The sequence below is a fragment of the Meles meles genome, chromosome 3, assembly GCF_922984935.1.
Source record: "Meles meles chromosome 3, mMelMel3.1 paternal haplotype, whole genome shotgun sequence".
NCBI lineage: Eukaryota > Metazoa > Chordata > Mammalia > Carnivora > Mustelidae > Meles > Meles meles.
The window spans coordinates 159,287,159-159,575,516 of NC_060068.1; the positions used below are offsets into that span (position 1 = coordinate 159,287,159).

A 288,358-nucleotide genomic window follows, 5' to 3' on the forward strand; every position below is an offset into this window, starting at 1 on the left:
ATTCTCTCTCGAGATGGTGTCACAGAAGACACCATGTTACTGGGGACGGTACCAGGATTTAATGGGTGCTTGTGGGCAGAGCAAAGCCCCCTCCTTCCTCCTCAGCTCCTGCTTCAGTTATGAAATCTGAATTGCTTAAGGAGCGACAGAAGTCCTCATTCCTGGCCTTCTCCCTGTCCTGTCACAGGGCACTGGTACCCTACAGAGGGCTTACTACAATCCGGTGTCCGAAATACCGATATTGTCAAGATTATTATCACATAAAGAACTATAGCTCTTGCTGTTTTGAGTGGAATTTTCCATTTCTTGGGAATACTTCTCTTTGGGAACACTTCTAATTTTACACTGGAAATCAGTTGGATAAATTGGGGTCAATAGGCACAATTTTTGCTTTTCAGGCTTTTTTTTATTCTTCCAGAGCATTTGGATCGATCTTATAGACAGGAAGGCCTTTGCGGCTACAGCCATCACCAGAATCGAACCTCATCTGAATTTGTGTAAAGGAAAAAAGATTCCTTTTTCCTCCCAATAAATATTTCTCTCAAACGGATGGATTGGACTACGTATACAAAGAGGAAAATGTAAGGTTCAGTGGCAGGCTTGCAGCGCCCAGGTTGAAAAAGTGATTTTAATTCTAATTCCTGTGATGGGACCTCAGGACAGATGACCCCACTTTGTTTGTTTGTGTAATGGGAACGATACAACCTATTGTGCTGGACTTTTGCAAGAGTTATATTAAGTCTTATATATAACAGTTATTTCTGAAGTGCTATATAACAGTAAAGCATTATTATCAGGCAGCTAAGCAAAGTTAAAAGCTTTAATAAAACCTATCCTTTCCTGACTATAAGGAGACATTTTCTTACCAGTGTGCAAACAAGACATATTTGCCGTTAAAAGTTTTGTTTTTGAGACCAAATGGCTCAGGAAGCAATAAAGATGATCTAATATGTCAAGAGAGACATTTAAAAAAAGGAATAAGTATATTATAGACAGAAGTAGGAGACAATCTACTTCTTTTAAAGAGCCATATCTATTCATAGCATATTTAGAAAAGTACTGAATTCAGGAATATGAGACCTAGGAAAGTGATCTAAAGAATCAGGGCATCATTCAGTACAAAATATTTAGTCAGGCAAACTAAGGTTAATAATGGGAAGATTAAATTGAGGCAGTCCTTGAGAGACGGGTATGTACAGAGCAGGGAGGATAACTGCCTTTTTACCGCTGTATCCCTATCACCTTGATTTGTGCCTGGCCCATCATAGGTTTGCAAATGATTTTTGCAGAATGAATGCAGAAGTTCCAAGTATCACGAAGGGAGATGCATCTTCCAAGCTGAAATTAATATCGGAACTGTTCAAACAAAGAGACACATGCTTGTTGGTTCAGATTTATGAAATAAAGATGTGGACTAATTATAATGGCAGGCTGAGCCTTTCAGCTTCCTTAATTATTCCAAATTTTTGACAACCTCAGGATTGGAGTTTTCTTCCCAAACGTCAGTGGTGGGTAGTCAACAAAACCTAGAATGAAAGAAAGCTAGTCTTTCACCGGAGAACCTAATCTCTTAGGTATAGGAGAACAAATGGGTCAATATTATTCCATTGTCGATGGCCGGTGGGGCATTCCTATTACGGGTTCTAAGGCTATATCTGGGAGATCTGTGAGTCAGTTGATCAGGAATATCTGCCCTGGGCATTGAGATCGAGGATGGTAGACAAACCGCTTTGTTTTCCAGTTGAAGGTTGAATTTGTGGATGATTTCCTACTTGCTCTTTTGGTAACAACCTCATGATTATTATGAGATGTGGCTTATAATGATGACTGAAACTGGCGGGATTTGGGAATAATATTGCAAGATTGACAGAGACTGAACCTACAAGGGGCAGATATGTATGACATGTATCTTCCATGTAAGTGACACTCACCAGAGTATATCACCAAATACACATGTGTTTGTCTGTCTTCATCTCCCAGCCTCTGTCCAGTTAGTGTGGGGCCATGTGACCGAGTTCTGGCCAATGAGATGTGAGTAGAAGTGGTATAAACCATGAGTAGGCCCTGCCCCCTTAGAAACATCTTGTATGATCACCCAGCAAACTCTCCTCCCTTGCCACGTTAAACCTTGGAGGCAGTGTTCTCCAAATGACATAGGTACAAGGAGAAAAGCTCATGACCACCCTGCGCTCCATAGGAGTGAGACAAATTTTGTGGAGATTTTGGGTTTTGTCTGTTGCAGCAGCTAGAGTGAATTACCCTGTTACCTACTACCACTAACTGCTAGAGGAAGTGGTGTGTTTTGGTGATGGGAAATGACTTAGCCTATCTAAACATATGCAGGAACCTGCTTCCTGAACAGGGTCCTCGAGACAGCTCATTGCCCTACCTGCCTATGCCACCATTAGGTCAGGGAAGTGTACTAGATCCTCTTAACTCTGCTTGCCTGGGGGTCATGAAGAGCTAGGGGCACAGGAGAGGGATTTAGCTCTAGCACACCAGGCATACTACTGTGCAATGGATATATCCTTCAAAAAACACGTATTTCAATACCATCATTCCTTCCCATGGGTTTCTGGTTGCCACCAAGTTAAGTTTAAACCCCACAAAAAAACAACACAAATCGGCTGCTGTGGTATTAGTGACCCTCTGTGTTCTGGTACGTGTGACTTTTCCAAGCGTAGTCCTCTTTCGGGAACCTCTGTTGAGATGAGGGGCATTGCTTAAACATCCCTCTCACTTCTTTCTTTCGCCTGCTATTCTTTTTGATTTCTTATCTCCCTTTATCTCAGTCTTACAAATTCCTACACCTCCCACATCCTCCTCCACCTGGCAAAAACAGTTTCTCCTTTCTATGAACTCTGGCATCTCTATCTTTCTGATGGCATCTCCCCGCCACCTTCTGGGGGACACTACAGCAAGGAATTTATGGCAGCCTTTCCTCCTGGACCATGAACTTCTGGAGAGAAGGGAAAATATATCTATTCGGCTTACTGTCGAATATTTCACGGCACACATTGGATTGCCCACTGCTGAACAAATGAGTGAATAAATGAAACATCTTCTTTGCAAAGCTATGAATTCTCTCGCTTAAAAAATTATGAAACAGTCTCTGTAGATATAGGAGGCAGCTTCAAAGAGAACAAGCATATGAAATATTATAGCTCTGAATATGCTAAAAACATTTTATTTACTCATAGTATCAGGATGCTGGAAGGATTTTATCCTTATTTCCCTCTGGTCTGGCTCTTGCTTTTTTTTTTTCTTTTTTAAATCAGAGATCCACAGACATTTTTTCTATGGGAGTGAAATAAAGGATGGAGATTCGGGGTGGGCAAAAATATAGAGCTGTCTTTTTTTATCTAAAGCAATTACCATGAGAAAAAACAGCTTTCTTCTTAATACAGCAATTCCATAAATAACAGTAAAATTCTTGATGCCCCAGCAGTAAGAAGTCTGCAGGGCAGCACCAATGATGTATACTGCTGGCTGGGAGAAACTATTGTTTACAAGCTAATTATTGTATAACAAGTTGGCTTTAGTTAGCTATTTGAGAGGTTCAAACAGCAGATTTGGAAAGATAAAGTGTGTATCAGCATGTACATTTTTTTTTGAAATCTCTTATTAAAAATAATAGTTTGAGAGAATTGAAAAAAAGCGAGTTAGAAAAAAACAGTTTATTAAGTAATACCATATAAATAACTTGTTACAAAAATTGATTTGCAAAAGGCATATTTACTCTTTGTGAGAAATCACTTTTTAAATTGCATTCTTTTCAAATGTATATGTCTAAGAAAACAAAGGAAAAGAAAAGAAGCCATTTCAAGGAGCATGTCTTTGCCATTTGACTACCACAAAGGGCCCAGCCACACTGAGCTGTAAGGTCATTGTCTTACCTCACCTTCGAATACAGGAAACTTCCTCATGTGAACTGTGAAGTTACACAATCTCCCCGACTAGAAATGTTGATGAGAGCTGAGCCCTGGTTGTTTCTATCAGGTGTTCTCATCGCCAGAGATACGGACGAGAGAAAAACCCTGTGACTGAGCGTTACAGCCAGGAAATCTCCCAGGGTGGCATCAGCTTCAATTTATACTTGCGGGTATTTTTAATTAAAAACAATCAATACCAAAAAGCTTTTATTTTCTGGGTTTAAAATCACAAATCACAGTAGGAGAATGCCAAATTGCCTTAGCTTGGTACTGCTGAAGACGCACGTAGCATTTATTATAAGGCCTATTCTTAATTCAGTTTACTTTCAAAGCCATGAAAAGAATCACAAACAAAACAATACGGTGGTTTTGAAGTGTTTCTCCATTTCTTCCGAGCAGATCACTTGGTTTGCTGCACAGCATTCTCCCTGAACGCCTTAGCAGTTCTATACATTTGATTCCTTAATAAATGCTAAACTAATAGATCATAGAAAACTAAAAGCTTATAGAAGTGCCTCTAAACATATTTACATAAATAACATAGTCTCGCAAGAAAGACCAGGATCTCATTATAGCGGAATGCTTTTTCCACAACGCTGGGTCCATGCCTCATTTGTCAAATTAACCCCATTTGAAGAGAAATTTGAGTTTGTGGTCCATGGGTTTAAAAAAAAAATGGAATTAAGCAACTTGTAAAAGCTCTTTTGAAATTAATCTAATAACCCAGTGGCTCTCAGGCTAAGTGCCTCGGTCCTGTCTGAAATACAGTGGGTAATAGGCTTTGTTTCCATTTGACCTCCTTTTGGCACTTTCATCTGCTGGCTTTGTCGGGCTAACGTTCCCCCCAAATTAAAAAATGAAAATGCATCATAAATAAGGTATTACAAAATGGGGAGTAGATTAAAGATTGTCTCAGCAATGCTTAAATTAAATTGGCGATGCAGAGACCATAAACTTCTGGCTTTAAAAATGAGCTATCTCTTTATTAACTTTTAACAAGTGTGTGAGTCAATGTATTTCCTTTCTAAGAGGGTATTCGTCTGCACACTAAATAGTGTCAGGGTCTGATGTTTTTTGGTCGAGAACTGCCCCTTTAGAAAACTATTCCATAGATGCCAAAGGGAGATTAAAAATGCTGCAAGCATAATAGTCACTGAACTTTTAAGGAGACCATACTGTAATTCTGTATTCTCTGGAAAAGAAAGCTGCTTGTCAGATCTTGGGAAATAGTTCATCTTGAAGATCCATACACTAAGTCTTAATCTTTCCACTCTTGTGATCTGATAGAGGGGGCTGGGTTTTAGTGTTACATATAAATGCTTGACTGTTTAATCCCCTGGCACAGTTCAAAATAGATTTCATGTAGATGAAATCATAAAAATTAAAATGACACTAAAATGATCCATTTTAGAGGACACCCTTCAAAATAGTGGCGGGGGTGGGGGGGTGGTCATGGCTTTCTAGAGCATTCTTCCAAAGTAATTATATTGCTTTAAAAGTAGTGGCTAGGGTAAGAGAATTTATTTGGTAGTTTGGTTCCTGGGGAAAATGAATTTAGGTGTGCCTGATTTAAACACTTAGTTTGTGCCCAGGAATCAGCTCTGTTCTTCCCTTTCAGCTGCATAATTTTATGGTCCTCAAGTATGTAGAATTGAGGAATTCTTAATTCGTAGTTTGTACATACACAGTTATACATTATTATCTCTTATGAAACAAATACCCATTTGAAGGCAAAGCATTTGATGGGAGGTATTGCTCAGCAAATCAGGACATCTAATATTCATGTACTTAGAAATGAAAGTAATGGAAACTTTCTAAAGTTAATTTGGATTTGTAAGATTTGGATGTTTCTAAGATAGAAATTCAACTTTTAAGAGATTTTTGTAAAACTTTTTTTGGAGCTCAAAATGAACAACTAAGCCAGAATTTTTTTTTAATGAGTTAAAATTGAATTGCAAGGTTTTGTTTCATTTGAAAAAGGAGTCCATTTGTATCTGAAACTCCCTTTATGCAACTAAACTGTAGAGCTAAGAAAACTCTGTAAAAAAAAAAAAAAAATTTATTTATTGTGCCCAGAGCAGGTCCTGCCTTATGGTTCCATGGAACCATATTTTCTTCTCTCCCATTTGATTTCATTTTTTATTTAGAGACAAACAATATTTATGCCTTTCAGCAGAAAGTAGCTAGGAAGTGAAGGGATTATAAACTTATATATGATAGTTTTAACATTTTAAAAATCCCAGCTTATTTTAGGGAACATCTTAGTGGCTTGAAGAAACTCTCCCCTTTGAATGGAGGGGGGAAAAATTTCAGAAGGGCCTCGAAGTCCTTAAAGCAATCACAAATGTGATCTGCTTATAATTAAGGAATTTTAGTTTCATAGTGACTAAACTAAATATTAAATTTTACCTCTTCCCATTTTCCTTCCATCCTTCCTGTCATTAACATCTAATATCAGGACAGAGACTTTGTGAAAACTGAGCCGAAAACTAGTTTTTTTCTTCAGTAATCATTCATGTTGGCTAGGGTCCTTAATGCCATATCTTGGTGGGAAGGAAGTGAGACCCACACAGCATTATGGAAATACGGCTCTTATTATTTCCATGACATCAGAGAGTATTAATGGTAGTAAATTATTTGTAGTAAAATACTTACAGGACCCTAGTACTAAATATTCAGCTCTAGTCTTAAAGATTCCAATTTCTTAGGGATTCAATTCATCATCAGGTTTTGTGGTAAGAGACTAAGCAGTTATTTCAATATTTAGTAATATTAACTTGTTCTTGGCTCACTGTACCATCTTTGAGGTGGGACAATATACCCTGCCAATTATATCTCAAATATTCCTCTACAGAACGACTTACTTTCACTTATGAGGAGAGAAAAACCTTACCCTTAAACATTGAAAGTTTCTAGTGTCGACCCTCAGACATTCCAATTAACCCAAAAATTCAAAAGAAAGACTTCTGATGATATCTTTCTTTTTACAGGACTATCTTTCTTGATACAATTTATTACATGACATGAAACATAAAGACAGAGAGCTCTTTAATTTTACAGTAAGTCATGTGATTAAGGTGGTGTTCTATTGCTATAAATAACTAGTTCTTACCAATTAATTTACTAAGCTATCTTTTTTCAACACTTAACTGTGACTATGATATTCATTATAGTGAAACCCTCCTGTACTATTTTGTTTGCATTCTTGTGTGTGCGTGTGTGTGTGTGTGCGTGTGTGTGTGTGTGTGTGTGTTTGTGTGAAGAACTAACAAAAGAAAACCCTGAAAACATGAAATACTTGTTAGTACACAGGGAAGCCCATTACAAAATAGGAAACCATTCAGGAAACACAAGGTAGAATATGGATTTAAAACTTTTTCACTCTAATTGGGTAACCCAAAGACTACATTTCTCTTATTTTAAAGGTGCCGTCTTTACTTCCTGGGTAATAACACCTATTTAAAACTTAACTGTATGTTTCCAAATAGAAAGTATGTACTGATACAACAGTATCCCCAAGTAGAAATAACATTAAGATTATCTGTAGAAAATTAACATTAATTGAAAATAAATCCCTAAGACTAATACTTGAAGTCAGCATATTCTTAAGTACATAATATATATTTATATATATATATATATATGTATATATATACACACACAGAGCCTGGGTTTGCTTTTTTTTTTTTTAAGTTTTCAAAACAATGATGTTTTCATTACAGTACTTTTGAAATTTCTGATGACTGCACAATGTAAGATTCTAATGATACAAATCATTAGAACCGCCATATGAAATAAATGATTTGAACCTGCCAAAAGGATTAGTTCAGTTCAGTTGGGTCCTCTGGATAATAACTATGATGCTAATTGCATAATTAGAGAAATAATAGATTGGATGGATTGTACATTACTTTTCTGTTGTAGTTTGAGACCATTACTTTATCATTAGTTCAAAAGACAAGGATGGCACGGTTGCCATAGCAACAAAGTTAAAAACATTGAAAAAATATTAATGCTCTTGAAATGCTCTTGAAATATTAATGCTCTCAACTATCATTTTAATACAATCTTAAACAATCTTATTGAAGAGAATCAAAATTTTCCCTTTGTAAGCATCTTCCAAACATGTCCTATGTAGTTTTTTACTATGACCTCAACAATATGTCTATATCTATCATGTCATATAAATATATAGATGTTTCCAGATGTGAAGGACAGGGTTTCAAGTTCAAGTGTAGCTGGCTCTCATTTCCCCATTAAACTCTGAGGGTGGGATTTGAGTTTTATTTAATCTATCTTTACTAATGCAACTTAATTGTGTACGAAGTATCTGGAGAGTATGAATTATTGTACTTCACGCTGCTACTTTCAAGTATATTAGAATAATACTGACAACAACTACAGACAAGGAGTTAAAATTTGTCTCAGAAAAGTTCCTTCAAGAATTTTAAACAATTAGACTTATTTGTAATTAGCCTACCGATGGTTGAAATAATTTTAAGTGATCTGTGGTACATTTGATGGCCCAAACTTTAAAATGTTAAGTATTTCCTTTGTTAACATCATTAGCTACTTTTCCTTTCTCTTTATATGGTACAAGGGCAAACTTTTGCAGGTTTAATATATAACAGATTATGAGTTAGTGGCCAAGAATGAGGTATTACTACATTTTGTTTGTTTGTTGTTTTTGAATGTTACCATTTAATTTGCTTCTAGTCCAAAAGAGGAACACGAATCTTAAAACGTTGGTGGATTTGATGTTTTGAATAGTTATCGGTGCCAGATAAAGTGTTTAAAGAACAAAGAGGACGGGCAAATGCCATTTTGAATTCTTTGCGACACACCCATATATATAGTTCATTATCTCCTCCGGAGCTGGTACACCAGGACCAACCTCACAGTGGTGCCTCCCTCCTTTCTCCTACTAAAACTGTATTTTTTATCATTAAAGCACAGTCCGTCATCCCATTAACATGTGAAATGCACAGCCAGAGCAGCCAGCTGACCTGAGTCAATGGCGGGGAAACTGAGCAGGTTCCCGACTTGCCTGCCCTAAGAGAGCGAGGGGAAATACGGCTCTGGCGCCCTCCTCCAGCACGGGGCCGTGGGCGGACTCACGCGGTTCACTGGATGCGCTAAAAAATAAACCATTTGCCTCCTGGAAGCTCATAAAAGTGTACTAGAAAAAAGTCTAACGTTGGGTCCACACGGACTGCAGCCATCGGCGTTTGGAACGGGTAGAACAGAGAACCCTTCACGGAGCGGCGGATAAAGTAGAAAGAAAGAGCCCCTTCACCTAGTTTCGGGGTCATACTGGAAAATGAAAAAGGCAACGCATTAGGAGTCTTTGTCACTGTCCACGCCTCCATACATGTCCGCGAGCTTTTTGAACCGGGGGCCCCAGTCACTAAGGTAGTCGTAGTCTTGGTCTCCATCCGTGGTCACCGACTCCAGCGAGCTCAGCGAATCGGCCACCGAGCCGGTGCCCTCGTAGGCGTAGGTGGCCAAGGAGTCGTAGGGCGGGGCGGTGGGGTCCGTGTCGTTCTCCTTCAACCTTTGGTTAATGAAATCCCGGACGTCGGTGTTGTCGCGAGCTGCTGGAGTCCGTCGGGGCAGAAAAAGGGCCTCGGGCACGATGTCCCTGCGTAATTTGCTGTCCTCTATGGCTTCGGGGTTCCGCAGGGTGCCGATATCAAAGGCCTGGGTGTCCTCCTCTCCGCCACCTTCGTCGTTGTAACTGACAATGTTGTCTCTGATGTCCTCTTTGGATATGATCAAAGGTTCTTTCTTCCGCTGCCGCCTCAAAGCTGCAAACAGCACCACTGTAACTGGAAGCAGAAACAAAGCAGAACGGGGAAGGGAAAGTCAATTCGCCGCCCAATTACTGTCAGCAAGAAACACTGCTCCAGCGTGAAGTTTGAAAACTTCTCTAGGAAACTGCAGACTCCACTTTTATTGCTTTGAGGCTGGGCTGGCCTCCACGCATGATCAAACCAGACCCCCCCCCCAACCCCCGCCCCAATATTTACTCCCCAAACGGAGTAAATATTTGAAAGAGAGTTACGATTTAAGTAGAGGATAAAACACCTTCATATTTTGCCAGTAGTTCCCTTTTGCTTTGAAACGGCAAGCTAGTTTTCAAGGTAAGGAAAAAATAAAAAAATAATATAAAAAAGCTCGAACAGCGAGAGTGCGGCAATCAGAGTGCAAATTATGCTGAACACCTAGAATGCTCTGAAACTGCTTATAAGCACAAGGCTGGCACCTCCGGGATGTGTTGAAGCTTTGCATAACTCCGCAGCTAAAATAACTTTTGCACTATGCCTTCTTCTTCTTCTTCTTTTTTTCCCTGAGAGAAGTGTAAAATTGGTTTAAAACCCAAAGCAGAGATGTGAATGTCTGCGTACCTTTCTACATAGAAGGAGTAGGATTACATCTAATACCTGGAGAGCCCCAGATACAATTCAGGAAACCATTCTGGACCTCAGCCCCTGTGAGAGGGGACAGGTTCTAAGACACGCACCAGCTTATTTCTGTTTGAGCTAAACAAAATAAACACATTTAAGAGGGAACTTGAAAAAAAAATCTTTCAAGGGTTCATAGTTTGTAAGTTTGTTGCCTGGAATGTTCATTCTTTGGATTTTTCCTCCTAACTCAAATGAGAGGCAAAGCAAGACTTGTGTTTAAACAGCTCCTGATGTTTCTTCACAGCTGGCTGGGTTGGACACAGCTGGCTACCCGTAGAGAGACACATCTGTGAATGGACACACGGGTGGGAAAATAAAAACTCAGACAGCTTAGAGAAGAAACCGCCGTCCGGAGCAGAAAATGTGTTGTTAAACTGGGTTGGTCTAGGGGTGTTTACTACAGGAAGTACTAGTAATGTGTGTGTATTTTCTCATCCATAACGTGGTCCAGATTTTAGGAGCCATAAAAAATTGAAATATTGTAGTAAGAATTAGAGAACAATAACTTTGGGTGGCTATGTATATCTACCTATATAATGATGGATATATGCATACCCAGATATCTATATTTTATAATTTCGGATGTTAACAGTATTAATAATAATTAGTTATCTATCAAGAGAGTTCTATATGCCAAGCACTGTGCTAAGTGCTTTACATACTGAATCTCATTTAAGTATCACAGCAGCCTTACAATGTAGGTACCATCATTTTATAATTTATATGTATTATATGTATTATATAATATAGTAACCATTTTTCATAGAGGAAATTGAGATTTAGAGATGTTACACTATACAAACAACTCAAATCCGGGTCAGTCTAAAAAGCCAACACTTTTAATCGCCAACCACATTTGGATTATAGACTACTTTGGAAGGCTGTCCAATATTGCCATTTCAAGTGCGTGGTTGTATATTTGTACACATTCTCTCTTGCTGCCAAAGAGCATCCTCATGCCTCATTTGTCCCGGCCATTCCGGGCGTTTCTACATTTATTCATTCACTAAATGTGTAGTGCCTACTCTGTGCCAGGTACCGTTCCAGGCACTCTCAGTGGAAAACATTCATCAGGAGGCGGGCCGGAGTGGTGGTGGCGGTGGTGGATGGAGACCCAATTATTAGAAATTATTAGAAGGTGATGTGTACAGTGTAAACCAAAACAGAGCAGAGGAGGAGGGTGAAGAGCACTTCGGCGTGTGAAGGAGAGGCTGCATATGCTTTTTAGGAGATTGCCTCCTTGAGGAAGTGCCATTGCAGCAAAGGCGTGGGGAGTTATCCAAGGAGCTGTCGGGTGAAGAGGACAGAGCTAGAAGAAGGGCGCTGGGATGGTAGGGTGCTTGGAGTGTTTCACAAACAGCCAGGAGACCCTACAGCTGGACCTGAGGGAGCCACCCAACCCCCCACCCTGACGGGAAGGGAGTGGGGAAAGGCCATGTCCTGTGGGGCCTGGAGGCTTCTGTATGTCCTCACTTTACCCTGAGGTGCACGTGGGTGGAAAATTGCAGGGCTCTGGGCAGAGGGATGCTCCTCATCTACCCTTTGTGCCGGATTCCAGTGTGACCAATGGCAAGGATTTGCAAAACAGAGAATTGTAACTAAGGATGGCCCCTGGGGATAGCGAATAGAATCAAGACGAATGTCTCCAAAAGCATTCAGCCCTTACGTACAATGGTCCCGCCACCATTTAAAGCAAGATTGTTTACCCAGGCGTTTATCACTACCGAATTCCGCCCCAGTTGACGTGATCTGTATTTTTTTGTTTTGGTCCTTTGCACACTCGAAAGTGCAGTACCTAGAAGAGAGGGCACACTGGGCAATGGAAAGGCGTTTATTTACGGCCTAATTTCTCCTACAGCTACAACTGCCTGTGTCTTTTCTTTTGGACCCAGTGTACATCTGAACAGAAATTCTAGAAGGTAGATCTTTTTCACAGCTAACTTTTATCAACTAAAGATGTGAGTTCTAAGCACGTGGAACAAAAAACATACATTCTGAGAGAGTAATAGCTTTCTTTCCAGTAACTGACCTCCTCCCTTTTCTCTACCCCCTGAGGCCAGAGGACAGCAGTGAGATTTGGGGTGGGGCGATGCTTGGACCAATTTGTGCTCAAATCCCATGGGAAAGCTAGAAGGTATAGCAAGGCATCTGAAATCAGCCTGCCTAGGCTTGCTTAAAGGATTTGACCCTTTTAGGTCTGTTTCTTTCTGTGAAAGAGAGGCAGTAATACAGTGCCCAGTGTTGTCTTCAGGAATGAGTTCGTCAATGTGTGAGTTCTGTAGACTGTAAAGCACCATGGAGACACGAGATGTCGTAGTTGTTTTCACTGTGGTTTTATTTTTGTAAATAAAACAAGAGATGCCACAGGGTCCACTTTATTGATGGCAGATTTCCTCCCACATTGGTGTGGCTTTTCCGTCTCGTAGGAAATCTGTTAGCCTCCACCTTCTTTGACTGTCTCGTTTTCGGTTCGGGCTCTCTCTCAGCCTGGACCTTGCCCTGCCTTCTCTGAGCTCACAAAGAGAGCAGACTGTGGTGTGGAAGCACCAGGGCTCAGGCAGAGAAGACCCGAGTCTGGAACTCGGTTCTACCACCTATTAGCTGTGTGATGTGGCTACAGGCTGCACTTCTTAGGGCCTTGGTTTTCTTATTTGAGATGCAGATAAATATATACCAGGTAGTTCTGAGGGTTAAAGGAGAACAGTTGTGAAGCATCTTGGCCAGTGTGTAGCCCACACTGGTGTTAGCCTAGAAGAGGGTCATCCCCATTGAGTTCCTTTTTTTATTAGGTATGGAATTCCAAAGAGACTAGACCAGATGTAGGGAGCATAGAGACAAGTTAGGAGTAATGAGGAAACAGTGAATTTACTGGAGGAAGGAAATGATGAAGAGAGGATAATGGGAGTTGGTGAGGAGGAGAAAAGCCAGTGGGGTGGGGGGCGGGGGAGAGAAAATGGGTAGATGGTGAAGGAGAGGAAGAATCACCTGTTTGAGGTGAGAGTCAGCTCTCCTTCTATGGACCACAGAAGAGTCCATGGAATTCTCCCTGACTACAGCCCTGCCAATTCAGCCCTTCTAAAAGCAACCTCCCCCCACAAATCAAAAAGAATATTCATATCCTTCTCTTCCAAAACAATTTTTACAGACTCACACCATTAGAAACAGTGATTTGTCTTTGCACACTGTCAGCTTTTATTTATCCTCATATCTTAAAATACTTTCCCCAAATCTTCGTTGACAAAGAGAATCACAGTTCTGTAGTTAAGTTTTCAAAACTTCTGTTATAATTAGCAAAATTGATGTGGAATGTGCAGCTCTTAGGCAGGGATCCCTAGGCATTCTCCTTTTGGAAAAACGTAGGTCTTTTACTCTTTATTCTTCTCAATGCAATATTGTCATTTTTAAAAAGGGTTGTCCCACCTGTGCAAGCTAGGTTGACGTTTAACTTCTTACCTTTCTTCCACTTGTGTAGCAAAAGCTTACTTTGATTTTTGGAAGGACCGAATGAACTAACATTTGATTTCTTAGTTCCCAACACTCAGTGGTCTGTTGAGCATTTTTGAGCTCAACCTGTGTGCTTAATTCATGGGTTGAGGATAAAAATTTCATTTGAATCATTGCTGGATCTTGATTTTCACCTTGATTGCATTCATCTCTTTTGGGTCCCAGATTTATTTCCTCAGTCACAGAAGTTGTTTATTATTATGAGTCTGAGAAATAATAGACATTGTGTATGTGGCAGTTGGGGAGCAGGCTAAGAAGGTAGTGATTCAAATGGGTAGACCAAAGCAAGTTAGCTGGGTGGAAGAAAATTTAATCGCTTTTTATTTCCCTGTATGGGAGAGAAAAAGTCATCACATTTCTCTTTCCGCTTTCCCCATCGATCTTTAAACTTTACCTTCATAGAGAGGGTCATCAGCACACTCTCCACGCTGGATGACTTTCTCTCTTTAAAATTTAACAATGCTTGCCAGGTTAAACAGGAAACAACAAATGAAATGAAAAGGGCATATTGAGGGTGCCTTCCAGTCCCCTGGGATTCATTCCCTGTCTGATAGATAGATAGATTACTGGGTAGGTGATAATTGGGGGTATTCCCTGGGTAGGTGAAGACATGGGCAAGTTTCACATCTGTTCATTCTCCAGAGCTACTTTCAAGCAAAAACGTGTTCATGGTTGAACAACACAGATTCTCAGCATATAACTCTACTCACCTAGATCAGGCTATATGCCTTACTGGGGGAGGCGGATAAGTCTAGGGTGTCACAGTAACAGTGTGGGCCCCTCAGCATGGGGACATAGGATGCAGGGAGAAGCAGTTTACCTAGTAGGGTCACGATGCACAGAAGGATGGCGATCAGGGCCCCCGTGCTCAGGCCCGTGGGGTGCACGAGGGCCTCCGCGTGGCATGACTGCATGTTCCCGTGGTGGTCACATGCACAGACCCGGACAGTCACGGTCCCAGTGCTGCTTTGGACTGGGTAGTCGTTGTCAGAAATCACCACTGGCAGGAGATAGGTGCTCATCTCGTGTCTGTTATAGCCATTCTTCCGAGTTAAGATTCCTGCCGTGTTATCTGCAACAGGAAAACAGGAAATGTCATGTGCCTGCCACATCGTGGACTGTAACAATTGTGATGCTGATAGACAGAGAGAAAGATACCAACATATAGAGAAGATAACTTGGGCATGTTTACCTTTGTTGTCTTGAATGGTAAAGTTTGAGCCACTGGCTGCTTCAGGGGCCAGAGAGAACGAGAATTGGTGCCCGCTGTAAGGGTCATCTTTGTCAATGGCTCGTAGGGTCTGAATCAACTAAAATCAAAACCATAAAGCTGCTTTGAAGTTCAGCTAACTCAAAAGTGTTCCTTACAGTTTTGCAGTAAATTGCTTGACGATGTGATTTCTAATTTGAATTTAAAAACAATAGCCTCTAGAAAATTTACAATGAATCCCCTTTATGCAAGGAACTGATGGGTTATAAATAGAGGCAGGAATACTACTTTGTTGTGGGGCTGTCCCGGGCACTAGAGGATATTTCTCAGCAAGCCTGGCCTCCTCCCACTACACATCGGTAGCACCCTACTCTTGCTGACAATCAGAAATGTCCCCAAACAGTGCCACCTGTTCCCTGGGGGCAAAATCATGTGGGTTGGGAATCACTGCCCTAGAGTGATACAAAGCTATAAAAGACCACAAAGCTTTATGACAACATTTCAACTAAAAAAAATTCAGGCCGTCTTTGGACAGAGCCTGTTCAGAAATGCAGTCGTGATATATACACAGGCCATCGACTTGCCCAAGAGCTAAAAAGAAAGTTTGTGCAAAAAACACCGTCAGCTTCCTGCTTTAACATGAATTTTAACAGTGCACTTCTATTCTGACAAACTGTAACATAATTTTTATATCACTGGCAGAAAAGACCTATCTTGGGCGGGGACAAATGTGTAAAACAGGAAAACATTCACGAATTTGGATTACTTGTAGAGATGGGCAATATAAATTGGTGAAACTATGAGTTATAGACAATTGTAAAATATGTTCTGGTTATTGCTCTCCAGTATATATGGTAATTAAAAGTATGCTCACCAATTAAGATTTTTCCAATAAAGCTATGACTAATCTATTTTAATGAAAACTTAAGACTGATTTGAATCACATCAGTCTTTGAGAGTGATGAACTTCCAGTTCTTAAAAACTATTTGTTCTCTTACGCAAGTTAAACATTCATTCTGCTCCTTATTTATAGTATTAATTTTGTTAGCATTTACTTCATAGATAATTCAAAACTCGCCCTCAGCTCTGTGTATTAGAAGGTCTAAATTAATCTGACTGAATTAATTTGCTTTTTTATGAAACTCACCTGATCTGCTTTTGCTTTTTCGCAGACAAAGGTTTCATAGAATTCAGCAAATTCTGGGGCATTGTCATTGACATCTAGAACTTTGATATATAGAGGGACTCGGCTGCTTTGCTTTGGGTTATCTGCAACATGCCAAAAAGAAAAAAACAGGAATTTGTATATTGATCGCCAATCCCCTTTAGACAACGGTCACTCCTTTCTCATTCATACACAGATTGCCCAAGGCTGCTCTGAGTACCACAGGGCATTATGTGCCAACTTAGTCACCAAAAAGAATGAGATTGGTAGTTGTGGAGTTGAATACACCTGCTAGACATACATACGAGAAAAAGCTACTTGTATGGATAGAGTACAACTGGATAGCAAACCCCAGGGTCACACAAAATAAAGAAAAGCTATCCAGGAAAGGCAGGTTAGAGGCAGATTTTAAGAGAAGCCAAAGAAGCAGGGAAATGGGGAAAATTTGCACAAAAGAAAGATTGGGGCTTGGTGGGGGTGGAAGGAAGGAGACCAATGGTTATTTTGGTCTTAGTTCTTTAGTTTTCGTGCTGAGTACAAGCTCGATGTAGGCTCAGCACTTTGCCCTATTATCTTATTTAATCCTTACAAACTTCTGAGGTAAATACAGTTATCGCCCCTTACTCTAGAGATGAGGAAACCGAGGCATGGATAGGTTAGGTAATTTGTCCATCTTCACAGAGGTGGTAAGTAAGAAGTAGAGCCTAGACTTCAAGTTGGGTCTGTTTGACTCCGAGGCCCAGGCTGTTCATCCCGGATAACGAGAGGGCAGCGTCCATGTTGGAGGGAGGACTGGAGGTGAATGAGTATTTTGGGTAGTGTGGAAGACGGATTCCTGGTCGAAGAATCAGGCGTTGGAATCTCCGAGCTCCGCGCTCCTCATTCACTTCACTTATATAGATCTGTTTGTTCATGTCTTAAACATTTAGTGAGCATCTCATTTCTAATACGTGCCAGGCACTCTTCAGGGGGCTGGGACACACAGGGGGGCATAACAAAGAGCCTGCATCCTGGAGCTTTATTCTGATGGGGGCAGATAAACTGTAAACACACAAGTAGAGTGTCAGATGGTGAGTGCTACGGAGAAAATTGAGCAGGGGAAGGGATGGGAGAGAGGGGGAAGTGCTACTTTGAGTGGGATGACCGCTCAGTCTCATCTGATGAGATGCCACTTGGACAGGGACGTGAATAAAGAGAAGAATTAAGCCATGTGAGTATTTCCGGCTCTCCAGATAAAGGGAACAGCAAGTGCCAAGGGCCTGGAATGGGAGTGGGCTGGTTTTATGTAAGCTCTGGGCTTCTGTTGCATCAAAGACAGTTAAGAAGTTTAGACAATAAGATTCTTAAGCTCCTTTGCATCTAAAATGTCGCTCCCATTATTTTTCCAAAGTTGGAGCTGCCGAAGATGAAGTTTTAAAAGGTCTTTATCACTAATACTTTCAAATATATCACAGAAACATTAAATCTTAAAAAAAAATTTAGGCACAAAGCTTAAAATACACATGAAATAACTACTTCAGTAAAACATACAATTTCATGAGTCTTTAAAAAATGGTCCTTTTCGGTGTGAAAAATAATTTTGTAATTTTAAAGCTTTAAGTATGCTCTGTCATCGGTATCTGCGTTAGTCCCTCCACATAAAGTCTGGAGAGCAAATTCCTACCTAACAAATTGTAATTAGGAGTTCTCAACGCTATCGCGAAGCAATGCTTCATTTTGCCCATATTAGTTATTTATTATTCTACTCAATATTCTTCAGCCATTTCATATCTCATGAGTCAGGTTGACAAAGAATACTGCTGTAGTACACCATTAGATATGGAATATTTCACACTAGATACCCAACTGAGCTAAAAATATTTGAACTTTTAAAGTCAAAAACAAAAACTAAAAAACGAGCTATAATTTGGAAGCCTATTTTTAAACATTTAAGCATTATTTTAAAAATACTTTCTCTTTCATGTACTTAGGCCTACACATTGTGTTTATATTACACAGTTTTCACTGTGTATAATCATTTTATCTGAAGCATTCATTTGGCACTGTTTTTCTTTGCCTTCAATTTCATGGGGACTTCCATAAAAATCCGCTCTAAACATTTTATTGATTACTTGGTGGTTTGGATTGCTCACTTTGGTGGAAAAGCTAAAATTTATATCTCTTACTCCTATAATGATTTTGAAATAGAAATTATTTAGAAAGCTGCAGGATAGATATCTGAAAGATTTCTAAGTAATGCCTACATTTTTTAATATACTCGATTTCCTTCCCCTCCCCTCCCAATTCCAACCATGAGCCCATGTTTTTCAGCTGCTTCTGTAACGTTCTGATTGATAAAGCTTTTTGGAATCAAATCCAACATGTGCCAATTCAACCTCACTTGAGAGATGCATTCTCGTTTTATTGTTTCTGGACTACAGATCATCCACCGGTGCCCCTGCATTTGTGAATGAATTAACACCTGCCTAGAAGAAGCATTACTGCAAACAATTACAGGGCTCTTTCCCTCAATATGTATCGAGTAGGATATCAGGACATAGTGATGAATTTCAGCCTTGCTTCACCAGCCCTTGCCGGGACACTCACTCCATCAACTGGGGACAGCTGCAGTGTGAAGTTTGACTTACTGATCTCTGTTGCTATCACTGTGATATTGTGCCACAGCAGCGTTTCTCGGTCAAGAAGTTTCGATGTAAAAATTGAACCATTTCCAGAATCAATGTTGAATATTCTGTCCATATCTGTGTGTCGATCAACAGAGTACCTAAAAATGCAGAGTAGAATTTAGAATGATTTTCTTTTCTTTTTAAAAGTGAAATATAGTTGACACACAGTTACCTTAGTTTCAGTGTCCAGCATAATGATTTGCCAAGTCTACGTGTATGCTTTGCTTACCACGAGTGTAGCTACCCCGTCCCCGTACAATGCAAGAAAGGTTTTCTTTGTATTTGTTATTCTCACATCCTAAAACTATTCCCAGAATGTCTGTTACATGAATCTATCTACTTGTAGCACATATTTGCATATCTATAACTTAATATTAAGCAAAATATTCTGGGAAATTAATTCTTTGCAATTGAGGTCCTAATGGTAAACCCATTAGACAAGTTGCACGAGTTTGAGAATCACCAGTAAAGTTTCTTTCACATGTAATTTGTACCAAGTTTGTATAGTAATTGTCACATTTTAACTCACATTTTTAGAAACTTAAAACTTTAATGGGTACACAGGTGGTCATGTGCATGAGTAGGATGATTGTCCAGTTTGCTGTTATCCACTTTATTTTAAAAATCATTATGTAGAATGAAGCAGAAATTGGCTAGCATGGCTGCAAGTTTGTGAGGTGGGTAAAGGGAGACAGAAAATGAGGTTGGGGGGAGATTCAGAGTCTGAACTGTAGAAAGATGGGCTGGCCATGGCAAGGAGATGGGATTTGTTCTAAGAGCAGTGTGAATCTACCTGCAGATTTTAAGCAGGGAAACGTTCTGATCTAAATCACTGATTGAATTAAGGAGAATGGTTGGCTGGTGTGGTCACAAACTGGCAGAAGAAAAGAACAGGATTTGGGGAAGATTCCAAGTTCCCATTTTGCTATATTGAAGCTGAGGTGCTTAAGGAAATTCTGGGAAGGGGAAGATCTGGATTGACAACTTAGATTTCCAGTTCGCTTTTCTAGGAAGAGAAGGTCCAGTGAAGGAAGAAAAATGGTAAAGACGGAATCACTTAAATGGAGAAAATGGAGACCCACACTGCCCAGAGCAGAGTAGGAACTAGGTAACTATTTAAGGCGTACAGAGAATTCAAAGAAAACCAAGAGGTATCTTAGAAATCAAAGGAGGACAGAGTTTTCAACACTGAAATTGAAGGGTGACTGGTAGATTTTGAGAAATATTATCTTTATCAGTTTATTACTATTTTTTGGATTAGCTATATATGGGGAAAGTATGTGTGGACTCTGTTTTATGTAGGGGACATTAAAGAGAAAATTCTGGAGACAGTTGATATGTTAAGGTCATGAGGAGGAAAAATTGCCCATTTCAGCTAGAGTCTCAAAATTTACATCATGATGGAATATTTAAAAATGTTGGCTCAGTAGAAATACAATTAAGTAAATGACCAACTAGTCATACACATGTAGACTTATTATGAATACTCTAAGAAAAATAAGCTCTTGTTACTAACTTGTAATAGTGTACCATGTTCAAGATTCTGTTTCGATTGATTATTTTGCTTTAAAATATAACTGGTGAATTATAATACATATTTTATTTTACTAAAACACATTTTTGTCATGTATCAAGGGTCTAAGTAAAATAGATATTTGATCATTGTAGTCTATTTAAACCTGATATTAAAGAGAATTAAGAAGCTCAAAAACAATGTCTATATCTCGTCAGGTTAGAATTTTATATAAATCTAATATTTTATTATCAAGGGTTCATCTCCTACAGATAAAACAGCTATTATTTTTGCCATTTATTTCATGGATCAATGTTTATTAAGAATTTAGGCAACAGCATTGAACTTGATCACCTGCCTTCATTTTTAATTTGAGAATGATAAATACTTTATAGCACATAACTAATTACCCAAAAAGGAAATCTAAATATTCATAGACTTTGTAAGAAATTTAATGATTACCTACAAATATTTTTTTCCCTCATGAAAAATGTCAAGTTTAAGATATACTGCTTATTGCCTTTATAAGCTGTTACAATTTAGACAGCAGTAATCTTTTCTTGTTCTTCATCTGTTTTCTTCCTGCTATAGTTTTAAGTTTTACAGATAATCATATTTCCCATCCAGCCTTTAAATAAAGAATATGGGGTGAGGAATTTTTAGTTGAAGGTGGCTTTTGATTTTAGAGAGAAACCACTTAGGAAATACCCAAATGGTAGAGTTTTCCCCTTAATTGGGAGATTTAAAAATTAATAGGAAATTTCAAATGCCTACATTGTTTAGGAAAGTTGGTTTGCACACGAAGCCTTGTCTATTTGTTGTTTTTCTTTCCAAAGTAATTTTAATTCACATCTGCTATATTTACTGCTCAGTCACATTAACTGTAGTCTTAACAGATAAGGAACAAAGTTATCAATCTTAACATGATTACAGCAGATTATTTTGCAGGTAGCTCTTCACCCCCGTCCCAGAAATTTATTACTCTATTCTGTGATTCAATAATTTGTCTTCTAATGTATCTTCTCAAGTCAGGGAGATTTGTGGGTCAGGAAAGGAAGTATGTTTGCATGTAAATTTTCATAATATCTTTTCAGAGTGACATTTTATAAGACTCTTCCATGGAAGTCAAAGGGCATCTGTGATAAAGTTACTGGAAGAAAATTATTTTATGAAATTAAATAATTAAAGATTTGTATCTGCGTCACAATAAATCAGTGTTTTTGGGGGGAGAATTCTCTAGTATTAATTATGTACCTAACATATTGTCTAAAGCCTAGTTGTTCAATATTTACATCTTGGATAATATACACTTATATATCAATATATCTTATTTATATTTTTATTTTATTTTATTTATTTATTTATTTTTTTTAAAGATTTTATTTATTTATTTGACACACAGAGAGAGATCACAAGGAGACAGACAGGCAGGCAGAGAGAGAGGAGGAAGCAGGCTCCCTGCGGAGCAGAGAGCCCGATGTGGGGCTCGATCCCAGGACCCTGAGATCACGACCCGAGCCGAAGGCAGCGGCTCAATCCACTGAGCCACCCAGGCATTTTTAAGATTTTATTTGTTTATTTGACAGAGAGAGATCACAAGTAGAAGAGAGGCAGGCAGAGAGGAGGAGGAAGCAGGCTCCCTGCCGAGCAGAGTCTGACGTGGGGGCTCTATCCCAGGACCCTGAGATCATGACCCGAGCCAGAGGCAGAGGCCTTAACCCACTGAGCCACCCAGGCGCCCCCTTATTCATATATTTTTTAAAGATTTTATTTATTTATTTGAGAGAATGAGAGAGAGTGAATGAGAGAGAGAGAGAGAGAGGGAGAGAGAGATGAGAAGGGGGCGGGTCAGAGGGAGAAGCAGACTCCCTGCCGAGCAGGGAGCCTGATGTGGGACATGATCTCAGGACTCCAGGATCATGACCTGAGCCGAAGGCAGTTGCTTAGCCAACTGAGCCACCCAGGCCCCTCTTATTTATATTTTTAATCTTAAATCTATTTCTATATTTGAAATCCATATGTACCAAGAAAAGGCTGGCATAAGAAACTTCAAAACTGGTTGAGGTCCAGCCCAGTCTGACAAGTTAACTACTTCTTTTAATAAAACATAAAACAGTGCAGTGGGTTAAAATGGTATTCATTATAAAAAATAAAATAGACAGGGGCGCCTGGGTGGCTCAGTGGGTTAAGCCTCTGCCTTCAGCTCAGGTCATGATCCCAGGGTGCTGGGATCGAGCCCCGCATCGGGCTCTCTGCTCCACGGGGAGCCTGCTTCCTCCTCTCTCTCTGCCTGCCTCTTTGCCTACTTGTGATCTCTGTCTATCAAATAAATAAATAAAAATCTTTAAAAAAAATAGACAAAAAAATAAAATAAACATAAAAATGCAGCCTAAATTCCCAGGAGACATTTTCAATTAAAAACATGTTGATTGACCAAAGAGGTAACAAAGCTCATATTTGTATAAACTTCCAGCATTAACACCATTAAATTGGTCCTGACATTGACTTGCTAAGATTGTTCTCTTACACACTTAGGACAAACTCCAGCTGAGAGAATCATTGTGAAAATACTTAAGATTATTTCTTGTACAAGCATAGGCTGTCATTAATTTTCCTTATTAATAATATTAAATGTATGCAGAAGAACACTTGATCCATGGAGCTTACATGTGGCTACTTTGGGCTGACCATAGTCCAGTTCAAGTAGTCTACAGGTATTCCAGTAGAATGATAAAACAACAGTCTATTTTCCCAATGATTTAAAACTATTCCCTGAGAGTAAGCCAGGCATTTTTGTGTTTTAGATGTGGGACTTGCATCAGGTTTCATTCGAACCAAGAGCTCAGAGCTGAAAAGTTAGAAAATGATTGCCTTAGAATCTCAGACTCTTTCAACTGCAATAATGTTCTTCATGGGGCAGCCAGTGTGATCCTCTAATAAGTAGTTTCAGGTTAGGCCATACTCCTGTTCAAAGCTCTGCAGTGGCTTCCTACCTCAATCAGAATGGAATCCCGTCTTTACCAAGGCCTACAAATGGCCCTGTAGGGCCTACCACACTCTCCATTTACCATACTTCCCTGTTGCCTCCTGCCTTACAAACCACTCCCTACATTGCCCATTAGCTACATTAGCTCATAAGCCTCCTTGCTACTCCTTCTTCATGCCAAGTAAGCTCTGGTGTCAGACCTTACCCTCATTTTCCCCCCTTCTTAGAATGTTCTTCCACCAGATATCATCATGGTTCATCCCTTCATTTCAATCAAATCTCTACTCAAATGATTTCCTACCAAGGACAAGCCTGACCATACTATATATACCCTCTATTTCCATTTTATCTTACTGCTTACCGTGTATTTTACCTGATATCCTGCATATTTGTTGTTTGCCTATTTCTGTCTGTCCCAATTAGAATGTAAGCTTCATGAGATCAGGACTTGATAGTGTTCTCTGTTGTATCTCTAAAGCCTAGAACATACCTGGCATATGGCAGGTGTCCTGATCAGAATTTATCTGTGGGTTCACTGGCAAGAGTTTCTCTAGCTTGTCAGCTTGCTCACTTTTTTTTTTTTTAACAGGGGATAATTGTTAGAATAATATTCTGATTTAGCTGTTCTCTCATCTGGTCAACTAAGCTATTGACTCAACGCTGGAAGTTGTTGACTCCATTGCTCTCCTGATAAAATTCTAGAATACAAAAGCATCTGGGTTTCAAAGAGCAATGAGGCTTTCTTGCAGCATGATTTACAGCTAAGGTATAAGGAATGTATAGAGAAAATAGAACTTGCTTACACAGTATAAATTAGGATTCAGCTCTATTAATTTCCCCAGATTTTGCAGACATATATCATGAAGTGGTTCCTATTTTTATCCACGTCTGAAAAAGAAAAAATTATGCATCCAAATGGAGCATAATTCTGCCTCTAAGTGTTACATGATAGGTTCTTGTATACTTGAGAAACAGACTCATCCTGGTGTCTTGTTTATTAAAAGTCACGGAACTCTCCATGCTTCTCTTTGACAAATCTAAGGCCTTCCAGAAAAATTCCAGGCCATTCTGTTGTATTTCCTTGTACCATTTTCCTGTTAAGTAGTCAACGCCCATCGATCATTTTGAACCCCGCCCCCAGATTCTGTGTTTTTTAAATTTACGCTGCTGCTAAAATAATGTTTATTTTGAGCAAGGAGAGTAAAGATGCTGTTTAGAGTAGTTTTTCAGGAAGACCCAAGTGTCTCATTGAAAAAAAGGATTAATTTTCTAACTTTCAGGTGATACTTGCATAGCATTAGGCTAAAGCTTCTGAAAGAGATGGGTCGCAGGAGTATGCTTACTTGACTGGATTCCTGGCAGCATCTGGATCTTGGGCTGTGACTGAGCCTATTGTCGTGTTTATCTGAGCATCTTCTCTTATCTGTAGGATGTAGGCTAGTTTGCTGAAGACTGGGGGCTCATCCACATCTTCCACCATAATTCTGACAGTAGCTGCATCTTTGAACGGACCCAGGTAGAGAAAGCGGGGTTCAACGTGAGGATTGGAGGCTTCCACCTTGAGGGTATACACTTTCTTCTTTTCAAAGTCCAAGAGCTTGGGGAGGGTAGGGGGAGGAGACATATTGGAAGCAACCAAGACACACAGAAAGACGTGAGCCATTTTTAGTGCAAATCTTGGGTGAACAAATAGGACCCCATTGCTTAGGGACATCACCACGCGGTGTGAAATTGGGCAAAGGCATGGGAGTTCAGATGCCAAGCCCTCCTGATGAGGAGCGTGGGCTGCAACCATGGCCACTGTGGCCTTGCAAAGTGGGTGCACGGGTGCAAGGTGTAATGGACGGGGAAGGGAACCTGGAAGCAGGAGTCTTATAAGACCTGCTTTAAAAAAAAAAAAAAAAACTCTTGTATTTGACTAGAGGGACCCACGTCAGGAGCAAGTTGGCAAATATGTGGTAGATCATTCTGTTTCTATTGTCACATCTGGCTGTACTTGAACACTTACTGAGTGTTTTAAAATTTGCCAGTATCTGGACCCCCACCCTGGATCATGAATATCTGTGACGGGGGCGGGAATCTGTACTTTGAAATACTGCCTGCAGTGAGGCTGATGTGCAGCCAGAATTGAGAACCACATGTTCACATCATGACTCCCTTTTCCTCATTCAGATAAAATAGATTTATTTATTTATTTTTTTGCATGTGCATGAGTTGATAAAATATTCCAAGTGATATCCTGATAAGGGCACTGGGCTAATTACTTGCGAATAAAAGTAATGATCATTGCTGTCAGAGGTCTTTAGGAAAAGTATCTCTACTTCTGGAGACAAAGTGAACCCAAATGCTTATTGCTGACTTTTAGTTTTAGATGATGATATGACAGGGCTCACTAGAAACACAATTAATCAAGACATTAGTGAATGCGATTTAGTCGGCTAGGCAAAATTTCAGTTTGAATCTGATAAGGCACTAAGAAAATTAAAAAGGTTAATGCACACTAATGGGCTTCCTAATTATATTACAGTATAAAACATTGGTCTGAGTGTCGCTTAAACATGTTTTATTGTGTTTCCAGGTATTAAGACATGTAATCCAAAGCTTAAGAGGAAAGAATTTTCTCGTTATTTACATCCACCTATGCTTATCTTCACCAGCGGATATAACAGTGTGCTGAAGGAGAGAGAAAATATTACATCATACATGAGAGTAGTGCCATCATTTAAAAAAGTGACCAAAATTAATGTATTTTTAGCTTTGAGGCACACGGTTTATTGGTTTTAAATTTTTCCACACTTCTGTGTACTGCTCTGTGGTGCTAGACAATATTGGGGGGGGGGGATAAATAGTGAGTGAGTACATAGGGCACAAATTGGAATTCAGAAGTATAAAAAACTTATTATCGTATTCCAAAAAGTAGCTAGAGCTCAAAGGAAATTTGTGTTAATTTATTTTTGTGGTCTTTTTATATCCTCTCTCTGATTCAGGCCATCTTTCTCCCTGCTTCTGTTACTCTCTTCCTTCAAAGCATGATCAGAATTTATATCTATACACGTGTTTGTTTGTTTATTTGCTTCCTTGTCTCTTTTCTGCCTTCGATCAGCAGTTCTGCAAAAGCAGAGACCATTCTGTTGAATGTACCATTGCACCTCCTGCATCTAGAACAGTGTCTGGCACTGTTGGTTTATTATTCATTGACAGTATTTATTTTATGTACTTTAATGTGTATATTTATTTGTGTCATTTATTTACTTATTAGGAGATTCTTAATAAAAATTAATTAAAAGTATGAGATTGATGAATGCATCGGATTATCGAGGACCTCTAAAAGCCAACCATTAGACATGGTGTTTAAAAAAGAATAATTAGTAAAATAAGAATCGAGAGGAACATTCATGTGAGACATAATTACCCCAGTTACTCGGGGACTGGAGAAAAATGAATGTCTCGTTTGCATTGTAGTTAACAAGCGGCATTACCTTTTTGACAGTAATAACCCCTTCCTGGGTTTCCTGGTCGGTGACGACATCAAACATGTCCAGACCCTCTCCCTCTGTAATGCTGTACTCAATTTCAGCATTTTCTCCCATGTCAGCGTCGCTGGCTTTGATCCTGCCAATTGGTGTACCCGGTGGAGAAGATTCAGGGGTTTTAAACTGGTATGTACCTATTAATCACCAGACAGATATAAGTCAAGCACAGATGAAGGATACTCTATCATAATAAACACAAAACCTATTTTCTAACCGTTCTTTCAGACATTACTACGGATCCAGGCTGATCTGTGCTTTCCTTGCGATAATTAATGGAGCTCTATCCTCCTTACATCCTTACTTTCATGATTGTTAAGAATATTTCTTCTGTCATGACCCGTCTCTTTGCAAATGGAGAACACTTTTCTTGTCCTGTAAATAGGACTCCAGGTTCACACGTGTGATGGCAAGGAAGACTAAGATGCTTGGGGGGAGGGGGGCTGCACAAGGTTTCCAAGCCCCCTTAACTAATCTTAGAAGAAAGAATGGGAAAGAATTTAACCTGACCTGTGACTTTAAGCCAATTATGCGATAGTTCTTAAAAGGGTTTTTTGTGTCACTGCTAATGACAACTGGAGGTGGAAACAAATGACAGCGATCTGGAGGATGTATCCAAGCAGACCCTCTATCACTCACACAGGGAGCTGGTCTGGCTGCAGTTAGATCCCTAACACACAGACACATTGAGAGAGAAAGCTCCTAACTGTTTCTCTGACTACTCCTTTCTTTTAAATTCCATGACAGTATTTTTTTCTCTGCCTACGTATCTCCCATTCTTATATCTGTATTGCTGATTTAAAACTGTATTTCATAGATGTACACTTTCCTTATGTCCTCATGTTGCAAAATTAGTTTAGGAAGACTGCATGTGAATTTGTTTTGATCTGCCAGACCAGCATGTACTTAGGGTCAAAAAAAAAAAAAAAAGGCACAAAACTTATTTTACTCTCACCCGTTACATTTTGCCAACCATCCGTGCAAATTATTTTGGAGCGGACATAGACTATGACACCACTAGAATAGAGTCATGCAATAATATTCATCCATTCAGTAAGTGTTGGGCTTGTCCTTGGCAAAACGGTAACACGAGCCAACGTGTTCCTCTAGAGTTGCTCTCCCCTCCTGAGCTTTGGTACATTATGCAGTCATGATCCCAGGGTAGCCGAGGAGAGAGCAAAGTGAGGTAAGGTCCCAGTGGCATTCCAGGTGCCTCCTTTTGTTTTCCTTCCCCGGGGCGTCCCTTTATTGAAAAGGAGGTTTTTGTGCAAAGTACTGCTGATTCTGATCTTGTCATGTCAGGCCTCTGGGAGGAAAAATTTTAGGGTCCATAAAACCTTTCTTCTACCCATTAAGTCAGAAATTTGTTTGATACTCTGTTTATTGCATTTAGCTCTGATTAAATACTTGAAGAAATTAAAGAAAATTTAACGATTTCCTGTTGATCCATGTGTATCTCCATTATAAAAGAAGCCCCTATTAGCTGACCAACTTTAAAGAAATGCCATGATTGGGTAAGTGGGCTTTCTTTTTAATGGTGGGCACCTATTTTCTCATGGAAGACAGGATTCAAGTAGTTTACTTAGATCATGGTCAGAAATGAATTTTGTTCCTGGAAGAAAAATTATATTAAAGCCAGTACCCACTTGAGGTGTTTTATATGAAGGGCTCTGAGGTACTGCCTGATACAAAGTGGGCATTTAAGAATGTTGCTTTTCTTTCTTTTTTTTTTTTTTCTTATCTAGCCATGAGAGTTAATGACTTTAGAGATGACTTTTCGTATCTCAACTAACCATAATATAGAAAACTATTTATGATTACAAATGGATTAAGTGCATAGTTATTTCCCCAGTTGTATTTTTAGAAACAGTAAAATGATAAATCCTCCCCTTATAAAGCTTTGTGAGGATTTGAAAGAGATTATATGACTGATTAAATTCACAAAACATAAAGTCAATTTTTTTTAACAAATAGAAGCATGCTTGTGTACATATGTTCTGCACAAGCAAATTTATGCTTGTGGCAGTCTTTTTAATAAGGAAAAATATAACAATGGGGTTAGCTTTCCAACAAATAACCATATCAGAAATTGCTTAGCTAATAAATGTATGGTTCTTACTGAGATCACTAATATTGATAATTAATAATAACGGAAATAAATATCATTCTTAAAGTTAGAGCTTTACAAAAGTACACTGAAGAGATTCATTCAATGAAATGTTCCTACTCTGGGGAAACCGGGGAGGATTGTCATTGACATCAGTCAGCGTGATGTTCACTGTGGTGGTCCCAGATAATCCGCCCATCTGGCCGCCCATATCCTTGGCTTGAATCACCACTTGGTACTGCTCCCTGTTTTCTCGATCCATGTTGAGCAAAGCTGTCTTGATGATACCTATGGGTGTGAAATTCAGAAGTGGAAAGGGATGTATTAAAAATACTTTATCAAGTCACTTATACAAACATGAATTGTTATCTACAATATATAATACACTATACAGATGTCATGGGTGACGTAAAGATGATTGTAGATAACCCTTACGCTGAAGGCAATTACAACCACATAAGGGAGACAGATCCGTTAAAAAAAAAACAAACACCTATCACACGTGGTGAGTAAGTACAAGTCAGTTCTGCAGTAGTAGAGATTGTAGGTGGTATAAATATCATGTGGTATAAGATAGCACAGCAAAATGTAACTTGGCATGTGTTCCAGTGCTTTCTACTAAGCTGCTTGATAAAAGACATGTAAGTGTACCGTGAGGAAATTGTTAAGCCATTTCCTTGAACTGACTCTTGAGTTTCACTTTACTGAATCAGCTAATTGCTCATCAAATATACCTACCATAATGAACGTTTGGAGGATTTTCTAAACCACAAAACTATGGTCTTAAGAAAACACAGCATCAGTTCTCCCGTAATTACCATCTGTGTGATCCTAGAGAATAGAAGTTGTCCTAAAGCTGTTGTGAGCATGAGTTCACCTGGTCCCAGCAGAAACCAACATTCTCATGTTCGGTCACATTTATCTCTATTGTCAGGTAGTTATAAAATAAGTAGTTGAAAGAACTAAAAGTTTGCCTAATCTCTATGTAGGCTTTATGCTTAAATTAACAACATTCTTTCAAAAATCGTTATAGGCTTTAAAGGCTTTGAAGGCTTTACAGGCTTTATAACCTTCTCTGGTAGCACATTCCAGTGCTTAACAACTAATGAAGCTGAAAATATTATTTTTTTTTTTTTTAAATTTTTAACACGAATACCTCAGACAACAGGTCAGTTTTATTCCTATAGTCCTGGCTTCAGTGGAAATGCAGCTGCAACCTGTTCTCCAATCCCAGTACTCCTCCGGTCACATACAGGAGATCCCCTTAGCCTTTTGCCCTTTTTGTTGGATATTTCTAATTTTTCATCCTTATTGTTTTTCAACTCAACGTTTTCTTTCTCCTCGGGATTCTTTCCAAGTTCATCGCACCTCTTAACACATTGATTTCCAACTGGATGTAGTAATCTAGAAATGTTTTGTTTTCTGCTAACAATAATGAATGTTTGAAAAACGTGTGAAAGGAACTCAACTCCTGGTATGATAGCAAAAATATGTGTAGAATTTACTGTACAGCACAGGCAATATTTCCTAAGAAACAATTCATCCTAAGATAATATGCTACTCTATAGAGAAAATGCAGAAAAATGAGATGTTAAAAAAAGGATTCCATTAAGGAATCCACTTTGTTTATTAGGATGGTATCAGTTAGGATACGCTAGACAATGTTATAACAAACAACGCAAAATCTTACTGGCTTGACATGCTAACATAAATGTTTCATTCCTCCTCTGAGTAGGCCAGCAAGAAGCTCTGCTGAGGATAACAGACATCCAGGCTGGAGACCAGTGTCAACAATGGTTTCCATCTGTGATCTCTGTGGCAGGAGGAGAGGAATATAGATTGTGCACCAGATCTAAAAGTTCTGCTTGGAAGTGACTCACGTCACTGACACATTTATTGGCCCGAACAAGTCTCCTGGCTACAACTGGCTTCAGAGCAGGGGAAGGAGATACCAGATAACTAGAAAAAGAATTGGAATTTTTATAAATAGCCCCAATGGCTATCAGAAGGGATTGGTCTTTAACTTCACCCCAAACTGGAAGAAAAAAATAATTTGTAGAAGTTTTCTGAATCTACCATATATAAACATAATGGATGAAACATCCATTGTTAGATTTCTTGACTGAAATGATGTGGATATCGTGTTTACAAGTATATTGCTGGTATTTGGCAGGTGAATCTAAGAAAATTCAATTACACTGATTGTTTTTATTTAAAAATATGCCAGCTCAGCTGAACATGTCAGTTAAAATTACAGATTTAAAAAGAAGATCAAAAAGGAATTCTAACCTGTTTCTGATTCAACTGAAAAATAGGGCTGCCCCTGTAGGATACTATACACCACTTTAGCACTGTTCCCATAGGTTGGATCATCAGCATCAGTTGCAGTGACTTGGACAACAAATGTGCCTGTAACGACAGAAACATGAATCAAAAATAAATTAAGGATCCATATGGATCCTTGACCCACACATAGAAAGAGAAAGCATGATCTTACTTTTGTATGAAACTATCCTGGCAAAGAGTGGAGAACTTCAGGACAGTGTTAGATTAAATAGTCTTGGTTTTCTCACTCTGAGGTAGTGTGATGATCAAAATTTCTAAATGTCGTAAGGGTTAGGTTAAAGGGAAGCAGGGGGATGGTCATGACCTTGGGTGGAACCAATTCCAATCAATCTCCAAAGGACGAGACTGGATTCTTGGTAGGGTCATCCTTGGAAGTTATCCAGACCTAAGTCAGTTAACATCTTGCATTACTTTTTCTAGAGGGATTAGTTTCAGAGTTCTCCAATCAGGAAGCCTCTTGTGATTTTGTTGGGAATTCTGTGCCATGGGTGCTCTTTCTCCTGGACTGAAATGTGCTGAACTAGGGCCCGTCAATGCAGCAGTTATTTTGTGACCTCAGAGATGTCAGCCTGAGGACAAAGCTGAATAGGACAGAAAATTTCAGAGAAATAATTGAGCCAAAATCAAACCACGTCCAAAAGCCTACTTTACTTTTTTTTTTCTTTAAGATTTTTATTTATTTGACAGAGAGAGGGATCACAAGTAGGCAGAGTGACAGCCACAGAGAGAGAGGGGGAAGCAGGCTCCCTGCTGAGCAGAGAACCCGATGTGGGGCTTGATCCCAGGACTCTGGGATCATGACCTGAGCTGAAGGTAGAACCCACTGCGCCACCCAGGCAACCCAGCCTACTTTACTTTTGACTTAAGTATGACTTAAACTGCTTATCTGTTTAAACTAGTTTGAGTTGGGTTTTCTGTTAATTACAAACTAAAGCACCCTAAATAATAAATCTATCTGATAATTCAAGAGGCTGAAAGACCTTGAACCTTTAAAGAGGTAGGGTTGGATTAGAGACTTAATTAAAATCCCAGAGCATTCACAACTGGAACCTATAGTTCCCAAAAAAAAAAAAAAAAAAAAAAAAAAAGGATTATAATTAAATGCACAAAGAAGGCTATGATATTTTAGATCAGCATTTTTGTTTTAAGGACCACAGTCACCTAATAACCTTCAAAGTATTCCTAACCCCCCATGAAATTCCACACAGATTTTTATGTGTATGATTACATGTCTATTTCATTGAAGAGAAGATCCATAGATTTTTATCTGATTCTCAAAGGGATCTGTGACTTCCAAAAAGGGTAAGGCCCTCTGATGAAGATCATCTCATGGCTGACTTTTGATATTCATATCAGATAAACCGTAAGCATACTGTTAGAGCACTCCAGCCCATGGAAAGGACAGGGAAGTTACATGCAGGGAGTATTAGAAGCTTTACATTACTTTTGTAATATCTAACCAACCCCGTTTGTTGAATGAATATACTGGACTGTGTTAGGGTTGGATGCCCTGGATGTAGCATGTTGATGAGAGACAGCGCCCATCCTTATAATGTGGGAAGGAACGTGGGGAGAATGAGAACATTATATGATTTTAGAGCAAGAGCTAATAGTAAAAGTCAACAAACACTCACATTCTTATTCGACATCAACATACAATTCAAATGTGTTTAGAATATGATTATCTGGATGTTTTGAGCAACTGTTCACTGCCAGATATTATACCAGGGGCTCTGCACTTGTTTTCTCATTTCATCCTCATGATAATCCTTAGGACTTGACTTTTATTATTTTTGTAGATATGGAACCAAAGGATCAGACGTCAAGTTGCTGCTTATTAGTAGATTTTCAAACTCAGCTCTGCTTGACACCAAAGCCCATTTATACCAACCTCCTGCTATCCCACAATCATGATGTAAGTTCTTTAAGATGCCTTTTTAAAAAAATATTTATTTATTTGACAGAGAGAGAGATCACAAGTAGGCAGAGAGGTAGGCAGGGGGCGGGGGGTAGGGAAGCAGACCCCCTGCCGAGCAGAGAGCCCGCTGGGAGACTTGATCCTAGGACCCTGAGATCATGAGTCTTAACCCTCTGAGCCACCCAGGCACCTCAAGATACCTTTTGATATCATCACAATGACATGTTAATTCATGATAATAGTTAATATGAACATAACTGTGCCTGTGTACAAATGAAAAAGTCTTCCCTTCCTCAAGACATGTTACTTCTAGCTACCCCCAAATATTTGTAATACATATTAATTCTATAATGGCTTTGAAAGTGAATGGCGCCTCCTATAGTTGTGCAGTGACACCTTGCATGTCAAGTTTTGTTTTCTGGAAACTGTTTTACTGACTGGTGCTGATCATGAGAGGTGCTTCATTAATTCTTCCTGCCTTTTACTATGTGGAGGAAAAATACTTTTTTCCTAACAAATCTTCCTTTTAAAATTCTAATCCCTCTCTCTTGCTTTGCTGATGGTTTGTGGTTTTTCTAACAAAACTGAGTGGCTTTAAGTAATGAGATGAGCAACTTCTTGATGAGAAAGATTTAGAGGGTTTACAATCATTTCCATGGATTAGGTTTTTCCAAGTCTTGGAACTGTGACCTAAAACGTTTCTGATATCTGACTCATAGGATTATAGAAAAGTTATTATTATGTAATTTAGCCCTTCTGAAGTTGACACTGAATAAAAATAAAAATAACCCTTTACAGAAGTAGCTTAAAATTTGTCACTGGATGCCATGAAGTATTTTAATGTAGCTAAGTGTGATGTCAGTATGATCTTTTAAAATTTAAATTCTGTTAACCTTCTCCCAATTTAAGCAAATTAAAGCCATACTTGTTAACTTTAAAATTTGTAGTAGAATTGTGCACAACATATTAATTCATCATATTAATGTCATGAATACCTTTTAATTTCCATCACTTAATAAAAGACATATCCCCTAGACATCATCATCTGCACATTGTTTTAAAGATTTTTTTTTTTAATTTTCTTTGGGTCTCTTTCCCAAATACATAGTTAATTAAAGCAAATGTCATTACTCTTCAGTCCGGATTGTAAATTCAGGCTTTTGTTTTACAAAGGGAATATCCTCACTTCAGGCCCAGTACCAGTATGTGCTAAGAGAGGTGGAGAGGGCTGCTTTCTCTCAGCCCGAGGACCAGAGTGGGCACCTGGGGAAGTGGTTAAAGTGATGTCTCTTTCTTCCTCCTTTTCTTGCCTGCCATTTTTCATCCCTTCATCATTATACGAAATACTGTTTTCTTAAAGATAATAAAATGAGGCTAGAGTAATATTAGGAAATGCAGGTGCACTTACAAAAAGGTCATAAAGGAAGTGTTTGAAATAGTATAGCTTAAGAATTTAGCATCTAAATTCACTCAACTCAGTAAATTTCACTCTTAGGATCCTTTATTCAGTTGATGTACTAGAGGAGAAACATTGTATGGTTGAAATCACATCTCACTCACCAACATCAGACATTTCGGGAACAGTGGCTGTGTAAACATCCTTGGTAAATATTGGTTCATTGTCGTTGATGTCATGGATCTTGATGATGAATTCAGATTCAGGCTCCACTGGCCTCCCTGTCCTTCTGTTTATAGCTTGAGCTCGAAGGATGTAAACAGGTTTTTCTTCCCTGTCCAGCCTCTTGGTGGCCTGTATATCCCCTGTGTTTTCATTGATAATGAAGAGATCTCCTGCTCCATCTCCTGAAAGGATATATTTAAGTGATCCATCTCCTCTATCCTGGTCTGAATGTAACTAGTGTAGGAAAAAAAAAATTAAAGAAAGTAAAAGTCAAGCATGTGATTCTAAACTGTTTGTCATTATGATGCTTCCTTGCTACATCAACTTTCATTCAATTCTTTCTGAGGGATGCGAGTTTGGGTTTTGTTTTGTTTTGTTTTTCTCACTTACATAAATTCTCAATAGTAATGCCATTCATTAATGAATGTTTCCTTCCAGTCACAGGAATTTCCAAAACTGGGACAGATCTTATAGAAAATGTAGTAATCCTTGTTTTAGAGAAGGGAATTCTACAAGCCAGAGTAATAGCAAGATGCCCAACAACACATTAACTTGGCTGGAATGAAACTAGTTTCACTGTTTTCCTGGCAGCATTCAGATTTTACAAATCCACTCTTCTCTCTTTCATGTGTCTGGACATACAAGAGAAGCGATATGCTATTGAGAAAAGGGGTTTGGTTTTTGAAACAGAGACCTGAGTACATTCTACCTCTATATATTCCTATCTTGGTAAATTTAGGGAACCACCCAGTATTCTTTAATCTTTTTTTTTTTTTTTTAAGATTTTATTTGTTTATTTGACAGAAAAAGACACAGCTAGAGAGAGAGCACAAACAGGGGGAGTGGGAGAGGGAGAAACAGGCTCCTCACTGAGCAGAGAGCCCAATGTGGGGCTCAATCCCGGGACCCTGGGATCATGACCTGAGCCAAAGGCAGATGCTTAACGACTGAGCCACCCAGGCGTCCCTCCTTGAGTCTTATATGATGGCATTTATAATCACTTTTCTGGGAAGATGTGATATTTATTTAATTACTTATGAAATTCAACTCAAAGCACTTGAGATACATTGTGTTGTTAGGAACAGTGCCTTGAAAAATCCCTTGACTAGGCAATTTACAAGGTCACTGAGAACAAGAATATTTACTACTCAGAATTTCATTGAATATAGGGAAGGATCTTCTAAAAACTGGAGCCAGACTGAAGTGGAATGGTCTGCATTATGAAGCAGTGGGTTCCCCGCTCCTGATGATCACCCAGCAGAGGCTCTGGTAAGACTGTCAGTGAAATGCATCTGGGTTAAAGGTGGAATTAAGGGAATGTTAATATACCACTGAAACGGAAGAGAATGATTCTAACTTTGATGACGTGCCCACGTTGCCTCTCTCAGAGATGATTTCTAGAGCACTGAGTTTCTGTAGTGTCCTTGGTTCCCTTTTCCCCATCTCAGAAAAAGTTTAGGAGGAATTTTCTTAGGTCTTCAGATAAGCAAAGCCTATTTACAAATTTGCAGAAGTGAAAATGGAAGAGAACGATTTTAAAATCCTAGTTATAAGTATCAGCTACATAGAGAGGAGATAGTTTATTGGGAAGGTAGCTAGTCCTCAAACGTTATTTCATCTCTGTCTAGACAGAATATGGGTCATGTTACAACAAGAAGGCAATAGTAGCAATGAGTAAGCCAACTTGGTGTCCCCTTGATTAACACCACATGAAATGCTTGAAGTAGCGTCTTCAAGCACATTTGAAAACAGACTCTCAAGCCAAAGAAGGGCTTTGAAAATAAGCGAATCCAGCCTTTCTGAAAGTGCATTTCATGAACTTTTATTTTTATAAAATGCTAAGGAAAAGGGGTTCTGTGCTCCCGTAAGTTTTGGAAATACTTCATCTTCTGTCTTTTTCTTGGGTGTCACCCAATGTACATTAACGTATTAAAGGCTGTGAATGCCTACAGTTCAAAACTGTACTCGATTTTATTTAATCTAACTTCCCTGAACATTCTTGTGTGAAGAATCCTTTCTGGATGTGGGAATTCCTGAGGACAGTTTTCCAAGAAACACACTTTGGGGACCATGAGCTAACTGAATCCATCCTCACCGAGTCAAGAAAACCAAGGCTCCGGTTTATGTAGTGTTTTCAAAACCGTACACCTTGTGTGAAAGTCAGAAGCTCAGAACTTGATTCTTCGGCGCAACCTCCCTGTTTTTAGAGATGGGGAAATGGTGTCCAATGCCACACAGCTACTACTAGTTAAAAGCAGAGTTTGAGGAAGAGAATATTATTCATACAATTAGTAGCCTTGAAAGCAATTTGGCAGAAATAATGGAAGATAAATGGGAACAGGGAGGGAATTGCTTAGAAGTGAGACAAACGCAGTAAGAAACGTAAAACAAAAGAGGACTCCATGATTTGTGTATGTGATATGCTAAGGAAATGTTGAAACCATGATTACACAGAAAGAGCCACTGGGGAAAGTTTAACTCTCCATCGGCAAATTCTAATGACAGAAGAGAGCTCTTAAAAAGCGATTTCATTAACTCATGAGTAATGAAACCAACATCACTGCCCATTGGATCTGGCTTCCGGGCAACCATGGTTAGCAAACCTGGCAGAGGGTGGGGGGGCACCGCACCAGAGTCCCAAATAGGAGCTGTGTTCATTCCGTCTCCCTCACACGTGTTAGATCACAGCAGAGTCAATTAACCTCCCTGAGCCAAGATCCTTATCAATAAAATGAGGATAACAGAAGCACAGGACAAGGCTATCAGGAAGATCTCATTAGAGACCATGTACAAATACTATATTAACTCCTATGTAAACATGCAGTAAAAGCCCATTTAAGATACCATTCCTGTTAGCTCCCCATTCATAATAAGCGTGTTCTGACTCTTATTTTGACTTTGAGAACTTTGTTGTAAGGACTTTGAAAACCCAATTTTACACACACATGGTATCTCTAAGGCAAAATCTGTCATCAAAAGCTAGTATTCGTCTACTGGGTGGCACGTGCTGTCTTTCCACGTGATGGATGACATTCTGCCTCCCGCTAGATTGTAGACGTCCCTCGGCCGGTTCTCTCATCACTCTCCATAAGTAATTGTTGCACACTTAGTAGGTGAATACCACATCCGGCCACAAGATTTATTCAGGTAAAAGTAATCAGAAACTTATTTTTAGCTGTCAGGAGAGACCATTCCGATGACTTATAGAACAAACACCCGAGACGGTATAAAAGGGCAGTGGCGACACCAGCTAAGAGTATGAACAGGATTGCTCTCCAGATCCCACTTCTGATTTATCAGTATTTGAAGATTAGTGGCAAAATGCATCTCTTTACCCAGGCGTTGTCTGATAATAAAACAATTTAACCTCATCCCCCTCGAAGCGCAATGCCTCTCTGAGAGAGGGCGGAGAGCAGAAACCTCCAGAAGCCTTTGTGTGTTCTTTCTCCGGCTGCTGAACTCCCCCGGGGCCAGTTCTTTTCTGTCTTCTTGGGGAAAAGAGGAAGCAGAAGACATGAGTGCTAGAGACAGTGGCGGTGGCAACCAGACATTAGGGGTTTATTGAGCACTTAGATTTTAATTGGATTTTTTCTTTTGTGATGTCATTCATCATGGCCACTGTAAAAGCCAGAAGTTAAACAACAACAAATAAAAGGTTGCAGGCTGCCCGAGGCATGTTTTTACTAATTTCAGTTTAATGTGGCTGTTCCATTAAGTTTAATCATCTGGCTCACTTTTAACGATTCACCATCAAGTAAAAATTATCCACTTTCTTCAGAAAGTCACATCTCATCCGGGGCTGGCAGGACTTTTTACTACTGTACCTGTAGCGTTTTGTTCCAGAAGGAGCTGGTGGTCTTTGCTTTTCTGTTGATTTATTGTTATTTCCAAGCGCCACACATTGACAAATAAATACGGGGATTTGGGGTTGCAGACACAGCCCTGCAGAGGGTCACGCCAGAGCAGGGCCAGGCTGTTTTTACCGCCTCTATGTCCCAGCTCTCAACTGGATTTGGACTCCGGTTCAAAGGTATAACACGAATCATGCTGATTTTTAGTGGTTTATGAAACGAGCTGATGCCGCCCTCTGCCTCCCATTACCTGTGTGTCACTGAGTCGCTGAGTCAGTGATCAAACTGAGTCTTCTAAGCATATGCATCCCTGAGACAGAAAACAGAGTCTAAACCAAAGCTTACCTCCATGACACACCTGGGGGATGACCCACAACAGCCCGAAAGGGTTTATGGGAATTTTTTGCTGAGGTAAAAAAAATGAGATTTGGCGAATATGCTTATAGAGTGTAGTGCCAGGGTTATGTGGCCATTTGTGAAAGGTAAAGGATGACAATCAGGTATGTCATAGGGCAGTCCAAGAACAGTTGTGAAAAGGTGTCTGAATGGGACTGAATTGGAGAAACTGGAGTGACAGCAGAGAGAGAGAGAGAGAGAACACAATTTTGTTAACTAGATTGAATATTATTTTAAATTAAGAAAATAAGTCTATAATCAAGTTAGGACAAACTGAGGCTTCACTGAAATAGATCTATCTCTATCTCTATATCTATATCTACAATGCATGATACATAATATTGTGAAGGTTGTGAAGAGCTTGTTGGGTAGAGTTTGTACCAGGAAGACACTCAACCTTGCTTGAAGTACGTGGCAGGAATTAAAAGTAGATTCTGTCTTGAGATTATAGGGCCAGGTAAATAAAAATATCTTTCAATAAAATTTTATGTTGTATATTTTAATATGCAGTATTTGAATGCTAATGATCTAGTATAAGTTAACTAATTTATATCCGATGATTGCTTCACAAGTGAAAACGCGGATGGCAGCACATTAGTGGGGCAGGTTGCTGGAACTAGTTAGAAATGCGGCAAATTCTCAGGCCCTTTCCACCTTCATAATCGAACCTCAAGGCGGGGGGGGATTCCAGCAATCCCAATATTTGCGTTTTTTTTTTTAACATATTATTTATTTGTTTGAGATAGAGAGAGAATGAGCAGGAAGAGCAGCAGAGGGAGAGGGAGAAGCAGACTCCCTGCTGAGCAGGGAGCCGGATGTAGGGCTCAATCCCAGGACCTGGGATCATGACCTGAGCCAAGGGCAGGAGCTTAACTGACTGAGCCAACCAGGAGCCCCCAGTAATCTGTGTTTTAAGAAGTCCTCCAGGTAATTCTGATGAGTGTTCAAGTGTGAGAACCACTGCTTTAACTAGTACAATCACTATAGTTAAAAGCACGGACTAGGGTAAGAGAAAGAAATGGGCATGGGGTACCTGGCTCAGTTGGTAGAGCATGAGACTCTTGATCTCAGAGTTGTAAGTTTGAGCCCCATGTTGGGAGTAGAGATCACTTAAAAAACATAAGATCTTAAAAGATAGAGAGAGAGGGGCGCCTGGGTGGCTCAGTGGGTTAAAGCCTCTGCCTTCGGCTCAGGTCATGATCTCAGGGTCCTGGGATCGAGCCCCGCATCGGGCTCTCTGCTCAGCGGGAAGCCTGCTTCCTCCTCTCTCTCTGCCTGCCTCTCTGCCTGCTTGTGATTTCTGTCTGTCAAATCAATAAAATATTAAAAAAAAAAAAAAAGATAGAGAGAGATGGGTGGAAATGCATGCTAGCTATCAGCTGTGTAACTTTGGGGACCTTAGTTAATTTCTTCATGTCTCAGTTTTCTCACCTCTATGACAGGAATAACAACCATACTGAGTTTACGAGGACATTGCTCTGAAAATTAATAAAATAACGAATGTAAAATGCCTCACAGGAGGCCCAACTTAGAGAAATGCTTCAATAAATCATTCTCACATCATAAACATGAAGTATTCAGAAGGTGGAAAGATTTGGGTCTGAATTCTGACTTTCCTGCTAATTAACTAAATTAATTAGATTAGCTTAGTTTCATTCTGTCATCTCTAAGATAGAACTCAGAATAATCGACGTTGCCAGTTATTTATCCTCTACTTGTCCCTTAAAAGTTGGTCACCCTTAGGCCAATGTCTTAGGTCCTTGTCTTTCCTTATTTCTCATGTTCTCCCCTGATGAGATCTTCTATTTCCCTATATTTGAATATTATCTCTGTGTCCTTGTTACTCAAATCTATAGATGACCCCAGGGCAGACCATTTTCTCAAGATCCAGAGTCAAAGATGGATTGATTTCCAGGCGAGTCTCTTGGACATCTTACACTCAGGACTTCTAAACTGACTTCATCACCTTCTCTCCAAACCTGCTCCTCCTCTGTATGTTCCATCTCTGTGAAGGCCACCAGAGTCATCCTAGATCCTCCCCGCTGCCTCCATCATGCACTTCATTAAGACACCAACCTCCTGTCAGTTCTACCTCTTACATCTATCTCGACTCACCTCCTTGTTTTCCTTTCCACCACCCTGGTCCAAGTCCCTGCCATTTCTCCCTGGTCTGTTGCAATGAGGCCCTCCTAAAACACACCCTGTCTTGCTTCCTCTCAGTCTATTTTCCTTGCTGTAGCTAGCCCGACTTAAACAGTAACAGTACCACCTCTGAGGATGCCATTTCTCTTCTAATTAAATCATGCAGGGTTTTCTCTTTGCTCTCAGGATAAAAGTGCCCATTTTCACTCCTTAACATGACCTCCAATGTCCACTGTGGTCTCTGCCCCCTCGCTAGCCTCCTCAGCCTCTACTCTCTCCCTGCTACTCCTTATTTCAGCATACTCTGCTTACTGTAGTCTCTAAAGGATGCATTAGTCTCTTTCATATCTTGGCCTCTCTGCGTATGGTCCTCTTGGCATAAAGTCCTTCTGAACAACTTTCAGCCGGGTGATTCCACTCATATATCAGGTCGGCACACTCTCTATCTCCTCAGGAAAGCCTTCCCTAAGTAAGCTATTAGTCTAAGTTAGATTCCTCTGTTACGCATTCTTGATTTATTCCCCACTTAGCCATTGGCGGAGTCTGTCTCTTTGATGACTTATTTCCATGTTTCACTCAGCAAATAGCTACATTGGAAGTTTCGTGAAGGAAAGCACCCAAACTGTCTGGTTCATTTCTATATTCTCAGCACCTGACATACTGGCCCATTATAGGTCCTCAATAATGAATCATTTTAAAGAATGAATGAGTGTTGTAAAGATAAAATTGGACAAAATATCAATAATCAGTGAAGGTTTTTCACACATAGAAAGCAATCAATAAATCTTAGTGTCCTCCATCTCCTGTCTCACTTGATTTTAGTATAACTCTATGTACCAAGATTCTACATTCCTGAAGGTTCCAGATCACTTGGCAGTCACAACCAAACATTAGGCAGATGATCTAATCTGAGCAGTCTGAGGGGGAATCCAAGTTACTGCCTCAGATCTAAAAACACTTCTTTAATAACCAATAAAAATCTTAATACAGTAATAAAGCCAACTGTATTGAGTTTGTTGAAGAGAATAGACAAATTATAAATACAGCAAGTACATTAACCATTGTAGGTCCACTGAGTCTTTGGACAGAAGTCACCTGTTAATAGTGAAGAAGCTTCAAGATTTATTGAGCTATATTTCAAATATCCTCCTGTTGCCAAAACTAATGGCTGATGAATGGAAAATACTCCATTTCACAGAAACATTGTTCCATAATAAAACTAATTTAACTCTCTGAACTAAGACCATTGAAAAACATGTATGGGCCTGGAGAGCTGCATGAGACAGTGAATTAAAAAAACACCACACTTGCCTTCTGCAAGCTACAGTTTAGGCTTGGAAGAACTGACTCGGAATAAAAGCAGAAATTAGACACTTGAGTACTCTTATTAAGTATTAGGAATAATAAGGTAAGTCAAAAGCCGGAGAATGGCATAGAAGGCACTTGTAAATTGCACAAAGGGGGAGTCAGGGAATATATCAGCCCTTTGAGGGTTTATGAAGACTTCTTGGAGATGGTAGCATTACTGATGGGAGAAAAATGACTGAGCATCCAGCATGAGCACGTAGTACGGTTTCCAGACTCAGTGTGGGAGAAAATCAGAGGAGGCTTTGAGAATGTGCCTGGGGTAATAAAAGCAATAAAGTCAGCTAAAATAGAAACATGCCTTCCCTTGAGTTGCTGGCCACGTATTTGCGCACCCTGCACTCAGATGTGCAAGGGAAGATGCAACTTCCTTATTTTTTTTTTATAGTTTATCCCTTAAGCTCTAATCCCATTGAGTATTAGGAACTCAATATTAGGTTGCACATCGAGTTGATAATTTAATGCAATCCAATAACGTCTACCTGATTCAATAATAGAGTCTCTTTAGATAACTCATTTAGATAAATCTCAGTCTTTCTGGCTTCCACTTTCTCCCTTTGCCCCTGACCCAGTCCAACATACCATCTGGGTGTATGAAGAAAAGAGACTCACATGGCCTGTGTTAGAGGGAAATTTGGGGGCTTTGGGGTTACGGGCAGTCCTTGTCTTGCCCTCTAGCCCCCTGGTTTCTAGACAAGATCTGCTGCTTTCCTCAGTGGCATCTGTGCTTTTTGGCAGGTGGAACCATGATCTCTGTTCTCCAAGATCAAAGCTGCGTAGCTCCATCCTGCCTGCCTCATTGTCATCAGAACCGCGCCCCCCCCCCCCCCCCGACATCTGCCTCTGGCTCTTCCATTGCCTTGGCTCCTGTGGTCCTGGCTACAGGGTAGCTTTGTCTTTGATGGGTACCATCTGTGGCATCATCCACCCCTTTCTTGCCCTGGAGAAGCCCGGGAGGTCTCCTGGGAGCAAAAAGGGGCTGCTCCTTCACCACATGGTTGCCTCAAAAGGAAATGGACAAAAACCAGTCTGCTTTCACCTTTAACCCACAAACTTGCCACTCTTCCCCCAGAGCCTTCAGATATGTAATCTCAAGGTCGTAGAAAGAACTTCAGATACACACAGGACTGTGTGCTTCGGTGTTTAATGGCCGGGACTGTGAAATCCTCCCTTGGTTTTAGGAATTCCCCACCAAACAGATTTCAGTGGAAGGAAGAGCCAATTCCTACTATAAAGTCGATTAGATGATGGGAGTGGAAACATGACCTGCAGCCCGAAGCCTGGCACCAATAATTTTTGGTGACTATATATATAAATGGAATTTGTGAGTTTTGTTCTAGTTGGGTAGGCCCATCTCTTAATACATTAAATGGGCTCTAACAAAATTTAGGATCAAGCTGCCTCCATATCCCATGTTCTTTTTCAAGTATACTATGTTGCCTTCCATGATGACCTGAAAAATTATATTCTCCTATTCAGTATAAATAATTTGATTGATTTCTGTAACAGTGGAAATACTTTATCTTTAAAGCATTCTCTTATATGATTCATCAATTTGGCGACTGGTCTGACTGGGATTTGGGGAAAAAATAATGGGAGACATCTATTAAGCCTATTCTGTGGAACAGGAAATGTGCTGAACTCATTACATAGATTATATAAATTGTTACTCATCATGAAACTCTTCATATTTCCTCTTAAAAGATGAGGAAACTGAGGCAAGGTAAGAGTTTCTTCAAGGTAAGTAATTTCTTAGCATTATACCACCAGCAAGAGCAGCATTTGAGGCAGTATTCTGTTAACCGTAACATAAATATTGTCTCTGAGTGTTTATGTTCAGGCCTATGAACATCCACTTAAGGATTACGCTGTACCAAACCATATTTTAAATAATTAATTAATTAACTTATTTTAGAGGGGGAGGGGCAGAGAGAGAGGAACAGAGCGAAAGAAGCAGGCTCCCCATTGAGTGTGGAGCCCGATTCAGGGCTTGATCTCACGACCCTGAGATCGTGACCCTGAGCCGAAATCAACAGTTAGGATGCTTAACCAACTGAGCCACCCAGACACTGCCCCAAACAATATTTCAAGTACTGAATTACAAAGATCTATCTAATTCAGGATTTTCAACCTCTGCACTACTGACATTTTGGGCTGAGTAACTCTTTATAGTGGGACCTATCTTATGCATTATAGAATGTTTAGCAGCATTTCTGGCCTCTACCCACGAGATACCTATAGGACTTTTCAAGTTATGACAACTGAAAGTGTCTTAAGATGTTGTCAAATGTCCACTGGGGGACTAAATGCCTCCATTGAGAACCACTGATTGAATCTATCTGTTTATCTATCTATCCATCTCTCTGTAGTCTATCATCTTTCTATCCTTAAATTTTTTTTCTCATTTGTGTACCTTGTAACTTTTAAAATACATTCAAATAATACCATACAGATTCTGCATTTGCAGAGATTCCACATAACCCCACTCAATTCAATCTTTTATTTTTTGTTAGATTTAATAACCATTGAAACAGACCTTGTGTTATGTGGAGGAGAACTTCTGACAAAGTGCTAAAAGCAAAAGAATTTTAAATCTAAACTCAGGAGAAATTTATTAATTCCCTTGACATTTATCTTTTACACTCAATACCTTGAATTTAATGTCAGAAGTACCAGAGTAACTATAAAATGAACAAAACAAAAATAATAATTGTGGTAGGCAGAATAATAGCTCTCCCAAAGATGTCTACGTCCTAATTTCTGGAAGTAGTGAGGAAATTACATTTCCTGGCAAAAAGGATTTTACAGATGTAATGAAGATAAAGGTTTTTAGACAGGGAGATGACTCTAGGTTACCCAGGAGAGCCTAATGTAATCACCAGGGTCCTTATAAGGGAAAGAGGGGAGAGTGGGAGTCAGATGGAGATGTGATGATGCATAGAGGTCAGTGTGTGTGTGTGTGTGTGTGTGTGTGTGTGTGTGTGTGTGTGAGACAGAGACAGAGATTTGAAAAAATGGGTTGCTGACTTTGAAGAAGGAAAAGAAGACTCTGAACCAAGGAACACAGGCAAACTCTAGAGGCCCCAAAATTCAAGGAAACAGATCCTTTCCTAGAGCCCCCAGAAGGACATCTTGTAGACACCTTGATTTTAGCCCAGTAAAACCCATTTCAGACTTCTGACCTCCAGAATTGTCAAATACTAAGTTTGTACTGTTTTAAGCCACTAAGTGTGTGGTGATTTATTTCAGCAACTGTAGAAAACAAGGCAGGGTAGTTCTTTATTTCGGAATTCAGGGTAGACCCAAACTGAATGTAGTCCTTCAAGAATCCCAGGAAAGAGTGTAGAACACACCTTTGACCAGCACTCACTGTGTGTCACATACCGTAAGAAAGTGTTGTGTGTTACGTCAGTTAATTCTCATGACTCCAGGAGCTAACCTTTATTTTCTCTGTTTTTGTTTGTTTGTTTCTTTTTCCAGAGAAACTGAGGTCAGGGAAGTTAGGTAACTTACCCAAAGTTTAGGGCATGGCCAGGAAGGATACCAAGATCTGCCAACCTCCAGTGTCTATGCTAATTCACACCAGAGCATACTGCCAAACAGCACTCCCCACAATGATTACAAATGTTTCTGGATTCGTTTTATTTATTATAATCAGACCCCAGGCTAAGTTATTTGTAAATTCTATTGGCACAAATGATACAAACTGTAATAGATGTTATTATTCATTTGGGATTTATCAATTAAACAACTGCCTTTTGGTTTATTCACTGCATGAAGTTATTTCCCCAAAAAGGCATTGTTTACTGCCTTTAGCTTGACTCTGGAAGTCCAAGGTCTTTGGCAGACTACGACATTAGTCTCAGCTCCTGCTTAGTCTAACATTTTCATTTTCAAAAAGCCAGTGGTATATCAAGCTCAGAGCCAGATACCCAGTCAAAAGTTGATTTAGTAAGGCGCCGTAATTCACCGGTAACAATCCTACCTTTTTGCCTTATGGTGTCATCCCTTTAGTAATTGCCAAGTCTAAGGACACATGCCCACACATACCTACACACATGCTCCCTGTGCCCCCCCATCTTATTTCCCCTCTCACTCTGACGCATACACTTTGGAAGGAAGTATTAACAGATGAATGCAGACCTTTGAGACAGGATGACTGAAATGGCAGAAATTTTTAAAAAATATTTCTCGCTAGCTAATGGACTTTTCCCAAAATTTCTTTCAGAAGAAAGAAATATATTGGCTATAGTATTCTTATATTGACTCTTAGGATCTAAAAAGTTAGTTATATTTTTATTAAACAAGTAGTTTCCTTGAGAGAGGGACTGTTTCTTGTTCAAATTCTTAAATCTCAAGCATCCTATATGTATTCAATAAATGATGACTAAAGGGAATTCTGTAGCCTACTCTCAAGTTCTGATGAGTGATCCTGGGAGAGAATATTATGAGCTCTTTCATTTATTAGTTTTTTCACTTGGGAACCAGTTTGTAAGTTTAGGATTTGAACAGTTCCCTTTTCTTTTTCTTTTCTTCCCCTCCCCCTTCCTCCCTCCATTCCTTCCTCCCTTTCTCCCTTCCTTCCTTCCTTTAAGCGACCAACAACCTCCATGAAAAGAAATGTGAATGATCTAAGTGGCCAGGCTGGGGAAAATGTTCTCATAGTTACTGCCGTGAATTGGAGGATTCTTCTAGAGCTCTAACTCCTAAGCCTTTATGCTATGGTTTCATTTGCCCACCATCTCTAAAATAACTTTCTGCTACTCTAATATCTTAATAATGTGGTATAAGGTAAGAGTATTAGACTCAAATACATCAAAAAAGCTGGACTTTGGCCCCAGCTTTGGCACTTGCACATAGTGACAGTGGTCTCTTAACCCCCCTGGGACTGTTTCTCACACCCGAAAGGATTTAGCCCCGCTCAAATGGAGGTGTGCTTGTGCGGTCACTCAAGGAACACTTGTTTGCAAGAGCGCTTTATAAATTGTAGCGCCTGGTAGAAGTGTAAGAAAACATTACCATTGCTCTTTATCTCATTAGAAATTTTCTGGAGTACCTTTGCTTGCCTTGGAGTAATTTCTTTTGTGTTGTATTTTCTATTCTGCCTCTCCCCATCCTGCCCCCTCCCTTTCCTTAGAAATTACATGATGGTTTGCCATTGTAGTAAAGTTCCAACTGTGGCATTATTATTTTAAACTCTAGTAAAGTGATGTCTAGGCTGTTGAAAGGGAGAGAAAATGGAATAAAATACGGTCACTCAAGTTTGACCAAGTCACTTAATTTTCTTAATTTTGTGTTAAAAGCATTTTCCTTTAAGAGGCAGGTGAGTCAGTGATCACCAAGATCAGAGCTTTTGCACAAGGTAAATAGCCCCTCCCTTTTTATTCTTTTTGCATAATAACCATAGTTGGGAAGATGGATAGAACACTCAAGATATAAATCGTCTTGGGATGCCTGTGTGGCTCAGTCGGCTCAGCATCTGCCTTCTGCTCAGGTCGTGATCTCAGGGTCCTGGGATGGAGCCCTGTATTGGGCTCCTTGTTCAGCAGGGAGTTTGCTTCTCCCACTGTGTGCTGTTCCCCCTGCTGTGCTCTCGCCCTCTCACTCTGACAAATAAGTAAATAAAATCTTAAAATAAAATGTTAAAGATATAAATTATCTCATTACAGAGAATTTTTTCTTCCTTTTTATTGTATCTGTATGAGAAGATGGATGCTAGCCGAACCTAATGTAACAATAATCATTTCACAATATATGGAAATTAGACCATCATACCTTACACCTAAAACTTACGTAGTGATGTATGTCAATTATTTCTCAATAAAAGTGGAGGAAAAGAGCTACAATAGAATAAGAAGGTAATTTTTTATAGTCCATTCTGCCTTGCTTGATTTCTAAAGGGGAAGTTTGCTTTTCAGGGGGTAGTTACCCTTATTGGGGATGGAGGGGGGCCAGGAGATGAAGCTCTAGGCTATAGATTAAGTAAGGAAATGGGCCAGAGTCTTATGCTTTACAATTCGTGGAAAGAAAACAATAAAGCATGCTAAAATTTTGCTTAACTGTACGTTAAAGCAGAATTTTTTGGCATCTTCTCTTTTCTGTGTCTCTTCTGAATTGTACTTGTATATAAATGGTAGAAAGAGTTAAGATGAGATTATTTTCCAGAAATGATTATTTTCCCCCTGAGAACTCAAAATATGTTGATTGGGAGACTATATAGTTGATAAAGAAAAGAATTAGTCATTATATAGAATTTTTCTCTCCCTGTATCATCACATTTTCCTCCATAGTTGATTTTTTTGTGTGTGAATCATGGCAATCAACACTTTCAGGTCTTAAATGATTTCTTTTTTTACCACACACTTGAATTGTCTGCACAATGTAGCTTCCTAGGAATTTTAAGAAAAATATGCTTTCTATTGGCCAGCTCTTACTTTTCCCCATTTTGCTTCAAACTTCCTTAAACCAAGAACCTAAATGTTGTCTGGTTTTCATTTGTAAAAGTCTTAAAGGAATGAACTTTTACAATATGATATTATTTGCTGTATGTTCTCTTTTTATCTTTCTTGTTTATGCACATACAACTGTATTGTCTTCAGTTTCTCTGGTTTGCACTAAGGTAGCTTGAGCTTTTTCCTATTGTACCATAAAATATTTGTGTCATCTTGATGTGAAATTTCCAGAGGTAGCTTCCATGGAAAGACATAATAAATTTGGTTTATATGTTTACTACCTAATATATCCTTGAACTTTAAAGACTTTAGATGTTCACTTGTCAACCCAATGACACAAAGCACTATCAGCGATATCCATATCAAACTATGCACACCAATAAACTGGGAAACACTTCTAGATTACATGGCAGGTTTTTATCTCTTTAGTCATTGCAGCTTAATTCAAGTAATATTTGGCCGTTTCCAAGGTGCATATCTGTGCCAAGCACTTTTAAGGCTACATAGATGAATAAAACATGTACTCTAGGGTCCTGCAGAGTTTACAAAGATATGAGTATGTGAAGATTCAAATTCAATATCTAAAGTACTAATTGAAAAAGGAGCCCTGGGACCCAATATAAAACACTGCTCAATATGAAAGGTCAAAGTTGAACTTTAAACAAAGATTTAATTATTTCACTCTTAAAAAGGTGAAGCATTCAGGGTAAGAAATTAAGTCAAGAATGATTTTTCCCTCAGTAAAACTTTGGTTCAATAATATAAGGAGATTATGATATTAATTCCAACCTAACAACTTAATTATGATTACTCCAACTTAAAACATGGGTTTGCCCTAAGTGCAATAGTAATTTTTTGCATTGTTGGATGCATTCAAGTTTATATTGAGAAAAATAATGAGACCTAATTAGACCCTTAACATTTCACAGCCATTTAAATAATATTAACTCCAAATTGTGGTGTAAGGTGATGATGTTTTAAAATGAGATAATAAATAGCCTTAGTAGGAGGATCTACAATATTTACCAGGATCATCAAACAACGTGAAGTGCAGTGCACATTTTATTTTTAGTGTGGTTGGGATAATAAGGAAGACCATATTTTTATATATGCGTAGTTCTCTGAATTGCCGTTATGAGTCACATCAGCAGCTGCCTTAGCTGCTTGGCACTGTCCTCTGGCCCTTCATACTTGACTTCACGGAAGGAGACTGAACATTATGGGAATAATCCCCAGGGCACTTTTGGTTCTTCCGTCCCTTCGCTGTTCCCGTTCTTTGAGGGCACACCTGATTGTAGGGTGCCTTCCCTTCTTAGATGGTCTTCCCTTTGTGAGTATGATATGCCAGACCCTGTTCTAAGCCCTTTCTGTGTATTAATTTATTAAATCCTCACCTCGGTAACTTTCTTACTCCCTCATGTAACAGTGGAAGAAATGGGGGGCAAGGGGGTTAAATAACTTGCCCAATATTATGCAGGTGGTCACAGTGTAGCTGGGGCGCAGACACAGGCAGCCTCCTTGGCTATTAACTTAACACTCTCCAGTGCATAATTGTCGAATGAATGAAAAGCATTTTCTCTCCGGATCTATTTGAAAAGGTCTTAGCTGAGATAACTTCTTGAATTGCCTTCTTAACTCCAATCTCAGTGTCCTCTAGTCACCATTAAATCCCACATTCAGACTGATATTTCAAGCTTTTTGTTATGCCCCATTACTGCCTTCGGGTCTTCTGAAACATACCAATTCACCTCAAATATTTATTCATATATTTCGCACATCTATACATTTTAATCTTTTAAGATGCCTCTCTTTCCTTGTGTCTGTGTGTATGTATTCTCCGTGAATGGAAACCGTAACTATTTTCCTGGTGAAATATTTTGGCATGCTGCTTTTCTCTATTCCAGGTCACGTAATTTCAAATTTGATTCCTCACATTGACCTTTGAGAATATCTATTCCTTCTACTTATTTATCAAAATAGCAATAAGAAAAAAATCTCTTTGTCTTAGGGGAGTTCTGCACTTTCTTTCAATCTCTTCTTTAATTCCAGATGGAAAGATAGATTTGCAAAGAATACTGATTTATTTAGCATGCTCATGAAGATTATATTACATGATCATTTTAATAATCAACAACATAAAAGCTTATAGGAAGGTGGAATTTGCTACCAGCAGCCTACATCTACACAACAGAAGATGACTTCTTTCGATTCCGGTGATACATTAACATCTAAACATAATGTCAGATTTGATGAAGGTTATCAAAGGGAGAACTCCTACCAAAAAAACTTGTTTATTTTTGATGAAAGAGGGTAGAGCATAAGGAAGACATCTTTTCATTTTGATGGGAGAGATAAGGCCTTCTTAAAGTTAAAACTTCTAATTCTGGTGACAATATATTCTTGGCTTCTCATATTTAAATTGCTGTCATTCAAATCAATGGAGATTAAAACAAATCAGTGGTTTAAGTATCTTTTTTGACTGTTGATTACCAATAAGTCAGGGATATTTATCTGATTTTTGGAATAAAGTTTATTTGATAATTAAGGATTATTCAATTAATTAAGGATAACGATAATTAAGGATTTTGAGATGAAAAGAAATGTTAATGGGAATGTTGGCATTTTGCATATTTATATTGCCATCTCCTATGGTGGACCCATAATACGACAAAAACCAAAAACATTCTGGTGCAAACCAAGCATCTGTATTGTTCAATAATAGTACAAACAAGTTAAGGTAATCAGTAAATAAATACTTAGCAATGTCTATAGTAGAAATGGGAGGGGATTTGTTATAATGAACATGCAGAGTGTCTATAACTTTCCAACAACCTCTAGAACTGTTCAGTTTGTGGAGTATGGAGATAATATAGATCAGTGTGAACAAAAAGGATCTGAATCCTTAACTCACTTTTACTCACCTTGATCCCTCCATTTTGTTCAACAAATTGCATTACAGGCAGGAGGATATAGGATTCCACAGACATAATGACATGGAAGTTGGAGGATTTGGGATTGGGACCTTCTTCTTCTTTACCTTTCTAAATTTTACTCTGCTTTTGTGACGGGGCAATCGAACAGTTGCCTTTGGGTTTATGACCAAGATCAGATCATCTAACTGTTCTGCTCTCCACATGAGCAACTGTGCAGAGAGGGAATGTTGAAGACTGAGGGAATTGCTGTCACACGGGACATCTTCTTAGCATCAAATAGCAAATTGAAGCCTTTGCCATTAAGAAAGGGAAATCAGTTGGCGGCAGTGGAAACATAATGAGGATTACTGCCAATATTGGCAGTCGGGAAGTTACTTTTTGAAACTTTTTTTTTTTTTAAGGTACATTCAACCAGCCAGTGCATAGTCTCTTAAATATACTAACCAATTGAAATATAAAAATGTTAAATGGCTGAGCATTAAATTTAAATGATGAAGAAGAAAGATGTGCCCAAGGCACTTGTCCTGACTCAGGGAAAAAAGATTATTGCAGGTCATTGAACCAGAATAGAAGTTCAGAGGTTATCAAGGGAAATAAAAAGAAAAGACACATTTTCATCATGATGACCAAAAAGACTGCTAATTGCATATCTAATTTTAAAATGCACACATGTAACTATTTTGAATATCACTGATGTATTCAGAAAAAGTAAAAGGAATGTTCATAGTGATAATGCAAACATATTTGGGTAGCTCTTTAATATTAGCCTTAATTTTTTTTTTTTTTTTTCTATTTCCCCTAGGGTTTTACACAGCAGGTTCCCAGCAGATATTTGTGGCTTTGAGCCACATGCTATCTCTGAATGCCAAAGCATGTTCTGGGAATGTTTTTTTTTTCATTTGTGCCTTGTGATGGCTCTATAAAGGAGTGAACATCCCAGCTACGAGGTCAGACAGAAGCTGAGTGCCCAGTCGAGCAGGCTGAGCGCTTAGGCGGAAATATTTGAGTGCTCTGAGCCTTGATTTACTCATCTGTAAAATGGGGCTCTAAATCTTACCTCAGCTTTAGTGTTGCTGTGAGGACCCAATGAGATAAGACACCAGAAGCACTGAGCAGAGTGTCTGGAACGGAGTAGGGCTCGGGACATGCTAGCTGTGACGATGTTGATGTTTTAATCTGCTGCTGCTGTTTGAAGTGACTGACAGTGATTAAATGACTCTCTGAATCCCTTCAGATTAGCACCACGAGGTTTCTACTCTTAAACTTATGTTCTTTTCAGAAAAAAAAATTGGAATACAAGAAAGCAATATTTTAATAGCATCTCTTAAATGGTCTTTCAGAGTGAATATAATATTGCTTCATGTGTACCAAATTCAGATCATGTGATTATAGGAACAAATAATTGTTCATTCCTAATTATAAAGGTGTGTGTGGCTGACAACTTTCATTTTTATGGGCCGTTAAAACATTACTGGCTGATTATCCTGAGATGAGTGGCTTTGTTGAATTGGGTAGACATTAATTTTAAAGACTCAAGAGAAAGGCGTGTTAGGAAGACCTGTATGTTAGAGCCTCAAATAGAACCCCAGTTTTCATGATGTTTAAAAAAGCACCGCATATCTGTTTTTTGGGAAAACTCCACAAGAGAAAACTCTCATCAACTTCCAAAAAGGTAACATCAGAAAATATCTATGAAAATACACAGTTTGTCATGTTCATAAAAACAGATCTCCTGGTATGCTACTAAAAATAGAAGTACCTCAAAGGCTTCTAATGGAGATTTGTCTTACGTACACATTGTGTGGAAGGGGAGCATAGAGAACATTGTGAAGGAAAAAATGCAGGAGACAAGGAAATCACCATTGCTCTGGGCTGTCGTATGATCGTGTGCAAACCTTTTGCCTGAAACTGTGCAAAAAGGTCTGAGGTTTTAAATAGATTTATCCTTGTGTTAATGCGTGCCCGCATCTTCAAAATCTAATCTCCATCTACCTGTGTTCTTCTTTTCTTATTGAACTTAATCTTAGATTATATATGAATCACCATCAAGGAATTGCTACCTTATGCAAAGCTGGCAAGGGTTTTCTGCAAATGTGAGATGACGACGCTTCCCCCTTATGTTCCTATTAAGTGTACAGAAGCCAAAGATAACCGAGGTGGATTTCATATAGAATCAAATACTCGGGGCGCCTGGGTGGCTCAGTGGGTTAAGCCGCTGCCTTTGGCTCAGGTCATGATCTCAGGGTCCTGGGACGGAGTCCCGCATCGGGCTCTTTGCTCAACAGGGGGCCTGCTTCCCTCTCTCTCTCTCTGCCTGTCTCTCTGCCTACTTGTGATCTCTTTCTGTCAAGTAAATAAATAAAATCTTAAAAAAAAAAAAAAAGAATCAAATACTCTTCCTGTCCCCTCTTGACGAGAACACGTGTACCTTTCCGTTTTCTGTGCAAGCGACAGTGCCATTTCCACTCTCCTGACGGTCCAGTCTTGAAATCCCCGACTCTTTGAACTTCTCTGCCTCTAATAAATTGGGAAGTCCTGCTAATTCTCCCTCTGCAGTGTGAGCTCACACCTGCTGCTCCTTTAAGAGTGTTTCCAACATTATCACCTCCTTGGGGAAGCTCTGCTCGGCCCCAAGCCCAGCTGGCCCCTCTCCTTCCCGTTTCCAGCCATACTTCCTGGACGCCCATTTCATCACTGAACATGCCACGATTTGTTCTAATCACTGCCAGTCATATGCTGCCAAGGCCGTGGTTCTCAAATTCCGGCGCATATTAGAATCATCAATAATCGAAAACCAACGGAGACAGAATCTCTGGGGAGATTTTAAAAGCCTGGCTCTTCAGATGTTAATATGCATACAATTCACTGGGGGCTCTTGTTGAGATGTAGGCTATGATTCCATAGATCTCAGGTGGGGCCCAGGATTCTGCATTTCCAACCAGCTCCCAGGTGACACAGGTGTGCCTATGCTAAATCAGCTGAAAGTTGCCCCAGATGGTCAGGCATTTTAGAAAAACCACCGTCTGTCTGTGGCTCTGCTTCTTAAGCCTACAGGCTCTTACCCAGTACAGGACAACTTCTTCCTTCCCTGTTGCGCAGACCTGCCACCACCATTTTTAGGTGAGTAGAGGTGCTGAGACTTTTCTCATCAATCAGAATCTGGGTTGTCAATATTCCAGTAGAATCGGCCTTCCTCACTCTCACTCACAGGAAGTGTATCCTTCCAGCCCTCCGCCCGGCTGAGTTCACGTTTCTGCGTTTATCTTACTGCCGCAGGACACAGTGAAATGCTGGGGAGCATTCAGGAGGCTAGAGGAGGGATGTCTTGTCGCCTTGGCTTGTGTTCCATGTTTTAAGCGTGATCTTGTCTCTTCACTTTATTATTAGCCTAGCCTCAGGAGTCTGTCTTCTGCTACTTCTGGGTTGCTCTGTGACCCTCCCTCTTTTCTCCTTTGACACCTGACAGCCCTTTTTCTCCCACCCGTTCTCACATTTTCCTCACTCCACCTTCATCACTGTCAACCCTAGAGACTTACCACAAATCATGGAAACCAGTGAACACGAATAAAATAGAAACAGATGCTTATCGTGTAAAAACTTCTTTCTTCCACTTTAAGTGCTACTTGCTCAGAGGCATGACTTCTCTTCTGTTAATGCTTCTGTCCCTTCCAAGAACGGATCAATCTTTTTCCTTTCAGGCCCCAAGGACAGACTCCAAGTAATTGTTATTTAATTAGGCTAATCGCACGTTTTAAAGTTCTCTTGGCCTTTGTATACCTTTAAGTGCCCACATAGCTACAGTCCAGGGCTTTCCAGAGTGCATACCGAGGCATCCTGGGGAGCCCACCCTGGTGTCAGGAAGCATTTTTAAATTTCAAGGGAAATACAGAAACACTTGGGCTCCATCAGACTCCTTGTGAATTACTAGCTCAGGGTAGTTCACAGTTTCAACAGTAGGTGGTGCTACACTCCCTTCGATGATGTCGTATGTCTGTAAAGCTGGGTTCCCCATAGTACTTGTGTTAAGTGAGTACAGTGCAAAATCAATGTGGAAAGGAAACGAGGGGCAGTGTCCAATCTTAGAAGTTGTACGGTGCCCAGTAGATGCCCACATCTGTAAGTAAGGAACTGGGGTTATATAAGAATAAAATTAAAATATTTTTTCTATTAATTAATATTAATATTAATTCTATTAATTTTCAAAGAGCTACTTATTTGTTAGAATATAAATACCTATTAAGGTGTTTGGATCTGTTTCTTCCGTCCTAAGTGCACCATGAAGATAAGAAGGGTGCTGTGAACCAAGAATGTTTTGGAACCTCTGCTACAGTCTAATCTTGTTTTTTCTTGTCCTTTTCCAAAAGTTTCTTAACCTTGTGAATCCACTTCCCTGCATCAGATGTCTGTTTTGTTCCAGATCTTTCTAAAAGTGGGCCAACTTGTTGCCACATGAGCAGCAAACTTTTTTTTTTTTACTTAAACTTTTTGGTTCTATTTTTATTGTGGTAAAAACACATTACACTCAAATCCTTTCTCATGTTGATAAAACATAATGCCAAAGATAGATTTGGGGACATGCCCTATTAACAGAGCAAAAACACCTCTTTACTCATCTGCCATAGCCATGCAGCTTCAATGATTGCCCTTGCCTTATTTGTTTATTTATTTTTCCAACAGATACTCTTTTATGTGTCACCCATTCAAGGAGGTGGGGTGAGGTAGGAAAATACATCTAGCTGCCAATAAAATATCCACCTCCAACTGGTTACATGGAAGCTCCGGTTGGGAAGGGATTTTGCCACCATCCTCTAAGTTTTCCACCCACTGAGAGATCCTGTAATTACCTCCTTTTACTTCTGCAATGATACAGAAATCAATATTCTGCTTCAGTGCATTACAGACAGATTATTATTAAGAGCATATACCATGGGTGTTCTCACCCATATTAAGAACATCTTTATGCACCTACTATGTGCCAGCCCCTAGTTCTTGTCTCACTTTAACGAGGCTGCCACTCCATGAGGTCGGCATTGCTGCCTGCACTTTCTAGATGAAGAAACGAAAGCCTGGGCAGGTTAACAACCTGCCCCAGGCCACACAAATGGCAGAGCATCAATGCGGCCTCAGATCTGCTTGAGTCCACAGCTCGAGAAACTTTTCCTTGTGGCAATATTATCTTTCACAATCGTCACGGTAAAACTGATTTTGGTGCAGTTTTATCTATTTCCGCTTCTAGTATCCTGAAATATGCTAGCCTTTCTTTAAGAACTCGTGTAGTTTTGATATAAACTGACATCACAACTTTAGAAGAAAAAGCAGAAAGGAGAGAAGGGGGGGGGGCTCAATTATTTAGACAAAGCATTTTAAACAATTTAATCTTCTATGACAATAGTGTTATTTGCATTGCAGAAAGTGTTTTAAAGATTGTATGATGATTATTATTATTTACAACCATTACTCTATGAATATAGTTCCTGCTTGTCAAATTTCACAAGGAAATGGGGTGAAGTATAAAGAAGGGGACTATCTTTCTTCAGCAGTCACACAGCGTGTGGCTTTCACATCAAATACAAGGCTAACCCTTTGGGGATCCGTGTTGATGTTCACCCCTTCACTGAATACTTCCTCTCCTACTTTATTCCACATTAATAATTCATTCACTGGAACAATGCCTGGTTACCTCAGCCCAAGCCACGGATGGTTTTCCTTCATTTATAGTGGTTAATACTTAAAGAGAATATTCACACCTTCTTATTTAGGGATATTTGGTAACAGATTGAAATGTACACATGCAGCCCTTGGAATCTGCAAAATTTATGCTACTTGCGTGATATCCTGATGTAGCCGTTTCAAAATCATAGCTGTAATCATAAACAAAGACATCTTATCTCCATTATGTTCATTCTCTGCATGAAGGGTAGGTGACAATTACTCTTCTTATCAATACTATATTTTGGAAACACAGAACCTACAAAGTACAAATCCGTGTCTCTATTTTTTCCCTCATCCTTGCAGTATGCAGATCGTCTGCAGCAAGAATGTAACTGATGATAAAATTTCAGTGAAACGCATGAAGACAGAATAACCGAGCTGTTTCCCTGACTCGGCTCCAGTAATCTCTGAGGACTATCACAAGTGATGCCTCCTCATTCTACTTTCTAGAGTCAATAAAATGGTCAGATGATATTTGGAAATAGCACCACAACATAGCCATTTTTCTCTCTTGTGAACCTTGCCACAATTAAATCACAAGTTTTGAAATGCCTGGCTCTTGCCGATTATTTGAGACGAGACAAACCCCACAGGTTTGTACAGCAACAGTACAGCAACCAAATCTGAGGCAGGTGGCGGGTTTTGAGGACAAAGGGCTCCATTTGGTCACGGAAAGGATGGCACGGTCGGGGAGCCGTGTTAAGAAGTAGTTAATTTGAACCTGGCCAAAGGACTGACGCTCAGAATGTTTGCTTTCAGAACGAGAAAAAAGGAACCTTCCTTCCCTTACAGCTTAATCGCTCTATTCCTATTTTTAATACATCCTACTTTATAGAATAGCTGGACCACATTTTTCAAGCTAAAGTAAAAATTAAAGGATTTATGATAATCCTATGTGGATGGTTGTGGGCGTTTCTTTCTCAACGGAAGCGTTTCTTTCTTTGTTGCATTGCTAACATTTCTCAACTTCTTGCTACTGTCTTCCTCCCGAAACTACTCAAGTGAAAAAAAAAAAAGTCTTACCAGATAAGCAACAATTCTTACTGTACTGGGGGAATAGTTCACATCCTCCCTGTCTATTTATTAGAAATAATTTCTTCAGGCTTTAAAACCAGAACGTCAAAGCGCCCAGTGGAATCCTACCTTGCCCACGTACTGATAATCGGATCCCGTATATTCCTCCAGGAGAAAGAACTGATTCCACATCCAGCTCCTTTTCGAACGGTTCAGCTCATTTTTGCTGTTTCCGGAGAGCTCCAGGGCCCTTTTCTTTGCCGGGAAACCACTAGTCCTCTTCGATAACGGGGTTGAGAAAGTTGGGTAGGGCTGACCAACCCAAAAGAGTAGCAAGAAGTACCGGTAAGTTCTCATTCTGGTGACTCAGTCCAGTCTCTGGGTGGTGGGTACCCTGCTCCTTGAAGTGTCTTTTCTCACGGCACTGTTTCCAGCATCATCCTTCCTTCCTTCCTTCCTTAATGTTCTTCGCTTGGCTCTCAGAAGGTATCTGGAAAGAATAATAACATATCAAACATTTTTAGAGATGCTTAAAATTCAGCGTTAGAGCAAATAAGCTCTGGAAAAAGAGGACGGAAATTTGAATAGCAAAACAACAAAAATAAGTTGGCTATCAATTTTGAAATGAGGAGAATGTTCTTTCAGACATGCTGAGTGGAAGGCATGTGCCGAGACGGAAGCTGCTGTTTTCCCTTCTCCTTTTCTATCACTTAAAAATCCTATTTTAAGTCATTGCGTTGCTGTAGGTCAACATGCCAGAGTGGATTATTTCACTACTCTTTTTTCCTCTCGAGTATGTGGGCTGAGATCTGGTTAGAAGAAACGAGTCTGTGTTTCGGATTCCATTTGCATATTTATGCACAAGTCGGAGGCAAAGAATATCACACGCACTTTCAGTCCGATTGAAAGTGGATAATGTTGAAGTTTCACGAGAAGGTACTGAGTACCTGTGATGCGTCAGCCCGTCAAGGCAGAGTCTGTTCAGACTCTTGGCTTCACAGATGTGTTGGGGGAGACAGGTCTGGGTCGAGTTGGGTTGGAAAAGACCACACGTTGTCTTCTCTCCCGAATGCATGCTAGCATACTGAAGTTTCTGAAGTGAAATTTTCTAACAGTGATGCAAGCCTACATTTAATACAGAGTTTCTCAAACTTGACCCTGAAGCTTTCCCCCCTCATATGACCTAATAACACTATAGAATGGGGGAATGAGCAACCTACAGAATTTATATGGAACAGAAGACAGGAATGAAATGAGCAATTTTATTTAAATTTCTTTAGGAAATCCTGGGCTTTCATCTCTAAAGTTTACTTGTATCATGAGCAGACAAGCATACATATAAAAATTGGTCACACAGTTTCTGTGTGATTTTCACAGGGGCATCAAATACATCTCAGTATCACAGCAAATGCAGTTGGCTACAGGATCTCCAGAAAAGTCAGCTATTATACTTGTGTGTAATAATTTTCCAGGACAAATATTAATTTTCAAGAACATAACCTCACATTAAAAAAAAATCCTTGGGCCAGATTGTCTAATGAAGATGTTACCATGTGGTTTACTATTTCATGTAATTAGGGTAACACATACCTATATCTCCATCCGAGACTTTCCCACATTTCTTGAAAAAAATCCAACAAATTACTTCTTCTTTGTACTATCCGGTATGGAAAAAGTATTTCCTTAAATAATGAAGTGCTTTGTATGTAGAACATAATAGGAATTAACTTTGGTATGTCTACTAAGTAAGTGTAGACAAAAGAAACATGTTTTAGGTAATCTGATCAGAGATTTTTTTCTCTATGTCAGAATAATGTGTTCACTTGTTTCCTATTATTCTACCAGGTAAATGTATATATATGACCAGTATTTTTATTTTTATTTATTTTTTGTATCCCAGCAATGAGTAATCATAGCCACTGAACACATGGTTTCATGAAAGCTTTCTTTCTTTCTTATTTTTTTTCCATGAAAGCTTTCTACTGGACTATCAGCGAAATGTTTCATAGCGTTCAGCATTTTTAAACCTTTATTCCATTACTATGCATCTTCTTGACAGCAGGATGGGGAAGTTGAAAATTCCACAGGTGAGTAAATTAGTACTGTGACAATTAGTCATGCTGGCAAAACGCCAGGCAACCGTAACTTGTCATTAGGTGGCCTTGGTACAGGTGTGGAATAACTGATGATCAATTAGGCCATGACAAGTCTTCTCTTCTCGCGGATGGTATATAAAGGGGATTGAGGGAGCATATGGAGAAAAGCCCTCTAATGGCATCTATTCATTTTTGGTAGCAGAGATTACACCGAGGTTGATTCAGTGGAAATTACATTTTTCCTAATTTCTCATATTCTCCATTATTTGCACAGACAAGTCCTGCCGTGAAGAATTACATGTCTGCTGCTACACTCAGTGTGTGCCCCATGGTGCTGGCAGGAAAGAGGGATTCAGAGAATGGAGGTGTCAGCTGTTTAAAAGGCAGACTCCTAAAGGCCATTTTAAAGAAAAATCGATCCCTGTGGGCGTTGTGTGGAAACTCTACAAGCTGTTGCCACTTGAATATTAAATATTAGTTCTTTTTAATATCACAGATACCAAAATGTCAAGTATTTCTTTTCTTTCTTTTTTTTTTTTTTTGCTTAGTTGGTAATGAGCTTCTAAAGGGATGCAAATTTAAGCAGTGTTTCCAAGTATGCTAGAACATCTAGATTTGCTATAACCCAGTTCGTTTTGTATCAACTTGGCAGGGTGTGTCCTTGTTAAAAACTCAATATGCGAAATTACTAAAATTACTATGATCCACTCATATTTAGTGTTAGCTGTTGAGAGGGACAGACTTCTGTGTGAAATTCATAGTTTAAAAACTCTAACGAACTCTGAACTGTTGAATATATAACTTAGCAGTTCTCATTTAAGACTTCATAATGGGCAGGGACTGCATAGGGGTGAGGGTTATCAATGCTGGAGCCAGACTGGCTGCGTTTAAATTCAGGCTCTGTCCGTTAGTTGCTTTGAATTTGGGAAAATGCTCAGTCTCACCCGGCCTTAGTTTCTTCCTCTGTAAATGGGGATCATGACAGTAACTACCTCATAGGGTGTGGTAAGGATTAAGCCATTACACGCAAAGCACTTATAATAGCGCTGGCCCCCTAGACAGGCATTAATAAGTATCAGCCGCCATTATTATTATAACTGTTGTTACTACTACTGTTATTGTTCTTATGACATATTGCATATGAAGGATCCCGCAAAAGTCTGCAAAAGATAGCACAGTTGTCCCTCTTACGCTTGAATACTTTATTTTCCTAGAAGCATTTCTGATTGAGTCAAATTCTCTTAAAATTAAAAAATAGAAGCACTTTAAAAATCAGAATTATGCCATTTGCTAATCATTTTCCTCTGCTTAGAGTTCAATTCAGAATTTCACAGTAATAGTGTAAAAACAGAGAAGGTGGGAGCTTTATGCCCACTGACAGCATGAAGAATGTGAGCAAAAAGGAAAGTTCACAGGAGGATGGACTCATTCATAGAATCTGTTTTTCTCCCTTTCCCTTTTGTTAGGTTTAGGTTATAAAAATCATCTTTACTTTATTCATGTGAAAAAAAATCAGAACTAGCTCTACTGTAGCAATTTTGACCTTGTAAAAATGAATTGGACAAACATATCTTTATTAACACGCTATTATTACTCTCTTATATGGGGGAAGAGTTTGAAGTTTCAATGAGTGATGTACATGTATTTTAGATGTTACTTAACCTAAACAATATGAAATGAAAAAAAATATTCTGAGCATAACCTTAGATACAAAAAATAGGATTATTAGGATGTGGGATGGCCACAGGTCAAGGAGGGAAAGGGCCCATTGTAGCACCACTTTGACCAATATGGGAAAGCTGCTGACGTCTGAGAAGTCAAAATATAGGGGAACCACAAGGTAAGTTGTAATCAGCTATGCTGGCTCGTTTTGTAGATGTCAAGAAGTTAACCAAAAGGACAAGGAAGTACGCATGCATAGATACTGAATTTTAAAACAGCAGGTATTCAATGACATTCAATCAGGAAAGAATCAGAAGATTAGAGAGTGGGAGGAGAAAGAAGGCTAAACAAAGTAGATACTGTAGCTTTCGCTCCCATCCCCTCATGGCACCAAGAGCAAATCAGTTAGAAAGGTCAAAAACTACAAACATAAACCTTGAGCTGCCTAATTGCAGCCTAATGACAGTTTAGCAACGGACTTAAAAGATTACTTAATAGATCACGTCACTACTTTTTATTTTATTTTTTTCCAGGCATCTGGCTTTTTGGAGGGAATTTCTGTTTCTTACAGGCAATCATTTGTATGCTCTGAAATTTGATATGCAAAAGTGGCTGATCCATAAAAGTAGTTTGAATCTTTACAGAAGCCCCTTTTTGGTGATGTGTAGAAGGTAATTAAGATGTTTATGGATAGTGGGGCAAGACCCATATAGCGTTGATAATTGCGTACTTTGTAACTTTATTTCCCTGGCAGCCAATAAGCATATATACTTCATCTTCAGAAGAGTACATAGTCAAGTCCAGCTCTTATTTAATGCATATTTAGGAGGAACTCTAGGCCTCATTAATTCATGATCTACCAGTTTAGAATATGTAATAATGCAGAAGCTGGGCTAAAGTTTTCCTTTGATTAGCAAAACCTTTTCCTTTAGATTACTGGAAATTAACAGTGTAAAAATCTTTCTTAGGGATATACAGAATGAGAAAACAAACTACAATGTCTTCGAGTTCCCTGGAGTACTTTGGAATCACCTTTTATTTGCAAATAATTAATATGCTAATTAGGAAACTTCTCTATTGATTGAATTGCTTCTCTAGTGACTTATGTTTGATAACAGTCTGAATGACTCAACTGTGTTATCTGGTTTTGAGATACTGATTTTATTATACTATTTACAGGCAAACAAGTAAATATTAGGCAGACTTAAAAGCAATATAATTACTTTAAAGTTTTAGAATTCAGACTTAGCATACATTTATTTGTTCTGGTATTCTTGATTAATTCTAATCAGAGTAATGATACTATAATGCCATCTAGGCTTACAAATTAAACCAAGTGCATTCGTTTTTTGGTATGCAGAGCCTTAACTTGGGCATTCAAAGCACAGTAAGCATTCAATAAAGCAACATTATTAATATACTTTAACCATTTATCATATTAAGAGAATGTTTTAAAATCTGGTAGGAAATTGTTTTTTCAAATAAATGGTGTTGCATATAAATGCTGCAGCATGGTATTTTGCCTGATGCTGCTCACAAGAAACATTTCTGAAAATACCGTCTACACATAAGTCATCCTAACCCATTGGCATACCCCATTAGCAACGCTTTAGAATATGTGTTATAAATCCCTTGTTAAGTTTTGATACATTTTCTCACATGATATCATTAATGGAGTAGAAAACAACTGGTTATTTACAACTATTCAACATTTCTCTTGACTCTATTGTATTCCAACTCTAAGCCTGAAATTGCTCTAGTCCCATAGTCTTTGGGTGTGATGTTGATGAAGTTGGTATTTACTCCACTAAAACCTAACAAATTCGAGAAGCAGAACTGTTAAGTCAGGATGAACTAAACAGAGCGAAGCCAAAGGTATACACGCCTTTCTACAAGTAAATATTTAAAAATATAGATGTTCTTTATTCCGAGAGAAGAGTTTTACAACCAATTAAGTTTGTTCAAGATCAATTATCCAACGTCCCGGGAAACTTTATTTTGAATAAGTTGCCGCCTGCTATGAATAAAAAGTCCATAGAATGTGGCTGATCTTCTGGAAATGGTGGCATAAGGACAGAACCAATTCACAATTTTTGGTAGAGATTTCACATGAAGTCTTCATTTCTAAACTTCCATTTCATTTTTCTATAAATGTCAAAGTCACTGTTGAGTAAAATTGGTTCTGTTTCGTGTGTGTAATGAACTCCATTGAAATGTGTCAAACAGCTTTGGCATCTCTCATCACGTAGCATTTCTCTTGTGCCAATGAATCATTATGGCAACAGCTATCAAATGATGCCTGATTTTTTTTTGTAAATGTTTATATTTGTGGATAATATGCCAATCTGTTTGCAAACTGATGTATTTCCAGATGAAGCTGTTTTAACAGTATTAGCCTCGTTCTAAAATCATATTCCCCACGTTGCATTAATGAAGATGAAGTTAAGTGTGTTACAACACATAAAATGGTATTTTATGGGTAGTTGAGGCTCAAGGAATATTTGTTGATTTGAAATACCCATTTGGAACAAAAAAATTTGTTTAAAAATGAAACTTGAATCAGAGGATAAAGACAAAGGTCTTTTTTCCACGTGGGGGAAAAATTCCAAACCGTTTTATCATGTAAGAAAGTATCAGCGTATGGCGCACCACACATCTGGATTAGAAGTTCAACCCTACTCAGTACAGGCTGGGGATCAGTGCGTGTCTCAATTTCTTTGTCTATAAAATGGAACTATATTATATTAATGGTACCTATCCCATAGGACAGCTGTGAGCATAAGATGAATGAATTCATGTGAGGTCTTAACATTAAGATGGCCACAACGACCTACACTGTTAAAAAAATAAGTCTTAGTGGAGGACACACATTGGGCATCCTAGGGGCAGAGTTTGTGTCTTATGCATTTCTTGTCTTGCCTTTTACAATTAAACTGAAATCAGCTGCCCATCTTTCATGATCTGGGCTTACTCATTTCTGGACTAACTTGAAACATCAGATGTTCTGGTGACTTTTTCTTTAAATTTCTGGAGTGGAGGGAGCTCTTCCCAGAACACTGTAGGCTCTTCCCCACCAGTCCTTAATGATGCCATTCAATTGCTTGCTTCACTCCTTTAGGCATATTGCTGCTCCTGAGGGTGTCTGGGCTTGGGGATGTGTCTTTCCCCAAAAGATTTACTCAGGGAAACGAAGGAGAAGAGAATGCACTTTACACCTTTAATTAGATATTCATAGCATGAATTTTAAACATTTTCTGTAGCAAACTATATGTCTATATGTGGCAGAAATGTATGAAAGACTTGGTTTCATATTACACCCTCTTGTAAGTTAGGCTGGCTCTTTGGCTGCTCCTCCATTAATTCTTTGGGATGCATAGCCATTTAGGAAATGAAACTTCAGTAAGACGGCAAGATGTCAAAACCCGCTTGCCCGTCAGTGTGAGCCGTTTCAGTGAGTTTGCTTTTCTTTCAGTAGCTCAGTGAAAGGGCAGCCCGAGAGTATCGGCTAGGAACTATACGCCGGCAGGAGACAAGGGTTCCTTAGTGCATGTGAGGAGTTCAAAACAGCTTTAAATTTATTAAATTGTAAAAGGAGTCACGTGGTTGGGTTGACCAGTAAACCACTGTGAAACTTGGGTAGATCGCAGAGGATTTTTAAAGGCTCATACTGGTGCAAAATGTTATGAGGAGTGGATGCGCATTTATTTTTCTGCTATAATTCTAAATGTTTTTGTCAATGACATGAAGTCTAACTCATAAATGATAACACTAGTGAATTTGCCGTGTTCCATCCCTGACCTTACTATGGTGAGCGCTGGGCTAAGGACACCACAAACATGTTGTCATCTAATTCTCATGCCCATTCCATGAGGTGGCTAATCTTCTCATAATTTCGGCAGAGGAGAAACTGAAGCTCGGAGAGGTGGAGAAACTCCTTGGGTGTGGGTACAGGCTCCGCAGTCCTTGCTCTGACCCTACCTTGAGGAGTCACAACACTGATCAGTGCTCAGTACAGTTGTGACCTTAGAATGCAGTCTTGGCACCTTCCCTAAAATTGTAAGAGCAACACAGGTTTCTAGAGGTAAAAACAGTTGTGACAGAGTGTATGAACCAAGTAAGAACAGCAAACAAAGGTTTGCTCTGTGCCAGGTGGTGGGATAAATGCTCTACAAACTTGGAAGTCTTAAACAACAGTCCTCTGAGAAGGAGACTGTCATCCTTATCCACTGCCTTAGAGATGAGCAACCCAAGTGTAGAGGGCCTGGATCCTGTGCCCAAGGGTGCCCAGCTAGTGGCTGGCAGAGGCTGGATGGAGCCCCGCTCCATCTAGCGGCAACTTCTCAGCTATAACCTTCACTATCACATTTGTATTTTGCTCATGGATATAGCATCTAGGTTTTATTTACTCTCATTTTGGACAAAAGTTAAACAAATTTATCACCAGGTTCTAAATCCCCAGCAAATTCAAGGGATAATGTGAGGAGTGCTGGAGCTGGGGCACCCGTGTTAGCGGGAGGCGGCGGCGGAAAGGGGCAGAGAGGGTGGCTACCAACAGCCAGCAGAGGAGCTAAAGACAGAGAGGATGGAGTCAGGGGCTGGCCTGGGGGAGAGGGAGGCTCTGTGCTCCTGTGCCCAGAGCAGCGGGGGCGCACAGGGACCGCAGACAAGCATGTGTGACGGAGGCGCACCCATGGAGAGTGCAGGGCGACTGAGCATAAGAAAGACCAGGTGCCCAAATTAATGACAGGAGGACTCAGGACTGTCAGGGCGAACAAAGGAATTCTCTGCAGCCCTTGAGGGTATTACAGTGTGGCAAATCCAGCAGCGAACATTCCTAATGCTGACCCAGCATCACGGAGGAAAGGACACCTGAATGTTTGAGAAAGCGCGGGTACCTAGAATAAATCTGAGCACCTTGACTGTGAAACATTGTTATGGTGGCCTTGAGAAGGGCTGGGTTTGGGGTCCCATTGGGTTTCTCTTCCCATTTTATCTCCAGCAAGCTTCTCCGTCTCTCTGAGCTCGTGTGCACGTAACTGGGGCCAGCGTGCCAATGCCGGGGACGGGCCGGCATCCGGGCTGCAGGCGTACACTCCAGCCCGTTCGCCGGTTTGGGTTCCAGCGTCAGTACTCGTTAGTCTTGGGTGGTCGACGAGTGACCTGACATGATGTGCTTCAATTTCCTCAACTTCAAATGGGGAATAGTGAATTTCGGGGTCTTAGTGGAGGCAACGGTAAATAGCACCCGCTTTCTCTTTCACGTTCCCCAGAAATGAAGAAATAAAGCAGTGTTACGTGGAGACTCAACTATCCCATTTATGACTATAATAATAAAAGGCAGATTGGAAAGGTAGCTTAGTGGGAGAGACCCACAGACTTGCTAAGTAAACCCCTGCATTAGTCAGAGGTCCCCTGGAGTCAGGGTTACATTTTATTTCGCTTTTAAAAATTTCTATTCATTTTTTTTTTTTAAACAGAAGCCACAGAGTGGCTCAGTTCTAAGGTGCAGAGTCAGAGGGGTGACTGTCTGCTCCCACTTATGTTCAGCTGAGGTACAGAACCCAGAGGTCTGAAGAAATGATCCCAAGGAATCTGTTTTAATCCTTGCTAATTAAAAAAGATCATTAGAGACATCCGTGATCTTCAGAGGCAGTAAGTCACTTATTAATTACCAACAATTCTTATATTTATAGCTTTGCTTTTTGGAGTTGTTCACAGCATCACTAAAAGGAAAATGTATGAATAATTTATGGATGGGGAGTTTGAAGCTTCCCTTAAAATATCTTTCACTTCAGGTCAATCAATGCATTCCAGGCAAAATGAATTCTTTTTCCATCTCCCTTTACCTTTCCCACTACAGATACACATACATAGACACACAGACACACACACACACACAAACTCATGGTAGGGAGAAGAGAGCAGGAGAGAGAGAAAGAGCATGAGCAAGCAAAAAGGGATCATGATCTAGATGTTTTTATGTGCTTTGGACATTTGCCTGTTAGCACTGAAAACGACATGCTCTTCTCACCCCAAAGGGTAGCACTGTTTACAGAGGTGTAACCCTTTACATCAAGTTATAATGGGAGAAAATAATCGAACCCTGACTTGATGTTTGGATAGCTTCATTCTTTCAATGTGTTTTATTATGTAACAGTTTATTTGCAGAGGATTCATAACTTAAATTAGATGCTTCTCATAATATCCTGGTGTAATAACTTAGAAGACATTTAATTGAATAAATACTATATAACAATTTGAAGGGGCACTGCAATGTTTAAAGATTTATTCCCTGAGACTGACTGAAATCAAAGGAAGTCTGTGCAGGTAGTGGCATCTTAACTAATCCAGGCTAATTTTAACTGACCATCAAATTAAACTTGCACAGACAGGAAGACAATGTGCTTGAATGGGTTGTTAGATGTTTTATCAATTTTGATTGCCTTCATTTAAAAACTTTAATTAGAACCTCTGTTTACTTGAGTCAAATTGCGCATAAAATATCATGCAAAACATTTTAAAAGGGAATTTTAATTATACCACTAAAGAAATGCCCTTGTTCAATGTTTACTAAACACTTGCCAGAACAAGTTAATTAATACATGTTTAAATAAGTGAAAGAAGAAGGGAAACAAAAAAAAAATCACATTCATCTTTTGTCAAGTTTTACTGCAGTTGTCAAAGAAGTTCAATTTCTAATTTAACGACTTGCTGTTACAGTGTGCATGTGTAATTATAAACAATGGGGCAGCGGAACACAATGAAGGCCAGTGGAAAGCTAATTCCCACTGGAAGTTGTTGTTCAGAATAATTGTGCATTGTTACTTGATGTTCTGCAGTCATCAAATCAAGCACTTTTCAATTTCGTGCAACTGTTTATTTATTTTGTGGTAGATGATCAGAATGTTCAGATGGTACTAATATGGCCTTTTAATTGTTTGAAGCTAAAGAAAAATACTTTTTCATAGAAAAAGCATAATGTGTAGACAAAGACAAAATTTCATGATACTGAGTTTTTAGTTCCAATTTTAATATACCACCAACTTTTTGATTTTATTTTTTTTAGAATCCCAATTTTTCCTGTCTAATAATGTAAACCATGACTGCTTGTGCTCGTAAAGATTGATATTGGAAAGGATTTGATAATTTGCTAGAAAAACAAAACAAAATCAATCTTCCTGAGATATGCCCTATCCCAGTAGCTTTATGAAAAATCAGAAGGAGAGGTACCCAAAATAACTTTGAAATCTTTTGGAGAAAGAAAATGCACATATCCCATTAATGATCGCTACATAAATAGGGAAATTTTTCTCTTAAATAGCATAATCCACACTCTTATCATTTACTCTCATATTGCTGAAACTGACCACCAGATTCCTCTAGTCCTGTAAGAAGCCACCACCTGTGCTGGTGTAGCAGATGACAGTGACTGAGGACCAGGTCTCCCCTGGGTCTCTCACTTCAAGTTTCAGGCCCGTCAAGACAGATGAATTAATAAGCCTCGGCTGGTTTGTTATAAAAATTAAATTAAATATGAGACAGTATGTAAAACACTGACCATGTTGCCATGTAAACCGGCATTGAATATGAGCTAATATCCCTTTTGTAAGGTCCTTCATTGCTTCCAGAGAGCCGATCTTAGGGAGTGTAAGAATAGCACGTATCATAATCTGCAGTCTTGGGCCATTTAATGTCAGTAAAAAGCATGAAGTCAAAAGATCAGAAAAGGCAGCCTACATAAAGAGCAAAAGAAAAAAACTTAATTTCTTCTATATATCATTTTCATCTTAAAGAAAACTTTATGTCTAGAGAAAGGCATGTTTGATACGTAAGCCTACCACCAACTTGCTCTGCAATTTCAGCTGGCAGGGAAATAGAATTTTCTAATGAATTTTTTCCTAATAAAATAAGAACGTGAAGTGCCAGCATGTTGGTACACCTACCAATTATGAAATGAGTTTCCCCGGATATTAAAATGAAGCCAAAATATAACTTAGTCCTATAAACTACTATCAAACTCAGGTATAGTTCCATTTGAAGGATTAGGAATTATTTGATTAGCAACTGATGAATGGACTTTAATGTGACTGATTATTTTTTTTCCAAAACACGCTAGAAATTTTTTGTAAAATGGGCATTTTTTTTCCTTAGGAAGAAAGCAGATGTATGTACATAATATATACATGTAAATATGTATTTAAGCACTTTAAAGGCATCTTTGAGAGTCAAGTGCTTCTGACACACTGACCTCAGAAGATGTTGCAGCTCGTCGTGGATGTGTAAGTTATTTCAGATGACCGTAATAAAAATCAGGTATCCATCGTTATAAATACTCCGTTTCACATTTTCTTTAACAACAGCAAAAAATTTCAATTAATTGAATCTCAGCCAACTACAAATAATGCCAGAAGTGCAATATTTGGTGCACAAGGTCATGGGCAACCATTAATTAAGATGCAAAGGAACAGCATTAAAGGCCCCCAATACAGGATTTTTGTCCCAGAATTTCTGATGGATATGGACTGAAATATCTATAAAAATGCAGCTTCAGCTCTCTGGGAAAAGAGGGAATTGGGTCCCATCTCTATTTTGCTTGCTCTGGAAGTTTTGATCAAGTTCTGAAGTGTCATTTTTGAAAATGAAGATGAAAATAATCTTATTTAAGGATTTTTATTTATAGAAAAGAAAAGCCCTTGGCCTCCCATGTTATCTTTATTTTAAAGGAACTCCAATTCAATGGTTTCTCCTTGGGGGATTGGCGGGGAAGATGAAGATCTTTTCATAATCGTTAAAGCCACCAAATGTGCAATTTGTCTTACTTAGAAATTTTTCCCAAAATCACCTGTCAAGAGCAGAAATTAATTATTTTCAAGAGACAATCCACAGTCTTTTATACTATCTAGACTTGGTGGGGAGGCAGTATTGTGTGTGTGTGTGTGTGTGTGTGTGTGTGTGTGTGTGTGTGTGTTGCTTTCCAGAATGTAGATGTTTCTTCGTGTTGCTTTATGGTGGTTGAGTTCAAACAAGAAGAAGTCTCAGAAAAAGATCAGTACAACTTGTTAGCCTCCAATTTATCATCCCCCATCCAAGATTTAATGGTTGTGTTAACCTGGAGTCTCAAGAATAATTATAGTCTAAAACAAGTCCTCAAAGTAAGGAGATGAAAAGAACTGTATAAATTGAAGGCTGTCATGAAGTAGAAATTGCACAAGCAAGGGAACTTTCATCGTGTTGAGTAAGGACTTTACTATTGGATTCTTTTTAAAATTAAGGTGCCTGGTAAGTTGGATGAAAATAAAATATGTATGATTAGCAGGGAATACCTTGGCCCAGAGTAGTTGGATAGGAGTGGAAAAAGGACAGAGAAGTGGTCCCCCCCCCCCCCCAAGTCATTACCAGCTTAGTTCACAGAAAAGTTATTTCAAATACTCGCTTTGAAAGACTGCTTTGAGGTCTGCTTTTAATTTGAACAGTTAAATATCATATTCATGCCAATGAATCTTTTTCCTCGTTTTAATATCATTAAGAAGAAAGCCTCCCAGGCCAGAGTGAATAGTGTAATTGCTTAAAAGAAGAAATATATAGCATACATATTTAATTCAAGGCTTTAAAACAATTTCCTTATGTTGGCTAGGCACCTTTGTTTATGTAAGACAGCCTTTTAGTTTTTAAAAGAACTCAGCTACATCGAACCATATGGAAAAATCTCTAAAATAAGATTTTAGCAAAATAAATGATCTCTCACGACTCTTTCTCTGGTTGTAGTTGCCTTCCCTGCTTGTGTCTGTTTGACTGCAGGTCAGTTTTAGAGGAGCTTTGATTTTTCTAATACAATTAGAGTAAGCCACACTCTATAAATTTGAAAAACTCCTCTAAGAACAAGATAGGAGACATCATGAAGCTTAGGTCATAAATTCCATAAGCAAGCGCTTGGAAATTTTCCATGTCTTGAAATGCTCCCACCAACTGAAGAGTATTTGTTTTTGTGAAAACTTTCTAAAAAATAGAATGAACCTCCACTTTTCGTAGCTCAACAGATTGCTGTCTGCATGCACGACATTTCCCACTGCTTATAACTAAAGAGAAATGACTTTGGCACTTTATCTGTTTGATGAAAGACTGTTATTGCAATTGCCCTGTGAGACACCAAGCCACCTGCCACAGCATCCCTGGCCGTCTGAGGCAGTCCTCTCCAGTTGGTGTGGGAACAGCAAACAAATATGCCACCAGAGAGAAGCCTCCAGAGCATTCTGACTAAGAGAATGGGCTTTGCAATCAGCCAGGTATAGGGTGAACTTTTTTTTTTTTTACTTATATGACGTTGGACCTTAAGTTTTAGCCTTTCACTTTTTAAACTGAGGATGATCATGTTCAGGCCCTAGGGTACTAATGTGGGACGAAATGACTGGGTTTATGGAGGGGTGGATGCGTGGTAGTTGTTATGAGGTTATAGTTTGGTGAAGGTCTGAGGGAGTGATAGCTTTGGAGATGCTTTTCTGTTCCATTATAACCTTTCAGCTATGGGAGCAACTTGCCCCTCGAACTTTTCTTTTCTTTTTTTTTTTAAAGATTTTATTTTTATTTACTTTACAGACAGAGATCAGAAGTCGGCAGAGAGGGAGGCAGAGAGAGAGAGGAGGCAGAGAGAGAGATGAGGCAGAGAGAGAGAGGAGGAAGCAGGCTCCCTGCTGAGTAGAGAGACCTATGCGGGGCTCGATCCCAGGACCCTGGGATCATGACCTGAGCTGAAGGCAGAGGCTTTAACCCACTGAGCCACCCAGGTGCCCCCCAACTCGAACTTTTCTGCAGAAAGATACTGCATCAAGATCCCTCAGAGGGATGCTGGTAGGACCCAATGTGTGAAATGTATTCAAGTCTTCAGTTTGATTTTAAATATCTAAGCACATTTTGCATTCTGCTAAATAATAGATCTAAATTGTTTTATTACCGAAATCATTTTTACCCCTCAAATCTCATAAACCTGACTCTCACATATTACCTTCACACGGTGGCTTTGCCCGACCTCTGGGACCTGGTGGGGCATAAGAATGGATTCCTGGGGCACACAGGACAAAAATCAGACAACTTGGACATCCGTAAACTCTGCTTCCTAGTGCCCTTGTACGGATGGTAGGCAGAGCTCCCTCTCTCTGACCACACCATCTCATTCTAATGTGAAATATAGGCAGGGAAGATTCTCTCTTAAGGTATCTCCTTGCCATTTTAATTTAAAATTTTGGTTGATTTGGCTGAGAAACAGGGTGCAGTGGGGGTGGGGGAAGGGAAGGATGAGAACAACATTTCATTCCTTAGTGAAAAAAAATAAGTCAAAGATATTTAATGGCAAAGCATATGCCAATCTATGTTGGCCCCGACCCATCCCTATTTTGATGTCCTTTAAGAAAACATTAAGATAGTCTTAGAGTCAGGAGGGTTGCTGTAGAAATTATGGCGTATGGTGAATCTTACCCCAAGAGTCTTATGGGTAATTTTGCAGATTAAGTGGGAAGGAAGATAAAATCATGCTTTGGGTGGCTGGGTAGACAACCGGGTCTTCACTGAGGCTAAATAACATTTCTCATAAGTTAAAAAAAAAAAAAATCCAAGATGATAATAAATTATTGTTTCATAAATAAGTAAATAATTCCATGATATAAATAATAAAATGATTGTGTAGTTCTCAACCTTTTGTCACCCTGACAGGTTAAACAGCTATCCAAATTTTTTTTTCTTTTTCAAGTTTTTATTTAAATTCCAGTTAGTTAACGTGTAATGTAAAATTAGTTTCATGTAGAGAATTTAGGGACTCATCCCTTACATACAGTACCCAGTGCTCTTCACAGCCAGTGCCCTCCTTAATACCCAGCACCCATTTAACCTATCACCCGCCCATTTCCCCTTCAGTAACCCTCAGTTTGGTATCTTTAGTTAGGAATCGGTTTCCTGGTTTGCCTCTCTGTTTTCCACCCTCCCAGTTTTGTTTCTTGAATTCCACATGTGAGTGAAATCGTATGGTATTTTTCTTTCTCTGACTGGCTGATTTTGCTTGGCGTAAGAGTCTTTAGCTCCATCCATGTCATTGCAAATGGCAAGATTTCATTCCTTTTTTATGGCTGAGTAATAATCCATTATGTATAGATGCCACATTTTTTATCCATTCATTAGCTGATGGACATTTGGGCTCTTTCCATAAACTGGCTGTTGTCAACAAAGCTAAAAAGCAACCCATGGAATGGGGGAAGATACTTGCAAATGACGTATCTGATAAAGGGTTAATATCCAAGATATGTAAAGAATTTATAAAACTGAATACCCCCAAAACTAATAACCCAGTTAAAAAATGGGCAGAAGACATGAATGGACGTTTCTCCAAAGATGACATACAGGTGGTCAACACATACATGGAAAGATGCGCCAACATCACTCATCATCAGGGAAATGCAAATCAAAACTTCAAAGAGACACCACCTCACACCTGTCAGATTGGCTAATATCAACAACACAGCAAACAACAGACACTGGTGAGGGTTTGGCAAAGGGGGACCCTCTTGCACTGCTGGTGCAACACAATAGTGGGGCAAGACAGTCTAGGGGTTCCTTAAAATGTTAAAAATAGAACTTTCCTTTTATCCAGCAATTGCACGGCGGGGTATTTACCCAAAGGATACAAGAAGAAGGATTCAAAGAGGTACATGTACCTTGATGTTTTAAACAACTATCCAATGTAAAAATAAAACCCCAAAGTGCCCTCTGTTCACCATCAACCTTTTTAACCCTGTGCACTGGGCCACACAGGTTGAAGAATTATAGAGATAATGATGGTCCTTGTTAACATTTCATTCTGGATAAAGGCTCATAAGGTAGATAGAGGGAAGGAGAGAGAGATGGGGAAAGAGAGGAAGAGTAAGGGCTTTGAGGGCTAAGCTTAAGTCCTGCTGTTTGTTTACAGTGAAAGTGATACTGTCTTGGGACCCGGGACGTATTTGGTCTTTCTTACTTCATAGATGGCCTCATTTCAGTGATGAGACTGTCATACGCATGTGATGATCAAACCAAATTTGTCTTTGTGTATATCTTCCCTTCTCAGCTCGGGCTTGTTTCCTGCGGGAAGTAGGTGGTAGAGGAAAGGATGTGGCTGTTCTGCTCCCAGACTCCCAGCCCTGAGCGCCTAATTCATTACTTCAGGGCCCGCCTCCTGTCAATGCTGAGGTTGTTAGTAGGGAGGAAGGATAAGGTAATGAATGGACAGTACTATATGCTTTCTGGGCCTGTCAGATTGTTCAAACTGATGTTTCTCGGTAGCACAGGTATATGATTAAAACGGACTTTCCTCTCTTGTGGAACCTTGATGGGCTCCTCTGAGCTCCCTTCTGGCCCCCTTTCTACAGCCCCCTTGCTACAGGCATGTATGGTCTATTCAGGATGGACTAAGACCATTCACAGCCTCTGAATACTTTTACACTCTTCCTGCTGAGGTCACGTTGCCCCTCAGGGCAGCTCTATTGTATGAAGCCCAATGACACCCCCCTCTCCTCCAACCCACCAGTTCTTTTCCCTTTGGCCCACATGTATCCCCAGGAAGCATTCACATCCATATCCTGACAAACTCCTTGGAATGCCCCAGCTCTGTCACCTAAGTAGTGAGGCAGCCCCTGTCTCAGACCTCCATTGATGGCCTGCTTTCTCTCCTCCAGGGAGTCAGGAATGAACTCTCCTTGTGTCTCTCGGCTGCAGGGGTCCTCTCACAACAATGTGGGTGGTCCCATGGTTGTCTCTTTTATTTTATTTGTTTTTTTTAAAGATTTTTTATTTACTTATTTGACAGAGAGAGATCACAAGTAGGCAGAGAGGCAGGCAGAGAGAGAGGGAAGCAGGCTTGCTGCTGAGCAGAGAGCCCGATGCGGGACTCGATCCCAGGACCCTGAGATCATGACCTGAGCCGAAGGCAGCGGCTTTAACCACTGAGCCACCCAGGCGCCCCGGTTGTCTCTTTTAATACTCAAGTCTCTCTTGATTAGGTTCAGGATTAGAAGGTGGCAGCCTCTCTTACAAAGGTGGGTGGGGACTTGGCAACAACAGAGCCTGCCAGTAGGTAAATCTCTCCAAATCCTCACTCTGATCCTCTTTTATCTTTTCCACCTGGGGAGGCGGGCCTTCGAGCCATTTATGTGTTCAGTGCTTGGTGGGAGTTGAACCCACATCCTTGTTGCTGGTGTTTCTTGGTAACTGAGTTTGAACTGGGTTAGGAAAGGTCTTCTTCCTTACTAGACACAAGTCTGGCTTAAGTTAGGAAAAATAAGCAAACTCTCCATGATAACTAAAATTTAAAAATATATAAATATGTCATCAAAATTAAGTCACTGCAACACGTTTATCTTCTCTGGCAGGTAATCCAGCACTTAGAGTTTGATTTGACCATAAAAACAAGTGTACACAAAATCAGTCTGAAACTGTCATAAAAAGAAATGAACTTTAAAACTGTATCAAATTCACGACATGAACTTCTCCTTTAAAAGTGGTATTTATAGGCTTGGTGCCAACCCTGTAAATGCAGTCTGAAGCAAACATTTCCTTTGCACATTTTCACGAGATGCCTTTGATTAGATTATGTTGACCAGAGAGTGGATAAGATACTGAGTTTGTTTTAAAGTTTTGCAGCAGAGGTCCAGGTTTGAGCATGAGCTGTGGTTACCTCTGGGATTCCGACTGGTCTAGAGGTGCCTGGCAGACTCCTGGGGTCAGCCTGCCTGGAGTCTGCAGGCATGAGACACCATGATGCCTCCCAGGAGAGAAATTGTCTTCAGGGAGGGAAGTGTCAAGAAGACAAGCTTGAACCTGTAATGAAGCCTCAGCCATCACATGAGAAGGACGATTCTGAGCACAGCATGATGCTGCCGTTTGGATTTGTCCCCTTAGGGACTCAGGTCTGAATCCTCAGGAGGAGAGTGCTACAAAGAAACTGAAAGAGCTATTTTTCACTAAAATCTTCTGAGACACTGAAGATTCAGATGACCTGAATATCCCCAAACCTCGGTTGCTCCCTGTACCTCCCTGGCTGGAAAAAGCAGCACTTCCTCTTTCTGTTAAAGCTGAAACAGTCTTGCTGGAAGACAGCCTAGTGACCCCAAGTTGGGATAGTTGCCCTGCAAGGGATGACAATTCTCCTGTGTCCCTACCTTACCAAGCATCATTGCCTCTAGGCCTGTGTCCAGCGCTGGACCTCAGTGGCCTCCATGGGGCCAATTACAAAATCAGGTTCAACAGAAGAAGCCTCTCATAGAAAAGAATTGCACAATTTTAAGGAGTATGTGCTTGAATAGGTCCTAAGGGTGTTATAGCAAGCAGGTAAGGAGGGACACAAGTGTAGACTGGGTCTGGGTGCACTTACCAGATATTCTTGGTTCTGACTCAAAACTGGCTGCGGTGTCCCCAGTTGAAGGAAGTTGAGGCCAGAGAGGCGTTGGTATAACACAGTAGAAGGATTTAGGGAGATAGGAAGGCAAAGTGGCTTTATATTTTGTTACTGTTCATCTACCTTAACTAGACAGCTTCCCAGCCACTTCTTAGGTGTCCCGGAGAATATTCCTTTCCTTAATATATTGAGAAATATACCAGCATTCTCGCTAAATGCCAAGGAATTGTTCTCTGTAGGCTGGTGATGACTATGGTGATGCTACTCTTGAAATGGACTTCTTGGGGACCTGGGTGGCTCAGTGGGTTAAGCGTCTGCCTTCAGCTTGGGTCATGATCCCAGGGTCCTAGGATCGAGCCCCGCATCAGAGTCTCTGCTTGGTGGGGAGCCTGCTTCCCCCCCTCTCTCTGCCTGCCTCTTTCCCTGCTTGTGATCTCTTTCTCTCTTTCAAATAAATAAATAAAATCTTAAAAAAAAAAAAAAAAAGAAATGGACTTCTTAGTTGCCACAGTGATTATATGCTGCTAGGATGGTGGAGGCAATATGTAATATATGACTTCAAGACAGGGTGGGCATGACATCTAACAGACACCTCGGCCAGAGTGGTGATCAAAGACAGATGACCTGCAGAAAGCTTTGGTGGTGGCAAATGGATCACGGCAATCTCAGGACTGAAATAGGTAGTTTACTAATTCTTCCTTGATCTGTAGAGCTGAAAAACTCCACAGATTCATTAAGAGAGTCAGTCACCCCATATAGAGGCCAAGCCACTAACAGAATTCTAAGACTTGAGGCAATTCCTAGACCTAGTAACTATAGATAAGAAGAGATTTGAAATCATTGAGATCAGACTTTCTGTAGATGCTAGCCTTCCCCAAGAGTCTTGTAGCCATTTACTAGAGTTACTTTGTACAAAGAGAGATCCCAAATTCTTCACACTTTTGATTGTTGCCTGTCTCTGAAACTCCACTGGTATGGTATTTTGGTTTACTTTGTTAAAGAGAGGTGTTTCCATTGACTTCCACTTGACTCCTCCTATTACAATGCTCCCATTTCAGGAATCAGGGAGCTAATGTAGAGATTCAGTTCTTGAGTTTATCTCTTCCAACAGTATACTCAGTAACTGAGTTGTGGTGGGCATGTGGACACTGGTTCTGAACTGAAGTTAATCCTGTGGCTCAGACAACACTGAGCTGCACTGGTCACAATGGAGGTTTAATGGAAGTCAATGGGAAAGTGGAATTTGGGGTCCAGCCCACCTTCAGTAGGCCCAGTGAGTCCATAGGTCTGGTAACCACACACTGTGGGTATTTTCTCAGTGGGGGTGGTAAAATGGAATCATCCTGCAAACTGATAAGAGTAGAGAGATTTAGGGGCGCCTGGGTGGCTCAGTGGGTTAAGCCTCTGCCTTCAGCTCAGGTCATGATCTCAGGGTCCTGGGATTGAGCCCCACATCAGGCTCTCAGGCTCCCCGCCCTGCCCCCCCCCTTTCTCTGCCTGCCTCTATGCCTGCTTGTGATCTCTCTCTCTCTCTTTGTCAAATAAATGAATAAAATCTTAAAAAAAAAAAAAAAGGGAATAGAGAGATTTACTTGCCTGGGACTTCTCCAAAGCTTTACAGCTTCAGCAGAGAATGGATTGGAGCATAATGCCAAAATATGGTATATATTGTCAACAAAATCCAAAGAAATTCTTCCTATTCTGTAAGAAGGACCAGGAAGCAACTTGGTTGCAGTTCAGTTCTATCAGATCTCTTCCCTCCTGGAATAGACAGTTACCCTGGGCATAGATTTGCTTTCCCTGCACACCATGACCCTGCCTCTACTGCCACCCACGGACTTCCCTCGCCGTATTTGTGCCGTCGTAGTAAGCCACCCAATATTGCTCTGAATAAGAAACTTCTTTTACAGGAAGGGAAAAAAAAAAAAAAGCCAACTACTGGGTGAATGCCCATGGGCTTCTCTGATGTTACCATATACCTTGTTCTCCTAAAGCAGCTGGCCTTCTAGAAGGGTGGATCAGCCAATTGACAACTTTGTTATAGGTGCAATGGATCTATAACACAATGGGAGACATCATTGTGAGACTGGGTTACTGTCCTGCAGGATGCTCTGATCTAATGGATAACATGTGGTGGTTTCTCCATAAAAAGAATTCCTGGAATAGAATGGCAGCTCTCATTATTACGTCTAAATCTCACTTACAAATATCTTATTTCCCAGTCTCACAGATTTGAGCTTTGCTCGTTCAAAGATCTCAGAATGAAAAAATAATGCCTCCAATCAGGGATATAACAGTAGGTCCATTTAATTGAATGTTGAGACTGCTACGTGGTTTTTGGTCTCCCCATGCCACTGGGCCAACAGGAAAAAAGATGTCCCTGTGTGGTGGGATGCTGTCTGATTTCTAGGGGGAAAGAGGTTGGTGGTCTATAACAGAGGCTAAGAGGATCCCAGGGATTCTTTTAAATGGAAAGTGGTAAAAGAAGAGGAAAACAAGCCTATAGCAGAGACCGTGACATCACCAAAGCATTCCTTTTTCCTCCGGGGCACATGGCTAGATTACTGTGTCCAGCCTGCCTTACAGCTAGAGGTGAGCATGTGACTGGGATCTTTCAATGGATTGTGAGGAAATGTTAGTGCTGAGAATTCCAGGGCTGCAGAGGAGGGCAGAGCTGTAAGACAAAAGGAGCCGGGATGTCAGAAGACATCATCATCAATCCAAGTACATTCTGTTTGAGCTTTATTTTAAAAAGGCGTAAATGTCTTCTGGGTTAAACCACTGAAAATTTCAGATTTATCTCTTACAGCAACTGGCATTACCCCCAATAATTACAAACCCCTTAAAAGCACGATTATCCTACGAGTTAATGGCACACTTCAGAAGAAAGCCTGACCATAGGCTTTTATGCCTGTATTCTATCCAAGAGGAATGCTTTCTGGATGAGGGGATCCAAACAGCAAGAGACCACAAGAAGATCTAAATACAAAGGTTGGAAGAGGTTGAGCCGGAGTAGATCTCTTACCCTAGGAAACTGCAACTGGGGGACCCTCGTTGGATGCCTGAAACACTCCCACCACTTGGGTCTCATGGGAGAGCTTTATTTGAATGTCTGCCCACAGAGAGTGTTGGTAGTCAAAGACACCATGGCCAGTAAGACAAGAGACCCATGCTTTGTCGATCTCTCTCTTCTCTGCACTTGGTGATGGGGGTCGAGAACCAGAAGACTGGTGGGAATGGAGGGAGATAATCTGGGTCCAGCCCATGTTCCTGGCACTGCAGCCTGACTAAGGCCAAAGGAGTAAGAGAGTTTGTCAGATCTCACGTTGGAACTTCTTTTTCTTCTTCTTCTTCTTCTTTTTTTTTAAAAGGTTTTATTTATTTATTTGTCAGAGAGAGAGAGATCACAAGTTGGGTGAGCGGCAGGCAGAGCAGGCAGATGGAGAAGCAGGCTCCCCACTGAGCAAGGAGCCCCATGTGGAACTCAATCCCAGGACCCTGGGACCATGACCTGAGCTGAAGGCAGTGACCCAACCAGACTGAGCCACCAAGGTGTTCCATGACATTGGAACTTCTGATTGAACAGGACTAGCCTTGACTACAAGATAACAAGGCAACCAGAAAGTTACAGAAGTTGCCCATGAGAAATACTCAAGAGAGCATGAAAGAATGTAGCAATTGAAGAAAAAGAAAGGCATTTCATACTGTTCGACTGTATTAAACACAAGTTAGAGTGACACTATACTCACACACTCTTACTTTTCACTGTGTTGTCAGATGAGCGTGGAAATAATCAGAACAAATCCTACCTCGCATTATGCTTTCTTTCTTAAATTTTTATTTTATTTTTATTATGTTCAGTTAGCCAACATCTAGTACATCATTAGTTTTTGATGTCGTATTCAATGATTCATTAGTTGCATGTAACACCCAGTAGCATTATGCTTTCTAATTGTGGGAGAAACTAGCTCATATTGGTAAACAAAAATTGCTGTGTTTTCTTCTTGGCAGTAGGGCTGAGAAGATTGAGGTTTTCATAAGGGAAAGAGGGAGGGCGGAATTCTTGATGGAGTTTCATGGGATATAAGGTGAAGGTGTCATTTACTCAGCATCATATTTTCTGCTCTCAGAATGCCCTGAATGATCTGGCTGTGTCCTACCACACTTTGTCTCTAAGTGAAGGTCAAGATGCCTCAGGTGCTGATGTTGGTGAAAATATTCTCTTCCTGCCCTCCATGAATTAATGTTTCTGGTCTGGCATGCTGTGTTTGCTTCTCCCTTTTGCCCCAGATTGAAGAAAAAATACCAAAAGCTGGCATTTCCTAGAAGTGTGTTCCATGGGAATCTAGTTCCATGGGATCTATAATTTGTAGATGCTACAGAGGAAAAAAATTCTCATCAAATCACTTGGGTAAATCTGGATTAAAACAAAAGGGACGAGTTTTTTTCTTGCTTTTTAACCACAGAACTTCTCTTAGCCTTGATGATGCTAAAGTGTGTGGTAGAGCATAGGACAGAGATCCTAAAGGTGCCATTTCACAGACGGCTACAGGCATGGCCCCCTTTTTCACCCCAGGAGACTGAGTGTTCATCAGCCCATACTTTGAGACCCGCTGCTCCAATTCATTTCCCCCTTTGCAGAAAAATTCACGAGTAATGAATTGATGTGAATAAAAAGAGAAAGACAGTGAAATTCTATCGATTTATCTAAAAGACCATTTGAAGAACTGTCTGTGTTAAAATCATGTGCCTTTTTTCCCCTGTACTAGAGAGAGGGCAGTCGTCCCTTGATAAAGTGAATTTCCAGTGAAACAGGGATGCTTGTTTCATCCCAACGCCAAAGAGCTATGGATTCTTCAGTGACTCTCCCCATATATATCTTTTGTGCAAGTGAGTTATAAAATGAATAGTATGCCTTTGCCTTGTCAGATTTTTCACTTTTCATCACATGCACCACCTTTAAACTGCCCATGTGGACAAGAGAAACAGCACCTGCAAGTCACGCGTTTTGTTATAATCAGAGCAGACCCTAAATTCACCCAATTTTATTTTATTATTTTTAGGTTTTTTTTTTTTTAAGATTTACTTATTTATTTGAGAGAGAGAGGAGGAGAGAGGCAGAGGGAGGGAGAGTCTCTAGCAGACTCCGGACTGAGCACAGGGTCAGTCTAACACAGGACTCGATCTCAGGATCCTCAGATCACAACCTCAGCTGCAACCAGGAGTCGGTTACTTAACTGAGTGTACCACCCAGGTGCCCCTCACCTTGCTTTTAAAGTTGGGTTTATTAACCATTCATTTATCAATATTTTTCATATACCTCGGGGGGGGCTCTTCTATACCATTTCACATCTTTATATCAATGGTTTCTGAGGAGCTAAATTTTATTTAAAAATTCTGAGTATAAAAAAAAATTCCGAGTATAAAAAAATTTTTTTTTTCTCAGAAAAAATTCTGAGAAATAGTCCTCTTCCAAAACAGTATGGGGTGAGAAATACAGCTTTGGTAATCACCTAAGTATGGGAGCAATAACTGAATCAGTTCTCATTATTGAAAAAATAAAATAACTCTAAACTTGGAGTCAGGAAATCTAGTGTCTATTTCTTCTGTGTTTCTAGTAAGTCCTGTGGCCGCTGGCATGTTTCTTTACTTTTCTAGGCCTCAGTTTCTTCAACTGTAAAGTATGAGGGCTGGAAAGGATATCCTCTAGGGAATCTTTCAAGCTATAAGATTCTATGATTCTGATACTATTTTTTTCCCCAGATTTCCACATTTAGCAGATTTCGATATATGTCTGTCATTGGGATGCCCTGCAGAGGAACAGTTATGATTTCTAGAACCACACATCCATGGTATGTTGAAATAGACAACTTAACTGGAGATATACCATACCCCCTTATTTTATAAAGGATGGAACCAGCAAGGCCCTTCTAACCACCAGTCAAAAGTGTGTTTGTGTGTTTGGCTACTGCAGTGTGTCAATTTTTCCCCCCTAAATGTAGATAGAGAAATAAATGATGACTCAAAATTCAGACGAACTTTTAACTTTGGAAAATGCTACAATGCAATTAAGAACAAAATTAGGGAAAAACTGATATATTCATAGCACAGAGAAGAGGCAAACATTTCTAGAGCTGTGCTGTCCCATGCAATAGCCACAGTTACGTGTGTCCACTGAGCACTTGAGATGTCCCTAGTCTGAACTGAGATGTGGATAAAATACATACCAGATTTTGAAGAGTTGGGTAAAAAAAAAAAAGTCAAATACATCACAAGTAATTTTAAAAGTATTGATTTCATGTTGAAATGATAATACTTTGGATTAAATAAGGAATCCAATGAAATAAAATATATTATTAAAATGAATCTTGTTTCCTTTTACTTTTAAAAATATGGCTGTTAGGAAATGTAAAATTATATATGTGGCTCTTATTATATTTCTAGTGGACAGCACTGTTCTAAGGGATTCTATGATGCTAACGAAGGGAGAGATGCTTTAGATACCAACAATGAATTCTACTTTATCCCCATAGAAACATGACTCAATATAAGTAGCTCCAAACTTTTAAGTAGGCTCTGTTTCAAATTTTTATGTCACTCTTCTCTCAATTAGAAGGATTTCTTTAAACATTGAAACAGCATTATGAAAGACTGGTTGGTTTCCCAGCTCAGTTCTATAGTTTATTTTATTTTTAATGCAACTAAAATGTTACATATAAGGGATGAAAGTATTAGGATAGTAATAAATAAATGAATAAAACAAGAAATCTTTTTTGTTTGTTTCGATTATTAATGCTGGAGTCAGTTCTGTTCAGTCGAGAGAGAAATATAAGGAGATAGCGAACTTCGTCGTGGTTCTTCAGAGGACTGTGGGGCATTTTCAAAGATTTAAATCTTTTGTGTCTCTCTTTATTTCAAAGTCACTGTTCTCATTCTCTTCAAGACCTATGTAATTCTTTCAGTTCCTTCTTAGTTCTTGCCAATCAGCAATTACAGTAATTGTTCGGATATGCAGCTATAAGAACAAAAGAGAAATAGAGGCAGAATTTAGAAAGACTTCTTTCCACTTTCGAAAAGACATGGGAGTTTGCTCTGAGGTTGAACGTAAGTAGAGCAGCTTTGGGGTGGGAGGGTTGGGGATGGACGGAATTGAAGGCCACTCCTCTGTATGGTCTGCCTGCCTTTCTTTCTTTCTTTCGTTCTTTCTTTCTTTTCTCTCTCTCTCTCTTTCTTTCTTTCAAGTTTTTATTAAAGTCCAGTTAGTTAACACGCAGTGTAATATTGGTTTCAGGCGTAGAATTTAGTGATTCATCACTTACGTACAAGACCCAGTGCTCATCACAACCAACCGTGTGTGGCCTTTCTTTAAAACGTACTTTGCAATGAATTCATTTCAGTTCTCAGCCTGAAAACACAGTGTTCTATGGTAGCCAGATAATTTCACCTTTTTAAAAAAGATTTATTTATTTGAAAGAGAAAGTGTGCACCAGCAGGGGGAGGGGCAGAGGCAGGAGAGCGGGAATCCACAAGCAGAGCCCAGAGCCCGACGTGACTGGGGGGGGCTCCATACCAGGACCCTGAGATCATGACCTGAGCCGAAGCCAAGAGTCGGACACTAACCAACCAGTGGAGCCACTTGGCGCCCCGAAAATTTTCCCTCTTTTTTTTTTTTTTTTGAATTCTTAAAATGCACAGCAGAGCTTGACTACCTTAAAGCCAGCTACCACTACGTGGTGATGGTTATATCCCAGGCTGAAACATCTCCAGATTTAAAGTTTAAGATAATTTAAAAAATCTCCAATGGCCAGTGACTTAATCAATTATGCCTATGTAATGAAGCCTCTATTAAAAAAATCAATGTGTTACTTATTTAAAAAATCAAACAGAGGAATATTTGAATAAAGATTTACGTGGCCTTAAGCTCAGAGTAAATCTTTCTCTCCCCCTTCAAGTTTTCAGGGAGGGGAAGAGCCTAGAGAAAAGGAGAGAATTAGCACCTATTTTTTTTTTTTTTTTAAGATTTTTATTTATTTCTTTGACAGGAAGAGAAGAGAATGAGAGAGGGAACAGAAGCAGGGGGAGTGGCAGAGGGACAAGCAGGCTGGATCCCAGGACCTTGGGATCATGACCTGAGCGGAAGGCAGACGCTTTACAACTGAGCCACCCAGACGCTCCAAGAATTAGCCCCTGTGGAGCATCTTCTCTGTACCAGGCCTTGTGAGAGGGGATTGAAAAATCTTCGGAACTTTTAGCTATTCCAAAAGTCCTGTGGGGCAGACATTCTTATCTCCCCAGACCTCTGAGGAAACTAAGACTGGGCTGGGGGGGGGGCGGTGGGAGGGAGGTTTCCCAGAAGTCACGCAAGCTGCTTCTGTTTGCACAATGAGCAATCTGAGGGTCAGAAATGGCTTTTGGTATCTTGTGACTTAAGGGCCCATTTAACTTTGTTGCTTCTTCTGCAGAAGAGAAAATGTGAGAGGAAGAACACTTTATGGAGGAGAAGAATTGCAGGTGTGGAACATATTTCACATGCAAAGAAATATCGGGAAAAAAAGGTCGACTCCATTCTTTTACCTCTGTCTCGGGAATGAAAAGTCAATTTTTAATTACATGGATAAGGTTGACCAGGGGCCAACTTATCAAAAATGCTGAGTTCAGGGTTGGAGATTAAATATAAAAAGAGGTTCAATGTATTACTATTTGGAAGAAATAAACACCCGTATGTAAGAAAGAGACTGGAACCTGTCTGCCTCCAGCCTGCCCTTGACCCTGAGGGGAACAGTGTGACGTATGATCTTTTGGGACAATAAATGAATACTGAGTGGAGAGCATGATCCAAGGTTTATGCCATATATTCTGAGGGGATGATCGAGTGTGAGAAATCATGGGGCTCTCACCATCTGCTGAGATCATCCTTTTTGGGGCACAGATTGACTCAGGTCATATAATATCGTTGGGAGTTGGGACCCTGAAGGGTCCTTTTTGCCTTGTGATAACAGACCCAAAACCCTGTGCCGGATTCATTCCTTTCCACTGTGTTTCTGGTTGCTAACTATTTATTAAATGTTATTCGATATGCTTACCCACCTTGTTCAGCTGCCTTAAATCCTCTCTGGAACAAGACAAGATTTAAATAAACAAACTGGGTTCATTTATTCTTAAACATGCTACCTTGCCAAACGGCTATTTTTCTGCATGTTTAAGAATATAAGATGACTAAATGGCAGTGTGTTCTTAAACATACAAATCTAAGTGGATTTCTTTCGGAAAATGAGATAAATTTTGTTCTTTATCATCTTATCAGCATGATTCTGCAGTACTCCCCAGGCATCTGGAATCACATTGAATAAGGTACTAACTATGATGAAAGACAGGGGAGAGAACGGTGCACTGGGACCCTCTCCTCCATTCAGATGTTGGCCACAGATATTGATGTGAAATCTCAGCCCAAGAGGCCAGATTTGCAAATTCTGCTTATCAAAACAGGTTTATTGCCAGCACATTCAAGTGTAGATAGAGGACAAAGCGACACTAGGAGATAAGGTGGGGGAGGGGATGCCTTCCAAGCAGAGCCTCCCTCTTTATCCACCAGATGTCCCAGTAGATTGAAAGCAACAAGGCTGGCCCAAGAAGTGGGGAGGGGATCTAGCGGCGTTTGCAACTGGACAGAGCTTGTGGCAATGAGTTCAGCACAGGGCTGAGCCTGGGAAGGGTTGTGTGCCCCTGAATACTAAGTAGATCAGACAGAAATTCCTCGTTCCCCCCTGCTTCACATCAGGCTCATGCACACTGTGTTCACATCGCTTCCTAATTAGGGGAGTATATTATCCTTCAATGGGTCATTACAAACTATAACTGAAATAAAGTTGAGTGATTTGTTTCAGTGAAAGACACCTTGATTGAGGTGGTTATTAGTAAACTATAAAGTACAATGAGGATAATTGGTGTGAGCAGGATCATTATTTAGTGGTGTCTCAAATTTTCCCATTAATTTTCCTGCGATTAAAGAAATTACTTACATTTAGCCCATTGAATATAGAAAAGAAAAATCATTTGCCAAAATATAAACTTGCTATTTATACATAAGCCATTAATAAAATTTATACTTCATAATAAATTGTTTTGTATTTTTAGACACATGCTTCTTATGCAAAAACCTGGCAAATGTTTTCTGTTGTTCAAAACACGGATGGCAAAAAAAAAAAAATTCTTAACAATTAGAAGCAAATAAAACTGCAAATATCAATCCTGTTAGTACAAACAGTAGGCATAAATTAATACTGATAAGGCAGACTAGTGTCCCAAAATGTCCACGGATCCCTTCTTCTGATCAAAGGAATATGAAAACTGTAAAACAGATGTTTATAATAAATTTTAACATGTAATTTTCTTAATTTTTTTTAGAATCTTAGTAAAGTATAACTTCTTGCATGTGTTACAGCATCTTCTTGGCCTTCATTTTGGATTTAAAAAAAGAAAAATGTGTTTGGATATAAGATTGTCTTTCATTTGTTCCTTGAAAACAAGAAATTATTTATTTGGTTTTCATTTCTATAAATAAATTACTCATTTGAGGCTTGTTTCTCTAAAATGAAGGGTTTATGCAATCAGTCATGCATAAAATGTGTTATTTTCCCCCACTCAGTCTAGTAGCTGCTTGCAGAGAAATTGGATGAGTAGTTAGTTCTCACTGTCATTACGGCAAACCAGAGACAGAAGAAGAAGGGAGAAGAGTAGAAATCAAATACAGGAAAACTCTAAGTGTACCATGATGGCAGATAGCAATAAAACTGTCGACTTTGAAATGAAATCATAGGACAATATTTCCTTATAAATATATGGGCAGAGAAGCCACAGAAATCACAAAATTATTCTTTTGTTGTTGTCTCTGATACAATGTAGTGGTTGAAAACGTGGAATTTTTCTAACTTTCTAATAGAGCCAGAATATAATGATCATGTAACTTCCAAAGTATAAAGAGTATATATAACTGTCACTACATATGCAGTTATACATAAAGAGAATGTATGCGTGTGTATGCAAGTCTATATACGTGTGTGTTTCTATATGCATCATGTACGTATATATGTGTGTATTACAGATTGTGTGTGTGTGTATAAAATGTAGGTTAATCATCATTATAACATTGGAGGCCTAAGAAAGACGGCCTGGAGCCTAGAAAAGAGGACATGTTTATATTTATAAACTCTGACTAAATACACGGGTGGTGTTGGGGGAGGGTTGTCACAGAGAAGTGAAGCAAAGACATAGAAACGAAGAAATGCCAGTGTTCAGTGATTTACAGTGAGATCCCCAGTAGACAGGGAACGCAGTGCTGGATTGAAAGGTGATTCCCCATCCACTTTCCCTTTCTTTTCAGGTAAGATTCCGAACGGGAACATTAGGAAAAGAGCATCTTATTTCTCCAATCACCAAAATTATTTGGTGCCAGGACTCCGTCAATAGATACTTTCCCATTCTAAACCTATAAAAATTTTCTCAATTTTAAAAATATGACTTAATTAGCAGACACATATATATACATTCAATATATGTGATAAGACTCTGAAGTCATTTCACAGTCCATTAAAAAATACAGACATAGCCCTTGAATTTTATCCCAATGTATAGAAACATACAAATTCACATATTTCCTTTTCTGGTATTATTTTAGTATAATCTTTGTGTGTATTTAGGAACCTAATGTGTTATAGGTTTTTGTTACAACATCAGACAAGGTAACATATTAACGAAAAAAATATACTCTTAAATAAAATTATTATTAAGTTGGAAGTTTGTATATTTCTAACCCATTGAGCTGCCGAGGTGCCTGGAAGTTTGTATATTTCTAGATTGTAAAATATAGTATTCTGTCAAATATTTATTAAGAACACACTGTAAAAAGAATAGCATTATGAAACAAATTTTGAGATATTGACTATCACCATAATTTTACACTTACTTAAAAGTCATCAGAATTGAAAATTTAATAATCCAGTCACTTGTTGAGAATTATTTTTGAGTTCCTATAATCTGCCCTACATACCAAGTCCTGCCTTGTGGGGTTTACTTTCTGGGGGAGGAGACAGACTATGAACAAGTGGATGGATAGGTAAGTAATACATTTAGGATGATGGATAAGACCCATAAAGACAAAATGGACAGGACAAAGGGATACTGAGTTACAGACGCTGAGGTTTGGCTCCTTCCGATAAGGTCAAGGAGGGCTTCTTTGTGAAGAAACGGGGATCATGATGAGCCACTCACGGGAAAAACTGGTGGAAATTTCTTGTAGAGGAAGCACCAAGTACCATGGCCGGAAGAGGAAGCAAACTTCCAACATCTTAATAAAGCAAGGCCACCAGATGGTGAGACGACCAGAAACTGTCATGAGTAACAGCAGTAACAAGGAAAGAAGGTAAGCAAAGTCTGATAATTTTACAACACATTTCTCCTCTTTTAGCTTTTATGCTTCTAAAAATTATTTTTTGGGTACAAATTTTACTCCTTAAGATATACAGTCTGTCTGTCTGTGTGTATGTATCTATATGTGTGTGCAGCATTGTATGTGTGTGCCTGTGTATGAATATAAACAGAGCTATGTGTGCATGTGTGTGTATGTGAATATTCATCTCTTGGTTGCGGGGTAGGAGTATGGCCTCGTGGACTTCCGATTGCCTGGGTTTGCGTCCTGTCTCTTCTGTGTTCTGGCTCTTTGAAAGAGAGTTCTGTGTCCTTTGAAAGGTTATTTAGCCTCTGTGTGCCTCTGTTTCCACATCCATCCCATGGAGATTATTCAAGCACCTACTTCAGAGGGATGCTGCAGGAATGAAACGAGCGAATACGTGTGAAGCTCTTAGAACAGTGCCCGGCACAGAGGCTATATGGCGTAAGAGCTTTCTATAGAATTGTTACTTAGATAATTTCCTCTACAGCTGATATTTTATGCAAATGAGTAGAATATATTGTAATTACTAATTCTAGTTTACACTCCCATAGGCAAAATCAACAGTCAAAAAGTTTGACTTGACATTTCTTCATTGGCCTCTCATGTCCATATAGTTGGCAAACTAGTTCAAAGTTTCATTTATTTTTGGAGTAGTTAAAGCTGAAAGAAGAAACCTCTTCTGCTTCTAAACTGGGGCTGTCAAAAGTCTCTGTCCTGGATAGAAGGTGCAGCCAAAAATGTTTCCTAGAGGATAAGGGCGCATTAAACATGTGTCCACTTGAGGGAGTTCCAAGATCTCTCTGAAGCCCTCGTCTTAGTTTCTTCAGCCCTGGGTGCCCATGACGCTGGGCTTGGGTTACATTCATGGTGGAAGGAATCATTTCTATGTCCAGAATTAAAGTTTGGGGGAAGAAAAAGTGCCAGGTAATAAAACCGATAATCATTTTACTGTTTTCCAGTTATGTATTTAATTGAGGGGAACAGAAACACTTTTTTGGGAACTTCAAACAACTCAGCTGGAAGCACAGGAATTAGCATAAAGTGAAATATTTATGGGAGCTTAATACTGTTTAAGACTCATTTTCTCCTTGCCTTAAGACACGAAGTCAAATTAACCATTTCTAATTAAAGAGTTGGAAACAAAGTAGTGGGAGACCAGAAGTAGAAGCTAAATGGTAATGTCTAAGTTGTGAAGTGTGAAAAAGTCATTTGACATAGAGGTCAAAAATGGGAAGATACAAGAGAATTCCTGTAGAACAAGAGAAACAAATCACAGTGATTTAAGAACATATATAATTATGGCAGGCTTACGACAACTTCTGCCTGCATGAATATCTTTCCTTTTAGGACAGAGTTCTAAAACTAGACATGATAATGCCCTTTTGTCTTTTTATGTAGTTCAGCTACAAAGGAAGCACACATGCAATATTCAAAATGAACTGGGGATTGCTTTACATATGATTCATGGGAATTCTGGCCCAAAGGAAGAGCCAGCTATTGAGGATATTGGAAAGAAAAAAAATTCCCAAAACCCAATGAAGACAAAATCTGGCAGGCTCCAGGCTACTCTCTCTCTCTCTCCTTTCTAAACCGCTGTATAGATACACAATGATTTACTTAAAAATAGATACACAATGATTTGTGTATCTATTACACAATTACAATGATTTACTTAAAAATATCAATTTTATGTATGCATTTTAATTTTCATTGCATCATGAAGAAACTATTAAAAATTTTTGAACATTCGGCCCTTAAATCACTATAGGCTGAGTCATCTAAATATGAAAATAAGGCAATAGAGACTATTACCCGGAAGAAAAGGAAAATACTCATTAGAATATACTTTCAACAAATGAAAACTATAATTAAAATATAATCATGTGATTAGAAGTAGATTATAAAGAGCATATCATGCTTCTAGCATATTCTCTATATGCTTAAATCTTAAATTTTGAGGTTTGTTTGTCTTAAGGTGGTTTTAAGCATTTTGTACAAAGATTCACATCAATCTTTTCATTCACAGTTCCTGGAATCTCCTACGGTTGTTTCTTTATTAATTAACCTCTAACATTTTTACCTGAATGGTATGCTAACTATATTGTTAACCTACTTTTGTATGCATCTCAAATATCCTTGATTTTGACTAAACCAAATGGATTTGTTGTGCTACTTGGGAACAGAATCAGGATTGTCCTGCAGATGGTTTTTTAAATCTTTTTTTAAAAAAATAATTTCCATTTCTTATGGAGCATTTGTTTCTTTTTGCTTTGCCTATATGTTTCTCTTCTTGCTTCCATAAGTATATTACTTAACGGTCTTAACCACCTTGTATTGCCTACTTGAAACAAGACAACATGTCTGTTGATGAAGCCTAACGCTTCTGGAGCCTTTCTTAAAAAATAAATTGGAAGTGTATTTTAACAGTGTTGAATATAAGGAATTTAATACATACTCACAGAGAATGTTTCTCTGGCAAGTGAGTGGAAATGAGCCAGGTTTTTGGGAAATTTTCTCTGTCTGTGATGGCTACACAGACAAGCCTGTGCCCAGTCTGTTTACGCAACATCGGTCATCCCTCAGCGCAATATCTAAGTCTTCTTGGAGAAGTTATCAAGTGGTCAGACAGGACTTTCTCCCTATGTATGTCGAGCTGATCTTTTATTTTGCAATGTACACTCTATGTGTTAGCCTGAATGAGGACTTGGAGGAATACAGAGGCCCCGGGCATCCTAACCACTGCTTCTAAATTGGGACTTCAACGCTTTCTGCATGACAGAGAAAGCAAATTCTTTTCAACTGCGGTATTCTGCACCAAGTAGGAACATTGTTATCAAGACTTTGTTGTGGAGACAAGCCACAATGGCCACAGAGATAGCAGCAGTCAATTAAACTCCAACACAGTGTTCAAAGGATATGGAAGATAGAATTTAATTACAAAACAGATGACACCACTTCAATCCTAATTGTCATACCAGGATCCAAGACGAGGGCCTGTTAATCACCAGTCAGGAGAATGGAGAGCAAAGCATCTTACATCACCAAGGGCAAAAGCATCAGGCTGCAGTTACATTGTACCTTAATAATCCCAAGTGGGAACAAAAACAACAAAAGCAAATAAAAACTTCTCTTTATGTTCTGTAACATTAAGTTCCCGGAAATAATTGTTCAGTTACTAAGATGGGAGGCAATTAAGTTTCTTTCTCATAGTTAATTCTTCCACTAAGAAATCCTTAGGTGAAACTCTGGAGTTTCTTTAATTCTCACAAGTATTTTCAGAGTTATGATTCTTTTTACATCAAAAATTAACCACACTTATTGGTTTAGCCAATAATATCAGGGGAACTAGAGACCTATAAAAGCTTCCAAATTGGCACCAGCCATACACGCGCTAAGAGCCAAGCTGCCTTAACAACTTGTTACAAATGCCTAACAGCTCCAGAGAGAAAATATTTTCCTGAGCCTACAGTTTCTCATCTGTTTTGCTTTTCCACAAACTTCATCAAGATAGTGGGCAATATGCCTCACTTCCCATACACCAATCTATTTTGGCCAAATATCTGATTTCTAATCAGTATGGTGACCAGAAGTAGAGGTATCCTGTATAGAGGCGAAAAACACAGGACTTGGAGTCACATGGCTGGTTGGCAGTCCCTGCTTTGCCACTTTTTTCCTTTTTCAGTGACTAAGTCCCTGAACCTTTCTTAGATTCCAGTTTTGGGAGTGGGGTAGAGCTCATGGGTTGTTGTGTAGGTCAAGGTGGATGATTTGGAAATGCCATACAATTGCTAGTTAGTATTATGTGAGATTGGAGCTGTAGCACCAGAATGGGTAAACTAACCTTAACCAAGCACCCACTAAAGGTCTGTCATTAGGTACTTTGGCATTTTTATGCCCTATTTGAAGTATAATTTTCTCCAGATAAAAGGCAAAGAAGCAATTAGAAGGAGATGAATTAACATGCCAAAGATCATGCAGTTTTGTTATTGGCAAAACTAGGATGGGAATCTAGGTGTCTCTAACTCTGGTATTATACTTTTTTCTATTCCTCCCAGTTTGGAATCAAGGTGAATGCGGCTTCCTTCTTCAGCTGATTTAACATAGGAGTCCTGGCAGAGAGAGTTTCTGTGTTGGCAGAGTAATGGCCTCCAAAGATTTCACTTTCCAGCCCTGAGCACCTGTGAATATGTTACTTACATGGCAAAGAGACTTTGCAGATGTGATCGTGAGTTAAGGATACTGGGATTGGGAGATTATATCTGGGTGGGTCCAATGTAATCACAAGGGTCCTTATTAAGAGGGAAGCAAGTGGGCAGGGGAGGTGTGACAGGGAGACAAAAGTCAGAGAGAAAGAGTTTTGAGGGTGTTACACTCAAGGCTTTCAAGGTGGAGGAAGGGGCCATAAGACAAAGATTGCTGGTGACCTCTAGAAGCTGAAAGAGGCAAGGAAACGAATCCTCTCCTAGAGTCTCCAAAAGAAACCCAGCCTTATTGACACAATTTCAGTCCAGTGAAACTTCTGACCTGTGAAACTGTAATATAATAACCTTGTATTGTTTTAAGCCACTGAGTTGTGATAATAATTAGCAGCAATAGGCAAATAATCCAGGCTTCTTATCTTTTCTGGGGCTCTCAACCTTTGTTTATCCAGATGGAGGGTGGCTCAGCTTGAGTCCCTTAACTCAGGAGGTGGATGGACCATGGAGGCAGGGCAGTTGATAGGCAGGGAGTATCTGAGAAGTTCAACCACATCTTGTGGCTGGAATGGACTCGATACTTCCTTCTGTAGAAACATAAAGTTGGGGTTGGAGGCCACAGAGAAGTAAATTCTGGAGGAAGCCTTGGCTTTTGATATTTAGCAGGAGGTGAAGGACCTAAGGTGTTGGCTTCTCATGTTCTGCCCTGGGAGAGAGGAGGTCTACATTCTAGAACCCTGGGAAAGAGTTCTACAGCATATAGAACAGCGGCTTCCAAGAATTGTAAAGCATATAACCTCCAAACACACACACACACACACACACACACACACACACACACACACACTATGTACTTCTGTACTAGCATACAGTATATGGTACTGAGCCAACACAAAATGTAAATTGAAAGTATATGTGACAAAAATAATTTATACAGAAGTTCAACTATCTTCTTCCCAAACCCCAATAGATTATCTTCCACAGTCAGCATGGAGTGATGTAGACCATGAGGGAGGTTTGGGAAATGTGGTTTGATGGATGGTGGGTGCCCCCCTTCATAGTTCTCCTTCCTTGTCTCAATTTAGTTCAAGAAAGGGGTGGAGGATGGAAAGGGCTAGAAGAAACCACCACTCTTCTGACTTAGCACACCACCTGCACAGAGAGATTGTGAACTCTGAGGTCTGGGGAGTCCTGCTTTAAGGGAAATGTGTCTGCAGGTAACCTGCTCTGTGGGGAGAAGGGGCGCCGTTTCCAGGCAGGAGGACTTCTCAGGCTTTGAGATTATGTAGTTTGAACAGAGTCACCCTTTTCTTATGAAAGTCATGAGATCATATTTCTTCACATTTGATTCTGAGGAGCATAAAACACTGCAAAATCTGTAATTAGTTTTACAGAGCGACTTGACTGCATAATAATGAGGACTGTGGGATTTTACCGTTCTCGTCTTTCTTCTTCAAAGGACTAATTTTCCACAACATATTTGCGGTCCTAAACAATTTATGAAAATAATGAAGATAATGAGTTTGTGTCCCTAGTCTGGAAAAACATTTCACCAGTTCAAGAGGAGGACTAACGGCTTTCCTACCGTCAGCCTGGCTGCGGGGGGAAGCAGGTCAAGGAGGTGGGCGTACGGCAGGAAAAAGCAAAAAGGGACTAGAAGTAGGTGAACCGGGCTCTGGTCGCAGACTTCCCCTAACTTGCTGTGTGAGCACGATCAAGTTGCACAACCTCTGTTGCCTTGGTTTCTTTTTCCAGAAAGGGAAGCATCTGATTAGAAGAGATGGTCACTCATATTCCATTCTAAATAAATCCTCTATTTTTAGGTGCTGTTTTTGAGATAGCAGAGTGTATTTTTTTTTTTTTTTGGTGAAATGAGAATATTTCTTCTCAAATTCTCATATCCAGTGGGCCATTCAAGAATAGAATAGAGATATTCAAATATCTCTAAGCTGAAAAGTGTTAGACTTTATCTGAGGAAAAACCCCACCTTAGTATGGTAAAGGATTAGGACAGAACTCAGAGCCTGGCATTTCTCTTGCTAATATATCGGGAGTATAGGGAACAGAGTCAGTCTCTGAGATGTGAATCTTGGTCCATCTACTTACGAGCTATACAATGGTAGGAAAGTTACTTAACCTCTGTACAGGTTCCTCCACAATATGGAGGACATCATACCTACCTTGTATTATAGTCATGAGCATCCGAATACCTAACACAGTTGTGACAGTATATTTCTAGAATGGGCTCTCGTGTGTGTCTATAGCAAGAACAGTGTCATTGAGCCCAAAGGATACATTACTTCCACGTTCCATGACTCTAAGAGGTGATGTGAGCATTCTACGTTTGTGTTCTGTCTTTCCTTTAAATACAAGATCCAGAGTCATTGTTGCATTCAGACAGAGCAGTTAGAACAGAAATCAAGCCATATAAAGACATGATTACCAGAAAACCCTACCCTGGGAAGTTTCTTAAAACAGGGTTTCACAACCTTAGCACCCCTGACTTATGCGGCAGATAGTTCTTTGTCGTGGGGGACGTTCCCGGGAAAGGCAGGATGTTTGAACAGCATCCCTGGCTTCTCCTCGCTAGGTCCAGAGGTACCTCCCAGGTGTCGCAGCCCACATGCCTCCAGATATTGCCAAATGTTCCCTGGAGGGCAAAACCCATCCCCACCTCACCCTCCCCCCCCACAGAACCACTGCCTTAAAATTACGAGCTAAACAATACAGAGAACTACACCGAAATAGAAACATCATGAGATTACTTTTTATATGCATAAGGACTGAAAATACTAGTGAAATTTGTTAAGTTTGTCTCTGGAAACTTTCACTCTGCCTCTAGCTATCTGCATGACTTCAAAGAATTTATTGAGCCTCTCAAAGGAGAAGTTCTCTCATTTGTGAAATGGAAACAATGATCGGGCATGCCTAACAGGTCATGGTGAGGATTAAATGAGATAATGTGGTGCTGTCCGGCCCTCAGAAACGATTAGTAAGTGTTGGCCTGTGTTCTTTCATTAGTATCCGTCACCACTGCGGGCACCACCACTACATCAGTGGGTAGAACCCTCTCCACCCTGCATTGTAAGTATTTCTCAACAATAGACTATATGTAGCTTTAAAAAAGAATTATATCAGCAAATACATTTTAACTCCTTTCTGGGATTTCAGATGTCAGTCTCCTAAATGAAATACCCATCAAAGTATCTACCCTTTTTCCTTTTGACTCATTCATTCATTAGTAATCATTATATTGGACACAGTTAAATATGCATTTCATCCGGTGATACCCACAGGGAGCCCAATGCAACATAAACCACCAAAACCAAAATGTAATGTTAATGGAAATTAACGAAAGACAAATCATTCTATAGCACACTAATTAGTTTTTTAAGAATTAAATCACCGAGAGCTGTACATTCTACAAATAATTACAAAAAAGAATAAAATAAGAATCTCATTAAACTATTTAAACAAAGTACTGGATTTATAAAACTCCTAAGCTCTACATTAGAGAGCACAAGTATGTTTCCCAGAAGGAGGGATAATGTTACAAAGCTTCCGTTTTTCTGAAATTCTAATTTTATTAGCAGCAAAGTAATTAATTTTCGTGACAACAAATTCTTCAAGGAGAAATAAATACTAAGAGCAATGTGAGCAAAGCAGCTAAAGAAAGGGAGATGAAAATACGTCACAGAAGACTTAAGAGCAACTTTTATCCCCTACTATGAAACTATGTCCTTAAAATCTGGTTCACTTTCAAAAGGGCTTCTAAACAAATCTCCAGGACTCAAAAGATAAAGATGGTATCAATGAGCTTGCAGCAAAATCAACCGGAAAATAAAATGGGGGATGTTTTTTCGTAGGTACTGAAAGACACTGTGTAGATTGAAGGAGTAAAGAGACTAGTAAAATGAAAGCTCTGTGTGTGTGTGCGTGTGTGTGTGTGTGTGAGAGAGAGAGAGAGAGAGAGAGAGAGAGAGCGAGTAGGAGATGTTGCAGGACAAAGGATTTTGTCTCAAAAATTAAGGACTTTGTAGGGAGCCTGGGTGGCTTAGTCAGTTAAGCGTCTGACTCTTGATTTCAGCTCAGGCCACAATCTCAGTGTTGTGGATTCGAGCCCCGCATCAGGCTCTGTGCTGGTCATGGAGCCTGCTTGGGATTCTGTGCCCTTTCCCCTGCTTGCTCACTCTCTCTCAAGAAAAAATAAGCACGTTGCAAGACAACATAGTCTCTCAAATATGTAATGATCGTGGCATTGATCAGGATAATGCACAAAACACTAAACAGAGAAGATGATGTCAGTTTATATTAGATTGGCTTAATTTTATTTTTGCCTTGTGCAATTAATGATTAAAGGTTCTGTGGAATTAAGTAGATTTTGATTTAAGTTATAATACTGTCATTAACTAATTGTTCCACCTTAAGTTTCTTAACTTCTTTGCATCTCAATTTTCTCATCTGTACAATGAACCTAAATATTTATATATTTATACCTTATGAATATTGAGAGGATTAAGTGATACTAATCTAATATCTAGTAATACTAAAAAGGATAAAGTGTAGTGAAGTCTTAGCATTGAACTTGGCACCTGGGAGGTGATTCTTATTGTACTGAGAGCTGCATCAGAAGAAAGCACTTTTTATGTTAGTGTACTCTTTTGGAAATTTTTTTTAATTAAAAGACTTTCTGTGATATTATCCCAGGCAAAATAAAAATGCATGAAGTTTGATGTGTATGACAAATAGAAAAATAAGGGACTTAACGTACTTACATCTAATTTGCTCTGTCTGATTTATGAGCAGGACTAACTTTTATATCTGTATCAATCACTTTTACAAGATAGTGGGATTACGTTCTCAGAGTAAGGAAAATTGGTTTTAAAGAATGTTCACATGACATCAGAGTTTGGGCATTGTGTATCATATATCAGAAGCTATGTATTTCAAATATTGAAACAACCCTAAAAGCAGTAGATATTCCTATTTAAAAAAGTTATATGGATCATTTTAAGATTTATTTCTCTTGTAAGGAGATTTTTTAAAAAAGATTTTTATCTATTTATTTGACAGAGAGAGATCATAAGTAGGCAGAGAGGCAGGCAGAGAGGGGAAGTAGGCTCCCCGCTGAGCAGAGAGCCCGATGTGGGGCTCAATCCCAGGACCCTGAGATCATGATCTGAGCCGAAGGCAGAGGCTTAACCCACTGAGCCACCCAGGCACCCCTCTTGTAAGGAGTTTTATAGAAAATCTGGTTTGGAAAGTTTTTCCTATTCCTAAAAACACGAGAAAGGTATTTCATAGTTTAATTGAAAATGTTCATAGGTAAAAAAAAGACCAAGTAACATATACTGAGAGCTTACTCGTTGAGAACAAGCATCCCTGATGGTCTTACATAAGGTTTCTCATGTAATCCATACAACAAATAAAGCACTTTGGGTCCATATTTTTATACATGGAAAAGAAAAGAAAAAGTATAAAGAACTTGAGAAGCCGTTTGTCTCAGAGACTCCAAGTAGTAATGGCCAAGTTGGGGGTTTAACTGTTTATTGTATAATCCTCTACAACCCAGGCTTTTCCTACTACATCATTCTGCCTCTTCTTAACAACCCTCCCTCCAAACACCTCAGACAACATTATGTTGAGTAACATGTCTGAATCTGTTAACTCATACTTTTCGTAAGAGATATGGCACTTACTCTATTTTACAAATGAACAAATGAGGAATCAAAGAAATGGAGCGCAAGTTGGCACATGGTCATCAAGTTGTTACTACACTATATTGGGTCTTCTATTTTCTTCCCGTTCCTTTCATGAGTCATCAGTGTTTGATGACAGCCTTATCTCAAGTGTGTTTAATAAAATGTTTAATAAAGGTCAATATAAGTATATTTAAAAAGGTAAAGTATTCATCAGTGCAATGAATTTTCTAAAAATCTGGAGGGCTGTTCTCACTGAATTCTAAGATTCCACAACTTGGAGATGTGATACATTAATTCTTTCAGAATAGAATTAATGTTGATTTCAGACAATCTGAAACGTAAGTGGGCTGAGTGTAAGACCAGTAATAGGTTTCTGTGTTTGGCTTCCACAATCAACACTACTGGTATGTAAGGAAGAGAAAGATTGATTCAACCCATCCAGTTGGAAGTGTTTACTTTCTAGTGGGTTCTGGCAGTGAGCTGGAGGGCCTGACTCCTCAGTGAACAGTGGCTGGGGACAAACTGAATTGTTGCCATAGACAAAGGGCTTCATCAAAGCACAGCCGGGCTGTGCTTGTGGAATGAACAACCAAGGTATCTAGTAAATCGGATTTTGTTGAAGAGACTCAATTTGCATGACAAACTTAATGGTTTCATTTCAGTGTCCCCAGCACCAACCCTGCCCTGGACACACCTTGTGTCCAGGGTAGGGTGAGATAGGCAAAGAGCTTGGCTGAACACTAAAGGAAAAAAAAATCTTAAAGATTTTAAGGATGATGTCCCATGGAAAAAGATTCCTTTGGTTCTTAAACTGGATCAAACATGTTCCTCCCCTTAGTTCTTACTCACACTGCTCCCTCTTCCTGGTACCCTCTCTCCATCTCCATCTGCCAGCCTGTTTTCTCTTGGCTTCATTCTCCAGGTTTGGGGAATAAAATATCAAAGGGACTTTCAAAGATTTTCATGACTTTCCTGTCATGTATGTCCCCCCAGTTTTTCTCTATCCTCCTACTCTAATCTGTCTCCTTCATAGCACATATTATAGATCTTAAATAACATGTCCATTTATTGAATTATTTATTCATTTATACTTTCTTCTTTTCTCTATCACAGTGTAAGTTTCTCAAGGTCGGGGACTACGTCTACTTTATTCACCAAGGTGTACTTATCCCCTAGCTCCGTACCTGGTACTTAGCAGTGCTTTAGGATGAAATGAATGAGCAGATGAATGAATAAATGAATGATTAGAAAATTTGGCCACCCCCACATTAGTCAACCACATTAACTCTATAAGATGCGAGATCCAAGAAGTGTGGCGGAACATACTTATAAAGTAAAAATACTCTAAACACTTGTAAAATGATTTAACATATCTGCTGGAGTCGGTCCAGCTTCCTGAGTTCTCACGTAAAAAAAAAAAAATCAGTTATTTTCTTTCATTTTGGCAATATAGGAAATATTATCTCATTAATTCAAAAAAGAAAAAAGAAACTAGTTAGTAGTTTCACCCTTTGGTACTAGGTCCACACGCTGATAAGATCCTTTGGTGTTCTACAATAGGGATGATTTGCCATAGGAAATATAAAGAACTGCTTTTAACTGTGGAAGTTTACAAAGGAAGAATAATGTTATTGCCTTGATTTAATCAGATTTATTAGACTAAACTATGCCAAAAAAGACACATAGATTGAGGACAATTTTGGCATATGTTTGAGTTTTCCCATTTAAAACTTAAGTAATCCAGTCATGTGTGGAAATTAACAGAGGACCTACAACTTTTTCATGAGATATTTAACTAGCTTTCTATCTCATTATATGGACTCTAGATGCAGAATGACCTCCAAGGCTAAACAGAACCTGATCCTTGATAAACAGTGCCAAGAAAGCAATTTGATCTTTAACACAAATGCTTTCTTTATTAATTTGCTCACACATTTACTCAGGAAATACTACATGCTTACTATGTCCCAGGCATTGTTCTAGGTACCGGGGACCCAACAGGGAACAAGATATAATAGGTATTTTCCTTGATGGAATTTAGACTCAGTCAGCGGGAAATAGATGATGAACAATCAAACAAATGAGCACAGATCATTTCGGGCTGAGTACCATAAGGGAAATGAAATGAGGTGATACAATGGAGTATCTCCGAGAGTTACTTCAAGCTGAGACATGAATGATAGGAAAGAGGCAGTTTTGTGTTGAGCCTGGGGAGGGAATTCCAGAGACAGAGAGCAGCAAGAGCAAAGGTGTTCTAATGAGAAAAGGTGTTCTTTTAGTTATTATTATATTATTATAGTATTATTATATATATTATATATAATTATATTATATTATTATAATTGTTATATTATTATTTAGTTTAGTTATTATAGGTGTTGAAGGTATTCTAGTGAATGTGTTGAAGGTATTCTAGTGAGAAAAGGTTTGGTGTTTGATGTATTAGTCAGGGATCTCCAGAAGAGAAGAGACAGCAAGGTATCTGTCTGTTTATCCGTCTATCAATCTGTCATCATCATCTCTAGATTTATTTTAAGGAATTGGTTCATGGAGTTGTGGTGACCCTAGTGAATTTGAAATCTGATGGGGTAGGCTGGCAGCTGGAGACTCAGGGAAGGGCTGCCACGCTGGTCTAAAAGCCTTCTGCTGCCAGGTTACCTTCCTCTGGGAGCAGGTGTGTGTTAGTTTTTGTCCTCTTAAGGCCTTCAACTGATTGGACGAGGCCTACCCGCCTGGTGGAAGATTATCCGCCTTACTTAAAGTCCACCAACTTAAAAGATAATCTCATCTGGAAATCACTTTCACAGAACATCCAGAGTAATATTTGGCCAGCTACCTGGGCACTGTGGCTCAGCCAATTTGACACATAAAATTAACCATCACATTTGGGAAAGAAGAAGTTAAATGTGCTTGAAATGCAATGTACAAGGAAAGGGGTGGTAGAAAACAAGAGCCGGTGAATACAGTGGGAACGGCCGGAGCTTTTGAAACAGCATGTTTAACATGTTCTGATTTAAATTTTACAGATGACTCTTTCTGTGTGAGGAGCCTGATTTCACAGAAGCAGGAGAGAGAAATCAGGGGGACAAGTTTGGTGGTTTCTGTGGTAGTTTGGGCAAGAGGAAAGGGTGGTTTGGATTTGGGTTCTGATAGTGGAAAGAGAGGAAAGGAGAAGGATTTTGGGCCATCTGGGAAGTAGCTACGACTGGGTTCTGACAGACTGGATGTGGCGCTAGGACCTGAGTAAGATGGGGAAGAGGAGGAAGCACATATTTAGGAATTTTCTGTCAAATAAATGGGAGGGGGTGTAATGTCTTCAAAACAGAACAAAAAACCGCTGTGTTTTCTCATATCTACAATTTTTATCAGTAAAATAGGTTCTTTGTTAAATGGATGAAGCTGCAGTGCATTTGGAATTACCTACCCGTGTTTTTCTTTAATTAACTATAAATCTCTAAGACATGTGAGATAAACCTCTTTCAGGTATAGTTTTCTTTTAGCTAGAGTTTCAAATGCAACAATTGGGTATTGTGTAGTGTGTGTGTGTGTGTGTGTGTGTGTGTGAATTTTTCTGCTTATAAAACGTCTACTTGTGTCACTGGATAATATATTATAATTAAACTTAAAATAGTAATGGTTACAAAAGATATTGCAGGTATATTTCAAGTTAGTATTTCCACAATTACAAATGCTCTGCAATTTCAAATGTATTATAATAATATTATTATTTTTCACAATTTGGCTATAAAAATGAACTCAAAAGACTTTAACGATGATGGGAAAAACAAATGCCTTTTCCACTGATGCAAACAAACTTCCAAATGCTTATTCCAGTATCATCTATACTTACACTCAAATTATGTCTATATTTAAACTAAATATATCTTAAAGTTTTTTCTGCCCTCAAAAGCTGGTTTAAATTTTGGGGGAGTGATTAGATCTATCGAAATAGCAGAACAGGAAGCCATGTACTAAATCCAGTTAATTAAAATATTAGTGACATAGAAGCAAAGCTGGGCCTGGAGTTGGATTTCTTTCCTCGATGCTGGGAACCTGATGCTATAATCTGGATATATCCTGGTTAAGCTGAGCAGTGTTTAACCTCACAATCATTTACTCTTTACTGGTTACTTTCCTAACCAAACATTCAGCCCTTTGAGGTGAGGAAGGAGGTCTTGTTGATCATAACAAAGTCTGGCATGTGTCTGGGCCAGGCACTTATTATGGTGCTCAATTAAACAGTCCTCAAAGAACTGATTCATTCACTTGTGAGTTCTCAGCTATTTATTTTGAAATACTGTAGAGTCAGCTTTTCAAACTGTGGATTCTGACCCACTGGTTAGTCATGAAACCAATATAGTAAGTCTGATGAGAATTTAAAAATAATTAAATGGAGTAGACTATAACAGACAACTTTGCATGCAGAAAGTTTTCTTTAAGTTATGTATATGAATATGTGCATTAGATATAAAATGTATTTCTTACTGTGGTTTGAAATAAAAAACATTGAAAAGTTGCTCTAAAGTTAAATGACCATGCTTTCAAAAAAAAGTCCGAATTTATGAAAATTGTGCCTAATAATAAGAGACAAAGAGGAGACTCTATGGGAAAATTGAGGTCATATTGACTATTTAATATATATTAACAGAATTAATGGATCTCATCTCATTTAACAAGTATATAGTATGACCTTATAAATGTTCTTGGCTAAATACTGTGAGGAATATAAAAATATGTATCGGGTCCCTCTGCTTAAAGAGTGTGAGAGCAACCAGTGAGAAGAGCTACATGTGTCTAGCTATGCCCTTCAATCAGGAAAAGATCCTCCTCTTCTCTGCAACTTACGGCCATCTATTTCCAAACTTAATAACTCAAGATCTTAAATAAAGTTAAAATAAAGTTTAAGTTAATTAGCATTTGTGGGCTAGCCCAGGAATCCAATTGCCATTTGTTATTTAATTCTCATGGGCAACTGACTTCCAAATGAATTTATGGTCCAAAACCTGTTCCTGAGGCGCCTGGGTGGCTCAGTTGGTTGAGTATCAGATTCTTGGTTTCAGCTCTAGTCAAGGTCTCAGCGTCATGGGACAAAGCCTTGCATTGGGCTCCTTACCAGATGGAGAGTCAGCTTCCCCTGCCCTACCCCCGTTCATGTACTCTCTCTGTCAAGTAAATACATCTTTTTTTTTAATTAAAGATTTTTATTTATTTATTTGACAGAGAGAGATCACAAGTAGGCAGAGAGGCAGGCAGAGAGAGTGAGAGGGAAGCAGGCTCCCTGCTGAGCAGAGAGCCCGATGCGGGACTCGATCCCAGGACCCTGAGATCATGACCTGAGCCGAAGGCAGTGGCTTAAACCAATGAGCCACCCAGGCGCCCTATCAAGTAAATACATCTTAAAAAAATAATAAAACCCGTTCCTAAGTTGTATGATGCTTGAGCAACTTTTTTTTTCTTTTTCTTTTTTTAAGCAGGACTTGCTATATTAGGGTAGGAATTGGCAGGCTTTTTCTCTAAACGACCAGACAGTAAAGATTTTAGGCCTTTTTGGCCATACATGGTCTCTGCTCTTGTAGAGTGAAAGCAGCCACAGATAGTAAACAAATGATTTGTTCCAATAAAATTGTACTTATGGGCACTGAAATTTGAATCTTATTTGTCATGAAATACTATTCCATAGATTTTTTTTTTTCAACCATTCAAAAATGTGAAAAACATTCTTAGCTTTCAGGCCATACACAAACTGGCAGTGGCTGGATTCGAACTGAGCTATAGATTACAAACCCTGGTATTAGAGCAACAACATATTTTTTTTCCTCAAGAGATTTACTGTAATGTTTGTGTAACAGAATCAACAAAATGAAGCATTAGAAACTGTCTTAAGCCCAGAAACTGCCTCATTTATTTTTTAAAAAATCCTTAAGTTTGAAAAAAAATGTCAGATGATATATTTTAAGTTCTAAAATTTTACTGCATGTTTGCATAAATAAGTGATTTAAATAATACAGTAGACTATCTGGTAGAATTTGCAACCATGTAAAATTTCTACACCTCTGGTGTAGGAAGGCGGAGATTTTGAAAAAGCAAAAGCCTACCTCCTCTTTTACAACAGTAACTGTGTTTTATAGTATAGTCATTGTTGGGAAAAACAGATTTTAGGTCATTTGCCTCCTGCTTCTCATGTGGACTTTCTTCCTCCACTATCAGACTGGATCACCCAGGTCTGATTGTATGAAGGGAGCTGACTGGTTTCTTTCTGTGTGTGTGCGTGTGTGTGTGTGTGACTTGGTGGATTCAGAAATCATAATTTTACTCACATAGAATAACGTTCAATAATAATAAAAGTGACTGTGGGCCAAGAATTGTGTGATGGCTTTATAATACAGATCATTTAATCCTGACAATAATATAAAAAGGATATAGACAGAAAATGATCTTGATTGATTTAGTCAAGGTCACATGGCTGGTGAGAATCCGGGTAAGATTCTGACTTGATCACCACCCTGTATCTGCTTATATATGGCCATGCTCTTCAATTTTGACCTGAAATATTAAAATCTCTGTTTTGGAATGAGTAATGTGTCTTTACACATGATACACAGAATTCTCAATTTACCTAACTTTATTAGAGTTATATTATATTAGACTAAGTCTTCAAAGCATTGATTTGCTCCAATGCATTATTTTACATGGTAGAACTGAATTGGCCCCAAGCTATTTGGTTTTACATTTTCTATTACCTAAATATTGATGGTTTCCCCCCAAATCTATCCCTTTCACAACCTTCTTAAAAGCATGTTTTTACTAACAGAAAATGTTTTACATTATTTCAGGACTCCAGTGTAGGAAGTATATTGAAGCATGGGCTGAATAATATTCACATCCACAACAGTTTATTATAATTCAGTAACTGTAGTATCTAATTCTGTGTAATATTTTATTTAAAGGACTTAAAAATTCAGGGGCACCTGGGTGGCACAGTCAGTTAAGCATCTGACTCTTGGTTTTGTCTCAGGTTGTCTTAGGGTCATGAGATTGAGACCTGATTTGGGCTCCGTGCTCAGTGCAGAGTCAGCTTAAGATTCTCTCTCCCTGTACTCCTCCCCCCCCAACTCTCTCTCTCTCAAATAAATAAATCTTAAAAAAATAAAATCATTAAGTATTTTTTTTTTTCATTAAGTATTTTTATTAAAAAAGCAAAGTATTAGATAAAGAATGCATTACTAAGTAGTTGATTTGTGCTTCCTGAAGAACTTCTCTTGTAATTATATATTACAGTTAAAATATATTAAAATATATTAAAGTTAATGATAGACATCATTCAAAAAGAGAATTCTGAGAGAACTGTAGTAGAAAGGAGTTTACAGCTCTCCTTTTTGCCGATTAATCCCATATTGGGTAAGATATCACTTCAGCAGTGGGACTATAATTTCAATTGTAGCAACTAGATTAAAAACAATTAAATCTAATAATACATATGTGTGACTTGATTCATTTCTATTAGATTTCATGAATTAGTTAATATGAATTATAATGCTTTTTACATTAAAATTTCAAACTTTTAATTTTTTTAAAATAGGCTCCATGCCCAGTGTGGAGCCCAGTACAGGGCATGAACTCACAACCCTGAGATCGTGACCTGAGTTGAGATCAAGTGTCTGACGCTTAACAGACTGAGCCACCCGAGTGCCCCCAAATTTCAAACTTTGAAGCTAGACATTCTGAAACTAGCGAGAGGAAAGTCATAGTACAAAATCCTCTAAAGTTGGCAGTTCGCAGGAGTTCCCAAAGCTTTCCTAGGCCATGCTCACATTTTTCATTAATTTCAGGTCAAGATTTATCTGCAATCAGTAAATAAAGGATTACAGAAATGTAGTTCCATTGCCAAACGCTTTAGCTTCAAATGTGATTTTCTTCCACCGTGATTTCTTTCAGATACAACATAGTTTCTTTCTGATCCTGAGCATATGGGTCTATGCTAATATGAAATGGTGTCTTAGAAAGGTTATTTTTGTTTTCCGCAGGGAGCATTCCTCCTTTGACCTATATTTGATATGTGACACAGATCTGATTGTGCCACAACCATTAGCCTCATCCGAAATCCCTAGTTGGAGGTCAGGGCTCAGGTCAGGGACCATTACTCTTGGGTGTCAGAGCTAAACTTAATTAATGCCTTTTAAAAATATATGGATGATATTTTGTTCCCCTTAGGATGTATGAAAATGCCCTGCAGAATTTAATCCTGAAAAACATTGAAAACAGAATGGTTTAGTTGTTTGACAGGCCCCCATGACCTCTTTCTCAAATCATCATCGTCCAGTGTACCAGTGCATATGGTTTTTTACATGCCTCCTGTTATTTATTTATTTTTTAAGACACAGATGCCTTCTGTGCACCTTTCTGGTCCTCAACACACCCTCTGGTAAGCCATGGTCCATTAAAGATGGGCCCTCCCGCCTCGTGCTGTTCCAGAACCCAGAAACGTTTAGCAATCATTTTCCAATGAGAGCTGGCAGTCGCCGGCCAGGATGGTATGTTATGTCAGCACAAGTGTCAGAGAAAGAGGGAGGTTTTGGACGGAGTGACAGGCACATCAGCGAGGGCTGGGGAAAATGAAAGGTACTGGGGCAGGCAAGAGGAAGAGGGCAAGGTGCTCTCCAGCAGATAGCTTTAAAAGTAATTTTTAACCAACATTCTTTAAGAGCCTTTTGGAAAGCAGATTCCCCCTTCCCAGAGGCATCTGCCAACCGATAGTACAACAGGAAAAGAGGAAACTGCTTCCGAAAAGGCTTTAAAAAGAGACTTTTAGAGGCTGTTAAAAAGGCAAACAATCACATTCAGCGTCAGTCTGTTGAAGCAGAGCTTACTGTGCAGGCTGGGCTTTCACTTCACAGCCTGCTGTTTTCCCTTTACCCCCCAACCCACCACCCACTCTCTGGGGCCCTTCATCCAAGAGCTAAGAGCTAAGCAGCACCTCTGTTTTCTGCTTAAGCTCCACACAGAATGGGGACGTCAATAGCTATTCCCTTCTGTGTGGCCCTGAGATGTGGTCTCAAATTTTTCTTTTTCATTCACGGAATCTGTCCCACCTCTGAGTGTCTGTGACCTGTGCTGCTTGGGAGATTTTCCAGTGGTATGTTGCAGCCTTCATTCTGTGCTTTCACTGTTTGCATTCTAATGACCTTTCCCACCATCCGTTGTCCAGCCAGTGAAGTGGCTTGCATCTGTTTTTAGACTTCAGGAAGAAGCATTCAAAGTGCACCCTATCAGTCCTTTTTGTGACAAAGTTCTCAGCAAAGGAAAGAGGAATTATGTTCATCATTGTATCTGCTGTAATTAGCATATAGTAAGCAAGCAATCAGTACTTGCTGAAAATAAGAATGAGAACACGAATGAGTGAATATGAATGAGTATCAGAAGAATACGAGTTGGGAATAGCAAAGGGAGGTGCTCAGGAGCACATACCTGGGCCAGAGAAATAGCTCTGACCAACTGGTAGCACTGATTTTTAGAATTGTAACTTATCTCCCTCATTTATTTTTCATATGCAAATACCTTATTGGGGAGTGTTTTCCCAGAGAGAATTTTGAGGCAGCAAAGTAAGGAGAACCAGTACGAGAAAGTGTTATCAAGTTGGCTACCACTTCATGAGATCATCCTAGAAACTCTACGAAATGCATCTCTGGACCATCTCCCCTGGGAAAGAAAGGCAGAAACACTCATCCATAGGCTCCTACCCCCTCGTGTTAAAGTTTCACCTCATGGGACAAGTTGCCAACATTTCCAGATTATATATGGTTTTAGCATGAAACAGGTTCCTGAGGTTGCTCACTCTGTGCCATCAACAGAGAAGCCCTAGGGTCGAAGGCAGGGTGTGCCTGGCACGGGACTGGCACAAAGCACCGCCAGGTTGCACCTGCAGGAAGTGGGTTGGAACCTGTGAAGAACTGGTCATCATGGCAGTGGCTGAGTGAGAGACAGAAGAGGCTGAGGAGATGTGAAATGGTACCCGAGTGCTCTCTGCTGCAGTCCCCCAAATGTGAATACACTACATGGAGCCACTCATTTTTAGGGAAAAAAATGTAAAATCTTTTAAATTTGAATTCACAAGTTGAAAACTAGAATTTTAAGTATTGTGTTTAGTAATGTAAATCGAGTGTACTCTTAGTAAAACCGTATCATTATAGAGTTAGAGAAACAGAATTAGACTCATCTGGCTCTCTGTGTATCTATTCTTATTTTTGAGTGATATATTTTCAGGAGATTCACAACTAGAAATATGCCAGGAGAGACCTGTGGGTCTCCTGTTTTCCGCACTCATGTTAGGGAAATGACTGCAAAGGAATTGGCCTGGGCTTGGTGCAGAGTTACCTGGACTACATTTCTGGGAATTCTAATGTTGGCTACTGAGGTGTCCCAACTGATGAATTTAGGGATGAACCAGAACCTCAGAGCAAAAGCATGTCAGCTAAGCTGCTACCATGGGTGGTGGAGTACATACACATTAGTCTTCCATGGTCTACCAAAGGGTACCTCAGACTTTCTGTTTGCATGTGAATGAAAACAATACTGAAAAATTTATGTATTTCTTCCATTAATAGCTAAAATATTGTGCTCTAAGTTGTTAAAAATAATGCAATTTCTGGCCAATTGTAAATTTTACCATTAAAACAAACGATCAAATTGCTTAAAAAAGATTCCAGTGGAGTCTTAATACAGTAGCAATTCAATAGCCACAATGTCTCATTAAAAAATACGTGAATAAGATCATTTTAATAGAATTTTAATACCATTCTTCTTCTTGAATTCATTTCCATTCAACTTCTCCCACATATTTTAATGTAATATAGTTTTCTATGCTGGAACATCTTATACTGATCACAAATGCCTTGCAAAAATTATGGATATGAATTAAAATTTGAAATTAATATTTTTCTGTAAGCCTAATAATTTTGTTCTGAGCAGATTTAACCTTATCATGACACAAAGCAACTTTGCAAATTTTTGTAGTTACCTCATTATATTTATACACATAAAAGTAACTTTCTGTGAAAAAGGTTCATGCAAATGTATACCGTCCAGTGGGGCTGGAAGCCTAAGTCCCATCAGGCACCAGGGCCAGGTGCAAAAACCCAGGTTGCGGATGAGCTTACAAGCGCCGCTGCGGCCCACAGCGCGCCCAAGCAGGGCAGTCAGCAGCGCGAAGACGGCGGGGCCCGCCTAGGGTCCCCCAGAGCAGGTCCTAGGCCCCCAGCTCTGTGCCAAACCTTAGCCTGCCACCGCCGCCCGCCTCGGGCCAGAATCCGGGCCATGCACACAGGCCTTTTTTACGGCAAGACCGGATGTGTGCTCCACGTGGAGGTCTATGCAGCGCCGTGGGGGTGGCGGCTCGCCAAGAACTCTCTCTCCTGAGTGGGGAGTCCCAGGAACTCAAGCCCGCGGGGCCATCAGGGCCAGGAAATCAAGGGTGGCGGCCACCAACACCAGGGCAGCAGGGTGTGTAAAAACTTCCTTCCGGGAGCCCTAGGAGCCCAGGAGCGGGGCAGAAGGAGGGCGTGAAGATGGCGCCCACGCTCGAGGCAGCAGAGGGGGCTTTGAGACGGCGCCCACCAGTTACCGCTTGTGGAGGACTCCAAGAGACCCCGGGTCCGTCTGAGCAGATGCCTGCTCCTCCGGGTGCAGCTCCAGGACAAGCTGAGGAGCCGGTCCCTTCCGCCGCAGACCCGGCGCCCCTGCATCGGCTGCTTCCCGTCGGCCCTGCGGCGGGTAAGTCTGAGCGTGGGAGTCCTTTCTGAGGGGCGCTTTCTCGCATCTCAGCCTCGGCCATTTGGGGTCGCGAACCCCAATGTCGTCCAAGCTAAAGGACTGGGGGCTGGTGGCTCCTCTCTCAGATGCAGGGCTTAAGAGCTGGGGTGATCCATGGGAGGCTCCTCGTTTTGAGTTGCGTCCCGAGTGCCCTGTTGGCTGCGCCGGGGATAGGGCTTGGGGACAGTGTGGCTGGGCCGCGCTGCCGGCTGCCACGTGGCCAGCCCCGGTCGGGTCACTCGGCCGGTTTGTAAGGTGTCTTCTGAGGAAGCTGCGCCATAGCCAGCGGTACATTCGCTGTGTTTGTGGGAGGAGGCGAGTTTAGGACCCACTTATTAGGCCGCCGTCTGGAACTGGAACCTCCTTGTCACCATTGTGTTTGTGGTGGTTTCGGTGGTGGAGCTGGTGTGTCTGTGCCCGCGTTTGTGCGTGCGCGTGCGTGCGTACGTGCACGTGCACAAGCCGGCGTCCGTGCATTCATGCGTGCGCCCTTGCTTTGCTCTAGTCAGTCCCACGTGGACAGGGGCAGGCTGGCAACCAGGTTAGAGGAATAGCTACTGGCCAGGACCCACAAAGTGTTCCAGAGAATTCGCATCTATCATTTTTTACTTCATTTTGGCCACAGTTAGTTCACACCTTTGCAAGCCCAAATGAGGAACCCAGCTCAGGTTGCAGATTTTCTGGGGAACAATGCTGAAGATGCTCTGAGGAAATTCTGAATTTAAGCCACATTTGGCACATTCACTGTGTCAGCCAAAACACGGTTCAGTGAGAATTATGGGCATATTGCCCCCAGTGGCACATTACATTTGTGACATAAAAAATGTGCTTCATTCCAATCAGTGAAATTAAAAAAAAAAAAAATAGCTTGCAGCATGTTAAAAATACCCCCAAACTTCATTGGATTGAAAGTTTGGAAGAAATAATGATAACAGCAATTGTAACAGCTACAATGTACAGAAACACCTAACATATGCCGGGGTGCTTTCTACACACTGGGCACTCTGCTAAAGTTCTTTTCAGCATTATCTTGGTAACTTCTCACAACTCCTTTATGAAGTTGAGACTACCATTATCCTCATTTTATTGGAGGAAACTGCACTAAGAGAAATGTCCAACAGAGCCATCTGCCCCCAACAAAGTCAACCTGGGACTCCCTTTATCATGCAAAAGTAGGAGTTCAATGATAAAGATGCCCCATTTCCTTAAAATTTTGTGCATACTCATGTCCTAATTAAATACAAAGCTTTTATGGTCTTGGTTCCTTAGTTCTGCCCCCAATTTCTAAGGGGGAAAAAAAAGAGAGAGTGAGGCTTCTTTGTTACAGTTAAACATTTGCAGTTAGGTGAACTCACACTGTGGCAAGGTCAACTCTAAGGGAATACAAATAAGATTAGGAAAAAAGTATAACATTTTAGACCTTAGACTTTATTACAGGATGTTTTAGGAACATCCTGTTGTGTGGCATACATCACATCCACATTAATGCATTTGTAGAAAAAAAATAATCTCAAAATCTTACTTTTGCCTAAAATTACCCAGACAACAGGGGCATAACTCTGTTGGGTTTTAATTTTATGTTTTATAATTATTTCTTACTGTTTTGAGTTGGATTTAGATAAACATCTGCATTTCAGCTTATTTGCCTTTCAAATAAAACCTTAAAAAAAGGTTCTTAAGGAAAGATTCAGGTTATTTTTAGCTATAAAGAGAAAAGAAAATTGTTTTGTGATGCTATTTTTAAACAACACTTTTTAAAGTTCTCTTAAAGCTCCAGTGGTTAGGACAGTGCTAAAGGCAAAAATATTGCTTTAGAAAACACTTCAGAACGTGCTAGAAAAGTTAAAGTCCAAGCCAAGCCCCTGAGAACAAGGGAAAGTACTCACATGGCATGGTGTCCTTTGAATCTCCTTAGATTATTTCCAAAATGAGACTATGGGAACACAATGAAATTATATTTTTCTTCCCACTACTTAAGCTTCAAATGGCTAGATGAAAAAGATGATTTTTTTTTTTGGACAGTGATGAATTTCTAGTCAGTCTATTCCCAAAACAAATACACCAAAACCTGCTTCACGTGCAGAGTAAAATGAGATAGGAATAGAGGTCATTCAGATGGCTTAAGTATTGCTCTAATTGCTGCTTTGCAGGTAACCCTTTCTTGATGGAATAGGTGGGTTTTGTACTTATTTATTACCTCTAAAGCTGTACTTTATGAAACTGAATCCCATTGAAACCCTCACTTATATAATACAGTACTTGAATCAAGGGAAGCTGATCCCAAGAATGAATCTTTAGTCTAAAAAGCCCATTAGCACATGGGATTTCCAAGCAATTAATAATGTATTAAGAGTGGTTGCGTGACCTAAACTGGCTTAATCAGACTATCAGACTGAAGGGCATTGCCCTTAATTCTTGATTGTGAGAGAGGTTTTTCTGTCTTCTGCTACCAAGAATAAGGAAGTATGTGGCCCCACTTGTCACTGGTAACCATGTTAAAGTCTGAGAGAAATCACTGGTTGAGTGATTTTGATGCCCAAGGTAGGGGCCTGGAGAGACAGAAAGATCCCGAGTTTCTGATCACACCACTTATGTGTGTGAGCGTGCTTTCCTATGGACTGTTTGTCATATAAAATATAATTTTATTTATTTCTTAATGCAGTTTGAAATGGGATAACCCAAAGCATCCTAACACAGGCTGAAAACACGTAGTGAGAAAGAATACGAGGTAATCAGATCTTTAGGATGCTGAACATGAATTACTATATCTTGCTTTTCTGATCGCCTTTCCTCTGTTAATAGGCTTACTTATTGGCTTCTCCTTTACCCCCACTAGCTTAATCACTCCTGAAAATCCTTTAATTCTCTGCTTAACCATTCTCAAGTTGGGGATGTGAGTGAGGGAGAGGACTACCCCTAAGCAGTTTAGATTACTTGTGTTAATGTGTGATGTTACTGAGTGGAAAGTATTACTCAAGAGAATGGTTGAGAGGCAGAGAAGAATCTTGGGAGCCACTGTTCTAATTTTCTGAACCCTCAGTTTCTACTTCTTTTCCTCAGAAGTTACAGTGTCCCGTAGTGGTGAGATGTAATAGAAAAATTGGATGGGATATACCGCCATACCTATTCCAGTCTAGAAAATCCACTTACATAAAACAAACTATTGTATTGACTAGTAAATTTAAAATTCTCTATGCACCTTTGACTTAAGGCTGATGGATATCACAATAAAAGGGGAAGTATAAAGAACATCATCCAAACCTCTCCCACTTCAGCTCACAACTTTACAAAACATTTGGCCTGCTCAGAGCTGGGCTGAGTGCATATTTCATTGCCAAGAAATATTCACGAAGATTCTGTTCCATGCATTGACTGCCACTTAAGGAATGAAGCAGGACTACATAATCAGTTGAATTTAATTCAATCTCTTTTGTACAGTCATGTTCAAGGTTATAACAAGGTATGTAGAATCTTGTATTAAACTTCCTTATAGAATGTCAAGACATATTTCCAGGGTAGAATTTAAGGGAAGAATTATTTTGCTCATGAAACGTGTACACAAGAATGTTCCACAGATTGTTCTGTAGATTGAGTTTGATGTACTACTGAGAATGGATTATACGCCCAAAGATAATCAAGGTTTATCAGACTAGCCTACACAAAAGAGGGAAAATATACAGCCAACATTTTCAACTGGAACACATAAATAAAAATTGTAAACAATTCTATGCCTTGGTGCACAGTGACCAAACAAATGTCAACTTTTAGATAAGGAGACATCCCAAATTAAAAAAAACTCAAGTGTTGTATTAGGAGACCCACCAGTTACAGGGTCTGTAGCTGTTTCAGATATTCAGCCAAAGTCACCAAGGTGGTCCTAGGGATATCATCCTTCCATTGGGTGTGCCCTTTTGGTGTGGACACTCTGGAAGGCTGGCACTGACTTTCTTGATTAAGTGTATTCCCACAACGTGTCCAAAGGAAATCTGATTATAAGCAAAGAAAACGAACATCGAACAGGAATAATATAAAAACACATAAATGTAGTCTAGAATAATGTGTTCTTGCCATACGTCAAAAAGAGCACTAGGCCTTAGTGGTAAAAGCAAGACCGAGAAGCCTAGTTCTCCAGATGCGCACAGCTGTTGCTTATAGGTGAGACCTAGGTGACCACGCAGAGATCTTCGGAAAGATGTGTTTACAGTTGCGTTGAGGCTAAGTAAGGGCTATTACAGAAGCATGCTGTGAGAAATCAGAGCTGAAAGCAGGACAGGTGAGTGAAGGTTAGAGAAAGCTTCTTGGGAAATAGACTCTTGCCCTTTTTCCTGAAGAGCCAGTAAGATTTGGCCAGGTGAAGATGAGTGGGGCTGCCAGGGGTAAGCAGTCAGGACAGCTGTTGCTGTGCACACCGGCTGGATAGCAGTACAACCACTTAGCAAAGGGAGATCTTAATCTGCTTTATGAATAAAAGACTCATTCCTGACAGAACACCTATCTGTTCATTAAGTAAGTTTCTAAGATGGCAATTTTGAGCCATCATATTTAATATTCATTACATATTGGAACCCGCCTGACATCAAAGCATGGTGTTACCCATGGTGCTCAACACAATGCCTTACGCAGAAGTGTTCATTAAATGCTTATTGAGTTGAATTGACATTCTATCGCCCGAACCTTAATTTCAGCTAGTCTTATTGTGTAAAGTGATTTCTTGCTGAATGTATCTCTGCTGGTCAATATATTAGGTAAGGCTTTATGCTGTACAGCAAACTCATTGGTGAAATTGTGGCGATTGGTGGAAGAAACACCATGCACGTAGTCTGAGGCATACTATCAAGAATAAAACTCCGGTAAGCTTTTTGTATGAGTGGTTTTGGACATGTGGTTGTTTCTGAGTTGGGGTGAAAGGTCAAAAAACAAACCTAAAAAATGAATAGAGACCCTACAAATCATAATGTAACTTTAAAGGCCAATTTCTATGTTCATATAAGATGTAACTTTAGTCCATATAGGATTTATCTGGTATAGAGTATGAAGAAAGGATCTATTTCCCCTGAATTTCTAGTGCATGTTTGTCTTGTCATCCACTGTCTCTCCTTCTTGCCTTGGACACAGGAGGCCTTCAGTAAATATTACAGAATGAATAAATTAATGGATGATGAATCTGAACATCCCAAATACTCTTGCTGGGTTCCCTTTGGGACCAGCATGAAGTGATTGTAAGACTGACTCAAATTAAAGTGAAGAGCCAGGCCCAAAACTGGAAGGCTTTCCTGGAGCTGATGATATCTGCTGTTTTGCGCTATCATTAATTGATTATTAATTGCTATGGAAATATCCTGATATATTCACTGAGGAATGAAAAGGAAAGATGTGTTTTCTTGTTTTCTCTCTAGTTATATTTCTGAATCCTCAGACAGGTGTACATGTTACATGTTACAATGTCTACCTTGTATGTCCCCACACTTTTGACATTATTTTTGGATTTGAGATGCATACAGTTGAATCTGTCTACCTACCTATCTGTATCTGTCTTCATCTATTTGAGTAGACATACATGTATATACATATGTACATAATAAGCATAAAAGGTGCAAAAGTTCGGTAGTTAAGAGGATTAACCATAAAAACTGGATTTAACTTTAGCTCTTGAGAAGTACAGCTGACCATTGAATGACATGTGTTTGAACTGTGTGGGCCCACTTATTTGTGGATTTTTTTTTTTTTTTGATAAATAGTGTATAGCACTGTGAATGTATTTTCTTTTTCTTATAATTTTCTTAATATGCTTTTCTCTAGCTTACTTTATTGTAAGAATACAGTATACAATACATATAACAAAAATATGTAATAATCAACTATGTTATTAGTAGGTCAATAGTAGGCTTTTAGTAGTTTAGTTTCAGGGGACTCAAAAGTTATACACAGATTTTCAACTCTATGGGGGATGGTGTTCCTAACCTTTGTGTTATTCAAGGGTCAACTATACTAGCTGTGTGACCTTGGGCAAGTTGCTTAACCGCTCTGTTTTCTGGTCTTTAAAATCAGGAGGATTGACAGAATTTACATCAGATCATTCCTGTAAGACACTTAGAACCGTACCTGGAACATTGTAAGTGCTCTCTATTGTTTCCTCACTCAGTTTTCCCAGTCATCTTTCTTATTTTCTTATTTCACGATATTTTTAAAAGAACATATAGGATTATTTGAATGAGAGGTGAAGAAAGTCACTCACTTAGCAAAAAAGCAATTGCTTTTATTTATCACAGAAAACATTATTTATCATAGAAAACATATAGTAACATGCGTGGAAGCTAAAACTGTAAAAGAAAGAAAAAACCTCAGAAGAACAATGTTTAGTTTATGCTTGAATTCTTAAAATATATTGAAAGTATAAACTCAGAGGAACTTCCTGTTTCCAAACAGAAATTAAGAATTAAAAAATCAAAATGACAGACTTCTTGCTAATCTGCTTAGGAAGGCATAAATTGTTAATCAGGCTCCAGGCAACACTGTTTCATAGTGAGTTTAATAAAAAGTCTGCCTGAGGGAAGAAGAGGTCTGGTGGCCCGATTTTGAAGCTGGGCAGTTCTATTTACATGTTAGTCCCTCTAGCTCTTGGGGCACCATGGATAGGGTTTCCGTTGAAATTGGCTCCTTGTATAGGGGTCAGAATTGTTAAAATGATTAGCGTGGAATAGAAAAGTTATATTTTTCCACTGGTGTGAATGAGTTTGGAAAGGAAATATATTGGGAAAATATTTATTTAAGAGACTCTGGCCCCTTGTATGAGAATTCTGCCCAGGAAGCATTTATCGAACCCTCCCTATGTGCTTATATTGGCTAGTGATGCTTTCATCTTAAAACTACTATCTGGGAATGGAGAAGTGATATTTTAAAACCACCTCTCCTATCTCCTGAACCTGGATTTATCTATTCTGTAGGCATCTTATATGTGGATCAGGTGGGCTTTTGCTGTGTAGGGAATCAAGTAAGGAATTTTCTAAAAGTCTTGGCATTGTTTTTAGGAGTACTTGTCAATCAGGTAAAAGTTAAATTGGAAAATATTTGACAGGCACAGTATCTTTTGAGCAGTTGGAGCCTCATGGCTGCTTCTCTGGATTGTTGAGTTTAATAGACAGCCTGAATTTCATTCCTTGCTTTCAAGTCTTCCTTAATAACATTATGGATATTAGTGTGTGTTTCTCAATTACAAAGCACAGCAAGTTTGACTCTTGTTTTCTGTGATTAGTTTCTCTAACCAGCCATGATGAAAAGATTGTCATATAGAGAGAAAAAAAAAGCCTTTTAAAAATCCATTTTAATTTAGAGACAAATTGGGAAGCAAGCATATGCTCTATAAATGTTCAGAACATTCAGGGTGCAAAGCAAACTTCTTGTTCTTCAGAGCCCAATTAATCCAGCAGAGGGTTTCAATGATTTCTCCCCTTTCTGTCCACTCTATAAAAATCTTTCATGACATCACATTAAACTCTGTAGCTTGAGAGCATTTTACTGTTATGTAGCTTTCACCTTCATATCTTAAATAAAGTAACAGTGCCATTTAGTGTTCTGTTTGGAGACAAAGCAGTTATTCACAGGATCACCAGACATCTTGCGGTGTCCTTCCCTCTGCTGTGGTCTTTAATTTAATTCCATTGTTTTTTTTTTTTTTTTTTTTTTTTTTTTAAGAACACAAAGTACACACACATTTAAATTCAGTGGGGAGAGCTTTTAAGAAAAACACACCATGGTGCTGTTTGGAAAGATATTTTGGAATGTGGCATCTGAGAATTAAAAGCAAGCTTGAGGAAGAAAAACAGGTATCATGAGACAGAATTTTTAAATATGAAATCTGTATTTGGCATGCCTGTATACTACAAAGGTAGTTGACCTGCAGGTAAATATACTTTCTCTGAATGCAAAACTTACTGCACTAACCAGAGTTAGTACCTTCTGGATCTGGAGGCTTGGGGTCACTTCCTGTTGCTGACATTGATCAGTAATTGACCCCTTGATTCTGCTGTCTTAATTAGGATCTGCCCAAGTTTGTTTTTTTTTGTTTTGTTTTTTATAAAGAGGCAGATATGAGTCAGGAAGAGAGTGAAACTGTGGCACTGAACTTTATCATAAGGCCTCCATCATAGAATGAATTTTTTAAAAGATTTCATTGATTTATTTGAGAGAGAGTGAGCGAGAGAGAGAGAGAGCTTGGGAGGGGAGGGTCAGAGGGAGAAGCAGGCTCCCCACTGAGCAAGAAGCCTGATGCAGGGCTCAATCTCAGGATTCCAGGATCATGACCTGAGCGGAAGGCAATCACTTAACCAACTGAGCCACCCAGGCACCCCATAGAATTAATTCTTTATGAAATAATGGACAAAATCCCAACTAGATACTTTTAAACAAGTAGTTTAATATGAGAATAACTGTTGGGAGATAGAGTAGTTTGACTTCATTCAAATTAGGATTCAGCAGTCATATTCCAGTCTTGGTGGATTTTATCATTTTTGCATTGGTGATTACTTAGTTTGACCACACCATTTAGATCTGTGTTAAATTAGAACCTGTTGCTAAGGAGAGCTTAGAATATTTTAGTTGAATGTGAAATTGAGCAGTTTCAAACATTTTATAAAATGGATGATAGTAGATTAATGAAACTCTTTTTTTTAATCCTGCAAAAGAGGTTTAAGCTTTGTAGCTAAAAATATGATAAGCTCATTTTCATGAGTGAAATCTACACTATAAGCTAGAAGCCAATTGCTTTTTGAAGTAAAAATGCAAACCTTAAAATATAGTGTAGGACCTTAGAAAATTTGTGTTTGTCCACAATTATGTAAAGTTCACTTTTATGTAAAAAAAGAGATGCCTCTTTTATAATGTGAATGGTTAAATTGGGCTAGTTTTAAGTTATCATATTAGATATGAATTTAAAACATTTTGTTTTCCACTGAATAATCCACTATGTAATCCAGTAGGCAAATTCATTGTTGATGACACAGTCTGACCATGAGCTCTGCAAAGCAGTTTTGGAGGACTTGTTAATAGAGTCAAAGACTATATTAGTATTGCAAACATTAGTATTAATCTCTATAAGGTTTAATTAAGGGATCCAAGGATACCTTTTGATTGAATGACTTTTATTTAGTTTGTCTTTTTGGCTGTCTATTTGGCTTTTAAATATCATTATAATTCCCCTTTACTTTTTATTCACCCAAATGAGGAAGAGAAGTAGGTCAATCATTTTTCAACATGATGTTATTCATTATCTAACCCAGTGATCCTCAGACTTTTGGATTTCATGGAACATTAACAGTTTCTTTCTTTTTTTTTTTTTTTTTTTTTTTTTTTGACAGAGATCACAAGCAGACAGGCAGGCAGAGAGAGAGAGAGAGGGAAGCAGGCTTGCTGCCGAGCAGAGAGCCCGATGCGGGACTCGATCCCAGGACCCTGAGATCATGACCTGAGCCGAAGGCAGCGGCTCAACCCACTGAGCCACCCAGGCGCCCCAGTTTCTTTCTTTTTTTTTAAGGGGGTAGAGTTGACATTGGGTTTCTCACCAGATTTTAATTTTGCTAAGGGGAAAAAAAACCACAACATAATCTATCCATACACTTTCATGAGAATTGACAGTTTAACTCCAAAGAAGTAGGAAGGTCACTGGGTACTTAAATTAAATAAATTTGAGATTTATAAAAAACACAATAGGTTGTCGTAATTTTTCATATCTGATCACTGACCAGTAAACTAGTTTTTTTTTTTTTTTTTTTCCCAAAGATTGACACTTTGGGTAGTCTGGAAAATCACTGACTTAGATAAAGCTCACTCAAAATAATGGTCAAGCCATTAAAAATGAAATAAAAATCTAAATTTTATAATATGCCCCCAAATGGTCAAAATTTTGAAGGAAAATTTTAATATTTCTTTACAATAAGAGCTTTACAAAAGGGTATGAACACATGAAATTTCTAAAGAAGTCTAAATCCTTATTTTCCCCAAAAGTTCCCATGTCACCTCCTTCACAGCATTCTCATAAATAATAATATTATAGAGTTAAAGTTCCTTTTTAATTTTTATTGCCATAATTAAGTGGCGATGATAAAAAGCAATATTGCCTAACAACTAGAAGTTAGAAAAGAGAGAGAGACAACTCAGTAACCTCTGTCATCAAGTATCTCAAATGTAAATGATGGGTGTTGGGTAAAGCCATATCTAAGCTCCTGTCTATGTCTCACATTGTCTTATTTTATTTGTAATTATCATGCTGTCCATGAAAACTGGATTAACTACATGACTTTCTGAGTATTGGCAATAGAAAGAATGGAGAATGGCTCATCAAATGTCAACCATATATACTACTACTATATTGTTAATAGGATGTCTTCTGCTCCACTCTAACTTTTTTTTTTTTTTTAAGTTTTATTTATTTATTTTAGAACAGAGATGGCGGGAGAGAGCACAAGCGGGAGGGGCAGAGGGAGAGGGAAAGAAAATCTCCAGCAGACTCTGTGCTGAGCATGGACCTGGACAGAGGGGTCTCGATCTCACAACCCTGAGGTCACGACCTGAGCCAAAACCATGAGCTGGGTGCCTTACCACCTGTGCCCCCCAGGCGTCCCTTCCTTTTTTTTTTTTTTTCTTTTTGGTGTGAAATTTTACTAGGCAAAGAAATCATTCAGAATAAATATTGAACTGTGATGGTAATGAAATAACAAAATTGTGGTCATAAATAGAAGGAAATAATTATTTTTACTCATCAGATGAGGGGAAAGAAATATGACCTTACTCAACTCTGCCCACAGTCCTAAAGGCTGTGTACAGAGTGAATATATCAAATGCAGTGAGAAAGGACTCGTATCCTCAGAGGGTACTGTGCAGGTAGGCTGCCCTGTCAATGAAATGAATGGTTGTCATTTTTAGTTACTTTCCTCAAATACTCCTGCAACATGAGGCTACCTCTGAAGGCAAGAGAAGATCATCTATTCTCTTATAAAAAGTACCATTATGCTCAAATGGCTCACACAGTACTCTTTACTACAATTATAAAGTGTAATGGCATGCTTGCAAGTAGTTTCTCAAAAATGAATAACCTAGATTTTCCTGAGCCTTAAAATCTGCATTGCTGTGTCCAAAATAACCAAGTCACTCCATGTCCTCTTCTGCTGTGTTTTTTTTGGAATGTCACACTTTAAATTCTAAGATATCACAGGTGTTGGTAAACAGCACACTCATTAAGTGCTTAGCTCAAGCAGGAATTCCCTGGAAATTCAAACCAAAAAAGGGCTAAATAAAAGGGATATAGCTGTAGCATTTTCCTTTTGACTTAGTGTATAATTATTATTTTACAGAATACATGTAAAATGCTTACAATACCATGTAACATGTAGAAAAGCTCATTAAAGATTTATTATCACTTACTGTATAATTATTATTATTTTTCAAATGTATAAAAATTCTGAACCTAACCATCAGAATTTTTTATCCTGGCTGTCATATACGTGTGTGTGTGTGTGTGTGTGTGTGTGTGTGTGTGTATGACATACTTTTTAACAGGCAGTCTGGGCTGGGGTGGACTGTCTTGCTAGTTAGTCTTCCATCATGCTATACCATGTATAGAATCCAAATGGGTGACTTATATTTGGTGTGTGTCACTATTATATACTTTGGTTTGCAGGTGCCAGAAGATTATACAGTGATCTATTTAATCAGGTCATTTGATTAATAGAGGAAATAAGCACCCAACAGTGTTAGTGTAAAATCTACTTAGCTTGTAGGACAATAAAGGGAAAAGAGTCAATATTCTTCAAAGCACTAAGAAAACCTTTCTTTGATTTTTCTGGACTTCAGATCACTTTTTTAAAAAACCTACTTTGGTTATTTTATGATCCATGCAGGATCATTTCCTCTAGGTGGTGATTTTTTTTTTTTTTTCAAGGATAATTTTCAAATTTGCATTCCATGATAGAGAAGTATGGTGTTTATAAACATGCTAATGATGTGTTTATAAAGTTCTATTTAATAGTAGCAGTATTTATGAAGTGGAAAATGCACACTGTGTGAAATCAGCAATTCTGATTCTCTTTCTATTATGTTTCCTTTTTAGGTAAAAATTCACTTCCTCATCTCTTTTCATTTCACTTGTGCACCTCTTCAATTTATTTTCTGCTTGCTGTTTTCTATTCCTATTACACATTAGGTCTCCTAAATAACTTTTGGGTAGATCTGCCAATTTAGGAAATTATAGGAAGAAAAAAACCACACCGTTCTTTCAAGGGATGAACTATGAAGACAGATCATACCCGGTGGTGGCGAGCTTTATACTGCCCATCTTCATAAGATGCTCTCTTCCCCAAGACAGCTCTGGGTATGGTAGAAGCAGCTTGGGACACTTGCTGCCCACTTATACTGCACATCAAATTTAATAGTAACATTTAATAGTAACTCTTCCTCTTATAAGTCTCAGCAAGATGATCTGATTAGTAGAGGAAATAAGTACCCAACAGTGTTAGCATAAATATATCGAATGGATGAAACAAGGTAAAATAATGTGGAATCGGGGGCTGGGGGACACAGCGCCCTCTGTGTGTGCGTCTAGTTGACACGTAGGCACCTTTGCTCACAGCGTTCTTTCTTCAGTGGGTATTCTGTGTTGGAGGACTTAAAAATTTCCTGGATAATACAGTCTTGAACAACTAGATCCCTGCTGTTTCTGGTCCCCTCTGACCCAACCATTTTGGCTTAAAGAGCTTTAATCCTTTTTACTTTTGTAGCAGTGAAGGCACACCAGCTTTTTTGAATGGTTATTTGCATGAAGTTTCCCCTTATCCTCCTACTTGGTGAGTGATGGGGTTGCGAAGAGCATATACACTTGGCTCTCCAGTTAATTAGGGAGAACCTGAAGTTTCTCATATGACTGCTTTGAAAAAGGGAGCATTCCTTAGGAATAGGACTTTTAAAATGTAGGCCAGTTATTCTTCATAAAAAGAAAGCTCAAATAAAAATATTACTGTTGAGATCCAGGAAAGTGCCTCAATCTCATCTATCTTGAAGGTAAAATTAAAAATCCCATTGGAGAACAAAAAGAGAAATAAAGGAATAAAGAGAAAGAAAAGCAACCCAAGCCCTACATTTCTGTATTTTTTCTCTTTTATTGGAACTGTGTCACAACTTGGTGCTTGTTCTCTCTCTCTCTCTCTCTCTCTGTGTGTGCATGTGTGTTTTAAAGTAAGTTTTACTTTTTTTCTTTCAGCAGCTTCCCTATTAGCATGATGTTCTTGAGGCTTTGTATTTAGAATTATTATTCAGAAAAAAATTTTACCAGAGAAGGTTTGATTATCTACATTTTCACCTTTTTGTGAAGCAAATAAGGTGAGCTCAGTAGACACTAGCTAGGCTGCAACACTATTAAAAAATGCAATTCAGACTGAGTCACTGTTCGTTATTTTTATAAGCGAGACCCTAATTCTGATCAACCCCAAAGAATGGGCTGGCGTGACTAAGCAAGCAGTGCGAGGCAATGGCTTCTGCCGGATGTTATCTCATTTGGAACACATTTCAAACTTTAGAAGAGATTTTTAAATTGGAAGTTGAAACCTGCAGACTGTCAGCAGAAGAGGCTGATTCACCCCTAGAGAACTTACTTTAAGTCCCAGGCAGAGTTTTTTTTGAAGGAGTAGGTTACCTAAAAATCTGTTGAGATATATCAAAGAGAGAAATAAAAACACCTCACAGAATAAGGGTGCCACAGGCATCCAAACAACATTTGGACTTTTAATATATGCTTATTTGAAGGGAGGGTTTCTTCAGTTTAGAAGGCTTTACTTCAATATGCTTGCGAATGTTTATGGATCCCTGAAAGGCTAATTACATTTTTTCCCAGCAAGTATTGCTTTAGTGCAGAGAGGTTCTTTGCATGGAACTTTTTGAGTTACAACTATAATGGCATTCTTATAATTGGATAAATTTGAGAGAAGGAACTACAGTCTTGGCAAGGTCAGAACTAAGGAAAATCTTATGGTGATGGTGGTGAATTCTTTATTAATTGGCTAATGATTTCATCTGGAATCATAGAAAAGTTACCAAAAGTCTAAATACTGAGAAAACTGTGCAAATACTCCTGAGTTCCTTAAATTAGAGGAACTGTACACATGAGAGCAAAAGTAATGATTTTAACCTGGCAGAAATGTCAAGCTGGTACTTGGAGGACCTTAACTCATCTTTGAAGTTATATGAACATCTATGAAGTGTGAAGAAAAAGCTGTTATCCACGTATTACCTTAGCTAACAACATCCATGATGCAACTGAACCACAGGGAGAAATGCATGGCGTGACCCACTAGAGGTCCCTTCCAACTAAAAAAAAGTTTCCGTAGTTCAAAGGATGCAGCTTTAGTAAGTTGGCATTCATGACTGCAAAGCAAGTAAGGGCCAGAAGGGGGGACCACACGTTTCACTTTCTTAGGAAGAGATACGGTTTTATTCAGAATATTTGTCACATTTTATTTCTTTTTAACATCCCTATGTGGGACTCTCGCTCAGTTAGCTTTAATTTTGATATTCAGAACTTGTTCCAGCTCATTGATATATTGCCACACGGAAGTGTCTTTGGATGTCCTGGAACTGTAGTTGTGCTTTTTAGAAATTTTTACTGTTTCAAGTTTCTCAGAGCAGCATTTTGCAAGATAGACTTTTTTCATAAAAAAAAAAAAAAAATCAAGAGTGCCTTAAAGTGAGTTTTTACTTGCAAAGCTGATGGAAGTGGTGGGTGGAGGAGGTGAGGTGCACGTTCTCTGATAGTAGGCAACTTGGTAGAAAATGATTTTGTTTCTATACATTATCTTTGCAAAGTTAGCATTAAGAAATGTAATGGCAATAAATTGGTGTAAAAGCCAGATAATAAAGGGACTAAAAGTCCCTATAGGGAATCCAGTCTGTCACTTATAATGGCAGTAAAAGATAATTTTAGACAAGTACAGTAGAACTAAACCGTTGCCATTTTCTTTGGAAAATGTGCTGCTGCCTCTCATGTTTTTCTGAAGAAATTGGTTACTTCCCCTGCTTCCAAAGTATGCCATGAGCCATCAAAATAGAAAAAGATATGCCTTTTATTTCTCCCCAGTACCTTTTTAATTAGAACATACCAAAGAACAAAAGGAGGTGAGATTACAATCCTGTGCAATTGTATTTTCCAGTGAATTGTTGGATTTCTTTTAAGTTTCTGAGCTCCGCATTGAAAATCTGGCCTCTGGCATAAACTTTGCCCTCTTCCTTTTGACATAATGAAGACATCTGCTTGATCATATTCCCTTTCTTCCTACAACTTATTTTCCGGATCTCTAAAATAGCAAACACACAGCCATGCAAGTGCTATTACACAAAGGATGACACTCAAGCCACACTGGAAGAAATTTTTTTTCCTCCTAAAGTAGAATCGTAAAGGTTTTCCTTTTCAGGTAAAGGTGTCAGCAAGAAAGAAAGGAGATAAGCACTCCTTGGCTACCATTTGTATAAGCGTATTTGTTATTCGTTCTTAGAAGAGTTGTACATTTTCTAGGTATATCTCTGTTCCTCTTCCGACACAGAGAAGACTTTATTGTTCCTCTGGATAATAAACGATCAGAAAGCATATTTTGTGTGTGCACCCCTCCCGAGCAGCCATACGTGTACACACCAGGCACTCTAGCGATATTCTTGAAGGAAAAATCTCTTTCCCACATTATGTGCTTTAGTAAGTGAAAGTGAAGATTGGTGGAGACACGGGGTGCTAGACTTCTATAATGTGAATATTATAATTAAGATGGCTTTACCAAAAAGAAGGAAAAAAAGAGAGAGAGAAATGTGTGGCTTTCCAGATTATTAAACTTCTTGGTACTCGAATTTTCTCAGTAGTTAACTCAGGTGAACAGCCCTTTGCACCAACAACGACCTGCATATAACTCCCCATAAAATATGGATTTTATTGCAGCAGTGAAAACACTTCTCAGCACCATTCTGACCTCTCCAGCATCCACCATCTCGAGATCTCCGATAACTCTTGGCAGAAGAATATCTAACTACTGGAGAAGTAATCCCAGCTCTGCGACTGCTGCAGTACGCAGCACAGCAACGTCCCCTCTTACTAAATTCTGGGATGAACGCACTGGGGGGCTCCACTTTTCCTGCATCGGACACCTACAACCAGGCACACTTGGTCTGCTCTCCAGCCAGTCTGGGGGACGCGTTATCCCCCAGATGTGTGCCTGGCTAGCCGTGGAAGAGCACCGGCGAGCTGTGTCTTCCACATGACTTTTCCCTGGACAGTGTGCTCCATTTTCGGAGTCCAGTGTTGGACTTTCCTTGCAACCCAAGCATTTCTTTCCCGAGCCGGCAGGCATTTCCCCGAACGTGCAACCTAACAGTTTTCTTTGGCTCCTTCTCTGAGCCAAATCATGTATTTAGCTTAAGTTTTCCTTATTGACAGTATTCAGGAGTTCTCAAGCTCCCTGATTTTCTGCTTTACCCCCAAAGGCAAGATATGTAACTCAGCCAAATCAGCCCCCGCACAGACCCTTGTGAGGTGGTCAGGTGGAAACAAATCAAGCCCCAAACGGCTCCGCGGGTCCTGCACGCACCAGCACCCTTGATAATTGACCAGCCAACTTTGCAAATGCCGGAGCTCCCCTGGCAGCCTCTGCCCGCACAGAGAAAGGCAGCGAGTTCTTCCCCGCGGCCCGTTACTTAAGCTCCCACCCAGCCCCGCGGCGGATGGGTCTTACCAGCAAGCGGCGGAGCAGCGCCCGGGCTCCCCGGGAGCCGGCGCCAGTTCTGGGCAGCGGCAGCAGCGCCACCCGCGCAGCCGGACCCGCGCGCCTGCCCCGACCCGGGCTCGCAGGCTGAGCATCCCTCCCAACTCCGGCGTGCGGCACCCGCCGGGCGGAGAGGGCTCTTTCTCTGATTGGCTTCCATCGACGCTACAGAATTGAAAAAAAAAAAAGGCATGCACAGCCACCACCAACGCCAGCAGAGACCGAACCCACCTCTGCTCTCCTTTCTGCGCCCGGGGAGACCCTGTGACCCGCCCAGGCTGCTCCTGCCTCCGCTTCTTCCGCGGTTGCGGGCTCCGGCGTTCTCGCCGCGGCGGCTGGAACTGCAGCTCTCGGGATGGGAAGGTTACGGGCTGGGGAGAGCTGGCTCTTGTGGGCACACACTGATTTGCAAGTGAATGAAGTGGGAGGGAGCAAAGAGAGGAGGACTTTGTTAGCGAGGCCCGGCGCCTGCCCCCGCCTGCCCCCTCCCCTTGACAGAATGACTCCCTGTGTTTGAAGTCCTGAGCGATTCGCTCCCGGTAACACTCCTTCAGCCCCAGGCTCTCCTTTCCTTTCCTTTCTTATTTTTGGGGGTTAAAACATACTCAGAACTTGGGTGACTCCATCTGTTTCCTCCTTTATGCTGTCAAAATGCACCTTGTGCTATGATCCACCAACAGTCGGATGTTCTCTCTCTCTCTTTTTTTTTCCCCCGACCGAGCAATTACAATTCCCAGGGACATAGTACCTCGTGGCGCTCGCAGCCGGCCAGCTCCGTGCTGCAGCTCGCAAGACACGCACGTACAAAAACCAGCCGGGGCTCCGGAGAGGACAGTCCCGGTGGCTTTTCTACACAACACAAACAGGCGTTCTCCAGGCGCCAGCAGACACACATTCAGACGTGACTTTGCTTCCATCCTACCAGGAAGGCAGGTTTTTACATAGTTCTGTGATCTCTGTTACTCTGTCCAGTGGGTAAACCCCAGGATGGGGTAGCATGAAGCCGTGCTTCCCCGGGCTTGCAGAAACGCTCCAAACCCGATCTCTCAGGCTTGCCCATGACTTCCGGCTGATTCCATCTTTCTAAATGACTTAATACAAGGATACAAAAGCCGTGCATAAGAGGGTTGGGTCCAGTCCAGGTCTGCCCAACGGGTTCGAGATCTTTCAGGAAAGTTCCTCAAGTAGGACACCCTTCAAATTGAACTCTTTGGTACGCATAGCAGTTGGCATAGCTATATTTACAGTTACAGAAAAGTAATTTCTAATAGTAGCTGTAAAAATCTTAAGCATGCCAGAGTATTATTGAGAGTAATGGTTTTCTACATGGAAGATGTAGAGATGAGGGAACCAGGCACTGCTGGATTAGGAAAATTAAATCTAATTACTACAGTGATTGCACCCAGGGTCAGTAGCATCCCAAACCAGCTGTTTGTGTAAGCTGCAAGTTCATGGGGAGATTTCCATTGCCTGGTGCTCTCAAAACAAAATCCGGGCCACTTTGGCCTCTGAGTGATTAAACTGGTTGGAGGCCGGTCTCCTTCCCAACTGAGCTCTTACTAGAAAATCTTTTCTTTCACTAATAGAAGTTCAGGCATTTAAGTGAAGCCAAAATCAGAGTAGTTCCTCTAGGCCGTCTGTGCTTCAAAGAAGTGTGCTCGGAATGGTTTTAGCACAGATGTTCCACACATGGAAGATGGAAAGACTCTGAATTTTTTTCTTGAAAAGATCTTCTAATGAAGAACTGCCACCAATTTACAAAGAAAGACTGAACATTTTTTCCTCGAGCAGCTATTTCAACTCTTGCAGAGAAAGGACAGGCAAGCAGAAATATGCTTCTCATTCATAGTTCATTCCTCAGATTATGAATTTCACACACAATTAATTGGAAATACCAGCACTTTATTTTGTATAGTCCTTTGCTGATTACAAAGTACTTTCATAGACTATTTTATTTAATGCTTCTTCCAAGAAGTGATATGATTTTTCCTTCTCGGGACAGAGGAAATAGATTGATGAAGAGATTGCATAGGTTAAGTAACGTGTCCAAGGCAGTAAGACTGGTAAGCAGAAGAGGCAGTCATACTCCTGGAAAAATTGTGTTCAGGTGTGTGTGTGTATATATAAAATATGCATACTACATATAATTTATATGTAATTTAAAAAATTATGCAGTTATAAGTACGCCAATAAAAATAAGTCACATTTTAAGGGTATCTTTTACAGAAAGATGTGCAAATTAACTGATTTTTATCATAAAGTAGAATACTAGTGGAGTTGATGTTCTGCCCATTGAACAAGTTAATATCTCACAAAGGTAATCTGTAATTGTTTGAAATATACTACTCTTCAGATCCCATTAAGCCACATATCAAAAGTGACTAAAACAGCTACTTTTCATGAGGAATGGATAAACAATTTGCTTCTGAACAGTGGCAGCTTTGAATCACATAAAGGATGTCACTTTTTTTTTTTTTTTAAAGATTTTTCTTTCTTTATTCGACAGACAGAGATCACAAGTTGGGGGGGGAGCAGGCTCCCCACTGTGCAGAGAGCCCGATGCAGGGCTCAATCGAAAGATCCTGAGATCATGACCTGAGCCAAAGGCAGAGGCTTAACCCACTGAGCCACCCAGGCACCCCAAGGATGTCACTTTTATACTAAAAAAAGTTTTTGTTTGATTGTTGAGGATCTCTAGTAGCATTTACCACAATCATTATTAATTTTCAATTACTAATATTGGTGTGGATGTAAATATGCATAATTACTTTATTCCAATTTCAGCAATGAAAGAACTGAGGGTTCCCAAGATTAAATGATTACCTGGTGTCCCGTAAGTCCTGTTTCCAGTTCATTCTCTGGCACACTAAAGCATGGTGGTGAGTCACAGAAGCTAATTAGAGATAGTTAGACAAATGTGGGGGAGCGTGTCTTTGCTATCATCACGTGGGCTCTTTTCATGAAACATAAGTGGACGTTCTGCAGGGCCTCCGGAAAGGCCCAGACACAGACACCCAGGAGCTAGCAGTGCTCTGCCTGTACTGCTACTTTTTTTTTTTTTTTTTTCCTCCCAGCTTTTCTGCCTGGGTTTTCTCTCCCGTCACAAGCCTTCCTCTGTCAGTCAGACCTTCATAGCGGCACCACTGACAGCTCCTGAGCTTACCTGGCGGGAAGGGAGTGTCCCCCGCTTTTTGCTCCATTTCCATTTTTACGATTGCTCCTGCATTCTGGATGCATCAGCAGGGGCTCGGGCAGGGGGAGGCAGCAGGGCTATCTACACACTGGGTCCCCTAGCAGGGAGGGTGGGACCTCCTGACCTGCAAGACCTCCCGAAAAGTGTCACGTGTCACCTAGTCTCTTGTTTAGGAATTCGGTACAGCTGAATAGAATATCTCATCTGCTTTTAGGTTAGTTCATTATTTTATATGTTTCACCCAGAATTACTTGTACTTCTCTCCTTTACAGCTTGCAAAGTTTCAATTAAAAAAAAACTCTTTCATAGACCATTACTAGGGATATTAATTTTGATGAGGGATTTTTCAACTTCCACTAAATCTCTCTTCAGATGATTAAGAGGCCATCTTATCCTTATAATGGGGATGCATATAAATAAATAATTACAAGTTCTCTGACTTTCTTTTCAATAATATACATCTGTATGCAGTGATTATCTGGTAAAAACATTTTCATGATCATCAACAATTATTTCTGATTAGAAGAAAAAGTTCACTTTTAAAACCATGCGCCTAATTAAGAACCTTGGCATGAGTGGATGTGCTTCAGCCAATCCACATCTTCCATCTAAAATTTACCTTAAGTACGTTGCTACCAGAAAAGGTACACATGTTAAAGTGCTTATTACTTAACATCACAGTGTGCACAGGTGAACAGATTTCACTGAGGAATGAATGCCTTATTCCCCCACCTGCCATGTGTGTATACGTGCACACGATCATGCCCATACACCCCATCCCCTTGCAGTGTTTAAGGGGAAAAAAGGTTTAACTGCTCTTGGTATTATTGAACTGAAACGAGGAGACAGGAAGTCTCAATGGAATTCTCCTTTTGTAAGAGCCATAGACGTCTCAATACAAGCTAAAATAAATTCACACAAATTTCATGTGCTTATCCAGATTTTCTACTCCTGGGAGAGTTTCCAATAGTGTATTTAAAATGGGTTGGATCCCAGGATCCATTAAGACATTTCCCTCTTGATCATTATATTTGACTCATCACTCTAGGTAGATTACAATAGCCAGGAGATTTCCAAATGTGGTAAGTGCATGACAATACAGTCTTACTGATCTATCCAGGGCATTTTAGTACTCTGGGAATTTCAGGCTGGTAGAGTGGACTTCAACTTTTTGCCAAATTCTTTTTATATTTTATTCATGGGTTTGTGGTAGAATCTGAATTTGCCTGATCAGTTATGTACAATCCAAGTTTGGTAGACTGTACTATGTCAATGAAGGGACACGTCCTTGTTCCGAAGAAACAACCCATTAGGAGAGTAAGTCTCAGTAAAATAACTGGTGTAGACCAGAATAATTGAAAATCCTATACTTAGATCTGGAGGGTAAAATAATGTTTTTCTTTTGTAACCCCTCTCCCAATTATAGAAGCACTTGATGGGAATAGTGGCAGACTAGAGTAGGAAAACAATATAACAGCACATATAATATATGTAATATAAAACAATATAATAACATATGTTCAAAAGTATTTTGGGAATTTATAGATTTTTGAAAGCATTAAAATTTTATAAATTTTGTCAAAAAGAAGACAAGGACAAAGAAAGGAAGATGATCTTATAAATGTTCTTTTTAGAATAGACCTGACCTCACCAAGAGCCTTCTTTTCTTCTTTAGGCACCACACTTAAATACCCTTTTTCTCTTTTTGCCCCTTCTCTTGGGTTTCCCTTGTACTTTGTAGTACTCTAGCTAGATTTCATTGTTTATATAATCTTTTCATTCACTAGACTGCATGTCATTGGTTTATTAAAGAGCATTTGTCTGTTTGGTCATCATTTTATCTCCTGGTACTTGAGAGAGTGCTTGGTGCCTACATGTATAAATAGATAGAGATCCAGATAAAGTAAAATGGATTTAGTAGACAGAACGTGGAGATGGCATAGAGATTTAAGACCATGTTTATGAATTAAAGGTAATAAGACTGGAAAAGGGAAGAATCAAGTAGGCCATGAGCAGTCTTTAAGAACTTGAGCCGTGCTGTGGAAGGAAATTAGACTGGCTTTTACTGTGATGGAAGCTGCATTAATATCAACTGGTGAAGCCACTGGAAGATATTTCACTGATTATCAGACACCCATATTCTCATATGTTAACATCTCTGAAATTATGATGCTTCTTACAATTGACGTGATAAGAAAGAACCATGTCATGGTATAATTGGCAGTGTCTTTTCTTTCTTAATGACACATAAAATAGTGGTGCAACTTACTACCATAGGCATCTTAGATCAGATGACATGCAGAAGGTAGATTGCAGCTTAGCATATGGAAGAATTTTCAAACTATTAGTGCTGTTGAAGATGAAAGGTACTGGCAGCTTCAGGAAAGAGATGAAGGCTTTCAATCACAGACTAGACAAACACTTGTTATAAATGAGCTCAAGCATCAAATTTGGGATTGAATGACCTTTTACATCTTTGTAAACTAGAGTTGCTTGGATTTTGACCCAACCCTCTTAATTTTGTAGAAGAGAGTACAAGGATCACAAGGTTACATGCTTTGTCCAAAGTCACACATCTCTTCAAAGGCCAAGACTGGACCATCCATGCCTCCCGTTTTCTAATATGAATATACTTTCATTTAATGTTTTTCCTTATTTTCTCTTCAGGCTTATTTTATAGAAAATGGGATATAATGTTTTGATAAAAGCAGTAATTAACATTTGCTGCATGTAGATGAGATGGCATTTACTTGTTCTTTACATGTATTATTTCACTTAATCCACCTGGCTGCCTATATGCATGCCAGGTATTATTACTGTTCTTATTTTCAGATGAGAAAATTGGGCAATGGGAGGTAGACTGATTTGTTCAAGGTCACATAACTATTATGAATCAGGCTGAGATTCAAACAAGTGAGTTTCTATACTCTTAATCATTATATAGGGACATAACAGATTCACAGAATTTACTGTGTAATCTATACACAGTGATGTACAAATCAAAACCTGCCATAGTCCAAAATTTTTTATTTTAAGATAAATATGCTTTGGAGTACATTAGTGTCCTCTTTATTATTTGCTGGAAGATATCTGGATAATAGTTTCAGTTCTCTACTGCATTTATGTCCAAACAAGACCTTAGGTGCTTTTGTTAAATTTTAGCAGGAAGCAAAGACAATTTGGTTTTATTCTTTGCCATGTGCGTATCCAACCCATGCCTAATTCTCTTCCTATCTGGAAGTACCCTAAAGTTCAGAAAAATCAGTATTTAGCTTATTTCCTGACCTCTGTTTCGTATTCATTGTGGGCCCTTGGCCATCTGTAAAAGTGTGTTGACTCTGACTGTTTTTTTCTGAGAAGAGCTCTCTTTGTGTGCCTCAGGTCAGTCTTTATTTATCAAAAAGGAATTCTTCATAGGGATGCAGGCAAAATTCTTGGTCACAGCTGAGGTCTTCTCATTGCCCCCTGGGAAGCTATACTTATCAGCTCTCTTACAAGGAAAAACATAACTGGAGAAAAAGCTGCCCAGTGTCAACTGATAAGGAAAATTTTTAAAGGACCTCAGTTAAGTTCATTTTGAGGATACCTTTTCAGATATCATAATATTAAAAATCTTAAAAATTTTCTCATATACTGGTGATTTAGTGAAAAATTATGTAGCCTGTCTCTTGACCTTAGTTTATTTATCTGTAAAATGAAGACATTGAAATAGTTTTTTGTTCCAGGGGTTTCTGTGACTTTTCTTAAATGTTGCTCTTTTGCTTGTGGCCACTAGGGGGACAAAGAACAGACCTTTCTACTGAAACTTGCTGTGCTGGTTTGAAATAATGGCCTTGCAGAACAACCATAGGGAAAACTGATTTTTCTTAGTGAGACATGGAATATTTAAAAATGCCTTTTATTAATTGTTATTAAACTGTGTTATGAACTAGTTCTTCTTTGTAAAATTTGAGAGTTTATGGGAAGCCATTATAGTAGTCCTTCAACTATGGGAGATACATTCCAAGATCCTCTGTGGATGCCTAAAACTACAGATAGTACTGAACCCAAAATATATTAGGTTTTTCCTATACATAAATACTTATGATAAAGCTATATTTTTAAATTAGGCACAGTAAGAGAATTGTAACTAATAGTAGGTAATAATAATAATAATAACTAATAATAAAATAGAACAATTATAACAGTATGCTATAATAAAAGTTATGTGGTATTCTCTCAAAATGTCTTATTGTACCGTATCCATCCTTCCTCTTGTGATGATATGAAATGATAGAATGCTTATGTGAGGGGGTGAAGTGAGGTGAGTGACGTAGGCACTGTGACGTAGTGTTGGACCATACTGACTGTCTGAAAATATGTCAGAAGGAAGATCTTCTGCTTCTGGACTGTGGATAACTGAAACCATGGAAAGCAAAATCTCAGATAAGGGAGAAACTACTGTATTACAATTTCTGTAACCAGTAAAGTCTTAAGAGTAATGATGTATCTCCATAAACGTTACCATGTAGGAGATTTCACTAAGTATATTGAGTATTTGAGCATTTTGAAAAGTATCACAATATTTTAGGAATGCAGATATAGACATTTAAAGGACATTTTGAGAAATTTTAGTGGTTATCAAGGTTGGTAGTAAGTAATATTTTCAGAAACTAAAGCAACACAAATAATACATTTCTAATTGCAAAGTTGAGAGAAAGCTCAATGTTTTATACTGAAAGAGGTCCATAGTATATAATAATCATTAAAAGCAATTTACTAGCTAATTTATTGAACAACTACTACATGTCAGGCAATGTATTAAAAGCTTTTATTCATTTGTTTGTTTTTTTTAGATTCCACACATAAGTGAAAGCATATGATATTTGTCTTTCTCCGCTTGACTTCACTTAACATAATACCCTCTAGATACATCCATGTTGTCACAAATGGCAAGATTTCATTCTTTTGTATGGCTAACATTTCCTTGTATATATACTGCATCGTCTTTATCCATTCACCAATTGATGAACACGCGGGTTGCTTCCATATCTTGGCTATCCAGAGAATAGACTGGTGGTTGCCGGAGGGGGGGGGAGATGAGTTGGAGGGATGGCTGAAATAGATGAAGAGGATTAAGAAGTACAGACTTCCATTTATAAAATCAGTAAGTCAGAGAGGTGAAAAGTACAGTATAGGGGATATAGTCTATAATGTTTGATGATGTATGGTGACAGATGGTGACTGCACTTACTGTGGTGTGCATTGAGTAATGTATAGAATTGACGAATCACTATGTTGTACACCTGAAGCTAAGATAACATTGTATGTCAACTATACATCAATAATAACAAAACCCTTTTGTTCATATTCTTTTGATTCTCTCAACAACTCTGTCAGGTAGTGACTTGACCATGCCCATGAGTAAAATGGACATTTGGGGTTTCATTACCATGCCTCTTCCACTGCTGGCCTGTCCTCTTATAGTCCTGTACATGCTCTTACCAACCAACTGTATCACTGCCCATCAGGAAGAGCCTATGCAAAGTGTCCCTCCTTCATTATAAAATGCTTTGTGTTAATTACTACTTTGCATGTTTACTACTATTCTTTTTAGTAGAGGGTGCATATGTTGTTAGCCTTTGTGTTTTCAGGCAAAGCAGGCAAACTCAGAAAGGTTAAGAGTCCTGAACAAGAATCTACAATCTGACTTCAACAGAATGCATTAGAAACACGACTATTTTATCTTCTACTATTAGAACCAGAATCTGGAATGGAATGAAATTTCTACTTTCTGAATTCTTGATTTTGAAAAGCTTATGCTTATAGTCTGGTTGTCTCCAACTTAAAGACAAGACCCTAAAATTCTCAGAAAGCTTGAAATTCCCATTTTTGAACATTGATAATCACCCCGTTTCTCAGATGCCTATTATGCCAGTACTTTTTAAGTTGGCTTGATTCCTTAGGATAACTTTCTAAGGTCAGTATTCATCCCATTTTACAGATGAGGAACATGAACCTCAGAGAGATTAAATAGCTTATCTGAGTCACATAAGCCAGCAAACAGTTGTTTTTTTTTTTCTTAAACAGTTGAATCCAAATGTCAAGTATGACTTGAACTTAACATGCGTAATGAGGTTCAAAGTATCATCTTTGTTTGAAATGGTAGTGGTGACACTTTCTATTCTTAACTATAAATTGACCCAAGTTGCAACTGGTAAGCCAGGAAGCCTGTGGCTTTATGTGAATGTGAAGAAGTCTGTGCGAAAGAAGAGCAGAATGAAGTTTCTGTCCATTTATTTTGTAAAATGAGATCATTTTTTCATGCAGAAAAAGACAGAGAGAGCTGTCCCATCCCTGGAGTGATTGGCTGTGAGCAGTGACTCATGGTCATTGGAACGCAAGCATTGACCACTGGTGTGATAATATCTAGTTAGTCTGTTAATGTTCCCACCACCCCCAGTCCGAGGTGGTAGAATCTTCCAGACTTCTGCCTGATCCCCACAGCTCAGCTCTTTATTTTTTAAAGTTCATTTCACTTTTTATTCATTTAAATATAATACTTATTTAAAGTGGAAGGAAGGGAGCACAAAGCCTGCCTTCCTTACTCCCCTCAGACTCTTAGAGATGCCTCTGGAAGACGGGTGGGGCTGGGGAGAGTGCTGATAAGATTATGTAGCAGCTCAAAATTAAATTGATGGCCCTTCTTCAGGTTTCATTTTAAATAACTAATGATACACATAAAGTTAGACCAACAAATAGTACCATGTTATAATGCCCCTGTACTACTTTTAACTTTTTCTTGTTTCATCTGTGACAGTTTATCCATGAAGGTTTTGGGTAAGTGCACGCAAGTTATATTGTAAACTTTTGTAGTGACATTGCTTATTTTTCTTTGTGCATTTATTTACACATGTATGTAGCTTTCATCTAAGTTTTATCAAAACTTGTTTGAAACAACATTCTGCACTGAAAATTTTTAGGTATTTAAAAAAAAAAATTAGAGGGATGATGGACAGTGGGAGAGGGAGAGAGATAATTTCAAGGAATCTCCACGCCTGTTACAGGGCTTGATCTCATGACTCTGAGCTCATGACCTGAGTCAGACACTTAACGGGCTAAGCCACCCAGGTGTCCCCCAAAACTTGGAGGCTTTTGAAATGTGACTCGCGGGCACTTGGGTGACTCAGTGGGTTAAAGCCTCTGCCTTCGGCTCAGGTCATGATCCCAGCGTCCTGGGATCGAGCCCCACATCGGGCTCTCTGCTCGGCAGGGAGCCTGCTTCCTCCTCTCTCTCTCTCTCTCTGCCTGCCTCTCTGTCTACTTGTGATCTCTGTCAAATAAATAAATTAAAAAAAAAATCTAAAAAAAAAAAAAAAAAGAAATGTGACTCGTTTCATGGGTATGTTTAGTCAGACTCCACCCCCACTGCCTGTCACTTCACAACTTCTACGCTTGGGACTTTCCCGTAAAATTCTAAATATGGCAGAATGATTGGGGAAACTTGAATTATCTGCATAAGTATTGCAAGACTACATTTAACTGTGATGTTCTGTTTGACTCCTTACTACCTCTTCCTCCCTTTTCCTCCCTCTGCTAGGAGAATCTTGGCTACCCAAAAAGAAAATGATGATGTGATTATGATACCAGGGAAAGTAGTTACAGTGTGTCTTACTAGGACATTTGGGGGCACATATCTTATTCCCCTAGCATTCATATGGCCCGTGATTACAAGCATACAGAGTTCTTGAAGATTGATTAGACATTAAAAATACAACATCCTTTTGCATTTCTAAATGAAAATCATTAGAACAGGCTATTAAAAATGGCAGGAAAGTACATAGCCTATCGGATGAAACATTTAAATTCAGATTTTTCTGGAGCAAGTTTTTATGGTCGAAACCGTGTGAGAAATATGACTTAGTTCACACCTCCTTTGAATCCCTCTGCATGTTGCTGCCTCTGCAGCGTTTTACTAAAAAGTTACAGTGACTTCAGTGAGATTCTGTGATAAGCTGAACTCCTCACAGCTTGATCCTTTTCTGACTTTGTAGTGAAAACCACTGTTGTTGAGTGGAACACAGGTTGCTGGTCGCTCTGCTGGACCTGGCATTCGACCCAGATGCCTCGTGTTTATTCCTTGCTGCCTTGGGTCACCATTTGATTGCCCTTCTGCTGCATGCCTCTGAATATATACTTGGGTGGGGTAATATTTTGGGGTTTAATATCTAAAAACAGAGCGTGGCGGTCTGGATCTTCCCATAGAACAGATTTCCTGGTTTGTGGTTCCCCCTCTCCGAGTTGAGACTGATGCAAAAATGCTGATGGGTTTTAGAGGCTGGCCTCGTGGGATGTGGCAGCTTGCCACGGTGCCATCAGTTGAGACTAATGATTGTACAGAATTCTCATGAAGCAGATGGCTACTAACCACAATATTAATATTATTTTGCTTTGTACATTTAGAAAAAAAATCATTTCCACAGTAGCAAAGGAAAACCTCGTTTGGATTTTATAAAGAATGATCTGCAACAGAAATAACATGCTGTCAGAACCTGTTTTATATGCTTTCATTATCAGTGACAAATTGTGATATTAATTCTATAGCAAATTTGTGCTTGGGATTTTAGCATTTCTCTCAGCCATTTCCTTCTTGTGCATAGCTAGCTGTAGAATAAAATGCTGTGAATTTTACCTTGGAGGGATCGACAGCTGGATTTAAATGTTACCTTTGTAATTTGCTTAGAGATACTATTGTTTATAAATTTGAAGAGTGGTTATTCTTTGACAGGATTCAGAATGAAGTCTGGGTTTGAAGTAATTGCTTAGATAATCCAGGTAGCAGAGACACTTCTGCGTGGATTCCCCCAGTAATGTAGCCAAAACAAAAGAAATTTATTTCTGTTTGAATTAGTCAGGTAATTACTTCTGTGCTCTGCTCTGCTTTGCTGATGACATTCTGGTTTGTACGTGTTGGGAGAGATGATAGTACAGTCAAGTTCATGTTGATGGAATGGCTGTCCTGTGACCTATGTATTTCAGCCATGGGGTGCCAGTCATGATTTTATTTTGATCAGTGGTCTGGACCTTCTGTAGAGCTATTCTGAGGATAACTCACAAACAGAGGTAACTCAGGAATGCCTAATATTAGGGCATTGGGGAATTTAGCATGACTTTGCCTCAAGCACAAGAATTTTAAAATTTGGAACACAAGAGTGAAATGGGACACACTTGGCAGTCGTGTGTACCACTTTCCTGCTCATCTCTCAAATAGTTGTGAAGCCCGGCATAGGCAGACACAACTCATTGTGTGGTTTTTCTGAATACACCAGGTGTTTGGAAATGGCTTTTTACCTGTTTGGTTTTTGACTTTCTTATTCTTGTTCTTAAAACATAATGTAAAAAAGGAAGGGGAAAGGGGGGTCTGGTAGTCTAACAAGAGAGACATAAAATGGTAAACAGATAGGAAATGGCTAATGAATAAGAGAAGAAGAAAATAACATCTTTTTTCTTCTTTTTTTGTGGGAAGAGTTGGAAAACAGACGTAGTAAGGGATGAGAGTCATATTACACTTAGAAGGTCTATTTTAAACTCTTGGTAATTTGTTCCAAATCTGAAACAAGAAAAGTAAAGGCTTACTCAGTATCCAAGTGGCTGTTTCTTAACAAACCATCGTTAATTATACTCGACATGTAGTTTTTGATCACTTAGCAGTTTTGCAGCAATAAATTAAAAGGACAGAGGGTGACATGATGTTAGATGGAAGTTTAGTGGCAGTGGAAATGACAGCTGACCTTGAGTGGAAAGATAACAACCCACACCGCAAAGAAGCGGACATTGAGGGTATTATAGCCGAGATACAATGACACATCCTCAGGAAAGTGGTTCTGCAGTTCAAGAAAAGTTAAATTATAGTCGCTTTCCCTTAGAAAGCCAGGAATGGCTTCTTTTAGAAGCTGATGAATGAGTCGATGATGACATTTGACATATGAATAGGTGTGCTTCAGTAATTTGGAAAATTCATTTATGTGGAATAGTGGATTCCCAGTGATGCAGTTCATTAAGTGTCTTTGCATTTGAGTTGGGTCATATCAAATCAAATACTCTATCCCTCCCTGGGTAGTAATGATTCAAGGAATACCGGTGTGGGTCAAATACTTGAAATTATTCACTTGGTGATTCATTCCTTTGGGCCTTGAAGGCATTTTCATTTCCAGTAACCTCCTTATTTAAATTAAAATGCCTATAGGTCAAATAACTGTATCCTGGTAATCCATAGGAATTACATTTATTAGATTACTCTGGCAGCTAGATACTGTGAGAATTTTATGCAGGATGGGCACCTAGTCATTTCTTGAGCTAAAACTATCTCCATATTTTGGGTACTGAGGAAAACACTTTGAAAGTAAACTCAGCTTCTTCAGTTCTATAACACAGCTGCTCAACCTTCTTTTTCACCTTCCTGGGGGATAGACATCTAGGCTTGAGGCCCCGGAAACTCCATCCATGGGTGCTCGCTGTAGCTGACGAGTTATTGGGTCACTCTTTTTGATGACACGACAGGCTTGCTGAGTCAGTGATAACCACAACGGCAAAAATAAGCTTCGCAATTCAATGGCACTTAGTTATATGCAAGGGAAGTTCAAGGAGGACTGGCAGTGTTGCCTCAGTTAGGTGGGGAAATAAGAAACACATGCAGTCCCTACTCATGTCTGCGTCTGGGAGCCACGGTGCTTCTGGTGAGTGATAACGAGGAGAAAGAAATGCAGGCTGCGGAAGGGGGCAAGGCGGCGCTGCAGCTGTAACAAGTGTGGAAATCAAGCAAACTCCGGGCCAGTGGGCCCACCTTGGTTGGAGGGAGCACTGGTGCTCAGCACCACCCACATCTCTTCCAAGTGGAAAAACATTTTGTGGCAGGATTGCTTGGCCTTAGGGTGTCATCCATCGTAGTTTGCCCTGGATAGTTCCAGCACATGCCTGTTTTACTGGTTTGATTGTTGATAGGGCCTTATTTTGCTGTCAGAATGTTCTGGATGGGACGTTAAACAATGACATGGTTACTCTACTTAATTTTGAGTGAAAACAGAAAACTACGAAGTTGTTTGAACTGATCATGTACAGATAACCTTACTCACAACCTCTTACTTCCTTACAAGTGAAATAAAAATGCACCTGACAGTCGTAAGTCTAGTTTCCTACCTAGTAAAGAAATGGCATCCAACTCTACAGCGCCTTCAGCCTTCTCCCCCTACTGCCTTTATGTTTTATGGAGCCACCTATGTTCGCTGTGAAATTGAGAATAACTAGGCAAAGACGAACATTTCAGGTGAGAAATGTAGAAATAAACAATGCTGTACTTCTGTGTTTTTTCTAAAGTATATTCCAAGTTTATTCCAAAAGGGATGGGAGGGGAAAAAATGAAGTCCTTAGAATCGGTCCAGAGGAATGTTACTACTCCCAAGCCATCAGCCTGTGGCTTCTGCCTGAGTCGGGCTCCGCCCCCAGAAGCCCACCCCACCCCACCCACTGGGGAGGTGAGTAGAGTGAATTTATTATCCTTTGCTAGTCATTAACACCAACTGCAGTGGACGGTAAATTTTTTACATTCTTTAAGAATGGGTCTGGAAAACAGTTTCAGAATTTTTCAAAGTGACTTTTGGGGAGAATATTCATTATACCAGGGATATCCTTACAAACAGGAAGCACATGAAGTTCTGTCTCTCAGCAGTCACAGAATTGCTTTTGGGGTGTTCCTGGTGTTAAAAATCCCTATGTGCTAATTTTATTTTCACTCTCTTGTGTAACATTAGTGTTCTTTTACTGTTCGCTCTTAGAATATGCTGGTTGTATACCTCACCCTTGGTGAAGGCCAATTAGAAATTTGAGTATCATGCTTGCCTAATGTGACCAAATCTTGCCTTTTTGGTGTTTGTTCATTACCTTCCTTCTCTGTGCTTACTTTTTTGTCCCTATCATAACAACACTCTTGAGGCGCCTGGGTGGCTCAGTCCGTTAACTGTCTGCCTTCTACTCAGGTTGTGATCCTAGGGTCCTGGGACTGAGCTCCACATCTGGCTCCCTGCTCAGTGAGGAGTTTGCTTCTCCTTCTCCCTCTGCCTCTCCTTGGGCTTGTGCATGCATTCTCTCTCTCTCTCTTTCTTGCTTACTTACTCTCTCAAATAAATAAAATCTTAAAAAGAAAACACTTAAATAATTAAAAAAATATCTATTTACTTGACAGAGAGAGAGAAGAAAGAGAGAGCACAATCATGGGAGCTGCAGAGGGAGAGGGAGAAGTAGGCTCCTGGCTGATTAGGGAGCCTGATGGTTGGCTGTATCCCAGAACTCTGAGATCATGACCTGAGCGCAGGAGCCTGGGATCATGACCTGAGCCCAGAACCTTGGGATCATGACCTGAGCCCAGAAGCCTGGGATCATGACCTGAGCTAAAGGCAGCCGCTTAACCAACTGAACCACCCAGGTGCCCCAAAAGAAAACATTCTTGAGGAAAACCTTGGGGATCAAACAGGAGGATTTCACAGGCTGTAGTACAAATAGCTAGGGAAGAATGGCAGGTGTGAGGACGGCACATGAAGTGTGGGATGAAATGAAAAGGAAGAACGTAAGCCAGTGTAATGAAGAAATGCTGTTTTTAGGACCCCAATCCTGGGAGGTAGGCACGGAGAGAGCTGTGGGTTCTTGGAATATGCCAGTAAGCAAGAGGTGAGCATGAGCCCTCATTCAGAAGTGGTATGTGGCCAGGATCTGAAGACTGGGAAAGTATAGAACCCTGAATCTAAATTCCAGCATCTTTCCCTATTAGCTCTGTGACTTTAAGCAAGTTTCTTAATGTCTCTCTGCTTTAGTTCCATCTTAAACTGGAGATGGGTATACTGTTTAACACGGTTGACTTAAAGATTGTGTGAATCAATCTATGTAAAGAGCTTGGAAGAGTCACAGGTCATGATCAGCACTCATAATACCAGTAAACGTTAGCTCCCTAAAGAGAGCTGGTTTTTGGCTGCTGGCTTTTGTCATTATTCTCTCCCTACAGCTGTGTATAGTGTGAATGACATGGCTGAACTGGGAAGGACTCCGCTCACAGTACTGGGAGCAATATAGCCATGTAATATAAGCAGCATCTCTCTGTAGCAGTGTGCATTCTCAACCAACTTTCTCGAACTCGTAATTCCCTTCTGGGCCAAAGAAGAAAAGAATGCTGAATGATTATTACCACAAAAATGGTACAATCATGACCAAAGGCCTAGATGTCCATTGGGGAGTACCAGTTGGTCCTTAAACAATAATCTCCCTTTAATGTTAAGTGCTAGAAAAACAGAAAGTACCTCATCTCTTCCTGTTGTCGTATAACTCTGTCCTTAAGATGGTGTTTAGCACTGGGAAGAGTGTATTACCTCTTTGCAGTCAGGGATAAATCGTTCCCTATAACTGAGGTGTCTAAAAAATCCCATTTGATTATCATCTTAATTTTAAAACATCTTGAGTACTGGTTATCCAGGTATACCATACTCTTTTAGAATTTCTAATGTCAATACTCAATAAACTAGCCTTTACTGAGTGTATCTATGACTGAGCCAGGGATGATGAACTTTTAAGACATGGTCTTGCCTTCAAAGAACTTATGATCCCATTGATAAATAAAACGACAGTTTATAAAATCAAACCAAACCAAACCAAACCACTCAATCCATTCTTCATATGTGTTCTGACAGGGCAACCCTTCCTTTCTTACTTGTCTTAACTCACCATTGTTGGAACACAACACCTAACTGGCTCTGTTGGCAATGCAGTAGGTAACCAACAAGTAATCACTCTGTAGCTTAGCCTTGTAGGAAAAAGAGACCTTGTTTCTAGTACATGTGTGGTTTGTCCTGCCGACATACCGCTTTCATATCTAGAATCTTTGCTTAAGCACTTTTCTCATTCCCTTGATTTAGTTGTAATTTTTAAAGTCTTTTTTAAAAAAAGTTGAGATCATCTATGTCTGGTGCCTGCTATAGTATGTAGGGCATAGAAAGTGGTCAATGAACGTTAATTCAACCAGTTAATACCTTTTTGTTCTGCATTTCCAAATTATCCTTCTCAATCCTGTAACATAGTCAAGTCCATTTCCATTTTATGCATTCATCCTTATGTTATGGACGATGAAAACAAAAATGTAAAGCATAAGAAGGAGTCTCGTCTCTCTATATTGGGATAGGAGCACGGACTCGAATAATATATTCTGTAGAGCAAGAGTAAAAACAATAAATGTCCCGAATAGACTTCCCATTAAGCAGGTAAAATTATTTTCCTATTTTCATAGCTTTGTATGTGAAGCTTGGTCTTTTATTTATAGTATAAATCCTATGCTCTTTTCAGTAGATGCTGCTTCTGGTGCTGAGCAATGTTTACTAAAGACTATTTTTCACCCACCCCCATGGAATGTGTTCCTGATACACCACAAAAGCTTTCTTTCAGTTAACCTGCTTGCTCCTTTCCTAGCAGCATGGAACAGTATTTTAAAACCTTGAAAACCTCAGGTTTATACAGGCTGTCATTTATTTGTATAGTCTTTAAAAATCTTTCTGCACAAAGTAACTTTTGCTTATTTCTTTGAACTTAATTTTATAAAAATACAGCATGGCTGAATTTGGATTTTCATGATTGTTTCTCACATTTGGGCTTCCTTATCACTGGCAGATTTTTTTTTTCTCTTGGAAGATTAATTGCATTGTATTAGTAACCTCAGAGGGCTCCTTTGAGATGAGTTAAGGAACTAATAAACATATTTCCGCTTTTTTTTTTTTTTAATAGAGGGAGAGGAAGAGAGAGTGTGAGCACGGGACGGAGGAGGGGCAGTGGCAGAGGGAGAGAATATATATATATTTTTAAAGATTTTATTTATTTATTTGACACAGAGAGAGAGAGATTACAAGCAGGCAGAGAGGCAGGCAGAGAGAGAGGAGGAAGCAGGCTCCCCACTGAGTAGAGAGCCCGATGCCGGGCTCGATCCCAGGACCCTGGGATCACGACCTGAGCTGAAGGCAGAGGCTTTAACCCACTGAGCCACCCAGGTGCCCCAGAGGGAGAGAATCTTAAGCAGACTTTGTGCTGAGGGAGGAGCCCAGCACAGCGCTGGATCTAAGGACACTGAGATCATGACCTGAGCCAAAATCAAGAGTTGGATGCTTAACCAGCTGAGCCACCTAGGAGCCCTCACGGTTCTACATTTTTAAGTGGGTGATTTGTTGTAAGACTATGACCGTAATGGAGAAAATGCCAACCATTCCTGGTACTCATTCAGTTCTATACACTGAATTTCATCCAGGTGCTCCTGGCTGGTGGAAGCTGAGGGCCATCTCCCCTCTCTGTCATGGTCTCTACCCATTTTGATTCTTTGGTGCATCCGCTTGACTGCTTTGGATGCTAGAGTGACAATTGATACACAGGTGCTTTGGCCTTTTCTATTATAGCATCTGCCAGGGAGACCAGAAAACCACTACTTAATGATTTCATTTAAAATTTTTAAAAAGATTTTATTTATTTATTTGGCAGAGAGATCACAAGCAGGCAGAGAGCCAGGCAGAAATGGGGGTGGGGGGGAGAAGGCTCCCCGCTGAGCAGAGAGCCTGATGTGGGGCTCGATCCCAAGACCCTGGGATCATGACCAGAGCCGAAGGCAGAGGCTTTAACCTATGGAGCCACCCACGCCCCCTAATGATTTCATTTAGAGCTTGTACTAAACATTACATTATCTTTGAATTTCATCGGAAAATGAAATTAATTCAGGTTTTAAAAATACAGTTAACCTGAAGAAGAGACGATGAAGATAGATGATAAATATTCTCTTCCCACTTCAAAACTTGCTCTTCATTCACTATTACAGATTAACTCTGGCTACCAACAAGCAAACAAACCAAAATCCAGAAGATTTTGTTCTTTTCTTTCACCTGGAGGACTGGTTTATCTTCATTTGTGTTGGTTGGCAGTAAAACCCAGTGCCTGGCAAGATGAAGCGCTGGTAGATACTCCTCAGGAGCGGTTCAGAAAATTTATCCTATTCAGACCTCGTGTCTTATTTAGAAGTACAGTCAGTGTCCCAAATACGGACTCTTTCTCAGAGTCTAGACTCTTCGGGCTTCTGTTATTTTATAACCGCCACCATTTTTTACTGTCCATTCTGGATGGACAATTAACCACTTCACTGAACTTTTATCTAGCTCTGAAGAAGAGAAAAAAAGGCCAGTTACAAAACTTTTGTAACTTGGACCTTTTGGTTATTATAACCCTCTGTCTTCTGTAAGACAGTCATGGTAGGGTTTTTAACTCTGAATCCTTCCCCACCGTCCCCACCCGCATGCCTTATTTCTTTGTAGTAAGCAATGTAAGGTCCAAGAGAAGCTGAGACAAATAGAAGTTAAGGATTATCTGTGATTTGAGTTTTATACCTGCGTATAATAAATAATGATCCATTCAGTAAGAGAGATTTGAATAAGAAGGCAGGATACATTAAAGTATCTCTATATTTGTTCTGTGCGATTTCTTTCCATATCTAAGACATAGACTTGCATTTAGAGGAGAACTTATAAATCATCTTGGAGGATATTGCATTTAATGCAGTGTCTGTATGGATGACCAGTTGGCTTGGCAATGATCGATGGACTCACACAAGTGGGTCCAGTGGTTCAGGTGTAGTTCACTTTGGCAGTAACTAAAAGTCTTTATGATCCGGGGATTGTTCAGCGACCTGAATGAAACGAATCGGTCTCTTTCTGAGTGAATAGCTGTCCATGTCGCACGACTAGAATGTAACCGGTACTAATTGTCTCCCTGGTTGATACTTTCAGAAACAGGGTTAAAGAGGTCATAAGGAAGGGTGACAAAATGCTCTGTCTTTTCACACCATAGCTCATTTATTGCGCTCGTTGTACCAGGTCATCTCATCAGCTAGACAGAGAGGAGGACACCATTCATCGCTGCAACCTGAGTTAAACTGAGCCTATGTTAAATGACATGTCTTCAGTTCTCTTGATTATCTCTGTGACAGACTCTTTATATATGCCAAATTTAGTCCAACACCTTCACCCCTGGTGGGGGGACAAAAGTAAAAGCCGTGTTAGAAAAGAAAAATCGTCTCTAAAATGACAGATGTTTCTGATCACTTAGAGCAAAGTCCAGATTTGAAAGAGTCGTGGAATTAGCTTCATAGTTTCTTTATAATTATCTCCTACTGTGTTGGAGAGTTGATTTAAAATTTACTCTCATCAGTGCTTGTCCTTCAGGACCCATTAGAGTATTTTTTAACATTTTTGTTCTACATAAAATGAAGTCCAGAAGAATTTTCCCTGGATGGGAAGAATTAATAATGTGAAGATGTCAGTCTTTACTAAATGAATATAAAAATATAATTCAATCTCAATCAGCATCCAAAAAGTTGATATTAAAATCCATAGGGAAAAATTCCAAGAGAATTAATAATAATGAGGTACACACAGTAATATTGAAAGAGACAAAAGAGTTACTGCAGTAAAATAATACGAGCCTGGAAGTTAAATAGACAAGCAGATCAGTGGAATCCAGGGGGACTGTGGACACATACACACATCCCCACATATGGAAACGTGGTGTTTGTTAGGCATGGTATTTCAGATCCATGAGATGTTTGGACAATTAAGTATTCAAAAGCAAAACACAAAATTGGATTTCCTCCTCATGCTATACACAAAAGAAAAACTACAGATGGACCAGAAATCTAAATGTAAAAATCACAAAAGTATTTGAAGAAAATGTAAGTTTGGAGTAGTATTCTTAAGTAAGATTTGGAAACCAGAACCCGTAAAGAAAGCACCATGAGCAGGTTTGAGTACATTAAAATTCTCATTTCTGTAAGGGATAGCAAACCCAAAGTTAAAATACAAACAGGTAATGCGAAAATATTTGTGCTATATGTAACAGGTGTATGTAACAAATATTCTTAATATTTATTGTAGAGTTCTTCCAGTAAATGAAGGAGAAATATTAACTTCTTAATAAAAAATGAACTAAGGATATGAACAGACAATTCAGAAATGAAGAGCTGGAAAAGGACTGATAAACATATAAAAGTTCATTCAACTTAAGTGCTAATTAAAGGAATGAAAATTAAAACAGGATACCCTTTTTTGGCTATTAGATTTGGACAGTATAAGGAAAATTGAAAACATTTGTGCTGCGCTACGCTAAGTAATGCTGTGGCATGAAAATGACCTTTTCTTATGTTATTGTGGTACAGGGAATTTATTAAACTTTTGGAGATTAGTTTGGTAATAGCTATTAAAAATTCAAATGCACATTTCCTCACCTAGAAATACTATTCTGTGGCATCTCACCTATAGCTATGGGTTCAAAAGCATATATTTGTGCCCATCACAAACATAAATGTCCATTTAATAAGAAATGGTAAAATAGATTATGTCATATCTTTACAATGGATTCTGTGTAACCATTGAAAAGAATGGGGTAGAGTGAAAATATTTGTACCACATATAACAGGTGCATGCTTTTTTTTTCATGCTAACATGAAAAAATACTTGTGCTATAATGTCAACTTAAAAAAAACGTGCAGTATGACAGTTCTTGTGCGTGTGTCTCTGTACATATTTGTATTTCTACATAGTCTTAGGAAAATATCGAGAAGTATGTGTCCCCAGTTGTTGAAAGTAGCTAAAATTTCACAGCAGTTGGAAGGATGAGTGGGATTGAAGAAGCCAAGGTGGGAATTTTACTTCCTTAAATTTAATTAAAAAAATTATATTGAATAATTTTAAAAGGATGGGGACATGGGTAGATGTCCGGACATAAGGTAGGTCTGTGCCTGCCTAGCCATATGGTACGCATACCACACTCCCGTTGCTCCAGTAAGGCCAAAGCAAGATCAGTCATCAGCCTGCTCCTCAAAGAGACAATTCAGACATAGCCAAGAAGGCTGTCGTGAGTGTACAGAGCACCCACATGGCTTTGAGGGGTGCTACTTACTGGGGTATAGACAAAAGGAACGTGACTGTTAAGTGTCTGTGGGGAGAAGGTTTGACTTCCTGTCATGGATGCTTAATTTTGGAGTTATCTGCTTTGGCTTCTTTTTTGTTGTTGTTGGTGACATACAATACCATAAGATAACTCTCAATAAGTACCAATTTTGTGAAGTGATTGTCAATTGGAAAAAATATTTTTAAAATGTTTGGGTGTTTAGCTCAGTGTTTTAATAACTTGTGAAGATTTTTTAAAATAGGAACATCATTTCTCTTTCTGTCTTTTTTTTTTGTACTTTCTTCCGTAAATAGTTTTAGTGGTTCATGTTGTCAAATTGGCATTTGAATCAAGAAGAGAACCAGCGCCCCCCTCAAAGAAGTATGGCAAAGATTTCAATGACTAAAATGCAAAACTTGTTCTCTCCCTACTCATGTTTTTCTAACACAGCAAGGAAATATGTCTTCTTATGTCTTAGAGTAAGGAATTAGTTTCTAAAGTTTGAAATTGTTTTTAAAGTCACTTCTTTCTCATTCACACTCCTTTTTCTTTTGTATAACATTTCTCAGCTATTGGCTCTGGAACAGGTTTGTTCTTTACTTTTATGCAGCACACATAAAAATAGACATTTGTATTTTCATAATTAAGTGAAAATTTTTTACCACGATTACTATTCTAATTTATATTTATAATGTGAAGGTGATATCCCCTATGTGGGAGATACTTTTTGCTAGATTGGATGCAAGCTTTTCTTCCATTTGTATCACAACTTTCCTATTAGCCTTTCTTCTAAGAAGTGTTCTTATATAGGAAAATAATAAGTAAACTCCTAATGGAAGCAATCAGTGTTGGGGTGTGATTATGACATTTGCCCAATTCTAGGCTAGAAATAAAACCTAGAGAGAAGAAATTATGGAGATCAATTTTCCTGAAATGCTGCTTTTGACTTGTCAATCTATTATTCAAGATTCTTTATTTATTTATTTATTTTTATTATTCAAGATTCTTTAGTATTTTAATTCTGCAGCATCTTTTGGCTTTCATAAAGTAAAATAAAGTATTTACCCTCGACCCTTTCTGCTATCTGTTACCATCCCCTGAAAGGGGCAGAGAATAATGAAGAGGGTGTTCCATCTGGTGCAGGACAGGCCTTGAAAGAGCTCACCTACTGCTCAAGGAGAAATTGCAAGGAAAAATGATTCTTGCATCAGTAATATTCTTGACATTTCCTCTAAAGAAAGGAGAAAAGACAAAAACAGACGTTAGAAAGCTAACTAAAATGAAGTAAAAACCAAGGCAAATTTCAGAAGACATTTACCCTTAAGTGGATATTTGTATACAAATTTTATACATGAGAGTAAAAAATAGTCATTTTAAAAGCACTCTGGGGATCAGATTTAGTAGTGGTAATTCAGATTCTAGGCAGGAAGGTCCTTGATGTCAGCTTTGGAAGTAGGACAGTTTTTTTGGCTAGAAATCCAGAGATGGGGGAAAAAGGCACAAAATTGTTAGAATAACATTGAAGTGATACCACTGAATGAACTTGAGATAAAAATAATTTATATGCGGTCCAGTAATGAAATGCCACAGACATTATTTTAAGTGAAAAGCAATACAATATAATCAAGTTTATGGAAACATTTAGGTCCAGCTAAAGGGATGTATGTGCATAACAGCTTAGTGACAAATGGAGGCAATGCTAAATCACTCATTATGTAGGGACCGAGGGTGACAGCCACTGATGCAAAGGGACAGCTCTGTGCCTGCTTGCTAGGGTTTGCACAGCACTAAGCAAGCTTAACTGACTCAAGTATTCAGAGGAGTAACACAGCTATGAGCAAAGAAGCTGTTGTGTACCTGAGAAAGGGCACACACCATCCACATTCCTGTGCGTGCTCAGGAATCAGGCTTCTCTTGTCTGGTTTGCATGTTTATTGGGCAGGAAATGATCTGTCAGCTTAATTTAGAGCTTGTATTTTCAATGGAGCTGACATTGGGTTAAAAAAATCAATACAAGACTTACAAGATAAAATAATGTTATCTTATTGACAGCTATCAATAATGGATAATGAGGCCTTAGCTTGAACCTCCTTGAACAAACAAGGACTTGAGGCCATTAATAGGTTATAAATGAAATTCTAATTATGTAGAATAGTTAGCTTGGATTCCAATCCAAGACATTAATGTAATTAATTTGTAGAAAAGTGGCAGTTTGAATGTGAGAATTCAAGTGCATGTTTTATTAAGGTTTTTTTGAATAACGAGGCAGACTTACAGGAAAATACCTTTCTTCTTTGCAGATGTATATATGACATGTAAATACGTGTGAATATGAGACAGATTTTTTTTTTTTTCAGTTTGTGGGATATCATTATAAATTTCCTAAGTAGAAAGGAAATATGAATTGCTTGGCAATTTAATAAAATTCAAATAGAAATCATTGAGCTCAAGGCACTCAAGTTCCTCAGTATCAGTCCAAAATTAAAATAAAAATTTTTAAAGAGTTTATTTATTTATTTGACAGAGAGAGAGACAGTGAGAGAGAGAATACAAGCGGAGGGAATGGAAGAGGGAGAAGCAGGCTTCCTGCCAACAGGCAGCCTGATGCGGGGCTTGATCCCAGGACCCTGGGATCATGACCCAAGTCAAAGGCAGACACCCAATAACTGAGTCACCCAGGCACCCCAATGTTAAGATAATTTTTTGTCTTCTGTGAATGTAAGGTCACTGTTAAAATTTCCTATTTTTTCTTTGCCGTGGTTTAAAATAACAGAGCAAAAGCACAACTCCAGAGGGCTTTCCATTAGGTTGACTTTTCTAGAAAGGGTAGGATCCTTAGAAAGGAAGAGATAACAGATTTTTAAAAATCTGTCTTGTGCAGTTTTATCCATAATGACCAAAGCTTGTAAGCAGTGGAGATAATCCTTCAGTAGGTGAATGGGTAAACCAATGTGTACATCCATGCAATGAAATATTATTCAGTAATAAAAAGAAATGAGTTATCAAGCTATGAAAGACATGGAGAACACTTAAATGCATGTTGCTAAGTGAAAGAAGTCAGTCTGAAAAGGTTATACACTCTATGATTCCAAATATTTGACATTCTGAGAAAGGCATAACTATAGAGACAGGAAAAGATCAGTGATTTCCAGGGACTAGGGCAGTGATGGGTGTGAGTTAGAAGCAGGGATTTAATAGATGGAACATAGGAGATTTTTAGGGCAGTGACACTATTCTGTATGATACTGTAATGGTGGATACATGACATTATGTATTTGACAAAATCTATAGAATGTACAACACCAAGAGTGAACCCTAATGTAAATTGTGGACTTTTGGTGATAATGACTTGTCAGTGTAGGTTCATTGGTTGTAGCAAATGTACCACACTGATACAAGATGTTAATAATAAGGGTTACTGTGTATGTGTGTGTGGGCAGAGAGGTAGGTAGGTATCATCTGTTCTTTTTTTCTGTAAACCTAAAAACTGCTCAAACAAATAAGGTCTATTAATTTTAAAAAATTCTCTGCAAAATTAGAGTTTGAAATAGAAACTTTCAACTTAGAAAATTAAGACTGCTCTGGGTGAACACAACCCATAAATCATCAAGGTCTATCTTAGAAAGCCAGGTGGCTTTCTCTTTTGTTTTTTTTTTTTTTAAATGGCACACTTGTCTGTATCTTTTTTTTTTTAAATTTTTTATTTATTTATTTGACAGAGAGAGAGATCACAAGTAGGCAGAGAGGCAGGCAGAGAGAGAGGAGGAAGCAGGCTCCCCGCGGAGCAGAGAGCCCGATGCGGGGCTCGATCCCAGGACCCTGAGATCATGACCTGAGCCGAAGGCAGTGGCTTAATCCACTGAGCCACCCAGGCGCCCCAGGTGGCTTTCTCTTTATATTGACTTTGCATTTGGCTCAAAGCATTAATCCAGATACAGCAGTATGAATTAGTGATAATGTAGACTTGCCTTGGCCCACAAGGGCAGTGTCTAGGCTAAGTCTGTCATTTGTAACAGTTCTGGCCAGTGCGTTGAGGCTGACCCAAATGCAATCCAGGGTTGAGGTGGTGACATTGGTCACTTAAATCAAGGACAGATTTCATGCAAAGTTTTCTAATTAGAGGGCTCCGATGGTAAGAATAACTGCCCATAGGGTGCATAAATGAGCAGTTGGTTCTTCCAGGAAGCTCTCTTGAGTAACTAAGACCTTGCTTATTTTGGTAAGGTCTTCACAGTCATCTTTGTCTACATACTCCACTGGTGTTTTCCTGACATTTTTAAGTCTTTTACACTCACTTCTAAGGTGCAAGTCAAGGTATTTTGGGGATGGAGGTAAGTAAATGACTCACTTACCTCCACAAGTAAGGAAGTTGACTTCCGCACAGGCAGTGTATCCCCGGGGGCACAAATAGTGTCTTTGGAAAGAAAGTACCACTTCTACTATTGTGCCCTCTCGAGTGGGACTTCACATCGGTTACAGAGACCAGGATGTGACAGTGCCTCTAACGTGGTCTCATGGCTTTGGCTGCTAAGCCTTAGGTTTCCCAGTTTAGTTTGAATGATTGAGTCTAGACCTCGATTTCAGAAGGAATAACTGAAGGTGGTCAGTTTAATCTTTTCTATTTGTCTACACCACTAACCAGGTGAATTTTTCTGCTATATGGAATGACAGACTGGGAAGTGGAAGGTGAAAACGTCAAGACATATTAATTGATATTTTGTGTGGGGAGTTCGGGAGCTGAGGCCATCCTGCTGTTTCTCTTGGACTTAACAGGGGAATGGTGAGCAAACTGTAGTCAGGGTCATCTAGTAGAGGGTGGAAGGGCCTGCCAGTCAGCTCAATTTAAGGTGCTTTCAATAGTTTGAAGAGCTATACTGCATTTCTCTTTCATAAGGAAGATTCCCTGTGTGAAGCTCCTCCTTCCTCTGAACCTTCCAGGGTCTAGATGCTCCCTATCCAGGTGTCTGAGTTGTTGCATGCTCTCTTTCTCTCCACTGTCAAAAAATTGTTGTCTTCTTTAAGTAACTTCACCTTTTTTCAGTCATCCCCTACTTATTCTCAAACTTTTCTTCTAGAAATATGACACGTAAGGGGGACAGAGCATCATTATAAAACTTATAGAGACCCCCAAATATGCCAACCTCAGCCCACTGAGCCCTTGTAGGTTTTCTTATGGAGGTCATTATCATAATGGTCTAAGGTCATTAGACCATAGTGGTCGTTATTCTTATGACCTAAGACCAAGTCATTCTAACAAAAGAACCCAGGTAGCTGAATCAGAATCAAGTTTGAATCACCTAGCATCCCTTTTGGTTGGGCTGTCACCCAGAGATTGTGAGCCAGGTTGGCCAGGGGTCACTGTCAGGGGAAAGATGATGCAGCATGCCCAGGACTGGTCAAGGTAGGATTCTGAATTTTCAAAATTTGGTCTGTATAAATCCCACTACCTCTTTGTCCTCATCATTTAACTATTCCTTGTTTTGTATTATTCCAGTATTACTTGAATTTTTCCATAAGTCATATTGGGTAGTTAACTATCTCTCTACATGTCTGTTTTTCTACAAATAGTTAGGTCTTTAAGGCAAGGAATTTTGACCTTTACCTTCGTATTCCTAAGGCTTAGGAGGGTACCCAGTACTGTAGAAGGTGTCTGGCTTGTTCAATCTTGATCTCAGGGTCATGAGTTCAAGCCCTGCATTGGGCTCCATGCTGGGCTTGGAGCCTACTTCAAAAAAGAAAAAAACACACACACACACACATATATGTATAAAATGTCTTAGAATTAGACTCAATGGTGAAAGATAGACTAGGATAATATTATTCAAATTACTGTGAATTGGTGAAATACACAGAATCGGATTAAAAGGAAATGATTATTGATTAGTTATGTGTAGAGGAAACAATACGTTTGGGGATAAATATTACATAATTCTTTGAAAATTCTATAATTGTGTATCACTTCAGGAAAAAGTCAATAAAAGTTTAGGAGATTAGTGTGTGTTTCTTGTATTTTTTTTCTCCCATTGCATTAGACTACTTAGTAATGTTTTGAAGTTAATAGCTATCTATAGAATTATTTGATTGGATTATATTAATTTTTTGGTCTTAATGATGCTTATCCAATTAGTTCATTAAAGTAAAAAGAATCAGACTACATTTCATTGTGCCTGCCTGAGATAAATGCCAGTTTTCTTCACGACACTGGAGAAAGAGTCGAGCACTTAAAAAAATTAGATTTCCTCAAGTTTTGGTCAGACACCTCATGCCGAGTTTGGGCAGCAGTGGGGAAAGGGCTCTGGTTCTCTGGTTTATATGCTGCTGCACTTAGAGTTGGAGCAGTTTGGAGGCAACATGAGAAGAGAAGTTGTTGCAGGTAAGTGAAGGGTCTGTGAATGTCATGGGTAGTAACAGGCTTGTCTCTGAGTCCCTGATGACTCAGAGGCATGCTTTATTTGCTGGCTTTCAAGTCTGAATGACTGCTTTACTGCTGGCCTACAAGGCTCACCTTCCCTTGTTTTTCTACTCATTTCTTCTGAATGCACTCCCCAGGAAGTGAAAGCTACAACTTGCCTTGATAGACATTCCAGAGCCTTTAGACTTTATGGACATAGAGAATGTATTCAGAAGCTTCCTCCTTGGTGATCGCACCCTTTGTTCTTCTGTGCACATCGTAAGTGAACTTTGCTCCAGACAAATTAGCCTAGGGCGAGGCAATTCCAAGAAAGACACAAAACACAGGAAAAGGGAGTCCTCATTCATTTCCATTTAGGTTCCTATTTTTAGCTAGACATTTATCATTTTCATCTTTAATTCTTCCTAAGAATGTTAGTAATTCATGGTTTCATTTTGTTGTGAGCATAAAATTGCTTCTGATGGGGAAATTAAAGTTTTAGGCATTGGTCAACTTAAGGGGCAAGAAATCCTCACATGTAATGAAGGAATAACTTCATTAACATGTATGCTTGAGGTTTTTACTATCTGGAATTTGAGTTAACACTAGAGATGTTATAGATCTATTGAATAATGCTCGAACACAATATCCCATCTTGTGAAAATCTTAATTTCATTAAGTAAAATGTTACCCTTCTAGTGTTTGATTCAACACAATATTGATGTCTTTTTTTTTTTTTTTTCTGGGCAGTGTCCCCTGACTACTGGTACATTATTAGAATAACATATCACACATGTTATGGTTGATTGTGTATGTGTCTGGCTTATCAGTGACTTGAGGGGGAAAGAAGAAAGTTCTACATGTACCTCAGTTTACCCATTATCTAGCCCTGTACCTTGTAGAGAGGAAACACATTGTGCATTGCTTGTTGAATTGAAGAAAATTCTAATCTCATCTAAAAACTTAGTATGGTTGCTTAATTTTAATAGGGACATGAATATGAATTTTATAATCTCATTCATGAACAAGAATTTCTCTTCTTACAGGCTTTTCCTTTTCTTATTTTGTAACATTCTAATAGTATTCTAAGTTACCTGTTCTGTTACTTCAATTCTTCCTGGATTCCACAGTCAGCCTTGGCTTTCAGAACTGCTGCTTCTGTTGTATCTTTGCTCACAATCCTAGGCAACATCCCGGTAAAGAAGGGGTAAAGTGGGCTGCTTTGCATCCCTTGCAGTGTCTGGCACAGCACAGTGTGCAGTTACTCAATGGATGCTGATTAACTGGGGGATGTCAGCCTGAAGGTGGTTCTGACACCGGGCTGCTGAGCTCTGCTTTTAGCCACATCTTGTTAAATTCATGTATCAATGATGTGTATGAATACATAGAATGTATGCTTATCAGATTTGCAAATGACCCGAGGCTGAGATGGATAGCAAATATATTAGATGACAGAATCAGAATCTGAAAACATTTTGACAAGCTTCTTTTAACAGGCTGAAATTTAATAGGGATAAAGGTAAAAGCTTATCTTAAAAGAAAAAAAAAAAAAAAACCTTTCCTGCTGAGCCACTGCATGTAGAAATGGGGAAGATTCTCAGAAAGGACCATTAGTGGTACAGCAGCCACACAGGCCAATGGAGTCATAGACTAATTTGGAGAATAGAAGGAAGGGAGTGAAAGTGGCCATGTTAGCATTGGTTAGACCCCCTCTGAAGTCTTGTGTGTGCAGTTCTGGGTTCCACGTTTTCACAGAGATATAGACGAATTGGACTCTAGGTAGAGGATGTCGGGGGTCTTAAATCTATGCTGTGAAATGAATATTTTTCTATGATAAAAAAAATTCATAGGAAATATGCTGTTTTGTTTCTTTTTTCCCCAACAGTGGAAGTACCATCATGAAGAAAAGGGGTTTGTGTGGTATTGCACGTTCTCGAGAATTTGACTAGCATTAGCTATCTGGAAGTTACAGGGAAAACAACTTTGGCTAACTCTCAGGAGAAACTTTTGAGTAGCCAGGTTTTAATTAAATCACAAATTGCCCAGGAAAACATCGAGTGGTCCAATTTCTTTCCAAGAGAGGGAAAAATCCAATGGGAAAAGGCTGCATGAAAACAACAGATACTACTACATACTTATTAGAATGGCTAAAATCCAAAACTCTGACAACACCAAATGCTGGCAAGGATGTAGAACAACAAGGACTCCTACTCAGTTCTGGTGGGAATGCAAAATGGTATAACCGCTTTGGAAGACAGCCTGGCAGTTTCTTGCAAAACTAAATATACTCTTATCATACTGCTCCGCAACCATGTTCTTTGATATTTACCCACATGAGTTGAAAGCTTATGTCCATACAAAAACATGTACTCAGATGTTTATAGCAGCTCTATTCAAAATTGCCAGAACTCAGATGCAACCAAGATGTACTCCTAAAGGTGAATGGATAAATAAAGTGTGGTACATCCAGTTTTTATTTATTATTCAGTAATAAAAAGAAATGAGTTAATTAGTTCATACAAAGACATGGAAGAACTTTAAATGTATTTTGCTAAGTGAAAACAACCAATCTGAAAGGGCCACGTACTGTATGATTCCACCTATATAACATTTTGGAAAAGACAAAATTGTGAGACACTAAAAAGATCAGTGTGGTTGGCCGAGGTTGAATGGGAGGTGGAGAGGGATGAGTAGGTGCGGATACAGGGAACTTTCAGAACAGCGGTTTCTGCATATTGTTATTTTGCTTATTCTGCATGATATTATAACGTTGGACACATGTCATTATATTTGTCAAAACCCACAGAATATACAACACCAAGAATGAGCCGTAATGTAGACTGTGGACTTGAGGTGACAATGATGTGTCAATGTAGGTTCATGGATTGTAGCAAATGCACCACACTAATGCAAGATATTAATAATAGGGAACCTGTGTATGAAGCTGCTGGGGGTGGTATATGGGACCTTTCTGTACTTTCTAGAAACCTAAAACTGCTCTTTAAAAAAAAGGGTACATGAGCTAGTGATGGGGTAGGGCATAGTGACTGGGATCTATTGATCTGAGGCTTTTCCTGTGGCATCTAGTAAGGGTCTGTGGAGATTGCAGTGGAGGGAGAGAGCTGACCTCAGCAGCAGTGGAGCAGTACTCGGTGTCAGGTCCTAAGGACACTTGGAGATCCCAGATGGGAACTGCAAATAAAGAGGAGTATGTGTGTGTGTGTGTATGTATGTATGTATGTATGTATTTGTAAAGAGGAGTTTATAAGGAGGAGAGTCAGGCCTTAGGAGAGGAAGCCTCCAAGATAGAAAACAAAAGCACAGCAAGTTGGCAGGTTGTCATTGCTTCAGGACTCTGGTGTGGGACAGCTGGTTCTAAGGCATAAGGAGTGACTGACCTTGAAATTCCTTTCTCTGGACAATTCACAATAAACTGGGGGACTACTTTCTAGAAATGCTACACACACATAGACACAGACACACATATACACACATTTACACACACACACACAAGTACTCATATGTATACACATATACAGATATGTTTATGTCTAAATGCACATGAATGAATAGGATAATTTTAGGTACTGATAAGTACTAGTAAGAAAACAAAATAGATGCATGTGATGGAAATGACACTGGCAGGGTGAAGGGAGATGAGCTTCATCAAGGATGGTCAGGCAAGGTCTCTATGGAGTAGACAGACATTGGAGCTGATACTGGAAAAATGCAAAGAAAGCAGACATGAGAAAGAGCTGAAGAAATAACACAGCAGCCAAACTACATTTTTTAATATTTAAAATTGTTAATATTCTATTAGGTTCCTTTGCAGTGTGTGTGTGTTATACAGGGAGTAAGGGAGAAGGGAAATTATTTGGAAAGCAAAGGATGAAAAGACAAATAAAAACCAAGCCATTTCAAGGATTGAACTCAAGAATTTTGCAAAAAGTGTTTAGAAAGACATGGGACTCTAATATTTACCAAGAATGACATTAGATCATTTTTCTTGCTAATGGATCTGAAGGATAGTTTTCTATCAAGCCTGGGAAAACTTGATTACTTTCTCAAGTTAACAAAGATAAGCAAGAGTTGTGATAATAGTTTTGGATAAACATTCTGGAATTAAAATAAATATTGGATGAATAATCGAGTACAAACCGTGTAGCTCTCAGAGTAGAACATTTATTTGTTAGCTTGGCATTCTTTTTTCCTTTTAAAAGCAGTGACAGGAAAAGGGCATTGCGAGAAGGACTGTGCGCACAGTGGAGCACAGGTCTTCTGCTTCGTGTGGTCCTGCGGGGGGATGTGAAGAGATGAAACACATTCAGTCGTGCATGCACGCTTTGCAAATGTGCACGGAGAGCTTGGACAGCGAAGGGGGAAGAACACAGTGAGAAGAGGGCAGGAGAGAAGTAGGGGTAATGGAGAGTACAGGAGTAGAACAGCAAAGGACAGAAGAGAAAGGAGAGGCTAAAGAGGGGGCACACGACTCCTGTAATATGACCTAGGAAAGAATAGTGAAGCCATGAACTTATTAAAGAGATTTATGGATGGGTCACCAGTGATGTGGTAATGACCAGCGCAAAGCCGCAGTTGTCTTCAGTAATGTTACCTGTAAGACGTCAAAAGTGTAAGAAATCAAAATGCCTCCTTCAAGTAGAAGTGTCTTCTCCCCCACGTTCCTTTCCTGTGGAAAGACAGATATCCGTCAGGCTTGTGATGTGCTCTCACACCTGTTTAAAGGTCTAGCCATGTTTTTGGTTGGTGGCCTTTGAAATGCTTGCCCCCTTTTGTTGGGATTTTGGAGGCTGCAGGTGAGAATTGTCGAAGAGCTCTCCTATGTGATACCCTCCGAGGTAGGGTGGGAGGGTGGCTTGCGTGTTGCTCTCAGAGGTCCCCCACCGCAACTTTTGCCAAATGGTTTCTCTCTGTGTCACACATCTGTAAATTCAAATTCAAGGAAACCCATCCAACACAGTGAAATTTAGTAGTAATTTGAATGGATATACTTCTGCAAAAAAAAAAGATTTATTTTGGTATGTTTTTAGGGCTTGGTACAACACGCTGATACAAAAATACTGTATCACCAGAAAAAAAAAATGTAGTATTGTAGAAGATGTGAGAAGGGAAAAAAAGAACAAAGGACTTTTCTCCAATCAAATGCAAATGAAAATGACCCGCAAGATTCTGAAAACACTCTTTCTTTTGACAATGAACATTTTCATGCAGTGAAATCCATTTTTGAGACTCATTAGCAAACGCTGTGATCTTGCTTATTTTGTATAGCAGCGTCTGGTTATTTCAAATTGATTAGGAGACCTCTGATGTGGGAGAGCGAATCACTGAACTACCCCAGGTATTTCTGTAATTGGTTATCATGCTTAATTACAAATGTTTCAGCACAGCCAATTTATTCTGGAGCAGATTTGCCTTGCCTTTCCGCGACCGCTCCTGCCTGTGCTGTTTTCTGTTTTCAGGGAGAGAAAGGAGAGAGAGCACAAGCGTGTGCACGCAAATTAACCTTTTCCTGGGCATGTTTTGGTTCTAAAAAAAGCGGATTAATGGATTGGTAGATTCATTCAAGGTATTCTTCTATCAATAGCCATAGTCGAAAAGGAAAGAAATGGAAACATGTATGTATTGGTTTGTAGTGCAGGCCACTCATTGCAAACTGTTACCAATCTTCCCTGGTTCTATTATTTCCAATAACTAGTGCTGAGAGCTGGAAGTTCAATGCTCTCATCTCTCTCAACCTGCCACAGTGCTGGCTGACCTTCATGTATTCAATCCACTTGCTCCTGAGCTCATCAGAAATAAATGGACTAGAATAGAACAGAATATGGCTCCACATCGCGCTATTCAGCGTCTGGCGATCCTGAAGACCTGAGTAACTGGCTAGTTGTGCTGGTGTCCTGGGCTGCAGATGGAGCACACATTACGTTCTCCACAGTCTCTCATTCACAGCCTGGGCGTTCCGGAATCCAATAACGGGAGGTGGGATTCGGGCCGGGATCCTGGCATTGTGCCTCCTGCCTCAGACCTTCTATGAGAATCTGCATGAACTTTGCAGCTCCAGAGAATTGGCAAGACCCTGAGTTTGACATCTTATGATTAGAATGAGGTGTAAGGAAATGTAGACATTTTTTCCCCAGGTCATCCCTGCTGGAGACGAAACATCACCTATTAAGAAGTGTCTTCTTACCTGTGATACAATAGATACTTCGGGTGCAAAAGCAGATCATGCATTATTTCATGTCCACTTTGATTTCTGTCTAGGACTTTCAAATTTAAAGGGTGTTGCCATTATTATCTTAAGAATTGAAATAAACTTTCAGATAAAAGTAGGTTCTAAAAAAGATCTGATTGTTAAAGAATGGGAGGGGTTAGGTTTGATCTAGTTCAATTCCCCATTGATAAACTTTACTGGATATTTGTGGGAAATTATTTTAAAAAATGGTGCTGGGAATGCTCCTTGAAATAAATTAGGCTCATTTACCTTCCAGATGACAGAGATCAAGAGAAGTCAAGTGACTTTTAAAGGTCAGTAGTGGCAGAGCTGAAACCAGAATTTAGCTTTAGTCCAGGTGACAGGAAACAAAAAAAAGAAAGTTTTCTGTTTTCTCTGATTAATGCCCCAAACTAGCATCCTCTTTATGTCAGAAATTTTTCTGTCCTTATAGAGTGATTTCATTTTGCTTTTGAATTATTGATGATAGTAGTACAGAGTGTAATTAATTACAAGGAATGATATTTCAAATTGAAAATTTCATTTTTCAATATTTTAGGTTCTAGAGAAATTGTGTTTGAATTTTTAGCATTTGAATACATAGAGAAAGCACTTTTCTTGTGGCAAAGATAGCTATTTTATAGTTTGTGGTATTTACTATCAGCATTTTAGTAAACTTATGTAAATCATTATCGAGGATGAGAATTAATTTTAAGAAAAGTAGCCACTAGCAACATTCACATAAATGTGTGAGAAAAACATTCCAAATGGGGATTTTATAGTCACTGAAGGAGAAGCTCTTCTGTTATATTAGAGCTGCCAAAAGAATTCAGAACTCGAAAGATCCAAATGACAGCAAAGCAGATTGAAGTCTCTACATTCTCCTTTCTTTATGCATTCAGGGCTCTGCATCAAGAAAACTTATATGCAAGGGGTGCAGAACAGATCCAATTATACAGAGCTCTAGCTAATGCCTGATGCTTTAAGTACTTTTCAAAATTTCTGTAGATCACCATAGAGCCACCTCTCAATTTCTCCAAGTAATGAGGAAATCCTTGGAGTACATTACCCCCAAACCCATAGAATGAAGTAATCAGCATTCATTACCAGTTTTATTTCAATGGCTAATTGCACTTCATACACATATATTGATATAAAAAACTGGACAGTCAAGTAGCATTTACTTTTATTATATGGCTATGGAGAGAACAGTTGAAGTTTTGGCTGTTCCAGAATTCTGCAAAAATTTGTACACAGTTTGATAGAGTTCTGTGATTCATTGAAAACCAGATCTGACACCAGTGAGTGGAATGGGCCAGGGGTGGTCTTGATCAGTAGGAAGGATACCATTGCGTTTGAGGAAAGGAGTGTCCCTGAGCGAAGGCGATGTGGCATTTGTATGTATGTATGTGGATTCTGACACGTATGATGGGCCCAAATGAGCACGGACAAAAGTTCGAGAGACTTTGGCATGAGTGTCCGCTGAGAATGATGAAGTAGGCCAATTTCTGTCTGAGGGGCATCCTTCTAGATTTTGTGTTTTCACTTGGGAAGGAGAAGACCCCACTAATCTTTATTCAGAAATACCAAAGGGCTGCAGATGTCCATAAAATTAGCTCATCTCATTCTAACCTCCTCAGCATTACCACATTAACAGAATAGAAAAAAAAAAAAGGTATACATTACATCCCTTCACTCATGGGAAATTTCTGGAGCCCTCTTATAAGCCAAGCACTGTACTGGGAGCTTTGGCTTGCATATTGGGGCCCAAACAACAGAAAACACATTAAAAATAGGAAATTTGGAAAGGATATAATAATAGGACAATTAAAAAATGTGTGGGTTTTGTGTAGAAGAACCATAAGAGCTTGTGAGTTACCTCGGGGCTGGTGAGTATAGAATTCGAATGTCTTCACAACCCTGGGGCCCGAGTGACAGTTGGAACTCAGAGGAAAGATGGACTGTCAGGAGTTCTAACTCACAGGAGGGATACCGAGCAGTAAGCCTTTAGAGAAAGCAGGAGGCATAAGTACTTCCCCCAACTCTCCCTCCTCCATATGCTGGGGCTTTCTATTGGTTGAACTCAATCAGAAGTGGGAGGAAGAGAGAGCTCACTGATGCAGTCCGTTGTGGGTCAACATTTGGGTGGACGGATCAGGGTGCAGAGGGCGGTCGGTAGAAAGGGAATGTCCTGATAATGCTAAGGAGACAATCTTTCTCTCAGTTCATTGCTTAAAGAGCCCAGAGTGGGTAGTGTAGGACACATTTTTTAGTTGCAAACAACAGAAATCAACTTTGACTGGCTTAAAGCGGCAAGGATTTAGAGAGCCTTCTGTAATCCCTGGGACACCTGGAAAACCAGGTTCTGGGAGGACACCGCCGCTGCTTACCCTGGATTTTCATCAGACACTCTATTGCTGCCGCTATTCCAGTAACTGATAATTTTGCCTTCACAGCCAAAGATTTTTCCTCATGGACCCTTTTTCTTGTCTCACCAGCTGCTGATTTAAAACTGGGGTGTGTGCCTAAGACTGGCAGACTCTAGGTCTCTTGATTGAGCTTCGATTTAAAAGAAGGTGGGAGAGTGAGTACGTGGCATCATTAGCTTTCCATAGAAGGTCAGTACCTCTTATAAGAATTTTCAGGTCAGGAGTTCTCTAAATTTGGGAATGAGTGTCCAGTAATGGGAGTCCAAAGAGCGTGTCAGATGTCACTACATATGGGTTTTATTAACTCCATTTTGCAGATGAAGATCAGGTTCAGAGAGGCTAAAAACTTGCCAAATTTATAGCTTGAGTTGAGAGTCAAACCTTAGGAGCAGATTTTGGCTCTTTCTACTATGTCAAAATTTCTCTCAACTGTTACAGATAATTCAATCTGATTTCCAGTTTAGTGAATCCGTTTTCTTTTTAAGACATCACTGGATATTTTTTTTGAAAGTGCAAATGATTCTCAAGTTAACTTGGATGAAGAAATGTATGAGAAAAACATAAAAAAAAGGAAAAGGAATAGTGAGAGGAGATATGTGTTCTCAGTATTAAAATATAATAGAATGCTGTAGTAATAGGAAGAGTAGGGTATAGGTACAGAGAGAGGCAGATTAACAGTAAACTGTAAGTTCCAAAAATAGGTCCACATAAGAGTAATACTGAAGTGTGTGATAAAAATGGAATTTACTACGGTGGAGAGAAGGGTAGATGTTCCCAATTTGTTGGGATAACCTGCTTACCACTTGATTAAAAAAATTTATATCTTACACTAATTGAATTCCAAAGACATTAAATGTTTTATTTTGTTATTTTTATTTTTTAAAGTATTTTATTTATTTATGTGAGAGAGAGAGAGAGCGTGCACATGCACAAGCCAAAGGGAGAAGCGGACTCCCTGCTGAGCAGGAAGCCTGAGGAAGGGCTCGATCCAGGACCCTCGGATCACAATCCCAACTGAAGGCAGACACTTAACTGACTGAGCCACTCAGGTGCCCCATGTTAAATGTTTAATATGAAAGATGGAAAAGAACAGAAGAAAATGTAGGTGAAATGTAGGTGAATAATTATCTGATCTTGATCCGTATAATGTGTTTTTAAGTATGACACCTAGGTGAAGAAGACAGAGAAAACTATTGCTAGACTGGATTATGTGAAAAGTAAACATTTCTCTGTAGCAATCACAATATAATACATTGCCTCCTGGAAAGAAAACCAGCTGCAAAATATATGAAAATAAAAGAGCTAATATTCTTAGTATGTATAAGGAAAAATTCACAGAAGACATGAAGTGGCCAATTAACATATGGAAGGATATTAATCTCATTTTTAAAGTAATTAAATGAATTCATATTTCAACAAAATTGGCAGAAATTAAAGCAATTAACTGTATCCAAGGTAGGCAAGAATATGTGTGTATAGGATTTTTATTTTATACTGTTTCTTACTGGGGTCAAAATTGGATTAGTTTTTTTTTTTTCAGAGTTATTTGATATTATAAACCAAAATTCCTTAAAATGCAAATACACTTTGTTCCAAAAATTTCACTTATAGGACTTTTTCATCTCAAAATAGTTCAAGAGACACATAAATTACATAGAGATGAACATTACAGTGTTATTTTTAATAGAAAAAATTAGGAAAAGAACTACTAATTATTCATAAATTCAGGATGCTAAATAATTCATGTACATTTATAGAGTGGAATAGTATTTAGTCATGAGAAGGCACATATCTATATATATCAAAAGAGAGCCATGATATATTTGTAGCTGAAAAAAATAGAATATAAAATACTATGAATAGCATATGTAATATTTATAAGAAAAAAGCATTATACTTAGAAATAACTGGAAAGATTATTCTCTAAATTATAAACAGTGATTTTTATCTCACTAGCAGCCTCCGAAATAATGTTTACTTTTCCTTTACCCATTTTGATGTTTTCTAATTATCTTATGATTAAACATTGATAAGCATGACAAAAAACAAAAAAGCTATTTTTGTTTTGAAAAAATGAGGTAAAAGATCTGTATCATCATTAAGCAACATATAAAGACTAATTTCCATGTTCTCATTTTACATGATTTTTCTACCATAATTGCATGTGTGTGTATGTGTGTGACAGAGAGACTGAGAAAAAGAAAAAGGTAGAAGAGGCAAGGAGGAGAGAAAGATGGAGAAGACAGAGTGATTTGTGCTAACTTTCAATGTGGATGATGTGGAGGGAAAGAACTGATGGCTGTAACCTGCATCGAAATCCTGCTTCTATCACGAGATCTTTCTCAATTCTAAAGGACCACTCTGTGGGCAAGGTCGAGTTTGATATCAGTCCTGTAGGGAGCCAAGAGAGCCTCCAGTCTGAGAACAAGAGACTTCTGTATTCAGGGCTGTTCTGAAACCTAACTCCTAGGGAGTGGGCTTTTCTATGGGTAGGCTGTGGATAGAAGACAATGGCTTATAAGGAAGGAATAAAAGAGAAAAAGGGGGAAAGAAAGACCGTGTATTAGAGAAGAACAAGAAATGGAGCCCATAAGGAAAATAAAGGACAGAGTCAGATAATTAAAAAAAGAAGCTAGTTTAAATTTCTTCCTAGAGTACCAGTCTTAGAATGGATCACAGTGATCTCTTCCAGTCTGTTCTTAGTACAGGTGAGAAAGCCAAGGCCCCAAGAATTTAGGTGACATGCAGCCAAGTCAATTAATCAGCACAGATCTGAGAACGGAATTCAGGTCTTCTGGCCCCCAGCCCAGTGATGTTTGCACTAGCACATAGTTCTTTCAGGGGGTATTAGAGCAACAGGATCATCATTAATTAATGAAATTAGTATGGAACAGATCATGGACATTGGTACAGCAAAATGACTAATAACCTCAAGGATTTGAAATAGCTTCTTTTGGGGGATTTTGCTACTTGTTATTTTGTCTAGTTCTTGAAATTTAGTAGTTTTTTTTTTTCCTAAAACAGAACATTGTATTTAGGAAAGGGCCTTTCAACATGAGAGGGCTCTAATGAGACAAATAGAACTAATTTTCCAAATAGTTGAGTAATAATCTTCGAGGGTCCCAAAGAATAGAGACCTGATGATAATAACACTTCTTTTTCTTGAGCAAGTGCGGTCACGTTTTCTGTTGGAAAAGATCAAAAGACCAATACTCGAGAGACAACTTCGAGAGTCAAGTCAGCATTTTTGACCAAGTTTTATCTCTTTGCATATAGGCAACACACAGCAAGAACAGCAGCAAAGGGATTTGCCAAGTGAAAGGAAAGAACATTTGAAGCAAGAAAGAAATGATTTCCTAGCAAGAAGGGCTGTGTGATGATGGTTCAGCTGGTGATCCATTATGCCTGTGAAGAGGCCAAAGAGAACTGTAGATCTCTCAGGTCCATGGGGGCAGAGGCAAGGGAATAAGTTGAAGGGAACACTGGAATAAATGAAGTGCCTTAACAGCTGAAAAAGGCTGATGGATGTGCTCTGCACCTCAGAAGACAGAGCTCCCAGCAGGAGAATAAAGAGTGCAACAGAGCAGAGCCTGCTAGAACCACACAGTTAGGGAACTGATCCTCTAATAACCTCCCGTTTCAGGAGTTTATAATGTGCTATAAAAACCCCCTGTCTCTAGACTGAAACCTGGCACGACCACACTTAACTGCATTTTACTGCCATCACACAAATCCCCGATTTGCTGTTACTTTCTCTTAAATAGGGCTGGATCTATTTTCAGCAATTGCAGGTGCCAAGATGTTTTGTAAAAATTCTCCGTGGAGAATGGATTTGATTTTTAAAATGCAGAAACTGGATTTCAATTCTTAAATTGAAATGCTGGACTAGGCACCAAGGACATTTTGATTAAATCATGCCTATGTTCAGGCTATTAATTCCAACTCGGATGGTGTCTGTAGATACAGAAAACTACTTGAAAAGCGGAGATATTCAGAGTCTCCAGTGGGTGAAGGTCATCCAATAGCTAACTCTCCTCAGTGGCCTTCAGAACAAAATTTCGAGAAGTTTTTACTTCTCACACATATTGGCAGTTCCATTTACAATCAGTGAAGAGGGAATGAAATATTTCATTTTGTAGAAAAGTCTATTGATACTTAAAAAAATAGACCCAGTAGTAGACATAAGGATGCTTACATGTGTATTTCAAATATTGCCGTCCCTAATTATGAGTATTATGCCTTCCCACGGCAGTTTTATTTTACTGGTTGGCTATGGGTCATGATCTATCCATTTTATGCTAATTAGAATGTTCTTTGCTAACTTAAACAGGCTAACTAGAACTCTAGTTAAATTAAATGGCTGTGCATGGTCAAATTCAGAATCAGAAATAAGGTCATTGTACCTCTACTTTCCTTTTCTATATCATGCTCTATAACATAATGTATATAGTACATTTATACATTTATGCATTTATGTGTATATATACTATACATATATAGTACATTATACATATACAGTGTATATGTATAAAGAATACATTGTAATGTATTACCATTACTTATTAATTTCCAACTCTCTCTTCCTGGGTACATAGTATATGCTACAAAGTATAGGAGAAAAAAGGTTCCCATCATGGAAATATAATAAAGTAAAAAACATGCATAAGTGTTTAGAGAACCAGATGCCTAATTAAGCAATTTATAATATTTTATATTTTCTTTTCTTTGTTCTTGAAGAAAGGATCACTTTGATAGTCCAGCTGTTCCAGCTGATAATTTTCAAAGTGAACTGTTACCTGCTCTTGTCTCTGTTGGTTTATTTACTTTCAAGTTAGAGCCCTAGCTTCAAGCTGATATTTTTAATTCAAAGGTCAAAATAATCCCCTCCCTTCTATTTTGAGAAACTAGTGGGCTAAATACGCTTTTCTAGGGAAGAAAAGTTTTGTACAGTGGGTGGAAAAACCTTATGATTTTCCTAACTTTAAGCAACACATTGTATTTTTCTTTCTCTTGTCACCAAGGCCAGCGTATGGAGGATTTAAAAACCCCCTTACCAGTACCCATTGTTTATTATTTTTACTGATTAAGCCTGAGTTCTGGAAATAGACTAAAAACTTTCAGAGTCTCTCTTGTACGTGGGTACTTTGCAAGCATTTTGATTCTGTTTTTAAGATTGCACTCTTTTTTTTTTTTTTAAGATTGAACTCTTTTATGATTTTCCTGAATTATGGAATGGTGCATTGCTTTTTATCAGAAACCTTCTTTAGTTCTTTTGTGTATTTTGAATTATGTAAGTCAACTGGTACAGTGATTAGAGTGTAACTGGTCTGCAGTTTTTTTTTTTTTTTTTAAGATTTTATTTATTTATTTGACAGAGAGAAATCACAAGAGAGGCAAGCAGAGAGAGAGGAAGGGAAGCAGGCTCTCCGCTGAGCAGAGAGCCCAATGTGGGACTCGATCCCAAGACCCTGAGATCATGACCTGAGCTGAAGGCAGCGGCTTAACCCACTGAGCCACCCAGGCGCCCCTCTGCAGTTGTTTTTATCTAATTTTCTGAAGTTCTCTGGATGATGAAAGTTCTAACTGGGACCCATCTGTATCTGGTGCGCTTGGAATGTGTAAATGAAGCACAATGTCTAGCCTGGGCGGTGGCTTCCTGGAGGAATGTCTTAAGTCTTGAACAATCAGTATAAGCTGCCAAATGCATGGTTTTTTTGCACATGAATTCCAGGCAGAAGGAACTGTGGGTGAATTTCCAGAGATAAGAAAATATGGTGAATTCATAAAATTGAGTGCGGCTGGCATGTGGGGTGTATGTGTACAGGGAAGGGGGATTAGTGCAGAAGAGAAAGAGAGTCTGGAAGGTAGGCGGGGTCCTACCTGAATGATGGCCTTGTCAGGTAGGTGGAGGGGAAGGAGGAACTCTCAAAAATTAAAAAAAAAGGCAACCAATTGTATACAGTTAGACCAACTACTTAACGTGCTGCACTGGAGCCCTTGGAGTGCAGCCCTTGGAGCTCTTCAGAACTTATCATTGTGCTACCGGCCACACTGTTCTCCAGGCTTCATCTGTTGTCTTTTGGGCGAATAGAACGATTTGCTGAGCTCCCCCAGTGGCGGCTCTTACCTTTCCAGGTGCAGTAAATTCCTTTGGACCCCCTCTTTCCTTTTTCCCTTCCCATGCTTTTACAATCCCTGCTTCTTTCCAGGATACAAACTATTGTATTAATGGGTAAATCTAGATTAAAGTTATCCCTCCCTTGTCACATATTTGTATTTGAGCCGGGAATCCTCAGAAATGGCTTTCTTGGGGGAGATTTCAGGCCCCATGCCAGGCAGGAAGAGATGTGAGTTCTCAGCTCATCTCGAGCGAGGCCATGCAAGTGACTGTCTACACTGACTTCAAAGACATTTAGTTTTGGTGCTTAATGTGGTCTGCCTGTGAGAGGCTCTCCATTACACCTTCTAAATCTAAACTGAGTATGTGTGGATATGCATTTAGATTCTGCATAATGGTGTGTGTATGGTTTTTTAAATTTAAATATCTTTTTCTTTCTTTCTATTCTTTTTTTTTTTTTTTTTTTTTAGTTTGTGCTTTCAAGAATCAACTAAGAAAGTTCTGTTATTTGATCCTGCTGATGTTCCCTTTCAGACAGCTGCCACCAGCACCGCTTGGCCACTTCCTTTTTATTTCCTATTCCCTTTTAACTGTCTAGCTTACTTTGATATGATTTCATCTCTCTCTGTAATGGCAATGAGAAAGGATGTTTTTTCCCAAGGCCATGGCATGATATGCCTTTTAATTCATTTTAGGCTTATTACCTTGCAAATGTAAGAATGAATTAGGGCTCTATTTGCCTGGGCCAAGCGTGCTTTAGACATGTTGAAAGGTGAAACTGTGCATCAGACCCGATGTACACTTGACAGCCCCTTTCTATGACAAAACGGTTGTTAGAAGTTTGATGCTTGGGTCTGCCACTTTTCTACATCGTGACTTTGGATAACCCACATAATCTATCTGCTAACTGCCTCCTTCTTTATAAAATAGCAAAAAGAATATAATTTTACCTTCTTGAACTCACAGGGATGTCGTAAGCTTTCAGATCAGGTGTGAAAGTTGCTTTGAATTCTATGAATTCCATGCAAGAATGCTTTTAAAATAGCTTAATATAAAAATGTTAAATAGAGAGCATATTTTGTTTTGGAAAACAATGTATTTTTTTTTAGAAATAATATTTCCATTCCACAATTACAGTTAAAATTTTTTTTTTTTTTTTTTTTTTTTTTTTACTGTGACTTCTAGGTCTTATTTTAACACATGATTTAACAGTATGCTGTGCTTTTGACAGGGTTATACATCTTTCTCTAGAAATCTGTAAGACTGTGCTGTTAATTTGAACCTAGGGAGTGGATCTGGTCCCCAGTGAATATTGCCAGCACTGGAACCTGATGTACTATTATCAGTCCACAAAATAAAAATCATAGGTAATGCTGCTATATTGTGGAGGAACTCTTTTCGGTAGATCATAGTGCCTCTTTTGTAATGCATTTTTCTTTCTCAGTCATTTCCTTTTGGCTGACCTATTAGTAACTCTAAAGATAGGACACATTACTCTGTAACTTTAAGGGGAAGAAAGCTTTGTAATTAACACAGAGACCATACATTTATATTAAGTAATATGCATAATGAAGTACCCTTATATTTAAATTTATAATTCTTTGTTATTACCTACCTTCAGTTCTTTTCCATGTTGGGTAGTGGCAATTTGCTGCTATTTTTTTTTCCAGAGGGGAAGGGAGCATATGGTCAGTTCCCTAGATTTGAAAATTCAGACCATACATCCCCACTAATGAAATGATTTTGGAATTATGGAAATTGCTTCTTTCTCTCTAAAGACTGAAGCTGTGATTCCCAGCTCTGGTTTTATTGCCCTCCAGGGTAGCTTCAAACATCCCAGAAAGTGGCATGAAAATTTTAAGACAAAATTAATTTAAATTCATTCTAAATTAAAAACAAATGCATGCCAAATGGTGCTGTTAAAGAAATATTATCTTGCTATCTGATAAATGTAATTTCTAACCTGAAAGTGTTCCATTCAATGCTTGCTCTGTACTAGATGGGGGCTCTCTGGAGGTATGGGGTGTCTGCACTGAAAGGAGCAGATCAGTAGGAAGAATTTCATTATTCTACAGAAAGTTCTTTTTTCCAGATTTTCAAATTAAGGCTTGAAATAATTTCAGGACAATGCAAAAGAGGCAAAATTATAGTTTAAGGTTAACCTCTGTTTTCTGGTTAATCTGAGTTCCCTTTGAAATACAGATAAACCTCGATGCAAGAGTGAAAAATGTTTTGTCTCGTATTCTTTTCACTTTATGACATCTGTTCCATCAGTAGTTGAGTTGCTCTTCAATCCTTACCTGATGTCGTCCTGCAGCTGTCCATCAAGTGCTCATGAGAAACATCCCCTTACTTCACTGCATCATTACCATGCTTTTAAAAGAGTTACTGTGTCAACTACCTGGCCTTCAGGAGTAAGAACATTCTTTATTAATCATGACAGCCTGGCCATCAGTAGTTTTGCATTATTTCTTCTATTCTGATCCCTTTGTCAAAGTTCAGCATAATTTCTTTGGAGCCCAAAGGCATGTTATTCCCTTTCTCTTATGCCTCATCTTAAATGGGACCTTTTTTTCTTAAAATATCTTTGGGATTATTTCAAGGTAATTTTTATATTTAGAGTTCACACAAATCTTATATTTATTGTTCCATTTATTTGAATCAAAGTGTAACCCCTTACTTTGCTTCACTCATAAGTAATTTCTCTAGCAGTGGGGAAAAAGGTAAGATTTATTTAAAATTTTTCCTGTTTCATTGATATATAATTCATATATAACCATGTATTAGTTTGAGATATACAGAAAGGCTGAGATTTAGATTTCACTACTGCTTAAAGTTGTATTTAGAGCAAATGGTGATGTTTGGAAAAGTGAAGCCTGGGTATGTCAGTTTGAATCTTAGTTAGTAATTTGGTTAAGATCTGAAAAAATATAAGTAAACAAGGTCATTGTCATGCTGTACCTCAGCCTACAAGACACTGAGGCTCTGATGGGTCAAAGACTTCCAGTAGTACCTTTCATTCTTATGCTTTTTGTTTTAGAAAATAGGGAAACAGATTTCATCATAAACCTAAAATTTTCAAGGGGAGTAAAGAATGAATACTCTTTAGTATGTTGAAATCTTTTCTTGCACCAATTTTAAAGTATCTTATTACTAACACTATTTGAAATAAATATCTAGATGCAACTGAAGTCTACTTTAGTATTATGGAAGAGACATAAATATTTCTGTTCTATAACAAAAAACAATCATGTGTATGGAATTGTGTATGATGATTTGACTCCCTCTGAAGCCAAGATATTTAAAGGCAAAAAACGTTGAAAAGAAATGGAAATGATGCATGAGGCAGAGACACCTAGTTGAACAGTCCGTGGACCCTGTCCAGTGTGGAATGATGCAGCTGCGTTTCCCAGTTCCTTTGCCCTAGGAGGTGGGTCTATGTGACCAGTTCTGAAGAGTGAAGTACAAGAGAAATGACTTCCAGACTAGTGTGATTAAGAAACAGGTGGGTCGTGGTCACAGTCTCCTTCAGGATCCATCAGCCGAGTGAAGCGAACTCCTGGGACCTAGAAGAGGGTGGCGTCCTAAGGAAGATGGGAAAAGTATGGGCACTGAGTGGCCATGTGGAAGACTGCCCAGCCAAGAACACCTTCCCTAATTCTCCTTTGAAAAATCAACTTTTATTGTGTTAAGCCACAGAGAAGTTGGGACTTGTCTATTACAGCAGCTAGCATTTACCTTGACAAATATATTATGAAAAATATATTCTAGTTATGGGACACTCAGCACAAATCATTTGCAGAATAGTCAACAGTAGGAGGAATCAAATTGAATACATGCTTATTGTGTATGTCTTTAATTTCAGCATTTGGAAAATGTTCTAAAATAATTCCCTAATTTCTGATTTCATTGATCATCTTTTTAACCGAATGTATCTGAAAGGTTTTAATGAACTTGTTAAGACTCAGAGTTTTGATGGCCTTTACTTTAAAGGATTATAGTACAGTGGGTTAACCAAGCTTGTGCTTATTATTTGTGTAATACATCTAGCACATGGTTAAATGTACAGCATGGAAGGTTTGCCTATGACCATATGTTAGCATTAATTATTTGGATATCATATAGCACAATACAAGATTCTTATTACATGATAATTAAGATTATTCACATGTCATAAGAACTAGGGATGTGAATTCATTGGATATCAATACCTGATAGACAAAAGGACTTAACATGCTCTAACATTCTAAAGTTCACCATTTTCTAGCATGGACATTTCTCTTTCTTACCCTTTTCTTCTTTCATATAATGGAGACTTCATAAGACTTCAAATTCTAAAATGTTCCAGCTGAAATGTGACATGATAGTAAAAAATTAAGAATCATAATTCTTATTTTACTTACCTGCATTCAAATGTGTGATAGTTTTAAGTGCTTCTGGGGATTTGGGATAAATTTTACTTTAAATATTACATCAGGAAAATTTTGATGTTGATCACAGATGGGACTATTATATTTATAACTCAGTTGTAATTCAGTCATTACTTTGGGGACAGGAAGTCCTCCAGGGAGTGTCACACATTTACATGATGTATCCCAATGCTCAGCTCTGCATTTGTAACTCTGTTTCTACCAAGAGATGTGTAAAATCACAGACAACTGGTCAACTCCCTATTGGATGCAACTGAGAAGTCTTAGGAATTCCATTTTCCACTTATTAAAATTTAATGCTCTCATATTAATAGAGGCTGTGAACTAGGTTTTTGCTAAGATTTTCAGATGAGAATCTGAAATTGGGCCAGGCTTAGCTGGTACCCAGCAATTTTGAATTCGGATCCTTCTCTTCTCTTTTTATCTCCTGCACCTTCGCCTCTCTTAAACTGCATGGTTCCTTTTTCACTGTATCCTTCTTACATCCTCTCTTGGTGACCAGTCTTCACATTGTGGGTGGTTCTGTTTTCTGTTAACTCAGACAGAGACCGTTTATACCCTTATCCACGGCTTCCTACTCTACTCATCCCTCATCATCACTTCTTGCTTGGATTACTGCAATAGCCCTCTGACCTGTCCTCCCAAAATTTAGTTCTCTGGATTATATCTAGAATGGTGTGCTTCAGAGGTGCCCATCTCTCTCTTTTTTTTTTTTTTAATTTATTTGACAGAGAGAAATCACAACTAGGCAGAGAGGCAGGCAGAGACAGAGAGGAGGAGGCAGGCTCCCTGCGGAGCAGAGAACCCGATGCGGGGCTCGATCCCAGGACCCTGGGATTATGACCTGAACCGAAGGCAGAGGCTTTAACCCACTGAGCTACCCAGGCGCCCCAAGGTGCACATCTCTTAATGGGTCTCCTACTTAATAACCTTTCAGTGTCTTGCCGTTGTTCTCAGGATAAAGTCCAAAGTCCTTAATAATGTTATGGGATTTGGATTTGAGGTCTGGCCTGCTACTTATGGTTGTGTGACCTGACCCACTTGTATCTTAGTTTCATTACACAGGCAATTCCCATTATTTTCAGGAATTCTGGTAAGTTGTCGCGAACTCTGAATTAGTGAATACTGAACCATTGCTCACAGAGGAGATACAGGGTTAGGTTCCTGTGAGCCTTTGGTCATATATTTTCACCAATGGATCAACATATAACCTTGTTTTATGTGTATTTCTACTTACAGACAGCTTACTTAATATATATTATTGATTGATAAACATTGAACTCCTGGCCAGCAGCATTATAACTCATGCCTAAATGAAGCTTATCTAACACATATTTTCTCTATGTGGCACATCACAGCCTTCTTGCACTAGAGTAGACAGCATTTCAGCACTATTCTTGGAGGCCATTTAAAATAGTGAAATAACCAACATAGCACAAAATGCAAAAATCATGGCACTAAATAGACAGTGAGAAAGAATGCTTGTTTACAGTATGAGAGCTGAAATGAGAAGGCAGAGCCTCACCTTGTTTGAACTCAGCTGGGAATGGGTTCCTGTGGGGTGACTCAAACTTTTCATTGCTCCACATATGTCTGTGAAACTACTGTATAAGTATTGGCTCAGGGGTTACAAATAAATTTTAGTGAGTAGAGAAATGTGCAAATAAGAAATCTGTGAATAATAGGATTAAGCATGCATGAAAAAGAATATTCTAGAGCAGACACTCTTAGTTTCTTACCCTCCATGTGGTTAGTTAGCTGATTTCTGATTTTGAAGGAGTTGTGCCCACTGTTTCCTCTGTGGCCATGTGCTCAGGACCCCTGCTAATTCATAACCATCTGAACCGGTCATTTTGATACTGAAAGATATAAGGATGGGCCTGTGATCCAGTGTAGCTAATGAGATGGGGGAAGGGGGCCATATAGCTACAAGGCTTCTCAGAGAGGTTTTCCTGCTGACAAAAGGACACAGAAAGACACACCTCTCCTCCTTTTCTGTTAGGAGTTTTGTGCCTTCCTGGAAGAGCAGATAATAGGGATAGCCTCTGAAACTATGAAGACAAAGTTGATATACAAAGTATAGCTCAAAGAAAATGTCAGCAAAATCTAGGTTTTTGGGGACTTTGATGAAAAACGGAATTAACCAATGAAGCCTTTTTGTTATGTGAGATAACAAAACTTTATGCCAGTTTGAGGTGGTTTTGTGTATTAATTATTTGCAACCTAAAACATCCTGATAGTGTGATTTATTTTTCATAAGGCTGATGTTAAGAATAAGTGGGATAAAAATAAGTAAGATACATGTGTGTGTGTATATATATATACACACATATATATGTGTGTATATATATATATGTATATATATATACATATATATATATACACACATATATATGTGTGTATATATATATATTATATATACACACACACACATGTCATTTGTTATATGGTTCAGCCTTGATAAATATTACCTTTCTTATTATGTTTTTGGTATAGAAAGACTGTGTGAGTTAAAGGCTAAACTAGCAAACATTTGTTGTCACTGTTTCAAATTAATAGTAAAATGAGCTGACTCAAAACCTTGTAAGATATTTTATTTCAAAGTTTTTGCTTAGAATTATGATTTCCTTAGCTCCCTTTTCCCTCTTGGCCATTTGTAACTCAGCTATTCATTTTTCTATTAGATAAAGCATTGGTTAATACTTTATTTTTATTTCTTTAAAGATTTTATTCTTAAATAATCTCTAATATGGAGCTCAAACTCCCAACCCTGAGATCAAGAGTCGCACATTCCCTCAAATGAGCCAGCCAGGCAACCTAGTTAATGCTTTAAATTGCAGTATCATGACTGTTATAAAATTGTCATAATATTTTTGGAATAAATTCATCATGCTGTGAGTTAGAGAGACCCTATATTGAAGGGGGCTTTGTGAATATCCCAAATGAAGAGTGGCAAGTTTTCAGGAATTAAAGTTTATACATAAAAAAACACACTGAGGGATTTTATTCTTCGCCATTGTTTATTCATTCGACTAAGTCTTTGTTAAGTCTACAATAACCAGAGCATGGGCTGGGTTGCAAAGTTCTGTAGCAGATATGTATTAGGCCTCTCACACTTAGAATGCTTGGCATGGCCTAGGCTGTAAAGTTTTGGAGACCACAGGGTGCTTTTCAGACGCCTTTGTGTTGTCATGCCGCCAAGTCTAAAAACTTTAACACAGTAAGCCCTCAAGAAATACTTGTCTAATGATGGTCTCTTTTTACGTAGAATGTGGTGTGCTTGTGTCTGTTTTCTCTCTCTCTCTCTCTCTCTCTCTCTCACACACACACACACACACACACACACTCACTCACTCTTACAGAGGACTCCTATTTGCCAAAAGAATATATCACCCTTTCCTCTACTCAATTTTTAAATAATATTGATGACTCTGCAGTCTAGTATTTCCTCAAATCTCATGCATTTCTCCATTAGTTACATGCCCCAAACCACTGAAGGAGTGTCATTTGTCTAGCTTCAAAGAATGCTCAGTCACTTCATGACACTGTCATACGTGGTGGTTCAAGGGTGACAGCATTTGGTGACTTTATGATTGCACTTTCCTGAGAGGCCTCATGAAGCCTCAGCATTCGCCAGGGAGTTGCAGTGCTGTCATCTCTTGTGAGTGTGCCCTGGGACCTGGCGCTAATGTTCTTTAACTTCCGAGTGATTTCTCTCAGATACTTCTAGGGTTCTGACAAGTAGTCTAATATGCAGTTGTGTTTTTTTTTTTTTCTTGTAATGCATTTGAGCAGCTGAAATAAAACCATTTTCTCTCTTCGATGTAGTATTTAATTTTCTTTGAAACATTTAAGTCTAATATTTTCACTTACTCTGCCATTTTTCAAAGTGCATTGCAATCAGTGTTGACACAGGAATTATCATGTTATTCTCTATACACCATGCACAATAAAACCAAGAAACTTCTAATCAGACTTCCCTCAATCATAATGATATTAACATAAAACATGAATTTAAGTGGTTTTAGGCTGGCATGTAAATGTTATTACTATTAACTACTACTTCATATCCTCACGGCTGCTGAAAATCACACTATAATAAAAAAAATGGGTATTTTTATGGAAAACTGAATCTTTTAAAATACGCATGGCTTAGTTTTTAAAATGAAAGAATGAGTGGCCTTTTAGAGATTTGTAAGCGTAGTTGATTTATGTTATTGTGAATAAACATGCAGTGATGATGGCTAGCTTTGCGCTCTCCTGCAGGATGCTCGTGTTTCTCTGTGAGATGGTGTATTGTCCTCTAAACTAGATGGCAGTAAACAAAACAAAACAAAAAAAGAACACAACATTCTAAAAACTCAGTGGATTAATACCACAAAAGTTTACTTCTCCCCCAGGCTACATGTTTACTGTGGATTGACAGGGGGGAGGCACTGCTCAATGTGGTCACTCAGGAGTCAATTTAATGGAGCCTCCAACTGGACATGAATTTCCCAGGGAGAAGACCATGCAGACTTTAAACTTCTCTTGAGAAGTGACACCTTTTCTGCTCATTTTTCATTGGCCAAAGCAAAATCATATGACACGGTAAACAGCCAGGTGGGCAGGAAGTCCAGCCCTCCACAGGCTGGAAGGAGAATTCAGATCTCTGTGAATAGCCCTAAACCCATCATCATTGTGGACGACCCTGGAAAAGCAATTGGGAAGAGGAGTTTGGGGCCATTTCCTGAAGCAGTGTTTGCAAAGCACACAAATGACTTTGATATTTTTGTGGGTTGTTGTTTTTTAATTGGGGGGATTGATGGGAGGATATTAAGAGAGAAGCTTTAGGTGTTACAAGCTACTTCTTTGTCCCACCTGTATATTTCTTTAGGAAGTATGAATAGCGCTGAACTCTGTTTCAGGGCAATATATGAAGTATTGCATGGAAGACAGTGAGATTTCTATGCACATTAAGTTAATAGTTTGCTTTACTTATATGTGGGAAGTTTAAAATGATCAAATGGTGGGGTTTTTTTTGACATCAGTATCTGTTGCTTTTTTTTATTTTTTAATTTTATTTATTTATTTTTTAAAAGATTTTATTTATTTATTTGATAGAGATCACAAGTAGGCAGAGCAGCAGGCAGAGAGAGGAGGGAGAAGCAGACTCCCTGCTGAGCAGAGAGCCCAATGTGGGGCTTGATCCCAGGACCCTAGGATCATGACCTGAGCTGAAGGCAGAGGCTTTAACCCATTGAGCCACCCAGGCGCCCCCAGTATCTGTTGCTTTTATTGTCTGTAATAAAATGATTCAATAAGAGCCTTAACCTGGTTATAAGAGATGAGATACAACCCCTTCCTATATGTGCTCTCTTGACTTCTTTTGAAAACACATATTCTGTTTTACTTCTGGACTGAGTACTATAAAATAAATAATAATAAGACAAAAATAAAATCATTTTAAGTGTATTTAATAATCACACTTGAAGTATTTGTATTTTTCTATTGGTGTCAGTTGGCTGACAAATTTCAAAAAAGAAAGAAAGAAAAACAGAAACCACAGCACTATCATGGCTACAAGTAAGAGTGGGTTTTTGGGGGGAGGGGAGGAATTAGAATGACTCTTGGTGGTAGGTAGGTTTTATTGGCCTGAATACACATCAAAAAGACTATTTTCAAAACTGGTTTAGAGAAATATAAGGCAAAATAAAATAATTTTAAAAAATATTTATTTATTTGAGAAAGAGCGAGAGTGAGCATGAGCAGGGGAAGAGGGAGAAGCAGGCTCCCTGGTGAGCTGGGAGCCCAACTTGGGGCTGGCCCAGTGAGCCAAATGAATTAAAAAAAAAAACAAACCCAAAACATGGGATATGCTTTCTTGAACAGAAGTTTAGGATTAAATTAACCAATATGCCAACTGGAAAGTAATGCCTTTAATGGAAGTATAATGAGTAGTGAGGTCAAGAAATGGATGCAGTCTAAATTATTTTCTTCATAAAGAACAGACCTTAATCTCTAATTTCTTTTAATTTCAACAGTAAAGATTTTTAAACAGTAGACAAAGAGTACTGTGCTAGGCTTCTATTTAAAAAATGTCATCAAAAAGTCTTAAAAAGTTTTTAGTAGGACTGTCTCATACATGCTGCATTTTTCAGGAACTTTGAAGCTTCAGAGGTATTCTCTTTTGTTAGTGAGTTACCTCCCCAGTTTGTTTATTGCCACTCTATTAAGGCTTGTTTCTAGCAGCAGCCGACTTCCTCCTAGCTGCGCAAAGCTGGACCTGCACATGCTTGGTCCAAGGAGATAATCACTGGGACCAACAAGCTTCTCCAGAGTTGTGTCTCTGCTCACAGCAAGAGAGGAAATAGGAAAGGACTTGGGGCCAGTCTTGCTAAGCCGGAAAAATGAATTAGACACACTCCTAAATGGAATCGAAAACATAGTCAGAAGAAGGAGAAAGGGTACATAAAAGGTTGCTTACCATTCCCACTTGGGAACAGAAAAAACATTTATGGCTCTATGGTACCTCATGACAGTGCCGGATTTCTTTCCCATGATGTTGACCAGAAAGGGGCATCACCACTGAGTGGATGTTTTCATTATATTGATGGGCTCTGTCTATAAAATGTTAAAAACAGTTTTAGTTATGAGATAAGGCCAGTATACTGGAAATAAAAATTAGTGAGCTTCACCGAAAGAAGTATTTCCCCCTTAAAAATTTGGGAAATAAAGCTGTACCAACAGCTCTGACCTCAGGCACAAACCTTTATAAGGTGTAGAGTGGTTTCATCTAACATCAGGTCTATGAAAACAGAAATTGCAACAATTGAGTTGCAAGCTTTATGTTCTTAAATCCTGTCATTATTTTGTCAAGTTATTGGAAGAGAAGCTCAGAAAGCAAATTTTATCTACCAGAAAAAATAAATCTCTGAACAATAATAGCTTCTGCTGGTCTACATGTTGCTCTAGTGTGTTTGGTCATTTTATGTTTTTGTTTGTTTGTTCATTTTTTTGGTAAAGAATTAGAGTTTTAAAATCTAAAACTCAGTGCCAGTACACATCCTCGCTTAGTTTGTCTTTATTTTTAATCATATTTGGTAAGGCTATTTAGGAAATTTCTTCCTTAGCCTGTTTGGGTATTTACTTTGATTCATTCTGAATATCAGAAATTCAAAAAACAGGATGAAATGCTTACTCTCAGGAAGGTGTAGAGTCTATAATAAAATGTAGACTAAACAACAACACAGCCAAGGAAAACAGAATGTGACAAGACGGAGATGCCCCCCCCCACCCCTCTGCCCCACTCCAGCATCTCAGGATAAAGCAGTCATTAGTGTTCATATCAGTTGATTAGGGGATGTAAGTAGGAGAGTTTTATGGGCCATTTACTTCCTCCATCTTCATCTCTTCTCCTGCTTCTCTTGCCTCTTCTCCTCCTTCTCCATAATGATAATTGCCAGTAATTCATGCAGAAAAGAAAGTTGATAAACAAAACCTAAATGAATATTAATCACCTTCATAGAAAATAATATTTTTGGACACACTAGAGATTCAGGCATCAAGGGAACAATCTCCTGGGGAGAATTGTCAATGACCTGGTTTTTTTTGGTGGGGGGACATAAGTAGCACTGGTGTCCTAGCCTTCTATTAAGCTTTTATTTTATTCTCTGTACTTATATTTTAAAAGACAGGCCGACTGCTGTACATTTGGTGTCTGGAGATGAGTTCTAATAAAATGTAGAGTTTAAAAAATCAGTTTCTAAGCAAAATTACCACATTTTTATTATTGGACATTATTTTGTTTAAATCCTGTTTCTACCACAGTCAGGCTTCCAAAGGAATGAATAAAATGGTGTGGAGTTGTAACCTGTATATTCTTCAGCTCCTATGATAGGTTATTTGCCCTTAAAAGGTTTTTGTTGCCACACCTTGGGTTGAAAAGTACTACCTAATATTTACGAATGCCTGTGTTGACTCTCCTTAATTGTGAGTCAGTTTCAACCCATGAGATATGAGCCATTTGTGTGGTCATGACTCTCAGGCAGGAGAATGTGTTCTTTTCCTTAGGTGATAACCCAGCGAGTGATGCAGCATTCAACTCCAAATACAATGGTTGACAGCACAACATGTTTCAGCACCATTGCTCTTGAAAGCCATTTTAGTCAAGGGTAGAACTTTCTAAAGATTAAAACAGATAATGTGGTATCAAAAGGTATTTGTCTGGTCAGCTAAAATTCCATGAGGGTAGGACTATGCACCATAAACTTTATCCTCTTTTCTGGTGATTTTAAGATATGATTTTTACAGATGGATTAAATGTAGATTCCCTTTGTATTTGTAATGCATATTCCAAATTACTACAGTAGATTTACTGTGCAGTTTTGCTTGAACTCCAGGGATCTGAAGGCTGGCTTGGTCAAATGACTTCTGAGAGTGCTCTGGTTATTAACATGCTTAATGTTGTAGGCCAGATGAAATAAGGAAGCTAGCAGAAAAGCCCAGCTTTCTTTGGAGACAGTGCACTGTATCTTGCTTTAATTTGCTCCTTGGAGTCTTTGCATGCTATTGGTGATATGGGTAAGACAAGGTTATAAAAAGGTCTTTGTACTATTTCTCCAACGCAGGGTTTCTGCTTGATACTGAATTCCATAAATTTGGACTTCATTATATGCTTACATAGTCTTAAATTCACAGAGATATCACATGTTAGTTTATACTAAAGGTTTATAATCTGCCATTCAAAACTCTTGGGGCCGGAAATCTTAAGAATTTGGATTCGGACATGCCCCTCAATTTTGGAAAGGTAATATTGTGCACATATGATATACTATGAAATATTTATAGCAGGGTCTGGGGCAAAACCCTATGATCAAACAGATTAATATTTTCCCAGCAAAATATAAATATCCACAGTAAGATAAAGAGACTGTGAATAACCTGTCTTCAGTTCAGGTCAGATCTTTTCCACCAAAATTTATGAAAGACCCTGAAGTTTTTCAGAGCTTTTTAGATTTTGGGATTTCAGATAAGAGATTATAGGTCTCTATAATTCTGTTTTTCTGCTGTAACTGGGTAGACTTTGTGAAGCTTTTAAATATTTATCAATAAAAGGAAGCATTGTAAAATTGTTTTAAAACCTTAAATGCTTCTAATATCTTTAAAATATTTGGAAACTCCTGGTTTTCTAGTGTTGTTGATATAAAGACAGTCAGGTACTACTGATAGCTAATTGAAACAAGATCAATATTTGCTTCAGTTATAAAGATGAGATCAAATTACATTTTAAAATCTTACAAGATTTTCATTGGAAACATTGAATATTGGTATATTTGAGATACACATAATCACATCCCTCCTCCCGCTCTCTTGATCCCATTCCCACTTGCCATCCTACTCCAGGAATTTCCTTTGTTTATTGTGGTTATTCCCTTTCTTTCTTGGTTTGTTTTGGATCATTTTCCCCTTGATCATTCGCATCAGTTTATGAGCTTGCTTTAGATTATTCTGTGTTAAAAAAAAATTCACAATGAGATTTAAATTTGCAGTGTCAGTTGAGGACCATAATGAAATAGATGCTGCATTCCAGAGCATGTGCTAAATCATATGCAGAATTTCCAGAGAAGTTGGAGGAAAGTGGTTATGGGATCCTTGAATACTACACTCGTGTTGTAGTAAAAAGGTCAGATTAAAAAGCAGGATTTGGAGAAGATTCCTTTGAAGAGCAGCCCATGTGAGATGAGTGTTTTTCCTTATTCCACTGGCCCTCATCTCAGATGTGTGAGAGGACATTCAAGGAGTCCATGTGGAGAACATGATGATGTCTTAATGAACCCAGTGTGTGACCCCAGACTAGGCGGAAAAAAAAACCCCAAAACTTAAGAGGCAGGGATGGAATGGTTGGGAAAACCAAACTGAAGAACAATTGATGCTGCTTTATTCTTTTTAAAAATGTTTATTTATTTATTTGAAAGAGAGAGCTAGTGAGCGAGCGCGGGGTGAGGAGGGGCAGAGACAGAGGGAGAGAGAAACTCACTCAGGCTCCCTGCTGAGCACGAAGCCTGATGTGGGGCTCAATCTCATCACTCTGTGGTCAGGACCCTGAGTTTGTGACCTGAGCCGAAATCAAGAGTCAGACTCTTTAAGATTTTTTTTTTTTTTTAAAGATTTTATTTATTTATTTGACAGAGACCACAGGTAGGCAGAGAGGCAGGCGGAGAGAGAGGAGGAAGCAGGCTCTCTGCTGAGCAGAGAGCCCAATGCGGGGCTGGATCCCAGGACTCTGAGATCATGACCTGAGCCGAAGGCAGAGGCTTTAACCCAATGAGCCACCCAGGCGCCCAAGAGTCAGACTCTTAACCAGGTGAGCCACCCAGGTGCCCCAGTGCTGCCTAAATTCTAAGTTTAATCCCAGGGTGTGTGAGGGCAAAGAATGCAGAAGAATTTCTTGTGGTTTAATTAGGGTCATAAGTGAGAAGAGGCTATTCTGGAATCACTGCTGATTTGACCTAATAGGATCATCTTTAGAGGATCAAAAAGGTTTCATCCGAGAAGCTGGAGATGATCCGAGGTGAGACGAAGGAATTACTAGATTGGAGCAGTGCATTCATCTGATCAAGGGAAGTGCAGGTGAGAGGCCACAGTGTTGTGGGGCCACCCAGGAACCCATAGAAAAGTCCCACAGAGGAGACAACTCTAAACCTCCATTGAGCCAAGGAGCACAGAGTCAGCTGACAACAACACTGTCAGGTGGGCTCTTTCCGATGCTGCTTATCCCCCTTCCTTTCTGCTCCTTCCTTCTCCCTCCAACCCCAGAAAGGATGAGAAAGAGCAGCCAGCCATGAGGGGGGAGGTAAGTAAGAGAGAATAAACTCACTTAATTCCATGATAGTTTTTATATCACCCAAGGAATTTATATTTTCTTTGAACATTATTGAATTTAAAATTAAACCTCTATCGACAAATTTTCCACAAAACCATAGTTTATATATGTCTTTCCTTTGAATGAAATTGGAGGCTTTGACTCTTACATGGTATTGGACATTTTAACTACCAAGCTGGTGTCATGTTTAGTGACTATGGGTAGGAGTTGGAAATTAATTACTGAGACTTACTAGAAAAGTCATGGGATTGCCGGAATTTTCATCCAGGGAAAGGAGAAGAAAGTAATCCCTGAGTAGACTTTAAAAGAAGACTAGGAGGTAAAAATAAATTTGATTATGATTACTTCCTGAGTCTTTTTTTTTTTAATCAATGTAATGGTTTCAGATTTTGTTACTTCTCTATTTCCTTCCAGTAGGTGCCCAGTTTTTTCGAGTTCCTTGTAGAACTAAACTGTGCTTCCTTGTTGACTCAAGATTTACCTGGACTCACTGCATTTCCTTCCACATTTCTCATTCATAGTACCTTCAAACTATGGCCAATTCTGTCACTCCAGGGAAACTAATCTTAAATATCACCAGTGACCTTCCCCTTGCCAAATCCAACGTATAATTTTCCTTTTATTCTTACTGAACCTCTTAGCAGTATCAGACCTAGCCGATGACTCTGTCTTTTTGGAAGATCGAGTTGGTTTCTGTGACACACATGGACCTCATTTCCATTTTCTCCTTGAGACATCTTTCTTCTGAGATATCTTTTCTTTCAGAAAGATGAACAAACAGACTCCTTGTTGACTCCCCACTTGTATGTTGAAGTTAATCCAGGGTAAGGTCTCTGCGTGTCAGATGACTTTTGGGGCCCATTGTTTTTCTTTATAGGCTGATGACATGTAAGTTTATATTATCAACCCTGACCTTTCCCTTGAACTATGGACTATATATTGTTATCATTTGGATGCCTCATAGATGTTCCAAGTTTGTCCATCAGAGAGTTCTCCCTCAAATCTCTTCTCTCTGTCTTGCCTGTCTTAGTAAATGGCACCACCATTTACTCACTTTCTGGGACCAAAAACATGGGAGTTGTTCCTGCCTGCTTTTCTTTTCCCACATCTAAGCCGCCATCCTCATACTATACCAGTTTTTATTTTCAGTATTCCTTATGAATAGGGAATCTACCTCTACTCCAGCAATCCAGGTGAGGGATTATATTTTTAGATTATTCTGACAGATGTATGAAAAATAGATGGTTGGGGATAAGAATGAAATATTCCCAGTGCACTCTTGTAGTGGTCTGAACCCTACCTCCAATATTGTTACAAAGTACAGTCCCTTTAGTAGACTGTGACCCGGGTAGACTTGCCTCCTCTTGTTCTTGACTCATGCCAAACTCTTTCCTGACTAAAGGCCTTTGTACTTGTTGGTCCTCCTGTCGAGACATTTCCTTGTTTATATAAAGGTTTACCTGCTTATTTTTCTTCTCTGGCTCTCTTCAACTAGGGTGTAATGTACATGTCTTTCCTATTCAGCTCTGTGTTCCTAAAGGTACGGAAGACTGGTATACAGTAATTGCATGTCAATATTTTTTGAGTGAATGAGAGAATGTAAGTATTTAAGGCTTACAATATAACTAGGAAGAAAAATCACGCTGGGATAGAAAGAAGCTGGGAGACTCGTATCTATTCCTGAGTCCTGACTCAGCCACTTTGATGAACAGGATGAAAAAAAAAAAAAAAAACAAACAAAAAAACTTACCCATGTACTTTTTTCTTTACTCCTAAACATACAGCTTCTTGTGTCCATTAAAACAAATGATAGCCCACGGAAATAAAAATATAGGACATGCATTTCCACATTGAGTTCAGTACAGCAAAAAACACTTATAATTTTAAGCAAATGGTCTCTCCTCAGTAACAGTGCCCTTTTGATAAAATTTTACTCCACAGGAAATCCATTACAATAAATATCTGTTCCAGTATCTGTCCATTTAGCAATAATTCTCCTCCGGCTTGATGCCTCTTCCCTGATGAACTGTCCTAGGGACCCTCCTCCGCTTCCCTCTGAGATTTCCAGAGTTCCAACTCTGCCTCTGAGTACTTGCTGTTGTCATGGTAGCTTGCTAATTTTGCTTATATTTTTTCCCCCCATATTTTCCCACAACCTTTGAAAAGACCAAGCTAAAGATGTGCCAAAGGCTATTTCTGACTTAATGTTGTAGGCATGAAAATATTTCTTTTCTTAGCCTCTTGAAAAATGTTAAATGGTTGTCTCAGCGTCATTGATTGAGACTATTTGTTTATTCCCAGAGCTGAAAGTTAAGGCCATTCTATTTTGATAGAACTATTTATTTAAAACAAGCTTGAAATCAAAGCCATCTCATACAGTATGCAGGGAATGCTGTTTAACCCAAGTAATCCCAAAGTAAATAATTTATTGGATTACTCGGTGGGTTGAGAAATGAAGGTAGGATTTGGGTGTATTTGGTTTGCCTTTTTCATTTTAATTACTCGCTAAATAACCGCATGTGTTGTATGAATTTAGAAGAAAAGAAAGTCTTATTGGAAAAAGACGTTTTTGCTGGTAGTGACCTTGGGTGGTCCCGAGAGAGAGAGAGAGAGAGAGAGAGAGAGAGAGAGAGAGAGAGAGCGCGAGCGCGCGCAAATCCCGGGGAGCAGGGGCAGCCCTGCTCTCCAGGGTAGCGTGGCAGTCACACTTGGATCTAATACCTAGCTTTGCCGTCAGCAGCTGAGCGGCTGCAAGAAAGCCATTTAAACTCTCTGCACTCCAGTTTCTTTGTCTATAAAGCAAGAAGAAAAATCTCTCAGGTCTCTACAGGCTCTAGGATTCAGTCGTTCTCTCCTAGACCAACCAAAAATTATAGGAGTGAGGCAACTCTGCAGTGCTTTAGCCAGGGCTGAGAGACCATAATATGGACCTCTCTGCAGCTCAAGACATGGATGGCCCCTCCCTTCTTTTTTATAGCAAACATTTTCTTCCTTTTAAACTGAACAAATGTCATTTCGTTTCAGTGTGTTTTCTTTGATGGGAAACATGCCACAGATCTCAGACCAAAGTTGTTTTACTCTTGGGGATAAAAGAATTCAATACAAATATTTGTTCCTTACTCTTGCTTTCCAGTGGGTTTTTGGATGGCTAATATTTTGTTGTCAATTAAAAGTACATTTCTACAGGTCCAGATGTTCACGGACCCATGCTGGCTACACGCCCTGCCTCTTTGGCGGTCAGGCTCCTGTTGTTAAGCCCTGAGAAACCATGCTTAAATATTTATTTATTTACTTACTTTTTGTGAGGAGAATCCTGATCATGTGCTCTTTCTTTCTTTTTTTAAATTTTTATATACTTACTAGAAAGAGTGAGAGAGAGCCTGGGAGGGGAGAAGGTCAGAGGGAGAAGCAGACTCCCTGTGGAGCTGGGATCCTGATGCGGGACTTGATCCCAGGATTCCAGGATCATGACCTGAGCCAAAGGCAGTCGCTTAACCAACTGAGCCACCCAGGTGCCCCATCATTTGCTCTTTCTAATAAAAAGAGGGAAATAGGCTAACAGAAAATACTTAAGTAGACTGTAAGAAGGAACTCATTGACCCCGGGTAATAAAAAGCTGGCAAGAAGTGCTAGGAACTGTAGATGGACCAACAGTAACCACCTGTTTGGGAGGATTTTAAATATTTAATCAACTCAATATAGAGATTTCAATTAGAGTATTCAGAAGCACAGTTACTGGTCTACCAACTTCTAGCTTATTTCAGTCTGGAAACCCTTGGAAGTGTGAAGCAGGTAGTTTAGGCCAAATTGAAGGCAATAGATTTATAGAGCTCGTTATACAAAAAGTAGTAAGTGTATGGTTAAAATATCATCAGATGGGTTTAAATGTATTTATGGGTGAAGATGCATTACACATCAATAAGGGGAACCATGGACATTTGAAATAGATATCTGATGTAAGGAGCACTCCTGACTGTAGCCTCAAATATTTTGAAATTGACAACATGCATGAAATGTACCTCGTTGCCACTCTCAGAGAAAGCATATCAGACTAACTGGCTCATTAATTTGACCTATTATGGCATTTCTTATGTTCTTACATTCCTGTGACCTCCTTGAAGGCTCATTTGGCCTTGAAGTACCACAAGGTGAAAAAAAAAAATCTCAAAATTAATCAGGAAGTTACCAGAGTGCTTTTATATAGGCTTAGCAAATTGTCAGCTTATCCTTGAAAGAACAGCCTCTACCGGAACCTTGTTCCCTATGACAGTGGCAAAGGGGCAGAGGGGGTTTATGAAATTGTTGCCAGAGACTGGGTTTCCTCCCTAATTCTTGTCTACCCTTCAGCCGGGCACAGAAAAACCTTGAGGTCAAATATTTAGATAAGGTCAGATGAAGGAATACAGATTTACTCATTCCTTGGAAGAGTTTCATGGTTAGGGTTGATTGACTGGACACAATGGGCAAGTCAAGTTTGTTTTTCAGTACTACTAAGGAAATCAAAACTGACTCAACCTAAAGTGAGGAAATCCACAGGAGGCAATTAAGACAGTGCAAAATGTATTTTTATTCCAAAATTTTTGTAATATTTAAGGTGTGGTCTCTTGAATGTATATAATCTAATGAGAAAGTAGTTACCTGAGAACCATTCCTTTGACTTCTGTCTAAGGTACATCACATTTTATGGCCAAAATAAATAGGATGGAACAGTAGTAACATTCACTGTGAGTAGACCTGTTTGGGGTGAAAAGCACCTGTATACTGACTGTTTTTTCAGAAGGTGGGCACTTCCTCCTGAGGTGGTTGATTCTTTCACCTAGTTGTTATGTCTGAAAAATTAATGCTTGTTCTGCAACTAGAAGCCAGCCGGTACATGACAGCAGCTCTGCCAACATTGTTTGAGTCATTAGAGGAGTCGGCCACTTGTTCTCCTGTCCTTTCTGCGTGGCTGAATTTTCTTAATGACCAATTCATTGTGTGTCTTCAAGCATGACACCTGAAAAGCTGTGATCTCTTTAATGAAGGATCCATTAGTCTTTCAAGAATGTGAACATGTGAAGTTGAAAAACCTACTCAATAAGGTATCTCCTTGAAAGAACTCTAATCATGCTGCGAAGTACATTTATACAAAATATAACTTCTTCATGCATGTTTAACTGAGCAGAATGGTTTTTGGAGTCATATTAGCTGACCCTGAGAAGAACATGGGCTCAGTTTTTCTAAATACTTTCCATTTTCATAAAATTGCTAAAATGCCACTCTTCTCTTCAATCTACATCTATATATAGCAGAGCATTCTTTCTTAGAACATAAACCATTGTACGGTCCTCTTTCTGCGTTCTTTGAACCTTGGCAGCACACTATCTCCAAGATTCCACGATCACAGCCAGTCACCCTGCTGTTGTGTGCAATGCACTGCTTTATACAAATCTTTCTGGTGCCATTGGAAGTGACTCCCGGGAGACAAAGCCTAAGATCGACCCTGAGTATTACCTCTTTGTATATTCACTTCTGCATTTCATCCTTTGCAGTTCTGAACCTATTCAAAGGTCTTTCTGTTTGAGCTTCTAAAATTTAGCATATCCTCTGCTGAATCTAGAGAAAAAAAGATGTAATTATAATACATGAACCATTCTTGCTCTGCACATTAACACAGTAACAGAAAATAGAAGCTTCTCAGTACAAAAAATAGGTTTTTGCTCTTATTTCACATATTTAAAAATAATGCAATATATCAGGAATTAATTTTAAGGTAGTCAAGTGTGATTCATCACCATTAAGTCACTTTTACAAGGAAAATAACTCGGTATACTTTCTATATCATAGAAGGAGAAGTAAAGTATATTTCATTTTAACACAGAAATACAATTTTGTCCTGCACTATAATTGGATTAGTGATATAGGAAGCTATCTCGTAATAGGGTTTTATTGTATTTTCCCCTAAAGTTGCATAGTAAGTATCAGCTTCCATAAAGGCACTTACCTGCAAAATCATCTGAATAGTTCCTTCTGAGTATTTTCTGTAGTTTCCCTTGAATATTTTCACTTGGGAGATTTCTAGTCTAGCATTAATTTCTATAGAGTATTTGGATATTGATTATTTGAAAAGAATTGGAGTTAATAAAGAATTCAGTAAGCCAAGAGCTGGTCTGTTAACCAACTTTTCCGAGTCAGGAAGAGTTTGATTACTTAGTAGGTATAAGTATTACACGTGCTCTTATAGTTGGGGTCTTGATTGAGCTGATCACTTTGGATGCAGACATGTCCAGGCATGTCTGCAACCCTGCCCGGATCTGCGTGAGGGACAGGGGAAGTTTCCTGGGTGTGAATGCCTTCTGAGGGAAGAAGGAGGGAAGCAGTCAAGCTTGACCCAGTAACAAAGACTTAATCTTCAGAAGGAGCCAGGGGTTTTGAATTCAGCATGGAGTCTTGTTTGCAGCTGATTTGTTTCCCAGTCTTGACCCCCGTGGACTCCTTCCTGTGTGTTCTGAGTCCTGTGGAGTGTGTGTGTAAGGAGCCTGGGTGGGCCTGTGAGCAAGGACGATTTTGACTGAAACCCGAAAGAACTGAATGACTCGGGATTCTCTCATGCCCTGTTTTGGTACTAAGGCAACAGATACAACAGAGAAGTAGGGAGAGGAATATCCACCTGCTCTGCCAACAAAAAGCAAAACCACCTCTCCAAACCGAAACCCAAACTGAAACCCAAAACAAACCCCAAAACCAAAAATCTTGCTCTTTTGACGGATTGCTAAAGGATCCGCTCATCTGTAGTGCGTAAAATTGTGTGGCAAAACGGGAAGTGATGTCACTCAGCAGAAATGCATCAGTGTGTTGCAGGATACAGGGGAAGACGCCACTGGGAATGGTGTGCAAGACGAAGAAGAAGAAAAGTGAATCACTGAGGCCACTTGTACTGTGATTGATTTTTGTGATAACGAATGGCATGCTTACTTGCTCTCCTCCATGTTTACATTATTAAAATGGGTTAGTACTCCTTGCTTGCTTTCATATTTAATGGGTGGTGAAACTCTTAAAAGACTTATTTACTTAAAACTTAAGAACAGTTGTTTTTTAGGGATTTGCCTGTTTATGAAAAACCTTTTTTTGTTCATGTTGGAATGTTAGGAAAAATACTTCTTCACCCTCTACGTGGCATGAAGATCTACTGTAAACCAGAGAGCATGAGGAATATAAAGTTGGCTATACTTCTCACTCTCCTGAGCCCTCCAAGAAGTTAGTCTAAATCAGGATTTCTCAGCCTTGGGATATTGACACTTTAGATGGGAAAATTCTGTTACGGGAGACTGTCCTGTGCACTGCCCTGTGTTAGGGGCTTCCCTGACTCTACCCACTGGATGGATGCCTGTAGCACACCTTCCCTCCCCTTAATAGGTTGCAATAAATAGTGTCTGCCAACATTGCCAGGGCAGGGGAGGCAAAATTGTCCCACACTGAGGGTCACTGATCTATGTAACACAATGTACAAATATGAAACAAAAAAACTCAGATAAAATAATGTTCGTCGAATTGGCCATAAACTAACATTCCAGTGCATTCTATTCTTAATTCTTGACACACTTGTATCTTGAGGTGTGAATGTGATAGATGCTTAAAACTAAAAACAATAACAGGGCATCTGGGTGTCTCAGTGGGTTAAGCCTCTGCCTTCGGCTCAGGTCATGATCCCAAGGTCCTGAGATAGAGCTCCCCATTGGGCACTCTGCTCAGCAGGGAGCCTGCTTCCCCCTCTCTCTCTGCCTGCCTCTCTGCCTACTTGTGATCTTTCTCTGTGTGTCAAATAAATAGATGAAATCTTTAAAAAAAAAATAAAAACAAAAACAATAACAGCTGCCGGGGCGGGGGAGGGGAGACTTCCTGGGTGCCCCATATTGTGCTAGGCAGTGTATTAACATTGAATTCTCTTAGCACCTGTTCGCCTGCAGCTGGCATTGTTCTCAGTTTCCAGAGACTTAGAGAGGTTAAAGAACTTGATCAGTGTCACCCAGCTGGTCATTAAGATATAGAACATTTAAGTCCACATCTACTTTGGCACAGCCTTTGAAGGGTTAGTTTATGAGTCAGTTGGGGTCCTTGCAGGTAAAGACTCACCTTAATCAGGTAACCCATGAGACTTTAACAAAGCTCATAGCTGCATTTGAGGTTGGGGACATCAACAAGGAATGAGGACACTCCCCTGTGTACATAAGAAGGGCATATCTTATGCCAGGTCTGAGGGGGCCAGAGGAGGGAGTAGTTGCCATAATCTAGAAAGAAGGGCTGTAGTTTGAGATGGTGGCAGATAGGAGCGCAGGGGGCGGTGTAGCCCATTCAACAGCTGGGGGGCAGGAAGACACCTGGGGGAGGAAATGTGTTAAAGCACATGCCACGCCCACCCTTGGACCTGTCCTTGGTGACTCCCAGATCTAACAGGAAGCCATGGGGTAAAGGAGATTGTTGCTGTTGTATCCATAGGGGTCATCTCCTAGGGCTCAGGTCTGGGCAGAGATTGGAGAGTGAATCTGGAGGGGCAGAGGCAAAAACTCTAGGTTACCTTAACCTTAATAAATCTTTATATAATTAAGATATTTTATTAAATGGTTTTGAGCACCTACACAGACCATGACAATAACTAGTAATAATGTGTTAAAAGATAAACTGAAGCATATTAAGATTTTTGACTTTGAGTATTTATCTGTTTTTTTTAAGATTTTATTTTTTTTATTTTTAAATTTTATCTTATTTTTTCAGTGTTCCAAGATTTATTGTTTATGCACCACACCCAGTGCTCCATGCAATACGTGCCCTCCTTAATACCTACCACCAGGCTCACCCACCCCCCACCCCCCCGCCCCGCACGTCCCTCCCCTCCAAACCCTCAGTTTGTTTCTCAGAGTCCAGGGTCTCTCATGGTTCATCTCCCCCTCTGATTTCCCCCAACTCACTTCTCCTCTCCATCTCCCCATGTCCTCCGTGTTATTCCTTATGCTGCACAAGTAAGTGAAACCATATGATAATTGACTCTCTGTGCTTGACTTATTTCACTCAGCATAATCTCCTCCAGTCCCGTCCATGTCGATACAAAAGTTGGGTATTCCTCTTTTCTGATGGAGGCATAGTACTCCATAGTATATATGGATCATATCTTCTTTATCCATTTGTCTGTTGAAGGGCCATAGTCACCAAACTGTGGGAATATTTTATTTATTTATTTATTCGACAGAGAGAGCGAGCATGTGCACAAGCAGGGCAGAGGGAGAGGAAGAGACAGACTCCCCACTGAGCAGGGAAGCTGATGGGGGGGCTCCATCCCAGGACCCTGAGATCATGATCTGGGCAGACGCTTAACCAACTGAGCCCCTCAGGTGCCCCAAGTATTTATCCAGTTGAATGGAACAGTGTCAAACCTGAGATGGTAAGGAGCACTTGACCATAAGGAGCCAGGGGGAAGACTGACTTAGAAGTGTGGAAGCAAAGAAATGAAATTATTGATTGGCTATAGCTTAAAGCCTAGTTGACTATTTGTGATTGATTGTCCTTAGCATTTTGATTTTGTAACCCTGAGGTATTTACAGGCTTAGGTTCTGGTTTGCTTCTTAAGCCCCTGTAGCATTACAGGGGTGCCTGGGTGGCTCAGTGGGTTAAAGCCTCTGCCTTTGGCTCAGGTCATGATCCCAGGGTCTTGGGATCGAGCCCCACATCGGGCTCTCTGCTCAGCGGGGAGCCTGCTTCCTCCTCTCTCTCTCTCTGCCTGCCTCTCTGCCTACTTGTGATCTTTATCTGTCAAATAAATAAATAAAATCTTAAAAAAAAAAAAGCCCCTGTAGCATTACAGCCGTCTCCGTCTCACAGCCCCCTTATTAGTTAATTTAAAAGGGCTAAGGTAGGTGTGGGCAAACTCCTTTTGTAAAGGGCTAGAGAGCAAATATTTTAGCTTGTATGGGCCATACCTTCTCCACTGCAGCTACTCAACTCTGCTGTTGTAGAGCAAATGAATACATGAGCTGGCTGTACTCCAATAAACTATGATTTTTTTTTTTTTTTGTTCAAATGGCTATAGTTTTCCAACTTCTCTGCTTATAGGAAAACAAAAACTACATACCGTGCATACTAAATGATGTCAAGTTATTGATCCCCCTTAACCCTGAAAGCTAGTAGAGAACAAACAAAGGAAAAATATGGTACATTTCTTTTATAGATAAACAGATTATCCAGTCAAGGTTTAGAAAATTAAATTATCTTGCAATAGGATTTGTGAATTTTATTTTTTGTCATTTCAACACTACTGTTAGAACAACAGGCTGAACAAAGGGAGTGACTTTGTATTTAACGTACTTTTAAAGTCCAGAGCAATGTTTACTGAAAAGTGAGAAAACCAAACAGGACGAACCGAATTATTGTTTATGAAATCAGTAAATTTGTGGAAAGAAATAGAAATGGATTAATAGTATATGGAGAATTTAAAAATCATAATTATATCTACCTGAATAATTCTTATTAAATGGAACCAATTAAAAAAGGCCAGGCCATTGAAACTCTGTGTTGATGCCCTCTGAGGCATTATTGAGGTGGTAGTGCCATAGAAGCCATATTTTATAAGGCGACTGACTTCATCTAAAGATCCTAGAGTGAAATCCATAATCCAAATTTCAGAGAGTTATCCTTGCCCCTCCTTCCCTCTTTTCTTCCCTTCCTTTTTCATATATAGATTAAAATTGGCTTAATTAACCCCACCCCATATGTCACTAGATTCTAGCATCCTTCTCAGGTGTCTGGGGGTTCTGAGGAATGGCTTATATTTCTCTAGTCATCTCTGGCTTCAGGTGTAGCTGTCAATTTTACGAGTCATTTCACTGTTCCCAGGGTGCTGCCCTATTGTATGCCTTGGCGATCTGAATGTGACAAGGTTCCCTTTCCTTGATTCCTCAACCCTTCTCTTTTAACAAGTTCAAGTGTATTGTGCCCTATATTGATGGTGTGAGAAGACAGAGGAGGCGTTGTAACACAACAACTTGTAATTGAGAGACAACTCATATAGTCTCTAAAAGCCTTCTCTGTAGTCTCTAGTCTCCAAGATATTTGCTTCTCACCCAATCTCTCTCTTTCTCCTGGCCCTGGAAACACCTCCCCCATCTCCCACGCCCAAACCCCTTCCATTTTATTAAGGGGAACATTCTAGTTTGCCAAGCCTAGACACGCATATGGAAAACTCGCCCATGCCTGTGCTTGACAATGGGTCATCTGCTGTGACTCTTAATCAGTCTCCCCTCCTTTACCATCTGTAAAGGAAAAGAAGGAATCAGGTGAGGTATTTTTCCCTGGTATGAATTAACCTTCCCTGGAGGGCAGAAGAAAGGGTCTTGTTTAGTTAAAAAAAAAGGAAAAGAGAAAAAGGCTAAATCGCCTCTATGCATTACAACTTTGGAAGCTCTAGCACACAAGCAGTTTCGATATTATCCATTAATTTTTGTTTGTTTTATTTTGTTTAGTTGGGTTTTTGTTTTTTGTTTTTTGTTTGTTTTTTGCCTGCTACTAGTCAAGTGTGCAAAGATGATCAGGTCCTACTGACCATGAAATGGGAGAGAAGGACCATGGGTTGGCCAGGAAACTCTTGTCCCAAATTTTTGGTTGGGGTTATGCTCTTGGCAGGAATACCGAGACAATTGAAAATGTTGGATGTATTTTTGAAACTACTCATCCAGCTTTTAAAAAAATTGTACTTTATTTATAAAGACTTTCCTCTTCTTTTGTTACCTCCTCAGTTGAAAGTGATCAATTAAGCACTTAATTGGATAATTTACATCCCAAATCCCCTCTATTTTAAATGATACATGTATGATCATTTATGTTCTATTTAATTTTACCTTTAGAAGACCCAATCATAAAGAACAGGTAAGGACATTTTTTTTTTCTAAGAATAGTTACAAGGCTAGAGCTGAAACTAGCATGTTTAATTCCTGATCTACTGATTAGAAATTATCACAGCATAATTGAGAAGAACCAGAGGTTGGCCCTTGGTATTACAAAAAGCCTTTTCAACAGTTTTGATATTATTCCTTGGAACATGCCAAGAGCAATGAATCAGGCTGAAGTTGGCAAGAAATACATAGCTATATCAATGGTATTAGACCTGAAAGTATTTATTTATACAATTTGATCAAGTAAGTTCTGAAAAAAAGTCATAGAATATTTTGCCTTTTATAAAAGCTTATTTTAAGGAAATTATATACATTGTGGCCTAAGGAATCTTAACTACAATCCTTTTTGGAATAAAACTGTACATTAGTACAGTGTTGATGTTATGGAAACCTGTAGAGGAGAAAGTCTGATTAAAATTAATTCCTGTTCCTATGAAGGTAAAAGGCAGCCAGCCAAAGTAAGGGCAAAATGAAGAATGTGCCTTAAGGAAGAGTGGTTTTAGACTGTAAAATTGGGAGTCTAGAAGAGGAGGGAATTGGGATGATTTATTTAACTCAGTAATGAAACTTAAACGTAATCTAAATAATGGTTTCTAAAGTAACCTAAGGTGCAAAACCGTCCAACTGTGAAAATTTAATTCTGAATGTATTTTAATTCATAACAGGAAGGTATATCTTCACATATTGACTAACAAAAGAAGTTCACCAACAGAAGTTTCCAGAGCATAAATCCATAGAGAGAAGTGGATGGCAGGTACATATGCCAAGGCACTTTTGAAATTAGATTATTATTTGAATGCTTCAAATTTTGTGATTAGCATGGAATTGAAATCTCCAATAAAGCTTTTAGTGAGGATAAAGGCAAAGATTCTTTCTTTGTAAAATTCAGTTCAATTCCTCAAATATTTTTGAGCGCAGGATTCTCTCTGGGGGCCTTTCACAGTAACATTCTGAGTTGTAGAAGCTATAGATTGATTTGCTACTTGGTTGAGGGGAGGTTTGACCGGAGCATTTGGATATAGTTTTTGATTTCTTGCTATCTCTCTCCTTTTGTTTCCTCCCCACAACTGTTCTCATTCAGTTCTCCCGCTTCCTTTATGGCATTTTAATTTCTTATTCTGTTGTGGTGAGAGAGTTCCTTATGGGACGAAGTCTCATTCATGAACAAGTCTTTTCCTGAGTTATAGCATGTATGGTGTTTTAACAAGGGTCCTGAGAAGAGTGAGAGTTTCTGAGACTTTCAGTGTGAAGACAGGGCCTGGATTTCAATTATATCTTTAAAATATGCACAGGAATAAGAGGGGATATCTCCTGTACCCCTGTGTTTGTTTTCTGCCTTTTAAAAAATTTTTATTTTATTTTAATTTCTCAGGCAGCCTGTTTTCTCCTTTATTCCTAATGCATTTACATGAGGACATGCTGCACACATCACTTTTTCTATGGCATCATTTTACCTTCACCAGCTCTATCATCCATTAACCCCAAGTAATAAAGCTACCAGCCCTGTCACTCTAGTTTAAACTAATGACATCTCTCTCCTGGATACCAAAGTACCTTTTCATGGTCTCCCCGTTTCCCCTTGTTTCCCTGCAGTTCACTATCCACGTGGCCATCAGAGTGGTCTGTTGAGAGCACACGTTAGATTTGCCCAAAACACAACAGAGGTTTTCCATAATATGTAAAGTAAAATTCAAACACAATTTTGCTCCTGTCTCCTCTTTACCGTTATCTCACGCTGCTCCCCTCTTGCCTACCGTACCCAGGATTACTAGCTTTCTTTCGATTTCTCCTGCCGGTGTGTTTCTTGGTGGGCAGAGTTCTTCCCTCAGTCACTGCAGACTGCCCGGTAGGGCCACTCAGCTGTTGGTCACATTGTGTCATTTACAGACAGGCTCTCTCAGCCAGTTCACCGGAAGTGGCCACGCAGTACAATGACATCACCTCTTCTGCTTCCTCACATGCACTTAGCACTATTGGGTGCTCACTGCCTTTATTTATTGTTGGGGTTTGGCCATCTTCCCCCAATATAATACAAGTCTTTGCGACTGGGAACCATGCCTGGTTTGTTCATCTCTTTCCTCAGAGCCTAGGATAGTGTTTGCTGTGTAGTGAGTGCTCAATAAATATTTATTGAATGAATAATAACCGTCTTTACATTGTTCACCTGGGATGCAAGACTGTAAACAAATGATAACAAATGTGATTCTATTGCAAATTCAGTGGGTAGATTGTGTTCCTTATGTAAATACTCATAAATATAACTTTCCTATAATAATAATAATATGGAATATCTCTAATGTGCTTCTGTTTTTTAAAACAATGAATTTCTACTGCCCTTGAACTGAAAGCAATTTGATATCTTTTTCATGTGTATTTTGTGCATTTGATTTGAATATCGTATTCAGTCTAAAGCATCAAAACAGATTATCTTATCTTTCCAGTCTATCTCTCCTTTTACTTTCAATTATAGATAGCTATAATTTTAGGATCCAAAGGCCAAATGTTTTAATGATCTTCCTACTTTGGAGAAATGCATTGAAGGGGTCTGTCCTTGAGTCTGTGGTACCTGCCAAGGAAGCCAGCAGAGATTGTTCATGCCCAGGGGCACTTATTTAAAAAAATCTGACCCCAAATAATACTGGGACTGTGGTGAAAGTCAGATATCAAAATACATTTTGCCTAATGAAGCTCCGATTTTAATATTAGAAGTTGGAGGTAGTACCCAAAAGGTGGTGAGGCTGGGAAAACAAAGTTATGACCCATTCAAGCTGAAAGTAGAGGGTATACATGGATTTAGGATTGATTCGAGCAAATATCTATCACCCACACCTACAGGCGCTTACGAAGCCAACTCATGCTTTTAAAGCCCTTGTTGGAAAGCCAGTTATAATTTATTTAGTGAGCATGTGATTCTTTTTTTTTTTATTTTTTTATTTTTTTATTTATTTGACAGAGAGAAATCACAACTAGGCAGAGAGGCAGGCAGAGAGAGAGAGGAGGAAGCAGGCTCCCCGTGGAGCAGAGAGCCCGACATGGGGCTCGATCCCAGGACCCCGGGATCATGACCTGAGCCAAAGGCAGAGGCTTTAACCCACTGAGCCACTCAGGCGCCCCGAGCATGTGATTCTTAAATCCATGACACATTTTACTATAACCATTCAAAATAAAGATCCAGACTCAACTGATATCATTCAAATTATGGCAGGGTAACCCATTAATAGGTTATAAAATCATTTGGTGGATCGTGATTGACAACTTCTTTTTAAAAAAGGACATCAAATAGAACTGAATCAAATAGAAAGTATCACAGGGCGTCATACCATGTAAAAATCATTAAAATTTCCTATCAATTATATGATTGTAGTGGGTATGGCCTCTTCACGTAAAATATAGTTCTCATTGTGAATGGGGTAAAAAAATCTGTAAAAGCCACCAGAAAATATTGAATTGGTTTGGATTGGGCTCATCTGACATAAAATGAAGAATAATTTACAGAGAGAATTTTCCCAAGGGTATGAGGACTAGTCCCAGAATATGGTCAAAGTCAAGTTGTCTCTGATGTCTATGAAGTAGGAAATGGCTGAAATATAGAAGAGAATGTGTTGGAGTTCATTATTCGTAATTCCCACAAATATGGCCTCATATGCTTTGTTTGTTGATGGTTCATAGCTTGGTTGGGTTTTTAGCTTCCCAACCAGAAGTTAAGTTCCTTGAAGTAGAAATGGTCATATAATTCTTTTGTCAGTCTTGTAATGCTGAGAACGTAGTAGTCACATGAAACATTTGTGTTAATTGACTGACTGGAAAATTAAAAACATGAGTAGCTAAAGAAGATCAGATATATCTGCATCATTTTAGCTGGTCCAGAATTATCACCCAGTGATCTAGCCCACCATCCCTGTCATTAACATACCTATCAGTTTTCTCTCTGCATGTGTTTTCAAGCCAAATCTGTTTTGAATTTATTAAAAACAAGGCATTTAATGTTATCAAAACGCCCTTCAGAAATTCCAAATAGCTTATCATATTTGGTTCTACCTTTTTTAAACCTTCAAGTCTGTGATTCCATCAAGAGAAGAGATTACAGTCTCCTGACTTGATTTGTTCTTCATGCAAACGGTAAGGTTGGGACCCAGAAGATATAGAAATGGTTTCAGGTTCCTGTTTAGATTCTTTTGTCTAATTCAGGTTTAGAATGTGCTCCTCCTGCACAATCCAAAGTCATTGAGTTAAATTAAACAAGAGATTCCTGAGAAGATGAAGCCAAGCATGACTAACGTCTTGTCTCAGACACGTGTCAAGCTTGGTTAAGAATTAGATTCCCCTTCGTTATTGCCCAGACAGAGGGAAGTCTCTTTTAGTATGACCCAGCATGAGCGAGCAGGTCTCATGTTCATTTGAAGCAATTTACTTTTGTATTTCTCCTTTGTAGTTCACAGCAGGTCCTTTTAGGAGGAATAGAAGGGTTTGCTCTGCAATCTACCTTTATTGTTTCACTGAAGAGCAGAAGCAAAACATATTTTAATCAAAAGAATTATACCTGAGTGCTATAAATTGTTTTCCAGAGCCAACAGAGAGAGAGCCCTGCCACGTTTAAGGCCAGGGATGATGGTGTAAGAGGAAAATGTTGACAGTAATCTCATTGGGAAGTAAAATCCTAGAGTGTTCTTGGTGACCTATCTCACTGGGTAGCAATCAGGAGATAAGGCCAGAAATTCCAGAGATTAGCTCCAGTAGATAAGTTTCCCAAACTTCTAAAGGAAAAAAAAAAGCATTGCTAGGATACGCAATAAGGTCTGTGGAACTCCAGGGCCACTATTTTACAGCAAAGCCACCTTCCTACTGATTAGTGTTAATGAGTTGAGGGGGTCCCACACTGATGGATTATCAAAGTCCACCTAATCTTGTTTTTTACTATTTATTCTTTCTTGTTGCTATGGTTAGAGATGTGTGCAAACTAAATCCTTGTTTCTTTTCTCACTTGACCTTATTCTGATTCATCAAAGTGATTCTCTTACACTCTGAACTATGCCAATTATTGTGTCTGTCAGGCCACACATTCATTAGAGTATTGGGACTAATGGACATGCTCTAAGAGCACATTCATCTTTAGAAATACGGTAAAAGCTAATTCTTCTGGCTCAGCAAAGCTCAGGTTGACATCTTGCCACTCTTCTGCTTCCAGGAATATCTGGTGACTTAATGAAGCAAAGATCTTAAACACACAACTCAGTGGATTATTCAATATCAAGGTTTGCACTAGCGTCTGTGAAAAAGGATTAACACTTTCGGTTCTACAAAAGCACAGGCAATGACTTAAAACACCAGAGGACTACCAGAATGGACAGTGACTCAGAAGGATTACAGAGTAACTTGCATTTCAAGAGCCCATTGATCTTCCTTTTCATATGGTATTTAAAAAATAATCTTTTTTGTGCTGGTGGTAATACAACTGGATTAGTAAAGCCAATGGGCTGTGACTGTTTAAATATTAATTGGGACAGCAATGTCTAAATCAGTTGTTCTCAACCTTGACTACGTATTAGAATCACCTAGGGAGCTTTTAAAATTTGCCCATGCACCCCTAGAGAGACTGCTTTAATTGGTCAGGGGCAGTACCCCGGCATCAGAATATTTTAAAAGCTCCCTTGGTGATTTGCATGGGCAGTCAGCTTTGAGGACCACCAGTAAATAAAAGCTGAAGTAGAATAGCTTTTCGTTACCAGGTTGCCTGATTCAAATATCCTGTTTTTGTTTTGTTTTTTTGAAGATTCTCAATGGCGTATCTTTTATTAAAACGATAGAACAGCAGCTCTTGTTTCATTCAGTTCCAGTCACTTTGGCCTTTGCCATACGATAGCGTGTTATGTGTTGAATGCAATTAAAATATTCTGGTCGTTTCAGGAAGGCTTTTTAAATTTTCCAAATATATTCAATATGAAGTTGATCCTCGAGAAAAGTCTCTTATTTTTTGTAGCATCATGGGATTTATTCCCCAGAGCAAAAAAATGCAAAATAGACCCAAAGATTCTTTGCCAGATTAATAAACAAAGCCCTTAAAACCTGTTTTTGTTTTGTTAGTTCCACTGACTAAAAAAGAAGGGGACAATTAATTATTCATCAATTTGTGCCAGAAAAAAAAAATCAGTGTGATTATTAGAGGTAGTGATACACACACCCACCACACACCCACACACCCCAAATTCTAACAAGAGAGCCCCCCATCCTTCCATTAATTGTGGAGTTTTGATCAAGTCACTCAGCCTTTTTTGGCGCCGAGGTCACATAGTGGTGGAGCCGAGAAGAAAGTCTGTGATTCTCATCTCAAACTCTGGGCTCTGCTGCTTGGGAAAAGAATAGTGGGCATCCGGTGGGTAGAGAAAGTGTTGATGGGGGGACTGGCATGGGCCTTTTCTTGCGGATTAGAATGATTTTTGCATTTCTCTATGGGCCATCCCTCCTACCCATGTGTCTGAGTGCGCCTTTGTGCTCTGGCATGAGTTCCTATGGCAGGGCTGATATCATCTGCATTTCTTTTTGGATTACAAAGTGGGGCTGCTCACCAGGGTGATATATCCCAGCAGGCGTGGTGACCACAGACCTGGTGACCTGCGCTCACAGCCAAGAAGACCCTTTTCTCCCCTCCCTATGACCTTTGTGTTTTGCCACATATCCCTGCTAATGATGCCTCTAAACTTCTAAGCTGGCCCCAACGACAAGTGTTTCTCTGCCTTGAATAATGAGTTACTGCTTTTCAGGATTTCTTAGTTAAACGCCATGGAAAAGGGCAAAAGCCCAGGTGAGGTGAGCAGGAGCCATGTTGCAGGCACAGTACAGTCTCTGGGGAGACTGGAGCTGATTTGGTTAGACTCCTACAGTCATGTCCTACTTTTGTGGGTTGCCTCATTTTTTCGGTTGCAAAAATACAAAATATCCACACTTGTTTGCTTTCTCTTTGTTTTCCTAAAGATCTTGATGGCCTATATACTTTTCTCTGAATTCACAAACTTCACACATTTATATCATAGTAGTTCTGGTATGTTTCTCTCTAATCTGAATTTCCTCTCTGATCAGTTTATCAGTACAACATCTAACTGTTACATGTCTTCCTGATTTGATGCCATTTTGACATATTTTTGGTTGGTCCTTGTTTTCTTATTTTATAATGCATTTTATAATAAAATGCCAGAAAGAATGGTATGACTTTTTATTATGACAGTGCAATTCTTTCATTATATTCTTCTCAAAGTGACATTTTCTTTGCCAGGTCTAATTGCTAAACCTAGGAGCAGTATCCATTGGCTATCACTGGTAATACATTGCTATCTTCCACTGCAATTTTCTCTCCCCCAACATACACATCATTTTCTGTTTTTTTTTTTTTTTTTTTTTTTTTCATAGCCTATTTCCTATGTATTTGTGTGTGTGGGTGTGTGTGCTGAATTTTGTCAAATGCATTTCCTGCATCAATTGATAACATCTTACGACTTTTTACCTTAGTTTGTTGACATATGATGGATTGTATCATTTGATTTCCAATGTTGAACTTGCATCCCTGGAATAACTCCAACTTGGTCATGCTATATAATTCCTTTTATGCACTGGTAGATTCAATTGCTAATATTTTTTTGGTTTTTGCTTCTAAATTCATGAGAAGCATTGGTTTATAGTTTTCTTTTTTAAATACTTTATCAGTCTGGTTTTGAAATCAAGGTAATATTGGCTTCATGAAATGAGTTGGGAAGTGCTGTTTCCTCTGCTGTTTTCTGAAATAGATTGTGTAATTTCTTTAAAAAATAAATTAATTTAGTTAAACAAAAAGAACAGTTCACCCATTTCTCCCACTACCTACCTCCCCCAGCCCCCACTGTGGTTTTGATTTGCATTTCCCTGATGATTAATGATGTGGAATGTCTTTTCATATACCTGTTGGCCATCTGCATGTTTTCTTTGGAAAAATGTCTACTTAGACCTTCTGTCATTTCTTACTCAAACAGTTTGAGTTTTTTTGGTGTTGAATTGTATGAGCTCTTTTATATTTTGGATATTAACTCCTTATCAGATATATGATTTATAAATATTTTCTCCGATTCAGTAGGTTGCCTTTTCATTTGGCTGACAGTTTCCCTTGCTGTGTAAACGCTTTTTAGTTTGATAGGACACCACTTACTTATTTTTGCTTTTGTTGCTTTTGTTTTTTGTGTTAGATTAAAAAAACTCATTGCTAAGACCCGTGCCAATGTCTTCTTCTAGGAGTTTGTAAAAATAGCCATTGGAATTTTAATAGGGATTACATTGAATATGTGCATTGCTTTGGGCAGTGTGGCCATTTTAGCAATATTAATTCTTTCAATCCATGAGCATGGAATATCTTCATTTACTCATAGTGTCTTCAGTTTCTTTAAAGTCTTATAGTTTTCAGTATAGGGTCTTTCACCTCCTTGGTTAAATTTATTCCTGGGTATTTTATTCTTTTTCATGCAATTGTAAATGAGATTGTTTTCTTAATTTCTCTTTCTGATAGTTTGTTATTGGTGTATAGAACACAGCAGATTTTTGTGTTTTTATTTTGAATCTTGCAACTTTTCTGAGTTTGTTTACTAGTTCTAACAGTTTTTTGATGGAGTTTTTAGGGTTTTTTTGCATATGTCATTTGCAAACAGTGACAGTTTTACTTCTTCCTTTCCAATTTGGGAGATGCTTTTTAATTTCTTCCCTTCCTTTATTGCTAGGACTTCCAATACTATGTTGAATAAACATGGCAAGAGAGGGCATCCTTGTCTTGTTGCTGATTTTAGAGGAACTGCTTTCAGCTTTTCACCATTGAGTATGATGCTAGCTGTGGGCTTGTCATAGGTAGCCTTTGTTACATTGAGGTTCTGTTCCTCTATACCTGCTTTATTGAGAGTTTTTTATTATAAATGGACTTTGAATATTGCCAACTGCCTTTTTTTTTTGGCATCTGTTGAGATGATCATGTCATTTTTAGTTTTCATTTTGTTAATGTGGTGTGTTACATTGACTGATTTGCAGACTTTGAGCCATCTTTGCATCCTTGCAATAAATCCCTCTTGATTATGGTGTATGATCCTTTTAATGTATTATTGAATTCAGTTTGCTAATAGTTTGTTATGGATTTTTGTATCTCTGTTCAGAGGGGTTATTAGCCTGTAAATTATTTTTGTGTGTGGCATACCTTCCCGGTTTTGGTGTTGGGGCAATATTGGCCTTGTAAAATGAGTTTGATGGGTTTGGAGGAGTTCCCTCTTCTTTTATCTTTTAGATGAGTTTGAGAAGAATTAGTATTATTTCTTTTTTGAATGTTTGGTAAAATTTACTAGTGAATCCCTCTAGTCCTAGATTTTTGTTTGTTGGGAGGTGTTTTTTTGTTTTTTTTAAGATTTTATTTATTTATTTGACAGAGAGAGAGGTATCACAAGTAGGCAGAGAGGCAGGCAGAGAGAGAGGAGGAAGCAGGCTCTCCACGGAGCAGAGGGCCCGATGAGGGGCTCGATCCCAGGACCCTGGGATCATGACCTGTGCTGAAGTCAGAGGCCTTAACCCACTGAGCCACCCAGGCACTCCTGTTGGGAGGTTTTTGATTATTGGTTCAATCCCCTTACTAGTGATCAGTCTGTTCAGATTTCCTCTTTCATCATAATTCAGTCTTGGTAGGTTGTATTTTTCCTGGAACTTTACCATTTTTCCTAGGTTGTCCAATTTATTGGCATATACTTTTCATAGTAGTCTCTTATGATTCTGTTTTTCTAGTATTATTTATAACATCTCTTTCATTTCTGATATTATTTGAGTTTCTCTCTCTCTCTTTTTTTTTCCCCTTGGAGAGTTTAGCTAAGGGTTTGTCAATTTTATCTTTTCAAAGAACCAGCTTAGTTTCATTGATCTTTTCTACTATCTTTTTATTCTCTATTTCATTTATCTCTGCTCTGATTTTTGTTATTTCCTGTCTTCTACTAACTTTGGCCTTTGTTTTTTTCCTAGTTGTTTGAGGTGAGGTATAAAATTAGTTTATTTGAAACTTTTTTGTTTCTGAGGTAGGCCTGTATTATAATGAACTTCTCTCTTAGAACTGCTTTTGCTGTGTCTCATACGTTTTGATATGTTTCATTTCCATTTTCATTTGTCTCAATGTAGTTTTTGATTTTTGTTTGATTTCTTCTTTGACTCATTATTGCTCAGTAGCATGTTGTTTGATCTTCATGTATTTGTTAGTTTTCAAACTATTCTTGTGTAATTAATTTCTAGTTTCATACCATTGTGGTTTGAGAAGATGTTTGAAAAAATTTCAATCATTTTAAATTTATGAAGATTTTTTTGCGACCTCACATATGATCTATCTTGAAAATGTTCCCTGTGCACTTGAGAAAGCTGTGTATTCTGTTACTTTTGGATGGAATGTTCTATAAATATCTGTTAAGTCCATTTGGTGTTATGTGTCATTTAAAGCCAATGTTTCCCCATTGATTTTTCTGTCTGATAATCTATTCATTGCTTTAAATTGGATATTATTAAATTTTCTTATTATTTACTGCTGTCTATTTTTTTTTTTTAGGTCTGTAATACAGCATATTTCAAACACGTAGAATAGTATAGAAAATAGTGGTGAGTACCTTCCTGCTTCTTGACATTTTCCCCTGCTTCTGTTATTTAGAGGGAATAAAATACTGCAGAAACATTTAAAGTAATCTGCGTACCCTTTTTTGTTTCTTCCATTTTATCTACTGACCTCCTCCAGGATAAGCTTTGTCTTAACGTTATTATTATTTCCATGCATGCTTTTATCATTATTAAATGCATATATCCATAAATAAAATAAAAGATTTTACTCAAGTGACATTTTATGAAGTGCTATCCTGTAACTCCTTTTTTTTTTTTTTTTGGCTCAGTATTAAGATTTTTGAAACACATGGCTCAAATTTATATATTTTAACTACTATGTCATGTTCTGTTGAATATTCATGCAATGTATTTAGCCAGTTGAGGAACAATTAGTGTATTTCCAGTCTTGAATTATTATAGACAATGTTTCAGGGAACATTTCTGTAACTGTCTTTTTGTGTAAACAGGTTGGGTTTTTCCTGTGTCCCTAATGCATTGTTGGTTGTGTAACAGCTCCTTTAAAATTAAACTTCTTGCCATTTACTACCAGTGGTCTGAAAGGCAAATTTCCTGGTTTCCATTTCATTTCAGTGCACTCTAGGAGTGTCAATAGTAAGGTTCTGATCAGAACAATTAAGGGAGGTTGAGCTACCTGGTTAGAGTAAAAACAGCCTGTGGTGTGAACTCTGTGATTTACTGGCTCCTCTAACTGTAAATTTTCACTGGTCTTGCAGTAGATAATTTCTGATATGCCACTTCCCCTGTGTTTTCTCTAATTTACCTTGCACTTGGAGCTCAGAGGAAATTGTTCTGTACACCTTTCTAGGATGAACGGGTTTTCTGTGGGGTCTCGCAGATATGTGCGATGTGAGCCTCCTAGAGCAATCGGAGACGCAGTGTTTAAGGTCACTGTTTCAACTTCCCATATGATGGGGTGCTGTTCCTCTCGATGAAACTGGAATCACTATCACATATTTCTGATAATTACACTCAGAATTGGGCTACACTTTATCCCAACTCTGCCTTGGACTCATTTATTCCTGTAATAATAGGGAAGTAATTTCTGCAGAGCCCCATCAAGTAATTGTAACAACTGACTAAACATAAAAGCTGGGATGTATAATACTGCATTTTAAGGGGTGTCAGTGAGAGTGTCAGTGAGAGTTGGAGTTGGTCATGGTGGTTCTCGCTTCATGGGATTGCTTCCATCTTTTCCTCTCTCATATCTAGGTACACGTAGGTCAAATTTTGCTTCTTCCTGTAGCCTAAGCTGCTTCCTGTTGGGAAAGCATGCTGGTTTACATTACATGGTTCTCTTTGCATTCCAGTCAACTCTAGAAAAGTTGACTAAGCTAGACTATATAGACTGCCACTCCCCTCACTTAATTTTTTGTTCTGAAGGCAGTCTCTTGTTTGATGCTTATCATATCCTACAGAGCTATCGACTTCTGTTTCCTATGTGGCTTTCATATTTCTGCAGCAAAGTAAGCAGAGTTTTTCTACTTCTAGCATATTGTTCATGAATACGTCCAACTTGAGCCACATTAGTTTCGTTAGAGGAAACAGGACGAGGGGCAACTTTAACAAAGAGGATCAATTCCTTGGGTCAGGATCCTGATTGAACAAGACTCATGGCTCCTCCACTTTCAATAAACTGTATAACATTTGAAACCAGGAAAAGGATGGGGGATATTGCCTACTCCAGGTTAGTTACATTCTTTATTTGAGCTTTCATCAGCTAAGCCCACCTCTGATTATTCTGCTACTTGGGAGTTAGGATGGCATGAATGGGTAATGCTATTTTGACACCAAAGTCTGACATTATCCTAGGAGGAAAGACCAACATGCTTTCCATTGTCAAATTTCCCTTGTAAGAAGAACTGCCGTATACATTCCCAATCTTTTGCTTCTGGCTGGTACCTATAGGCTGGTGCCATCACTATTAAAAAAAAAAATCATATTAATTTTCCACGAAATAGGAAATCTTTTGAGTATTCTGATTCTCATAGGTAAAAATATGGGTCAAACCAAACACACACACACAATAAAGTTATGAATAGCATTTTTATCTAAACCACACACAGGGACCTAACATGGGATATGAAAACAAAGTGGCCCTTCCCCCTTGGCTAAGGGGAAAGGCTGTGATTGGGTCTGTTCACCATCATTACTTTATTTCTTTCCCTGAGCTGTGCAGCTTGTCGCTCTGGCATGCCCATGTGTGAGCGTGTCCTGTACGTGTGAGCATGTGCATGTAACTGTTGCCGCTCTCCACGAAGCCGATTTATTTAATCCAGACTTTCAATAAACTGTATAACATTTGAAACCAGGAAAAGGATGGGGGATATTGCCTACTCCAGGTTAGTTTTTAACTGGATTTATTTAAATCCAGACAGTCTGCTACAGATTCTTCCTAAACTGAGCCATCCATTTACCCTCCCGTGGAGTGACAGGGTGGTGTCTGGGGCCCCAACCCGGGGCCTCCCATTCCTTTATCCTACTTCTGATCTGAAGGGAGGGAGTGACTGAGCTTTGCCTGCCCCAAGCAAGCAAGAAATCTCCTAAAATTAATCAGTTGTTCCTTGTGAAAGTCGAGGCTTTCCCCCACTATTCAGATTTCACTGCTTGAGGAGTTTGATTTTGGGCTTTTACTGCTGTAGCTGATCAGGATATAGAGACTTCAGCCAGTCAAGTAGTGTGTATTAGAAATGTACTGTGGGTCTTCATTTAGGGTAGGCAATAAGCACTTACATGGCTCTTGCCTTTGGTGGTAAGTAACTTGGGTGGTTCGGTAGTCAGTCTGTGGGCACTTCGGAAAGTATGTGTAATTCATACCGGTGGGTAATCTTCAAATGAAACATACAGGAATGAAGAAGCATGGAGGGCCAGGGCCATGTGCTGAGCCCGACAGTGGTGTGCTAATAGCCATCCTTGATCACTTGTGGATGCTGCCCTGATGACTGCCATAGATCACAAGAACTGTTTTCCTCCAAATAAATGTGAATGCCAATAATGGCTTACATGAATGGAGATCACGAGTTTTCGCATCTCTGTTGGCCTGATGGCTGGATGGGATCTGGTCAGTTACAAGCTTCTCGTTGCACCCCGCCCCCCAAAACCACCATGCCATCTCCAACATCCAGTAGACTCTCAGGTTTACTCAGTGTGTTTCACAAATACTATTATCATATGTGAAGTGATGTGGAAATATGTGGAAAGCTCTCTTTAGATCCATGTTCTTAGGCCTCGCTGTATGTTAGGATCACCTGGGAGCTTTAAACTAAAAAACCCACTTGTAGATCCCATAGACAATTAAATGAGAATTTCTGGATAAGGCCGGGCTTTGGCATCTTAAAAATGCTCCCTGGGTGATTTGAGTGTGATGCTAGGGCTGATTACCACTGCTTTGGACTGAAATGCAGGCTAGAGGAATGGATATTAGAGGCCCAGGGTGGGCAGAAGAAATATGTAGGAAGGCGGTGGGGTAGGGTTTTGTGGTTTGATTGAGGCTAAAAGTGGAAGAGCCAGGTTGGGACTGAGTGATGCCCCCAAAGCGTACTCACTCTGAAAGGTTTACCTTCTTTTTTACTCCCAGATTCTAGGAATACTCCCCTTTGTGCCCCTACATTACCTTTCTACATCCTGTACTGCAGCTCCTTTTAACTGCTGAAGGACAGGGATTATGGAGGGAAGTACTGCCTGCCCCACACAAATTCTCTGTTCTCTCAGAAAAGACGTTTCCAAAAAAAAAAAAAAAAAAAAAGAAAGAAAGAAAGAAAAGTTTCCAGGGTGATCTAGGAAGTTCTAGGTCTAAGAATTTCCAGTGGTGGTCAACAGTGAGATGAACCATGATCTGGGGTGAATATGGGCCTGGTGGGGAAGTACATGTGGACAACTACTAAAAAAATGGTAGAAATTTGCTTTCATAGTATGCACTAGAGAAAGATCATACTTGAAATTGGGGTGAATACTTGAATTCCATAGGTAATGAAATAGAACTCATTGCCTATGTGTAGAATGTTTACCTCTTCCGTTTTACTCTTCACTACAAATACCTGGTCTATGGAAGTAGGCCAACTTGCCCAAGACCAGTCTAACAAATGATTATTTAACTGAATTACCAGTTCTTCAAATAACCAGTTTGCCAATTTTCTACTTTTTTCCAAAGTTGTGTATTCAAATGTGGGTAAAAATAATCATATCACATTGACATTTAAAAATTTATTGCTAGAAACACAAATTAATGCTTATGTGTTAGTTTTAGGAATTGACACAGGAATTTTAAGTACACCTAAAAATTAAAAAAAAAAGTATACCTAAAAATTAAAAAAAAATGAAAGTAAATAACTTAAGCACATTTGAGAGAAATAAGAAGTAGCAAAAATAATCAAGTCACAAAAGAAATTTTGATTACTAACAAATGAAATATGTTGATCTGGCAATGGTTTGAAAAGGCATTTAATACAAAGCCTGCAAACCATTCAAAGTAGTGGAAAGAAAGTGAGAATGCATGGAAGGTTTATGTCACTACCATTTTTGGTAACAGTGACGAGGCAGTAAGTTTAAGTGAAGAAAGAGTAATAAAGTAATAAAAAAGTATAAATTTATTAAATCTTACAAATACTAAAACCTTAAACATGCTAAAAGATGGGTAAATGTGAACAAGGCAGAGACAAGAAAAACTACATTACTTGTAAAATTTTGGCTACTAATTGCTAGAGATCACATGCTAAGGTTGATATACTTATTGATAGAAGAGAGTTGGAAAGACATCAGCATAAACTGAAAAGTGCCCATATGAAATTCTGAAATGAAAATCAGTCAACTAAGACTTTGTAGAAATTCTTAAAATGTCATAAGCCAGTCCGTCTTACATAAATCGCTATAAGCTTTATAACTAGTTGCTTTTTAAAAAGTATTTTTATAGGGATGCCTCAGTGGCTCAGTCGGTTAGGCTGCTGCCTTTGGCTCAGGTCATGATTCCAGGGTCCTGGGACTGAGTCCTGCATCAGGCTCCTTGCTCGGCGGGGAGCCTGCTTCTCTCTCTGCCTCTGCCTGCCACGCTGCCTGCTGTGCGCATGCGCTTTCTCTCTCTCTCTGATAAATAAAATCTTAAAAAAAATATTTTTGTAAATAAGTACATTAGCAAATGTGCCAGTTGGCCATTTAACATGTTGATTTTTTGTCAACTGACTATAATGGTAAGGTACACAACAACAGCAGAATTTCCCCCCATTTGTTTCATAAGTAAAGGAGCAAAATTCATGTCTGTTTTATGTGCACTAGGGTATGGCTGAATGTTCCTTAGAAACCTGAAGACTGTAGAGTAGATGATTCAAGCTCATGTCTGATGTTTGAGAGGTACAACAAAAATAGTTCATAAGCATACTAATTAAAAGATATCAGATAAAGAATGTAAAATATAAAATAGCTAATTGCCAGAAAACCTCCTACCAGGCTTTTCAGAAACACACATAGTGTCACTTGAGCTCTTATGGAGAAGAAATAAATCCAAAGCTAGAGAGCTCCAAGTACCAGTATATATAAGAAAATTGTCACTTCCAGATCTAGGATGGTATTTGGCACATGGTATGACATATGTCATCTTCACTGCAAGCACTTTCTGATGCATATGGTCCCTCCAGCTAGAGAACCCATCTACAGTCTATTTTATCAATAGTGAAGACACCCAGACTGAAAATAATCTTGCATTAAATGAAATCAACTTATATTTGACCAAGAGAGCACTATATATTTTATAGGTACCATTTTCCCCTTAACTGTTGTTGCAGAAAATACTGTGTAATGATTGTATAGAGTAGTTCCATGTCTACACGTTAAACATTAATTGTATTATAACAAAAGTTTAAGAGTGTTCATTAAATATAAAGAGTATTATTATGGATTCTGTAAGTCTCTTATCTGACTAACTTGAAACAGAAAAACTTGGAACAAAACCCCTCCTTTTTTCAACTAAAATGGTTTATAATTTTGATATCCTTGTTTTTCCTGATGTGTAACATTGGGAATATTACTAGTCAATATAACCTAAAGATGTAACTTTCAAAAGGGTGTCTTGGCACAAATTCCTTGATTACATCTGACCATTCTAATAAAGTGAAACTGTTAAGTCTCTAATATGGAAATGCAATATGTTAAAGGCAATTTCATAAGGTTTTTAAAAGAAGAGAATGTTGTACATCATTTGTGAATTGTGTCTTGATTATTTGCTGTCTTTACAAAGTTGCAGGAAAGTAATTTTAGAAACTAAGATAGACCATAATTTAAATGCTGTTTTTAATAGTGAGAAATGATAATGTATTTTACTCAGTGTGGCAAGTAAATTTCTATAGACATTAAGGGAACTCACAGCTAAACTTCAACTGCTATTTTTAAATGTTGGAAAGGACCAAGGGATTATTTTGAATATCAAATAAATGGAATTCAGAAGTGCCCAAGAGTTCAGAAAACTAAAACTAACACTGTAGTTGGAGAAATACTCCACACTGCTAAAGAAATCTTCGTCATAGGATTTGCAAAAATGGCTTAGCACTTTCACCGCTACCGTATGGACTCGGAGCCAGAGAGTCTAGACTTTGGTAAATTACAGTGGAATTACAGTATCACGCTTTTTATGGCGGTGCCATATTTGATGCAGAGTCTCCCCAGGCAAGAGATATTTAACTCCATCTCTCAAACTGTTTTTGGCAGATACAATGACTGTCATAAGAACCTGTCTCAGATATTCTGTCTCTCCTGGTTCTGATCCTATGATAGAATTGTACTGCTCCACTCCCCTTGAAATGAGACATGACCGTGTGACTTACTTTGAAGAATGAAATGTGATTGGAAGGGATGTATCATTTCTGGGTGGAAGCTTTAAAAGGCATGTGCCATTTACTATATTCTCTTTCCCTCCATCACAATAATGGACATGTGTCTGAATGGAAGAGTCGTTGTCAGCTTGATTCCCAGAGAAAGGGTGCAGGGGGGCCTAGAGCTGATGCGGCGGCTATGAGAAATAAGCCTTTGTTGTTATAAGGCATTAAAATTTGGGGAACTGTTTATTACTGTAACATAATGTTGCCTTCTTAACTTAATAATAATAAAAGTAGCAGCAAATTAGCTACTCTCCCAGAAAAGAAAACCAACTAAAAGAAATATGACACAAACTATTTGCTAAGGAGACATTATTTATTATATACACACACACACACACACATATATATATATATATATAATTAATCATTAAAACTGTGTTAAATTTTTTATTTGATTTTAACGTATGATGTAGAATTTACATCTTGTATCATTTTATTTTATTAGGCGGGGTCAGGAATCTTTTTCTATATGTGGACTGATAGTAAATATTATAGGGTTTGCAGACCTCTGATCTATCACAACTATTCAAATCTGTCACTATAGCCAGAAATTAGTCATAGACCATATACAAATGAATGGGCATAGCTGAGTTCCAATAAAACTTTATTTATAAAAATAAGTGCTAGGCCTGATTTGACCTGGTGGCTGTAGTTTGCCAACCTCTGTCACTAGATAACATATTTACAAGACCTAGTACGTTTATATTGGTATCTCTTATATTTTCCTAGAGGACCAACAAATAGGTATATTTTCTAAAAGTGGGTTCCATTTAAAAAAATATCATGTTCCAACTCTTTTTGTCTAACTGACATCAGTGGAGAAATTATATTTACTATACAGTGACAAGGATGCATATTCAATTTCTGATTTACTAATTTAAATGTTTTACCTTAACAGATGAGCTAGTGAAGCACATTGAGACAAGAAGGTTGTTTGAAGTCACGGAAGCAGTTTGCAGAAGAGCTAGGCCTGTAACCCTGGTCTTTTGGAATCTACCTATTACTATTTTATTTACATTATTACACACTGACTTCCAAATGATTAGAACAAGTTCAGAAGGATTAGACCAAGAATTTTAAGCAAGTTTCTTAACTTTATTTAAAGACTGTAGAAACTGATTTTAGTTAATATTGAATAGAGCAGGTATTAAGTGAGTATGCGTGAATATATACAGAGTGTACAAAGCTGTAGTTTAAGGGTTTTTTTCCAGGTAGAGGAAAAGGAAGATGTAGAGTCCTGCTATTAACCTAATTTATGATGTTTACTTATTCCTACCTATCTGACTAATGCTTCTTTTGTTCTCTTTATAATTCTTAGTTTCTATCTGCTACTGCTTTCCCCCCAAGAGCTGCAAACATTAGCTGATTAATACTCAGTCTTCTTAGCTGCTGTGATCAGTAGAAGTAATCTCTCATAGCACGTTGAAATCTAAATCACCTTTGCTAATCTGCTAGAATTTGCTTAGTATTTCCTGAGCTTATATCTCTACTACAACACTGTGTTTAGAAAAAGAAATACCCAGGACATAAAGATACGAGCATTCAATTCTATAAAAAAGCATAGATTTCATTTTTGCAGTTCGAAACATTTCATTTAAGTTTAAAAAAAAAAAAAAAGTTTTCTCCTTCCCTCCCTCCTTCCTTCCTTCTGGTTTAGGTCATACTTAAGAGAATTTTTCCACATCAGCTTAGATGGTCATTTCCCCTTATATTTCATACTCCTATTTCTCTGTGCCTAATTAATGTACGAAAAAAAAAGAAAAAAGGGGAGGGTATATGTTGGAAATCTGCAGTCCAGCTGCATGTTATCTTGCAACTTAAAGTGTCATTTAATTTACTTTCTTGAAGACCTAGATTGCTAATTATAACCAAATCTTGATTACTTGTATGCTATATGGATTCTCTGTACTTATGCCTGATCACAGATTGGAAGTGGTTACGGCAGCAGCCTGAAAAATTACCCATCAAAGGCAGCCACGTCATAATGCCTGGCAGCTTTGAGTAGGTTACTTTACATGCCAACAGAAATCTTGCGGATGGGATTAATGTAAGGCTCTTGAGATGGGGAGAGTATTTTGGACTGTCCAGATGAGTCCAAAGTGAACACCAGGGTTCTCATAAGAAGCAGATGGTAGAGTTAAGAGTCAGGGAGAGAAAGATGTGATGATGGCACCAGAGGTTGGAATGATGTGCTTTGAGGATGGAAGAAGGGACTGTGAGCCAAGGAACGCAGGCAGCCTCGCCCAGCTGGAAAAGATAAGGAAGCCGAATCTTGTCGAAAGCCTCCAGAAGGAATGCAGCCCTGCCAATGCCTTGAGTTTTTTATTTTAGTTCTCCAGAACTATGAGAGAATACATTTGTGTTGTTCTAAGCCCCCCCATTTGCAGCAATGTGTTACAGTGGCAATCGGAGACTGTTATAGTTACCTTGTTATAGTTATATATAATTATAACCTTATAACTATATATATATGTAGTTATATATAACTATACCTGTAACTATTTTTATATATATATATATATATATATATATATATATATATATATATCACTATAACCTTGTTTTAGTTACCTTCCTGGATTATCAAAGAATGCAAGCAGGTTTGAATTTCACCGTGAGCCCCCACAGAAAAAATAGTCAACTTCTCTTTCTCAACTAGTAGAACACTTGTTTTAGTAAAATATAAATCTGTTTTAGATTATTTGTCATTTTATCTGTTTTTTTCCTTTTGGGGTAATTGCGCGTTCTTAGAAACGTGACTGACTTCAGACTAGACTTCTGGTTATTATAATTGCTCTGCGTTTGTTCTAGTGATCTTGTATTTTCTTCTTGCTTTCTATGAAACTTAAGGAACACTGAGGAACTGGGAAGCTGGCCTCCACTGGCTAGTGTTAGCAAAGCCTGGAGGAGTGGGTATGTGAGCTTACTTCCAATTAGGCACAGAAAGTGTCTCTTTTTTTTCCCATTTCACCTGCATGGCCAGAGGTGGGGCCAGGGACCAAAACACAACAAGGGAAACAAAAATCTCCCACTACAAATTAATTGGAAGAGAGGATGGGGAAAAAAAAAAAAAAAACTTCTTCACTTTTTCTCTTTATTCAAGTGACTTGTGAACTCTAGCTTTAAAGGGAGAATTAAACTTCATTTTATAATCAAGCAGTTTCTAGAGTTGGCCAGAGCCAAGCTTGCAGAGGCCTTTTACAGACACAATAGTCCTAGCATTTTCTAGGATTTTTAATAATAAAGCTGGAAAAATGCTCAGTCACTTGCACAGACCCCACACCCTGTTGCCATGCATAGTTAGTGCCCTTTGAAGAATCAGCCTGCAATTCCTGTGGTTTTATTGTACCTGTTACTCGTAGCTGGTTTCAGTTTTTATTAAGCCCAGAAGAAATACCTTTCCTAAAATATTGAAGGTTGCAAAGTTTAAAATGTAGATTCTAATAAATGCTTTGTTTTTGTATGTGATCCTTTTGCCTTCTGCCCATTGGGTGTTGCTTTGTTCCCCTTTTCCATATGATTATAGAAAATATTTGTTTTGGAAAGTGGTTATCTGATTTATAGCCCAAGGGAAAAATAATCTTTACATTGGTGTTGCATTAAGAAATTTTATAGTTGTATCTTTATAAATTGATGCCTTTTCAGGAAAGAGATCAAGAAGTTGAGCCAGTAGTCCTCATTGGGCTGTTGGTATTGTACACAACAAGATGAGATGCTATTATTTCCCTCAATTTCAAACCTTACCAGGGAGGCAAAGTGTAAAGGCCCTGGAAAGCCTTGTTCATAAAACTCAACTACACGTGGTCTCGGATGTGGTGAATGATGAAAAATTAAAGGAGCAAGAAAAGAGAGTAGGCTAGGGTGGAGGGTTTGATACAAATCTTTCCAGATGGGATAGGGTTGAGGTAGATTCTGAAACATGGGGAGAATTTAAGAATGGGAAGAGACGAAAGGAGAGGGGCGAGAGTCCAAGACTCCAGGAGATGCCAACAGCAATTATGAACACATCGTGTCCCAAAGATTGAGAGGAGTCCTGATTTGTGCTGCTGAAAGGATGCACTTATAATCTAATTTGAGGGAAGGTCAGTGCAGTATTTTTTTTCTGTGAGATCCTAAAGAGAAACACACTCTTCATTCCAGGTGGGGTACAGCTTTTCCTCTTTCGTGCCAACCTCAGCTGGTGAAGTGCTGTCTTAGCCATAATAGCAGACTCTTCTCCAACAGACGCAGACTTATCTTAGAAGGCGTAGCATCCTGTCACTTTTCACTTAGCATTTGCTTCAAATAGATGAAAAAAAATGTTCTAGCAATTGGAAGTTTTACAGTATCAACAAAACCTGTGTTAGAGCTAGTCCTTAACTGTGTATTTTCCCTGTTAAGGCTCAGAGGTATCTTGGGTTCCCCTTTCCTCATCATAATCAGTAATAAGGCATAATTCTGACATTATCAATACTTTGTCTTATCTCTCTTTAATTTATTCATGAGTCGTTTGGAGCAAGGTATCATGGGAGATGAAATGTCCTACCATTCATGGTCTCTACCCTGAAACTGGAAAATCATTTTTTGCTTTCACTGTTTGAAAATATGGCAAACTCTGAAAAACCAAGCGTTGAAAGCAAAAACAAAGTGGGTTATGTCAGATTTTGTTTTGAGGCATGGCTTCCTGATTATCTGGTAGGACTCAAAAGCCTTTTAGATGAAAAACCTAATTTTGGAAATAGCCTTCTTTCCAAGAATGAAAACATGCTGCACAGCTGAGTTGTGTTATTACAACCAAGAAGGGAACCCACAGGCTGAGCAGGAGGCCAGCCACCATGGCACCTTCTGGACTTGTTTTAATATGCACACTCACAGAACCCTCCCCTGCCCACCTTCTCCCAGCTCTTAGTGTTGGCTTGGCTCCCAACTATCACTACTACATGCCATATTCAGTGTTTCCCTATAATAACAATATAAACTCTTGAGGACAACAAAGAACGCTTTACAATCAAACAAAGTTTTCAAGAAGATTTTCCAAAGCTCTCCTTCTGTGTATCATTTTTAGGGCCAAATATATTATTCCTTGTTGCCTGCGCCTAACACCTCCTTGTGATAACACTAGAATGTATCTACTCACATTCGATCCATGGGTTCAATTTTCATATTTCCAACAACCAACCAAGTAGTCCCCTAATCCAGTAAGTCCAAAGCCAAACATTAATTTTCTCTCCCAATTGCTTAAATTTCCTATTTCAGCTAATTACATTGCCATTCATTCTGATGCCTACGCTAAGAACCCTAAACTCATTCATGATCTCTTCTTTACTATTCTTCCTATCTAGCATCTCCATTTAAGCAGTTACTCTGGTTCATTTCAGACTCTTTAATTTCTTATCCAATTAACACTACAGACACCTCATTCTTTCTGCTATCTCCAACTTATTCTTTGCACTGCCTCAAATAAAACATCTTCGCCAAACACCAATCTGTTCATTATACTGTCCTTTCAAAATCCTTTACCCAAAGAAAAATATCCAAATTCCTTGGCATGGATTATGTGCTCCTTCATAATCTGGTCTCAAACTACTTTATTTTACAAATTTTTACACCCAACGTTTTCATACACAATATGCTGCGGAGGCATTGAACTTGTCAGTTCCTTCTTAAATAAATTGCTCTGTTAAGCCTTTTTGTTTTTCCTTATTTTTACTTGGCATTCTTTCCACACATTAAAATTCCGTCTATCCTTTAAGACAGTTCAAATGCCACCACATCAACTTATTTCCGATCTCACCCTCTCAACTCCCATTACCTTTTATTTCTTTCTCTACTCTGGCCATACATCAAGTTCTACCTTAAAACATAATTCAATAGAACGCAGCTTGGAATTGTCCTCTTGTGTTTAGGTTAAAGTCTGAGTTTTTCCTTATCTCTGATCTTGGGTAGGATATTTAATTCCTTCTTGGTCAGTAAGAAATAGATACTATTTGTCAATTTTAAGAGATAAAATAGATAGATATCCTTATTAAATTATAGGGTGCTACAAATGTGATTTGTTAGTATTTGAGAAAAGGGTTATGATACTAAGGTCATGCCTCACGTTTCAATGGGACAAGAACACTGAAATCATAACTTTGCTTGAACTGGTCAGGAGCACATTTGGCAGACAGCGGTCCAAAGAATCTTCGATTTGACAATGTCTTTTGAGTTCATCGAGATCTGGTTATTAGCACCGTGTAAGTAAGATCATATGGTGTTTGGAGATGAGCAGGTCTGGGTTTAAACACCGAGCCAACATTTAAGCTGCTTTACTTCTTTAAGATTCCACTCCTTACCTGTAAAAATAATTCACTGGTAAAGAGTTGCACGGGCCTGTTAGGAAAGACACTGGTGCTGTGAAGAATCAATCACTCCTTTTAGATGGCACAGTTGTAGGAAATTTAAAAGAAAAGGATATTGATTCCTCTAAGAAATGAAGGAGAAACTATTTCCTCGATATCCTGAAGAAGTGCTTTTCAGCTGTTAGTCCGGTTCTAGAACTGAGATTTCTCATTTTGGAGCAATTTCGGGCAGCAGTCCGTGCATCCTTGAGACCACGTTCAGGACCGGTACAGCGCGAATAGCGGGGCGTTTCTGAGAAGGAAGCATGGCGCCTTTGATTGGAAGGGTTGGGTGACTTACAAGGCAAACACATTGGCTGGCTATTTTCTTTCTTCCTTATTTCTTTAGCTCTGTGCTTGGCGTTTGAACTGAGAGCACGTGCTGGTGTTTATTCCATCTTTGTTGAATAAATGCTGTATCTCTAAAGCCTTCCTTGTCTTGTCTGCTTTTCGACATCTGAGATTTCATCTCCAGTGTTTCTGCTTTTCGACATCTGAGATAACTGCTAAGGGATATGATGTGCTTTTTAAAATCATGTTTCAAAGCATCACTTCTATCCCTTATGTAATAATAAAACGAATTCAATGTTATAATCACATGACTTAACCGTGGACGGGGGATTAGGTGTACGCGTATGTAGTGAGGAGGGTGGTGGACATTACTTTGAGTTATGGATGGTTTCTGGCCTTTGACCTCTTGGTAAAATGAGAGTAAAAAGATTGTTGTGAGAGTTAAATAACATTGTTTAAAAGAACATTGTTAAAGCACCATAAGGAAGGCTTTATTCAAGTTGGGGGGGCCAAGGTAGGGTGTTGGGGCTCCTGTAGTGGAATTTTGCAGTGGGGGGAAAGAGGTCGGGCTCTGTTTGGAACACTGTGTGGGCAAGTGGGGACTTAGAGCCAAGGATCAGGGTGAGGATCAGTGGATGGAACATGACTAAGAAGAAACCTCAGGGGTTGGGGGTTACTTAGGCTAAACTGACCTAATAGGATTCTTGCTGAATGAAGCCAGTCTAGGGTGATCAGACATCACCTGGAGGATGGTGCAGAACCCGGTCAGGTAACGAGGGTCAGGGTTCTGGTTAACCTGACTAAGAAGGATTCTTGCTAAAACTGGATCTCAGAAGGAAACACACAGATGGACCTAGGAGAAGGTTTAGATACCCAATGAAAGTGTGGTCAAGTAGAGAATCTTTGTTAACATACACAAAGTGTATATTCGATACATAACTAAATAATTCCTTACTTTCTTCCCTCTTACCTACAATATTTTCTCTGGAACTTCAAATATCTCTGGTGAAAATCCTATATAGGATGTCAGATAGGTTCAGCTCACCTCCCCAGACAGTGATTAGAAGTGGCGGTGTTAAGAGGGATTGCAAAGCTCTGTCAGAGCTCATTGGGAAAAAGTGCTGTAGTCAATTAATAAAATTTGCCCTGGAAGTGCCGTGGGGACAGTGGCAGCAGGCAAGCAATGTGTTTTCCGGCGTTGTTGTGTGGAGATGACATGTGGTTATTCAGTCTGAACAAATGTTCCTGGAATGGTTCAGAGGCTGCACACAGAAGAGCTTAAGGTCTCATCTCGATCCCAAGGATGCTTGCCTAATTTGGCAATCATGGGATTTTGATTGTGTACATGAGGTTGTATTTTCCTTATTGTTGTTGTTTGGACTGGAGATGCTGATAAGTAAACTCTTAGAAAACAAACCAACAAGACCACCAAAATATTAAACCCACACTGGGTTGTCATTACCCCTAAGAGGATGAACTCTGTTTTTCAAAATACACATAAGCTGAGGTTTTGTGCTTCTTTAGTTCCTCAGTCTGAAAAAAAAACTAAATAGATAACACTTTTGAAACTCAGTTGCATCATGATAAGTGAAAGGACTTACCACTAAACACCACTGTAGCATTAATTTTTAGAAACATGAAAAACACTTTTTAGAGATCGATTTTCATGATTGGGGTCACTTCCCTTTGACCTGAAGGGATATTTGCAATGAATCTCAACCTTCCCTCTCTGTCTGAGTAAAAACTTCTCCCCCTCCTTCAGTCTTCCTTGTAGAGCTCAACCCAGAGGTCTTTTTTGGCAGTCTGCTCCACAGGAGCCTTGCAAGAATTTATGGATTCTTTATGGTCAAAAGCAGATTTCTGTATCTGCGTACCTCAGGCAGAAGCCCATGCATGCTCTCTCTCGTTTTTCTTTGGTGGGGAGAAGAGGAGTATTTAAATTTCCAGAGCAGTTAGTTACGTTAGTCCTTTTCTATGTTTACCCTTAAAACTAGTCTGTGGTTGTTGCTTGAGAGTGAGGGTGTGTGAATGTTTCAGTTGCTGCCAGGTGAGTCTCAGTCTCAACTCATTCTTTCAGGACCTCAGGGGATCTTTTGCTACATTGCTCAAATCCCCTCTCAGTTCCCCTACATTTGTTAAACTGAGGCCCAGAGATTACACTTAAGCCTAGCAGTGCATGCTGCTCTAATGCTGATCATTAACTGCCTGTCCAGATGGTCCCTGCTCTCACTGACAGATAGGAAGTCTAAATTGTTCATCTCCAGTGTTTCTTGTAGACTGCCCAATATGTTTACTGTGGTCCAATTACAGGAGGGTGACATTAAGCAGATCTGATGCTAACATTCTGGCGCTAGTCCTGATGAGCCAAGTGGCAGATCTGGGGAGGAATGTGGAGGATGCGGCAAATGAGGAAGCTACACCCGAAAGCACCAGCATTCCGAGGGCAGCCGACTATTTTAGACATCTGTCAAAGGCAGGTAGGAATTCAGGCTTCGTGCTCCATTCCTGCTGGCCTGGAGAAGATTAGCCGTGCAGCAACCGACACCTCAGACTACTTTCCTTTAAGTCGCGGAAACAGCAACAACAACAACAAGCTCCACCAGCCTCACACCTGCCTTAAGGTCATTCTCATAAACGTCAGTCACGCCGAGATCAGTGGGGCTTCTGGAGACATACATCACAAGAGACTTAGAACTCATTCACTCCCAAGCTGCTTAAAAGTTGCATTCTCCTTTTCAAGTTTTGTGCTAATGTCCACTTGATCTCACAGTTCTTTCAGTCTCTGTCTCTCTCCTTGCTCAGCATCAGCTCAGTTAATGCCAGTCTTTATTTTCTGGCTCTGGGAGCTGTACGTGCTAAGGCCAGAACCATCTTTCCTCATTTTCTTTCTTTTTTTGTTGTTGTTGTTTCCCATAATTGGCGGAGACTACTTGAATGTGCAGAATGACTGATTCAGAATGCATAGCCATGTTTTGAGTGGTGATATTAAATCTCTTTAAAGGACCGATTGAGTGTCAATTATGTGCATGGCACTTGGCTTCATGATGTCATGGATCTTAGGAATGACAAGTAAGTTCCTGCTGTCAACTAGTTTACATGAAAACCACCAGGCCTGTTAATCAAATGCATTGTAGGTTATTCTTCTGAAACCCTGCCATGGGTTGCACAGTTTCGAGAAAGCTATTTATTGCTGGAGAGTCAATTTTTAACCATTATTTATAAAGATGTGCAAGGCGAATAATTCTGGTTGCCCTTAAAAAGATGGCTGGAGTGTGTAAGAGGAGAAACAGGAAGGTCTGGTAATAACCTGGTGAAGGGTACTGGGTGCAGAGCACACAGGCCAGGGTCTGGATTGCTGGGGGGAAGGGGTAACTGCAGGTCGATGCCATTACTGTAGTCTTGCGTAACATTACCTGTTAACTGGTACCTCTCTAGATCTCTTGCGCTTAAGATATACATATTTATTTTTTCGGTTGGAAACAACACTACACAAAATATTTCAGCCTCTCCAGATATATGGAATAACAATATTTTGCACTTTCTCATTTTTATGAACTTAAATATGTTTTAGGCAATGAAAATAGGTCTTATATATTAGAGTGGAATTATAATTTGAGAGGAAGCAAATCTAGATATGAAAGCAGCAAGATAATTTTCCTCTAAGGTTTTTAAATTTCCATTCAGCTTTGCTCTTTGATAGCAGTGTGATGGAAAGAAAGAGTGTTTGGTGTGTGTGCTTCAAGCCCCTGAAATGATCCTTCTTTCTCTGGGCTTCAAAGTATAGAAATTGTTCCATCCTACTTTTCTACTTCAAACCACACTGTCTGGTGGTCAGACTTTGAACTCTGGGTGAGAATAGAATTAGCCTCAGGAACTTTGGGGGAGATTTATAAAATAAGCAATGAACATTTCTCTGCTCTCTAAAGACATTTTTGCTACCATTCCAATAACATCCCTGGTGGGCTATAATAAGCATACTTTAAAAAATTTTTTCCTCTTGGATCTCTACTGCCCCACTTTCTGGTTTTGAACAGCTACCCAGGAAACTATTATCTCTAAAACTGTTTCTAGTTTTATGTGGAGAAGGCAGATATGGGAAGGCTCCGTTAGCCTTCTCTAAAGGTAGGATTAGAATTGAAGAATGGAAGAATGAAGAGACATTTTAGGACATTTCACCCAACTTCATCTTTGTAACTTGACTCTGAACATTTAGATAGCATTATTTTCTTTAGTGGTAGGAAATATATACTTACTTCTGATTTTTCTTTCTCTTTTAGCATCTTGGAATTTTGGGATGACTGCGGTGCATTTATGTTTTCCAGTACTCCTTGGTAATCGGTTCACAGATTTTTTATAGAATGGTTGGAGAAACTCACCAAAATAGGAGTTTTTAGGAGACACTTGTTATTGAAAGGAATTTTAACCTTACCCCTTCTGGGAAATAGAGACTTCCTGGAGTTGTCCCCTGAGTATCTGTAAGAACATCAAACTCAACACATTTAAAGACCAGTTTTGGACATCCTTATCCAACCTTCTCTTCTTCTTTCGCCACCATTCCTACTGGGTGGTTTACATCTGCTTAATCCTGGAAGAAGAATGCACAATGGTCTTCATTTGTCCCTCTTCTTACCCTCCATGTCTAATAGATCACCAAGTCCTGCTGATTTTGTTTTCCGAGTGTTTCTATACTTTTTTCAAAACCCTCTACAAATTGCTTAGCCTAACCTTTTCTATCTAGTTGGAACTATTGAAATAGGTTTGTTACTTCACCAGTCTTCCCTGCTACATCTCACCCTTTCCATGGTACCCAGAATGATACAGACATGCACATTTGATTATGTTACCCAGCAATTTAGGATACTCTGTTACGTACAGTCTTTAGTCCGCAAGTGTTGGTAATTGGTATAAAATCCCTCAAAGATCTAGACCTTAACTTCTGTTCAATTCATCTTCCTCTAGTCATTTTTCATGACTGATGCTCTAACTATAATAAACTATGCCGGATTACCTCTAAAAAATTAAGCTATTTTATTTTTAATATTCTTTTTTTAAAAAAGATTTTATTTATTTATTTGACAGACAGAGATCACAAGTAGGCGGAGAGGCAGGCAGAGAGAGAGAGAGAGAGGAAGAGAAGAAGGCTCCCTGCTGAGCAGAGAGCACGATGCGGGGCTCGATCCCAGGACCCTGGGGATCATAACCCGAGCCGAAGGCAGGGGCTTTAACCCACTGAGCCACCCAGGTGCCTGCATTTTTAATATTCTTTGCACATTCTCTTTCTTCTGCCTGCGAAATATACTTCATGCACTGTGCTAAAGGAGAGTATTATTATACTCATTTGATAGATAAGAAGACTGAAGTTTAGTGAGTTTAAGTATCTTTCCTGTTATTATTATCCTAGTAATCATATTTGTATCTCTAACCATCATCTAATTCTGACTCTACTTATAAATATATTTCTATATCTACTTTTCCTTTTCTTTTGCTATTTCCATAAGCATGTTTTTTTAAAATTTATTCAGCAAATGTTTATTTATTATGCACATAATGTGTGCCAGATACTTGAAGGTAGTAAGTGGTGGTATCCAACATCAGTTATGTGCTGAAGCTGGCTTGTACAATTGTGAGCCTCTCTTCCTTTCTTACTGATCAGTGACATCATTTAGGAGCTTAAAAATGGCCAGAAATCAGAGTTTTGGAAAGCCAGATGTTGAATATCTGCCAGTACACTCATCCCATCTCTCAGTCATACCTATCTTAGAGTAGGCTTTGTGGTTGGATCTCTTATTTCATGATCACTTTTTTTTTCTTTAAAAGATTAATTTATTCATTTCTGAGAGAGAGAGAGCAGGAGGAGGGGCAGAAGGAGAGGGAGAGAGAATCTCAAGTAGACTCCATACTGAGTGTGGAGCCTGATACAGGGCTTGAGAACGATCACTTCTTAAACAAAAATGATAAGACTGTCATCTTTTAAAAATATAGCTTCAATTTGTCTCTTTTTTTTTTTTCCATTGTTAAAGGCTTATTCCTTGTTGTGGTACATGGAATCCATCTTGAACTGACTGCCTCTCCATATTTATTTCCTGTTACCGTTGTGTTTTATACTCTGGCAATATGAAATAGTGTACTGATTCTGAATAAATCGCCTTGTTTTTCATCTCCTGGTTTTTGTACATGCTGCTTCCTGTGCTTAGAATGTCTTCCTTATTACTTCTTTCTGGTAAATTCTCTTCTTCAAAATTTAACAACTAGCTCAGTGTTTGGCACAAAGCAAGTGTGCATCACATTTTATGATTTTATTGAATGAACATTTATTTAGTATTACTTGTTTTAGTAAGCTTTTGTGGAATCTCTCCCTTTCCTCAGTATAGAGAAAGTAAATGCTTTCTCATAGTACTCCTTTCATTACCACATGTATATATCCATGGTCACATATAACGTGTGTTCAATCCATTAATTTATAAATGTGATTCTGTTAAAGTTTTAAAATTGAGTAAATTGCAGAATAACATGTAGTTAACTAGGAATTTGTGTAATGCCTGTTACACACTTGTCTTAGTGAGGATAGCAAAGGTTAAGCTATGATAATAAATATATTCTTAAATTCAGTGGGTTTACATGCTAAAGTATATTTCCCATTCACACACAAGTCAGTGATGTTGGGGTCAGTTTTCTAGGGCATCTCTCATCTGTACAGATTTCCAGGCTCCATTCTGCTTCTATATTTTCAGAAAATTCCATCTGTGCCTTCCAGGGCTTGACAGGGGAGAAAAGAAGTGGAGGAAGCATAATATCCCACATATCACTTCTTAGAGTTCATTGACTCTAATTCTGAGGAAGATTTGGAAATATAGGACCAAATGTTGATATGTCTAGAACATTAACAATCTGAGTGACAAAACATTAAAGAACATAGTAAAAGGAAAATGTCATTATCATGTGGCAGAGTTGGGGGAAGATTTATGGCAGAAATGGGGCTTAAACTGAACTTAAAACAAGGCTAGGATTTAGATAATGAGAGAAAGAAGAGATTTCAGTCATTTCTTGGTCTAAAATATGATTAAACTTTGGCTTCATTCAAGATTATTTTCTAGTTTCTATATAACTTTTATATTCATAATTTTACTTACTCTTTGATATTTTTAAAAATTTAATGTATAATGAAAATTCATTTATTTAGTTTAGAATTCTCATTAAAAACTCAGCAGGGGCTTATGGTTACTAATCAAAGACTGTTAGAAGAGTTTAGGCAACATCAGTGCCTGGAAGTTTGGAAAAATGTCATTTTTGGAAGACCAGTTATGCTAATAAGGAAAAGGACTGGATCTTCTTGTCCAATGGTATATTTGCTGTACATAATTTTATACTATAGAGAAAACTGGTCTGTCTACTTGTGCAGTCTTGACTCTCTACTTCTACTGATTAAGCTAATTAAGTTTTGGTTAGCCCAACTAGACCATTTTCCAAATGGTAACAAATAGTGTTGCCTCATCTTGTATTGCGCTTTCAAATTTGCAGAGCAATTTCATATTCATCACTTTCTTTGATTCTTACTGTGGATTGGGCAGATATCATTAAATCTCATCTTGCAGATGGAATAAAGTGAGGTTAATTGTTTTTGTCAAAGTAACAAGACAGATTACTTGTATTGGAAACAGGCCTGAAATCTATATTTTGGAGTCCAAGCACAGTGTCTTTTTCCACATCATATACCTACCACTTTTGTTATCTTTTGATGTTGATAAAATCAAACTGTGCCCTAGTTGAAATTAGTATTGAAACTCCACAAGGAAACTGACTTCTCTAAGGTCAAATATTACACTTAAATAAATGAATTTTTGAATGCTGACCATATTTGAAAAATATAATAACAGTTAATTATAGAAATAAAAACAGATTAAAAATCTTAAAAAGTTGTTATTTCCTCTTATCCTAGAGTTTCTGAAAGCAGTTTATGTAAGTTATACTGTACCTGGACTATAAATCTCATAACTACATCTGCTTGCTTGTATATGGCATCATTTATTCATTATTATATATTGATCACTTATAAAATATTGAGCATTACAGTAGACTTCAAACATCCAGTGGGGAACATTATATAGTTTGTACCCTTACAGACAAATTATTAGGAATTGCAGTAATTACCAAGATGGGGTTAATACAAGAGTGGTGAGAGAATGTGGGGGTGAAGGGACCCCACAGAATCCACCAGGTGTAGAGACCTTTCCTTCAAAGTGCCCTGAAAGGTGGGCAGGATTTAGGTATACAATAGGACTGCTTCTGGATTGTAGCGTCATGACGAAAATGCTGTGTTGATTCTGCCTGGAACCCAGAGAAATAGGTAAACTGTTAAACAGTTCAGTTCTGATAAGTCTGCAGTTGGATTTGTCATGTAGATATAAGGTGACTAAGAGAAAGAACTGATTGCTTTTTATAAGGAAAAGAGTCTTAGAGCAGTAGTTCTAAGGTTCTAGTGTGAAATTCTGAAAATTCTGAAATTCAAAAATCACATGAAGGCTTTATTACAGCAGATTGCTTGACCCTAACCCCAGAGTTTTTTTTTTTTTTTTTTTTTTTTTTGATTCAGTAAGTCTGAGCTTGGTCCTCATAATTTGCATTTCTGACAAGTCCGCAGATGATGCTGATGCTGCAGGTCCAAGGACCATGCTCAAGCAGTCATGGAACAAAGGATTAGGGTTTGTGTGTTAGTGACTTTCAGCTTTACCTTTGCCCTTAGCAAACATTCTGAAGGCAATTAGTACTTATTACAAAGGTGCTTCACATGGTACTGAATGAATAAGTCAATGAATCTAATTAATTATCTCCCATTGGTTACAGCATTTATGTGGATTTATGATTATTTCAGATTCACGATGAATACATAAGCTACAAACTATAAAAAGTGACTTTTCTGAAAAACTGCAACTGGAAGAATTTACTAGATTTGCTGGCTTTGTATCTTGACTATATTTTTAGGGCAACTGATTGAAAAAAATTCATTTAAAAATAGGGAAGAGCTCACTTGGGTATTTATAACTTGACAGGTTACAACTAGCACAACAACCGAATGGGAAATTCTGACTCTTAAAACCCAAACAGGCAGTTTCTAAAAACTCAGTGAGCTAGTTTATAGGAAATTCTACTAAGAAATCAGTAATTCTGGACAAGAGCTTTATAGTTGAGATATCTTCCTAAAAGGGTTAACACATTAAATTACCCCTCTGAAAAAAATTTTATGAGAGGGAAGCTGCATTTCCATGATTATAACTTGCAGAAACTCCTTCCCTTAGGTGTTTCCTGGCAACAACTGGAAGCAGATGGAAGGAGGGAAAATAAAAAGTCTTGGCCTTTACCCAGACTCTGATGCCTTTAGCACCTTCTCCCCAGGTTCACTTGTTTAAAGGGCCTAATTGGGCTGGGAGGTGTAGAAAGAGCGAGCTATCATCCCACTCGATTCATAGGTAGAGTTGCACTTCCCAGAGGTTGGCTGGTTGTGCTGGGGAGGGAATGTCTATGATTCTAAGGTTCTAATCCATTTAATTGAGCAAAACCTTATGGACTGGAATGAGTGCAATTTGGGGGATTGTTTCAAACATGGGAGGGCAAGTCTAGAAAGATATTGAAATGTAGAAAATCCTAAATCAGAACAAGGATAGAGACACCCAAGAAATAAATCAGATAACGGAGGGAAGAAAAAGTTCCGGGGCCCTTCACTGTTGGTCAGAGAGTATGGAAGCATGATCTCGTTTAATCCCACCAGCAATCCTGTGAGATCGATGTTAGTATCCCCACTTTACAGAGGACAGTACAGACACTCTGAGTCAGCTCCTTTACAGAACGGGTAAAGGAGAAAGGCTGGGATGAGACTGCCAATTTGACCCCAAAGCCTAGCCTTATTTCACCATACCCACCTAATTTTTTAAGGAAAGGCAGGTATCACAATTGTATAGCTCAAAAATGGTGATTTCAGAGAGAGAATGTGGATAGCTAAAATACTCAAAGAAATTTGAGCAGTGTTCATGATAGCCAGGATCTATGATTTAAACCAGAAAAAGAATTAAACTATTTCTACTAAGACCCTCAGTTTGCTGGTCTTTGGAAACATTCCCTCAGTTATTTCCTCTGTTTCAAACTTGTGTTTTATAGTAATATCCTGGATTTATTTATTACCATAAAGGCCGGAACTTAAGTGATCAATTCCCCTTCTGTTCCTGATTTTCTAAAACACAGTAGTAACCGAGTTCTGTTGTCAGCCAACAATGGCCTGCCATACTCTCAGTTGGCACCTCTCCTCCCTGAATGTTGCCTTCCAGCATTGCTCTTTTAGGATTCTTCCTGACCTTCCAACAAAATATCATTAGTAGCTCAGGTTTAAAGTCTATGCAGAGTGACAAGACCATCTAAAATGGCCTTTCTTTCTTTTTTTTTTTTAAGGGCAAAATTATGAACAATATACTAAAAGTGCAGTATGGGCCTTTCTTAGTTAACTGCTTCCTTCTCTTACCCTTTTCTGCCTTAGACTCTATTTATTTATTTATTTATTTATTTAATATTTTATTTATTTATTTAATATTTTATTTATTTGACAGAGAGAAATCACAACTAGGCAGAGAGGCAGGCAGAGAGAGAGGAGGAAGCAGGTTCCCTGCGGAGCAGAGAGCCTGATGAGGGGTTTGATCCCAGGACCCTGGGATCATGACCTGAGCCTAAGGCAGAGGCTTTAACCCGCTGAGCCACCCAGGCACCCCTGCCTTAGACTCTATTTAAATACAATTTTTTTTTTTTTTTTACCCACATTCCATACTGACTTGCATCCAGATGCCATTGTGCCTTATGGAATAAAAATCTTTGACATTTTTCTAAGGGATCATCTCACTTAAACAGTTAATCTTCTAATTCAGGAGGACTCTAATTATTCCAGTTTCCATATCCCTAGTTTTGAAAAACATTCTTAAAAGAATGTCACCATAATATAGAGCATGCAGCTTTGTGCATAAGCATGTAAATCATTTTTGTAAATAGCTATTTACTAAGGATGAGCAGCAATTTGTGCTGGGTGGGAGGTGAAGAATGAGATTTCATCATTTAGTGGTGAGATTCACATACTTCTCAATTATCTGTGCTAATGGGGACAATGATAACAAGGGTAATGGAGTCCATAAGAAATCCATGGTGGAATTTAAATCAGTCCTTTTCGTTGCTTCTTAGAAGTGATGGGGAAAACATTTTGCTAGAGTGAAATTTTAGATTGTTTATAGATTTCAATTACTGTGCTATTCCGGTTCCCATTTTTTTCTCAACAACTAAAAGTTGGATACATAAACAGATAAGGGCCTTGTTGCATTTTGAAAATAAAGGTACTTTAATCAGACTCTCTATGAATATATAATACCCAAACAATGGCCTGTTTTTTCCCTCTGTGGAATTGAATAAATGTTGGCATTTGGTGAACAAAGCAAATCAAACACTTTTACTAAAATTAGCAGGGCATTTACTAGAGAAAATTCTGTGATGTTATCCAGAAATGAAGTGGATTGAATTTGTTATGACTTCCCTTAAACTCCTATAAAGAATTACAGCTGCAGGTAGTAGGTATTCACCAGTAGTTGGTTGTTTTCCTATTTATGTCAAGAATTTCAAATGGAAGACTCAACGTCCTCCAGATAAAACCACTCCATGCTGCTGATTTTTGCTTTTCATATACAAAAGTATTAGTTTATTGGATAGCAAAAGTGTTTTAAAATATTACTATGAAAATGTTATGGAAATTAACAATTTAAAATAAGAACAATAAAATAAAAACCAGGACACAAATGAGCCTTCTCCCCTAATATTATATCTGCCTTCTGTTCCATTCATATGTGATTAAAACTTTACATGCATTTATTTTTAGTTAGAAGACCTTTCCCTTCTGAGTCCAGAGGTTCAAAGAGTTGCACTCATATAACCTGGGCAGAAGGTAGCCTCAAACAACTTTAAATTTGAGAGGCCTTCATACATCTCTTGAAAAACCCCATGTGTTCAAAAGGCTCTTGTGTGAGTTCCAGTCTGTTCCCTTTGGCAGCAGATCCGTAATTAGGAGCTTACCCCACACATGAGCTCACACCTTTCTGGAGAACTGTCTTCTGCTAATTCCTGCGAGATTTCTAATTTGCTACATATTTTTGCCAACCACATCAGTAAATTTCCTTCCTCTTCCAGAACAGAAAGATATAGAAAGCAATACATCCTCCTATCTCTTTTGAGCAGACCAGCCCTCTAAGTATTCTAAAAATGTTTTCAGCAGAGTTTCTCGAGTGGCAGAGATACTGTATTAGCCTCATTTTGTTCTTTGCTATTTTTCTTTTGGATTTCTCTCACTCCCCCTCCCCCCTCCCCATGAATGACTTAATTAACACTGAATCAAGATTCTTTCCTGGAACTAGAACTCCTAAAAGTGTTAAATATTCACCAAGATTTGTAACTTTGTGTTCAAAGGAACTTTTCTTTAAACTTCATTCTGTAAACATGTTCCAGTTGCCTCCTGGTGTTGGTCGGGCTTACACAGACTCTATCACACAGGGACAGTAGTCTCCTGTAGCTACCGAGCACTAGAAATGTGGCGAGCCTGAACTGAGATGTGCTGCAAATGTCAGTACATACTGGGTTCTGGAGATTTGGAACCCCCCAAAATATAACATATGAATAACAATTTTCATATGATTACCTGTTGAGATGGTATTATATATTTTTTAAAGATTTTATCTATTTATCTATTTATTTATTTGAGAGCGAGAGAAAGCAAACAAGAGAGAGCACAAGTGTGCATGTGCAAGCAAGGGGAGGGACAGAGGGGAAAGGAGAGGGAGAATCCCAAAAGACTCTATGCTGAGCGTGGAACCCAACATGGGGCTCTATCGCATGATCCTGAGATCATGACCTGAGCTGAAGTCAAAAATAGTACACTTAACTGACTGAGCCACCCAAGTGCCCCGAGATGGTAATATTTTTGATATATTGGGTTAAATAAAATATATTATTAAAATTAATTTCACCTATTGCTTTTTAGTTTTTTAAAATACGGCTGTTAGAATATGAAAATTACATATGCAGCCTGGATTTGTGGCTTGTGTTATATTTCTATTGCTCGGCATTGATACAGACAGCAGCCCCAACACTGTGAGAGCGAAGGTCAGTGGAGCTATTACTCTAGCATGGACAAAGAAATAAAAGTTATCTGGGGCTGGGCGGGGGGGGTTATCTTCAGATGTGTCTCAGAGGACAAGGAAGAATCACTCAGGTAAGAAAATGGGACAGGTATGTTCCAAGAAGGGAGGCAATGAGCAAAAGTCAAGGTTTAAGGTGGCTGGAACTTAGGGCATGTGTTGAAAGATGATGACTCTAAAAGGATAATTTTAGAACAATCTATTAATCCAAAAACGTGTTTCCCTTAATTAGTATGTTCATATCACAGAGTTCTTTTTTTTCTCTGTTGTATAAAAAGAACTAATGATATCAAAGAGGAATCTCACCTTTACCCTACCCAGTTTTGAGAATTTTGGGGAGAAAAACCCAGAAGTAAGGGGAGCTCAGGCTCACAGAGCCCCACTTTCCTTCACTTACCATATGCTTAATATACTTTCAAGACTATGAGAGAAGCACAGACTCTAGGGTGTTGGAGAGGCCCAATGGCATGCTTCCTCAACATGAGAAGAAGCCTCCTTCCCTGCATAGTTCTCTAGCATCTCAAGAATGCAATAGGCTGGCGTTCTGGAAGGGGAACAGTGAGACGTTATCTGAAACACGTGGAAGAGAAAATATTTAGTGGGACTAAAATTAGGAAAGAGGAGTAAATTTATGGAGCATAAAGAGCATATTTGTCTTACTAGGTGGATTTTGATTTCCTCAGTATTGTGTTAAATCAGACAAAATTTCTTTTAATATTTACCTTTATACAATATAGGGTGGGGGAGGAGGAAGTGGTATGGAAAGGAGGAAGGTTATTTCTCTGTCTTCTACATATGTGTATGTTCTTAGTTTCTGTCCCCCCCCCCCACCAAATTTGAAGTAACAAAGGAAAACGTTACCAGGAAATAGTGGGACTAGGATGTGAGGAGGATTCTAGTGGGTACATCCTGGGTGACTTTCCATTTCTCAGCAGTTTGAATGGCTCTTCCCAGCATCGTGCACCTGGTGGCAGATGTGCTGTTATTTGGAATATCTGTGAGGAATGTTCTATTGGGCAGCTCTTCCTTTGATTCAGCAATTCCTCTTTACTTTAGTTAATTCAAATTGGCTTATGGTTAGTTGTAACCAAAAAAGTCCTGACTAGTCCTTGGAGTACACAATTATCAAAACAAATACATTTTTAAGGATTTTAGAAGGATAGGCTTAGATCCTTGCAATTGATAGATGAATGGTAGTCAACAATGCTTTAGATAGTGCTATATAGGAGATGCTATTCATGCATTAACCCCAAACCTCACCCAGCAAAGATATAAGTAACCTAGATCAAGTTACTAAATAAATATGAACACCATAAAACAATTTAGTTATGTTATCCAAACTTTAGACCCCAAGATACCAATGAAATTGGATGGTGAGGATCAGTGAGATTTTATTTAGATCCATTCTCTTCTCTAATGTCTTTATTATATAAAGCAGCCTCTTAGCTTCAGAGGTTTCTGCTTCATTCCTTCTTCTTTGTCCCTCTTTATGCAGAAGGCAGGGGTGGAGATTGAGGAGTCGGGTATTGAGGAGTCTGTGGTTAAAAAGGTTTTGAAGAAAAATCTCAGATGTGGTTCAATTTAGATAATCACCTGCACATCACCTCTGGATACTTCTCCTTAGTTTTAATATGACAGAATTCTAAGCTTGGGCAGTGCAAAGGATGTAAGCATTTTAAAAACAGGTTTTTTTAAAATGTAATTTTTGGCTCAAGGATCTGCAGCAGCTTTCTCTTTTATTTAGTGCTACCCTTCATTTAGTCATTAAAAAAAACTATGCTATAGACTGTGGTGGGTTTCATTTTCATTTGTCTCCATATATTTTTTGTTTTCTTCTTTAATTTTTTCATTTGGCCTCAATATTCACAAGTCAGTCAACGTGATCTACCACATTAACAAAATGAAGGATAAAAATCACATGAACATCTTAACAGATGCAGAAAAAGCATTTGACAAAATTCAGTATCTGTTTATGATAAAAATTCTTAACAAAGTGGGTATAAAGGGAATATACCTCAACATAAAAAAGGCTGTATATGAAAAATTGACAGCTAACACCCACTCAGTGGTGGAAAACTGAGAACTTTTCTTCTGAGAGGAGGAAAAAGACAAGGATATCCACACTTGGTGCTTTTATTCAATATAGTCCAGGAATCCTAGCCACAGCAATCAGACATGAAAAAGAAAAGCATCCATATTGGTAAGAAAGAGGTAAAACTGTTCTTATTTGCAGATGACATGATACTATATGTAGAAAACTCTATAAAGACTCCACCAAAAAACCATTAGAGGTAATAAATGAATTTGGTAAATTGCAGGATACAAAATTAATACAGAACTCAATTGTTTTCTTTTTTTTTAAGATTTTTATTTATTTATTTGACACAGAGAGAGAGAGAGATCACGAGTAGGTAGAGAGGCAGGCAGAGAGAGAGGGGGAAAGCAGGCTCCCCACTGAGCAGAGAGCCCAATGCGGGGCTCGATCCCAGGACCCTGCGATCTTGACCTGAGCCAAAGGCAGAGGCCCAACCCTCTAAGCCACCCAGGCGCCCCCTCAATTGTATTTCTATACACTAATAAAATAAAATAGCAGAAAGAGGAAATTAAGGAAACAAGTCCACTGGCAATTGCATCAGAAAGGATAAGCTACCTAGGAATAAATTTAACCAAGGTAGTAAAAGACCCATTCTCTGAAAACCATTGATGAAAGAAATGGAATAAAACACTTAACAAGTAGAAAAAATATTCCATATGCATGGCTTAAAAGATTAATGTTGCTGAAGTTTCCATTCTATCCAAAGCAGTCTACAGATTCAGTACAATCCCTGTCAGAATCCCAACAGCATTTTCACAGAACCAGAACAAGTAATACTAGAATTAGCATAGAACCACAAAATACCCTGGACGGCTAAAGCAGTGTTGAGAAAGAACAAAGTTGGAGGTAACACAATTCCATGTTTCAAAATGTACTACAAAGCTGTTGTAATCAAAACAGTATGGTACTGGCACAAAAATAGACACATGTATCAATGGAACAGAATGGAGAGTCCAGAATAAAACCTACACTTATACACTAATACAATTAATCTTTGACAAAGGAGGCAAGGATATACACTGGGGAAAAAGACAGTCTCTTCAATAAATGGTGCTGGGAACACTGAACCGCGACATGCAAACAAGTGAAACTAGACCACTTTGTTACACCACACACAAAAACAAACCCCAAATGGATTAAAGATCTAAATGTGAGACCTGAAACCGTAAGACTCATAGAACGGAACTAGAAGAGAACATAGGCGATATATTTTTTGACATCAGTCTAACATTTTTCTAAATATATTTCTTATGAAGAGAACATAGGCAATAATTTTTCTTGACATCAGCCATGACATTTTTCTAAATATGTTTCTTAAAACAAGGAAAGAAAAGCAAAATAAACTTGGGGACTACACCAAAATAAAAAGATTTTGCATAGCAAAGGAAACCATCAACAAGGTGAAAAGGCAGCCTGCTGAATGGGATATTTGACAATGATATGTCTGGTAAGGAGTTAATGTCCAAAATATATAAAGAACGTACAGAGCCCAACATCAAAAAACCTGAAATAATCTGATTAAAAATGGACAGAGGACCCAAACAGATATTTTTCCAGAGAATATGTACATGGCTAACAGGCACATGAAAAGATACTCAGTACCACTAATCACCAGGAAAATGCAAATCAAAACCACAATGAGATATTACCTTACATCTTTCAATATGACTAGAATCAGAAAGACAAGAAATAACCAGTATTGGCGAGGATGTGGAGAAAAAGGAACCCTTTTGCACCATTGATGGTTTTGTAAATTGGTGCAGTCACTGTGGAAAACAGTACGGAACTCCGCAAAAAACTAAAAATAGAAATAACATGTGATACAGTAATTTTAAGTACTGGGTATTTACACAAAGAAAATGAAATACCAAATTGAAGATAATATACAGGTCCATGTTTATTCCAGCATTATTTACAATAGGTATGATAATTACAACACAAATTTATAAATTTACAATAATTATTTACAATGTATGGAAACAGCTCGTGTCCCTTGATTGATGGAAGGCTAAAGAAGATACATTATATACACAATGAAATATCACTCACCCACAAAAAAGGATGAGATTTTGCCATTTGCAACAACTTGGATGGACCTAGAGTGTATTATGCCAAGTGAAATAAATTAGAAAAAGGCAAATACCATATGACTTTCCTTACATATGGAATCTAAAAAACCCCAAACGAATTGATAAACAAAAAGCGCAATCATACCCCTAAAAACAGAGAACAAACTGGCAGTAGCCAGAGAGGAGGGAAGGTAGAGGATGGGCAGAGTTGGTGAAGGGGTAGAGGATACAATAGGCGTCCAGTTATGGAATAAGTAAGTCAGTCATGGGAAAAAAAGATACAATAGGGAATATAACTAATGGTATTGTAATAGCATTGTACAGTGACATATGGTAGCATCACCACATGGTAGCATGTGGTTGAGCATAGTATGACACGTAAACTTGTTGAATCACTATGTTACACACCTGAAACTACTGTAACATTGTATGTAGAGGATACTTCAATTAAAAAACCAGAAACTATGCTACAGATATTGGCATGTCTACCAAGGGACATATGGGGATAGATGTTGGATGTAACTAAACAGTCTGTTGTTTGAACTGTCAAATTCTCTCAGTCCTTCCTTCATATGTCCTGTCTTCCATGTTCCTTCACACTGTGTTATTATGCTGGGATAACCTGGTGCTTATTTTTCCACCTTTCTTTTCAATTGGTATTATCAATTCATGATTTCTTTTCAATTAGGATAATTTTAAACCTTTTAATTAAAAAAAATTTTTTTTTTTTAAGATTTATTTATTTGACAGATAGAGATCACAAGTAGGCAGAGAGACAGGCAAAGAGAGAGAGAGAAAGAAGCAGGCTCCCAGCTAAGCAGAGAGTCCGACGTGGGGCTCAATCCCAGGACCCTGGAACCATGACCTGAGCTGAAGGCAGAGGCTTCAGCCTGCTGAGCCATCCAGGCGCCCCTAAACCTTTTAATTTTTAGATAGCTAGGGCATTTATGAAGATAAAATTGGTTTTAGAAAACTTTGTCCCTTGTTGCCAAATAGCTATTATGATACATTGGGCCCCCAAAGTACTAGTATTGCCTGCTGAAAAGTCCTAGATTTTTAAAAAAGATTTTATTTATTCATTTCAGAGAGACAGAGACAGAGAGGCCAAATAGGGGGAGAGGCAGAAGGAGAGGGAGAAGCAGACTCCCCACTGAGTTGGAACCCTGACATGGGGCTCCATCCCAGGATCTAGAGATCATGACCTGAGCCAAAGGCAGACACTCAACCATCTGAGCCACTCAGGCACCCCAGAATTCTAGATTTTATAATTGTGCTTTTCAAAGTGTCCATGTGACACTGATTCAAGTGTTTGAAAATATTGTTGGAAAATTAACGGCCATAACAAACTCTTATGATCACAATGTCCCATCATCTTCAGGAATGGAACTGAATAACCAAACATACGGCACATCCTAAAGAACTGCACATTTTTAATAGTGTTGGTCTCTGGAGCCATGTTTCCAAGTCAATAAAATATCTCAGTGTTCACAGCTAGTGTTTCACCGCAGTTTTCTGTCAAAATATTTAGAAATAACAAAAATCATTTTTTTTTTCTCATTTTATTTTTTCAGCGTAACAGTATTCATTCTTTTTGCACAACACCCAGTGCTCCATGCAAAACGTGCCCTCTCCATTACCCACCACCTGTTCCCCCAACCTCCCACCCCTGACCCTTCAAAACCCTCAGGTTGCCCCAACCTCCCACCCCTGACCCTTCAAAACCCTCAGGTTGTTTTTCAGAGTCCATAGTCTCTTATGGTTCGCTTCCCCTCCCCAATGTCCATAGCCCGCTCTTAATTTAGAAACATTGGCTCTTTACCCCTTCTCATCTCCACTCTTTTGAAAGATAAAGGATTGTCTTAAAACTACTGGCTACACTCATAGCAAGATATTACAGTTAATTTAACACCTATCATTAAAAGTTTGCCAAATAACAAAGGCAAATGAGATTTTCAAGAAATTGAGTAAACAAAGTGTTGATCTTCAATTATCTTTAAAAGCTTTGATGTAAACCTCAATTGACTAAGAAGGAAAATGAATAGACAAGTTCTGATCACATGTCAATTATACCATCAATATACTAAATATTTTAGAAGTGGTATGTGGCACAAAATGAAGAAATTTGGTGTGCTCTTGGGTTGAAATTGATATGAAGAGTTTTATGTTTGTGTTAGGAAATGGAACTAATCTACCTTCTACTCCAACTAAAATAGGAGATACAGAAAGTGTAAATATGACTCGTAGTACACTGGGTAAAAAAGAAATAGCCGATTCATGGAAAATTTAGGTCAAACTGATTATTTACCATGGGTATGTAATATCAAGTGGTGGACTGGTTACTATAATTTCTACTCTTTAACATATTGTGGGAATAGGATGAAGACATAGTCAGTCATTTAGATTTTAAATTAACACAGGCAGGGGCTCCGGGGTGGTTCAGTCAGTGAAGCATCTGACTTTGGCTCAGGTCATGATCTCAGGGTCCTGGGATCGAGCCCCATGTCTGGCTCCCCACTGAGTAGGGAGTCTGCTTGTCCCTCTCCCTTTGCACCTCCCCCTGCTCCTGTTTTGTCTCTCTCTCAAATAAATAAAATCTTAAAAAAAAAAAATCAACAGAGGCATATTATCTTAACTCTGCAAGAATAGAAAAATTGTGTTACTACAAAAAGCCCAAGATATTGAGAGGGCTGTTCAACTTAGAATGTTGTTTCCATTTATTTTCTAAAACTCTGAAGACAATGCATGGGGAACTTCCTAATAAAATCTCCAAAAAGACTTTATTGCTATATTTAATGGCACTGATATTCATTCATTCAGTCAATAAACTTAAATACAGTGCATGGTATGCGCATACTGCATTAGACAGATGGGAATGGTGTAAAAATGAAAAAGGTGTGGTGCCTGCTGTCAAGGAGTTTACAGCATAATAGAACTGTAGAACCCAGTCCAGTATTTGGGATTCAGCAAATACTCGTCCAACAAAATTTGTGCAATAAAAGAGAGCTGCCCAAAATATTGTGAACAAACTGCATGGAAGATTTGGGTAAGGGTTTAAAGAGTTGATCTTAAGGGTAAGTGTAAGTGTGCCAAGATTTTAAGGAAATAAGGTGCTTGAGAAACAAGAACAGACTTGCCATGATACAAACTTATACAATGTTTGTGCATTTGGAGAAGGAATAGAAATGAATTTATGATGTTGAACTTAGAATGTGAGTGGGAACAATCATAGATGAAGCTGGTAAATATGGTAAATCTAGATTGTGTGGGTCCTGTTTGGCTCTATTTAAAGGAGCTTAAGAACTATTCTTCGGAATGTGGAAATCCAGAGTGGGCTTTAAAAATGAGAATAAAAGCAGATTTGTGAACTCCAGAAGCAGTATTGATATGGACTAGAGGGGGAAGACTGATGTTAGGAAGAAAGAGAATTTTTCGGGAGATTAGGAGGGATATACTAAAGCAGTGACATGGTAAAGTTGGGGAGAAATGGACGGTTTTGAGTGGCATGACTTGGTGACTGATTATATATGGGGCGTGGGAGAAGGGACTTGAATACACCCCTATAGTTTTCTAGGCATGCATTCTTGAACGTAACTACATAAAATAAATTGGATTAAATGGAAACTATTTTATAATTCAACCTCATGTTTGCTGTTGTTAAAATATGAATTTGACAGGCACTTTCAGCTAAATGGTGAGTCATAAATCATCAAGCAAGAACCTTAGGACCTGGGTGAATTTCTTACCATTCTTTAGCAACTGCCAGAATTCTAGACTCACATCAAAAGCTTTTTAAGGTTAAGGAAGAAGCAATGCTTTGTATGCTGTAAACATTACATAAGTGCAGGGTACCTCACACAGTAATTGTATTGAAATCACGTTTTTTTCTTCTATGTGGGGTAGTTAGTCTCTCCCTCCATAATTTAGCACATAGTAGGGGTTCAAAAATATTTGTTGGATTTGTGCATATTGATTATATCTTTGGCAATCAGTAGCAGAAGCTCTTTTAAATGACTCTTATTAACTAGTTTACTGGTTAAATAACACTCAGTTCCTTCTTAAATCATGCTGACTTTTGTCCAATGCACTCTTTTTTTTTTTAATTAATTTATTTATTTTTATTTGCTTATTTACAGCATAACAGTGTTCATTGTTTTGGCATCACACCCAGTGCTCCATCAAGACTACTCTCTAGTCCACTTGCTCACATGGAACCCACATGGAAAAACTAGTCAGGCTTGGTCCTCAACCTGATAATGTCATTTGAACTGGTTGTAATGGGTTTGAAAATTAATTACATTGTATTAATAAAATATAAAATGTAAGGGAGATGATTTCTTTGAAAATCATGTCAAATGTTTTTGAAAGACTCTGGATCTGAGTTGCTAAAAATGACTATCCAATTAGATGTGAATAAAACATATGTAAAATAAATAGTAAAATCTAGAAGATTTACTTCAAAATCTGTACTTTGTTTTTTATGTTTTTGGTCTGCTTTAAAGAAAACTAAACCAGAAATCATAGATGATGCATTATGGATGAATTTGTTGATAAAAGACAACAAGGAAATCCAATCAGTAGTCTTATACACACTAAAAATTTTCTTGGCCTTATATCAAAATAATAGCAAAGAAATGTAATTTAAGAATATTAAATGTTTGTGAAAAATACGCATTATTTACAAAATTTCTGATTTAGCTATTTTTGAACAGTCTATCAGCTGATCATTTCAATGTCTTGGATAAGAGATCCATTGAGAGCAATGCATATTAAGGAAGTGTACGTTAGCAATTAAACAGAGGTGTGGACTTTTGTTATTAATTCCTTAAGGAATTAAGTTATTAACTGTTCAAGCACACCACTGGGTTCTAGCTTTTACCATCCTGGCCCTGGGAAGAGACATTAACTTCCTCATTAGATTGTTTAATTGCAGGTCTACAGCTCTGTTCACATAATAAACCATTCCTATCGGAGAAAGGAGACGTTAGAGAAGCATTTTGAGTATATCTCGGAATCATTATCAAACAGCAGAAACTTGGAAATATAGTTATTATCTAGGTTCACATCATTGTTTAGTAATGTTATGCCTTGGTGAACAGCTACATTCCATTGAATACTAGAATATTTCTCATTTTGTTTTGAGATGTGGTCAGAACCAGAAATAAGTATTTTTGTGGAACTGATTTGACCTTTAAATGGGAGGTTGCTTGCCAGGAAATGATTCCTTGGATGTGTAGGAATCCTCTCTGGAGTATGAGCTTGTGGAAAATTCTTTTCTCAGGTGTGGCAGATAGACCTTGGAAATGCCCTGTATAATCCCCTCACTTTGAGTGTGGGCAGGACCTGTGACTTGCTTCTAACCAACAGAATATGGCAAAAGTGAGGAGATGTTACTCCCGTAACTGGGTTTATCTGTCTGTCTTCTGTCTCTATCTATCCATCCATCTACCCACATACACATGTCTTGTTGGCATGCACTAGAGAGACTCTACTGATGACCTTGAAGAAACAAGCTGCTATCATAGGAACTGCCTGTGGAGAGGTTCTGCTATAGACTGAATGTTCCTCTTCAAACCCGTAGGTTGAAATCCTAACCTCCAGGATCATGGTATTCAGAGGTGGAGCCTTTAGTAGGAGTTGATTAGATAGGATTAGTGCTGTTATAAAACAGACCCCAGGAAGATCCCATTGTCTCTTCCATTAGGTGAGAGCATGGGGAAAAGATGGTGACCACTTATGAACCAGGAAGCTGGCTCTCACCAGACACTGAATCTACTAGCACCTTGATCTTGGAATTTCCAACCTCCAGAACTGTGAGTAATATGTTTCTATTGTTTATAAGCCACCCAGTCTGATATTTTGTTATAGGAGCCGGAACAGACTGAGTCAGGGTCACATTAGCAGTGAAACATGATCTCTAAAAGCTGAAGGATACAAATTATGTTATTTTGAAGTTTCCTAGGTTCTGGCCTTCTAAAATATTTTTTTAATGTGTTATCCAGATTTTCTCTCTATTTATTTATAGAAAGATATTTCTGAGTGTCTTCTGTTTCTTAGTTGTCTGGGAGGTTTTTCACCCTCATTTCTTACTACTGATACACACACATGTGCGTGTGCGTGCACACACACATTCTTTAAGGAATAAAAAAAGGAATCAAATTTTTAGGCAAATAAAAATGTTTGTTCTCACTGGATTTATTACATTGAGAGAGAAAGCTTTGTAGATATTTTAGAGAAACAGATGACATCACTATCATGAGTGAACCATGTTCTCTTGATTCCTTTAGAAATACAAAATATATGTAGTATCTTTCTGCTTACATTACCCTCTCCTCTGATTATCTTTTACTCCTTCCATTTTGTTTCCCTCATTCCCAGTCTACCATATTCCATTTCATCACCCAGAGTTGGCAGGTCCATCCTTTTCAAGTTATATAAAAGATATTTTCTTAGGAAATACAGTTTACAACGTGAAAGTTCTCCTTGATTGCTCATACCAACATACGTGTTTTCCATCTCTTCAGAATGTTTCAGAATCTTTAAGATGAAGGAAAGCAGAGGAAGACCACTTTTATTTAAGAACTCTGTTCAGTTTTGAGTTTCTGCAGAGTTACCACTGGTCTTGGGAAAATCTTCAGATGAAATAAATAGATACTATCTTGCCCTTAATGCCCGTAATGCTTCCCAGACATACAATCTGAGTTTGTAGTATTATTTTTTACTTTCACTTTTGCTCTGGAAAAATAACCCAATACTGGTTATTAATTTGATTCTGAATGAATCATAGTATTATGAATGCGAATTTGCCCACATGGCCTTCTTTAATGTTAACGAGAGTGTAAAAGATTGACTCTGTGTCTTGAGCTGAAAGGTTTTCACTTTCCAGCTGCCTTGAAAAGAGCCAAGGAGAGCCCTATGTCATTGTCATGCTAACCAAAAGTAAAATGTTTTTACTTAATGATGAGAAATAATTTCCAGTTCTACCCACCTGGAGGGGAGTGAGAAATGGCTGATTCACTTTCAATCATCAAGTTCTTTGTCAGTAATACAAACAGATCATTTAAACAACCACAGTAACAGAAAAGTATGATAATGTTTTGATTTCTGTGTTGAGAACCCATGAAAAATTATCCCTTGGACCAAACAAAAGCAGTGAACGAGGAGATTTGAAACAAGGTACAGTGGGAAATTCTTCTGTTTGTGTAAATAAAGAGCAAGTGTCAGAGAAGACATACATTAATCAAGCACTTAACCTTTAAATAGTGTTATTTGTTTTGGAAGGCAATTTTGCCACCCCAGGAATTATGGAGAGATTAAAAAAACAAGTTAACTCTTTAATGGTTTAAGGAGTTCTTGTCATCTAAATGGCTGACAGATTGCTGTGTCAATAAAGCCAAGGAACTAATATGCAGGAACAGGCTGTCAGTCAAGCAGGTGTCATCTTTGCAAAAGTCCGGAGCATGTCTTTTTTAGTATTGAAGAACATTGTCATGTTGGCAGATTCAGGGACAGAGTCTGAAATAAAAAAATATTCATGCAAGTAGAAGTATCTCGTTCCCCAGATCTGCTTAATGCTTTTCCTCCCGAGGCTGAAGGCCTTCTAGGTCACTTCTGGTCATTAGACTCAATTAAAAATTAGAGACATAAAATTGATCTTCACCCACCTCCAAAGGCATCCACGTTAGGTGGTACATGGATGTTAAACTTGTTAATAATTCAAGACTTGCATGGACATATTTCCTTGAAACTTAACAGTTTGGAGAAAAAGAACATATCCAGGTTACCCCAGAGGAGAAAACAAATTACCTTTTGCCTTTCTAACATCTTATTCTCCTTCAGTGCACCTGGCCAATCTCCACCTGGCAGGGCTCTCAATCACCCAGATGGAAAGGGAGTTTAGGTGGCCCCTCTAAAAACTGATGAGGTTCAGCCTCACCACTGTCTAATAGAATGTGCTCTACAGTGGAACAGTCTACATTGTACGCATCTGTCTTTCAGGGACCAATAGGCTGCATATATTCTTGCTTTGCACCATAAAGCAAAGAAATATTTTCCTGACTGTTTCCACATTTACTTACCCATGATATTATCAGTAGATTGCTTTTATCATTATGTCTAGTTTCATGAATAATACTATAGCATTGTAGCTTGCTTAATACAGTAGTTAAGTAAGATTTTTTATCTTCTAATATATGTGGACCAGAAATAACACTTCTTTTAATGATGTGAGTGTTTATTTTACTTCCAAGATGTTCAGTGTTTTAAAATCTAGATAATGTGGGAGAGCGATATGATGGATGCCACTATGTATGTGCACAAAATGGTAAAGTAAATCAGTTAGCTCATTCTTCTGCATAAAATCCTTGCAGTTGTTTATTAAAACTTGTTTAGAACTGTTGATTCAAATTCATCAAGAGGGGAAATAGAATATTTGAAACGGTGGAAATATCTTGAGATCTATTCCTGCCCACTGACCAGAGAGCTGAATAATGCAAAGTTTGAAGCGATTCAGTTCCTAAACAGAAGTCTCTTGAGAATATCTATAAGAGTTTTCATTTACATCACAGTCCTTGTGCATGTTAAGAAGGAAGGATCACAAAGTTAAGAGTCTATTTCTATCTGAATAATTTCAATACATTACCAGAGCTAATTTTCCGTAATGTCCCTAAGACGGTAAGCAGAAACTTTATACTCCCTACTCTCTTGTGATCAAAAACTTCCAAATCAGACTTGCAAATCGCCTTCTCATCACATCACTGGAGCTGCCAGATAAGAAAGTCTTGTAAGAAAGGGAACAACCAGAGTGCATTCATTAGTGTCATTGTACTCTAATTGAAGAAGTGACTTCTTTTGTATCCTAAGATGGAAAATCAGTAAGCTTTTGGCTGGGCTCCCCATATGTAACTCCTGCCTGAGTGGTAGAACAGTAATTACACATTCAAGAATACCTATGATGACAGAAAATACTATAAAATATGGACTCTACTCTTTGAAGTTTACTTTAAGATGGTGATTGCACTTGAGATACCATTTATTGCCTGTCACTTTAAAAATGATTGCGAAGAACCTCCCAAAAGGACATTTTTTAAAATCATTCAGCTTACTGTTTTGCATGTAGCATCTTTCCTTGTGAAGACATGTTAAGTCATTCATAGGTTTCTTTGTGGAATTTAAATACACATGCCGAACCCACACAGATCCTCTGTAGAAGGAGCTCTTCTGGGATCATGCAGACAGTGGTAGGAAGTTATACTCCCTCACGTCTGCCGACAGAAGGATGTGCTGATTCTGGAGCCTCATCAAGATTAAAATAAGCAATAATTAACTCAAGCCAGGGGTGCATTTTGTGGGGGATGAAGGCAAATCCCAGAGGTGTACATTTATCAGATATGTACATAGCTGAAAATGTGAAAGTTATATCATTCTATTATTTTATGTTTTTATGTTTTTGAGCTTCAACTTTGTTATCTGGGAAGTGGGATTAATAGTTTCTACTTGGTATTAGTGTCTTAAGGATAGACTGGGATGACAAATCTAGAAACATTTTGTAAACTTCTTAAAGTGCAGTAGAAGTGGAAGTTACTTTTATAAGACTTTCTCTTCCATCTCTCCTGCTGCTTGGGAATGGCGTAGGCTATCTTGCTGGCTACTAAGCTCCCCTTATACAGGGAAATTAAAGCAGAAATGGTCAGACACACTATCTAGACACAGATACAGTGGAAGTGATGATTGGCAAGACGATCGCATGGGATCTACCAGCTATAAACCTCTGTGGCCCTTTGATTTCCTTTACAATTGCATGTAATTGTAGAATGTTTTTGGAGGGAGCCACGAGTTTGCCAAAAACGTCTATCAAGGAGTATATATCAAAACAGTATTCTAAAAATTACACAGATGTGGTAAAGATATTTGATTTGTGTCCTATTAAGAGATGAATTGTGTCAGGTAACTCCTTTAAGGTCACATTTGGCCAGTACATCTGTGTCTTTTAGAAATTGTTACCTATTCAGGGAGACCTGAGAACCTTAAATCAGTCTGCCCTCTCAAAGGGAAAATGAAAGTCTATTACCTCATTTTATCACGTTATTTTCTTCATAAAGCATGGATTCATTAAATACAAATGAATATTCAGTGCTTAAGTTAGAATAGATGCTGAAAGCATTCACCCTAATTTTTGCCTTGAATTTGATAACGTATTTCCCATGGCTTGAACATGTTTGGGTTTATTCAGTGTAAGGCCCCTTTGCCCTATTTTTCTCCCATAGTTGGCAATATCCATCCGATAATGACCTGCCAACCCAACCTGACTTACTATGCAGAATAACCAAAGTAGTTGAATACCAGCCTCTAGGAGAATCATATTTCCTGCTTCTCAGTTTAATGTATGTGTGTCATAGGAACTCCCTGCAAAATTGTGCCTGGGGGCTTTAGGATCCAAGTCAAAGCGATTCATAAAATGGATGCGTTATAAATCTAGCTGTGGAAGATTGATGTTAAGGCTCCTTAAATGCTTGCTAAGTCCATTCACGAGCAGGGATGGTACAGTTATCTCCTTTTTAGTAGCCTGCCGTTTTATTGCTCTTTAAAGAAATCATTAAAGATATTTGAAGTTGTCAGATTCAGAGAGCTCAAGTTTTGGAGGAATTCCAGGAAGGAAATGCCTCATACAGAAATGCTCTCAAGACGATTTAGATGTAGCAGAAGTCTATCTATCTAGTACAATAGACTAATTCAGGGTTTTAAAAATCACAAATACAATCACATCAGTTTAACTCGCTCTTTCATTCATTTATTTATCTGTGCATATATTTACTGTGCCTTATGTGAGTCAAGTACTATTCCGGGTGCTTTGTTCTTAAGAAGGAATAAGGCACACGTAGTGTCTGCTTTCATGAAGCTTATGGCACAGTGAATTTATATACTGCAGATAAAGATGGTGATGATATATGTGATCTCATGTCACCGTCAGCACATTAGCATGCTGAGGTTTGATGCATATTAACACTGTTAAAATGCACCTCCAGAGATGAGGGCGGGCATCTCTGAAAAAGAGTCGCCAAACTTAAGAGCAAAAACTGGTAGTAAAGGAACTACAAAACTGTAAGAAATTTCTTCAGAGAATTCAAGAAGTTCATACGTATCCTGACAATGTAGTAGGCCAGGTTATTGCAGGGAAGAATTAATCAAGATTGTTGTTGATGTATTTACCGATAAAAAAAATCACATTGCATTCCAATACAGTAGAGTGAAACAACATTTTGTCAGGATAATGGGGAATCCAGACCTCAAGGAAACTAGCGGGGGCTGATGTTGGTGTCCATCTGCTTTCACTTCCACAATCCCCATGGCCACCCTCTTGCTGTGTCTGTCTCTTTAGGATCCAAAATTGTGCTTGGGCAAACCAGATGGGTAGTGGTGGCTTTTAGGTGTTTAAGGGAGGATATATCCTCACCTTTAAATTTTCCTGCTTAAATGTTTCCATCTCCCCATTAATCCACTATGCAACTCCCAAATGCTGCCCAAAAATCACATGGACATATGCTGGTTGAAATAGTCCTAATGAAAAGCCATTGAGCTAGGTTTCGAAGGGAAAGAAAACAAAGATGCATTAGACAGTGCCTTTCTCTCGAGATGCCTATATTCCAGCTCTTGAGATAAGAACAACTATCAGGTTAACCACTGTTACAAGACCAAAATAGCATTTCATGATTGTAGATGCTTTTTCCCAGGATAGTAGCTGATGAATTGCCAAATGAATTGCCCAGCCAGGGCTTTGGCCCATTTTATTGGGCACAAGAGGATGAATTCTGTCATCCTTGTTGTTCAAGAGAACCCCTCTTCATGAGTTAAAATAGCTGAGCTTCCTCTACTCAGGTTAGGGATTTGGTTTCCAGTGAGCACAGCCCAGAGAAGGAAGAGCATTTTAATTGTTTTCTCCATTTCTCCTTTGCACAGTGCCTCTTTACAAAGCAGACATGCCTCTTTGCTGAGAGCTTCTTCCCACGGTTTGACAACTCATCACCTGATTCTTAGTGCATCTCTCCTTTTTGTTTTTAAGCTCGATATTCAGATATTTATCTTCACAGAGGTGAGCAGAGAGAACATATTTAAATATGGCATCGGTGTGTCCCAACCCAGATGAAAGCCTCTCAATCAGTTCCTCTCCATCCTGTTCCTGTTACACATTAACTCTGAACAGGATTATCTACCAGCCTGCCAGTCAAGATGTTCTGGGGAAAGAGGTAAAAAAAGGAGAGCAAAGAGCCTTTTTCCTCATCAGTCTGCCGTGGGACCAGTGGGATGAAAATGTGTTCTGATCTCACTTTATTCACATGGCTACAAGTTACAGTTTCTGCTGTATGTGCTGCAGGAAAAGAAAATTGATCAGACAGACGGATACACACATACACACTCTCTCTCCTTCACAATATATCTGAATTTCCAAAAAGTAAGACAGAAACTCAATCTTTATTTATCTGCATATGTAATTCATAGCATATTTTTAATCAGTAGTTTAAAGAAAGAAGAATTTCAGCAGCTGAGCTCTAAAGAAGTGACAGTTTAGATTGGGTTGGTTTGGAGTTAATGAAATAATTAGCACCCTTACAAGGTGATTAATTTATAGCTGTATATTAAGTGCTCAATTAGTTTAAGAGATTTGAGCTCCCCAAGTGCTGGCTCAAGAAGGGATATGGCTCAGCAGTGGCAAGGTAGGCTTGAAATTTAAGTCGTCAGAGTCACTGCAGTCAGCTGTTGCCATATCTCCACTCACCAACAGGGACCCTAGGGAATGCTTCTGGAATGAGCTATATTAGCAAACCTCGGAAGACCAGAGGGGCTCAGTGTGCAGTAACTGGGATGTGGATCAGGAGAGCAGGTGAGAAAGAGATATACAGGATATGATTTGTTAATATCCTTTAGACAAACAGAAAGGGCAAGATATTTAGGGGCTTTTGAGTTATAGGTTACAGGGATAAGAAATCATTGCTAATTTAAAGTCCTTCAAGTTTGTCTTATGTAATTGAAGTAAAAACACCTCTTTCGTGACCTTAATAACATGTAATGATTCTGTTTTACTTTTTTGCTGAATAGACTTTCTGACCACTGTAACTCTGTTCCTTCTTTGTACTTTATTTTTAAAGTGCTCCAGTATAGTTTTAGGCTTCTCAATTGCATCTCATTCAAAAATTTAGAAATTTGATATTTTTAGATTATAATCTCCTAGAGAACAAGAACATATTTTCAACTCAACCGTGTATAGCACCTGCCTGCAACTGGGAAGGGTCTGAGATTTTACCATCCTTGCAAGCTTATTGGTTATCCTGACAGTTTCATGGATGCTGACAGAAGGTGGGAGACTCCTGGGCTAGAGATAAAGGACTTTATTACTAAAAGCAATAGTGGCACTAAGAATATCAGATTTTTTGGCACCTTCCCCTGGCCCTAGTTCCCATGGGGCAATGCATTGAGGGCCAGGTAACATGTGTACTTACAGTGTGTTGCTTTATAGGAGAGGAAGGCTAAGGTTAGGGGACCAAGTTTTTTTTTTTTTCCTTTTTTAAGATTTTATTTATTCCTTTGACAGACAGAGATCACAAGTAGGCAGAGAGGCAGGCAGAAAGAGAGGAAGGGAAGCAGGCTTCCTGCTGAACAGAGAGCCTGATGCGGGGCTCCATCCCAGGACCTGAGCTAAAGGCAGAGGCTTTAATCCACTGAGCCACCCAGGCACCCCAGGGGACCATGTTTTTTATAATGAGTAATAAGGATGCATGCTTTTTGTTCTGGAGGGAGGTATTATTTCTATCTCCTAAGATTTTTCAGTATACAAATATTGTGGAAAAAAATTGCCTCTGTTTGCAAGGTGTGCAGAAACATGAGAGAACCACAGAAAACTTTACCCCAGTAGTACTCATCAAAATGTCTTATGGAGGAACTAAGACTGTTCTCTATAAAAAAGCAGACTGAGGGGGCGCCCGGGTGGCTCAGTGGGTTAAGCCTCTGCCTTCGGCTCAGGTCATGATCTCAGGGTCCTGGGATCGAGCCGCACATCGGGCTCTCTGCTCAGCAGGGAACCTGCTTCCCCCTCTCTCTCTGCCTGCCTCTCTGCCTACTAGTGATCTCTGTCAAATAAATAAATAAAAAATCTAAAAAAAAAAAAAAAAAAGAAGCAGACTGAGGAGAATCTGATGTCTCTCTTTGTGGAACCAAATGGAATTTCATATGTGCTTCCTGGGGCTCTTATTAGGTAGAACAAGGATAAATGAGTGGAAAGTAAATTAAGTCAGATTTTGAGTTACTTATTTTGAGTTGCAAGCTAATATATTGTCTTTCTGAAAATTTTAATTAATATAGAAGTGAAAGCCTGTTCACTGCTCTTCTGCATCCCACCTCCTGGGGGTTAGCATTCTGGTTCAAGGAAAGAACTTCTAGTGATTAAAACTGCCCAATGATATGATCCGACTTTTCTGGGAACTTTTTCGTACCATAGACAAGCTGAACCACAACTTGTTGGGGTCATTATGTGGACAAGATGACCTTTATAGCCCCTTCCAATATTTAAATTCCACATCTCTGGTAAAAATTAAGTTTTTGTGCTATTATTCAGTCTATGAATTGCTTCCATTGTTATTTTAAGAAACAAAACTAAGAGTGTGGTATCTATCAGCTTAGCTGTAAGCAAGCAATTATTACTTCCAGGGGTGCTGGGACATCTAGGCAACAGAGAAGTCTCCAGTGGAGGGAGTTAAATATCCTTTGCTCATTAACTTTCTTATTTCAGGGTAGAGACCACTTGTCTAAGGGTAAAGAGAAATTAGAACCCCTTCTCAGTTTGTTCTATCATGTAGATGGAATATGACATTTCCACTTTCGCTAATGTTCCACACTTGACAAAGATTGGTGGCTAGTGTCATGAAACAGTGGGCATTATCATACTCTTTTCTCTGAAGGGAGATTGTATATTGATTCTTTTTCTATGGCACTTTTCCCAGGAAGGAGAATGGAAGATTTTGAATATAAGCCGTGGTTGCTCATGAGCGTAGGAATGCCAGATAAGCAAAATAGGAATGAATTTGTTAAATACCAGTTTTCCAAAATTAGTTAAAGCTACGGAGTTTTCTGGCCAAGTTAACATGCTAGCTAACTGAAAAACACTGCATGTGAAAAGTGGCCCCATCTTCTTTTGAAGAACGTTTGTTTTCCTAAGAGTTGGAATCCCCGTAGGGTCCCGGGGGGATGTAAGGGACGGACTTCGCTGCAGTGGGTGGAGCAGGTGTTGACAGCGCCGGGCCCCGGGGCTGATGCATGGAAATCACGCGGTAGACCCTTGTTGAATGTTGGTGAAGTGAGCGGAACTGGGGAGTGGTTCTTCTGTCTGTGGGCTTCACCTTCCTCCCACTGGTGAGTGTAAAACTAAGGAATTTGATATGCCGCCCTGGTGACTTAGTAAAGCTCTAGGTTTTAGCAGTGTATCCCAGTCTGCGAAGGATACACTGAGACAGTACCGAGTCATAACCTAATGTGAACCTTGATAACTCGGGGGGCACAGCTTTAAGAGCCTTCTTAAGATCCTCTTTTTAATTTGATCTTGAAAATGCTGTTTGGGGCTTTAGCTATTTTGATTAAATTTGGAAAGGAGCCATGCTTGTAACTGAGTCTGAACATGAACTTATTGGCATCAATTCCAGGAATTTCTGTGGAGTAAGCTGGATATAGCTCTCTTGAATGCTGTGGAGTGGGCCACTTGAACCTTATACTTCGGTTAGTCATTATATCCGAGATGCTTCTGTTTCTCTGTCTCTCAGTATCTCACCATGTATCTCCCAATATATACATATATAACCCTCATATGCATATATGTGTATATACACACACACACACACACATATATGACTTTATATATACATAGTATTTTTCATTTCTTTCCACTATTTTTTTCATGCCCTGGGATCAGAAAGACTTGTCTTCAACAAATACACTTAAGATTTACTCTGAATCCATGTCAGTATGAAACCCAGAGAGGCAGATGCTGATGATGTGAATCCCTCTTCAGTCTACTCCTTAATTTCCTTTAGCTCCCTGTCCTGTGCTATAGACTCTGCACATGAATCAGCGTTTCTTTGCTGCTTCATCATTGGAATTAGAGGTTCAGTATGTTGACATTGGTGCCCAGCATCCTGGTGGTGAGCTCTGTTTTCTTTAACTCTTGCTCATAATAGAGCAACAACAAAAATGTTTAAGGTTTGATAAATAATTAGTTCAAAGAGAAATCATTTTAACAATATAAAAGTTAAAACTGGATATAGGAAAATTACATTCATTTTAAAAGTTCACTATTTATCCAGATCTATTTTTAACATAAGTTCTGGTTAATATGCTAAAATCTGTATGAAGTCTTGTTTGAGTATAATTTGGAACATAAATATGCTACATTCAGGTTTTTCTCTTCTGGGTTTTTTTTTTGGTAAGGTTTTATTTAAATTCCAGTTAACATACAGTGTTATATTAGTTTCAGATGTACGATAGAGCGATTCAGCACTTCCAGACATCACTTGGTGCTCATCACAAGTGCACTCCTTAATCCACATCATCTATTTCACCCATCCCTCCCCTGACCTACCCTCTGGTAACCATCACTTTGTTCTCTGTAGTTGAAGGTTTATTTCTTGGTTTGCCTCTCTCTCTCTCTTTCCCTTTGTCTGTTTTGTTTCTTAAATTCCACACATGAATGAATTGATACCATTATTTGTCTTTCTCTGACTTATTTTGCTTAGCGTAATGCTCCCTAGCTCTATCCATGTCATTGCAAATGATAAGATTCATTCTTTTTTATGGTTGAGTAATATTCCATTGTATATATATAGAATAGTTGACCATACAGTTGTGGGTCCATTTCTGGGTTCTCAGTTTCACTGATCTATGTGTATGTTTTTGTGCTAGTACCCTACTGTCTTGATGATTACAGCTTTGTAATACAGCTTAAAGTCTGGAATTGTGATGCCTCCCACTTTGGTTTTCTTTTTCAAAGTTACTTCGGCTATTTGGGTCTTTTGTGGTTCCATATAAATTTTAGGATTGTTCATCCTAGCTCTGTGAAAAATGCTGTGGTATTTTGGTAGGGATTGCTTTAAATGTATAGATTGCCTTGAGTAGTGTAGACATGTTAACAGTATTTGTTCTTCCAACTCATGAGCATGGACTGTCTTTCCATTTCTTTGTGTCATCTTCAATTTCTTTCATCAGTTTTTGTAGTTTTCAGAGTACAGTTCTTTTGCCTCTTTGGTTAGGCTAATTCCTAGGTATGTTATTGTTTTTGGTGCAGTTGTAAATGTGACTGATTCCTTAATTTCTCTTTCTACCACTTCATTATTGGTGTATAGAAATGTAAGATTTCTGTGTTTTGATTTTGTATCATGTGACTTTACTGAATTCGTTTGTCACTTCTAGCAGTTTTTTGGTGGAGTCTTTAGAGTTTTCTATATATGGTATCATGCCATCTGCAAATAGTGAAACTTTTACTTCTTCCATGCCAAATTGGATGCCTTTTATTTCTTTTTGTTGTCTGATTGCTGTGGCTAAGACTTCCAGCACTATGTTGAGTAAAAGTGGTCTGAGTGGACATTCTTGGCTTGTTCCTGACCATAGAGAAAGAGCTCTCAGTTCTCTCTCATTAGGGATGGTATTGCTGTTGTTTTTCATATATGGCGTTATTATTATGTTGAGGTATGTTCCCTCTAGACATACTTGTTGAATGTTTTTATCATGAATGGATGTTGCACTTTGTCAGAGCTTTTTCTGTATCTATTGAAATGATCATATAGTTCTTATCCTTCCTTTTACTAATGTGATGTATTATGTTGATTAATTTGCAAATATTGAACCACCCTTGTAACCAAGGAATAAATTCCACTTGATCATAGTGAATGATTTTTTTAATGTATTGCTGGATTTGGTTTGCAGGTATTTTGTTGAGGATTTTTATATCTGTGTTCGTCAGAGATACTGACTGTAGGTATTTGTTGTGTCTTTATCAGGTTTTGGTATTAGGGTAATGCTGTCCTCATAGAATGATTTTGGATGTTTTCTTTCCTATTTACTTTTTGGATTAGTTTGAGAAGAATATGTATTAACTCTTCTTTTAATGTTTAGTAGAATTCACCTGTGAAGCCATCTGGTCCTGGACTTTTTTTTTTTTTGGGAGTTTTTTGATTACTGATTTAATTTTTTTGCTGGTTATTGGTCTGTTCAAGTTTTCTATTTCTTCCTGTTTCAGTTTTGATAATTTATATGTTTCTAGGAATTTATCTTTCTTATAGGTTGTTCGATTTATTGGCATCTAGTTTTTCATAATATTCTCTTAGAATTGTTTACATTTCTGTGGTTTTGGTAGTTATTTCTCCCCTCTCCTGATTTTATTTGGGTCCTTTCTCTTTACTTTTTTATAAGTTTAGCTAGAGGTTTATCAATTTTATGCTATGTTCAGCTTTTTAATAAGTATTTAGTATTTTAATAATTACTTAATTTTACTAATTACTTAATAAGTAGTAAGTGTTTTAGGTGATATCTTTTAATATCTTTTATTCACATGATGTATATATGTATGTATATATATATATTTTTTTTTTTCCCCCCTAGAATGTGGCTGTGTGACTTTCTATAACCCAGCTTAAGTGCAAAACACTTACCATTCTAGAATGTTTACTTCTTAGTGGGGCATCCGCGTGTCATAGCTGGTTGGGCATTGCACTCTTGGTTTCAGCTGGGGTTGTCATCTCAGGGTTGTGAGGTCGAGCCCCACGTTGAGCCCCACGCTGGGCTCTGTACTCAGTGCGGTGTCTCCTTGAGACTCTCTCCTTCTCCTTCTGCCCCTCCCCGCTGTGCTCTACCTCTCTGTCCATAAAATAGATAAATAAATATTAAGAAAACGTTTACCTCTGAGTAATTTGACCAAAAAGTGTAATGAGTCAAAGGTAACTGGTATAAAATTGTGCTTTACTTTTTCCTATTTGAGGAATGTGACTGTTTGATCCATTGACATAAACACAGGTAAATGCAGTGGTCTCCACTGTCTTCAGGATGTTCCTTCTTTCGCCATCCTCATAGAGGTTTAACTGGACTCTCTTTCTGTCTCCTGAGCCGATGCTTGCTTTTCTCCAGCTTGCTGTACTTCACATTTATATAGGCATATCCCATGATGCTAGAGACTTAAAGTTCACAGTGCTGTGCCGGGGGTATGGAGTGGTTAATCTTGTTCCGTGGTATTTATCAAGCACCCGTAATGTGCTAGGTGCCATAATACTGTGTTATGATGGTGTCTAGCTGGGAGTATAGTGTGGCATGGCAGGTTGACAGATTGGATTTTCTTCTGATTTTAATTTCTTAGGCCAAGATGGGAGTATTGGGCCAATTTTTCCCTTCTCCATGAGGAGCATTTAACTTTTTTCCGAGCTGTATTCCTGGCATACCTACTGACAATCTGAAGATAATATCACTTGGTGCTTGAAGCTAGAAATCCTTATTTGTTCTGATATTATATAATTTATGTTTGCCATTTCAGGCAGGTACAAATTTCTCAGGGTGTATGGTGTTTTTTGTAAGAACATTTAGCAAATTCATCTCAGCTTCTTGAAGACTAGAACTTAAAAACTCAAATGACTACATTTGGCTCAATAACCACAGACAGTAATGACACCTCTAAGTAGCTAATGCAGGTGTGTAATATCCTCATAGCCCTGATTTAACTTTATTTACAGATTAAAATTGAATTGCAGTTGATTTATTGATATAATAGGCAGAAAGTGATTATCAAGCATCCATCACTGATGGAGGAAAAACCAATCAAATTATGCTCCAAGGTTTGCTTTAACTTAACCTAACTCATCACCTTATAAAACTCAGAGGATTTGAGTCATACGCTCTCACTAAAGTCAATGAGCCACAACTCCCACTAAACTCCTATCTGCTCCTTTCAAGGCATGCAGGAGTTACACTAATTTGCACAACCACAAGTTGTTATGAAAGGAAATGGCAGTGGGCTGGAGATTTAGCGTCTGTACTTCCTCACCATGCTTGCAGCCTTGGTAATATAATTCTGTAATGTTTGTTGTAAATCCATAAGGGCTCTGGTACCGGGCTATCTATGAAATGGTGTCAGCCCGTGCTGGAAGGCTGTGGGAAGTAGAGGACGGTGGTGCCCTCAACAATGACAAGCAGGTTAGGAAAGATGTGTTCTTTTTAAAGGAGAATCAGAGTCAGTCTCTGTTTCAGAAAGCAGGGAAACACCTTGATTAGAAGCAGGCAACATGCTCACTTTGGCCTTAGACATTTGGAACTCTCCTCTCGGAGCCAGAACAGGTCGGCGTTGGAAGAGAATTCAGTGGAGTGGATCCACCATCCTGAGCCAGCAGTCGAACTCGGGTACCTAAGGGTTTCTGGGTCTCAGAGTGGCCGACTATGGATTTCCTTCCGTTTGGACACAAAAAGCTGGTAAAGTTGAAAAATCCAGTGCCACATTTCAGAGGGTCGCCGATGTCATGTGGAGTACACCATGGACAGTAACGCTCATTCTCATCACCCAGAGAACCTGTTTTTTGTTTTTTTTAAAGTATCTTATTTATTTGTTTGGCAGAGAAAGCAAGAGAGGGAACACCGACAGGGAGAGTGGGAGAGGGAAAAGCAGGCTGCTGAGCAGGAAGCGGGGCTTGATCCCAGGACCCTGAGATCATGACCTGAGCCAAAGGCAGACACCTAACAACTTAGCCACCTAAGCAACCCTCACTTAGAGAATTCTTAAGCTGGAAGTTTTATGTTTATTTACTTGGGTATTGTATAGATTGAGATACATTTTTTAAAAGTTATCCATCTGTGAAATATGTGAAGTTATCCTGTGAAGTATGACACTTTTATATATAATGTTACATTTATTCTCAACTATGTTGCTGCTGTTATTTCATATGTCTGATGGCAAATATTGTTGTTGTCAATAAGTATTGTTTTAATTCTACCTGAGCCCTAATGAGGTTGGGAGAAAGTGTCAAAATCCAAGGCCATATAATGGCATATTCAAGTTTGTTTTTATTACATTTTTCATTTTTACCTTCGGTGTTGTGCACATTGTTAATTTCTTAATATATACTTTAGAAAATGAAACTGCTTTTGCATTGTTCTCAATATAATGTCCTCCAAATATGGTAGTTGACACTCACTGACTTCAAAGAATAAGCCTTGTGTACTTCAGTGCCAAAAGGAATAGAGAAAAATGAAATACTTCCTCTTGTTATATATGTAGGTACACATTCATTTTATTGTCCCATATAATATTGCTGATCTACATGGTAAACTTTTTCCTAATGAATATATTTACTCATGTATAACCTTGTTCATCCTCTGCCTCATGTATGTGTGTGTGTGTGTGTGTGTATATATATATATATATTTATTTATTTACTCATATATAAATATATATACTTATATATATATATATATTTACTTTCTGTGTTATCCAAATATGCATAATTTAAAGGAGAGAAAAGTTGTGATATGATGCACATATCCATATCTGCATTGGAAGTGCGTGAGTAGAGAAATACTGGTTGGCTTCTTTCTTCTATATCAGCATGCTTTTCAAACAGGGCGATACAGAGATTTATTTTAGTCAGTTTGGGCTACCATAGCAAAATATAGATTAGATGGCTTAAACAACAGACACTTATTTGTCACAGTTCTAGAAGTTGGGATATCCAAGATCAGGTGTCAGTGTGATTGAGTTTCCCTGCCTTGTAGATGGTCACCTTCTCTCTTTGTGCCCATATCCAGGAGCAAGAGAGCTCTGATCTCTTCCTCTTCTTAGGAGGGCACAAATCCTAACATGGGGGCTCCACCCTCATAACCTCACTAAGTATAAACACCTCCGAAAGCACCCACCCGCAAAGCAATCACAGTGGGGACTAGAACTTAATATATGAATTTTGAGGAAGCACAAACATTCAGTCCATAACAAAATTTATTAGTGAAGAAGTTGCTATTCTCAAAATAAATATTTTCATTTCAGAAATGGAGGCTGTGTGTCGAGCACCCAGTCTATGCCCAGCACAGAACAGCAGGACCATTGTTCTTGCTTCCAGACCCCCTTTATCTGTGTTTCCCATGATTGCATATGATATGCCCCATATTACATATGATATTCTCTCCTAAGATAACCTGTGGATTTCCTTTTTTTCATGCTCCTCATCTTGCCACAAATCTCCTGTTCTTTTTCATGGAAAATCTCTATCTTTTTAGCATCTGCCCTTAACAGCTTGTCCTTCAACCTCTCATCATATATTTCACTATGGCCCTTCAGGACCTGGAGTCCTCTGTGAGCTGTCATGTTTCTCACTGTAACACTGTCACTGACATCTGCTGATACCCATCCTCTAAACAAACACGGAGGAGCATTTAATCTTGGGAATTTAGAAAGCATGACTATTGCAGGACATAAGATTCTCAGTGTTAACTTGCATGAAAGATACTGGTTCTCAGTTTTACCTTGAGATTCTGTGCAGCAATTTATTTATTTAGAGGTGGCTACATTTCATAGATTGTAGAATATCACGAGAAATCATATGAACTCTCACAGATATTCTCTTTTACTGTAAGAATGTGGTAGTTGGGTTATTCTAACAGAAAGGCGAAGGTCTCGCTTTAAATGCCATTATCTGTGTGTGCTTGCTAGAATTTTAACTTTGGTGCAGTGCTTTCACAGATTACCATGCCTCAGGGGACCTAGGGAGCATTAAGCACAGGCCATCGATGGAATAAACCATGCATGCTTTGTAGGCATGCACACCAAATACTCTTATGAAAAAGCACTTGCTTTTCAGTGATTGAGTTGTAAGCACTAGCTCCTTGACTGCTTCATGAGAAACTCATTTCATATTCTATTTCATTCAACTAATATTTTTTTTAGCCCCTAGTATAATTCATTCATTGCTATAAGTCCTAGAAATATAAAAATGAATATGGTTCAGTTCTTGCCCTCAAGAAGTTTATGGTTTGGAGAGGAGAAAAACATCCATAAAGTAGATACAGTGCAGTGAGATAAGAATTAGCCAATTAAAAAATGTGAATGTGTGAATGGACCTATTTATGCTGCTGATGAAGGGTGATTTAAATTGTATTGGTAGGAAAGGAAGAAATAGCCTTCCATAGAGAGACTTGCATGATGACCTGCATGAACCAAAGGTAGGGATTAGATAGCATGGGATTTTATTTTATTTTACTTTATTTTTTGTATTATTTTATTTTATTTATCTCACTTTAGTTTTTTAGGCAGGATGGGATGTGTCTAGGACTCTGGGGGATAGTCGGAGTTGGAAATACAGATTTTGGGATTTATTGGCTTTTTGGTACTTTTAAAGGTATAGGGAAGCATCTTTGAAGGAAAGAATAGAGAAAAGATGTGTAAGGCCCCCAGTAATAATAAATAGTTGGAGGAAGAGAAACAAAGTCTGGAGAATAGCAGGACTAGACATACTGAAGCTAAGACTTGAAGAGCTTGAAGAAAAGAAGCGGTTGATATGTGTATTTTATGTAGTTATTATCAAACCGGTGTTTCAAAACCTTGGTCATCCAGTACACGGAAAGATTATGTTTTGTTGTTGTTACTGTTTTAGAGTATCTTAAGACATCTTAAAAATCTCATAAGAGATTTTTTCCCCCCCATGTAGAGATGCTGAGTGTCAAATTAGATTTTCCTCTCAAATGTTCAAGCCATGCCATAATTATAACTTTGTAAGAATGCTGAGATTTGAACTTTTTTCTTTCTTTCTTTCATTCTTCTTCTTCTTCTTTTTTCCTTTTAAATAGGCTCAGGGTTAGCCCTGACTACACTGGGAAGTATATGAAATCAGTTTTGGCACCCTTCCTTTATTCCCAGCCAAATTCTAGAAAGATGGTCTACTGGTACTTAAAAGAGAAAGTGCTAATAACTCACAGCCAAAGTGAAATTGCTCAGAATGGTCTTGCCAAATCCCTCTTTGGAGTTTGATAGGGTTATTACCCTGAAGCTCAAGAATTTCAGGGAGCTGCTTTCACACAGAGGGCAGTGCAATTAGGTGGGCCTCAGGTGATTCAGCAAGGAATGTTGACCAAGTGATCATTGCGTATCTGGAGGGAGGCCACTGACCCTGCCCTGTTCAATACTTTCATCAGCAATTTGGATGAAGTCCAGGGAATAAACCAACGGAGAGTAGCCACAGGGAAGCAGATATTTGTTCTGTAAAAGGTTACACTTTCTCTTAGTTAAAATTGTCCGAAAATGGTTTGGGTCTGTCAGTGGCAGAGAGCTCTTCATAACTGGGGGTGATAAGTGCAATAGAATCCTGGAGTTTTAGGGTCATTTTCAGCATATAGGGAGGGATTAGATTAGGTGACCACTGCTTTCTTTTCCAATTCTAATTTTTTTTTTTTTAAAAATCCGAAGACATTCTCTATGTCTGTGTACTCTAGATGTGCTTTGCTTGCATGCAGAGTGAAATAAGAAACTTGCCACAGAAATGGCATTCCCTTTGACCTCTTCTCTCTGAGTGTAACCCCCACACTTTTTCTCCTTTGAGCTTGACTCTATAAAGCGATTGTAAACCACAGAGTAAGTTCCTGAAGAATTGTGCAAAAGAGTTTATGGCGTAGTTAGCCCTGTTTTCAGTTGTTATCTGAAGCAGGTTACATCTCTCTGGCTCAACTTTTCTCTGTCATTGAAGGAAAAAAAATCCTATTTCTTAAGCTCTGTAAAGCAGGCAATATGAAATGAATCATATATGCAGAGGGTTGAAACAGTGAACTGGAAGTGATTCTTCTTAAGGCCGGGGACACACGCTTGTTTTATATCTAACATCTTTCCAGACTGTGCATCTAGGACACAGCTACTATTATATAGCATCAAATCATAACCCATGTGCTCCCGTATCGTCAGGCTTTGAACTGTCTGCATTAGGGCCACTAATTTACTTCACTCCATACCAATTAGTTAACTCAACTAGGGATCTAAATATATGCCTTCTCCTTTTGCAAAAAATCCCTACTTCCTGACAATCCCCATACTTCTTACTTGATACATTTAGGGAAGACATTCATGCCAAGATTCTGCACAAGAACTTCATTTTAGAATTTCAGACATTCTTGGATTCAGCAAATCAGAATTCAGTTCTTTCCTTTTCAGTTACATATTCAGGAAACCATATTAAGCTAACTAATCATGTGATTATTATGACAATTTAGAATGACTAAATACAGAATTTCACACTTGGCTGATTGCCAGGGTTGTCTCTATCTCTTTTTTGACATAAATTTCCTGCAGAAGAGAATCAATATAAGAGCCAGATAATTGTTGTCGGAATTCCACGGCTATCTTCTATTTCCATATCCCTTATTTTACTTCCAGGCACTCATAAAATGTCCAGTTGGTCCGTCATCCCTTTCATCTGCGTGCTGTTTCTGGTCACCAGTTGGCCCTGGCATTTGTGACAGGTATTTGCAAAATTGGTGGCAAAACTACTTTCTTGAAAGGCAGAATAAAAAAAAAATGAGAGGTCAGGCATTTTTGCATATCTTACATAATTGACAGTGGTTTGTCCCTGTCATGGTTCTTCTCTGACCTATTAGTGAAGGGCAACATTCTTAAAAAGTGTTTAATTAACATGTACATTTAGTATAACAAAAGCTCTTGCCTTGAAGTGCAGGCTGCATGGAGAGACAGTCCATGAAATAAAAAAAAAGTATTTACCTCCCTCCATAATTAAGGTGGCTTTTTGTACTCGTGTCCTTCATCTTATTAACATCACAGTAGGATGGTATCACTAACTGGTCCTGGCAGGCGCCTATCTGCCCTGCTCCTGGGGAGAATTTTCAAAGAGGTCCAGGGCTTCAAATACCATTTGCTCCTTGTGAACTTTGCAATGCTCCATCCTTTAAAAAAAAAAAAAAAAGCTCAAATTTTTAGAAAACAGAATTGTTTCATGGATTGAGAGTGCCGAATTTGCCTCTTTTAAAGCCAGTTGGGTTTTACTCTAATAAATACAAAGCTTGTGTAGAAAATTTGCTTTATTGGATGTTTTATAAAAATCCACATCAAATAATGGTTTATGTCAGCTTGGACACCAGAACTTAGACTCTATCTGTGACCCCCGTGTTTTCCCATAAAAAGAATTTTTTAAAATATGCAAACCATTTTTTTTTGTTTGCTTTTTACCAAAACTGTGAATCTCTTTAAGTTGATATATCATCAGTGTATCTGTAAATGAAATGAACCTTTCATTTGTTATTTGAATGGTATGAAATTTAAGAAAAGAAGTTCGTGCTCTCAAAGAAGATTTTTTTTGTTTGATTGGTTTTTTTTTTTTTTATTGCTTTGAAGTATGGTCAGTGGAGTTTAGAAATTTTCTCACTGTGAAAATTGGCTAAGTCGAACTCCAACAGCATTTTGAAATGAGGAACTGAAACAGTTATACCATAAGTTAGATAATCATACTGTTGAGTGAAAGGAGGGAGCTTGGACCTGAGTTAGGTTTGATTATTTATGTTAATTAAACAACTAGAGCACTTGAAAATTTAGCAATTTCATAGCTAAGTATGAAGTTTTTATTTCATTATTATATTTTCCTGCTTTGCAGTCAGATTTAGCCTGAATTTTACTCACAGTTTAATTGATTTAGGATATTAACCTTGACAGGTGAGTTTCTGGCTATGAATACTTACCCTAGAACCAACTAATATGTGATTTGAACACAGTGCGATAGTGCAATAAAAGTGACCTATTTAAGAAAAATTTCGATTTTGTATTATGAAACATATATTTTTGAAGGGCAGAGATAAATATCTTTTATCACACTATGAAGCATGATATGCACGTTTCCATTTGTCTTTAAAATGAAAACTTTTCCAGAAATCAAAGAATTAAATTACTCAGTTCACAAGAGTCTTTTTTTTCTCTGGAAGGCTTTTCAATTCAAACATTTTCTATAGACCTCTGAGTACAGAGTACAGGGTAGAAGACACTATGATAGAAGCAAAAGAATCCCCCTATTTCAAGAAAGACTCAAAGTATCTTCTTATGCATGAAAATGTTGGCTGCCCTTATGGGCACATGGAGGGTTTTTGAGTCATAGAAAAGGTTAAGGGAGTTTTAATAAGGGATTATAGCATTCTCTGCATGCTGATGCTTTCCTATACCCTGTTTGGAGTAGATTATCCCTTCATTTATCCTCTGCTCAAATAGCTTCACTAGTCTTTATTTTCTGATTATGTGTATTTGTTCCATTTGGCAGTCACTAAGGGGATGGAGAAGCAAGTAGGTCATGGGATCCAATACTGTTACCAGCAGTAGTTAATTGAACCTGACAGAACAGAATTGAAAACGTAGGCATTTGAAGACCAACTCATCAGCTGTAAAAAGGTGAGAGATGTTGTGAAAAATGGCACACACTGATGCAACGGCCATATAGCAAGCTCTGTAGTAATTATGGCTTGAGGAAACCTGGTTATGCAAGAGCAGCAAGGAAAAAAGCATATGTAGGATTAGGAAGAGCTCATTTCAGGAAGCATGGCAGGGTGCAACTGCATTGCTGAATTCTTAATTCTCTCTTTAATTAATTTTTCTTAACGTCTCTCTCTTTTACAGCTCATGTGTAGGAACTATTAGGAGCCCAAGTTTAAAATTTTACAAAATGTTGCACTTCATTGAAGATATTTTACATTTTGACATTTTTTTATTCATATCATAATGCATTCTTCTTTTGATAATTATAATTCAAAGGAAGATTGTATTGCAGTGCATATATTTGATAACTCCAAAGATCATCGCATAGTCTGACATACAAAGCAGGTGATTCCTATATGTCAAGTGAATTAAACTTCAAAATTTTAGAGTTTCTGGGTTATCCTTATCTCCTCAATTGACAATGTACAATATTATAAAAGGCAATTGATTTTTTAAAAATTTAATTTAATTTTTTCAGTGTTCCAAGATTCATTGTTTATGCACCACACCCAGTGCTCCATGCAGTACGTGCCAAAGGCATTTGATTTTATTGAATTTATTGAATCTTATTAAATTATACTTGTAGATTCAAAAACTGCAAAGTATAATTTTAATACAGTCTTTGAACAAAATTCACAAATAGTAAGTAATATCAGAGCTATAGCTCCCCTACATTATGGTAAAGCTGTATGTTAAAGTGAATTTTATATTAATTCATTACATTAATTAATTATTAATTCATTACATTAATGAAGTGGAATTCCTGGTGTTTAGTTTTGGTTCACTTTCTTACGTTAGTGCAAACTCACACCTGCCATGATCCTTGATGCTGTTTTGTTATGACATGGACTGCGTAGTGAGCTTTGTAGTAGTTTTTGGTTGGAGTTCTTCTTTTCTTTCTTTCTTTCTTTGGTTTGGCACTTTTTCCACTCAGTGGGGATAATGTGCTGTGGTGCATGCTGGGAACAAAGCGAGCTTGGCCTTGGGGAGTTATCAGGAAACAGAAAAAGATGCCAAAACCTTCAGTCCCTTGGGGAAGGGGTTACAACCTGCTGATGCAGACCAAGTTCAATTGTAAACTAGGCATTAAGGTCTTAGAAATATTCAATCTGAAAAGAAGAGACTCTCCTCTGGACTGCTAGAATAAGGTGACTTATGTGCTAGAAAGGAAGTAAATTCTGTGAGGAATTTTGTCTGAAATAAAGCAAATATAGAGCTCAAGAGTCCTGTGGTGGTAAAACAAATTCTGGACATTTGGAGTCAGATCCAATAACTGACTATGTGTTTATTGGTTGGTTTCCTAAAGATTATTTATTTATTTACTTACTTACTTACTTAAGAGAGAAAGAGAGAATGAGTGGCCTGGGAGAGAAAGGCAGAGGAAAAGGGAGAAGCCGAGTGTCTGCTGACCAGGGAGCCCAATGCCAAAAATCCCAAGGCCTCAAGACTGTGACTTGAGCTGAAGGTAGATGCTTAACCAACCGAACCATCCAGGCATCCCTCTCTCATATGTTTTAACAAATTCCTGGGTGTGTGGGGAAACCCTAAATGCTCAGAAATTCCAGGCAGAATAGAACCATACAGGGGATCTAGACGCCTTGGAATTATTTGAGAAGAGGTTGCTACTATGTTCCATCACAGTGACTTCAAGGTCATAGTTTCTTCATAACAGAATAAATTCATACGTATTTTAAAAATTCTTCAGTGTTAGGTAGTTTGGTTCCTTTTTTCCCCAGTCCAGTTCACTTATGCATAATATAGGTTGCCAGTTTAAGTATAGGGCACTCAATCAAATTTGAATTTCAGATAAACCATGGATTTTATTTTATATGTGTGTCTCAAATATTGCATGGGACATAGTTGCACTAAAAAATTATGATTTCTATAGAAAAATAGTACAGGGATAAATATTCTGAATCTTTCAGATTTTACAATAAATTTCAGTTATCTTTTTGATATAAAGTGTAGTTTAGCCACCCTAAAATTATTCAGTGAAATGCTTGTTTTGAAAATGAAGGTTTTTAAACATGTAATTACATTCAGGCATTTGTTCTTACAGAGGAGAAGGCTGGGGCTAACATTATTTTAATTTTTTTTCTTGTAAGATGCTTCTTGGATTACTTATTTATCCTTGAAATATAAGTTTTTATTGGGAAGTTCTTGTTGTTGACATGTTTTTAAATACGCGTAGGCAAAATTTCAGGTATTAAAATTTTGTTCTGATCTGGAATGTTTCTGTCTCTATCTTTGACTATCACTTCTGAATTGTTTACTCTTGTAACTTCTCCAAGGAAGGATACTGTTTTCAGTTTCTATCTCTGTTTTCTCTCCTCTCTGTGCCTGGTATCTCCCTCCTCATTTTTTCATTCCATTCAGTTTTCTCCTCCTAATTCTTGGTTTGTTCGTCTCATGCCATTGATTTAGTATAGTTTTTGTAGTTTTATATATACTTTTATTGTTTCTAAAAGTGATTTCTTGTGCTTATTTTATTTTTACATTATTGAATACTATTTTATGTATATTCTTATGTGAATTATTTTGTGTGTGTGTGTATGTGTGTGTGTGTTGGAAGCCCCTGTTTTTTATTTCTTTAATGTTGGGAAATAAATTTATTTCAGGGAAAAATGATCTTCCTGTAAATTCCTTTATTTTCCTTTGTTTATTGTTTATTTTGCAAATGCTTTTCTATTTGGTTACTATGACTCAGAAGATATTTCAAAGACTCAGAAGATATTTCAAAGAATGGTGATATTAAATTGACTTAATTTACATTTTTGGCTAAACTCTTCAGATAGTTCAGGCAATTATTTAAAGCAATTTTGATTTTAGTTCTGTTGACTTTCGTGTTAAAGACGTGGGGGAAGGGTTTTAAAGTCGCAGTTCTCTGCTCAAATAAAACTTGAAGAACAAAGATACTGTTTGAGATTTTTCCTCAGTGCTTATTTCTATCGCAAATCAATGAATGGAATTAAAACAAAAAACCCTGAGTGGATGGTTTCAAATTACACTTCTTTTATCAGATCATAGGAACACGAGACAAAAGTTCTTATGACTGGATTTTCTGTGATATTTGCCATATTATTTCTTATAGAGATTTACTGAATTACATCCATCATTATATTTCTATTGTGTCTTTACTTATGGATTTTTCAATAAGGGCAAACTAGATTTAAAAAAAACCTTTATTGCCATTATTCTCCTTTTCTTCATGTTTTAAATTCTGCTAGATTTCATAAAATCTCCCTTTCGCTTCAGAAGTTGAGCTAATAGACTTTCTGAGCTGGAAAGGGTCTCTGACCCTCTTAGCCTTTCCTCCAATGAATCTCTGACTTCCTGTTCTCCAGGCTGAACTCTGTCTCAGTTGGTGTCTTTGCATTATTTATTTACTTATTAGAGCCCTGTTTTCCAAAAATCTCATGGCAGAGAGTAAAGAACTGAAACAAGGATGCTTGAGCACGAAATTTAAAAGGGGTGCTAGAGAGGAAGGCAGGTATACCCCGTGACATATCCTATATTGTAATCCCTATTCCTCCTTACTTTGAGCTCCCTTTCTGTGAACTTTCAGATCCCCTGGGTTTATCCAGAGAACTTCTCTTGCCCAGAATCCCTGTAAGCTCCCTGGGACTGTAACTGAATGACTTATTTGGACTCTGGTAAGATCTCCAGTTTCCATCAGAATTTTACTTGATCTTAAAGATGTGTTGTCACCTATCAACTCGTAGCTCTGCCAGTGGCAATGACACTTTAATGTCCCCAAAAAAGGGCTTGTCTTTTACCTGCTGCTCTTATGTCTGGTTCTTTAAGAATGACATTCTATCTATAGTCTTTTGGGGATTTATTTTTTGAAAACCTGGTAATGATTTATTACGATGGGTTCATTGATCTATTTATGGCAGTAACATCCTTTGGAAAGTGGGTTATGCCACAAAAAATAGAATGTGAGCAGCCATTCCGTGAACAAAAACAAAGGAATCTGACTTTCTGGACTTAATCATTCTGTATGTCATATATGTAACAAACTGGTCATGATGCTTTATAGAGAGCATAATTACCCCACTTAAAATCTAACACATGATTTCATAAGAAAAATAGTGGAAAAAAAAATCTTTTTTTTTTTTCAGTGCTAATCTATCTCTTCCTTAGAAGTTCGTAGTTACTTTAAATTTCTTTTCCCATCTCACTTAATAGATAATTAAAAATCTTTGTTAAGAGGAGGCAGTATGATATTGTGGAAATGTTAACTGACCAAAAGTCAGAGCCCTGAGTTTTCATCTTAGCTATACAACTAAATAAAATAGCTGTGTGACATTAAACTGCATTCCTAATCTCTCGTCCTCATATGTAAAGTAAAGAGATTAAATTCTGAGGTGCCATTGAGCTCTTTTTTTATTGCGATATAATAGATGTATGACATTGTCTTAGTTTCAGGTGTACAACATAGTGACTTGATATATATATTGCAAAATGATGACCGCGATAAGTCTAGTTAACAGGCATCACCACACATAGTTACAAATTTATTTTCTTGTGATGAGAATTTTATTTTTTTCTTTTTAAACAGGGAGAGAGAGGGAGAGAGGAAGGGAGGGGGAAGGGCAGAGGGACAGAGAGAATCATAAGCAGGCGCCATGACCAGCCCGGAGACCGACATGGGACTCCATCTCTCAACCCTACGATCATGACTTGAGCTGAAATTAAGGTTTGGATGCTTAACTGATCAAGCCACCTAGGTACCCCTCTGGTGATGAGACTTTTATTTATTTATTTATTTTAAAATATTTTATTTATTTGACAGTAAGAGCACAAGTAGGGAGAGTGGCAGGCAGAGGAAGAGGGAGAAGCAGGCTCCCCACTGAGCAGGGAGGGCAATTCGGGGCTCTATCCCAGGACCCTGGGATCACAACCCGGACCAAAGGCAGATGCTTAACATCTGAGGCATCCAGGCACCCCAGTGTTGAGAATTTTAAGAGGAATTCTCTTAGCAACTTATGTGTACACTACTATTAACTAGAACCAACATGCAGTACTTCACATCCTCAGGACTTATAACTAAAAGTTTGTGCCTTTTGGCCATCTTCACACCATTTTGCTCACTCCCCACCCCTGGCAACCACCATTCTTTTTCTGTATCTATGAGTTTGTTTGTTTTAGGATTCCACATATACATCTGGACCCACTCTTAACTGTTCTTAATGGTAGGGTAGGTATAGGTAACTTGAACTATCTGCTGTTACTGAATTTTCCCCTATTCCATAGCATGTGAAAGTTCACCTAAAATAAATTATAGAAGCTGTTACATAGGACAAAGAAAATAATTTCGATTACTGACAAGAACCCTTTAAAATAATTCAACTTGTATCTTTGAGAGCATAATTTCTATTTTAACATAATAAAGGAAGTAAACAACTATCAGAAAAAAAATAGTAACTATTTTAACCATATATGTGGCACGATATAATGCTGAAAAAACACACAAAAATTTTTAAATTATACTATCATGATGGAGTTTAGATCAATGGAAGATGAATATTATTCTATACCAATCTCCCAGACATGATGGATTGATTTTATCTAATTGGTCTTTCTCAGATGTCAATACAATTAAAAATGTATGATTGTGGGTGAACAATGGAATATTTCAGTACTAGATTAGAATGGGTTTTCTTAAAGTCTTGAATTTTCATGTTTCAGGTTCAAGAAAGACCATCATTTTCATCACTGAAGAATTCATTTCTTTCTCATGAAACATGATATTGGCAAAAGCAGGGAGAGTGTTTTTGGTAATTTTTTTTTCTCCTTAAGGTGTTTTCAGGTATATCAAAGGAAAGACTTTTTTTCTTTTTCCGTTGGGCAGCCTCCAGTTCTGGTCAGGTCATCCGCTGTTTATCCTGCTTTCACAGAGCACATGCTGACCCAGAGGAAAGAGTAATTTTGTCATTTCCTCACTCCTCTGAAACAACAGATACAAATTATATATTTGCTTAAATACATCATAATTTTCTGGGAATATGACCAAAGAAAGATGAAAGTATGGCTTTAGCAACTTAAACAAAATAGTGAGATCAAACTCTCTTGGCTAGAAGGTCCTTAGAAGTACTATTTCGTTCATTCTCTACCAGTAATGGTATCGCTTGAAAATCACACACTGCCCAGACTTTCTACTCATTATTAAGCTCTTTAAAAACTCTTTTAAAACTAGAGTGCTCTGCTTTTTTGACTAAAGACAAAAAAACTCAAAACCAAAACCTCCCCCTTCAAGCCGCAGAACAACTCGAAAAACCAAACTCTGAAGAGTTCTAAATTAGAAAAATAAAACAAGGGTGCCTGGGTGGCTCAGTGGTTTAAGCCGCTGCCTTCGGCTCAGGTCATGATCTCAGGGTCCTGGGATCGAGTCCCGCATCGGGCTCTCTGCTTGGCAGGGAGCCTGCTTCCCTCTCACTCTCTCTGCCTGCCTCTCTGCCTACTTGTATCTCTCTCTGTCAAATAAATAAAATCTTTAAAAAAAAAAAAAAAAAAAAAAAGAAAAATAAAACAAAAAACTCCAAACAACCCCACTCCCACCATCTTCTCTATTTGCAGATACTTGACTGCCCCAATTTCCATGATGATGTAATAGAAGGTGTTAAGTTTCTTAAGTTAACAGCTTGATATTAGTCATTTCACTGATTTATAATACCTCTGAATAGTACAATATTTGACAGATAGGCTTTTAAGAATTTTGCTGATTTTTAACCTGTTAGCTATTAATTTATGTTCTTTTATATGGATTGTATTAGTCCTTTTATTAGAAACTGTGGTGCTAAATTATATTATGTGGACCATGTTCAAAATTAATAGAAACTCTATGCTTAAAGTATAAATATATTGTTTTTTTTTTCTCTTTAGGAAACATATTCAAGTAATATGAGATCCAAATCATTGAAGTTACTTAATAAGAATGGAGGTTTCAAATCTCTGTTTCTAATGCTGATTCATTGTAAGATGTTGAGAAATTTTTTTCCCTGATCTGTTGTAATTATAGTAATGAGGCACCTTGAAAATGTAAGCTGTTAATTAATAAGGCTGTGTCTAATTGTAGCTGCTTTATATCAGTGTCTGGCATTTTGAACAGTAATCAGATATTAATGTACGCTCACATACACAGGGTTCTAACCACCATCTCCCCATAATTTATTCTTCATTCACCCTCTCTGTTTAGCTCTCTCTATAGCTAGAGTCAGTCAAGTGCCTCCCATCTCTTGCAGTAATTACTGTATTGTAATATTTTTACCTTTAGGAAAGATAGAGTTTATTTTCTCCCCTAGATCAGTTCAACTTGTGTCATTGTCTTTTATTGGTCACATGTCATCTTTGCTTGTTTCTAAAGTGAGACATCTCATTTATGAGTTCTCTGAGTCTGTCTACACTTAACTTTTAAACTTTTTTCAACATGATAAACCTATTTCAATCATGGCCATAACTGGATCCCATTCCCTGGCTGAAACAGAAATGATTTTGATCGGGACTTTGTAGCAGTTATAATACTTAAATGTTAAATGGGCACTACTTTAAGGACAAGTGTTATTCCAGTTAGCATGAAAATTTATCAGGCAGTTGGAGGTTCAAGACCATGATTTGAGCATGTCTAAAGATCTCATTGTAATGATAAACATTTTATTTTTAAAAGAATAAAACCAATATGGCATTGGAAAACAAAACCTCATTTTGAAGAATTCCATGAAGATAAAAACCAAATGGAATTGGAATGATGGAAAAATCAGAAGTGAGAGGATGGCAGCCAGTGGAATCGAGGACAAGTAGCATTTTTCCCAGAAGAGGCTGGAGAAGCTCTAAGAACAGAGTTCTGCAATAAAAAGAGTGGTGTATACAAATAGGCTTGGTTAAGGACTGGTATCAGGAGAATCAATTAGCAACTGCACTATAAATACCTGTTCCCTCTGCATGTTCTACCATTCATGACTGTTGCCTTCTCTAAAGATGTGCACCTTCTGGTCGACCTGGCATGGACTCCTGTTGTGGGGTCTGAGAGAGCAGCATGGTGGAGCTCTGGGTAACTCTGGATCTTTACCAGTCGACTCCCATGAACATACACCTCCACAGTCCACCCCTATCCCCCCTGCCCCACACCCGGTGTACTGAAACTGAGCTGTTGTTGAATTTTGAGCTGTTATAACTACAGGTGTGGGACTTCTCCACCTGATTGCTTGTTCTGGGCCCCCATTTCCCCATAAAGCTTGTTTTTGGACACACACTACCTACTTCCACAGAGCACAGAACCAAGTCTTAATTCAATGAAGTTGGGTTGGGGAGAGGGGAGAGTTTATATAAATATAGAGGAAATTCCTATCAACTGCTTAACCAATTAGAAGTTTATTCATAAATGCACAAGCACCAGGAGCACCAGGGTTATATGGAAAACAAATAGCATGAAGAGGGACACAAAGATGAAAAGTATAACAAATGGAAATGTCTCAAAGGAAATAGAGATAATATCCAACACAACATTTTGAAAAAGTGCTAATTGTTAGTTTCGAAGAGATTTCAGAAAATGCCACTTGCCAAAAAGTATAGGGAAACATAGAATGGGAAACACTTCGGGTAGTTAAACAATATGAATGTTAAGTACAAAATTTAGCAAAGAAGATGAGTAATAGAATGAACATGGCTGAAAGGAAAATCGGCATATGGAAGATAAAGTTGGAAAAAACTCCCAAGTGTAGGATAAAACTTTGAGATGAGAAATATACAAGTATATTGAGCAAGTCTTAGTAGACGTTCCATAAGAAAAGGAAATGAGTATAAAAGCCAAAAAGAGAAAATTACCTGAAGTTGTGCAAAGTTCAGGTCTCAGGAGACCTTGAAGGTGAACTGAATACTAAGAGAAATTAATGAAAAAAAGAAGATAAAGTGTGAAAATAACTTGCTTCAGTTTAAAAATTCTTTTTTTTTTTTCCAGTTTAAAAATTCTAAGAGAAAAAAAATTCCTAAGAGCTCCTGGAGACATGAAGATAATTCATTTATAGGAGGAAAGAACAATAATCTTAGCAACTCTGGATGCTTTGGTGCAGTGACTTAAAAATTATACCAGGATGACAGTCATTTTGTTATTCTCAATGATAATTTAAGCTTTCCATGAACTATTATCCAAAAATTCATATTTTGAACACGTAGAAACACAGAGCATTATACATGGTACAAAATATTAAGAAAAATTGGGGCGCCTGGGTGGCTCAGTGGGTTAAAGCCTCTGCCTTCGGCTCAGGTCATGATCTTAGGGTCCTGGGATCGAGCCCCACATCAGACTCTCTGCTCTGCAGGGAGCCTGCTTCCTCCTCTCTCTCTGCCTGCCTCTCTGCCTAGTTGTGATTTCTCTCTGTCAAATAAATAAAATATTTAAAAACATATTAAGAAAAATTGCCCAGTAATACTTAGGAGAAAGGAAAAAGTGAAGAGGACAAGTTGACTCATGAGATAGAGTGCCATCACAGTATGACTGGAAGAATGTTTAAAGGGAGTTGGGAGTCTTGTTATTGTTGACAAAGCAAGAATTTAAGGTATAGGTATTTTTCTTAAAGCTACATTGATACCTCTAGCAGAATTAAAAATAACTACTCCTACTAGGGATTGACTCTTGGAATCAATTCTAGGGATGCAGAATTTGAGGGATTTTTTTTACTTTTCTGCCTTTCTGTATTTCTTGAAATTTATTTTACCATGTAAGTATATGATTTTATAATGATAACAATGGCAAAAATAACTCATCTTGAAAAGAAGAAGTCTCATGTTCTTTGACATAGGATCAAAGAGTTCTCTCTCTTTAAAATTTCACAGATGTTTCAGATTTTTTTTTTAAAACACTGGAAAGGGATCAAGGCAAATGGTAGAAGCTGTGTTATTAGGGAATGGCGATGGATGAAGGCGAGGAGGGCTGGAGACTGAAGCAGCTACTGTAGGTCAGGAGGAGTTGGGAATAAAATGGATTATGATCAGACATCTAGCTCTTGCAGCAAGGAAAATTAACAGGGAGAGTGGGCTTCATGCTTGTGACCAGTGTAGTTGTTCAGGGCCCCATGCTCAGGAGCATTCCTTGCTTAGGGTTTCCTGCTCTATGGTTGCAGTCTTGAAATTCTGAATCATTTTATCTTTGAATTTGTATTTTGTAAGAGAGTCCAGTATAATGCTGGAGTATGCACCTTGGGCTCGGAACCTTGGAGCCTTGGAGCTTTGGCTCAGGTGTGGTACCCCCACCTCGGCCTTCCCACTTTTGTAGTATCAGTTCTCAGCCTCCTGGTCCCAGCCAGTTGGTTCTCTGGGTTCTGGACAGCCCATCTCCACTTCACCTAGACTGTAACCCTCCTGCTCACGGTCATGTTGGTGGGAGATGTATATGTTCTGATACTGCCCTGATTCTGGGGGAACTTGGGCATTGGAACAGGGAAGGAAGGGGTTAGTCAAACATTTCATGGTGACTTAAGGTGGCATAAAGTTGTGACCATCTGCTTTCCAGACCGGCAGTGCCATGGTGCAATCTGTAGGCAGTGTGGCTAGGGACCTGCAATGGAGTGATTGTTAGCTGAAACTTCTCAAAATGCCTATGATGAAACCCTAATGTGATGGCATTTTAACATCGGGCTTTGGGAGGAAATTAGGTCATGAGGGTAGAGCCTTCATGAATGGGATTCGTGCCCTTATGAGAAGAGACCAGAGAGTTTTCTAGTTCTCTTTCTACCATGTGTGGATGTAGCAAGAAGGGAGCCCTCTGTAATCCAGAAAGAGGGCAGTCACCAGAAACTCAGCCAAGCTGACTCTCTGATCTCAGACTTCTAGCTTCCAGAACTGTAAGAAATAAATTTTTAAGCCACTTAGTCTATAGTAATTTGTTATAGAAGCCCAAACTAAGACAGAGCATTTCCCATTGCCTGTCCAGGTACCAAGCAAAACACAGCATGGCCATTGCAATACATTAAGAGTATACCTATCTGCTTTGGGTGGGGCTGCAGGTCCAGGGGAAGGAAGGATTGACTTTCTTGCTTCCAGTGAGGACCATCACTAGGCTCTCAAATTATGTAGCCATCCCTAGAAGTCAACGCCATGTGAAATAATGGCCATGACATCATTGGGCACTACCCTGCTCTTTCTATGAAGGGCTGGGGGTCATGATTCTGTCTTCCTATTGCCAAGAGGTGATGGAATGTCAGGAATTCTTGTTGATCATGCTGGCATGCTTGGCACAGCCATAGACACTTCCTGAGATGAATGGGTCTTTCGCATTCTCAGTAATATCTTCTCTCAGAATTGTTACCGGGCTGCTCCAGTTCCAAATCACGTTTTTCTACGTAACTCATCTCTTTTGGCACTTTTATTTCCGTGCATTTTGCTTTCTATTGTAGTCTGCCCTTATTTGTACTTTCCAGTCTCTCAGGCTTTTCTTCTTTGTTCCTAGTCTAGTGGTTAGATTTAATTTATCTCTTACAAGACCTAAAAATAGGTGGAATTTTAGATTCTTACTAGTATTTATTCTCTCTCAAGCTATTTTCCATTTTGGAAATGGCATTTTTCAACATGTCATTATTTGTTCTTTGAGCTCATCTCGAATACTTTGTCTAAATCAAGATACAGTTCTCCTGAAATTTGGGGATATATCTGTGCTTTTAATTAACTTTATTCCTGCTGATCTTCATTTGAGATCCATTTGAAATAATTTCTGAGAACCAAAAGATCTATAAGGCTCAGTCCAGGGGCCTGGCAACTAACACATAAAATTCTCCCTTAGAATTTTTCGGGAGGGCTTTTGTAACCAAAGAAATTGAGAGTTCATCTACCTAATGCACAGCAAGCCAGTAAAAACTGACAACCAAGCTTTTGCAGTGAAGAAAGAGGCTGTTTATTGTTGTGCCACCACGTGGGAGAGTGGGAAGCTATCGCTCAAAAGTCCTGAACTTCCTAATGGCTGGCAAGTGAGGGTTTTTAAAAGCAAAATTTGGGGCCGGGGTCTTCTGAGAAGGTGGATGCCATTGATTGGAGGCCCATGAGGTCATGCTCTCAGGTGTTACTTACTAACTGAGGCTTTGTTTGGTTCCCTGAGGTCTACCCCATCTTAGGAGACTTGGAGTCTGAGAAATGTCTTTGTTCTGTATGTCAGAGATTTCACGAGTATTGGTTAACTACTGGTTGGACAGGTCCTTTTGCGTGATAAGCACTCCTATCCTTGGAGCCTAGGCCCGTGTGTTCCCTGGCTGGTCCAGCCCTGCCTGGGGGTGATAAGACCTCCAGCGGTCATTTCTCCATCTGAACTGAGAAGACAGACCCCAGCTTCACTGCCTCTACTTGAAGTAGAAGGAAAATATATAAGTTAAAAGTCTTTTTAACCCACTTTATATTTCATTTTGGTGTTCAGTTGATCATTAGGCATATTTCATATAATATTAGTATCAGTGTTTCAGATAGTGCCATCAATATTTCTTTATTCTTTTATACTTTCTCACCCAGCCTCTAGAATGGTCCAAATCTCCTACTTTAGAAATAGCAAATAGGAAAGATAGAAACAGTAATGAAGGTGAAGCGGGAAGAAGAAAGTGCATTAGAAATCTTTGCCAGGTCACTGTGGCCTCCTAAGGCAGAGCTTGGAGAACACCTTGACAAACTTAAAATTCATCCGGCTTTCATATTCTTCAATTAATATTAGTTGATAGCAGACAATACTATAAATAGACTCATTATGATAAAGGCAGAAAAATGAAACTGTAATATTTGCTGTATCTTCTGTGTTCCAGGCATTATACTAAAGGTTTTACATATGGTGTATTATTTTGTCTTCACAGTCCCTCTGGGAATTGCATATCATCCCATTTTTGTAAGAGAGAGCAAAGGCTCAAAAATGAAAACTTTCCATAGTCCAACAATTGAAGACTGGTAGAGCTCAGTTTCATTCATAAGTCTGTCTGATTTTCAAATACTCCACTGCCCTACTCTGAGAATTCTATTCTTCCTTATTTGTATTTGCTTCGTTTTCCTTATAAACTCCGTGGACTAATATTGAACTTTAATTTTAACGAGACAGCCTGCTGCCTGACCTGTAAAAACCTCACCTTTTCTCTTAGGAGCCATCTTAATTTAAAGAGCTGCCAGTCCAGGAAGGGTCAGTAATCTCCTTCCTGTTGAATTATCATGCCTCATACACTTTGTTTTATGGCTTCAGATTAGAGCCAAAGTCCTCCCTTGTTATTCATTGCCTTGTTTCAATAAGGACAGAGTTGGTTAATGTTTTACTGGGAAGATCCCCAGTGGTCACATTCTGGCATGTGAGAAAAATTGGATTTATTTATCAATATATAACCAGCTGTGTGGGAGATATCTTTCCCCACCCATTTTCTTCCTTGTTAGTTACTTGATTTGGGAGGAATGTGAATAGTGAAAGGAGATACAAATTTTGAGGATTTGGTTCTTGAAAGAGAGGAGTCACTTCTGAGCCCAATCTTCTGAGTTTCCCAATCCTATGCCTCATAACCCCAATTTTTAAATTCTTAATTCAGAAGATCATGGATAAAAGCTAAGCCCAAATCAAGGTGAGAGAGAAAGTTGTTAGCCATGTTAGCAGCATGGACAGTCATTCTTTGCAGTATTCCATTGACTTTGTAATTTGAAAACTACATAGTCCTAGGTGAGGGTTGTTCAGAAGCAGCAAAATGAGAAGGATGACAACCTAACAGTGACAGCTACAACTGTATACACAGTGTTTGGGGCTTGGTACTTGAGAGGCCTCCTCAGAAATCACCTTTTTAGACGTTTCTTTGAAGCTCTTGGCAGTCCTCTGCCCCAGGACTTTTTGTGTCCTCTCATTTTCTAATCCTACTTTAAAAATTTTACTCAAGACATTTATGTAATATTTATTTTACAGAAAAATTTAATCCCATGAACAAAATACATCAAAAGCAAGAAAATAATCATGAAAAATTCCTTTGCTGTTCCTTTGTATATTTAGACAGTGTGCGGCATCTCTGTAGTATAATCATTGTTTCATTTAGAGAATTTTAACTAAAGAAAATGGTGGAAAGAAAGCCATTTTCTGAGTTCAGATTTAGTGTTCAGTTTTAGAATAATTAAAATGGTACCTGGATAGTTGGACCTTTTTGTGTCTTCTCTGGGTTGCTCCCTGAATTAGTTGAGGACCACCATACCAAAGTACCACAGACTGGGTGGCTTAAACAAAAGAAATTTATTTTCTCACAGTTCTGGAGGCTAGAAATCTAAGGTCAAGGTGTTGGCAGGATCTGTGTCTTCTGAGGCCACTCTCCTTGGCTTGCAGTTGGTCATTCTTCTCCCTGTGTCTTCCTTCCCATGCTATTTCCTCTGTGTGTGTCTGTGTTCTAATCTCCTCTTCTAATCAGGACAACAGTCAATGGATTAAGGCCCATCTGTATGGCCTCATTTTATCTTAATTCCCTCTCTAAAGATCCTATCTTCAAATACAGTCTCCCCTGGTGTAGGAGAGAAAAAATAATTTTCCCTCTACCTTCTAGGTTCTTGTCTGAGAATCCCCATCCCTAATCATAAAACAAAAATTAGCAGGAGAAAAACAAACAGAAGTTTATAACATGTATAATTCTTGTATACGTGGGTGATGCCCAGGACAACTGAGTAACCCCCCAAATCGCCTAAGCCATCACCTTAAATACCATCCTCAACTAAAGACAAAAAATGTTTGGGGGCGGGGGGAGGTTAGTGATGATAGGTTACTAGGAAAAACATAGTCAACAAATAACAAAGATGTGATTGTTATGATGCCTTCTTTATTGATAAGATTTTCTAAAGATTTAGTGATCCTTTTTTGCCTGGTACAGAGAGGGAGACACTCTTAAAATTGGAAATTTCCCTAATAAATGGAAGTTTGTCATACAAAGGGTTAACTCCTACCTGGATTTCAGAGCTTCTTTTGTGTCTCTTGTTTCTTAAAAATAATTAGCCCCAAATAATCAATATACCAAAAAAGTGTATTTGGGACGGCAAATTCCACATTTCTTCAGGGGGTTAGGACTTTGACATGTGAATTTCAGGGGAACACAATTCAGCTGATAATACTCCCTAAAATCTATTCTCAAACTGTCAAGTAGAGTGTTCCTTGCTTAACACCAGTCTGACTGAGTCGCTTCTCAGTTCACAGTTGCCTTCTTACATGTGTCCATCAGGTGCCTAGAGAGGAGGCACTCAATTCATATTTTTTGAGTGAATATGTGTTTTATTATTATCATTTTTAAAAGATTTTATTTATTTGTTTGAGAGAGACAGTGAGAGACAGCATGAGTGAGAAGGTCAGAGGGAGACGCAGACTCCCCATGGAACTGGGAGTCTAATGCGGGACTTGATCCTGGGACTCCAGGATCATGACCTGAGCTGAAGGCAGTCGCTTAACCAACTGAGCCACCCAGGTGCCCTGAATGTGTGTTTTAAATATACTTTTAAAACTTCAGATTGGTGTTAACACCTGTTTAATAAAATGTGGCTCTGTCTACTTTTTCTAAAAAAATCCATATAATAATCATCTGTTTTGGCATTCCAGACTTTTGGGTTACGTTGATTCAGGTATATTCTGCATGTTTAATGCATTCTAAAAAGAATTTGAAAGGCACAGAAAGGTCAAAGGTCAATGATTTCACGACTTTGTCCTTTAGTCCTGTACAAGTTATCTTACATCTTGTGGGCAACGTATTTCTCAAAACCACATGTAACTGATGCAACTTCTCATCCTAAATATTCATACAAAGTAGAGCAGGCCTTCTATTTGATGTAATTCTCTTGATATCAGAGGAAATGTGCATCAAACTTCCTATTCATAAAGTATAACGTCGTGCTTTTAACAGCAGGCTCAGTAATTAGTTGGGCAATTAAGGGACCGTAAATTATAATTTTAACTCAGATAGACATCCTCTCTAACACCTTGGGAAGTCCATTTACCATACTCTCTCTATTTTCCCATCTATAAAATAAGTCTAAATATAGATGCTCCATAAACTTGCTGACAAACTAAAGAAAGATAGGTTTAGAAATGGAGGAAGTTCTGCAGGGTTATCTGGGTAGGTCCCCAGCTTCCAGGCACATTAATTTTGTAAGGATGGACAGTTGGACCTCTTTATTTTATTCTTGAGAGGTATATGTATTTGATGTGTTTTAATGTTATTTTTGTAGAATTTTATGTAAAGAGCACTACAAAGTGATTTTCATGTATTATAAGTACGCATCAGATGGAAAGCTAAATACTAGATAATGTCTGCTACAGAAGTTAATATGTTTACCAGCTGCAGCTTGGTTGCATCTTAAATTTCAAGGTCAATCATTAAAGTATTTAAACCAAGGTAATCTACTTTCAGTAAAGGTGTTAGCACCTGCAGATCCTGATCCACGGCCTCCTCTCCACAGATCCCATTCCGGATTTGGAACTGAGGTATAATATTTCTTTCTCTTTCTTAAATCACATGCTCTTAGAAGTTCTGGCTTGTATTTCTTTTTCTTATTTTGTCACCTCTCTTTTTCTCTCTCTTGTTAATACATACTGTGTTACCACGAAGACCTTCAATCAAACCTTTTATACATTTTTACAGTTCTGCATTTCTGTTATCCCAAAGGGTTTTATTCCTATAATATTTACTGTTGGGCCACATTTACTCATCTTATCTTTTTTGGGAAAAAAAAAAACCAAACTACACATAACTTTTTTTTTTTTTTTAAGAGTTTATTTATTTATTTGACAGAGAGAGAGATCACAAGTAGGCAGAGAGGCAGGTAGAGAGACAGGAGGAAGCAGGCTCCCCGCTGAGCAGAGAGCCCCATGCAGGGGCTCGATCCCAGGACCCCGAGATCATGACCCAAGCTGAAGGCAGAGGCTTAACCCGCTGAGCCACCCAAGCGCCCCATAACCTTTCTTTATACATACAGTTTTCCACTGCACTCTTCCCTTGCAACCCTGATGGAGCTGAAGTTCATAATACTTCAGAGGTAGCACATTTTAGAATGGTGTCACCTGTGTGGCCTGCAGGAGTGGTTCCCAATTTGGGTACAGGAGATAGAAGTTTACCAATATCCTGGCCTCATAAGGTCATGTGTTAAAGAAAAGAATAATCCTGATGCTTATTAAATTCTTGACACCTCTTCAGCTGTCCATAGGTGTTAAAACTATGGTAATAGGGGGAGAGAGAGAGATGAAGTTCAACTCCACATAAAAGAACAAGTGGGGGTATTTGGCTGGGGAGGGGGTGGGGTTTGTGGATGGAAAATTATCAAGAGGAAACCTCAAGGGTAAGGGAAATTCTTGCTAAACTGATCTAACAATTGTTGAAGGCGGGCCAGGGTGAGGAGATAGCAGGTGTGAGATGGTAGGGCATGAGGGATTTGGTAGATTTCAAGAGTGATCAGATAGGGATCTGCTTTTCACAGATCCTTTCGTCTTCCTTTTTTCCACAAACAGTTATGAAACAAATTATTAATAAATTGTGTTTCTATAACACCTTTCTTCTGCTGGAGTTCCCAGGGTATACTATATACAGAAATGAAAAACAAACAAACAATTATTTCTTATTCCTCTTAACTCTGCCTGTTGTCTGAAGCAATCATTGTTAATCCCAAGAATTTCGCAAGTATTTTGAGTTAAGTTCCATAAAATCATCCAATCTTGGAGGATGGCAGCCTATTACAATGAAATATTTGGAGGATGAAGAGCTTTAAGCTTTAAAAACAACCAAGAGATTTATGAAATCTGACTTTCCAGACAGAAAGAGCCTTGAAGAAAGTGAAGAAATCTGTAAATGTTATATATTTGGGGGAAGATATTTTACAAATATCTAGCCATATCTTAACCAGAAGAACTTACTCTAAATAACTAGTCACTTTAAAGTTTAAAGTGTTTTTAAAATCTAGATTAGTCAAAGAATTAGTCAAAGAATATGATTAACTGTATGTTTTTGGTAAAATTGGAATAACTGTCATAAAAATGGCTAGGTTTTGTGCATATTGCAACTATCTTTCATTCATTTGTCTAAATCTTCAGTTGCAAAAAGCAAAGAATGGGAAATCAGTTGAAAACAAAGTATACAGCATATAAGTCCAAAACATAATGTGTGAAAGTCTAACAAACATGGGATTATTTCAAAGACAGATACATATTGGATGTGGAAACAATGACCAGCTTCTCATCGAGTACAACTGAACTCTTAGAATCCTATAAACATAAAATGTGCTTTTTTTCTTAGACCTCACTACAAATAAAACAAGTTCTATTTTCTTTTTGTTTTGTGATAAATTGTCATGCCTGCATTACTTAGATTATAAACAAGAATCATTGTCTGAGGTCAGGCACTTTGGTATAGACTTTTAGTTTTTATAAACTCTTTTCTCTGGAGATTACCTAAAGTTTAGACATTTCCTTGATTCTGGTCACTCTGGGAATTAAGCTGTAGCTCATGGTAACTGACTCCTCTGAGGTCACTTGTTAGAGTTAATACCTTTTAAAAAAATCAATAATTAGGACCACAACTTGTCTGAAACCAATTGATGATCTGTAAGTCTATTTGTTTTCAGACAATACTGCACACTGACATGGTTCTTGAAATCAGGGGGCAATGATGGAGTGGTTAATCATTTGTTCTCTAGCCTTACACATATCTGAACTTGTCATTAATCATCAGCGTCTGTGGGTGTGCTTGCATCTTTTTTTTTTTGGACTGGTGAGTTTTAAAAAAAAATATATAACCAGTGAATAATGATTAACAGAAAGTGTATGGAGAAATATCATGCTGTCAGTTCATTGCTTTGTGCTTAACTTTTGCCAGTATTCATTACTACAGAAGAATATTTGAATGACTTCATGTCAACACTATGACAAGTGGTTCAATCCTTCAGAAATATTCATGAAATACTTCGAAGCCACGAAAATTTTCACTGTGGCACATAATGATAAATCATCTCTCTCTATTGCTCTTTGTGCATATGCCTGGGTTCAGACTTGGTAGAGTATGTCCCTCCAAAACTGAAGTATATTTTAGGTGTGGGTTATTTCAGGGTCCTGGTTAATTTTCTCCTTAGCTGTGTATTTCCACTTGGTTTAAAAATTATTTAGGTTCTATCTCTAAGTCTAACTGTATTCTTTCAAATTTAGTTGTATCTTAGTTACATTTCAGGAAAATTCTTAGACCTGGGGATGGGGGGTGAATTCTCCATATACTTTCTGACACCACACACTAAACCGTCTAGGGTTTGCTCTGGCCTTAAGGCCAAACGCCACCCACATGGAGTCTCAGTAGGCAGAGTTGCTTAGTCGCCTTTTGGTTGGGTGAATCTGAGACTTTTTCTTTTCTGTGAATTTTATCATACCTGGATTGGTCTTTTCCAAGGCCAGAATTTTTAGCTGCTCGAATGTGAGGCACAAAAACCATGGCTCTTGGCATTTACTCTTGTGGGTCTGGTCAGTTACCCAATTGGACCTCTAGCATTAAGCTTTGACCGATTAGTGGGAAAATACATGAACAAAATCCCACATTGGTCAGATCTGGCTTTTATAAGCAAAGCAGTAGCCATGTGTGACTTTATGAGTACATGCTCCTAACCACTGAAAACTTCAGACAAGTTTCTTTGACAAACGTAGTCTCTGCCTTCTCTGTGTCATGTATTTGCTTCTTGAATCTCCAGCGCTTTACTAGTTCTTTTGTTTTTCAGTGTGCAGTGTTTAATCCCTGCTGGTTCCAGCTCTAAGTCCCATGGTCTCATAGAATGTTTACAAGAAATACTTCCAGCATTCCTTTTTGGATAGAGAAATCAGAATTCGGAGGATTGACTTGACTTTAATGATTGGTAATA

General features: G+C 38.7%; 1 protein-coding gene across 2 annotated transcripts; it reads right to left on the reverse strand.

Moving 5' to 3' along the window:
* Positions 1–4,126: 4,126 nt before the first annotated feature.
* On the reverse strand, positions 4,127–129,336 carry CDH6 (cadherin 6). 2 transcript variants are annotated; one of them, XM_046000245.1, is made up of 12 exons: positions 129,164–129,336; positions 58,961–59,321; positions 34,906–35,200; positions 31,371–31,490; positions 29,202–29,369; positions 26,924–27,111; positions 24,788–25,041; positions 18,907–19,043; positions 16,262–16,383; positions 15,096–15,213; positions 14,724–14,975; positions 4,127–9,760 (listed from the first exon to the last, which is right to left on the reverse strand). In XM_046000245.1, the coding sequence occupies exons 2-12, from the start codon at positions 59,186–59,188 to the stop codon at positions 9,270–9,272; spliced, it is 2,373 nt and encodes a 790-aa protein (XP_045856201.1). In that variant the 5' UTR covers positions 59,189–59,321; positions 129,164–129,336; the 3' UTR covers positions 4,127–9,269. The 2 variants fall into 2 exon arrangements, with proteins under 2 accessions (XP_045856201.1, XP_045856202.1); XM_046000246.1 differs by lacking the exon at positions 129,164–129,336 and adding an exon at positions 128,903–129,012.
* Between the last annotated feature and the right edge of the window lie 159,022 nt (positions 129,337–288,358).

Excerpts from the sequence above, each read along its gene's own strand:
- CDH6 (XM_046000245.1), bottom strand. The coding sequence starts at position 59,188 with ATGAGAACTTACCGGTACTTCTTGCTACTCTTTTGGGTTGGTCAGCCC. Across the intron at positions 35,201-58,960 it reads ATTATCAGTACGTGGGCAAG|TTACATTCAGACCAGGATAG; the intron begins GTAGGATTCCAC and ends TTCCTACACTAG. Across the intron at positions 9,761-14,723 it reads GTGCATCGTGACCCTACTAG|TTACAGTGGTGCTGTTTGCA; the intron begins GTAAACTGCTTC and ends TTCTGCTTCCAG.